The 286357-nt window shown below is 42.4% G+C and overlaps 4 protein-coding genes and 7 long non-coding RNA genes across 15 annotated transcripts; 6 read left to right on the forward strand and 5 right to left on the reverse strand.

The window, feature by feature from the left end:
* Window positions 1-9786: 9786 nt before the first annotated feature.
* On the reverse strand, window positions 9787-17482 carry EDN1 (endothelin 1). The gene is made up of 5 exons (XM_081873180.1): window positions 17070-17482; window positions 15151-15313; window positions 13228-13374; window positions 12453-12566; window positions 9787-11293 (listed from the first exon to the last, which is right to left on the reverse strand). Exons 1-5 carry the CDS (start codon window positions 17119-17121, stop codon window positions 11152-11154), a joined length of 618 nt encoding a protein of 205 aa, XP_081729306.1. The 5' UTR covers window positions 17122-17482; the 3' UTR covers window positions 9787-11151.
* Window positions 17483-22022: 4540 nt separating this feature from the next.
* Window positions 22023-41906, forward strand: LOC309348184. Its single transcript, XR_014159278.1, has 3 exons — window positions 22023-22388; window positions 40767-40845; window positions 41765-41906. It is a non-coding gene; the product is annotated as an uncharacterized lncRNA (long non-coding RNA).
* HIVEP1 (HIVEP zinc finger 1) lies at window positions 31273-110313 on the reverse strand. 2 transcript variants are annotated; one of them, XM_081872958.1, is made up of 9 exons: window positions 110082-110313; window positions 109091-109220; window positions 62442-62495; window positions 53174-59076; window positions 47731-47861; window positions 45557-45732; window positions 43195-43296; window positions 35031-35545; window positions 31273-33058 (listed from the first exon to the last, which is right to left on the reverse strand). In XM_081872958.1, the coding sequence occupies exons 2-9, from the start codon at window positions 109134-109136 to the stop codon at window positions 31868-31870; spliced, it is 8118 nt and encodes a 2705-aa protein (XP_081729084.1). In that variant the 5' UTR covers window positions 109137-109220; window positions 110082-110313; the 3' UTR covers window positions 31273-31867. The 2 variants fall into 2 exon arrangements, with proteins under 2 accessions (XP_081729084.1, XP_081729085.1); XM_081872959.1 differs by lacking the exons at window positions 109091-109220; window positions 110082-110313 and adding an exon at window positions 83111-83745.
* Window positions 110082-124352, forward strand: LOC309348160. Its single transcript, XR_014159249.1, has 3 exons — window positions 110082-110197; window positions 117824-118238; window positions 122630-124352. It is a non-coding gene; the product is annotated as an uncharacterized lncRNA (long non-coding RNA).
* Window positions 124353-129116: 4764 nt separating this feature from the next.
* On the reverse strand, window positions 129117-137490 carry LOC309348132. Its single transcript, XR_014159216.1, has 3 exons — window positions 133471-137490; window positions 131929-131977; window positions 129117-129906 (listed from the first exon to the last, which is right to left on the reverse strand). It is a non-coding gene; the product is annotated as an uncharacterized lncRNA (long non-coding RNA).
* A 19041-nt stretch (window positions 137491-156531) lies between these two features.
* Window positions 156532-172637, forward strand: ADTRP (androgen dependent TFPI regulating protein). The gene is made up of 6 exons (XM_081873171.1): window positions 156532-156958; window positions 160111-160245; window positions 163695-163796; window positions 168962-169077; window positions 170251-170402; window positions 171377-172637. The coding sequence occupies exons 1-6, from the start codon at window positions 156797-156799 to the stop codon at window positions 171421-171423; spliced, it is 714 nt and encodes a 237-aa protein (XP_081729297.1). The 5' UTR covers window positions 156532-156796; the 3' UTR covers window positions 171424-172637.
* Window positions 162282-163688, reverse strand: LOC309348191. Its single transcript, XR_014159284.1, has 2 exons — window positions 163508-163688; window positions 162282-162831 (listed from the first exon to the last, which is right to left on the reverse strand). It is a non-coding gene; the product is annotated as an uncharacterized lncRNA (long non-coding RNA).
* Window positions 163803-167794, forward strand: LOC309348178. The gene is made up of 2 exons (XR_014159272.1): window positions 163803-166054; window positions 166113-167794. It is a non-coding gene; the product is annotated as an uncharacterized lncRNA (long non-coding RNA).
* Window positions 172638-175651: 3014 nt separating the features above from the next.
* On the reverse strand, window positions 175652-207555 carry TMEM170B (transmembrane protein 170B; the record flags this gene model as incomplete). Of its 4 annotated transcripts, XR_014159136.1 has the most annotated exons (5): window positions 175653-177778; window positions 177835-178083; window positions 199612-199846; window positions 202657-202827; window positions 207279-207555. XR_014159136.1 is itself a non-coding variant. In XM_081873185.1 (3 exons), the coding sequence occupies 3 exons, from the start codon at window positions 207553-207555 to the stop codon at window positions 199716-199718; spliced, it is 579 nt and encodes a 192-aa protein (XP_081729311.1). In that variant the 3' UTR covers window positions 192359-199715. The 4 variants fall into 4 exon arrangements, 1 of the variants encoding a protein (XP_081729311.1); XR_014159135.1 differs by having other exon boundaries at window positions 175652-178083; XR_014159137.1 differs by lacking the exons at window positions 175653-177778; window positions 177835-178083 and adding an exon at window positions 184588-184843.
* Window positions 207556-207892: 337 nt separating this feature from the next.
* On the forward strand, window positions 207893-208928 carry LOC309348116. Its single transcript, XR_014159179.1, has 2 exons — window positions 207893-208030; window positions 208377-208928. It is a non-coding gene; the product is annotated as an uncharacterized lncRNA (long non-coding RNA).
* A 57791-nt stretch (window positions 208929-266719) lies between these two features.
* On the forward strand, window positions 266720-271354 carry LOC309348183. The gene is made up of 3 exons (XR_014159277.1): window positions 266720-267061; window positions 268247-268411; window positions 271181-271354. It is a non-coding gene; the product is annotated as an uncharacterized lncRNA (long non-coding RNA).
* Window positions 271355-286357: the final 15003 nt, after the last annotated feature.

Consider the following 286357-nt stretch of genomic DNA (forward strand, 5'->3'; position numbering starts at 1 on the left):
GACTATTGTGCAAAGTAAGTGGTTCAAAAATATTTTACTTCTGTGATCTGTAAGTGGCAGGTGGGAGTTGCGTGCATTCATTTTGAGAGTCATCCCCACCACCATTCCAATACGTTGTTGTTTTTCTACTTCAGCTTTCCAAGTAAGCATTTCAATGCCATTAATATAATCAAAATGTAGTTGATTGCCCTTAAATTTGTCTTTAATTGTTTCCTCCAGCGTACAGCTTTGAAGGATTGTTGCAGTAGGTGTTGTAAGAACCCATTCACAAAAAGTTGTGTAATCAGTTCTGCACATGGCAGTAATCTACTGTGAAGCTGCAAATGATACAGATCTTCAAATGATGAATGAACTGGATTGAACCATCCGATACATTCTGCATATATCCATTTCCATTTTTTTTTTTATTCACCACAGATACTTTTTGTGTATTATAATTTCATAAGCAAATAGTAGTGGAAATAATAATGTAACATAGTAATTTAAGAAGCTAGCAGTACTGGACATTACTTAAAAACATGCATCCCATTCTGAATCTCTATATGTTGTGTGTTAAGATCCCCATAAATAAAGACACAATAAAGACACAATTGACACGGAATTTAGTTTTAGGTTATTAGCATAATTTTGGCCACAACTTTATTGATTACAAATAGTGAGTGGTTTGTTTAGGCATTGGTTCCCAACTAGCTGCACCTGACCTCAGCAGAGCAGCACTGATGACTAGGCCCCACCATATTGTCAGTACAGGTAAACATCGTGAGGAAGCAATGGTCCAGGATCAGACTCAAGCTCACCCCAAATGCCCCCAGGGACTCTTGTGTGGCCCTACCCCCCCCCCCCCGAAAGGGGTTGACAAAAGCATGGTGAATCCCTGGATTCCTTTAACGGAAACCTTTGCACATTGGAGGGGACAGGTGCTCCAACCCCGCCGCCCTCCAGACCACCTTGAACCAATGCCTAACTGCCAAACCTTACAAAGCCCAAGTGGCACCAGCCAATCAGCCAAATGGGAAAATTCCTACCGGGCCCCTGTCCCAAGAACAGACGACCCACAACGGCATAGCAAGGTCATTACAAGACCCTAAATATAGGGAGCGTGGGCAGGTGATCCAGTGCACGAAGCGAAAAGAGGAAGCTCTACGCAATGTGCAGCAGTATATAAAGGTCCCTCAGTTAATACACAAAATTCCCCATTGGCTAGATCTGCCCAGCAACTGAGGGACCACCAATCACTCCCACCCACCCACACAGTGAGGTCAGTCCTTATGATCTCACCCAACATGTGGCCTCTGTGAGGAGGACTCGATTTTCTATAACCTCCATGAAGTTTTCAACCATGAAATCCATTGTAGGAAGTATGTCAGATTATCCTAACTCACTTATGAAGATGGTATTTAATGTTTGTTTTGCTGCAGGGCCAAGTTAAAAATATGTTTTCTTCTACAGTGCATAATTTAGGTATTAATAGCTTTTTAAAAAGCAACATTTTCAACATATAAACACCACCTCTTAAGCTGCAACGCACTTGGAGGGAAGTCCCACTGAATTCAGTAGGGTTTACTTCTGAGTAGACCTCTATAGAATTGCACTGTTAAAGTATTATCTAAGTCAACTTTGAGAAATCTGTATTTGGGGGGAGGCGTCCAAGGTGACTCAAAACTTCCCATAGCTATATGACATTTGCTTGCAATATTGCTTGTTACTGGGTATGTTCAAGGTGTTGCTGTTAGTATATAAAGCCCTTAACAGCTTGGCACCAGTTTACTTGAGGGATTGCCTTACCCAGTAAGTGTCCACTTGGCTGCTTTGATCTGTGGTTGAATAGTCACTGTTACAGGTGCTGCATGATATTAATTAGCATGGCAGCATGCCGACATCAAGCAGGTGCCTTCACTGTGCCCTTTTCAGTGTTTGCTAAAAACATTTTTCTTCAGGCAAGCTTATTTAGATATGTAGAAGCTGAAAGTGATCTTAATCTGTTTGTAGCTAACTCTTGATTTTAATTATAATAATTTGAATTGCTTTTTAACAAACTGTCTTTTTCAGCAATCTTAATGTTTCTTTTAATTATTTTGCAAACCCCCTTAGAGGTTCTATGTGCAATCATGTGATAGATCAGCTTTGTTAAACAAATAAATATATAGCTGGGAGTAAAAAGTGAAATATTTTGGCCCTATGCGTGGCTATGCTCCTGCATCCTTTAAAACAGATTGTCCTCGAGTCAGTTATGTTGTCTTCATTACAGTTTAATGTGGTTGTAGAGGGTAGGGGGGACAAAAGGGGCAAAGTATAGGGGGTGAAGCTTTATCCTATGCTACATTTCTGTACCAGAAACAACAGAATATTTAAAACCAATTCTCCCTCCCTGCCTCAGCAGCTGAAACATATTTTCTCTGGAGTCGGTCCTCTTGGTTTTGATGGACTTAATTTTCAAGTAGGCATAGGGTTATTTGAATAGCTATATTAAGATTTAATTTGTATGAGAAAAGTGCCTTTCCTCCAACAGTTTTATAAATGAAACAGGACTGATTCTACCATGAAGAGAACACCTCTTAGGTAGCAAATCGTCAATTATTTAGTTTTACTTGTTTTTACCCAAGGGTGTGCTGCTTTAATTTTCCATCTCAAGTATCAAATCCCCTGAGCTAGCTTCGAATGAACACCACACATAGAGTTAGTAATTTCCAGAACTGTTGGCCAATTAAATAATTTTAGCTGATTAATCATTGGGCCTAACTTAATTCAAATCACTTTATTACATTCAGATGTGTTTCCATATTACCAAAATCCAAAATAAGTGGAGGAGGATGGGGTTCAGATCCTGGAGGAAGTGTGTGTAATAAACAAGAGGTACTACGCATTGTTGGGACGCGGGTGGCGCTGTGGGTTAAACCACAGAGCCTAGGACTTGCTGATCAGAAGGTCGGCGGTTCGAATCCCCACGACGGGGTGAGCTCCCGTTGCTTGGTCCCTGCTCCTGCCAACCTAGCAGTTCAAAAGCACGTCAAAGTGCAAGTAGATAAATAGGTACCGCTCCGGCGGGAAGGTAAACGGCATTTTTGTGCGCTGCTCTGGTTCACCAGAAGCGGCTTAGTCATGCTGGCCACATGACCTGGAAGTTGTACACCTGCTCCCTTGGCCAATAAAGTGAGATGAGCGCCACAACCCCAGAGTCGGCCACGACTGGACCTAATGGTCAGGGGTCCCTTTACCTTTACCTTACCATGCATTGTTACCTGCCTTTAATGATTTCTTTCTTCATTTCCTAAATAGAACAGCAACCCACAGCCTAATTCCAGACACAAATGCCAAAAATCATATAACAATTTCTGAGACTTTGCCAAAAATCTCAGAAACCTCATCAGGAGGGCTTTAAACTGACTAATGTGGGGGAGGGAGACAGTGCTCCTGAAGGTAGGAGTCTATCCATTGATGAAGATGATCATCCAAATGTCATAGACCAAATGGAGCAAACAGCACGCAGACCTAGTGGTGGGAGGAAAAAATCCTTAAATAAGAGACACGGGGGAATGATTAATGGACTTCAATGTCTGTACACTAATGCGCAAAGCATGGGAAATAAACAAGATAAGCTTGAGCTCTTGGTACAGCAAACTAAATATGACATAATAGGCATCACTGAAACCTGGTGGGATAAGTCCCACGATTGGAATGTAATAATGGAGGGATACAATCTATTTCAGAGAAACAGACCAGACAAGAAAGGAGGAGGAGTGGCGTTATATGTCAGGGCTGTGTATACCTGTGAAGAGATCCAAGATTTAGAACCTCAAAGCCAAAGTGAGAGCATTTGGGTCAAAATTAAGGGAGAGAAGAATAACAGTGACCTCACTGTGGGAGTTTACTATAGATCCCCAAGCCAAACGGAGGACATAGATTATGCCTTCCTGGAACAGATGGCCAAGCATGCAAAAGGAAGGGAGATAGTAGTAATGGGGAACTTCAATTACCCGGATATTTGTTGGATGTCAAACTCAGCCAAGAGCATAAGGTCAAACAGATTCCTCACTGGCCTTGCAGACAACTTCATTGTCCAGAAAGTGGGAGAAGCAACAAGAGGAACAGCCATTTTAGATCTGGTCCTAACAAGCTGTTATTTATGTGTTGTTTTTACCTGTATGGGCCTATGGCCGTAATAAATATTGTTTGTTTGTTTGTTTGATCTGGTCCTAACCAATGTTGATGACCTGGTTAGTGGGGTAGAAGTGGAAGGATCATTAGACGCGAGTGATCATGCTCTTCTGAAGTTTGCTATACAGCGGAAAGGAGCAGCCAAGCATACTAGGACTCAATTTCTTGACTTTAAGAAAGCCGACTTCATGAAACTTAGGGAAGTGCTGGGTGAGATCCCATGGACAGTAATACTAAAAGGAAAGGGAGTTCATGATGGCTGGGAGTTTGTTAAGAGGGAGATAGTAAAAGCACAACTTCAGGCAATACCAATGAGACGGAAACATGGAAGGTGCCTAAAGAAGCCAGGGTGGCTATCTAAAGAACTTTTAACTGAGTTAAGATTTAAAAAGGATGTGTACAAAAAATGGAAAAGGGGGGACTCAGTCTTCTCCGATAAAGAAAACAATGCCCGACCAGAAGAATTTGGAGCAAATGATTCAGCAGAGGAAACACAGCCCAGAATAACTAAGGAGATAGTACAAGAATACTTGGCTAGTTTAGATGAATTCAAGTCTCCAGGGCCAGATGAACTGCATCCAAGAGTATTAAAAGAACTGGCAGATGTGATCTCAGAACCACTGGCAGTCATCTTTGAGAATTCCTGGAGAACAGGCGAAGTCCCGGCAGACTGGAGGAGGGCAAATGTTGTCCCTATTTTCAAAAAGAGGAAAAGAGAGGACCCAAATAATTACCGCCCAGTCAGTCTGACATCAATACCAGGGAAGATTCTGGAGCAGATCATTAAGCAAACAGTCTGTGAGCACCTAGAAAGGAATGCTGTGATCACCAATAGTCAGCATGGATTTATGAAAAATAAGTCATATCAGACTAACCTGATCTCGTTTTTTGACAGAATTACAACCCTGGTAGATGAAGGGAACGCAGTGGATGTAGCCTACCTTGATTTCAGCAAGGCATTTGACAAGGTGCCCCATGATATTCTTGTAAAGAAGCTGGTAAAATGCGGTCTTGACTATGCTACCTCTCAGTGGATTTGTAACTGGCTGACTGACCAAACCCAAAGGGTGCTCATCAATGGTTCCTCTTCATCCTGGAGATGAGTGACTAGTGGGGTGCCACGGGGTTCTGTCTTGGGGCCGGTCTTATTCAACATCTTTATCAACGACTTGGATGATGGACGCAAGGGCATCCCGATCAAATTTGCAGATGACACCAAACTGGGAGGGGTGGCTAACACCCCAGAGGACAGGATCACACTTCAAAACGACCTTGACAGATTAGAGAACTGGGCCAAAACAAACAAGATGAATTTTAACAGGGAGAAATGTAAAGTATTGCACTTGGGCAAAAAAAATGAGAGACACAAATACAAGATGGGTGACACCTGGCTTGAGAGCAGTACATGTGAAAAGGATCTAGGAGTCTTGGTTGACCACAAACTTGACATGAGCCAACAGTGTGACGCGGCAGCTAAAAAAGCCAATGCAATTCTGGGCTGCATCAATAGGAGTATAGCATCTAGATCAAGGGAAGTAATAGTACCACTGTATTCTGCTCTGGTCAGACCTCACCTGGAGTACTGTGTCCAGTTCTGGGCACTACAGTTCAAGAAGGGCACTGACAAACTGGAACGTGTCCAGAGGAGGGCAACCAAAATGGTCAAAGGCCTGGAAATGATGCCTTATGAGGAACGGCTAAGGGAGCTGGGCATGTTTAGCCTGGAGAAGAGGAGGTTAAGGGGTGATATGATAGCCATGTTCAAATATATAAAAGGATGTCACATAGAGGAGGGAGAAAGGTTGTTTTCTGCTGCTCCAGAGAAGCGGACACGGAGCAATGGATCCAAACTACAAGAAAGAAGATTCCACCTAAACATTAGGAAGAACTTCCTGACAGTAAGAGCTGTTTGACAGTGGAATTTGTTGCCAAGGAGTGTGGTGGAGTCTCCTTCTCTGGAGGTCTTTAAGCAGAGGCTTGACAACCATATGTCAGGAGTGCTCTGATGGTGTTTCCTGCTTGGCAGGGGGTTGGACTAGATGGCCCTTGTGGTCTCTTCCAACTCTATGATTCTATGATTCTATGTATCCCAACAGCTCAGCAGTTTCTCCAATGAGCCAACTTGTTTTGGAGGGGCGACTGTATGACAAGAGCTGCTAGGGTGAGCAGTTTACAGTGCAGCAGATCTCTGAATGAGCCAAGAGATTCCTGGCTAAACCTTGATGCTGGTTTAGCTGAATATACACCTATATAACTTGCTTATCGTATCTCGGCCAGACCTGGCTAATTCAAGGCTGGCGTAAATCCCCCAAAGGGGTGAGAGGTGACCAGGAATGAAGGATTTAAGATGGATATGCAGTCATGTGACCTGCAAAAAAATGGTAGTGTGAGTTAAACTATTTTAAAGACTTGATTTCCCTCTGACAGGGTTGGGCCTCCTCAACCAGCCTTGCTCCTGAATGGGATTTGGGTCTAACATAACTTTATGCCAGCTTAATTTTCACCATCTTACTTTACACCAGTTTCTTATGCATAATTGCTCCCTTAGGTGATTAATCCTCAATTTAAACTGTTTGCAGCCTTAGAATTTACCAAAATAAAAAGATAATTGTAACATAGCAACAAGTTTTTCTTTTAAAAAAATGTATGCACAACTTGTTTTGGGTTTAAGTCTAAAGTGTTTTTTGAAAAATTCCATTGATGGAGCTAGCCATTAAACACAGCCATATATGGCGTTAATATTGGTTTTTCCAGGAACATGACTCAAGATTTTCTTTTTGGATGGGAAAATGCCAGTTGACCTATCTTTGTTTTTGTTATATAAGCCTTTATCAGCCTCATTCTGTGCACGTTTGGAGGAATGGCTACATTAAGCAAAAAAAAAAAAAAAGCTATAAAAAGAAACAGCAGATTAACAAGAAAACTATTAATAGTGTCATGACACTGATGATGTCAACCTAGGGGCAAATGTGATTAGAATACACCCATCTCCCCTCACAGAAACAAGAAAAATAAAGATTGTCGAGGATGCACTTTTTCACCATAGTAGTAAACACTTGAGTGCACTATCAATGGCATTTTCTTTATGACTTGGAGGGAAGATTTTGCTGGACTGAGCCAACTGCAATTTAGGAACATCCAGTGCTTTATTTTTTTAAAGTTTAGGGGTACAGTGGTACCTCAGGTTAAGTACTTAATTCGTTCTGGAGGTCTGTTCTTAACCTGAAACTGTTCTTAACCTGAAGCACCACTTTAGCTAATGGGGCCTCCCGCTGCCGCCCCGCCACCAGAGCACAATTTCTGTTCTCATCCTGAAGCAAAGTTCTTAACCTGAGGTAATATTTCTGGATTAGTGGAGTCTGTAACCTGAAGCACATGTAACCTGAAGCATATGTAACCCGAGGTGTAACCACTGTGCTCTCATTTTCCTACTCATGTTGAAATACTGCCCCTCAATGAGGCCAAACTTAGATTCACAAAATGTTTAGGGGGGTGTACCCCTGCATCCCCCCAGAAAAGAAAAGCACTGGGAACATCACAAGAGAATGACACGGGTCACACCACATCATAATTTGGATTACTCCAACTTTGTCTGGATAAATTAAGCCCAAATCCTGTCAAACCAATGTAAAACAGCACCAATAATTTCGCGAGCTAGACACAGCCTCACCTAAACGCATCTCAAATCTCACCTGAATTGCAAGAGTTGCGTTTGGATTGCTGGTAATGTCGGGGTAATGGAAGAAAGGAATGAAGAGCAGGGGGCAAACTCTGTCAGGTGCAGATTCTCCCTTCACCACAGCGCTGTGGTGAGGAAAGCCTCTCCTGCTGAAATGGCCCATGCGACAGTAGAGAGAAAGTTGTCAAGGTCTGGGCCTCCTTTCCTTCCTCAGCAGCTTCTAGTCCCCTGCTAAGCCGCTCACTTGCTTCACCTCATGGAGCATCAACTTCCTGCCAAGGCCTTCCTCTTCTGCCTTTATGCCCTGAAGCCTTTCCCAGACTGCAGGTGTAACGGTGGGAAAGGCCACACCTGTTTGAAATCTGACCTTCAAGGAGAAAAAGGAGGGAAAGCAAGAATGCAGAAAAAGAGAGGAGGGAGAACTTGGGGAAGGTTCATAGCTCAGCGACAGACCACCTGTTTTGCATGTGGAAGGTTCCGGGTTCAAGTTCCAGCATCTCTGAGTAAGACTGGGAATTCCCCCTCAGAAATTCTGGAGCGCTGGTGCCAGTCAGAGTAGGCAACGCTGACCTAGAAGGGCCAATGGTTAGACTCCGCGTCAGCCAACTTCCTCTGTGCAGCTCCCTGTCACTGGTGACGCAAATGGGTGGGGAGGCAGGCAGTTGTGCGCTGCAGCCCAGCAGATTGTTATTTTTATTTATTTATTTGAGAAAATGTATATTCTGCTTACTTGAAAGTAGAGACGTCTTAAGCAGTTTACAAAGGACAAGCTCAAATGTTTGTTTAAAATAAAATACTGTTAAAAGCTAATGTTAAAAATAAGTTATATATATATATAAAATCAGCCATTTTAAAAGCAATTGTATCTAATACAATTTAAGTATGTTAAAATCACATGCCCAGGTAGGCCTACTGAAAGAAAGAAGTTTTTAACTGAGGACCAGAAACAATACAGCAAAAGCTTCTGTCTAATAATCTCTGCAGGGTGGTTCTGGGTTTTGGATTCCACAGCAAGATAGGGCAAACATGCTGGTTATTTCTATACTTAAACTTTACATATATATTTTTGAAGCCCATTTGTTTGTGTTTATTTGTTGTTTTACAGGTAAGGTTGGTTGCTGAAAAGGAAGAGTGGGACAACGGAGGAGCTTCCTACTCCCGAAAGAGGTCACTAAATCCTATACCCAGAGATAGCTAGAGGAACTGTAACTAAACACCTTTTTAAATTATATTTTTGTAACAATAATAAAAGGGATCTTTTAATTTTTAGAACTAAAAATACTGAATCTTGCGCCGTAATTAACGGTAATTGAAGGCACAGGTTAATCAAAGGCTGGGCTGCAACTCTCCGACAGACAGGGACATTGGGAGTTCAATAACATCTTTGCATTATTGCTCTGGTATAGTTGGAAATACACTAGCCTGGAAAGTAGGACTGAGCAAGAGAACCCAGTAACATTGATTCTGCTGATAATTTGTATTACAGACTGATGTTAAGTACAGACAAAAGGTAGTATCAACCGATAATTTCTATTGGTTTAGAGGAGTGGGAGACCTATAGCTCTTCAGATGTTGTTAGACTACAACTCCCATCATCCCTGACCATTGGCCAAGCTAGCTGGGACTGATAGGAATTGTAGTCCAGCAACACCTAAGGTTCCAGCCCTAGTTTAGAAAAAAGAGAAGTGACCTGAAAATAACTCAGCACTTCTGTTTTGTGAAAAGTTTGCCTGTTTTTCTACACAAACTGCTGTTAAAGGCATAAGAGCATCCCACACTATCCACCTCCACCCTGGTCATTGCCAAGCCTCCTAATTCTTGACACAGAGCAAAGGTTTTGTTATTAAGAGAAGTGGGATATACAGTATACAAAATACTGTGTCCCTCAACTCCTGGAATGAATCTTGTAGCGTCTATAATGAAGCTAAATCACCACCATGAAGAAAGTCCAATGCAGTAGTTAAAAATATTTATTTCTTATTTCTTATATGTTTACCTTAACAGACATAAGGCATTTCCCCTAATTTCATATAGAAATACATAAGACATGCATAGACCAATATGGCCTGTTTCAATGAATATTCAACATGGTAAATATAATGTCAGTTTCATGAATATAAATACAATATATAGATTAAAAAATATGCCACATCATACAAAATTACAATCCAGACCTTATTCAGCGAATTGTCTTATAGATAAACCCACTGCTATGAACATCCACTGCTTTTTCATCTTATTTTTAAGCCACCTGCTGCCATACAGACTTTCATTTCAAGAGATCTCGCCAATGCAGCATCTACCTCTTAGTAGGATATTAGTTATCTGCATCTCCACATTACACTAAATGCTGTCAGATCTCCTCTTGCATTGAGTGTTCATGCAGTTTATTGTGTTAAGCTAAACTTCATTTCTGCCAAGCTTGTGCACATCAACCCCAAGCTTGCTTATCTGAGGCTGCAATCTTGTACACACTTACCAGGGAGCAAGTCCCATTGAGCTCAATAGGAGTTGCTTCCATGTTAAGACATAGGATTGCACCGCAAAAGCAGAAAGGCAGTGAGAACTACTTCCCAGGAATCAATGCCGTCTTTAGGATGGGGCCTGCTGGTTTCTTTCCTTTGTCAGCACAGAGTGTAGAAGACCATTTTTATCCGCAGCCTTGAAAGTTCAGAAGGAACAAAATGGCGAGCTACTGGCATTTATGAATGATTAAAAAATAAGAGGTTGTAACAGATGCTTGAAGGTCACACAAAAAAGTTATAACAATACTTTGGCAAGAGTGCAACATAAGAGCATTTGAGGTAGAGTTGTTATGTAGGATTGTGTCCTGATCAAAGTAGCACAGTCATTTTCCATTTTAATTTAAGTCAAAACTATGCAGGTCTTCTTTTTCAGATCTTGACCTCTTCATTTCTGATCTTATTGATCCCAAAAGAGCTTGCATTATATGTTAAGAGAAGCCTGCCAAACCAAATAAGATCACTGCTTCAATTTTACCCTCTCTTAAGAAATGGGGCCCAGATTTGCCCTTTCTTCATCTGACAGCCCACCGAAAACGAAAACCAGTTGAAGGGATGCTTTCTGACCCAACCCATTCAATGGAATTCCAAGAAGATGGCAGTATTTAACTGCTTTGTCATCTGTCCAAAGGGAAGATTTATTTGGGCCCTCCTCTACTTTCAGAGAGTTAATATTTAGAACAACACTCCTTGATCTTTTCCTGGAGTGGAATGTTAAGAAGTCAAAACAGAGCTTCAGCAATGCTTTGTCAGTAATTCGTGATGACTCGAGGATTAGGGTTGGTGATCTTTCCACTAAGACGTCGTCTTCAGGCTTTCCCAAATATTTTGCTTTTGATATGTTCGGTTATGCTTCATCTGCTTTGGTTTGTGCAGCCTGCTCTTCAGTTTGGCAATATTAAAAGACGCTTTGATACTATTACCGATGGCATCCAACCTGCAGAAACAAGAAACCATTAAATAAATCGAGAGACCATACATTCTGATCTTCCTATTCACATGTAACCCAGATTGTATAGATGCTTGTACATAGCAATTCTGCTACCTTTTCCTTCCCACCTTTTGAGATGCTAAACGAAACACACATCCGCATACTCCTATACCAGGGTTTCCCAAACTTGGATCTCCAGCTGTTTTTGGACTACAACTCCCATCATCCTTAGCTAGCAGGACTAGTGGTCAGGGATGGTGGGAAATATAGTCCAAAAGCAGCTGGAGACCCATTTGGGAAAAACCTGTCCTATACTAATTCAAGTTGATTCAATATAACCCTAAAGGTCTACCATGTTGTATGGCAGGGAGCAAAGGGATGGTAGAAGTCTCACTTGCTAAATCCCTGTGTCAGTCTGCTGTTAAAAGCAGCACCAGTTTCAAAAAGGAAGAATGACAACTAACCCACTTTGCACCTCAGTTTTTATTATGAGAATCTGCCTCCATGTACATTAAATGGTGTATATGCAGTATATTTTGGTGTCCATACGTGGAACTCTTTTTGCAGTCATCCACAGTCAGGATTTAATTTATTGTGAGGACTGCATAGGCATGATTTCTCCCCTGAAGAGACTTAGCACTTTGAAGTGCCAAACCCATTTTGGAAGCAGGATATTTACATAAATTTATTAAATGGGATTACTTTCTGCAAGATAATGCTCAACATTAATCACAAAAGTAAGAGATCAATATGCTTCAGGTAAAGTTAAAAGAGGGGGGGGGACACCCTTTAGGGTCACAGCCAGTCTTGTCTGTGAGAAAACTTATTTCAGGCACCATATTTGGTGCTTAATTAGATGCTTGCATATGAGCAAAATACATCTGCCAAGTCAGCCTAAAGGCAATTCAACTGAATGCAAATCTATCCGATCCAAGGTCCTGTTCCTAACACTTCCTGGTTTCCATGAAGCAGTCTGTTCCATACAATGAAGAAACTGTGGAGGTAACAGTTGGGGAAATGTTGTGGTGCAAAGATTCTACCCCAGCTACCAAAAGGCTTCACTTTTCCCAGATTTTTAAAGAACTAAACACAGCTTATATCCTCTTGCCCAGACATCTCTTTCACTCAACCCTTTCCCCCACAGGGTATCAAATAACAAACTCACCTTCTCATTTTCTTGCTGTTAGCCAGTTGCCTGAACGCACATTTCAATCCAAGCCCTTTGCAACCTCTATCTTTATGAAGATTTCTCCAGCCTTTCTCTGTGGTGGACTGAGTCCTGTTTATATTTTTAAAAGGAAAGAGAGAAAGAGGTACAGCTATGAGGACATTTGCATGATTTACATATCATGAACAATTACATTTCTTTGTTTACCCTAGCTTTTCTCCATACTTTTCAACACTCCAATTTTAACTAGACAATAACCTAATGCTTAGTCCTTATGCTGGACTAAGAGACCAAACATCACTAATGAGTTTCCATGGCTGAATGGAGATTTGAATCTTACAGTATGTGAGTCCAACACTCTATATACCACTCTGATTCTTGAGCTACACTTAAGCTTTTTTTTAAAAAAAATGTGGCCTTTTACACACACACAGGTTTACTCATGTATAGTATATTTATCCTAGTACAGTAATACTTCCGTGAATGTCCGCTTCGTCTAGCGTCCATTCTGGCGAACGTCCGCAGCAAACCCGGAAGTACTGGAACGGGTTACTTCCGGGTTTGCCACTCGTGCATGCGCAGAAGTGCTAAATCGTGCTTCGTGCGCATGCGCAGACGCGGCACTTTACCCTGCGTCCTTTTTGGCTAGCGGCTGAAGCTCCAGAAAGGATCCCAGTCACAAAACAATGTACGACTGTATCTAATAAACTGGAACCTAGCACTCAATTCATTATAGCACAGGTGAAAGAGGACAGAACAAACCAAAACGTACCAGTGTTCTTTTCCAGTCTCGCAGAAGCTTGTGCACTTCTTGTCTTTTAGGTTAGCACACTGGCATCTTCCATGTCTTCCAAGAGGTAAATCTCCCAGTGACCGCCTTGATCGGGAAGGACTCCCAAGCCCATATGGCACAATTCGCCTATCGTTGGAGGGAGGGGAGAGAGAGAAGAGGGAGAGAACTGTTTAATTTCACTCACAGAAATAAAAGTTAGGAGCGTTGATTTAAAAGGACTCTGGCCACACCAAAGGTTGAAACTCACGTTTGCTAATCACTTCTATCACACATTTGCATAGGCTGGTGGAAAAAGCAACACCAGTTTGCATTTTAGCAAATGTTAGCTGCCACAACTGAAACTTGAGGGGACCCATATTTAGGCTTTACAAATTTCATTTTCAGGAGCACAATAGTGTGTGACCAAGACAAATTGATGTTTGCAAACGCTGGCATCAAATATGTACACTTGTCAAGGAGTTGTGCCTACTTGAAGACAAAACCCAAGTTTGCTTCTGCACACTGTGCGAAACTTGTTAAAATTCAGAATTCAGTGTGCTGTGCGAGATGTGTTAAAATTCAAGATTCATTATGCATTATCAGCATGCAATGAGCTCTCTCCCAATTCAAAATACAAGTAAGTTGCACCATTCATGTCTATTTAGCAATGAAGCCCTCCTTCCAATTATTACACTATTAAGGCAACTAATTAAAATGCTATTGGTGATGTTAGTGCCAGATGGTGGTTTTTAAAGATACATTTCAGTGCACTTATCAATGGTGCTTTTAATTATACAACACAATTCTTTGGACAACAGCATTCCTGGCCTTTCTTTGCTAATCTCTAATGGTGATTAACCATGGTCCTTCCACACATTATGCTGAGCCAGCAAGGAGCCACAGAAAGAATTTTTGACTAGATTCTGTCTTAGCGGAATGTGCTCAAGATATTCCTCCCCCTCCCTTCTTGGCTACAATCCAGTAACAAATTTCAGTCTAACACTGCAAATTATTTTGTTTCTGGGCGAATCAACTCTTTTACCCTAACCCAATGCACACACAATCCCGAAACAGAACAATTTAACTGGCTTTAACTTTTTTTTAGCCATTAAGCAGCCTAGTACAAATTCTTTTCAGAAGAATTTACAATTTGTTTAGGACCAGAATAGCATGAAAAGCTGGAGTTAGTAAGCATGTTTATTCATAAGCAAACCTTGTTTCATATAATGGGCCACTACTCTCTTGGAAGTAAAATGCAACCCTCAGCATTCTTCATGTTACTTCAAGTCTTCTTCTTCTGTCATTAAGAAGCGTCCTAGAATATCCTAGGATGCACCTATAAATTAAATCCCACTGGTTTCAGGGATCACAGTCGCAACCATTAGGGCTGCAATCCTACACACCTACTTGAGAGTAAGCCCTTTTGGACTTTGTGAGAGTTACATCTGAATCCACTAAAGGTACTATTAGTGAAGTGATACTTTCAGAAAGCAATGACTTGATTTGTACTTTTATTGCAGCAATATGAAATGCTTTGGTGCTTAAAAAATATTATTTTTTTCCAGCTGGCGCTATGCAAAGTCTAAGATACACTTAGCCTTCTGCTTGGTACCAGACTGGTGCTGTGATTATGGCCCAGAGAGAGCACCAAACAGATGAGCTGAGGAGGTTACTTTAAAGGAGGAATTAGCAGGCTAATTATGCCACAACCGCAACCTCGCCGCGATTATAATAAAAAAAACCTGCATTAATGGTATCTGAAGAAGTGTGCATGCACACGAAAGCTCATACCAAGAACTGACTTAGTTGGTCTTTAAGGTGCTACTGGAAGGAATTTGTTTTGTTTTGACTATGGCAGACCAACACGGCTACCTATCTGTAACTGCATTAATGGCTTAGTTCCAAGGAGGAGGCAGTACTCACTCGGGAGTGTTAATCCAGATGATGTCCAGGTGGCAGAAATAGACACACTCCTTATCCATCAGGGAAGAGCAGGAGCACCGCTTGGACCTGCGCAGCGGCCAGGGGGCGCTCGAAGGCTGCCTTTGGGCGCTCTCGGAGGCGCCGAGCTCCGCGTCTGCAGCATCTGCAGGAGAGAGAAAGAGCAGCGCTTGAGCGGCGCTTGTGCAAAAGGGAAAGAAGCCACGAGACAGGCAGGCGCTCCTATCGGAGCTTGGCCGGGAGGGAAGGCGCGCTATTCGGAAAGGAGACGGGAGCAGCTGCCATGCCTGCAGGGCAGCGCAAGGTTTATCAGGGACACGCGGCGATCGTCGTTACCGGGCAACTTTCTCCACGTGGCTGACAATAAAGACGCAGCTTTTTTGGCTGACGTTCTTGATCCGAGCCAGCAGAGGAAGGCGAAATCTAAGGGGGACGGAGCGCAAGGGCTTTTAAACCGGAGCGCTTCTGTTTTATGGCGCCATGCAAGCAGCTAATGAGTCTTAAATCCATTTCACACATTGTTGGAGGAACCGCAGAGCCGGAGCGGTGGCTGCCTTGGGGATGGCCTCCGAGGGGGGCCTTAGACACAGTTCATTCCCCCTCCCCTCCACTCCAGCTCGCTTTCCCTCACCTCCTGATGCTGCGTGACATAGGAACCAACTCCTAGGGGCCGAGGTCCCTTCACCTCCCCAATAAAGTATTTGAGGGGGTCGCTAGCGCCCGCCCCAGTTGATGGGCATTGCCATTCAATTGTGCGTGTGGCTTCTTGTGGAGGATCCTGCGGGACAAGGCTTACCTGCCCCCCCCCCAATATTTTATTCAAGTTGGCACCTCTGGAAAAATCGTAACCTAGCCTACTGGGAAGCAACCCTTGTATTCAGTGGGGGCTTATTCCCCAGTCTAGGGAGGGTAGCTCGACTCCTTGAATTCATACAATCGCAACAAGTTCCATTAAATAGGCGAATCGAGAGTCCCTGCGCTTATTCTGAAGATGCTCACTAAGAGGGTAAATGCGATCCTGAGCATCTTTCGAATAATGTTTGTGCAGGGTAGGTATAGGTATGCTACGGAGGCTAAAACGGAGCCAGAATCAGATCAGGTAAGGCATTTTGCGATTTCTAGGCAATGGACGGGCTAGTTGTACCTTTTTATTACTATTAGGGTTTACTTCCGAGTAGGCATGGGCAGGGGCAGGCCGCTTGTAATTCTCACCGGCGGCGGGTGCCCCCCAGCTGCTCCGCATGTGGAGTTTGTGGGTGTCTTTAGCGTGCCAAAGTCTGTTCAAAGGAATGGGTTTTTAGGAGCGCTTAGCTCTGCAAAGGAGTGCAGTAAAACCAGGATGCCCTTAGTCCGAAATCCCATCCAGGTTACCTCCCCGGGCTCAACATGTCAATGCAGAATTATTCGTAGAGATTAAACGAGGTCGAGAAAATCCATTCGAAGGGATGAAAAGAAAAAACCCTTTAAATAATCGAACTTTCGCAACCACAAAACCAGTAGCGGCAGAATACTCGTTTACTCTGTGTGCGGGGCACATGCCACCAAACATTTATCCGCCATAAGATCGCGTTAACTCTCGGAGGAATCTGGTTTAAAACCAGCCACTCCGGGTTAACGGCCTTGTGGATCGCAGCCGAGGCGCTCCTTAACACCTTGGCAGCAAGCGAAGCGAAGAAGCCAGCGCTCAGGTAGAAGAGAGTTTCAGGCCAGTGACCTCAGAGCCTTATCACTCTTCCTCGGCTGGACGCAGTCTACCAGCAAAAGTACACTCTTGACCTAGGCACGCTTGCAGTGGGAACTTGGAAAAACAGGAGTGGAGGGGATAGGAGTAGTATGCATTATCTCCCCCCCCCCGGGGGGGGTGAAAAAAGAAAGAAAGCGCAGCGGATTCCTCAGCTTACCTGTGTGGCTGATCACAAAGAGCAAGGGAAGGATCAGTCGCGTGTAATCCATTCCGACGACTCTTCTGGTAAACCCAAGGCAAGCGAATGGAACTCCCTCTTTAAACCCCGTTTGCTCCCGCAGCAGGTTGCAGGTAGTAGCCGAGCGACTGTGCTTGCTCGCCAAGGATCCAAGGAAGACGAAAGGACTCCGCAATCCGCTAGGCAGCAGTGAGGCTGTGTCTCCGTGTTGCAGCGAGGCTCCCTGCGAGCTTCTGCCCGCGCTGGCTCTGGGCGGCTCCTTTTATACCGCTCCCCTACAGAGCGGAGTAAACAGCGCTCCTACTTTATTTTATCCCGAGACAATGTTATTGTGTCATTAGTCACCGAGAGGCAACGTGCAGAGCGAGATAAGGGCAGGCTCGGGAGGAAATCGCTGCGAGCTTCTGAGGCAGACGCCGTCTGGCAAGGCAGGGGCAGGGTTGCACAGGAAAATAAATACCCGGAGCAGACCTTTCGGAAAGACCGAAATCCCGCGGGCCAAGGGCGCCTCCAGCGTACGGCCGCCAGGGGGCGCACCGCCGCGGCCTCTGCTGCGCCTGGGGGGCTTTGGCCCGCTGCCCGCGATTAGAAACGGCAGTGGGATTGCTTTCGGGTCAGGTTTTAAAAGGCGGGAGGGGGCCACGGGAAATTGCCCCCCAATATATGCAAAAGACAGCGATGGTTTACTACCTTCAATTCTGTGCCTGAGTTAGCATTTATTCAGCGGGGGGAGGGGTTTCACTGCGGGGTCCCTCGAGATCTTTCTGGACTCCCATCACCCATGACCATTGGCCATGCTGGCTGGGGGACCAGCAACACCTGGAAGGCCCACCCCTACCCCCTGCGTTCATTAAAGGGACCCCTGACCATTAGGTCCAGTCGTGGCTGACTCTGGGGTTGCGGCGCTCATCTTGCTTTATTGACCGAGGGAGCTGGCGTATTGCTTCCGGGTCATGTGGCCAGCATGACGAAGCCGCTTCTGGCGAACCAGAGCAGTGCACGGAAACACCGTTTACCTTCCCGCCGGAGCAGTACCTATTTATCTACTTGCACTTTGACGTGCTTTTGAACTGCTAGGTTGGGAGGAGCAGGGACCGAGCAATGGGAGCTCACCCCGTCGCAGGGATTTGAACCGCTGACCTTCTGATCAGCAAGTCCTAGGCTCTGTGGTTTAACCCACAGCGCCACCCGCGTTAACATTCGCAGCTTGCACGGCAGCCTTGAAACGGGAGGAGGGACCTGTGGCCAGTCCTACTGCTATCATGACCAGTGGTCAGAGATTATGGGAGTTGGGCTCATGCAACCTCTGGCAAGCCACCGGTTCCCTGCATTTTTAGCTCATTTCAAGGCTCCAGGTCTACTCATTGCATGCGTGCCTGGGAGTATACAGTTGGATAGTGAAATAAGAACTTTTCATGGATAAAAAAAAAAATAATCTTCCCAGATCAGACAAAAGCTCCATCCAGTCTGGCGCCCTGTTTTCGTCAGTCGCCAAGCAGCTACCCTTGGAAACTCACAAGAAGGATACAGAGAGGGAGCTATCTTGTCTTGGCTCCAGCATGTAGCAATCCGAGCGACACGGCCTCTGAGTACAGACTGCAATAGTTCCATTTTTAGCTAGCATGGCGAGGGGGTGGGGGTGGGGTCTAATCCCTGTGGATTTGTCTAATCGCCTTTTAGCAACCAACTACACCAGCTACCACCACTGCAGTTTGTGGTCATGAACTCGTAGAATCACAGAATTGTAGAGTTGGGAGGGACCGTGAGGGTCATCTAGTCCAACCACCGGCAATGCAGGAATCTTGTGTCCAACGCGGGGCTCGAACCCACAACCCTGAAATTAAGAGCCACCGGAGCTATCCCAGATCCATAAACTAACTATGCCTGGTTTGTGTGGCGTACTTCCTTTTGCTCATTCTACAAGCAATTTATTTGTAAAGAAGGATGGAGGTAGCATCTGCCCCGTTTTCTATGTGCATTCGAGACCAGAGTGTATTAAATCCAGGGCCTTTATAACAGGTGTGGTTCACCTGTGGCTCTTCAGGTGTTACTGGACTCCAGCTCCCGGCAGCCCCAGCCAGTGGTTTCAACAACCATGGGAGGTGTTGGGAGGATGGGGGGGGGGTAAGGTTCCCCCAGTTCTGGTATATTGCAATGGGAGGGGGTTTTTTTATTAATGGCAAATCGGCTAAAACGTTACTAAAAATGGAACTGTACTTAAGAACATCAGGAAAGTCCTGCTGGATCAGAGCAAAGGACCATTTAGCCCAGCATCCCATTTCTCATAGATGCTTGTGCGAAGCCGAGGACTAAAGCATTCTCCCCACTTGTGAGTCACAGCAAATCAGAGGCATTCAGAAGTAGTGCATGGCCAACATTGCTATTAGCCACTGATAGCCTTTGTTCCATGATTTTTTAAAAATTATTTCAAAAATGGGCAACACTACTGCATGAAACAAGAGTACCTTTAACCTTAATCAGTTTTCTGTGTGATAAGCATGTTTGAACTTGCCAAGTCTGTTGCTTAATGATGTGCCATATTTTTTTATGGTGTTTGGGGCTGCTTCCAAGATTTATTATTTCAGGGAATGCATCTACAATCCAAGTGAATCATCAATGCATTTCTTTTCTTTTGGAATGCATTGGGCTTGCTGGAGGAAAGACTGTGCATTGGCAAAGGTATTTTTATTGCACAGCAATGTATGAATATTAGACAAGGAAGGAGAAAAGGCATTTGTGGGTTTTTTATTATTATTTTGAAAAGGGTTACATTTGGATGATTGTAAATATTTTGTTTTGAAACTACCAATGGGTGATGTTGGGGCAATTTGCTAGGGGCTCCAATAGCAGCAATAGAGCCCACTGCCCTAAGATCAAACCTTGAAAGAGGCAGTTAGTCGTTTCCACCAGTTACTACACTATCTACCTCTCTGTATGGCTCTAATTAAATGGCTGCAAGTTCTCTCTGGTTTATCACTGTGGTATTATTCCTCCTCCACTGTCATCCCAGCTTCACATTTATATTATTATGTGATGTAATCAGGGCCTTTTTCAGCTGAAACTCACCAGAACTCAGCTCCATCGCCTCTCAGATGGGCGCATTGCCATTCTAAGAGGAGAAGTTTGTAGTGACCTCAGTCACCTCTTTTTCTAGAAAAATAGCACTGGATGTTCTGCATGTTACATATTATACAAACTATGGTGGAGAGAAGGCTTAAACTGCTGCTCCACACTCACTGTGCCCTCCTACCTTTATTTACATAGAAAGACCCACAAAAGGTCACAACTAGCACTTAACTGTATAATCCAGTTTCTTACCCTCCTGCCACCTCAGTGCGCTGTGTGTGTGTGTGTATCCTGTAAGTTACAAGTTCTTGTGAAGCTGGGTTTTTTAAAGTATTGTTTTGATTTGCAAAGTTCTCTACTTCAGCTTACATAAGGAACCCTCAAAATTTGTAGGGGCCACTACCTTCTTTTCCAATGACCCTGTTTTGCCTCCATAGCAATAGGGCAGGGATGGGGAAGCTCTGACCTGCAAAACTAGTCCAGTCCTCTTCATGAGCCTAGCACATCTCCCCCAAGTCATGCTTCCACCACCTGACTGGGAAGAAAGGGGAGAAACTTTAATCTTTGTCGCAGACTGGTTGAGAAAGTTTCGCCCAGGGATGGAAAACCTGTGGCAGCTTCAGGTGTGGTCAGACTCCAGTTCCCATCAGTCCCATCTAGTATGGTTAATGGTCAGGGGCGGGTGGGATGGGATATGTAGTCCTGCAGCTTCTGGAGGCTCACAGGTTCCCCACCAGAAGCCTCCTTCACTTCTAGCTCCTCTCCCACAAGGCCATTGACAACCACCTGCCCCGCAGGAAGAATCCTTCTGACTTATTACATGTTGCTGTGGCTGTGTAGGTGTGCGTGGTGCGTGTTTTAACAAGCTCGGAAGGATTTGTATTCTGAAATACAGGATATAAATAACTGGGGCTAATAAAATGAATTGAATGCCTTGATTGTGGACTGCCCACAATGTTTGGCCACTGGGGGAAATGGGGATACAGTGGTACCTCAGGTTAAGTACTTAATTTGTTCCGGAGGTCCGTTCTTAACCTGAAACTGTTCTTAACCTGAAGCACCACTTTAGCTAATGGGGCCTCCTGCTGCTGCTGCGCCGCCGGAGCACAATTTCTGTTCTCATCCTGAAGCAAAGTTCTTAACCTGAGGTACTATTTCTGGGTTAGCGGAGTCTGTAACTTGAAGCGTATGTAACCTGAAGCATATGTAACCCAAGGTACCACTGTACTGGCCTAAAGCGCCCTTTGCTCTGATTCAATGGGGCTCTTCTTTTGATCTTAGCAACTTGAACATAGTGCAATGAGAATAGTCTGGCCTGCTAATTCCTGCAGGATCATAGCTGCTGTTAAAGACAGCAGCAGAGACTGATGGAAAGGCTACAGTCTTAATTACCCCTGAGCATCCCTTACTTTAAAATTGTTATCTGGTTGTCCAAAGATGGCTATTTCCCCCACGCCCACCCTGCTTTTAATGAAGCTACTTCGGCCACCTCCCCCTCCCCTCTTAGCCCTTGCTCCTGTGCTTTGAACAGCAGCCTGACATTGATGGTGTAGTGTAGTGGTTAAGACTGCTAGACTAAGACCTGGGAGACCAGGGTTCAAATCCCTCCTTCAGCCATGAAGCTCACTGAGTGACCCTGGGCGGCTAGCCCACCTCACAGGGTTGTTGCGAGGATAAAAGAGGGAGGAAGAAAAATATGAAAGCCACCTTATGCCCCTGGCAGGGGGTGGGATAGAAATGCAATAATAATAATATCGATAATAAAAGATGAATTGCATGGGGGTGCGCGATGTGTAGGGGAAACGAGGCAAAGAAACCGAAGCTCTCTTGCGTGGTGGGCAAAAGCCCAAATCTATTGTGCTCCACTGCCCCTCACCCCCATTTCCAGCTGGAGAGCCAGCTGCTCAAAAGCTTTGCCCATGTGGTCATTCCAAAGTGCCATAGTCTTGTCAGTTTGCATCACTTTCAGGGGGATGCTCACCGTTTGAAAGCCGGGCCGACACCCCCCCCCCCCCAATAAAGTAGGCTGCCAGTGGCCCGCTGCCATTTAAAAGCTCAGGCCCTGCAAAGGCAGCGGCTGTAATTAGGTACCGAGCTCCGCAGATGTTTGAAGTTGGAAGAATACCCATGTGCGGCCTTGCTCGCGAGGGCGGGCCTGGGGCCCGGGAAGCGACTTCAAAGCCCCGCTAATCCCGCGAGTCTCCTCACGGAGGTGCTGCAAGGAGACAATAGGTGAGAGAGGAGCTTCAGTTGGGGGACAATTGGCCGGGGGGGGGGAGGAAAGGACTGACTGACAGACACCCTAATTATGAGGGGATGAATGTTCCCCTGACTTGAGGGAATGAAAGAATGAGAGTGGTTTCAAAAACACCGTGTGCATTATTCCGAGCCTTTTCAGGCAAACAAAAGGAGAGCGGGAAGCTCCAGAATTCAAAAGAAACGCAGAGATAGAAAGGGAAACCAAAAGCGAAGGCCCTGCGGGGCTTAGCTGCGTTGCTGCATTGCACAGAGCGAGCAAAATGGCCACTGTTTCGACGGGGCGGGAGAGGTGTGGAAACAAGGGCTTATTATAGCATGTATGGTTCAGGTTTGGCTTATCCCTCTTGTCACTGTTGTAACTAAGCCTAAGTACAGGCAACTGAAGGAGTCACATGCTTCCCTCCCTCTCTCATTTCACTGTGCTTGTTTTAGATTGTAAACCTATTGGGGCAGGGACCTGACATACCTGATCTTTGGAAGGTGCCATTGTATGTGTGTGTGTCCTCCCTCCCTTTCTTATATGGGGGATAAAGGGGAAAAGGGGGGGGCTCCAACTGGTCTGCTTTCTGCTGTGAAGTGATTGCTTCTAAATTGCAAACTATTGGAAAGGTGCTTATCCAAGGCAGCCCAGGCCTCCTGATCCTCAGAGGTCTTTTTGGTCTGCATGAAACATTTGTACGAGAGAGTCCTTAGGGCCTTATCTGTCATTGTATGTCAGGAGCTATTGATGGCTCTATATTAGTATCTTTAAAAATGGGATACAACTGCTGTGATTCTGTAACACACAACTTGCATTTATCGCTCTCCACCTGCACTCCCCCCACCACCACACTCTGTGGATCTCGTGTGCCTTTTAAGATTGCAGGTTGAAGCAAAAAAGGAGCTGCCGAAACCTTCCTCCATCACTGTGTTTGCCTCATTAGCTGAATACCCGCTTGTGTCACAAGTATTTAAAGGATGGGGCTTGCCACAGAAAGGTTGGCATCACCAGAACTTAGCCAAATAAATGTATTTATGGAAATATGGAAGGGGTGGCAGGGAGTGGGGGGGGGGAGAAATTGACACTCACTCACTCATATACCATGTTTATCCCATGCCAGTGTGCTGATAAGGCACCATGTTGTTCTGAAGCTATCTGCTCAGCCTTTGAAAACCCCAGATGTAATACTGTGTTTCCTTGCCAGCAAGTATGTTTCTTCCCACGCATGCATTCTTGGGTGATATCTCTTTAATGCTAATTGCATTCCTCCAGGACCACGGACGAAAGGATGATGTACCTCTTGTATAAGAACAGGACTATAGCCTGCAGGATCAGGCCCCTGGCCCACCCAGTCCAACATCCTGTTCTTATAGTGGTCAGTCAGATGCCTGTGGAAAACCAACAAGGTGAACATGAGCAGAAGAGCCTTCTGCCCGCCGGTGGTTTCCAGCAACATTTTAACTGTCCTAAATCTTCCAACATTCAGCTTCATTGGATGCCCTTGAGTCCATGGGCGATGCCAGGATTTATGTTGGGAGGTTTCCCTGAAACCTATCTTGGTATTTCCCCTCCACGCTCATTGGTCGTGCTGCCTCTCATGCTTGCTGCAGGAAGCAAAGAGCTAGTTCTGCCCCCACAGCAGGAAGGTAGGGAAGAAAGGAGGCTGGAGAGAGCAGCAGTTGAAGTTCTGCAGTGGTAGACCAGCATGCAAGAACCGCTGTATCTTTTCTCATGGCTGTAGAGCAAGGCTGGCTCTCCAGATGTTCCTGGACTACTATTATTTATTATATACCTTTAGGTGCCAGGCAAAAACATTCCTTTTCAACCAGGCCATGGACTGATTAACATATACCTCTTTTAAATGTGTTTGTAGGAGGGGGGGTTGTTGGTTTGTGGGTTTTGTTTTGTTTTTGCATTGTAAGGCTGCCTGTCATTATGAGCTGTCTCTTTTTTAGGCCTGTGCCTGCTATTACGTTACGCCTAGAAAAACCAAAAGATGCTATTCAATGGACTCTGCTTTAGTGAATACATCAGGCCACACGGTGGCGCTTTGCTCTAAACTTTCATATTAGCAAACAGGGATTAGAGTCAATGCAAGCTAGAATTTGGGAGTGCATCAGCAGCAGTGGGATTTGTTTATAGCGATTTTATTGATTGGATGTGTGGCACTGCCTTCTTGCCTTGCCCATATGTCAGCAGATGATGGGAGAGAGGATCTGATAGGTCCTTGGGTGTTTATAGCCAAGGGCTGATATCCAACGTAAAATATATTCAGAGGAGACCCACTGAAATCCAGCAACTTTGAGAGGTAGTATGGTTCGAGAGTTGGACTAGGACTGCGGAGACCCAGATTTAAATCCCCACTGAGCCATGAAGCTCACAGTGATTTCAGGCCAGTCACTATCCCTCTGGCTGACCATAACACGCAGGGTTGATGTAAAAATGAAAAAGGGGAAAGCTAGTGTATACTGTCGTGAACTCCTTGGAGGAAGGGTGCAATATAAATGCAATTAATCATAATACTTTAGAGAAAGGCACTTTGGAGAGTGCTAAAGTACATTTAAAAGGCTTGTCACGGGGGATGGCGACATCATCTGACAAGCTGGCAGAATAATCTGCTCACTGAGCCTTCACCTCCTATTTTAGCAGCGCTTATATGTCTTTTGGTAAATCAGTCATTTGCCACAGACGTTTTCTGTGTTTTCAGACCCTGGGAACCTTCTTTAACCCAAACATACATCTAGGGATTACCTTCTACCATAAAATGGTATGGTGCTAGTGCTGCTGTCAAATTGCACCTTAGATCAGGCTGGGAGCCTGTAGCGGATCCCAACCGACGAGCTGAAGACCAGTAGATGTCAGGTACAACCCAGTTATTGATGCCATACCAAACAGAAGGGAATTTTTAAAAATAGAAGCTGCCTTGCCACAAGTCATCTAGCTTGGTATTGTCTGCACTGACCTGCAGCTGCTCGCCAGGATTTCAAACTGGGTTTTTCCCAGCCGTACTTAGAGATGCTAGAGACCTGGGACCTTGCAAAGTAGATGCTCTACAGCTATTTGGCCACAACACATGGTTGCTGCCCGCCATGCAGCTAGGTGGGCCACAAATTGCCCAGACCTGCAAGAAGATCCAGGGGACACTGCTTACTGATGGGACACATCATGGAGAGGATGATCTCCAGTGTCTGTCCATGAGGCAAGGAACGTTCTGTCCCAGAGCTAAACATCATCCAAAACAGACCAGGAATGAGCCCTCCGATTTGTCTGTCTGGTTGATCTTGCGGTAATGGCTTTGCATGGATTCTGGTTTGCTTTTCTCCTGGAGGCCTTTGACCTTCTAATCCCCCTGAAATAATCCTCCCCTTCCCCCTGTCTGTCTGTCTGTCTGTTTGTTTGTTTTTTCACTTCAGTGCATTTTGAAGAAGTTTGCAGTTCCTTCTTGGATAGCCCTAGGTGTTTATAAGTCCTCATTGTGGCTCTTTTGCTCACACTAACTGGTAATGGGCAGGGATCCATAGGGAGCCTGATGGAAGGAAGCAGAGAAGGCTGCTTGAGGCTGTCTCTTGCAAAGCCGGCATGTGGTTGAAGTTCTGTACATATGTGGTTTTAAAGGGATTAATTTCCAGCGCTAGTCCTGCTCCGGCAGGTAGTCTAGGAATATTGAACATAGATGTGCAGTGTGCATGTGTCAGATTACAGCAACAGCCCTTCCAAACCCCTAATCTTGTTGATGTTCATAGACATTGCAGACCCTACAGGTGTATAAACTGGGTGGATGCAATTAGGACCCCGTTTGTTTGTTTGTTTGTTTGTTTGCTGTTTTGCAGAGTCCCTGATTGCATGCTTGGACTGTTTAAAAAGCCTTCTACTGAACATATATAGGGCAGTCTGGGGTCTGCTGTCCTGATCCCAGTCTACCCCCACCCCTCCAAGCATTGTCTTTGTCCTTTTTCTTCTTCTTTAGAACACACTTTGAATTTTTTTTTTTTTTAAAAAAAAGTCCAGAAGGCTTTTTATGATTGTCTGCTAATGCTGACTTGTTTATTTTGGGTGTATGCTGCCTGTTACCATCTGGTTCGTACTGATTATATTTCATTATCCTAGCTGTCAGCCACTTTATGATTTTTTTTTTTTTAAAAAAGAGATAAATATGTAAATAAAAAAAGCAGGGCTTTGGTCTCTTTGATGACGCACTACCACTCCATGGAGCAATTGACCAGTCACAAGACTCTGGCTGCTCACCATGCATTCAGTACTGTTCCCCAAACTTGTGGTGCTCCTTCCCAACTGCTATTAGACAGGCACCCTCCATGCTGAACTTCAGGCACATGACTTCAGACCCCATCTGCACTATACATTTAAGGCAGTATAATACCATTCCAAATAGTCATGGTTTGCCCCAAAGAATCCTGGGAGCTGTAGTAAGGATGCTGAGAGTTCTTAGGAGACCTCTATTCCCCTCACAGAGCTGGTTTAATAATCCATTCCTCTTCCCAGGTAACTCCCAGATACCAGGGCAGATTACCACCATCTCATCTCATAAAATCCAACAAAATAATTTAAAACAAATGAAAGACTGTGCGTCAAACAACAGAGGTTGCCCCACAGAACTCTTTAGCTGTTAAGGACCAGGGTAGAAAGCAGCATCTTAGCAAATGACAGAAACTATTTAACAAGGATGCTTGATGTACCTCTGTGGGGAGAGAATTCCACATTTTGGGAGCTGCCAGAGAGACTGCACTCTCCTCCATGCTGCCCAGAGTGGAGGAATTACCAGGAGGGCACCCTCTGCCCATCTTGACACCTGAAATGGTCTAAAGGGAAGGAGGTGGTCCTTCACAAAGGACCAGACTGATGCAGAAGCTGGGGAAGGCCGGTGGAGTGTTTGTGGGGGGGGGGATTCAAATTTTCTCTCTGTTTCTCATTTTTCCAATCTTAAATGTGGTTTTCCACATTGGATTGTGATGTATTTTTTAAGTCAATGAAAATCCATCTACATTTGACTGTGGATATCTCCTAATATGCACATTTTATATGCAACTTTGCCAAATAGAGTCTTACAAAGTATGGTAATTCCCCCCTCAATATGACTGGAGAACTGCACTGCAGAAATTTGGAGAAGTGTGGAATTGTGAAGGATAGCTGCGTTTCAGTTCATGTCGTTTTGGAAAAGAGCAAATTAAGTAAGTTCACCTTTAAAGGTGACCTGAAGCAAATTTCTCCCCCATCTCTAGTAGAAGATTTCTACTATTACCACTAAATTGTGCCACGAAAAACAACAATGCCACCATATTAACTGGTTTCTCCAAATTTGAGAGGGGGGGGGGAGAGACACACATGTATTCTAGACTGTACCTCCAGCTTTAGACTTAAAACTAATTTTTCTGGCTTGGATGCTTTCTGGAGCTTTGTGTTTTGAAAGTTTTAAAAATAATTCTCTCCCAAATGTTCACATTCAAGCCTGCAACTCCATGAATGAATTTAGAAGGAACCTCTGCTCCCCAAGCAGCTGCTAGTTTCTTGAGTGCTGCAGGGGATCTTATTAAAAAAGAGAACATTTACATGAGAGCTGCTACTGTGGTGCGTCTTTAAAGGTTTGCAGGGGAAGAGGTTTGTGCTGAGATTTTTGAATGACCAATTATTTCAGTGGCTCAGCTCTAAGAATGACTGCCTCTGGATCCAAACCTCTTTAATGATATTCGAGATCAGTGCAGTTTCCCCCGATCTGGAGCATATATTGGGGAGGGGGCACAGGGTGCATCGGTGGGAGGGGGTGATGGTCCTATTGCTCTATTTAGGCAGATCCTATGTCCATCAATATTCTAGGATCAAACAGCCTTCCGTTTAATACTCCTATCACATTCAAAGAAGAAGTGTATCTGAAGAAGTGTGGTATCTTCAGTGGTATCTGAAGAAGTGGTATCTGAAGAAGTGGTATCTGAAGAAGTGTGCATGCACACGAAAGCTCATACCAAGAACTGACTTAGTTGGTCTTTAAGGTGCTACTGGAAGGAATTTGTTTTGTTATCACATTCAAAGTTAAGAATCATCTGGATTTACTTGTGCTCCCAAAAGTTAAGAAAATCATAAGCTAAGGATTTGGCCTTCACTTTGGCACTACTAGGATATGTCCTGTTCCACCTCCCAAATTATGCTCCCTTGCAGATTAGGCTCCATGCACTCACACTTTCTGCCCTGCCTTTCCATAGAAAATGCCTAAGAAAAGGAAACTGCAGAATAAAAAGTTACCAATCAAGAGAACAACAAACATAATATGCAATAATAGAGCAAAAGCAAGGTAACAACTAGGAGAACAGCAGCTAAAAGGTAAAGATGTTTGCTCAACGCAATCCCTCCAGAATTGTCATCTTCCTTTTTATTTGAGGTGTTTCTCCATCTGCCCTGAGGGAGGTCCAGAGGGTGACAGCACAAAAGTAGGCCTTTCCAGTGGTGGCTCTCTGGTTCTAGAATGCTCTCTTTAGGGAGTCATCGGCTAGTTAGATGCTAAGCAAAAACATCTCTTTTCGGTCAGGCTTTAGGCTTTTAACTTGGAGAGTTTAGATATTGTGGCCTCTTTTAGTGGACGGGATATGCTAGATTGCTTTTATTTATTAAAAAAAATGTTTTCAGCTTTTGCTTTGTTTTAGCTTGATACTGGTTTTAATATTTGTACTATATTGTAAGTCGCTTTGCATTTTCTAAAAAGAGTCAACATGCAAGTAAAATTAATAATAAAAACGTTAAGTCATTATGACAAAAGCAGCAGCTTCTTGTGATATAAGTGACTTCGTACAAACTAAGGTGACTTACCTCTTTGCAGCAGCGGTGAATCAAACAAGCCTTAACATTTGACCTTCTTGACCAAAACAAACCTTGTATTACAAAATCAAGCTAAGCATGCCTGGCTAATGAACTCATCTCAAGATGGGCTTTTCCTTCCCTGAGTGAACTTTAGGAATGCAGCATCTTTTCCCTTTTTCGCTTTAGAGGGAATCTCTGTGTGAATATTTCTACACTCAGCTGCACCAGAGTTATTCACAACTTGCTGGCCAAATCTTGCTGTCTGCCCCCAGACAGACCCATATTAGTGTAATCCTGGGAAATTAGTGGTGGTTCTTTTTAAAAATCTAAACATCTGGTAATAGTCCAGAGCATCCAAATAAAAGGCAGTTCCACTGGATTTTTGAAGTTAGATGATTCACACAGGTAGGGATGGATGAATCTATTTGGATAGTCTTGAGTTTCTTATTTCTCCAACCTAAAATTTGTTGCTCCACATTTCCAAAGCAATTCCTGATTTTTGAAAGAAACCATCATGAAAAGTAGTCAGCATTTTAGTGCAAATTTCTCCCAGTAAGCACGTTTTTATATGCAGTTTTGACTAATATAGTAATATATCCATTAAAAAGTGATTTTTCACAATTGTAATGCATTTTGTTTGTTATTTACACAAATATATGCATTTTACTGCCCCTAGTCTCTGTATTTTTGTGCACATTGTTTGGCTGGAGAACTACATCACAAAATTGGGAGAAATGTGGATTTCAAATGATTGGTTTGAGAAGTGTAAATTAGGTGGCTTCTCATTAAAATGCAAGCACAATCACATTTCTCTACCATCTTTCTTCCTCCTCCCTTACTTTGAAGATGGGGGTTTCTTACATATTTTAAGCACTGCAAGTAATGCATGACTGCTGGAGCTATGGGAATAGAATTAAGCTAGGGACCAAAGGTTGCATGCATAAAACTAAATCCATGCAAGAGAGAAATTCTTCTGTTTGAATGTTCAACAAGCGCTGGAAGGGGTTCACTCCTCCTAAAAATGAATGGTCACACATTGGGGGTACCTTTCGACTGGTCTTAGACCTGCATTTTCAGACCTCAGTTGCAGCCAGGCATCACTTTCTTCCATGTGTGTAATTAGCCAGCATCTTATGGCCTCAACTGTGATGCATTTTTGGTGAAAAGTGTTGCTGCTGTTGCTCTCCATGAAATTTCCAACTTTATTTCACAAAGGCGAGAGGCTGTAACTGCACTTTCTAGGATAATCAAAGTTTAGGCATTAGTGGCAGATTTCCCTTATCATCTTTAGCAATTCACAAAGGTTATGTAATATATGATACAGAAAGTCTCCCTCCCCACCCCCCGCTGTCCCCAACTGCAGTCTACAAATCTATGTGATGACTATTCACTGTCTGCTCCTTCTGGGATAAAAAGTTGGTGGGAGTACATGCTTCCTACTGACTTGCATCGCTGAATGAAATAAAAAGTGCTTTCAAAAAGGAAATACATTCTTATTGTCTAAAATATTCACCTGTGAAAGGCTCTTTGGAAACTACAGGGGGAGCTTGAGAAGATTAGCAACTGGAAAAAAAGGGCTGAAGCAACATGGTTTTCATTTACTCTTGTGAATGAAAAAAGTGAGACACAAAAGCTATTCTTTTCTTTCTTAACCATATTTTAATTTAATAAAACATGGCTTTATGCTTCTGTTTGACAGCAAACATAAGAAAAATAACACAAAGTTTTTTTCATAGTCACAAATGTAAATTTGCTTTCTTGTGACAGGCAAGCTTCAATTAAAAATAGCTTTAATTTTACTTAAAGAACAGGTAACTTGAATATGAAAATTAGGAGACGTGTCCCTTACAAGAAAAGGAACATTTGTTCCTTGTCAATGTTTCTTTTAAAAAAAAAATGGTGGAAAGAAGGAAAAATGCCGCTACTGAAACCACTGCTAATAGACAGTTCATCCATTTTCTAAAGCTTTTAAAGAACCTAATGGTGGTGGTGGGGCCCTAAGTGGGAAGTTAAGGGAAGTTAATTATTTTTTGCTGGCTCACTTGCATGAAGAAGGCACAACTTGAGCAGTGATAAAGTCAGTAAACAAAAATTTTACTGAAATAATTCAATAACACAGATACGGGAGTTTGTTTTTAAGTGTAAAGCTAAAGTCATACACAAGAAAGTTGGACAGACCCTTTCCCCAAGACTAATATGGATACAATAAATATGGAGTTGTACATACTCAAATCTGTACACACAAACTTCGCCCCACAGCCATAAAAATTTACATTTAACAGTGCAACATATAATTTAATCATTTATTTCATCCGACGTAAGATTTTTTTATTTATTTTGTTTTACTTACGAAACACAAGTAACTACTTGGTTTTAATATACATATAATATATATATAATTTTGACAATCTGTACAGTATTCTAAACATAAAACTCCAAAAAAAGGCACAATTGTCTATACAACATGTACAAAAATGGCCGGAGCTGACAAGAAACAACAATTATTGGTCAAAAATTCATGATTGCACAAAGATTAGTAATGAGTTTGTGTCAGAAAAAAAATGTGCTTTAAGTAAAAGGGAGGTTTTCAAGAAAACCTGTAAGTGTTACTTTAAAAAAAAACAAAAAACAAACACACACACACAACCCAACGTAAAACCAAAAAACCCTAGGTTTCTATTATAAGTCTGTCCTCATCGTCGCTGCTGCCGTCACTAAACTCCACAGTATTTTGCCTCTCGGGCAACCCTTTCCGCCTGTGCGCTTGTCTATCTAGAGAGACAGTCCGATGTCTGGGGCAATTGGGTAAAACGTCAGAATTCACCTTCATAGGAGGCTCTGAAGCAGAAGCCTGTTCGACCTGAACAGAATTGATATTGCACTTTGGTTTCGTATGACTCTGTGAGTCAGGCTTTTCAGTGTCCAGTTTACCCGGGCTATCGTGCCGTTGGTACCCGCTTGAAGGATCAGCCTCCAAACGACTTTCAATGCTGTACTGCTGGTCGGTGGGTCCCACCTGAGATGATGTAGCACTAGTGACTGGAGCAGCAGCAGCATCGCCAGCGACACTCGCAGGATCCTGATGTGGAGGAGTTTCAGAGGCCTTGCTACTAGAAGCTGGTGTTTCTGGAATGCCCTGCCCATCTGCAGTCGCAGGGCTGACCGAAGGGATTAAAGTCGGCAGTGCTATGTTTAATATTTGCAGACCTGGAATGTGCGTCTGAGGGCTTGAGTTGCTCTGAGGGGAAGGGTTTGCAGTCAACACTTGTAGGCCTACGGCATTCAGCGTTAATCCCGAAGGGTGTATTTGCGGAGTGATGTTGGTGTTCGTCAGGCCTAAGATGTTCACCGTCTCCATGCTCAATGACGGAAGAGGCTGCAGGGTTGGTGCGCTCAGGCTCTGGATTCCCGGTACATTGATCTGGCCTATTGGGATGCAAGGAACAACGCTGTTCACTTCAGCAACGCTGAGATGATTTGCAGTGCCGGACATTGCACATGCTGGGTCGCCAAGTGCACTTGTAGTTCTGTGGATCACGCTAACGGCGGGAATAGTGAGCTGTACCGGCCCAGCCTGAATGGGGAGGAAAGTCGAGTATGTGGCCAAGCCAGCAGGTACCACATGGATTCCCCCTACTGGAATCATCCCGTAAGGGGTCTTGGTTTGTTGCTGCGAGTGCAAAGGGAGGTGGCTAAACAGGTGAGTCTGAGGAGGTGCTGATTTCATGATCTGTTGCTGATGCTCCTCGGGCTTCTGCGGTTGCATCTCTGGGAAAGGCGAGGCCATTGAAGGAACAACCATGGAGGTTTGTGTACTCCGGTCAACGGGTGGAGAAGGAAGTCTTATAGAAGTTGTGCTCTAGTGTAACAAAAAGAATAATATTTTAAAAACCATCAATAAGAAGATACAACCAGTTCAACATTGTCTAGCTTTATTTCTTAAAATGTGAGAGCAGCCAACCACAGGAGAGTTGGACATCCGCTAAAAAACACTCCTCCCTAAGTGCTGCGTGTTGATTATTTTTGACAGATTCTGCTGGGTGTCCTGTGTTTTAGCTCCATTTGTGGCTCTTCTGCTTTGAACATTTGGAGCATTCCTTGCCCTTGGCAGCCCAGATTGCTTCCTCTACTGGCTAAAATAGAGCCACCTTTGTTTCAAGTTAAATACATGAAGGCCCAAACCATTCTCTCCCTTCCTCCATCCCAACACAGCTCAAAAACCTCTTCTCTAAAAGAGCTAAGTTTGCTAATATTGTACTATTGTTTAAAAAATTACAAGTCAGCCAGAATGTGCTATTTCAGTGCATTTGCTTTCCAAAGAGTCACATAGGTCATGTGGCTATAGAGCAGCTTTAAAAGTATAGTTTTGCATGCTCATGGTTCTTTGCAATGCTATGACAAAATTCAAACTCTTTCCCCTTCTATTGCTGGCAATGGGGAAGCTCTGTTTCAAGCATGGGTCAGGCCTGGCTGAATGGTAGTTTCTGAGTATTTATACATATATAGATAGATATTTATGTAAAATACACATGTGTCAGAGCTGCCTCTAGTTCCCAGCTCACAGAGGACCAACGCCAGGCTGATGTTATGTACAAAAGTCTTTATTGAAGTTTAATTTCCATTTCAAAGCCAGAGCGTGCAGCCCTACGTCTAGACTCTAGATCGGCGAAGTCCCGTCTGAGTCTCCGCCCCTTCCACACCAGTTTAAGATCCTAGCCTTGCTCCACCTCCTGTGCTGCTCTCTTCTCCTCTGGGTCCTCCTGCCCTCTGGGGCATTGCCCTTTCTGGACTCTTCCGACGCTGAGTCGCTTAGCTCCTCCCCCTGCCTCCGGCGTGCTTTAGGACCCGGTTCCCAATCCTCACTCTCTGCTGTCCCGCGCTCCTGTACATTTGAACTTGCTTCTCGCGCCAACCCAGTGACCTTTCTCCTAACCGTTACACTACTTCTATCACTGCTTCCCTCTTCCGTGACACTTCCGTTGTCCGACTCTCCGAGGGAGGCGTGGTAGACTCTGCCTCGTCTCCTCTCCCTGGTGGGGAAAGCACTGGCCCCGATGCCTGGGACTCTTCCCCCCCACTCTGCTCTGGTGGGGAAGCTGGTCCTGATTTCCAACTACTGCTCTGGGAGTCCCTGCTGCCCCCTTGCTCCTGGGGCGTTCCCCTTGGGACCCCCCTGCCCCTGGCCACTGGCGCTCCCTTCTGTGAATCTTCCGATTCGCTGGAGAGGCTCATGGAATCCCTCGGACCACTGTCCCCTCCTACGCTCCCTTCGGATTCCTCCCCCTCGCTCTCCATCTCCCATCTTCCCTGTGCCTCAGCTCCTGAGCCCCTGACAACATGGCTATACAACAAAGAGTTACATGCAGTCACAGCAGTGTATTTATTGGGAAACTAAATCCCATTAAATTCACTATGCCAACGGTCCATGGCTAATGCACAGAAGAAATTGAATCGTGCAGCCCATTTTCACTGAAATCCTTCTAGGTCAATGTACTTAACAGACAAGAACACAGGTAGCATTATTTGCCTCCCAGCAATGAACTTGGAAGTGTGTGTGTTAATCTGCTCTACATGAAACATGTGTGTTACTCTACCAACGGCTACTAGCCATGATGGCTATGTTCTGCCTCCACTGTTGGAGGTGGTATGTCTCCGAATACCAGTTTCTGAGGATCAGCTGTAAGGAGAGCCCTGTTGTGCTCATGTCCTGCTTGTGAGCATCCCATATGGGCATCTGGTTGGGTCTTTTGCAGGGTTCGAGTTAATTCTATACTTTGTGCAATTGGTGCACAGATTACACCTAATACAAGTGAACTGAATTATCTGCTCACCTTGGAAGTTACTGTCGTAACAGTAGGAGCAACAGCAGAACTTCCCAATGCTTCTTCTGGGTAGTCCACGTACATCTGATGGCATGGAGACTTGGGAACAGTCTCAGAGGAGACAGCAGGATCTGTGCTTGTTGCTCTGTCTTGCACATTTCCTTCGTTTTTTTCTCTGGGAACAGCTGTAACCAGTGGCCCTGAGCTCCTGCAGTCCGACTGCACTGTACTAAGTACCGTCATCTTTGTGAGAAGTGCTTTGGGCAGCCCATCCATAGAGTCTGTGTGAACCCCAGCAAAGCAATCTGCAATTCTGATTTCTTCATCAGCGCTTGAGATCTCCTGAGAAACATTTCTAGATGGATGATGTTGTGGGCTGGCTGAAACGGAGGGAGTGGCAGATATAACTGATTCAGCTTGGCTGTCTTCGTCATCATCTTCGTTATCATTGTCGTCGTCATCTGGCCCTTCTGAATCCTCTGCATCAAATCCGGACCGATCATAACCCAGCCGCTGCTTTTCACCTATGAGAGGGCAAAATTAAATGCACACATTTAGAGCCTAGTAATGTTTGAAAATTATAACAAGAGGATGTAGTTTTTTTCATTTCCCAAATTAACTGCATGTTAGTGCTCTTACACCATTAGTCACCCCATTCAGTAGAAGCTCATCTGCTATTAGACCCCTTAAAAAAATAATTAAAAGTGCCCAGCACAAAACCCCTGAACCTAATTGTCTATAATCTGACAGGCTTTGCCAACCTTGGAGAAGCTACTTTGACTGCAAATTTCATTCATGTCTGCCAAAAGGAAAACAGTCATCTTTTTTCAAATTATTATTTCCTAGTAACAAATTGGAAGGGGGCAGAGAGGAGAGGGCAAAGCCTTGTTTCCCCAGGGACAGACTCTGAGGCCAGGCTGGATCAAACAAACCCACAGTGCCTTGGACTGAGATGGGCTGTTTCCCAAAGTACTGAGCAGGGGTCCAAACTCTGTGGTCTGTGCACACCCCTAACAGGTTTGCACTTGTGCATTTGTGAATATAATTTCTGCACATCATGTTTTAGCTCCCTTATATGCATGAGCTGGAACAAGCCCAAGAAAAGCCCCCTTTCTTGGTCTTCCTCCTCCTGGGTGGTTGGAAAAAAGGCTTCTATGGTGATCAGCTTCACTTTCCACAAGCCATAGCCTATCCTAATGTATGTATGAGAGATCGTGGTTTACAACAAAAGTCTGGTTGGTTCATATCCCAGCTTCATATCCCATGTTTTTCTATCTTTCTATCTTTTTTTTTTTTTTTTTTTTTTTTGCTGAACTATCTGAAATGTAAAGAACTTCTTACAATCTATTGCTGTTAACAGAAAAGTTACTAAGGAAAGCAGACTGAGAACTTTGATCACACAGCAGAAATGCTTTCACACCCGAAGGCCAGGAACTTATAGATTTCAAGTAGGAAAAGAATTAAGCGCAGGTTTCAATGTTTACTTTTCTCCCCTACAACTTTTAAAATTTAAACCTCACTTTACCAAGAAAGAAAGAAACTTCAAACACCTTAATTCAAGCTGTAAGTTTTTATAGTTCCCAGGTGCTCAAGCTCATTCTATACAGGAACCACTCACAAATCTATTCTAGTGACTTTTAAGAGACCATAAAATATGGATATGTAAATGATGGGAGTGTTGTACATTATCTTAAAGGTGATTTTCTACAGGTGTTGCAAATTACAACCCAGAACAAGAAGTTTCATTTAAATTGCTTGTCCTCCACAGTGTAACATGTGACTGCATTCAACTGACAATCAACACATTAAGTACAGCAACATTCTACATGGTTGCTTGGAGAAAACAAGAAGGAATGATAAAATATTTCAATTTGAATTAGCTAGGAGGGAAGTTAAATTACAACAGCTGGGGGGAAAGACACATGGATCCTGCACAATTGAGAAACGGCTACTTATTGCTCACAAACCTAATTCTAAATCATCTGAAATGATGAAATGACCTTTACATATATTGCTGCTTGTATCTGCCATGACAATTCTGAGAATAAGAATAATCCTTTAAATGCAGCACTGTTGGGCAGCAGTAAGTTGTGAAGCTCTCTTCTTGCTGCAGGTGTTTCCACTGATGTCTATAATAAGCGGCTAATAATGGTGTTCGAAGACTTTGAAGCCTTTTCTTCCCTTCCCACTGCCAAAGCAACCCTTACAGCAGAGCTAAAAGCATTCTGCTTAAAATTATCAGCAAAACATTAACGGCTTCTGTTAAGCATTAGCAAAGACTGACAAACACACTTGTGTTCAAGATATGGTACGTATACAAATGGATAAAGCAAATGGTGTAATATAGTACTCATGTCTCTTACATTTTTCAACTATTTTGATAAAGCTCGCAAAGCTTTATTCTGTATTAAGACTCTTTGCAAACCTCAGTAAATTGTGGCATGCTATTTTTTTAATTTAAAAACCCCATGGAAGTGGAATCAAAACTTTAAAAACACTGTTACCCTCATTTTATATAGCCATTAAAACATAAAATTACCTACAGAATATCAAAATAAAGGTGTAGAGCTACCAAGAACTATTTCATTCTGTATTAGTAAAAAACACGTCCACTGCAAAACACTTGACTGAACAGCAAAAGAGCCGTGAACAAGACAAAAGAAGGATCAGGCAATGGAAAAGTAAAAAATGGCAGCCCTATGTTTAATCCAGCCAAATACAACTGGCCAGTCAAGGAACATCACAAAGCGTATTCTCTCCCCCGCCCCCCTGCTCCTTCATTAGTTGTATCTATATTATTTACACCCAACGTAGTGCCCTCCATAAGTTGCTGGACTCCCAATTCCCAATCAGCATGGCCAAGATCATGAGCTTATGGATAAGGGTAAGGATTTTACTTATGTTTAGTATAAAGCATACATTTTTAAATAAGGGGCAATGATGACAAACTTCCAGAAGAATAAGTCAAAGAAACTTATTAGGCAGCAGCAGTCACACTAGCACCAGCAACAACGGCACCAATTTTGGAACTATCCTTTGAGGAGATAGAACTGGACATGGTGTAACACCCAATTTAGCTGATTGTAAATAAGTTGGTATGTCTTTATATCCTCTAGTATAAACAACATCTACTGTCATGGAACGATTTTCTCATCCATTGTTTTAGGCTTTCAAAGCTGGCCTTTTGGAATCTCAGAATGGATATTTTGGCAGCCATGTCTATTCTAGAGACTGGTTTTGGTAATACAGGAGTCTTTTCTTTCATACACATAATTGAATATACCTAACTAATTAAGATTACACTTACTTTTAAAGCCTACTGACCAAATTATTTATTTTGATATTATTATCTTTATCGCATCACAGACTTATACTGACATCTGCTGGGGAAGCCCAGACTGGAAAAACCTAAAAGCCCCTGATGATTAATAGGCTTTGATGTTCGCCTTGAAATGATAATAAATAAAGGGCTTGATAGCTGCAGAAACACTTTTTCATAAAAAGGAGTTTAAAGAGTTGTTTGAATGACTCCCTACTGATTGCTCTGTGCAGGCCTGCATTAAACAACCCAAGCCCTTAGTCTCCTCCACCGCTGTCTGAGCACCTGGCAGATACAGATCTCCCTACATAACTGTCTCGGTGGGGAATTGCAGCATACCCTATATCCATAGCATAGGCTATTGCTGAAGCTACAAATAGGATTATCTACAGTGGTAGAAGAACTTAATTCATTCTGGAGGTCTGTTCTTAACCTGAAACCGTTCTTAACCTGAGGCACCACTTTAGCTCATGGGGTCTCCCATTGCCGCCATGCCACCATTTCTGTTCTCATCCTGGGGCAAAGTTCTTAACCCAAGGTACTACTTCCGGGTTAGCAGAGTCTGTAACCCGAGGTGTTTGCAACCCGAGGTACCACTGTTCTGCCAGTTCTCTGCTGTTGCTCAAGAGTGTATCTGCACAAGATTATCTTGTAAAGAACAAATAATAAGGATCCTATTCTGTTGATTCAGAGTCCATCTTTATACATATTTTTTTTAAAAAAAAAACCTGGTCAGAGGGTTTTGTTTAACTGCCAAAGTCCTTTTGTTAATTTATTGCTGCTACCTCTAGATGCCAGTAGCTCATCCTCCAGGCTTGTGCACCCACTGGCAACTCTAATAAGTTGAACCCCCTTCTCATAATGTCACTGACTGCCTTCCCAAATGCATTTACCTGCAAAATACAGCTGCCTTCATATCCTGCCAGCCATATGTTCCCATCATTCAGTTCTCCTCCATTGGCCTCATCCTTCCTTTTTGGCCAAAATGCAAGAAAATGGTTGATTCCACACTCCTGCGCTGACAATTTTAGGGGGTGGTGGCAATGTTGAGGTATGATGTAGCAGCAGCTCTTTGAAGGTCAGATCATTTCCCCTAGGTTCCTATCCCTGCAATAAATCTATAAAAGTCTTGTGGGCCACAATAGGGACACTAAAAGGGCCTGCTAAGTCTCCTGGGCCTTATGTTTGACAGCTCTGCCCTAAACATTAGGAAATCAGTTTCCCTGATAAGCGCCTTTAAGCTGTGATCCTTAACATACTTACACTGAAGAATGTCAAGTTCTACCAAACAGGACATTCCCCCTCAAAAATGTACATAGGATTGGGGCGTTAATCACCTAATTTAGAGGAACACATAATGAAAACTTGGGCCAGCACTGTGAAAACTGATACCCCTAAGCTGAAGTATGTCACACTGAATGGTTCACCTGGTCTGACAGCATAGTTCAGAAGCCAGCATTCCAAACATAGTAGCCCTGTATTTTGGGCGTAAAGGGCATTCTTTGGATTAGGAGATGAAAGATGCAAGAGTGATTTGGAACATAAAAGGTGAAACTAAGTGGTATTCACCAATACCCAAATGGCGGCAAATCCAAAAACAAACAAAGAACACTGCCACAATCCACCCAGCCCAGTTGCCATAAATCCCCAATTCATATAGTGCTGAGAAGCTTCATGGAAAATGAATGGAATCGGTAGAAGTGTTGTTAAAAGAGCTTCACATAAATGCTCTCCACAAGCTATATTTGGCCCCTTCTGCCAACTGTCTCTGGTAAACTCACATTCAAATTCTGTGCAACCTACCAAGTTTAGAATTAAAGCTATTACACTACACTGCCTTTGGCAGTGAAAATCAAACAACAGAAATCCGAGTGTGTTGGAGACAAGTTGATACAGTTGTTTTAATTTCTATTATGGTTTTAACTGCAGTCTGTTCCAGTCAACCCAAAATTTTGCTACTGGATTAGAACTCGAGAAAGGAGATACTAAAGAGTTTTATGTATCAGTGTATTTTAATAAAGCAAAATTATCAACATTTTCATCCACTATGATGATGAAGTATTGCAGGAAGTCTAAAAGCTTCCAGGATACTTTAAACTATAATTGCCTCAATAAAAATACTGGCAGCAATTCAGAGAATTGCATGTGCAGCAGAATCAGATGGTTGGCTGCGAACAGAGAACTTTGAGAGCAAAAAGCCATTCCATAGCTTACAGTGGGAAAGCTCTAACTATGATCAAGATCCTCATCTTGTCAAATTGTGACCACTGTAAGCCCTCCAATATCTAACACAGCAAACTTGAGAAGGAAGCTAGTATTTTTTGCCTTTAAGGTCGAGGTCTCCTTGTGGAGTCATGAAAGTGCCTAGTGGGATACTTTTCAGAATGCACTGCTTCTATGGTTTGTCCACTTGTATTAAACTACAGGTATCGCAGTGACACTGTAGCCAAGGAGGAACAGCTGCTTGCACCTGACACCTTGGGATACAACAGTATACATGCACAGGTATTTCCCCCCAAATCTCACAAGAAGTCCCCAAACCATTAAAAAAGATATGGAGAGTTAAACAGCAGTCTCATAGTTCTGTAGCACAACTGTCTACTGCGTCAAGTGGAGCACAATATCGTTTGACATTTACAATTTCTAAAGCTTAAAAAAGAAGAAGAAGAAGAAAGCCTAATGATCAATACAGCAGAAATCCAATTGGCCCAGTGGAAGTTTTAAAATATATGGAAAGTATTATTTTATGGCCCTTCACCTTTTTGTCTGCAACCTGGGAATCAGAAAAATGTTGAAAGTGACAAACATTAATGTAAACAATGTATTGCTGTTCCTGAGCATAGGAGTATCCATCGTTCGTTGGGTGTCTCCTCTTTCACCGCCTGTGTTCATCTATTGTGTTGTACCCTCTCTTTTTTCCTCTCTGAGTTCTCCATTTCACACACACACTCCTCCCTCCCAGTTACCTGCTATTGTTGCTGCCTTATTTGTGCTGAACCTCATAACTGAAGGGCCTATAAATTAATTGTCAAATTACAAAGCATGACTGCTGCCCTATTACTTCTATCAATAAAACAAAGTTCAATTTGCACTGTAAAAAGGTAAAAATAGCTGAGTGCACTAAGAAGTTATGCCAATTGAGAGAACACCTCTCCTACATCTTTAAGAACCGAATTCACATCTATTCATAGTACTCTGCTATTGGCTGCCAAGAAAGACCAAGTACATTAATTTTTTACCCCTTCTACCTCTTTCAAATCACATACACCACTCCACAATAAACCATTTAACACAAATCAGAAAAATACTTTAAAGGCGGGGATATCCCCCCAGAACAGAAGCAAAGGTATCATATATCATACTGACAAAAGCACACACCAAACTATACACTGTACCCATGGTTTGTTCTTGGTTTATTGTCCAGGAGACCTAAACCACAAGCCTGGATTCAGATGACACTCCAAAGGCATGGCTTATCTCAGCACGGTGCAATAGCAAGACAACTAAGGAGGAACAGAGTGGTCAAAGTCCCCACCCTGGAGGCCTAAACATTTACAAATTGTGCTAAGCCATACCTTGGTTGAAAGTTGGGTTAGAATGCAAACCTAATTTTAATGTCCTTATTTTATTTAATAAATTTCAAAAAGGACAACAAAATAATGCAGGCCTGAGCATCTTTTATTACAACCATGTAATAATTTTGATGTTCATACCCCATCGTTATGACAATATAATTTATTTGAATGAATTAGAATGCTTTTTTCACAGATAGGAACTGTGCCGTTTATATAACCACCCAAACAAAAATGTGATGCGACATGTATCCTCTTACATACTCTATTCTTCTCCAGCATTCTGGGGATTGTGCCAGTTCCCCAATTAAAATTCAGTGCACAGTAAATCCTACAGAAATCATTGCAGATGAAGAGTGCCTGGTCTACATGAAGTGGAAGAGTAGACCATACAACTCAAGACTTGAGGTGGACAATGCAATTTTTGAATGCTCCCCTAAGAAAGAAAGAAAATCTACTCTCTTGGAGATTAAGACTTATCCTTTTTATGCTAGTTCTTTACTAGTAGGGAAATTAAAAAAAACAACAACAAACCCACAAAGGATAATTCAAAATCAGTATCCCCTTCCTCCTCTCCATCTCCTAAAAGCAAACAAATCTGCAGCCAGAAACAGCTAAGCCCATTCAATTCTGTTAACTGAGAATTCCACCACCTTATTTGGGGCTTGTGAATAAATAAGATAATTATCTGCAAATCTGGCTAATGTATTCCTCTAGAGTTTTACATGGATGTAATCAGACTACTGGCACTAAAAGGCTGAGGCCCAGTATAATGAGCCAATTGATACACATATTCCATAGTGCATAGTCCCTCTAATATGTTGTGGGGACACGATCCATTTGTATCTGCTCCAATAACTGAACAGTAAGTGAAATGCATAGGATCTGTTCAGATGTTAATTCTACTCCCTTCCCTTTGAATCTCTGTACATGGCGACATTATTAAGTGTAGAATATATTGGCTGAATTGAGAGATAATGAACATGAGTTCTGTTGTGATTCAAATGAGATCTAGCTTCAGAGGAATCTCATACACGTATATATGTAGGATCTCCTGGTACCGACACTACAGTATATGTGCATAGGGACTGAGAGGACAGTGGAATCCCAAATATCTTCTAGAACCTTATCATACAGGGAAAGTTAGTAGGTGAGTGATAACTGATAAGGCCTGTTCTGTGAAAGCAATCTAATAAAAGGTTTGAACAGAGGAAGGGAAATATTTAGAAAAGAAAAGCAAATACATGAAAAGTTCTAAATATAAAAAATTGAATTTTTTTACCGTATTCTTCTACATCCTGATCATCTATTGATCCTACTGAGACTCCCAGATCCATGCATTTTTTGCTATGTGCCTTGGACTTCATATGTTTTGTCAAGTTTCCTTAAGAAAAAATAAACAATGCACATTTTTACCAAAACCACATGACCATAACATTCAGCATGTCACTCTCTGCAGCCAATGACACTTGGGCCATTATTTATCTATTATTTTATTTAAAAGGTTAACACAAAGCTTTTACAAAGCTTCCAGAGCAGTCGGTATAAACATAGTTTATACACACAAAACATATAAGAGCATGTTAAAAATCATAAAACGCATTTGAAAACTTTGGAGAATAAAAAATGGCCTTGGGTTGCATCCAGCTAAGTTATTGTATGGGCAGAACAATTTCCGCTCATGTGGTGGAAATTCCCTTCTCTCTCCTCCTGGGTGGCCCTGCAACTCCCAAATCTGTTCTGGGTCCCCCCCAACCCTCTGGAGCAGATGGGGGGAGTGTGAGGAGGGGAAGAGAGGGTGGGGAAGTTCCATTGTGTGAATGGAAGACCTGCTTGTGCAATGACTTCGTTGGTTTCAACCCTTTGGCTTTTAAACAAAGTTAATTTAGATTCCATTTGAAGATGGAACTAAGTGCAGTGGTAGACAACATGTCTTAACACTGAAGGCTATATCAGAGAACGTTGCCTGGTCAAACTATTGTATTCATTCCTAAGAACGATGCATTAACTCTTCTTATTTAAATGAGGAGTTTCATGATGTAATATAATTTAGGAAAACAAGTTCCAATTTGCATTAATAAATAGCTTCAACAGATGTTCTGCTATTTTCAACAAAAGACAACATTGTAAAAGTCCACAATGATCTAAGAGACAAATAGTGGTAAAATACTTCTCTTCTGACATGCTGCTGTTGAATGAACATATACTAAAATGGCAGAAGATGGATGTGGTAAGAACTGATGTAATGGTGTGTCTTGTTTCTCCCATGGATACAAATAGAAGCTCTCAAAGATTTAATATATTTGATATCTTGTTTGGTGACTTAACAATGAATGACAGTATTGTTCAGAAAGTCAGAAAATGACTTTTGGCCGACGGCTGCAACGTCCATTTTGTTAAGTACATACATAAACATAGTAAGTTTGAGCTTGGCCAGAATTTAACCAGGAAGCTGGTAAAGGAAGGCAGCGAAGGCTACATACAAACCATTTTTGTGGCACTTCTCTTTTGGAATAGTTTCATTAGATTCTACTGAGAATGGCAGTGTAATAATTCTAAGAACAAATCTTACAGTGATATGGAATGCATATTAATCTACAATTGTATGAAATGTACAGTTTATATTATATTTATGTTACATATATGCCAATCTTTATTATTAATATTGACATGAGGAAAACATCATTATGTTGAAGCCCTGATATCTATTTCATCAAAATTAAATCATTTTAATTTATTTTTTAATATTTAGGCTTATAGTTGAGCATATGCACACAAGCATGCCATTAACACCAGTGCCTGCTAAATCTGCTCACAGGATAATCCATGAGTAGAGGCAGAATGATTTAATACTGAGTTCCTAGTATGCAGAAGAGTTGTGCAATATTCATGACCTTTTATTTATAAACATTTTAGTAAGGTCAGTTCAATGAAAACTAAGAAACAAGGTAAACAGTGGCTTTTCCAAGCCTGAAATAATGAGTATGGGACAAATCTAGAATCTGAACCTATTTGCATAAAAATGGTATCTCAAAACCAGTTCTGAAGGTAGGTCTGCTTAGCAGCTGTACATGCTGCCAATTAAAACACAATGTGTCCTTGAAAAAGACAGACTTTTTCTCTTCTGGGACACATCCTTGTCCCAACAACTGGTCATGCAAACTTCACAGCCTTCATTGGCCTCATAACTATCTGGGTACTTGAGCAAGGCATCATCAGTCAGGAAGGAAAAGGGAAATCAGTCAAATTCACACCAGTATGAAACTCAAAGGCGGAAAATGTTAAAATGCCTTCCTGCGGGATGTACTGTATGCATCTACTACGTTCCCTGCAAAAGGGCTTTTAACTGCTCATTCCCCACCCCCACGCCCTACCTCCCACCTTGCCCAATCTGATCTAATGAAGAGTTCTGGAGAACTTGAAAGCTTGCATTTGAAAGTGTTACATTTTATCTGCTCTAAAAAGGATATTGCCCTTACTCTAGGTTTTGGAATATTTCTTATAAGCCAACCCGGCTCTCCTTTTATTTTTGCAATTTGTTTAAGTTCCCACAGCTTTATTTCATACTTCCAACACGCTTATTGGAAAAGCAACTGTCAGCAGGTTGAAAAAGAAAATCTGTGAGTCACGACAAGCTCACTTACCTTTAGTTTTGAAGGAAAAATTGCAATAGTTGCAGTGATAGGGACGGACGTCTGTGTGTGTGCGAATATGTTTCTTCAACATACTGGGCTTTTTACAGCGTATTCCACATTCTTCACATATATATTTTCCTCTCCCTCTCCCACGAACATAGACATATTCTTCATTTGACTTGTATCTAATTTAATCAAAACATACCAAACTATTGCAAACGACAGTGCATTACAGGTCAGGACAGGTTACACACCTAATTCCAGGACATAGGAACCACCCATCCACAGCACTTCTGTCTTAACAGGATTCAGCCTTTCACAGCCTACAGACCAGGGGTCAGCAAACCTTTTCAGCAGGGGGCCGGTCCACTGTCCCCCAGACCTTGTGGGGGGCCAGACTATATTTTTTTTTGGGGGGGGTGACCGAATTCCTATGCTCCACAAATAACCCAGAGATGCATTTTAAGTTAAAGCACACATTCTACTCATGTAAAAACACCAGGCAGGCCCCACAAATAACCCAGAAATGCATTTTAAATAAAAGAACACATTCTACTCATGTAAAAACACGCTGATTCCCTGACCGTCTGTGGGCCAGATTTAGAAGGTGATTGGGGCCGGATCCAGCCTCCGGGCCTTAGTTTGCCTACCCAATGCTACAGACAGTCCAACACCTTAACAGCCTCTTCTGATTCCAATAGAATGGAGAGAGGGAGCCACATATCATCAATGTTTTGATGGCGCCATCCTCCAAATCCCTGGATGGCAGCTCCCAGAGGTTTTATATAGACGTTAACTAGCACAGGTAGCTGAACGGACCCACGTGAAATCACACATTCTAAAAGCCGAGCAACGATATCCTAGTACTAGTTTCTGGTAGAGATCCTGGTAAGAGCAGAAGCCACAGTTATGGTTTGCAGGTCCTGTTTTCTAATCACAATGCATTCCCAGGAAATTGTTCATTAGGTAAGCATTCACAAAACAAGCTGACAATTTTCATTACAGTGGTACCTCGGGTTAAGTACTTAATTCATTCCAGAGGTCAGTTCTTAACCTGAAACTGTTTTTAACCTGAAGCACCACTTTAGCTAATGGGGCCTCCTGCTGCCACCGGAGCACGATTTCTGTTCTCATGCTGAAGCAAGGTTCTTAACCTGAAGCACTATTTCTGGGTTAGCGGAGTCTGTAACCTGAAGCGTATGTAACCTGAAGCGTATGTAACCCGAGGTACCACTGTATTTCCAATGGGAACATTTCTAATCCATGATCTCTCTCCCCTCCCCCACCATGGTTTTGTCCTAAAATGGCTGCAGCCAACCAGCAAAAAAGAGGGGGAAACTTATTTGCCTGATCTCTCCTACTCCTTGATGTGTCTGTTCTCTCTCCCACATCCCTCTCTCCATGGTTTCTGCTTGAAAATAGTTGACATTGACCAGTGAAGCACAAACAAGTAAGGAAGGGGGCAAACTCTGGTTGTTTGGATATCTGAATCAGCCATGCATGTAGCGATGTTTGGGCACAATTCTTTATGTTCAGTTAATGGAATGTGCAGATATTGAGTGTTCTGATGGCGGGAGCTGCATGTTCCTCCAACCACCACCTCCAAGTCGGTGCAGAAGAACACCACTGTCAATACCATCAAAAGCCACTTAGAGGTCAAGGAGAACCAACAGGACGACACACCCTCTGTCTCTGTCTCAAACGCGCTCATAAATCAGGGCAACCAAGGCTCAGACTACAGATGGCAACTTACTGTTTTGTTCTAAATCACCTATGGCCTACCACGCAAGTAGTCATGATCTGGTTTCACCTGGTTAAATATTTGTAGGAAATTAGTTGTTCAGAGCTAAAGCTCTTGGTGTTTTGGTTTCCATTTGGGATATTTGACTCCAAACTCACTAAAAAATCAGTTTGAAGAATTAAGTGTTAAAACACCAGGAGAGAAAAATAGCTATGTGGATGGAAGATTTGACATCACAAGTGCTGAACCAAGGCCAGGGATGGGAGGCAGGGGATACTGTGGAGCAAGTAATTTCGAACATACCAAACCATTTTGACTAGAATCTGGGTCACGATCTAATCAGGTTCACAATAACACCTTTTTCTACTGAGCTACCAGGAGATAATGACTTCCATACAAAATATTAATAAAATATTGCATTACTTTTAGGGGGGATACTTACCCTCCATCAAATATTTTCACTCTTCTTGGCTCACTTTTGGCTAAGGAATTATCATTATCTTGATCAGTGCTTATTTCAGAGTTTTCTTTATTGCTGAATTCCCTTGCTGCCTTTTGTTTAACTAATGCCCGCTGAAAAAAATGTAAATTGTTATGTTTCTTATTATAAACAGATTAAGGTATCTACCGAACTAGTATTGCTAGTGAGTATCTGGCAAAATAGGAGTTGAAGATTACCATTTTCAGGCACAGTTGTTTATGTGTTGACAATACAACTAAGTTTTATTTTTGTGACAATTGCTACACCCAATTCAATATGCTCATTAGAGGGAGAACAGGAAGAGAAAGTAATTACAAAAATGTTTATATGGTTATATACTTGAAAGAACATGTGTTTATGTTTTTGCCCAAAAGTACATGATTTAGGAGTTACGGGGGGGGGGGGGGAGAAGAGATTCCCCAATGCAGTTTTTCAAGCTTATATCTACTGCCAGAAAATTAGCATATCAGTTGTATAAGAAAGTAAAATATGTTTAATATACTGCATTTAGGCTATACAAAAAAACAAAAAACAAAAACAGTTTGTTCTGCATCTTTCAGTCTGTTTTACAGTTCTAGAGGTTTCAGTCTAGCATCTATCTTGGAACCACTCCCAAGGACACACCCCCTGAACATGCTCAGTTCCAACCCTCCTCATGAAACACATTTGAATTGGGGCTACTAGGTAGCAACCACATAAAGGTATCTTACACTCCTTCCCCTTTTGTTTATACTGTCAACATACACTGTAATCTATATATTGGCAGTAAGAATACAGAAGGCAGTGGGAAAAACAGAACAAAAAAATAATAATTTCCTAAATACGAGACATTGGTCTAAACCCACAAATTCCCTTGTTTTTATAAATGCAACCTCTCCTTGGGCTTGGGGATTCTGTCTGAACGGCATAGTGTAACTGTGAGTGTTTCTGGCTCATCCAGATGTTCTATCTCCGAGTGTGTCTCAGAGACACACATGAAACAGTTGTACGATCTGATGCAGAGGCTGTGGACTGGCATAAACAATGTGAAGTCTTGCCCAAGGTCATTATTATCATTCCCTTGGGTGTGAGGGTGCTTTTAAATGAGCATGACGGATAGATTGACAAGCACCACTGTACTCCTGTCTCAATCTGCTGGTCTATTCCTGGCCACCACACATAAACTACATGCTACTCTCTTCAAACAATGCCAGGATGGACTTCATACAACAAATTCAGCATAGCAGAAATTGCGTAGTACTGGTAGTACAACTACCTGAGAGCCCAATAATATTCATTCATCTTGGATAGCCAATGACTCCCTACGCTGATAGTTAGGGTGTTAATATGTGCTCCCCTCACCCCAGGCAATCCATCCATTAATTATCTTCACCCTCTAAATAACAGAGAATCTTGGTCAGTCAACCGTTTAATCTTTGCGGAATCGATCAGGCATGTGGATAGCAGTTCAATAAGAAAAACAGTTTCAGTAGGCTGAGGTACTGGCTTTGATCTATCTGGCAGTGGAAATCTGCTAAGGGGATCAGCATTACCCAGGGCTTGACCTGGCTTTTATTCAAATTTGTAGTCCTATGCAGACAACGTCAAGCCCATCTCGGGATTCTAGCAGACAGCACTGGCTTGTTCTCTCCCTGCAGACCCTGAAGAGGTTTATGATCAGATTGTATGACAAAACACCTGCGATCTAGATACAAATGGGATTTCTTTTCAGCAGAAAACACTGCTAACTCTTTACATTCTAGTTGTGAATAGTTTTCTCCCCCTGCTAAGGCCAGTGACCTTGATGCAAACTAATGGAGTGTTCTGATCCAGTAGGAATTTGGTGGGCTAAAAGTGTTTCTTGAGAAGAACTGGAACCTGTTTAAGTCCTCCATGCTCCTTATTCCTTATAATGTCCACAAAGGACCTCCTTTGTCTTGTGATGCTTTGCCATATGAAGTTCTTGATGGTTAATATAATGGATAAGGATCTTGGATGACTTAAATAGGTTCCATTTTTGCCTTGTGGCCACTAGGTGGCAACCACATAGCATTCTCCTTGATTGACGCCTCCCCCATTTCTCTTTGTACTGGACAACCTCTACACTGACAAGCATTTATCAACTGAAAACTAATCCTTATAATCCCTCCATGACTGTAAAATGGCCAATTATTTGTCATTCAACAAACCTGTTGAAATTAATAGACAAGTAATTTGAATCCATTTATTTCAATGGGTCTAGTCTGAATATCAATAACACTGGCTATCTCCCCATGGACTTGCTATGCATCCAGCATCACAAAACTGTTTATGAGACATCTAGTAACAATGTAGACAAGAAATCCTGGTTTGTTGGGTTCAGCAGAATAGGTCATCATGGATTTCCATCTTCTGAACAGATAGCGGAAAGATCACAGGAAGCATAAACCTCAAGTCAATGTAGAACACAAACTTTTGATGCCTTGCAGCGAATTAGACATTAAGTGCCAACCATACTGTACATGTTGTATATTTCAATGGTATGACTTATACTGATGGGGATAGCTGTGAACATCAACTAGGAACATGCTCTTTTTGCTGCTGCATAGCTGATGTCACATATGACATCAGGTTTGGGGGAAATGATCTTGTGGATTAAATTAGGATCCCCATGGGCCTGAGGTTCTCCACTGTTGGATTATACCAACCAATACAGGAAATTTCATGCAGCAATATATAAACTTTAACAACACTACTGAGACTTACACATGGTTTCAGAAAATGAAACATCACAAAAAATGAACTGTTCATGTAAAGCACCAGTAATGTTCATTTTTACACCACCTTGTTAAGATTCAAGTAATCAGGGCAAATATTTTTAGGGGTTACATGACCAGGCTGCAAGTGTGTTACGTTGACTTTTTTGGTCAACTATTCCACATCTCAAATAAATTTGTCTTGAGCATCAATAGCTGATAACTTTTCAGGCCAATACAGAGGTGGTTATATTCCTTCCTCATCTCTTAAATACTATGAATGGGACAAAAATTAACTGAACAAATGAAGCCAGGTTTTTTTTTTTGCTTAACAAGGATTGAAGCAGGTTAAGGACCTTGGTTAAGTGAGGAACTTAATTAATCTTCGCTTCAGCTAACATTGGCTTCAACATATCCAAAACTGTAGTTAAAGCATGAGAAGAGGCTACTTTATTCAGGAGATGATATGTGTGAGCCACTCCTGATTTCTTACTCAAAGATTATGTCTAAACAAGCTCTGTATACAAAATTAAGATTTTGCCCACCCCAAAATTCTCTTCTGCATTCATGGTCCATAGCTATACTTTATAACTGGTTACAATGCTAAAAATTTCCCTGTTTGCATTCTGAAAAACCCTTAAATAGTTGCAATGACAACAGATGCACAGTCTTTAAATGTGCATAGTCAGAAGTAAAATCTGGAAAGCTTCGCTGCTGTTCATACGCATCAGACTACCACACTTTTTTTTCTGAGGTAGGGGAAATTTATGTTGGATGTGTACTTGAAAATCTCTCTTTAGAATTTTAAAGACATCTGCTTTTAGTTAGACAAGTTTCTACCCTTTAGGGATGTTGAAAATATCTTACAAATATGAAGCTTTGAAAATGGAAGACAAAAGAATCTTACAGTTATTTTTTCGCATCTCTTTATTTCGAAGCTCACATGTTAATATTAACTGATAGCTTCTAGTTTCAGCTGCTTGATATTAGCAGTACCAGTGAAACTTTGTCATCCCAGCTATCTGGAAAACATAGCTAGTGAGAAATTTGGCATGTTCCACCCAAACTTGTAAAAAATATGTTTATCTGATAGTGAAATACAACAAAGGCCCACATTCAAAGACACAGCATATGGCTCTGGCAGAAAAACTGCAGGTAGTTTCTGAAAGAAGGTTTTTATCCATTTAGAGAAGCTTCAAAACAGCATTTTTTATAGATTTATTTGAAGGAGAGCTTAAATTCTCTTCTTCCATTTTCAGACTTGCACTAAGAAATGAACTAATGACAACCATTATCAATAACTGTGTTTTACTGCTAAGATTCACCGGCTCTTGTACTCTGGTGAACATCTAGAGCTTTGTGTATGCAGGGCCTGCCCTATTCTTTTCCAAAGTCAAGAAATTCTCCAAGTGTACAATGTGAATTTCCTATTGCATTTGTAGAGCATTTCTATCTAGGCTTCTGGACCTTGTGTGAGGTCTGGTCATTCCTTCAAAATCCCTAAATGGAACATCCTACAAGGAAATACATAGTTTTAGATGCTACTCCTCATGTTGTAAGATCTGCAGGTGAAGTATTAGACTGGGTCAGAAAATAATAAACATAAGAGCAGAAGAGAGGCTTATTCAATGGAAGTTCCACAAGTGACAGATTACATGATGTAAATACAGTTATTGGAATATTAGATATTGGGATGAAGTAAATATAAAAGGATTGATGGGGATCACTGGATGCAGGAATTCCTTCTGTGAGTGCAAGTGAATGAATGCAGAAAGGGATTTCACTGTCCCACTAGTTTTCAAAACCTAAAAATCCAACGTTAGGGGTTTTTTTAGGATCAGGCAGGGATTTCCATTCATCTATTCTACCAGCTTCAAAATTAATGCCCACATTTCTCTCTAAAATAAATTCTATTCAATAATACTCCCCCAAAAAGCTTCTCTCTTTATACAATTTTTCTTCAAGCCAACGCAGTACAGTACTATAATAAGATGTAACCTTCATTAAGCCCCAATAATAAAATATTTTAAAGAAAAGCAGCCCATGCATGCTTTTTGTTGCACAGACTCAAAGCAGAAAGTCAATCTTGTTTTAGCTATATGCACAAAACGCCTATTGCATTTTAGTGCAACTAAAACTTTCCTCTTCTCTGAGGTTCATGTAGCTAAACCTCTTGACCCCAATGAAGTGTTCATACAGAAAACTCCTCTGCAGTTCTGACATGACAGAACACTGCTATTCCTAAACGATCTCAGTTATGTGTCACTGTGTGTAGGCCTTGCCCTGTGGGGAAATGAGCTGTGAAGAAGTATGAGACACCTTAACATTACATTCCATGAAATTCAATAGAGGAATTTTAAAGAATAATATTAGCTCTTTTGGGAATTTCAAGTGTCCAAACAATATCCAAAAGCTCTTTGCAGAAGCACCTGGCTTTCTGCACAATTTTTAAAATTAGGATATGGCTTTCATGAGATGTGATAAACCTCTAAAAGTTTAGCTAGGTAAAGATAGCTCAACATTTATATAGAGTGATGCAATAAAGCAGTATTAACAATGCACCAACAGAGTTCAACGAGTTTTCCTCCCAAATGCAAATAAGTTATCCTCATTTTAAAGAGCTTATATAAATACTTTAGTATAAACAGTTGAATTCCCCCCTCTTAAAATAAATGTTTTATGCATAGTACCTTAAGTAAGTTGTTCTTCCACTTGCTTGAGTAGACCAGTATGTCGGATCTGAAGTTGGTACTTATTGCTAGAGTATAAGATGGTTTTCCAGCTTTCTGTTTTGAATTCAGAAGGGAAAGAGCAAGTTTTGTCGGCAAACCAAGTGGATTGGGATTGTCAGGACTGACAGACCAAGAAGAATAAACTGAAGTCTTTTGGTCATTTTGCAACAGGTGCACAGGCTTCCTTTTTAACAAGTAACACCATGTAAAGTTTGTTGTAGTCTTTAGGCTTGGAAAAGATAATCGCTGTATATCATCCGCATTCACGACGGACAAAGCGGCTCCAGATTTTGCTTGGCTCAAAACACTGGACTGCTTATCATCATTCACTTCTGGGGACATCCTCTCTTGACTGTTATCTGGAACCTTTAGAAAGGAAGTCTGAATATTCAGTGAAGTAGATTCAGCTGACTTTTTGACTGCAAACCTTCCAGTTTCAGAGATTGATGGGTTATCATATTCTAAAGGCTCCTTTATGAGTGAAGAAGCCCCACACCGAGCAGATTCAGCTGAACCAGGCAGCAGAAGATCTGGCGCATTACCAGCTCCAGTGCTTTTATCATCTTGATCTAATGAGAAACCTTCTAGGGGCTCAACTGTGCAGATCTGCCGCACTAAGAGTGGCTTTTTTTGCTTGTTAGGTTCGCTAGCCTTTACGGTCAAAGGATGCAGTGACATAGCACCTGTAGTGCAAGCAGCTCCACTTTCATCTTTAACACGCTTCTGGTGTTTTTCCATGGCAATGTCTAAACTATTGGCTGGCGAGAGCATGCGCTTACTTGAGGCTGTGGCTTCCTGCTGAGGGAAAAGTCCACCAACTGGCACTTTCTGAATCATATTTGAAGACCCCAGGGAAGCTGAATTTTTGCTTTCCATCTCACAAATCAGATTTTCAAACACAGATGCTGGCTGCGAACTTGGCAAACACCTCAGATGATCTTTGTGGGATTTTGGCAGCTGAGTTTGATCTTTGACTGTTGGCACTGATGCAGTGTTTATTTTACAGAGAGACTGGTTTACCTGATCCCGTGTCACCAAAATTTGAGGAAGGGGTGCAACAGCAGCCAAACCATATGATGGAATATTACTGTGAATGCGCACAGGGATGAAGGGCGCAACATGATACATTCCACCACTGCAATTATCGGGAGCAGTTCGTTGCAAGGGTGGTGCCACATATTGCTTGGACACTTTGTCGTTCAGTTTAGTATGTATTTCTAATGAAGACCCAGTCTGCTCTGTGCCAGCTGCACCTGGAAGACCTAAAGGATATTGCTTTCCTACGTGCAATGCTTTAACTTGAAGCTGATATTTGGGAGCAAAACAGTCTTCTTGCATACTATGCTGACCAGCAACCATGCTCATGCTTTTCTGAGTTCCAAGTGCTGATCCCTTGAAAGCTGATTGGGAATACTGACTGAGTGAAGCTTGCTGACCAGGATGATGTAAACTAGAGCCTAAAGACCGTTCACTAGAAGGCGGGTTAAGAGAGTTGTTGCTCTTCACTGACTGCGACTCACGCAAAGGCTTGATGTAAGTCTGGGGGTGCTGAGAACTTGAAGACAATTCCTCGGGTTTCCCAGAGCCCTGCAACCTCTGCAAGGACACTGAAGAAACATCTGTTGCAGGACTTACTTGAAAAGAAGTACTTGACATGACATCAGGCTGATTCTTTTCTGAACCAATATTTAAAGATATTTGTCTTACAAGGGGGCCCCTTCTCCTTTCTAACAAAGGTACATGTCCACTGCCAGAAGTCAGTTTAGAAGTAGAGATCTCTAGAAGGGAGGCAGGCCTGGATGGAACTGCACTTCCACAGTCAAATGACTTGCTTCTGTAATCGGCAACTTCCATGGACGGCTGGGTGCAGTTAATTTGTTCAGAAGCAGCACGTCGCATTTCTCTGAAATGAGGACCAGGCACACTAAGCGTATTTGAACTTGTAGGAATTGTAAGAAATTCCAAGGATTTATTTGTAGGCTCTGCTTTGGAAGCACTCTCATTCTTAGAGACATCATCTTTATCAAAAGAAGTTGAGAAACTAGATGCACGTGACAAGCTACTCTCCCGACTGAGACTTCTAGAAAGCGTAGATTCAAAGCTCGACTCAGCAGAAGAATGCTCCATTTCAGCCAAGCGAATTCTTTTCTTTTTTGGTGGAAGTTTTTCTGTGGGTAGCTTTGATAAGGTTTCACTACGCTGCGGCCAGTTAAATTTTTCTGTCTTGTCCTGATCACTGCATTGGCTTTCCTGATCTCTATCAGGCTCTTCTGTCACCAGTATTTCAGGAACCTGGATGTTATGCTGGCGAACAAGTCTTAGTGGTTGCATTGGTGCACTCTTTTCATTAGCAGTGACTTGACGTTCATGCAGCTGAACTCTTGAGGCTTCTGCTACTTGAGGACGGTGGGAGGCACTCGGGAGAGAATGCTTCTCCTCTTGAGCTATAATGGTACTCAAGGAATGGAGCTTCACACCTTTGTTAGCATCCTGAAGGGAAACTGGTGATACCCTTTCAAATGAATCTGATTTTTCAAATGAACTAGGTCTGCTTAAGGAGTTTGTGTGCTGAATTACTGAAATCCCGGCCCCTTGTCTTTTCAGTTCCTTTTTTTCTGGTGCCACTGGAACAGCCTGCTTCTCCCCATGCAACATCATCTTTGGCCCCACAGTCTGCTCTGCGCCATGAGTCTCCAGCTCATCTTGTGCCAGTTTTTGTAGGGAAATACTACGTGAACCTAAAACAGCGGCAGTGTGTTTGGAGACACTGATGGTATTTCCGAGTTTGTTTTGACACTCTGACCCAGCTATGCTCTTTGACAAACTACTACTTGTATCATTTGTCTGAAGTTCATCATCATCATCTCCCACACTTTTCATTTTCCTCCTTTTTCTTATCTGAGATGTCTGCTCCCAGACACCGGTTGAAGTGGCAACTCGATAGTGAAGAATTTGGGGTTGTGTACTGTTCAAGACCGTCTTGTGCTCAGAATCTCGTATAGCTGCCTTGGTTTTTGGTCCATGTAACTCTGAACAATAGAACTTTTTGTGGTTTTCGAAGTTTTCCAGTTTTCTATATCTGTTTCTGCAAGTCTCACACTCAAACATTGTCCCTCGGCCTTGCTGTGACTTTTTTTTATCCATAGTTGACCCTTGTACAAATGATTTGCTTCTTGACATTAGAAATTCACTTGATGTGTTGCATCCATAACTTTCATCTACAGATCGTGTTTGTCCAAAAGTGTGCCCTTCATTGACCGAAGAATCTTCTATTGCTGCTTGCCGAACAAGGGTGCGAGGGTGTCCGCCTTGGAGCTGTGGAGTAGCAGGTCCTGGCACAAAGACATCATCATACAAGGAGCCAATTTTATCATCAAAAGACTGACTTCCACGTAGGGGGTGAGGGGGAGGTATTACATTTGTAGGTACAGCTGAATAACTGGTAGTTGGCATAGAATTACTTCTGGTTATAGGTAAACAGTCAAGAGTTGGTACAGACAGCAGAAAAACCTGCTTTGACTTCTCAGTAGGTGTAAAAGGAGACTTTGGTATATCAGAGCTTGAGCTAGTCCTTCTACTCATAGGCTTTAGGTCAAACTGAAATGAGTCTTTAAAAATGTAGGATTTTGGAGAATCAATACTACCTCTTCTTGAAAGGGATGTTCTCCGTGGCTTCACACTATCCAACTGTTTGTCATCCACTACAGCCTCATTATCAGATATTATCTTTGAAATGCGTTCTTCAAGCATTTTTGTGGCCAGAGGTGGTCTCATCTGGCCAGATGAAAGCAAGGTCTTGTCAGCACAAATGGTTTGCACAACAGATGCCACAGTAGTGCTCATTCGTGGCACACAACTTTTACTTGAGTCTTTTTCGGAAGAAGGCAATCCTTTCATAAATGGAGCTGGTGGACTCATGGTCTGATCTGCACTTTCTGAACGTGAAAAGTAGCCTGAATCAGTGCTACCTAAACTTCTGGGGCTCAAGAGACATTTTACTTGCTGATCCTGAGAACAATCTGTCGCCTGCTGTCTTTGTAGTTGCGCATGTATTGCTGTCCCTACAGGGGTCCCAAGCTGTTCCTCGGAAACGCTTGTTTCAGTTTTCTGATGTTGCTTAGCATCAGATTCATTTACTAGCACATGTGTTAAATTTGGTTTCACATTTGTTACTTTCAAGTCCCCTTGTTGTTGTGTTTTAGAAAGTGTAGAGGTGGGATCTGCTACTTTGGGGCTATCTGATCTCAAAGGAGATACGTTAACAGGGCAAACGATCACCTTGGGTAAAGCTGTCCTTGGTTGCACAGATGAGTCCTGAAATGAGGAGTCACCCAGCATATATTCCGGATTTCTTAAAGAAATGGGACTACCTTTGTGCAATGAGTCAGAATTGGAAGGTATTTTCACTACATGCACAGGTTCAATTTCTAATGATCCTTGGTCTTCTTGTCTTTCATCAGCTGTGCCTTCATCGTCACTGTCACCACTTTCTTCCACATCTGAATGGATGCTAAGTGCTTTGTCAGATTCATGGGAGAGAAACCCACTAGAATCTGGCTGGAGGACAAGTCCAAGTTTGATAGCATGAGCATGAGACTTCTTGTGCTTATACAGATTGCTTTTGGTCTTAAATGAAAATCCACAAGTCTCACAAGGATATGGTCGTTCTCCTGTGTGGGAGCGGATGTGCTTTAGGAGAACACTGGGCTTGGCACAAGCCCTGTTACAATACTCACAGACATATTTCCCTAGTTTTTTAGGCTTCTGGACTTTTAGAAGGTTACATATTTGTTCTACACCATGGCTGACAACTGAAGCTATCTGGGCTGAGTTGTACAAGGGAGCTATAGATAACTGGGTGGTAGAGCTAGAGGGATGAACTGACAACGGAGATTTTGCTACTAGCTGGTTTTGAGAAAAAGCCTGAGTAACAGAGGATTGGGGGCTCATTATTGAAGAGGTTACTGCTATGCTATATATATTCTGGAGTTTGAGATTTTCCAGGTTCGGCTGTTGCACCAGAGAATTAGTGAAGCTCTGACATGGAGCAATTTGTTGGTTTTGTTGCCCAGCTTTAGCAAGAACTTGCTCTTGTGAGTGATCAATTGAGGGCATCTGTGCTTGTTCACTCTTCCCTGATGTTGCTACATGCACAGTCTGTGAAGTGCAAGGAAGAAATTGAGATCCAGCTACAAATTCTGGCTGCACCAAAGCAGCATGACTTTGGACACTCAGTGTATTGGATGTGAGACAAGAAGAGGCGCTTGCAGTTTTATTTGGTCTCAGTTTTTCTATTTGCATCCCACTGAAAGGGCACTCTTGTGCTAAGGTGTTCAGCTCAGGCTCCATAGCTTTCAGTAAGACATCGAATGCAGTATTTGTACATGAGGATGAATGACTACAATCAACAAAAGTAATACATTCATTATTGTCAGCCTTGGCTGCGCTTGAGCTAGTGGAACCCTTCTTCACCGGTAAGTTTAACTGGGATGAACTGTGGTCTTCTACTGGCCATTTATTCAAGTCCAAGGATTGAGGTAACAGAGACAATTTGGGGTGCACCGAAGTCTCAGATTTGGACGTTTTAATAGCTACCTCACTGCTAAGCACCCCCTCATTTTGTTTGTTTTGTTTCCCATTCTGCGTTGCCAAACTGTGTACTTCTTTTAGGAGCTCTGAAGTATCAGGAAGGATGTTAGACAATGAAGAAGGCTCTTCTACTTTTTCTTTAGGCTTTGCCCGAGCTGGAGTTCTCAAAGGCGATTTTGGTATTTTCGTCAGGTGATTCTCAGTTACAATCTTTTTACGTTTCACACCTTTAACTGTGTCCGTGCTCCCTCTTGTAACAGCCTTGGAGATTTCTGTCAAACACAAAGAAATAAAAGTCAAATGGTGATTCTGCAAATATTATCAGCATTATTTACGTAGTACTTTCAACATATTAAATGTTACCCAATCTTTACCCACAACTTGTTACCTATTTAATGCCATTCCATTTAGCAATATAGGAACTGAGGCAGAAGATAGTAATTTGCTCGAGAGCACCTAAAGTTCGTGAGTCTGAGCCGAGTTTGAATTTAATACAGCATTTCACTGAACCACACTAGTTTTAAGTACATTCTTAATTTACAGAATTTGCTTCAGAGACCCCTCCCAAACTTATTTCAGTTCTTGTACATATTAATTATATTCCATTTTCATCATGTTTTCATTACCACTATACAAACCATTTGCTCAGTTAACTGCATTAAATATGAATGAAATTCATTAGGATGAATCTTGTTCCAACAATGTTCCCTCCTCATCTTGTCTCTGGGTGTGCTCAAGAGTAACTCCATTAAAACCAATGCTTTTCGCTCACGATTAATTTTATTGATTTCAGTGGGTCTATCTTGAGTGGATAACATAGATACTAGTTCACAGTTTGGACACTCTGGTCCTTGGTCCCCTCCAAAATCTATTATACAGGCCCTAGGGCTGGTGATATATTGATAAGATTGTCCCAAAAACGGTTTGAAGTCCATATTGTGATATTGGTTTCATAATTTTTGACCTGACAATATATTGTGAATCGTGAAGTGTGTGGGTGTGGGTGTGAAAAACCGTGAAACCAGCTAATGCCTTTACATAGCTCCATCCTTATTTTGGACATTGTTATATATCACAAAGTTCAGCTGGTGATATATCGTAATGTTGAAAACCGTTCACCTCTACACAGTTCCATCCTTATTTCAGGCATCATGATATATTGATATATCACAATGATTAACTGGTGAAATATTGTGATGTTGAAAACCAGTTATCGTCCAGCCTTAATGGGCCCACCTTCAGCACATGGGACTGTTTCTAAGCTGCTCTATTCAAATGGAATACTTCGTCAACAAGAAATACTACGGCAGAGATGGGGAACCAGTGGTTCTCCAGTGTTGCTGGACTCCCACCATCCTTGATGGCTGTGACTGCTGGGAGCTGGTGTTCCAACTATATTTGGAAGGCCACATGTTCTCCATTTCTAAGAGAATACAAAACATAATTCTGCAACCAAGTCTTCATTTGAGTCAGGTGGGGAAGGCAAATATCTAAAAGGCATTCACACTTCTGGCCTCTAGACCTTAAAAATATTCACTTGAAAATACTTGAATGGGAGAGTTTCTTTTGTTAAGACGTTGTTGTACTCAGCAAAAATCAATGCATTCATGTATTCTTTCTTCATATTTAAGACAGAATTGTCAGAATAGCTTTGAAAGATTAAGTGCTAAATTAAGCACACTCAGTGTGTTTTCTTCTCTATTGTCAAAACAATCCCAGCTCTGCTGGGTCTGGCACCCGTTACTGATTTACTGAGTGGATTTCAGCAGTGAGAGATTTAAAGCATATGCACTTACAAATGTTATGTTTTCTTCACAAATCATCAGCAGAAATTAACTTCTCCATTCAGAGAAGAATTTAAGAGCAATGATCTTGAATTAGAATCCTAAGTCAATGGTATGGAAATGACTAAGACACTGAATTTAGATGGGGGAAAGGCAGCTGGGATTGGATATCAAACAAGTTGCAGGAAGACATGGCCACAGTGAATACAACTGTGGACAACCCAATGCTTCTTCCTCAGGCACAATATGTTTCAGCCTAGAAAACATGTAAAGTTGAGCAGTCAAAGGAATGAGGACAGACTGAAGTGGGGCAGCAATATACAGATTCACCCAACAAGAAACAGAATGGGATGAATGAAACCTGACTGAGACAGAAGGAACAACCAGCTTACTGTAGCCTAGTTACATCGGGGAAACTTGATACCTTTCAAGAATTTATTTTGCTTTTAAAATTAAGCTATGATCTGGGTTAGCAGAAATGGACAACAGTACATATTCATGCTTGGAGAAACCCAGTGATGTATAAAATAAAGGCTTTGATTACCTAGATACCCTTTAAAGTATTAGTTATCTTTATTGGGCCATCACTGTCAATGTGGCACTAAAATAAAGGTATTGCTGTATGTAGAGGTAGCTAAGGCTTATGTAAGTTGTGCCCTACTAAAAGTGCATAATAATATAAGTTATTCTAGGCGATGGATTTTTATTCAGTACTAACAAAATGCTGTAAGTTATATGTATTTGGAGGCAAGGCTTGTATACTGCTGGCAAATCACATTGAACTTCCTTATGCAACCCGTGTCAATGAGAGCCAGGCAATCCAGTGCCAGATACAGAGAGCAGGTTTTGTGTTTAAACCTGGCAATAATTTGCAATGTGAAAGACCATAAACTAAGGGCTGATTTCACTTTTTGTGCTCTGGGACATATAACCAAGTATTCAATATATGCTGGCCCTTACAAGATGTTTGGAATCAGGGGAGAATGTGTGTCTTAAATTTAAAAGTCCCAAAGCTGTAGATTGAGCCCTTTCTGGCAGCTGCCTCAAAAGGGTTTATTTGGGTGTATGTGTGTTTTTAAAGAGACATGTATACAATTCAACACTAATAACCTTACGCAGAGACCTCAAGATGGAGGCCTTAGCTTCCTTCCCTTTCAGAGCTCCGCAAAAAATTCCATGACGATCATTTACCAGTAACAGGTTTTTAGGAAACTTGAAGGGAAATGGTCAAAATTTAAATTCCAAATCAATGCCCAAGTTTTCAAGACTGGTGGATGCCGATGATGGAAATAACAAAATAATCAGTAAGGAACATGGTAGTAACAATATCAACATATTCCAAGCAGCTAAAAGTATTCCAAGCAAGTTCAAAATGACGCACATATGGAGAGAACTTTAATAATTATGAAACTAAGTTCTTTCAGTCCATTTAGCAAGAATACTTTGAGGATAAGGTAATAAGATTGCACCATCAACAGCTGCTTAAAATTTAGGGAAGATAAAACTATCATAGTTAGTTATTAGTCATTATAGCTAAGTGAAATCCCCATCTTCTTAGACCTTCTGCTCCTGAACAATTTCTGGTGGACAAGAACAAGGGAGGCATCTGATTGGCTACTGTGGGGAACAGGAGGTCGGACTGGGCTAGTCAACATGGTGCCCTCCAGGTGTTGTTGGATTCACATTCCCATCAGCTGCAGCCAACATGTCCAGTGGTCAGGAATGGCTTGCCACTGCATCTGCAATGTGAGCTGATGATGGTCTTTCATTATTAGTATTATTTGCTTATCATTATTATTATTATGGGATTGCTGGAGAAAGGCTGCAGGAGGAGAAACAGTGGTGTGTTTTACCTTTCTGTGAGTCTTCTGTTTCATTAAGTTCTTTTTGTGCTTCTTCAATTTTGTCTAATGAAAACAAAAAGTAAATCAGAAGACGGGGAAACATACTTTGATCACAAATGGTTTTAATTTCTTTCCCTCACTTTGTTGAATAAACACTTGTAAAAAACCCACCAAAAAACCCACCACCCTCTTTTTAACATTACTGAACAGTTTGCCCATCCTCATATACAATGCAAACACTGTTCGTTGGAGGTGTAAGGAAGGCAACCAAAATGATTGATGAACTGGAACAACTACCCAATGAGGAAAGTTTACAAGGCTTGGGGCTTTTTAGCTTATCATTTTTTATTTTTTATTTTTATTACATTTCTATCTTGATCTCCTCCCCACCCCCTGGGCAAAGAAGTCTGGAGACAAAATGGTAAGTGGGGGGTATTGTGGAAAAAGTAGGTAAGTACATAAATGTGAAGGCCCATAAACAAACCAGGAAAATTGGTTTGCCATCTATCCACCCCAAATTTTCTGGATTATTTTCCAGGCCTTCACATGTCTAGACAGGGGTATGCTTTTTCATCTCACGTAGTACTTCTTCACACAACACATAGTCAACCTATGGGATTTCCTCCCATAAGGTGTTGTGATGTGTACCAACTTGGATGGCTTTAAAAGGGAATTAAGACGTGCTCATGGTGGATAAAGCTATTAATGGCTACTAGTCATGATGACTATATGTTACAGCGGTATGCATCTGAATTCCAGTGGCTGTGAAACATGAGGAGGAGAGGGTTATTGTGCAAACAACCTGCCTATGGGCTTCCTGTGAGAAGAGAATGCTGGACTAGATAGGCCTTTGATCTTATCTAGCAGTGCTCTTATGTTCTTAGGGAAAACCATCCTACTCCGAAAGCTTAGGCCATGCAGCCCATTTAAAACTACATTAATATTAATGTCAATTAGCGCAGCCCATTAGTGGCTATGCTTCTGGCTACAAGTGTATGTCTGAAGAAATAGGGCTTAATAATGTATCCATGAAAATACTCAGGCTGTAATAAAAATCCAGGAGGCAGGAGTTTCACGTTAAGGGATAATCACAAAGACTGATGCTATTCAAATACATAATGTGGGTGGGATTATGCGGTGCTTTCAGAGGATGTAAAAGATCAGAATGTGACAAAGGAAAATAGGTGGTTACAAATATATGTAGGGTTCAAGCAGTTTGGGATTTCAATCACTAACACTTAAACCAGTAGTTTAAGTAAAATCTTCAAAGTCTTAGTCCTGAAAATAAGAGGTGTCAGAAGTTAAAGTTCCTTACATCTGGATTCTACAGGAAAATGTTACCAGATGTCAAAATTGCAAGTAAGATATAAACAGTGGGAAAAAGGAGAAAAACTTTAAAAGTTCTCTTCTGCACATCTTTGAAAATCTAAATGAACATAAGGTTTAAATCAATGCCTCTTTTTCTGAACAAAACAGCGGGAAACTCCTCAAAGAAGTCCCTGTAAATTTACTTGGAAAAGGTCAGTAAACGCTAGTATACTTATGATGCCTCAATCACATTTGTTCTGGTATTGCCCAGAGTGACCTCAATATATTAACATACTGATCTAAACCTTCACGCTGGCACAGCATTCCACTTCAGGTTATGGTATCAGCATTGTTGTAAGCATGTCCTCATTGTAAGCACTTTCTGGCTTGATCCAGAACCTCATTTAATAAGAAAGTAATATTCTGACCCATCTGTGTTCACTGAATATTAACTGTCTCTTTCCTGGTTCCGATTATGGCAGAGAACAGATATGATGAAAAGTCGGTTAGAAATAACAGCATCATAGAACTGTAGAGTTGGAAGGGACTCCAAGGGTCATCTAGTCCAACCCCCTGCAATGCAGGAATCTCAACCAAAGCATCCATGAGTGATGGCCTTCCAACCTCTGCTTAAAAACCTCCAATGAAGGAGAGTCCACAACCTCCCGAGGGAGTCCATTCCACTGTAAATAATTAAAAATAAATAAATAAATAGCTGGCTACCATTATTTGTTGTGTATGTTTTCCAAGTGCTTTTGCCCCCAAAGGGCTCCCTTTCTCAGTGACTTTTCAGCACACCTTGCGAAAATGTTTAGCTTTAAAGTGCCCTCTTTCCTATTACAATAAAGTGACAGAAGCTTTGTTTTGATCCAAGCCATGGGGTTTCTAAATAGTTCAGTGAACACTTCTGAGGAAACTTTATTATTCCTTATTATTTGATTTTCTAGTTGCCTTACAGTCCCTGTTTTAACTCATCCCCACAGAGACAGGTTGCTATCCTTTTCATATCACCTTACAGAGACCAAAGAAGACTTGTTCAAGGTCATCCACAAAATCCCTGTCTGAGCTGGGATTTGATTCAAGACCAGGCACTTTTGCTGTATATGTGAGTGTTATAATCTCATTTCCAGAGTATGTTGACACTTATAATTTTTATTATTTTAGATGGTGGTAGATTGCGGTAGTGGGGAAAAGACTGTTGAAGATTTGGATTTAACAATTAAAAAGTTTTATGAACTGTGAAAACAGACACACTACCTGTAGAGAAGATTATAATTTGGGATAATCCAATCCAGCAAAAGGAAACCATACCTCAAATACTGATGTCCACTGTGTTTCAATATCATTGCAGGTGTGTAGGGCAGATACAACAACAACATTACATATCTGTTCAAAGCTCCTTATACATCACCAATGATTTCTGATGGCAGTCGAGAGCACAACCCATTCCAAAGTGGTCGTCACTTAAAAACAATTAGGGTACGGGGGAGCCATTGTATTGTGATACCCGAAGAGAGCTAATTTTACCCTTATTAAGGAAATTACCTAGCCGCTCAGAGGAAACTTATGCTAAATACCTTATTGCCAATAAAGATCAGGATATCATCAGGCCTGCTGCAAAATTCTGTTTTATAGCACCAAGGACAAGACAGGCTGTGGTGACAGTGATGGCCAGAGAACGAATACTGATTTTAGTCACTGGGATACAGATTTTAGCTGAAGGAGTGTTATTTTTAATGTAAATAAGTTTATGGGGGAATTTTAATTACATCTGCTTCTTCATGCGGATGTGGCATAGGTTGTTGTTGCTGCTGCTGTTAATTTGCTGTCTGGTCTTTGACCGCAATAAAGACTGATTGATTGATCAGGGGTAGGGGACCTTTTCCAGTCTGAGGGTCACTGTCCCTTCTGTGAAACCTTTTGGGGGCCACATGCTGGTGGGCAGGCATGAACAGCAAGCAGAACAACAAATGTAATTTTTATATATGTACAACAAGCTAGGTTCTACACTCTCTCTCTCTCTCTTTCTCTCTCTCTCTCTCTCTGTCTCTCTCCTCCATTCAAATAATCAATAAGCATTACACTCGTCAACAACAAATTTGTTGTCTGCGTTTTTTCAGATGATTTAGGACGAATCTGATGCGCTGAATCCAAAAATCACATTGGTTTTGCTCAATCAGGTCAAGTTTTTGAGCTATGGCCACATGTCATTTTTTTACATTTGTGTTCACATGAACGCTTGTGTGGAGCATTTTAGAAGAAGTTGGTGGGGGTAAAATGCCATGTTGAATAATTGTTTTGATTGGAAACGATTATTTTAATGACAAGAAGTATTCAGGTCCGATAGTTCTGGGTGATTATGTTGAATAGGGATCAGTTTGAAGTCATAAAACCTCGAAATCTTCCATAAATTGGTGCAGCAAAGCATAAAGTTATTTTGGTATTAAACTTGGTGACCAGGATAAAGCTTGGGCAACACACATGGTGTGCAAGGCATGCACCGAGACTGTACGTGGGTGGACCAATGGCAAAAGGAGTCTGAACTTTGGAATTCCCATGGTTTGGAGGGAGCCGACAAACCATGTCACTGACTGCTACTTCTGCGCTGTTGATGTGACTTGGATCAACAGAAAGAACCGGAGCAGCCTCAAGTATCCTGATCTTCAATCAGCACATCGTCCTGCAGCTCATTGTGATGAAATTCTAGTGCCTATCTTCGGAGAACTTCCTGACATTAGTGACGAAGATGCCTCCAGTGTTGAAGGACACGAAGAAGAAGTGGTTCTTGAAGATGATGCTCCACATCCATTTCCCCAAAAGGAGTTGAATGATCTAGTTCACGACCTCAGCTTGTCAAAGGACTCTGCCGCGTTGGCATCCAGATTGAAGGGAAAAAAACCTCCTCTCTGACAGTGCTCACATCAGCTTCTTCCGCAACAGGCATCAAGAGTACCTCTGTTTTTTCTCGGAAGAGGAGGACTTGGTGTACTGTGCAGATATTGCACAGCTTCTGCTCAAGCTTGGAGTGCCACAGTATGAACCCAAATATTGGAGACTGTTCATTGACAGCAGCAAGCGATCACTGAAATGTGTTCTGCTACACAACGGCAACCAGTTTGCCTCTATACCCCTGGCTCACTCGACTACACTGAAGGAGAACTATGAAGCGGTGAAGTAAGTGCTGGAGAAAATTGGTTATGATCAGCATAAGTGGTTTATTTGTGTTGACCTGAAAATGGTGAACTTTTTGTTGGGACAACAGTCTGGCTTCACCAAGTACAGTGGTGCCCCGCAAGGCGAACGCCTCGCAAGACGGAAAACCCGCTAGACGAAAGGGTTTTCCGTTTTGGAGGCGCTTCGCAAAACGAATTTCCCTATGGGCTTGCTTCGCAAGACGAAAATGTCTTGCGAGTTCCTGCGGTCCCCCCCCTTTCCCCCCCTTTTTCTAAGCAGCTAAGCCGCTTATCAGCTGATCCGCTAAGCTGATAAGCCACTAAAAGCCGCTAAACCGCTAATAGCGCTAATCCGCTAAGCTGTCAATGGGCTTGCTTCGCAAGACGAAAAAACCGCTATACGAAGAGACTCACGGAACGGATTAATTTCGTCTTGCGAGGCACCACTGTACCCATGTTTTCTGTGCACGTGGGATAGTAGGGACCGTGCTCAGCATTACACGAAGAAGGACTGGCCTGTGTGGGAGGAATTGGTGCCTTGCAAAAAAAGGAACGTCATCAACGACCCTCTGGTGGACAGAGACAGAATACTCTTCCCACCGCTGCACATCAAGCTCGGCTTAATCAAGCAGTTCACCAAGGCTCTGGACAAGGATGGTGACTGCTTCACTTACTTGTGCCAGGCTTTTCCAGGATTGACCATGGAGAAGTTGAAAGCTGGCATCTTTGACGGTCCTCAGATCCGTCAGCTCATCAGAGATCCAGAGTTCGGAAACTCAATGAATGAAGTGGAACTGGAAGTGTGGAAGGCATTTGTTCTGGTAGTGAAGAACTTTCTTGGCAACAATAAGGCCAGAAACTACACAGAACTTGTCAACAACATGCTGACTGCTTTCAGAAACCTGGGCTGCAACATGAGCGTCAAGATGCACTACCTATTTTCACATACGGACCGGTTTCCTGAGAACCTGGTTTCAATGAGTGACGAGCAGGGGGAGAGATTCCATTAGGACATGAAAGAGATGGAGACCAGGTATCAGGGTCGCTGGGACACAGTCATGATGGCTGACTACTGTTGGACTCTGAAGAGAGACCTCCCTGCTGCTGAGCATTCCAGGAGTTCCAAGAAACGGAAGTTCAAGCCCTGAAGTTTGAAAAATGGTGAAGCAACATGCAATTTACATGTACTTACCTTTATCAATGCCCACCATTCAGTTTACAGTAATCGATGTTTCTATCAGGTAATCAATATATGTTGTTGGAAAAACATTTTTTCTCTTAAAAACATTTTTAGGATGATATGTGTTGACAAAAATCAGCTGATAATGCCACAAAAATGTAATCGATTGTGTCACAAGATCTGATTTTTTTTTCAAATCAACATAACACAAAAACCTGACCTGATGGAGAGAAACGGATGCCATTTCCTGATTCAGCAGTGCAAAAATACCCTAAATCAGTTGTAGAAATCTAGACAACATTCAAAAAGTAAAAAATTGTTGCCCAGTGTTATCAGAGTTCATTCTAGCCAGGTTGTGGGTTACTTCACTTGGGTTATGAAGGAAGGCCAATGCGGGGTGTGGCCTGGGAAAAGCTCTTTTACTGTTCTTTTGAATAATGTCCAACACTTTGGTACCCTTTACCTGTATGTGTTCTAGGATAAGTATATCAACAGTAGAGCAATAATTTCACTTCACAAGTCTTAATAATGATGCTACTGTGCTAGTATAGCCTTTGTAAGTGTCATTTTATCTCGGCATCCTTTTGTCAACTTGCTCTGAGGTTTTTATGTTGTATGTCATCTGTCTTTCTCGCAGACCGTCTGCTGCCTAGTTCATGATTTGCCATATTATGCTTGTGAGTTCAATTTATTTATCTCAGCTGAAAGCATTTAAAATCAACAGGGGCACATCAGTACAGCTTTCCAGTTTGCTGACATCAGTTTTCTGGTTGAACCTCGAGCACTGTTGAAATTACTTCTGAGTAGCCATTTAGAGGATTGCACCTTCCTTTTTATCCATGTAAGCTCTAGACCTAACATACGCCATGATGCTAGTGTTCAAAATTTGAGTTTGTAAGTTTTTTGAGAACGAGCTTTGGCAACCTGGCACCTTCCATATCTTTTGGACTACAATCTCCAACAGCCCTAGCCAGCACGGGTTGGTGAAGGCTGTCCTTGTGTTTCCAGCAGATAGAACAAATTACACTAGCAGTAAATAGGAACAGTAAATGAGCAAAACACATACAGTACCTCCAACTTCCAGTGCCCATATTGCCTATGCCAAATTGTAAGGATGACAATTAGTAAGAAAAGGTAAAAGATGTATTGGGAACTGCACTTTCAAACTAGCAGACTAATGAGCAAAACAATTAGTCTCTAAATGCTAATTTGTACTGCTAGACAAACATTTGTTATAGTTAAGGACAGAAGTCAAGGAAAAATGTGTCCCTCCTATGTTCCGTATTTCTGCTTGTGACCTTGAATGAACTCTATACCAGAAAACATGTGGACTGCCCACATAAGAGCTAATTTGCAGCTGATAAGCAAGCATAATCATTCAGAGAGAATTTGAGAAAAGTGGACTCGAAAACTTGACTGAACTCTGAATCAGAAATGTGGAATGTTTTGGTAACATTTTTGTTGTTGAAACAATGACAGATGAAACTACAATTTCTGGGAAAGCTAAACAGCAACATTTAACAAGTAACTAGTCTCATATATACAAGTTATTTAAAGCAACAAAAACAACCTAAGTAGACCATTGGACACAGGCCAGTGACGATGATACCAATGTAACTATGCTGTCAAAAGAACTGGTCTTACATGTGATCTTGGTAACCAGAACAGTAATTGCAACTCAAGGGGAAACAGCTCAAAATATTACACTGGACGCTTGGTACCACTTACTGTACTCTGGAATAAATCTATAGTGGAGGAAACCATGCATAATCTGAGATTTTGAAAAGGACTAGATGCTCCAGACACTTTTTATTCCTTTATGACACACACACACAGCAGAATCATCGTTTTCAAGACAACCCTCGTCACAAGCCTGGCAAATCCGGAACTAGACTTGATGATTTGATAAAACTGATAATCTTTACATGCACTTCATATGCAACTACACACTCTACGTGCCTATTTCTTAGTTTTGTTTCTCATCTTTTAATTTCTGTCTGCTGTTAAAATAAAATGAAAAAGTTAACGAAAAAGAAAAAAAGATAAATCACTGCTCATTCTCATTGGTTTAGAAATAGAAACTGCAGCATCTCCCTGAAAGACACTGTGTCTGTGTTAATTGTTTTTTAAAATCTGAGGACAAGCAGCCATTGGGCAAATGACATGGTAGCAAAGGTCACTAGTTGGATCATTAAGACATCCATTTACAGTACACAAGTAGCATTACATAATGGCTTTACTTCTCATTACTGAGAGCAAGTCTTATTTGTTTGCCAGAATAGGATTTGTTACTATATTCAGTTCAGTAAGATATTAACTGTGGCAACAAATGTTTTTTATTGATAATTTACTTTAATATTATTTCAATAATATAAGCTACTCACAAAACTTCAAGGGGGGGTCCACACATGATAATGTATCAATCTATCTCCTAAATGACAAGTGTTTGAGAATAATGATATCTGGATGATTCCCAGGCTATAATCATGATTCCACTTGAGCTCACAGGAGTTCTAACATTGATTACAGTAGCAATAGGAATGATTCTTTGGTGTTTAAGAATGCACAACCAGGATGTACATCTGTGCGGGTTCCTTCCTGTGCTTACATTTGCTAACTTATTTTTAATTATATAATAAATCCTATTTGTGAAACCACAGGAATGAATTTCTTGGTGACATGGTAGTCTCTCCAAAGCCAGGTAAGCTACCTGCAAAATGTGTAAACCAGCAAAGTAAAAACAAGCAATGTGACTTTTTATACGGAGCAGAAGGTATCAAAATGCACCTACAGAGGTCAGGCAGGCACCTGCACAATTTATGATGGAAAAATTCCTACACGTGTACTGGCATATTAATGATTTTGTTAAGTATACAGCCTCTGTTACTAAGATGGTCTCATGTCTCTGTGCTTTGAGACTCAAGAGTCTGGTTGAGCTTGTATTCAATTAACAAGAAGGCTGTCATGATTTCTGGATTCAAAAGCCTTCTCTGTCCTATTGATAGCAGGTTCATCAGGCCCCACATGGATTGGTAAACTCATTATCTTCTAATTTTTCAGGGTTCTAAGTTCTGCCTTATGTCAAAGGTTCTTCTGAGAAGATGAATAGCAAAAACCTGTCTACCACCTAGGTCTTAAGAATCAACTTTTGGTACCTTAATTCTTGAAGATGTTGTCCTAAGGGAGAAAAGGATGTTGTTTTTAAGAACTGCATTAATAGCCTATCTGAAGGCTTAATTATGTTTTTGATGGTGGAGAAAATTAATTAGTACCTGTATAGTTTCATGAGAAACTGTGTTACAGTTGGCCACGATCACAGTATTATTACATGTTTTGCCCACCTTTCCTCCAGGAGCTCAAGGTGGCTTACATGATTCTCCCCCTCCCCATTTTATCCTCACAATCACCCTGTGAGACAGATTAAGCTGAGAGACAGACTGTGAATGGTCTCAAATGACAGCTGAGTGGGGGGGGGTGTTTGAATCCTGGACTCTAACCACCACACTAAACTAGATTTGAAATATTTCATACGTAATTTTACATAAAAAATAGTCCCTGTTGCTACTGGATGGCCTTTCAGGTGGAGTTCATTTTCAAACACTAACATGCCATATAAATGTGATATTCATCCATACAGCTTCCCTTTTCCCTTTTGAGAAGACAACTTTGCTTTCTAATCTGAATATATATTATGCAACCTACTTGATAACAATCAAGTGCACAGCACAGATGTATCTTACAATCCTACTAACACACATTAAAGTTACCTTGAAAACTGGCCCTCAGTTCAATTTTATTAGCATTCAAGAACATACACCAAGCAGTCTCCAACCTTTCACATATGAAAACAGGGGAACTCCTGTATTCAAATGAATGGGGCTAGGGTCTATCAGCCCAGTTTAGGCCAATAGTAGGCTGAACACAAAAGCAGGCCGGAGAAAATCCAGGCTTAAACATGCCAAAATCATCAAGTGGGAACTAAAAGCACAGACAAGCAGGTGGTTCATTTTATTAACAAAAGTTGCAACCCATGTAATTTGGATTTCATTTGTCTCAGTGGAAACATATGTTTGGGCACCATCAGAATTATAAATATACAGTATCTCACAAATGCTTTACAGAATAGCATGGTAGGCATAGTCAGTTCCTTTGTGATGCCTGATTCCTGGGCTTTAGCTACCATGTGTGTTTATCAGTACAAAAAAACAAAAATGATTTAAAAATCAACAGGCCCTTGGCTTGCTATAGCATCTCCAGGTGAGAAGGGTGGAGAACCACCCTGCCAAAATTAGGCAGAAAGGAGGACCGAGGACAATTGCATGTTGAAGGTGCATCACAGAGAGTTCACCTAGAGCAAGTGGAAAGAGAAGGCCTAATTCTATGAATCTCACTTATGGAATTTCTTAGGGGAAAAGCATATTTCTAAGAGGAAAGTATCAGATTCACTATGATTAAAGTGGCTACCTGGCAAAGCTAAATAGTCCAAAGCAAGAATCTGCCAGCTATTCCGTACATGAAATACAAAGGGCACTGACTATTTTGGAGCCTTTTCAGAGGAATGTTTTACTACTTCAGTGTTCTCCCCCCCCCCCCCAGGGTAAAACTGTAAATATTTGTGTAAGCTTCCCAGAGCCCTTCAGAATAGCCCTATCAATTAGTCTAAACAAACAGTTGTGTGCACATAAAGCAAGCAAAGGTTTCCATTAATGACATTTACATCTATATCTTCCATCCCAAAATGTTCCAAAGACAGGACAGAGTGAAAGAAAATGGTGCATCAGGCCAATATCTGTAATTTTATTGTTGTTGTTAAGTTATTAACCACCTTAAGTACAGTTTTTGTAGAAAGGCAGAGTATAAGTTGTAACAAATTAAGTTATGAAGGAGGAGAATTACACAAGGAGGAGTACATTTTCCTATCCTACTATAAACATACATAGAAATGTTATTACTGCATTTGGTCCACCCCAGATAGGTCACTTTGGTGTTGCAAACACAGCAAAAACCACAGGGGAGGCAGCAGTTATGAGTTACCAGTCTCTGCAGCCACAGTAGGTGATATAATTCTTCATTGGTTTGACTTCACCCTCGGCTGTATGGTCGTCTCTCAAGACAGACAGATGCCAACAAAAATTTGATGCTATTCTTGGTAATCCAGCAAGGTGTCAGTGGTCTGGTTTGCACATAAACCATTGGTTAATATTATGTATGAACCTCGCCCAGCAAATTAACTTTGATTTATTAGCTATGGTTAAGGCTTGCTTGTTAATCAAGGTTTGCTGGTTGATAAACTTTAGTTACAGTTAACCGTAGCTTAGCATTTTGAGAACCCAGACGTCCTCCTTACCTCCTTACTCATTCACCTCCTTACCAGACGTCCTCCTTACAGAGTATTTAGAATTGCACTTTTAGTGATTTGTCACAGGTTGAGGGGAAACAGATGGGCTCAAACAGATGGTGCTTCAAGAATATCTTGAAACTCTGACCGTCAAGATGCATAGGTTCTCTATTTTCAGCAAGTGCTCCCCCATTCAAGGGATTACATAACCATAGTAACGAGCCTGCTGACTAGGTACCACCCAAAGCCTGTCTATGCAAATGTCCACAGAAAAAACCTTATCCCTCTATTCTTCACAATTACTTAAAACCTTGCACAATGAGCCTTTCCTTTTCTCCCCATTCATTCTAACTGGCAAATACGAATTCAAACATATTTCTTAAAGGTCCAAATGTTTGCAAAAAGTACAGAAATTGTTAAGCACAAATTGTAAGGGGGGTGGGCTGGGAGAACCCTATGGCAATCATCTATTTGTTAAGACTAATGCATTTGGTGCATTAGATTTATGCCTTTTGCTTATTGTGTTTTGTATTTGAATGTCTGGAGCACACAAAGCTGACACAGTGTCCTCTAGATATGCAACTGACCATGCTAGCTGGGCCAGAGGAGACTTTGGAGTCCAATAATATCTGGAGGGCAACACATTTGTCTACCCCAGGCCTAGGGATTCTTCATGCTTGCTTTAATTCTGTTTCTCCAAACAGGATTTCCTACACCATTGTGCTAGTATTTATATTTAAAAAATCAGAAGATTAGCTTCCCCCGCCACCAGTCATACATAACACACTAACAAAATATGTTCTCTGAAGCCTAAACAGGAGATGGTTCACGTTAACCAGAATATAACTTGGATCTAAATCCAAGTGTAGTGTAGTTATTATAAATTAAGACTTCTCCCATACCTATCGAAGTATTTGAAAAAGTTGTAAACTGCATGTATAACGTGCATGTTTTACTTAAGGGCTAGGATTTAAAGGCTATATTTGTGTACAATACAGGAATTAAAGATGGTATTCAAAACATACCTGACTGCAGAAACAAATAAACCTGTACCACCTTAGATTTACCACTAGGAGTCAGCTTTGCACAGGTCAGAATGAGCACCAGGCTCTAATGTACCTAATATATGAAAAATAGTGAATAAGTTAATAGCACTGAGCATTTAATTAGAATTTTTTTGTACACAATTATGTTGTCTTCCTAGTGCTCTGGAGAGATTATCAGTCTACACCTGACTGAGCTCTCTTTGCCAAGAAAACTCTTAAAGTCCTCATCTGGTAGAATTCATATGCCAATTCAGAAGCAGGTCATGTCCACAACTTAGCTTAAATCTGCTTGAGACAGAATGCACAAAGTTTGCTTTGAGACTAAGTAACTTGCCCAGTCTGGTACAGGAATAGTACTGGGGCAAAACTGGTTGTTTCAGGTGCAGAAAATTCTCTTTGCAGGGAAGAATGGGGGTGCTTAACTCTCCCCCCGTCAGGCATTTTCCCAGGTTCTACTTATTCCTGGCATTAGTGCTACAGATTGGTGCTGACCTCGCAAACATAGGTACAGAACTTGGGAGAGGGACAGCATTTGGGAGAAAAAAATGTGGCAGGGATTTTTTCTTAAAAATCCCAACTTTTCTCTGCAATGAGAAAAGACTTTCAAGCTAATGCAGCCTTCCTCAACCTAGGCCCTCCATATGTTTTTGGCCTACGACTCCCATGATCCCTAGCTAGCAGGACCAGTGGTCAGTGATGACGGGAATTGTAGTCTCAAAACATCTGGAGGGCCGAGGTTGAGGAAGCCTGAGCTAATGATTACATGCCCAAACATTGTAATGTGTAGTTTGATTTTGTTACGAATACTGCTGCAGTTCTAATAATTTATTTATTTATTTATTTATTTATACATACATACATACATACATACATACATACCCCGCCCATCTGGCTGGGTTTCCCCAGCCCCTCTGGACGGCTCCCAACAGAATTAAAAGGCGATAAAATATCAAACATTAAAAACTTCCCCAAACAGGGCTGCCTTCAGATGTCTTCTAAAAGACAGATAGTTGTTTATTTCTTTGAAATCTGATGGGAGGGCATTCCACAGGGCAGGCGCCACCATCGAGAAGGCCCTCTGCCTGGTTACCTGTAACCTCACTTCTTGCAGTGAGGGAACTGTCAGAAGACCCTCGGAGCTGGACCTCAGGCTGAATGATGGGGGTGGAAACGCTCCTTCAGGCTGTTTAGGGCTTTAAAGGTCAGCATCAACACTTTGAATTGTGCTCGGAAACGTACTAGGAGCCAAGTTCTTGACGGTTACATTTGACATGATGGCCAGCAAGCTGAACAAAACATTGGACCTATACTAAAACCCCAATATGCTACAAAGGAGAGGTTATTCCTAGGAAGAACACTCTTGTTCCTAAACCCATTTCCATAAGAGTCTCACTAAAGCAGTAATTTACTTAGCAGCAGCTGTTACATGAGCACACCATGAATGTATGTGTACTAGCTCTAGCAGAATCATGGATGCAAGTACATTATCCCTCTACTGAAAGCATCTCTAGCTCTAACTGCCACCATAAGCATTACCACAGCCTCCGCCGCTCCTCCATCCATGGCTTCAAGGTTTCTCCTTTCCAGGGGCTGATGAGCTCTGGCATCATGAACAGATATCAGAACTCCAAACTTGTGCACACATACACAAGCATATATTTATAATGGAACAATAAATGTAAACAACTTTGACACAGGTGGCTGAGCCACCAAGTTTCTGAAGCTGCTCTAACCCTGATCACAGCGAGCCTGAGGAAAAAGGGAAGGAATGTAAACGTTTTTTTAAAAAAATGCCAGCAGTGTTATGCTTCTTTACACCCAAAAATAAAAATGTGGAATATCGTCTACTAAGTCTTATGAAGACTTTGGGATAATGCATGTGACATCATCACTGATGTTGTCTGACATGCTTTAAAAAATGTCAAGCCTGCTAGAGTTGTTTCTTAGAATGGGTGATTTTATTTACACATGTACAGGCAAAAGTGGGGCTCAAAAGCATGAATGGCAAGTAGTATAGTCCAGGACAAAGCAAGATAAACCTAAAATTGTCACAGGCTCTTTTTTGCTTTTTTTTTTTTTGTTGTTCTTGTTGCTACTTTGCCATTTCTTTCTCAATACCAATGTTCTTTTCTATATGTACATACAAAATGGTAACACTTCCATGCATCTGATGGGAGTGCACAAAGTGTATGAAGAAGGGGATTCTAGTGCACAAAAGCTTTTGCCACAATCTATTTGTGTTCAACACGCCACAAGCCTTTGTTGTTTTAATATGTCATGGAGAATGCCATGCTAGAAATCTTCTCCCTACGAAGCCCAGTGTGTGTAGGGAGTCTTTTCAAATGGGAAATTGCTCAAGAATTCCAAAGTGGTAGTGAGTCTCCCAAGGACTGTACCATGCAATTTCTGTACTCAAAAGTACAGATTGTCTTTTACCGTTGGCAGAAATGGGAAAGAGAAGGAATCCTGTTGGCACTGCATTTAATTCCAGGGGTGGAAAAGGTAATATTCTGTTGCAGTTGCCACTGAATTACCCGTGCTTCTAGAAGGCCAAGATGTAGTCACTCCCTAGGCACTCCCTTTGGCTGATTAGGTTCCCATGCCCTTTTAAATGTGTTTGTGAGAAGGGATAGGGGGGTTATTTGTGTGTGTGTGTTTGTTCTTGTTTTTATTATGTATTTTGTGTTTTTATGTTGGGAACCATCCTGAGATCTATGGATGAAGGGTGGCATATAAATTTAATAAACAAATAAATCATAAATAATAGGGTAACCATCACCAAATGGAATGTCTAGTTGCCATTTTGAGGCCAGCTGGCTCAAAAGTTGTATTTTTCAATACAACTGAAATATCCCAGATAAGATTCTAAATGATGTGTTGTTAGTGTGTGAAAACAGGAAAGAGTCAAGGATCCCCAGGCATGCACCTCCAGGTGGTGGAAATGTCAGGTGCCATCCTGGCACCCGGGAATCTTCACTTGGTCACAAGTGGCCAATAGCCAGGTGCAAAATGTGTCTGGTACCTGGCAATTTTGAACAGTGTCTCAAAGTGATTGAAAATATAGTAATATAAATAAAATAGTTACAAATATAAAAACAGTTAAAACAATTGCATTTCTAAATAGACTTTGAAACAACAACAGTACACGCTTAAAATTAATTCAAAACCCAGTTGGGATAAGGATTTTAAGAGGTTTGTTGAATGAAGAATACTTTTAGCACGTGCTGAAAAGGCAATAAAAATGCATGTGTAATATGCATTGGGGGGGGGGGCGTGTTTCCAAAGGATAGCTGCTGCCACACTAAGGGCCTGATTCCGACATCACACGGAATAGACCTCCTGAGTAGGATGGTATTTGCAGAATGCCCTCTATTGCACAAGGCAGCAATCAGTTGTGTGTGTAAGGGATGAGGTGATCTTTTAGGCAAGATGCTAGTGACAGGAGTATCATTCATCCACTAGTGGAAAGGCTCTCCTGAGAAAACATGCATTTTGACGTTTATATCCTACCTTTATCTTTAAAAAAATTAAACTCAAGGTACTTATCAAACATAGAATTAAAACTAAAAACATTCCTAACAAATGAAACAGGAATTATTGGATAATATAGGTTAGAGGCCACCTTAGGGCTTACCCTGTGGTTGCAATGGAGGCAAAGAAATCCTCCTTCTCTGTCACCATAGGACTTTGATAATATGATTGACTAGGAGCTCTTCTTCAGGAAGACATCTGCAAAATGTGGGGGTTGCATCCTAATCTCCTGAAAAGGTTCTTTCCCCCTGTAACTGATGAAAATGTAGGTACAGAATGACCAAATTTAACATTCATGGTTACAAAAGGAGTTAAAAGTAATTGGTAGTCCAGTATATGAAATGTGACAATAGAGTGGAAAACAGCTGGCTATGAGAGTAGATTGAAGGTGCCCATAACTTCCAACTCTTGATGGGCATTTTTATGGTCTGGCCCAAACCTGAGTGGAAGACCTCAAGGAAATGCAATTTTCTATTTGATTTCCAGATTACCAAGTAGTAATCTTTCTAATGCAACTTATAAGTGTTACCATTGAAATTTAAGGTTTAGCTGAACAAAACAAATGGCAACAGAATAAAAATATGAAGGGCAACAAAGCCCAAACTGATTGCTAAGCTGAACAGAACAGGATGCCTGCCTCTATTTAACAGTTTATGATGAGTGGGTTGTTGTTGTTTTTATTGTCACTTCATTAGCAGTGTATCTATATAATCAGCAATGTTAATTTGCATAAGTATTTCGTATTAGACTTTTTGTATATGTTCACAGCTAAAGCCAAACCATGGCCAAAGAAGATGCCAACTTTATCTGTAACAGTACATATTGGGCTTAAAAAACCCAGTTTATTACAACATATGTCTAAGTCTTTTCATTACTTTTACATCATACAAATTTTTTCACTCTTCTCCTCAAACTCATTCACCAGGCACACCCAACATGAACTAAAACAGACTGTATATGCAGTAAGTATATGATGAAGTATTATTTTCAACATGGTTCATCAGATCTTAGTTTTAAAATATTTCAATCATGTTAATTGATTAAGGCGCCCTAAGCATCAAGGCGTCTTAACAGCTGTCAAGGCAGAATTCCATAGAGAATGTGCATGGAATTCCCTTCAGACAAGTTTGCAGGCTGGCAAAGGATGGACAGAACAATCTATCCCACCTTTACCAGCCCGTGGCTTCTCTCCTGGCCTTGGAGGAAGGGAAATAGAACATCATTGGATTGGCCAAAGAGGAATGGATTGATCTGCAAGTCAGTTGTCAGCTCACTGAGCTTTTATGCATATAAATCAAGTGGGCTACTGAGAAGGCAGGCAGTGCTCCATGATTCCTCCACCACCCTGTTGTGTTTCTAGTCCAGCCACTGCCTGCTTTTTACTCATAAGAAGGGCCCACATTGTGATTAAAAAGCAAGCAAGTAAAAAGTGTGCAGCAAGTAATTTGCGGGGGGCTAACCAGCAAGTTCCGCTGATTTTTGGCTTCATCCTCTGAAGTCTACTCTTATGTTCTCTAACTCACAATTGTTTGAACACACACACATTAAACCAACCCACCTTTCTCCAGTCCATTGACCAGGAAACTTCTTCTAAATTGATTAGTTCAATAAATTTGTATTTGTGAGATCATTCATACAGTATGCAACTAAATCAAAAACAGGAAAGGGGTAGCAAGTTGTGACAATAGGGGCTTGATATCAGGTAAAATAGGGACAAGGAGAAGAGGGTTTCTTTTATAAGGTCTTAAGGGTTGATATACTTGATAAATTGCTCTGTTTCAGGAAAAAAGATGGCGCTACAACTAACAGCATAATTTTACATGTGTGCCTGGAAATAATCCCCATTGAATTTAGTACGTTATGCTGCATACAAAGATGCCTACAAGATGAAGAATAACTAACACAGAGAGACACCGGAGTATTGATAATCCGACACGTTAATAAATGTTATTAAAATGAACCAAGCTTCACAAAAGGATAAGATACACTGGTCACAATATTGATCTGGTTATATAACTTTCTCGAACTCATAACAGATGAGATATGAAATTCCCAGAAGACCCCGTTTATTAAGCTGATCGCTCATTATCTATTTGACTTTCTAAAAAATTAGGTCAACAGCCTCCCCAAATGATGATGTAATCTAGAGAAACACCTTGACCAATTACCCTTACGTGGGAGGAGATGGACAGATGGCAGGGAAAGTATGCAGTTCTTATCAACTCTGACCTGGCTGTGCTGTAATTAGACTAGGACATAAAGCATTTTCTTAATTGTCCAATCAGTACCACTCACTCATCATTCTAATGAGTGTTTTTCCTGTTCCAGGAAACAGGAGTAGTACATTTTCCACGTACTTTTTGCTTACCCTATTGGTCAGAGTATGTGATATGTCTGTATTGACTCTTCCCCACCCCTTTTCTTTTGACCAACGTAATTCTGGGTCATGAATAAACCGTTGCCATGGATAGAAATGTCAATCTTTATGAGAGATAATTTGGGCAGCAGTCAGTTGTGGCAATGCTATTTTAATTTAGGGATGCTAACCATGAGAAATTTGCAAATTTCCCTACTATGTGAAAGGCTAAATTAAAAGGACACCAAACCCCTGTGCCCCACAAGTACCTTGCAAATCAGTAGTAAGATCTCCAACAAACTGAAGTTTCACATGCCCCTATATGAATTCAAACTTTAGCAAAAGACTCAGATTTTTAACTACTAAAAATAAGTACACTTTCTTCATGTTCCACAGAATAAGAATATTTTTGCTCACATTTTTGCTTTTAATTCACAAATTCTATCAGCACTTTTTCTGAAGAGGCACTTCAGAAATTGAAACGTTGAGGAGTATGTTCGGGGGTGTGTGTGCGCAAGAACTGGATTTCTAGCTTCTTAAAATGGCCTAGAGAATGGCAAGTGCATTGACCCAGGATGACAATATTTGTATGGAACACTAACCAGGTACTTTTTGTTTCTAAACTATAGCAAATAAATTCTCTGTAATTATTTGTTTTTCATTAGGTCATCATGTAGTCTAGGTACAATTTCTTGTTGTTTTTTTAATTAAGATGAAGTTCTAATACGTTCTGCTAGAATGCCAGAATTCACAATTTACTATTTGCTAGTCAATCTCAATTAGATCTGCAGAACTACCCCTTCAAATATATAACATGGACAAGGGCCTTCTACAAATCCATTAAGCTTCAGAGGAACTTTGGAACTAAATCAGGAGATGTGTCATGCATTGCTTCCTTTCCACAGGAAGTATTTACTGAAATCCTACACTGTCAAAGGTCACTGGCAAACAAACAATTCATTCTTTGCTTTCAGCTGCATAGGCCTGCTGCAGCCAAAAATAATTTTAAGGTCAAGTAACACAATCTTGATTTTGATCCATTTGCCAAATAACTCCCATAACCCTAGCTAATATTCAGTCAAAAATACTTAACAAGAGATGTATTCCAAGAAAAGCTAATATCAGAGAACCGTGTGTCCTTAACAAGCGTTGTAGTAGAGTATCCTGGCTTTGGAAAATGTTATATTTAAAACTTAATCTTCCAAAGGTAACAATATAAAACAGACAAACTGGAGCTGTAAAAAAGGAGCTAGTCAATAAAAATAAAGTGGTGCTATGTTTCATAGAACTACAGCACAATATTCCCCCATCACATCACTGAAGCAGAACAGTTGGATATTAACCTTTAAATAGCTGGAAAGAATTACACCACCAAGCACCAAGCCCCACAGTATTTAAAATGGTAATATTCCTAATACTAGTTTTATACTTGAAGAAGTATCTGCAGAAGCGATAAATCTGATTGTTACTTAAGTAACTTGTTGAATGACAAGTAAAAGCATACATTCTGCTTTTAATACAATTATCTATTAATCTCAGTCTCTTTACTGTATCATTCCACCATAACCAAACTGTTCCTTCTCTTCTCTTCCATACTACCTAGATCATGAAATATTGCATAACACTACTGCAATAAATCAAAGTTTGTGAGCCACCTTCTTGCTAAGATTCATGCACCTTTGTCAACATTTATTTCATCCTTTTAGAAGTATTGTCTATTAAGATCTTCAATATGGCTGGAGTGGCTGGGCAAAAAGTAAAGCAACTTTGAACATTTATTTATTGTTTATTTATTGTTGGATTCTTATTCATCTTCTTTCCAGCTATAAATACCACCTATTTTACCGAGAGAATTTCAGAAGTCTACACTTGTTACTCTCCCTCGCTATATATTACATATACACACTGAACAAATTCAAATAACACTTTTGACATGGAGTACTGGAAGGTTTGGTCAGCAAGCAGCATGATACTATTTCAAAAAAATTTAGTACAATGAAGTCCTACTACTGACTGTTTATATATAGACAGTGGATTAATCTCCACTATGCATTTCACAAAATCACACCTGCACTGTCTACAATATATCTCAATATTTGTAGTAAGGAAAGCAAAAGCTATCTATATCCAGGATAAATTGTCTTTCAAAGCTAATATGCTTAACCTGCAGTTTCAATCACACTGGGAAAAGATCGGGCAATTAATTGTCACCAACAGGAACAACAAGGTTATAACTAATGTACGGTAAAATGTGCTCTCAAGATTATTGCCCACCACTCCATACCTTTTTTCATCTGATTGCCACCATTCCATACCATTTTTATCTGATTGCTATAGGATTAATTTAGTGTTTTGCATTCACTTATATAGCAAATGAAAGTGGTATGAATTTGTCATATGCTTCACAGGTTATATCCAGGAATGCCCAAGCCACAAGATATGAAGAACTGATTTTGATTAACATCAAAACAATTGAAAAACATTCCTAACTAATTTTAGATACATAAGGCCATGGTTCTGTTGTTGTTTCTACTGTTACTATTTCAAGAGATAGCTACTGGAGAAAAAGGTTACAGGGAAATAATTCCTCCAGACTCATAATAATTTTGAAGGCAAGAATTTACTCACGACTGCTGAACTCAGAGCTTTAAAAAGATCTGATTAGCAACAGCTATTCTTGTTCTAATGCCCAGCCAGAGCCCAAGTATATGACTGAAGAATTCAAAAAATGACCAGAAAAACTTACCAAAGCAGACAAAGCCTTCCTCTGTTCCTTCTTCCATTCATGCTACAAATCCCTCAGTGACTAGCTCTTGGACTGGCACAACATTTGCTGCACTGAGATAGTGTTTACTAACAGCCTCCACATTAATAGAAATTTATTTCGGGTTACGTGCACTTATATTACAGCATAAAACTTTCACTATAGGCAATTACCAAATGTAGCCTCTTACCAGATTGAAAACAATTAAACTATCATCGTAAAATCTGCAGATTTTAAAGTTTGACCATGTGACAACCAAATCTATAACAAGTACAAGATAGAGGCGACATAGGTGTGTTCTCCTTATCCTTATACCCACCACAATATTGCAAACTTCTCCATTTTACCCAAGGAATGCAACATTGTTTAAGAGATACCCACCAACACAACAATTCATAATCCTCTCCCTTTTGAAACTAACTCATATGCACGCCTTTATTCCTTTTCCCATATTCTATTACAATAGAGCATTTGAACAGTCACATTACCCAACAGCTGACAGGTCATTCCCCATTATCAGTGCCATAATACACCTGAATTGCCCTGCCACATCTCATGCTATATTCGGAGAGCAATTCTAAGACGTAATCTCTCACAGGCTTAGGGATCCTAGGAATCCTCCCCCGCTATCTCTCCATGGCAACAGTAGCTACAGTAGAGACGGTCCACCTCTTACGCAAGCAAAAGGAATATGAAACACTGCCAAGAGGCCACAAATGCCAGCAGTCAAAACATTACCCTCACCCCTCCCTATTTAATTGTTGCCTTAAAGAAACAGCAGTCTTTCTTTTTGTTTTCTTCGGAAACACACACACAAATCTGCATTTGAGCAGAAGGAAGAAAGCATACCAAAAGATACTTGCAAATTAGGGCTGTAAGCACTTTCAAAGTAAATAAACCACGTAAAGAGGAAGAACTCTCCTCCCAAAAACGCTTCCAGAAATACATTTCCCATCCTGAAAGAAACACTTGGGTACCAGGCGCTTCAAATCAAATATATTGTACCCTTTATGTGTGATTATAATATTAATACAATCTACTATAGTGTGTTAAAAGATTTCAAAGCACAAAACCAGAAACTGCATTTATATTGACTTGACAGAACAACACCTACTGAATTATTATTTCACTCCAGATGTTGTTGGTCTCCAGCTCCCATCAGCCTCAGTCAGTGTGTCCACTGGTCAGGGAGTGGTAGAGAACATCTGGAGAGCAACAGATTTGGAAAGGTTGAACTTGCAGACATCAAATGTTCTCACAAGAATTTGCCTAAAATAGAATGTGGAGTGAGAGGGAAGTCCCAATTCACATTGTAATTTACCTACAAAAGATAGTCTGTTCATTCTCACCTGATGAAAATAAACTGCTCTCATCTGGCCACTCATTATCTGACCATACTTTTCCCTATTAGTCATGAGTATTTCATTTGTTTACCACTTTCATTTTTGTGAGGGTGGAGTTGAAGCAACGCAGTGAAGCAGAAAGGAACAAAACTGGAAAAAGAGAAGACAAAGTTGTCCAGTGTACAAGATCCTATATTCCCATACTTAAGTTGAAATTCTGGGAGCAAGCCCTATTGACTTACTTCTGAATAGACATCAATAGGGCTGTGGGTGCTAACCCAACAAACTGCCATGGTACTGATCCACAATAAAGGCCCTGAGGGACGCGGGTGGCGCTGTGGTCTCAACCACTGAGCCTAGGGCTTGCCGATCGGAAGGTTGGTGGTTCGAATCCCCGCGATGGGGTGAGCTCCTGTTGCTTGGTCCCAGCTCCTGCCAACCTAGCAGTTCGAAAGCACATCAAAGTGCAAGTAGATAAATAGGGACCGCTCCAGCGGGAAGGTAAACAGTGTTTCCATGCGCTGCTCTGGTTTCGCCAGAAGCGGCTTAGTCATGCTGGCCACATGACCCGGAAGCTGTACGCTGGCTCCCTTGGCCAGTAAAGCGAGATGAGCACTGCAACCCCAGAATCGTCTGCGACTGGCCCTAACGGTCAGGGGTCTCTTTACCTTTAAGAAAGGCCCTATATGGCAGAAGTGGGGAAGTGCTGACTCATCAGCACTAACTGGGCCTGCCATGTTTCACAATTCAGTTCACAAGACAGTTTTTGACAGGCCACAGGTGCACAAATAGAAATTAAAATTTGAAGAAAACCCATGAAGGTGTTATGCATGTGGAATTGCTTGAATGTGATTTAAATGCATGATGCAAGGAGCCTTAAAAATGAAATATTTTTATGGCATCGGTGCCAGTACTGTCAATATGCTGATGACACTCAGCAATCTCTCTGTGTGTCATCTGATTAACAAATTACATGAAGCTTAATCTAAGATCCTATTCACATTTCCAAGGGCTGATCTATATTATAGTTTACTGCAGAACAGGATGAACATTCCTGGTTCCTCAAGAATTGAATTAGTTTCGACTGCAATGGTATGCACTTTCTTGGAGTAAAACCCACTGAATATTTCTAAGTAAACTTGCATAGTCATGAGGTGGCAGTATACTTGAGAAGACATGGCCTGGCTAAACAACTGATTTGGAGAAGAATGTACAATAATTGGAAGCATGTACATCATAGGTTCAGGTGAGGTCAGACTCAAAAGTCAGCTCTTTGTTCAGAAGTATTTAGCTCCTAAATGCAGTTTCCAGCAGCTGGAAAGATATTAGGATGTCGTGGAAGAAAAGTTTGCATACACCAAACCACAGGCAGACACAACATGAATTAAGCAGGTCAACTATGGCAAGCTGCATTCTACCACAAGTAAGTACATAAATATATATAAAAGAAAAACGCTTGGCTTTCAATCTGCATCCATCTCCCAAACTACATGGATACACAAGCATGCCAAATTTTAGCAGAAACCTAGAACATCACAGCAAGTTATGTTTTTCTCCATAAGTGAAAGTACAGTTTTGACACTTTCAAGACAATCCTCAACACACACACATATGTCAACACACACGGAATTTCCTAGAATCCTAGAACTGTAGCATTGGAAGGGACCCTTAGGATCATCTAGTCCTACCCCTTGCAATGCAGGAATATGTAGCTGTGCCAAATGGGGATTAAATCTGCTACCTTGGCATTATCAGCGCCATGCTCTAACCAAACGAGCTTGTATGTTTAACCTAAGCATTAGGGTTTTCTTCTTCGGTTAAGAAAAATAGTTATGACTGCTGTTACTCTTCAAGTTCACATTATTTCACTTCAATACGACATTTCTTCTGAATTCACCTCTTTCATATTCTGCAGTAAATGCTTAAGCCTCAGTTCTGAGGCAATTAAGTTCTTTGATCACTGCCCTCAATTTAAACACTAAACAGAGGCTTTAAACAAACACCCATCTTTATACACGCCTCTCACAGAGATAAGGTTAACACCATTTTAATATCACAAAGGAAGTTAAAGGAATAATTTCCTAACCTGTGCTCCATTTACCCACCTAAACACTTGTTCCTTTTAACTCTGCCAGCTGTTATAATAACACTGTGCTGCATTTCCCCAGTTAGTGGAAAAATATAAAGAAAGCAGACAGGTATTGCAGTGTGGTTCCTGACCAGGAATTGCAACCCTGTGCTATGCTGGATACCAGATTCTCACTCCCTATCTGGCTCTCCTGCTTCAACTGTGCAGCACTTCTACATTTACTCAACCAAGGAATTGCAAGCCACTACTATGATAGCTTTGGTAATGGGTCTTTCCTTAAAATCTGCACTTGGAGGGGTCAAAAAGGCTGAAGTGAAAGAATACAATCCCCATAGTACTTCAAACAGCGCATAAGCAAAAAGGCAAGCAGGTACAGTTTACCATAGTATCTGTCAGGTCTGACACGGTATACAGATAATCACAGTATCATCTATTATTATTTTGTTGTTGAAGTCTAACTTAATGAATATTATTGTAAGGCGCAGAAATCCCATTTAGAATATTTTTTTGTTGTATTATAACTTCATGTATTGACATTGACAAGTTTTATCATCACTAAAGTTTATCACCTTATTATCGAAGATTTCAAAGCTCTCACCCACTTCTGAACGTAAACTGAGAAGAGTTATGCGCTTCTATTCACATGAATGGTCAAATCCATTAACACACTATTTACATTATCATTTATCCCAAACAGAACGGAAGGTCATTAAAAAGGGCCTAATTCTACCAGGCCAGGAACAGATGGTGCCCTCAGAACAGGAAGGCAAAAAAAATTCCAAACTTCTGTTGCTTCATATTCAGAGCAAAGTTTACTCATGCTGATAAGAGTCTGGATACCCTTAAACTATATGGGTCGGTAGCCTGCTAAAAAATAAAAAGAAATCAATGTTGGTGTTTTTACTCTACTCCCTTTATTACAAATATTAATGTGTTACTGATAAAACCTGCTTTGTTTTATTCTGCTTCTGTTGACAATTCTTGCATTTATTTGTAATAATGTTCTACTTGCAGGCTTTAAAATATTTAATATATAAAGCTTTTATAAATTTATTTTGAGGCCATGAAACATTGTCTACTCCACACAAATAACTAAAAAGGTTTCGTGATGCAGAATCAGCAAAGAAGGTTTCTTTTACTGGACCAACATTTGTTTGTTTGAAAAAAATCAGCAAAGATACACAGAATTAAATGAACAATTTTAAAGTATGAAAATAGACACATTCAGTCTTGCAACTTTTTTTGTGCTAAGAAGAATGTTCATTCTGCCTGATGAAGAGTTCTACCCAAAGATCTTTAAATAGTTGGTTGGCCCAAAGCACTATCATTCATACAAATCATGAAGTAAATTAGGTAGAAGGAAGCAAAAAGCAGACCAGGAGGACTGCACATTCAATAGAAGCATATTTATTAAATTAGATTACATATGTTGCCAATGCAAGTCCAAGATTCCTAGCAGTTGTAGGAGGTGATGCTTTCATGAATACATAATAGGTTCTAGTCAGTGTATTGCGTTTTTGGATCACAATTCTATGCTTTGCTTAATTGAAAGTAAATCCCACAGGAGTTCAATGATGCTGAATCCCAATTTTAATTATAAAGTTCAATGAGATTTACTCCCAGGTAAATGAGACTAAACACTACTGCAGTCAGTGGAATTTACTTTGAGTAGACATGCATAGGATAGCACTATCTAAGATAAAATATAGGTATGTCTATGAATTTTAGCATCCCAACAACTCTACATTTTAAAGTAAGTTTTGCCTTGGGCATATATACCTACTTAGCCAAGTCACTCCATACCAAGAGGAACTGTATAATTTTGCTAAATTTCCTTCTCAATTGTTTCCAGCAGCCTTGAAACCATATACTTTTGGTCTTTACATAACTTCCGAGAAGGAAAACAAATTTATCTTTCCTCCCTATAACATATGATGATTCATTACAAGATTACCGTATTTTTCGCTCTATAGGACGCACTTTTCCCCCTTCAAAAATGAAGGAGAAATGTGTGTGCGTCCTATGGAGCGAAGACGCCATAGCCCCGCGACCCTCTCCCTGCTGGAGAGGTGACGCGCGGCTATGGAAGGAGCCTCTATAGCCGTGCGTCACCTCTCCAGCCGGGACAGCGCATGCAGGGCAAAAGAAGCCATAGCCCCGCGACCCTCTCCCAGCTGGAGAGGTGACGCGTGGCTATGGCATGAGCCTCTTTAGCCGTGCGTCACCTCTCCAGCCGGGACAGCGCATGCAGGGCAAAAGAAGCCATAGCCCCGCGACCCTCTCCCACCTGGAGAGGTGACGCGCAGCTATGGCAGGATCCTCTTTAGCCGCGCGCCACCTCTCCAGCTGGGAGAGTGCGTGAGGGGCTAAAGAAGCCATGCCCCGCGACCCTCTCCCAGCTGGAGAGGTGACGCGCAACTATGGCAGCAGCCTCTCCGCTGCGCCTTTCCGCTGCACCCTGACCTGCTCTTTGAGGCTGGTGGTGGGCTTCCCCCGCCAGCCCCAAAGAGCAGGTCGAAAGGAGCCTGAAGCCTGGAGAGTGAGAGGGGTCGGTGCACACCGACCCCTCTCACTCTGCAGGCTTCCAAGGTAGCCGCCTGAACGGCACCTTGTTTTAGAGCGGGAAAACAAGAAGGGGAAAATTCTCCCCCTCTCTGCGCAGCTTTTCCTGCCGCTTCGCTGAAAGGGGCGCTGGGCAGAGAGGGGGAGAAATTTTTTTTCTTGTTCTCCCCCCTCTAAAACAAGGTGCGTCCTATTGTTCAGTGTGTCCTATGGTGTGAAAAATATAGTAGTTTGTCAAAACAGCTGTTTGGTGAAAATGCCTCCCGGTGAATTTTTGCGTTATCTGCCAATATCTTAGCCATACTGGAGGTGCTGTTGTAATCTCTTGCCCAAAAGATGGTGTTAAATTGGAGAATGTCAATGGAGAGCTAGTATGTGGAAACATCAATTTGTCGCAAACAAATCGTGGATAAAGAAGAGGAAGCTGTTACAATAGAGATGAATGAGCCAGTCCAGCAGACTTTACCTTTAGGGTTCTTGAACTTCTTCACCATAGCCACACAGTTGTGTCCTAAAATAACCCTGAGTTTTCTGCAGATGTCCCAACAGTTGCTGAATATAAGATAGTCATGGGACATCAGAAATATTATTTGGCTCCCAAGATTGAAGCTCAAGAAGATTCTTAAGAATTTAATGGAAAGAAGCAAGGTTTATGAAAGATGAGCCTCGGCTGGAAGCCTGTGCCCCATTCAATCTTGGTGCATGGAATTATCACATATGCAGTTGGGCCGAATTTTTGATAGTCCCATGTAAATACTGTTTCCGCCTGTTATGCAAATCCTTTCTAAAACAGTCTCTCCCTGCCCCCCACAACCTGTATCTTTTAGACCTTGCTTTGATAACTAAACTTTTACTCCAGAACAGCTGTACAACATTTAAGGAGTCAAGTCACTTCTATGGCAATCGCTTGACAGTGAGGCTGCTGTTGACTTCTAAAAATAATAGTCACAGAATCACAGAACTGTAGAATTGGAAGGGAACCTGAGGATCATCTAGTCCAATCCCCTGCAATGCCGGAATATGCAACTGTCCCATACGGGGATCAAACCTGCAACCTTGGCATTAACAGCACCATGTTCTAACCAACTGAGCTACCCAAGCTAGGAGATACTGCATTTTAGCTATTTGCCTTGAAACAGAAGCCCTCAAGAAACAAAAACTTGTTAATAAAGAATATTCAGTTTGTTATTTTTTAAAAAAAAACTAACCACAACCTGGTACAAAAGACCAAGTCACACCCAGAAACATCCTTTCAATCTAATATAGACACACTTAGCACTACCAGGAGCAGTTGAAGCTTTAAGATACTGTTCGCTGCTATGAAAGATTTCATGCCTGCAGTACCTAACATTCTATGATTCACAATGACATTAACATTAGGGCTCCCTCAGACTCTCCTCTGAATTAGATACTGTCGTCATCAGGCATTCCAGAAATCAATGGCTGTAACCACATTTGCAACAAGGAGCTCAACTTCAGTGCGCATCTATATAGATATATATAAAATTACTGAGTACTGTTTTCTCTTTCCCCTTCTACTCTTTATGAAAATAAAAAGATGGTGCTCCTACTAGTATTTATTTGCAATATTTTAATGCCATTTCTACAGGTAAATCTGTCAAGGCAGTTTAAAAACTAAAAACATAAAATCACTTTATACAGTGGCAAGATGGCACTGCAGGCGGTGTCCAAGGCAATTCCTTCCCTCCAACATAATGATAGGCTTTTCTAAAGGTCAAAAGTGAATAAAAACCTGTCTGGTCAGTTAAGATCTCTACTATACCAACAATACATAGCAGTGGGGTGCATGAGGGGTCTTTTGAGGGGGGTGAACCTTATTCCCCCCCCCGCATCCTAGCTCCCACTGGAGTATCACTCACCCTCTTTAAAAATCAGATCCCACCCTCTACCCACTTCTCTGCCTTACATATAAAAAGGGCAGACTGGTGAACAACCAACCATGTCCACCCCAGAGTCAAATGGAATTTCAGACCCAGCTATAAGACATTTAAATTATTCAGACACAAAATACTTAAGTGTTTGAAAATTCTGGTCCACCGGCTATTAAACATCCCCAAATAGAAATACAGTATACAGAAAGAAAGAATTTGGATTCTTACATTTGTTTTCCATAGTATGGATCCAAGAACAATAATCAGAAGCTGCATGCTTAACACACTAAGCAAGTCTCTTTAAAGAATATATTACATATTTTAAATATTTCATTCTGCATTGGCCATCTTTCCTTCAATCAATACACAGAACTTCCCAAATATTTTAATCGCACCAAGCCTAGCCAATTCTTGGAACATTTGATTTGCTAGCAGCATATTTTCTTCTAAGTATGCTACTTGAAAAAAGAACTGTTCCATGCAATAAATCTTAAAATTGACACAGAACTGAACACAACAGCACTGAGCGCAACATTTTCCACAAGCTATACAAATACTTGCTTCTCAAGGCATAGGGCTGGAGACTGTTTCGCAAATTTGGTGACAAAACAAGTTATTGCTTTGCAATGCCCACAGTACTAAGAAATACATTGTAGGTGTGATTGTCTACAATTTTGCCTTTGAGAAGAGGCAAGTTACTGCTTCTAGCATTCCTCAGTCTTTAAGTTAGTTTATATTTCCAGTGTAGTCCACATAGTTGAACAAGTTCCCCATTACTCTTCTGCATCTGGGCTGCCAGAGTTTCAGGTGCTACAAGAGAACACAGTCATGCTACTAAAAACAGCTTTCGGTTTTCACCAGCAGATGTATATGTCTGTGTGACATTATATTTTAATTGGCTGGAAGAAATGCTGCCATAAGTACTGCTCCACTACTTCATCTGGGTGACTAGTAAACACTAGTCTAATTGTGTGCTTTTGTCCTTTCGTCCAAATTTCTTGAAAACGAAAGCAGTGATGGGAAGAGGTCTATTAAATTAAGATTCCAGTAAAGCTCAAGGTACTCCTCCCACTAACTACAGAAATTAGTATGAGTAGCTTCTACCAAATACCCACAGGCTAAAAGAACAGGAGAAATCAGTGAAACAAGCCTTGCTTTATAAAACAAGAAATACAAATGTAAGACACTCTCAAATTGCACCAAGGTGATAAATATCTAAGCAAGTGCTTTTCATAAATACCCAAGAGAAAGAGTTATCTGGTGTTTCACAGAAGCAACAGATAATGGAAATAAAGACTCTGCAAAGTGCTATGCCAAGCTCCTACAATGATGTAAAATGCAGGCTGATCCTTAAAAGCAGATACAAAACACAAGGAAGATTGGCAAAGGGCTAAAGCTCAGAGATAGAGCACATACATTATTTTCAAAAGATGTCAGGCTTGATTCCTGGCATTTCCAGGTAGGGCTGGGGAAGACCTCTATGAAACCCTGGAGAACAGCTGCTAGCAAAAAACAGTGAGCTAGAAGGACCATTGGTCAGACTTGCTCTAAGGCAGCTTCTATGTTCCTATGATAAGGTTACCAGATTTTTTCCAATGAATCCGGGGACACTTTTCAACTTCAGTAGGAATTATAGGATTTTGTCAGGGGACTGATTTGTAAATCCGGGGACTGTCCCCGGGAAACGGGGATGTCTGGTAACCTTATGCTATGAAGCATATTCCAACAGTTTTGCAGATGACTGGTTTGATAGTTTGCAAGTTACAACCTATAAAGGTAGATCACAAAGGTTGGTCAGTGACTTCCATGCTATTAAGAACTGTCTTCCAGAAAGCACATACTAAGTTGAAAAAGTTCACACTCTCAATTTGCATGCATCATAACCACATTGGATATTGCATTCATTTTTGTTTGTTTCAAAACATCTGAGTGATGCCGATTTTTCCTCTGCCCTACTTGATTTAGGAATTGTGCTACGGCCTGACTTGCACTGTTTTGCCAACAACCTTTTACTCAAGGTGTTACAAGAGTTACCTACATTTAGATACAAGTCATAATGACACAAACCTTTTGGGTGAATTTATACAGAACTAAATTTGATGATATGTGGCAAAGATACAATATGGAAGCAGCCATTTGCATGGAATGCTTCAAGTCCGACTGTACACAGTAATGTGATGAAATCACAGTCCATATCAATAACAACAACAACAACAATAATTACAATAATAATAATAATTTTATTATTTATACCCCACCCATTTGGCTGGGATAAACCAGGAGATGACAAGCTGGAGTCTTGCCAGACACCTACAATGTGGCAATGGATTCAGATGAACAGACACCGAAAAAAATCTTTTGGTGGCTTCACTATCACTACTGCTTGTCTCTCATTTCTTGACCACCAGTAATCCTGGCCCTAGCCTACAGCTTCCCAGAATGTTGGTGCTTAGTTGCCTCAGGAATCAGCTTTGTTCATATTTCTAGCGTTGAGTTTGGTAAAAATACTGCAGCGGTGTGAAGAAAGAAATAGTCTGCTAAGACTGCTGATCGAAAGGATAAAATAAAATAAAATTCAGTACCCATGGCTAACAAAGCCATTCTAAGTACAGGTTTCATGAGTGCCCAAGATGGACCCAAAAAGAACAGTAGCATATCCTAGCTCATACTCTTACTGACTGAACTTGGGGAAGGATTTGGAAGGAAGAAAAATCTGAAAAGAAGCGACCTACTTTGTCAACTTGTAAAATGCTTCAGGATGAGAACAGAACTCGCGCGGTGGCGGCGCAGCAGCAACAGGAGGTTCCTTTAGCTAAAGTGGTGTCTCAGGTTAAGAACGGACCTCCAAAACGAATTAAGTTCTTAACCCAAGGTACCACTGTATATAACAACAGAAATGGAAAATTTGTGCCATTGTGGAAGTATGCAGAAGCAACCTAATATATTTCTATACCCATTTCGGACATCTGCATGCTGCCCCATAATGTTAATTTATCTGAGTGACTTACAAAAAACAATAAATGGTGTTTGTGTGTAAGCGTGTGTGTGAGAGAGTGTGCTTTGCAAGAGCTTCCAAGGACAGATTTTAAGGTTCCAGGAAACTAAACAGTCCCAAAGGGTTCAGTTCAATAAAGGATCTGTGCAATCCATGAGCTTGCCTAACCAAGCTCTGACAAGTTTCCTGATCTAACAGAGCTAAAGCTTTAGCAGCGTCCTTTTCCATAACTCCCTCTCCCAGATCACCCAACCTTCCTACAATTGCATGGACTTGTAGCCAGACACACAAAGAGTCTATAAAGTACTCTGCCTAAATCATGGTTAAGTCAGGTTGAAAACTTGTCCAAGCTTGGTCAGAGCAGTTAAAAAATCACAGTTTTTCTTGGCTCTTATGGGACTGTTCAAGGACTACAGAGTTCCCAGGTGTCTTTAGAAAATCAATTTTGGGGGGGCTTTTGCTCACATGTTCAGAAACTGGACAGGTGTCATGGGGGGATGCTTTTCAACATCAAAACCTAAAATTAAAAACCAAATACAGTTTTGTCTTAGCTCTACTACACAGGATGCAGGCTGGACCTTTCAGTTGCCCAAGGCAGTGATGAAAAATCAGAAGAACTAGGTTAGGCATTAAAGATAGCATTTCTGTAATTCTCCCAAGGCAGCTATGAACAAAGCATGCAAATGAAGTCAGAATCTTTTCAAACACTTTCAAACTGCTCAGCCTTTAAGCAATTAAAGGAAACTATAGAGGCAAGCAACAGCTCTATAAAACCACAAATACACTCATCCTTGATGTGCTTTCTTTGCAGTTCTATTCAGAATCCCATGAGGTGCTGATCTGTCTAAAGTCACCTAGTTATGAAAAACTGCCCACATGAGAACATTTTCAGCTATGCTATCAAAAGAGAGAGACCATCAATTCACAACAAATACATTTTTAAAAAATGGACACAAAATAGATTTATCTAATAAAACCCTAGAGAATGCACTTCTGAAAGTAATTTCCCCTATAAAGTAATCGAAAAAAAACAACCACTAACATGTTTTCCCTTATTTTCTGCCTTTTTTCCAGCATGGCAAAGGGTGGTATCATTGGTCATGCTTTCCTATATTCTGGTACTGTATCTGACCTCCACACTTGATTACCATGGGACTGCAGTTGAAGATTGCCTAGAATCTACAGATGCATTTTGTACTACCTGAAATTGGATTGGCTGTTGGGAACATATATTTAACTTATGCTTAAATAGCTCCACAAGCTCGTTTCAAAGCACTACTGTTTACCCTTAAAGTCCCTAAGCGGCTTGGGATCCAGGTACCTAAAGGACTGTCTGCTTCTACATCAAGCTGGAGAGGTCCTTCTCTGGGTGCCCTTGTGATCAGGGAGAAAGCCTCTTCGGCTGTGTCATCCCATTTGTGGAACTCTCCCTGGGGAACATCACTCAACACCTACTTTGATGTCTTTTCAGGGCCAGGTACAGATTTTTTTATTTATCTTCCCTGGGCTTTATCACCCAAGGAGTTTATCACTTGGTTCTTTTTACACTACACTTTTGTTTTGTTTTATTGCATTTCTATTATTACTTTGTAAACTACCCTGGACATTTTAAAAATAATAATGGTACAGAAGTCCAATAGGTAAACTTTTGAACCAGAAGACTAAATAGAGCCATACATACAGACATGTATGCAAACATGAATAGATTGTGGAGAGCTGCTGTGTAACAATGAAATAAATAGGAAAGGATCAGTGTATATTATGGCCATGCTATTCGCACAGCAGTTAAGGTAGTGAAGGAATGGTGGCCTGTCAGATGTTTTTGGACAACAACTCCAGTTATCCCTGACCACTAACTATGCTCACTGGGGCTGATGGGAATCCAACAACATCTGGAAGACTGCCACAGGATCCTCATCTATGGGGTAGGGAGCAATTCACCACTGTGAGCAACACTGCCTAAGAAACAGCCAATGAAGAGAATATAATATTATTATGGGAACCCCCACACCCATCCTACATTGCTAGCGTATGTAGCAGTTCATGAATGTACCTTCTAATAAAATGTTCATACCTACAACAATATAAAAACCCCAGAGTACTGTACTCTCCATAAAATCGCAGAAAGTACTCTCCAATAAATCCTCAATACATCTACCATATAATTCCTCTAGATCACGGGTGTCAAACACAAGGCCCGCAGGCCGAATCCGGCCCGCCAGGCCTCGTCATGTGGCCCGTGTAGCCGCCGCCGGCCGCCACCTTTTATTCTCGCTTTATTTTTATTTTTTACACAAGAAAGCCGCCTCTTCAGCGCATGCGCGGCAGCCTACAAGCCAGAAAACGTCTGCCCTCTAGCGGCGCCGGCCGTTCTACACAGGAAACCTCCACTTCACATGTCCTTTACATAGTCCTACAGATACAACCGGCCCTTTGAGGGTGACCAAACTGCTGATGTGGCCCCCGATGAATTTGAGTTTGACACCCCTGCTCTAGATCACGGATAGCTAACCTGTGTCCCTCCAAGTGTTATTGGACTCCACCTTCCATCAGCCCCAGTCAACATCACCAATGGACAGGAATGATGGGAGTTGTAGTCCAACAACATCAGCAGAGCCAAAGGTTAGTCACCCAAGCCATAGATCATGGCTGGAGTATAAATATTTAAATTCTCCAGGTCTCTCCAGATTTTATCTTCCTAGTCTTGTGGGATCTGGAAACCTACTGATGGAAGGAAGAACTGCTACAGCATTGCTTTGTAAGACCAGCATAGTGTCAAAGTGGTTGGCAGATTTTTATCTCCCTAAATAAGGCACAAAAAGGCACACATGGACCCAAAAACTCAGGCTAGGAGGCAAAGAGAAAAGAGAAATCTTGGGAAACCCATCAGCTGGTATGTAAGGGGTCACAACGTTGGGAAAAATGCAAAGAGCAAAGTTAAATGAGATTTTCTCCTCCCTTCCCCTCATTCCTCTCTGTTTGCTTTGCTACAAAGTTGCTGTTGCATAAGCTTCTGCAGAAAAGGTCAGGGAAGTTCCACTACTTCAGCTACGAATCATATTCTACAAGGAAGAAAACTGTAATGACTGTGCTTATATGGCAGGCGAAGTTCACCATTTAGAAAGCAGTACTTAAATGAGTCTTGAGAGAGAGAAAACCCAACTAGCATCTCAAAACACGTCAAACAAGTAACATATTAAGGAGAAAACCAAATTGGTCAACTCTTTGAGATTCTGGCCCACAACATCTGGCACCACACTGGCTACTCCTGCCCTGAATTTTTGCATATTCCTTCTATCCCTTTGATTTTTAGTATTTGCTGTTTATCAGCATAGTTTTAAAAGTGTTCTGGGAACCCACACTTCATTTATAATGGAACAGAATCAACTATTTTATTCAAGAGGAACTAGATGTTTAGAGACAAAATTTGGATAATTTCTCAAAAATGCCAAGAGTCTTTCATTTAGAAAAGGCCCTCCCCCACCTTGCCATCCTAAACTGTCTTTGTTACTATTGCCAATGCTGAGTTTCTAAAGCCTGAGGGAAGGAACACTGATTAGTTATAGTACTGGCTCAAGAGACACATTTGCAGCAGTGTTTACTAGAAACGCAGGATTCAAATTAACATGCAGGTACAAGTCCATGACTGTATCTAGCTGCCTGTTTCTTAAACTGTGAGGTGAGCCTCCCTAAGGACGTATGAGTAGTTGCTAAGCAAAGAAAGAGAATTAGGTAGAAAAAGGAAGAGAATGCAAGAAGCAGATTCCAGAAAATATATAAGGGTGGGGGGTGGAGAATAACAGAAATAGAATCTCTGCTAAAAGAACATAATTAGGGGTATAAGGAACTGCACTGCACAGTTGTCTTTCCTCCCCATCAGAATATGCAACTGACTGCCATTGACTGTTCATGATCTCCAGCTCTCCCATCAACTACTGCCTGATTCTTTTCCATGGCAACTTATGGGAACTGAACTTGGGGCCCTCATCATGCTCCATGTCCCCTGCAACTGGTCTAGTTGCCATGGGGGGCGGGGGCGGGGCGACAACATTTTTATTATTTTGATAAGCACGAACTAATACACAATTCACTTAAGTGACACATAGTTAATAACACATTTTTAACAGAAAATGTTAATACAGTGGTACCTCGGGTTAAGTACTTAATTCGTTCCAGAGGTCCATTCTTAACCTGAAACTGTTCTTAACCTGAAGCACCACTGTCAGGGAACTGCCATCGGAGCCAAAGGGAGAGGGAGGGCTCCAGAGGGATTCCGGAGAGCGTCCCGGGAGGGAGAGAAGCAGCCCATCTTCTGGGGAAGGAAATCAGTGTAGCACCAGTGGAGAAGGGGGGCAGATGGGGGAATCGGTGAGGTGGCTCCATGACTCCTCGCCGGAGACCAGTGGAGAGAGCACAGGTCCTCCGCTGCCCACACCCTCCCTGCGCAGAAGGCTTCAACGCAGGGAGAGTAGGCGGAGACTAGGCGTCAAAGAGCTTCTTTGCTGGAAGAAGTTCAAGAAACGCCCACTGACGGATTCTGCCAGCGACTGAGACAGCCAAGGGTGAGTGGCTGTCCGGACAGAAAGGGTTCACTCAGGCAGCCCAGCCAGGTGTGGCACAGATTTTACGCACAAGCAACCCCTAGAACCATTACAACCACTTTACCTAATGGGGCCTCCTGCTGCCGCCACATCACCGGAGCACGATTTCTGTTCTTATCCTGAAGCAAAGTTCTTAACCTGAAGCACTATATCTGGGTTCGCGGAGTGTGTAACCTGAAGCGTATGTAACCTGAAGCATATGTAACCCGAGGTACCACTGTACATGTTTAATTTGGTGTTTACAATAAAAATATTGCTACCATACTACAGTTTTCAAAACACTATACTCTTTATTGTTAAACTCCTTAAAATATTGTCTATCCTTAACATATACTTTGAGGCTTCAAAACATGCACATTTCAGTAATCCTTGAGTGTCAGCCAGGCGCAAAAAAATGGCACCCAAACATTTTGAGGTTAACCCTTCCCTCCCCAGTTGCAGAGGATAGCAGCTATCTGGGGTGCAACACCTTTCCCACATAAGCATTTAGGAATGAAAGCTTTATTGCTATGGGGGGGGCACAGAAGCAGCAAGGAGGGGAGGCTGTGGGACCAGACTGGCAAGCCCCACAGGCTGCATTCAGGCCACTGAAAACCCATCCCTCCCTCAGAAGCTGCTTAAGCAGCAGCGCAGCAAACATATGTTTGTTCTGCTGCTGCTAAAATGCATAGCAGAAGACTGTGAGACTGTTGCCCAGAGTTGTTTACAGATAGTTAACCTTTCCTGGAATGACATACATTAGGATATTGCGGATCCACAGTCTGGAACAAACATCATCCTAATGCAAAAGCATATTCTTTCCTCAACTGCAGACAGGCCTTTAAGTGTCACCTCTCCCTTGTGTTCTTTTCAAGGGCTTCCTCTTCATTCCTCTCATTTCTGAGAAGGTACAAAACAAGAAGCAAGTGTTTGTAGGGTTTTAGATAGCACAGACTTCTTTTGCTCTACCACATTAACACTGGAACTGAAACACTGATTATTTCGGCTTTCCCATTTTGGAATGAGGGCTTTCCTTTGCTCCCTGCTTTTCTATCCTATATTCCCAATTCAAAACAGGACCACTGTGCTATAATTCTCTAAGCCACCCAACGCAGAGAGTTTCTACTAGTACAAAATTTTCCTTAAATATTCGGGGTGATCTCAAAATATACATACTTGTTGACTCTCTCCAATAAAATGACTGTTAGAAAGGAACTTGAGGTGCTTTCTTCGAGCCTCAATGAGGCTTTTGGACTCTTGATTTTCCAAGTTTTCATTAAAAAAAACCCATAAACTATTATTGGTCAGGAAGTTACTTGGGAAATTTAAATTCATTCTCCGAATGTACTTTTTCCAATTCTCAGGGAAAGTGTTACTCATTATTTCTCCAGCTTCACTACCAACAAAGCCTTTACGATTCTCATGAGGCATGAACTGCAAAAAGAAACCACCTTGTTAAAATTTTGCAAATGCTTTTTAACTCTTTCCCCAGTGTTCTTGATTAACAAAACCACTGACTGTTTAATATTATACCTCGTTTCATAACAAAATTTCAGTGGAAAACAGAAGGTCTTTGAGACAAATTGTACGCAGCTTTGAGAGATATACAGCTTATGCAACAAATCCACAAAGAGTCATAGGGCTAGCCTGCATGACTTCAACCTACCAATCTATTATCGGGAGCACAAGTCCTACAGTGACCATCACACTTTGCAAAACTGACTCTATACATCATACAAGACACAGGCAGAGATTTTGGGAGATCAATAGCATTACAGGCACAACTGCTTTGACACAACACCTGTAGGAAAAAAAAGTTCCTCTCATTTATATGAAATTTGGTTACAGAACCTAAAAGCCTTGAATATTTTTCTGGCATAAAATTTCATAGACTACAGCATCTCACTAGTTTACAAAAGCTTATGCAAAAAAAATAAAAAATAAAAATCAGTATTTAGGATGTCAAAATGCTAAGTTGTTTTTGCTGCAAAAGACGAATACAGAAACCCATCTGAAACTCATTTTACAAGTTATTTAGCATTGGAGTTCCGCTAATAAATATTCTCTACCCACTAACTACTGTATTTTTTGCTCTATAAGACACACTTTCCCCCTCCTAAAAAATAAGGGGAAATGTGTGCGCGTCTTATGGAGCGAATGCAGGCTGCGCAGCTTTCGCTGAAGCCAGGAGAGCAAGAGGGATTGATCCCTCTTGCTCTCCTGGCTTCAGGGATAGCCGCTGAAGCCAGGTGAGGCGCTTCGCTGGAGAGGTGCTGCGCAGCTTTCCCTCTCTGCGCAGCGCCCCTTCAGTGAAGCGGGAGGAGAAAGGGAAGGGGCTCCACTTCTCCTGCCGCTTCGCTGAAGGGGCGCTGCACACAGAGGGAGAGCCCCTTCCGTTTCTCCTCCCGCTTTGTTGGAGAGGCGCTGAGCAGAGAGGGAGAGAATTTTTTTTTCTTGTTCTCCACCTCTAAAATTAGGTGTGTCTTATGGTCGGGTGCGTCTTATAGAACGAAAAATACAGTACCTATGAGACTAGCAGCCCCTCCTAAAAGCTGGACCACTGGCACATTTAAATGTTTCACAGTCCCAGTTGGCCTTGGCATTGTCTTTTGGAGGAAATTTAGAAGTTTAGATACAGAAATTCAAAAGAATGAAGATCTTCAAATCACATGCAGCTTTAACATTAAAGTATCCAGTCCAGGACAACTTGCATAAGAATGGATGTGAGGTAGTGGCTAGGAGCATGAATGATGACTAGAAATACTCATCCTGCGTCTCTGCTCAGACATGCACCACTGATCTCAGGGAAGCCACTACGCCTCTCAGCTGCAGCTCTCTAGGATGACAACACTGTTATACACGTCAGCAACGTGTTTAACACTCCAGTGATGCCCATGAAGTGCTTGGAGCTCTTGGTAAAATGAATTATACAACCTGTATTTAAAAAAAAAAACTGTTCCTCTTTTTAGCCCTGCATCTCAGCTCTATCCTTCCCATTGAGGTGCTATTATTCATTCATAGTGGTGAAAGAGACACCCAGTTCTTCCCAGCCCTTACGTTGCCTCTTCACACACATTCTTCTGGGTCCTGAGATCTGGCCTGAAAAGGCTCTATGAAAACAGTACACACATGTCAATATCTGAAATAAAAATATTGATCCTAACAGGACTAAATATTTCCCTCCAGACTGAAGCACAGATTTTGCAATAGAGCCTAGACCTGATCCATTGCAAGCACAGATGGGGTTGCATCAAGATGTTCTACAGTATGTTCACTCCAAAACTGAAATATGTTTATACTGGAATCAGACTGCCAAAAAGAGCCTCCCTAGCTTTAATATTAAACAACAATATTTTAAAAAGCCCTTGTCTATATAGGCTGCCACTATACATATATATATTTTCCCATGTCATGACATTTTTTCAGCTTTTGCAATATACATGTTCTCTTTTAGCTGAGTGTTAACGATGCTAAATAAACGTTAATTTATAGAAGCAAGACTGGCCAAGTAACGTGACCCAAAAAACCTGTTTGGTATACTGTACTGATCAAATAACGGCCCACTGGCACACCTAATCCTTCGGACGATTTTTGCAACCCACTCCACAGTCCTTCCTTTGGTACACAGTGAAGAGTTCAGCCAGTCCAGGATCAGTATTTTTAGTCTAGGCAGCACCCTGCCCACAAAAAGGGGCAGCCTTTTATTTTGTTCGGGGAATAGCACTACCCAGATTACAAGTGGCGCAGCAATCCCTCCTGCTGCTTTTAGTATGGACAGTACTTCTACCAAAGGAAACAAAATATGCACTGTAGAGACTTGCTCATCATTTCCAGCCTGCCGGACACTAATCACAATGCCACAGATGCTTCTGGGCCACTGCAAATGCTTCCACTCAACCCCAAAGCAGGAAGCACACTGCTTCTCAAGAGATGGGAGTACAGTACCATGCAAAATGACAACACTGCTACCCTGTTCTCTGCCAAAAGGAGCTGAGGAGAACACCAGCACCACCAGCAGGCATCCTGAACAGATTGGCCTTTGTGCATCCAGCCTCCCAGGCTGTAGGTGTATTAAACTTATAATAACTATACCAGAGAGGTTTATGTTACAGTGAAATTAAATTCTGAATGACTGCAATGAATTGTTCACTAATAATGGGCATATTCACCAACAAATGCGTATGTTCTGGTGGAAACATAGAATTGTAGGATCTGGAAGGGACGCTGAGGGTCATCTAGTCCAACCCCTTGCAATGCAGGAATCGCAAACCTCAGATGGAGGAGAGTCCACCAGCTCCCGAGAGAGTCTGTTCCAACAGCTCTTACTATCTTAAAGTTCTTCCTGATGTTTAGTCAGAATCTCCTTTCTTGTAACTTGAAGCCCATGGTTTAGGTCCTACCCTTCAGAGCAAGAGAAAACAGGCTTGCTCCATCGCCCATGTGACAGGCCTTGAGATATCTGAAGATGGCTATCATATCTCATCTCTGTTTCCTCTTTCCCAGGTTAAACATACCCAACTCCCTCATCCATTCCTGGTAAGACTTGGTTTCCAGACCCTTGGTAATCTTTGTTACCCTCTTCGGCACACATTCCAGCTTGTCAACATCCTTCTTAAATTGTGGTGCCCAGAACTGGACACAGTATTCAAGCTGTGGTTTGACCAAGGCAGAATAGAGCAGGACTATGACTTCCCTTTATTGGGACACTATATTTCTGTTGATGCAGCCTAGAACAGTGTTCACTTTTTCGCTGCAGCACCATACTGCTGACTAAAGTTAAGCTTGTGGCCCACTACGACCCCTAGATCCTTTTCACACGTACTTGTGGCAAGCCAGTTGTCCCCTATCTTTTATTTGTGCAGCAGGTTCTTCCTAAGTGTAGAACCTTACATTTGTGCCTACTGAATTCATTTCATTACTTTGAGCCCAATTCTCTCTCTCTTTTAAAATAAGATTTTATTAAAGCTTAATCAGAATACAATAGGATAAAAAACCTAATCTAAAGGGCTTTTTTATTTATTTATTTGATTTAGGGAGCACCTGCCGCCACCACCCCGACTACGCCTATGCATCCTTCTCTAAGTGCTCACAGACTGACTGGTAAATTATCTGTTCTAAGACCTTTCCTGGTATTGATGTCAAGCTCACCAGTTGGTCTTCTTTTTTTCCCTTTTTGAAGATGCCTCCAGTCTGCAGAGATCTCACTCGTTCTCTAAAAATTCTCAAAGGTTATAAGACAGAAGCTCTGAGATTACTTCTGAAAGGTCCTTTAGTACCGTTGGGTGCAGCTCATCAGGCCCTGGAGGTCTGAATTTACTGAAAGTAGCTAGGTGTTCCCCTACCACCTCTCTTCTCCTATCTTTGGCTACAGCTCCCTTCTTGCCTCGTTTATTCTGTTATCAGCAGGTTGGGCATTGCTTTCCTTTCCTCCGAAGACAGAGTCAGAGTAGGTGTTGAGCAAAGATACCACCAAAGAAGGTAGCATTTTGAAAGTTTCTCTTAGCTTCTTTCTCACCAGCCCAAATAGTTACCATTAAATAAATGAATGCAAATCAGTACAGACAAATCAAAATGCATACATACAAAAGGTTTTTTTAACCTTTTGGTTTTTTTAATGCAGATATAGTAACATTACATGCTAAAGTGAGGACTAACTGAAGATAGGATAACTTCCTGATGCCTGAATAACCAAAGCAGCAGGAATTCTTATTTGGTTGGTTGGTTAAGTCGCTTTTGGTTGCCCTGGGCAAAAAAAAGCAACTGACAAATTTAATCAATCCATCAATCAATTAATAAAATATTTGCATTCTGTCAGATGCAAATAGCATGCAGTAAAAGAGGCAGTCTACTACCTATATACAACGGCTGTTAGAAAAGATGACAGTGCACTGTACACTCAATTTCTAATGTGTTTAATCAGTCTGCACTTTTCATATTCCATTGCTATTTCACTCCATGTTTCCGTTTACACCCACATGTATATATAACTGCCAGCTTATGACTACACTTTATGCATCTGATGTCATGGACTCTAGTCCACATAAGCTTGTGCCATAATGAATTTGGTAGTCTTTAAGGTACTGCACTACTCTGTCGTTTTATATTTGACCTTACAGACCAATACACTTAGTCATTTGTTCAGTCTCGGGGATTAGCCGGTACAAGTGCTGCACTTCAGTCAGAACCTTTTAGGCCAGTTAGATTTCATTAACTCAGCAGTTATCTTTAGACCCAAGAAACAGCAAAATAAAACAAAAAATACTGCAAGATCTGAAATCATCAATAAGAAGGCTAACAAATACTGGGTTTTGGGTTTAGCAAGAATATTTTGCACAATATCCTACAATGTTCAAATGGAAAATCTGAGAAATTTGCTTTCCTTCAGCTCGGCCAGTATTTTCATAGGGGGAAAAAAAGTAAAACTGCGAATGAAGCGGAAAATGAATTGATGGGGGAAATGACAGCAGAAAATCTTCACTTCTATTTCAAATAAGAATCATTATACAAAAATTTCTTATTAAGATTCAAGTATATATTTACAGAACACTCTAAAAGCAATTTATTATTTTGAATAACTGGGTATTTATATAAATTTGTCTGAATGATTGCATACTATAAATGCTATAATGTTTTCATGATTTTAAGACAAAAGGCTTAGGCTATAATCAGGATTATATACTGCACAGAATCTTGAAGAATGTGCAAGAACCTTCTATTGTAGCAGAATTTACTCTTTCTTAACCTAGCTGTTCGAAAGCACGTCAAAGTGCAAGTAGATAAATAGGTACCGCTCCGGCGGGAAGGTAAACGGCGTTTCTGTGCGCTGATCTGGTTCACCAGAAGCGGCATTGTCATGCTGGCCACATGACCCGGAAGTTGTACGCCGGCTCCCTCGGCCAATAAAGCAAGATGAGTGCCGCAACCCCAGAGTTGGTCACGACTGGACCTAATGGTCAGGGGTCCCTTTACCTTTACCTTTAACCTTAACATTAGCAAGAGATAGAATATTATTGTTTTAATTCTGTAAATTGGAATGGAGGCTAAGGGATAGTGATTTGCCTCCAGCTATGCAGACAAGCACCAAAAGCCAGAAACAATGGGAAACAACCTCCAAATTTTACCTGGCAAACAAGATTGCTTCAATAAATGCTGGTGTACATGGAAGCAAGCCTTTGGGATGTAATGGGTTTGAAATTTAGCAAATGTAAAGTTAGAATCTAAACTGACAGACTTCTGATGAAGACCTTATTGGTGAATGTAAGGTATTCCTATAGGATAAGCAGAAAGATCCCAAAAATATTATAAAATACTTGCATTCAGAAAGGATTTTTAGCATCAGGGAAACTTGTAAACAAGTTTTCTCTAGTATAGTGACTATTTTAGAAGTACTTCATGCAGCCTTCCTATTTTTTTATATATTATTAGAACAAATGCAAGCTAAAAAACAAAATGTTTAAAAGGAAAAATTAAGAAAAAATAGTGTCCTACTGAAGATTAAACAATCCAAGTTTATACGTAATCCACTTACATTCCATTTTGCTTATCTGACACACCTTCAATTACATGTTTTCTTGGTCTCCTCTGATTAATATACCGCACACAAATACAACATAGCTGATGAACTCCCTTCCCAAAAGGTAGTCGCAACAGGCAAGTTTGTTTATTAACATAATATACAGTATGTATCCTTAAAGCATCATAAAAACTCTTCTGTAGTTCATAGAATTTTTGTTGACTAAAGACTTAAATCACTTGTTAAAATTAGGAAACTATAAAGCATTGCATCCTTGTTCGCTTAAAAACTTTAGCTCAGCAAAATATGAACTTAAGACCTTTTTTAAAGTGTCAAGTTTACACGTTTGCCACTTTAAAAAGCAATGCAATGCAAGTGCAAAACTCCACTGAGGTAGCATTAATTGTCAACCTGCTAAATGCCTAAGGCTAAAATCCTAATCACACATACTACAGAGTAAGCACCAGAACAACACAGTGGGACTTACTTCTACGTAAATATAGATTGCATTGCACTGAGTTATGGAATAATGTCTTAATTTGTCAGCTGGCATCATGAAGCATTTGAGACATAAATACAGTATGAGGAACCTAAATGTGACACATAAATATTAATGAAAGCAAAGGCTGTTAACAGAGATCCTAAAAAATCATGCAAATCTGTTTATCAGATCCAGTTATCTCAGTTGATCTTCCACAATACACTGTTCTCAGAGTGGCCAATATAATCAGGATTTGAAAAATCCTAGATGCCTCAATAGACAGGTCAACTGGTAATTTGGAAATATTCATTTGACTGTATGCAAGGCTTGTAGCTAAAAATGGTACACTTGCTGCCTATGAAACGGAAATATTTTCCAGCTCCAAACACAACGTATGTTTTGCAATGTTCCACTGACAGAGCAGACAGTGCCCCACACCCCTGTTCTCTGGCTGACAGTGCTTTTAATCTAAAAGCTAGGAAAAACTGGCCACAACGACCCTTTCCTTTCCTTTTTTTTTAAGATGGTGCAATATTCATGCTACAAGTAGGTTCAAAAGCCAAAGAACCACTTCAGTCCCTATTAATATCCCATATGCCCATAATATTTAACTCACAATATATAAGTATATTTCTGAATGGTTCCACCCTAGAGACTTGAGGCAACTTACAGCATATTAGCAATACAATAAGGAGTGTGAAGTAAGATAATTAGTTGCCACATAAAACCAGGTTAAAACTACTCCACTGTTGGTTAGGCTCCAATCTTCACATACCAGGCCAAATCAGAAGTTACATCACTTTTAGAAGATGCTTGGATTCAAACTCTAGTAGATGCCCAGTTACATTTAAAAGCAGAGTGCTTGTAAATTGGGGTTGGAAACCATTGAGAGTTTTATGTAAGCTGCTGGATCCTGTGAGAATTCAGTGAACCACATCTTCACTTAAAACACATGCCTTGCTGTCCCAAATGGTTACAGATTTCAGTATGGACACCTTGCTGAAAATGTTGCCCAGGTGTTGACAGTATACGGTGCAGTGAAAAATCCTAATATCTGAGTTACAGTTACACGGAGCAGATGGCATGTCCCATCTTTATCTAAGCACAATGTCAAAAGTAAGAGATTATAAACATTACAGTGGCATTAGAGGCACAGAGATTCACAGGTGTAAATGTTTAGAATCAGAGGGCTAATCTCAGTGAACAAATTTGGGCTCAAGTTTATACCAAGAAGATTTGCTCAATTTATGAATGACAGCTGCAGAGCAGCATGGCAGGAATAGCTTTTGAACATTAAAGTGACTGAGAAGGTACAGGGAATGCAACCAGTACAAAACCAAGTTTTGTAGATGATTTTCTTCCATCCTTCAACACGATTTTTCACTGGTTACTTAAATCAACTATCCAAAATTAATTTAAACTCACTGGCCCTAATCTGGAGAGCTGTGTGTGTGATGTACCTAAACACTTAACACATGTTCAAGGCTAATCAGCCAGACCAAGAGGAAGAAGGATCTAATTTAGTTCCCACCCATCCAAACAAGGAGCTGTGTGCACTGTCAAAGCTGACAGTACTAAAGATCTACAACTGCGTGCGTGGCTACTAAATCCAGCAATGGGAACTGCACATGTAGCCAATCACTGCTGAATGCAGGGCCAGGAAATCTTATAAAAATCCAGGTGACTTTGGTGGCATGTGTCCTATCATCATTGACTGTTCCTTCAGCACAGTTTAACTGAAAGCTGGATGGCTTCTGAAAACAGCAAAAGCTATTTCAAATGCCACAGATGCTTCAAGAAAAACCTTAAGAAAGCTTATACTCAGTAAATGTCAGGCCACATACCTGTTTGGACTTTAGCAGAAACCTCTGACAATTTGGCACTCTAATAATTACGCTTTTTAAAAAAAGAAGTTACATCTTATCACCAAGACCAGAGAAGTGATAAACTACCCCATTATCATCAGTGCAGTGCAGTTAAACAGAACCTACTTCATTAACATGCATGGAAAGTTTCTACCAGTCTCCACAAATTTCAGGCTACTTACTATGAACCAGCCAATAGAAACACAGAAGAACCAAACAGATAAGGGAAAGAGAGAGAATTGGTATTTCAACTACCTATCATCCATGTGTGTAAAATGCTATGAAACTGAAGCTGGATCTAGGAAAGAGCCCATGTTGAAAGTTTTGAGTCTCTGTGTTTGAAAGAAATGGAATTTGGATGACACTGCTAAAATGTTATTTAAGTTATTTAAGCCCACTGATTTCAATGGGTACACTATGAATATGACTTAGATATCATTCAATGAACATTTCTTCTAAATTATTTTAAGTACAATGATCAATACAGTATATGCAAGCATTTCTATGCTGCACTTTAGCCTGCGTTCACCAGGCAATTCACATCAAAACAAGAAAAGCAATCTAATTTGTTAAGGTCTATGATGATTTGATTTATTATTATTTGTGTATTTTTATCTTACCAAAGCAGAACTCTTTTCTTACCTCTCAGATTTCTAGGATTTATTTGTTTTGTTCGAGGCATTCTCATCCAGTCATAGGCGGTTTTCCAAAAGTGGAGAATAGACCGAAAGCAGCTCCATAAACATGCCAATGGGGTCAGTCAATCCACATACTGGGGGGAAAGATGATAAGATTAGGCAAGGTCATAAGCAGCAGATCTAGAACTATCATGTTGATTTAATGAATTTACCATGGACTGCTATTAATCACATTAGACTGGGTTAAACTTTTTACACACACAAAAGTCACTATTTCATACTCACAAGTTCAGACAGAATATTAGTGGTATGCAAAATCATTTAGAAATATATATCCCAATCAACTATCCCCCCCCAGTAGCATACAAACATTTAGAAAAGCCACAAAATGACTAAAAATAGAACTATGGCATTATTCTAGCTTTACCACTTAACATGCTTTATTTATAAATACTAAGTCACCCGCTCAAGTCAGGACCATGGTTTAAAACCACACTTGAAACTTAGCAAATACATTAATCCTGACTTACTAAAATCAATTATTTAGAACAATCCCAAACTGAGTCAACTCTTTTGGTAAGAACTGAAATAGTTCTACTTGTTGCAATTCATAAATAATGTAGTATCTGGATAGGCTAGCCTATTTCCACTGTCACTGAGCTATGCCTTGGCCTTCAAAACTTAACAGATGCAACTATAATGATGCTAAAAATGTAGTAACTCCCTGCTCAATTGAACCAAAGGGTCATCAAATCTAGAATACTCCTTCCAACAGGCATCTGTTTGACAGCTTTTGGAAGCTCCAACAGGGCATGAAGGAAAAGTATTTCTTACAGCATCTAAAATGTTGTGGTCCAAATATTTACTATATAGACCTAATGAGGTATCCAACTCAATCATAAAATTTTGTCTGGCTACTGTTTTCCAGCATCTCACACACTATCCCAAGACAAGAAGTGCTGACAACCAAACCCAGATATTCATAGATTGCATACCCTATTGAGCTACAGCTTTTCCTTTAAAGTGCACATGCGATAGGTGACAACCTGAGTCTTTTTTCTCTGGCAGGGTCCCTGTGCCTTTAAGAGCTGCAACAAGAAGCAAGAAAAAGGTGTGATGGAGAAAGGTAGATCTGAAGAACAGAATACCCTAGAGATAACAAGCTGACAAATGAAACAAGGTAGGATGAATTCACTATATACATTTTGAAAAGAAATAATTTTCAATACTTATATACCACCTAATGACAAAGTTCTGAGCGGTTCACAAAATTTTAAAACATAAAATACAATAGGAAACAAAAATCTATCACAGAATAAAACTAGCAACAGAGAATGACATAAGTACAACAAATGTAAAAAAGCAGAAAAATAATATTCATGACTGGAAAATGTTGTCATCTGGCACCTAAAAACGTAATCATGTAAGCACTAGGCAGACCTCTCTGTGGGTGCAAACCCTGAAAAGGCACTCTTTTATAACTTAGAGCTAAGCAAATATTTGCTTAGACGCACATTCATTTCTCGCTTAATACAAATACTCATTGTTTTGAAGAAGGAATACTACTCTAACCCACACACCCTGTCACAGAAACACAAGAAGAGCCAGCTGGATCAGATGGTCCCTTCTAGTCCACATCCTGCTCTCACAGTGGCTGATGATACCTGTGGAAAGCATGCAAGCTGGACACGAGTGCAACAGCACTTTGCTCACCTGTAATTATAATACAGGTAAAAATACAACAGCAACGTATGTTGTGTGTAAAAAAAAAAGGCACAGGATCTCTGCTTTGTGAATTGCTAGGCTCACCCTACTGGTCTTTGGACAGCATGTTACAAAAAGTTAAGAGGGCTCTGTTTATGGGTAATAAGTTGAAACAGGAAGATCTCAGAGGAAGACAGAATGTCCTTTTTTGTTTTTGTTTTATATGAATGAGGGCCATAAGCAGTCAACCTGCAAATAACCAAGCAGGATGGCCAGTGTCTGCACCTAACAGGCACACTGTCACTAACATCATGCAACATTTATTCATGGAAAGGATTGCAAATATAACATGTATCAGACTCCTTTCTCTTGGATGCTATTCTTTCTAGCTGGATGAACCATTTTTATTAATCTATAATGCTTAGAATAGTAAAATATTTGCAAAATGTTTAGAAAACTGGGTTTTGGCCTCCAAATCTACATAATGAACAAACTGAGGGGGAACTCAGTGTCCCTTGTTCCCTGAAACAAATGTTGGGAGGGGCAGCTCCCCAATCATAGTAGTGCAGGGAAGAGAGAGTGGTTTTGCAGCTGGCTGCACAAATCCCAGTCTGAGCAGTACAGTAGAGATTATTCCTTTTTCCTCCTCTTGTTGAAGGGGTGAAGAAAAAAGCCCTGGACATGTCAACTGTTCACCCTTTCAATGTTTTAATTGATTAGAATAGTTAAAAGGTGGACCAGTTATTCAAAGTTATTTTCCTGGGGCTAGGCTGCACTAAGTTCCCCAAACTCCCTTGATGGGACACACACACTCTCTCTCTCTCCCATTACTCTGTCGACTGAACAAGCCTCCAACCATGGAGACTCCCATCTTGTGTATGGGTAGATCTGTTCCACAGGGGTACTATGTGATGTCAACAACCTAGAACAAATAGCAATGCCTACAAATTTCAGCTTCCTACTTAACACTCAGTACCACTGGTTAATCAAGCCCAACTACTGGATCATTAGCAATTAATAATAAGAACTGGCATATGTTTGCCTAACAGTAATAATTCAGGGGTGTTTGAATACAACATACAAAAAGCACATTACATAATATTTACACTTTAAAAGTAGTACTTCCGTCGGCCACCAGCAGGATCCTCCTCCCACCTTCTCTTTTCAGACTCTGGGAAAGCATAGCAGGGGCAAGACAAACAATCCTTTTAAATACGAAGAGATCAGGGATCTCTTTTTCCGTATTCATTAGTTGGGGGAGGTCAAAGGGAAGGACGGGAGAGGAAACCCTGCTTTGTTTAACAAGACAGTGTTACGGAAAAGATGGAAATGAGAACGAGAGAGACGCAATGACGGCGGGTAGCCCTGCGAGCAGTACTGTTGCAAAGGGAAAAACATGAATGAATAAAGAAAGAGGGTGGAGCTTGGGAAAACCCCTCTGCAACGCTGCACTGAACAAAGCACAGCACACATGCCAGGAGGTGGAGGAGAACGAGTGCAAACCGGGACCGACCCAAGGGAGGGGAGGGATCAAGAATGTCTTCTCACCACAACACAGCAAAGCCCAGGCGCGAAAGCCTACCTTGCAGGATTTGCAAGCGCCAGCGAATACAAACGCACGCAGCCGGGAAAAGGACAGGAGCAAACAGGAGCGTGCACGCAAATGCAAGCAAACACAAACCTCGCCAGCCGGAGCCGCCAAGGCAGGCAGGCAGGCTTCTTCCCGGGCCCATCGCTTTCGCCACCCATCCCCCGACTCTCCCCTGCCCCGCAGCGCTCCTTATTAAGGGAGACTTCGTGGTGGGCTGCGTCTGCCCCCGCCGTTGCAAGCAGAAAGGGCTCAGGAGGCGGCTCTCCAGTCTTATAGCGAGGATGTTTGCACAGCGTGCGTGCGCGCCCGGGTCCCTGCTTCTCTTTCTCTCCCCCTACCCCGCCTTCCACCACCCTTCCTGGATCCCCCAGCAAACCTGCTCAGAAGGCAGCCGGAGCTGCTGCTGCTGCTGCTCTTGCTGATGGCGGCGGCGCTGGCGCGAAGGAGCAGCGGCCGCGGCGGCAGCAACAGCAGCAGCTGGGAAGCTCGGCGACCCCTGCGCGGCGGCGGCGGCGGCGGCGGCGTCTGGGATCCTCCTCCACTTGACAACCTCCAACACAAACATGACCCGGCGCTAAACCCCCCTCCCCAGCATCCTCTTCTTCCTCCCCCCCCCCCGTCTGTCAGACACACACACACAGTCTTCACCACAACCTGATTCCGCACAGACACAAACACGGCAGCGCCCCCGCCCCCACACGCGCAGGAGGAGCACCGAGATCCCTCTCTCTCCCCGCAACTCTGGCCCCAGCCAGCTCCTGAGCATGTCAAGATGGGCCAGCGAGACTGCTGTCCTCGTGAAGGGGCCTGGAAGTGGGCGAAATCTCATCCCCGGCAGGTGCCCGAAATCCCCAGCCCGCCTCCAGCCCATTGTTCACCCTCCACACCCGGTTCTGATCCGGTGTCAGGTGGCTGCACCGCGGGGCCAGCTCTGCCCTCTTTCCTCGGCAGCCCCGGGGCCCTCGCCAAAAGCGGAGCCGTCGAGGAGGGCATTCATTCTTCCCACGCCAAGTCCCCCACCTTTCCCCCCACCCCCTGCGTGCCAAACGCCACCGACTCTCCTCGCACATTCTCACCAACCAACCCCCCGCCCAGCTTCTTCCTCCGCTTTCGAACCTCACAGTCGCCGCCTGCCTCCGTTTCCCTCACCACATACACACGTTCAGTAGTGTAACGCGCGTGTCAACTCGGCTCCCGCTATCTACACAGATAACAATCCCTGCACCTCGCTCCCCCTGAGGAACGTTTCAGAAATTAAGTCTCTCCACACCCGAATACTTTTCCTTTCACTCCACACAGCGTCAAGTGCGAGTGCACCCACTAGTGTTTTCCTCCCCTCAGAGAGACTCCGAATATCCCGCCATTTCGCAAATACTCTACGCGGCTACGCTTCGGTAGAAAGCCTCCCCCCTCCCTCGTTCCCATCCTTCCTCAGGGAACTTGTAATTCCTCTGTGGGGTGCTCTTCGCCCAGCCCCACAGCGCTGACCCCCCAACAGGGGGCTGCCCCCACCTCCCCTCTGACAACGCAAACCACCACACACCGTCGCCGCCCCCTCGCTTCCATCCTTTGTTTCCCCCAACCCCAAATGACTCAAACCCACCTTCCCAGCCCCCCAATAAACCTCTTCCCCTCCCCCCTCAGAGAAACCCCGAGATGTGAAAGGGGTGTGTGAGGGAGTAAGATACTGTTGTGGGGGGGGGGGTCACACTTAGGCACCAGGTGAGAAGCAAGTCCCTGATAACAGGGGTCGGGGGGGGGGGAAGAGAAGGTGAAGAATGGGGGGGGGGCATATGTGGGGCAGGCACCGTGTTGCGGGCGAAATTAGGGTCTGGGCACCCGAGTTTAAGAGATACAGGGGAGGAAGGCGGTTGTAGGGACGAACAAGCTGGAGTAGTTGGGGGGGTGAGATGTGGGGCGTTGAAGGAAGGGGTCAGTGGGCGGGGAGGCGCCGGAAGGCGAGGGGGGCTGGGCAGGTCTCTCTGCTGCTGCTTCCCCCTTTTTTCTTTCTTCCTCCCCCCCCCCCCGCCCCGTCTCTCCGCGCCACCCGCTACCCGCGTTACAAGGAGGGGAGGGAGGCGAGCGCGCGACCGGCGGCTGCACCTCCGCGCCCCCCCCCCGTGGGGAGGGGGGGAGGGGTGAAGGGAGGGCGAGGAGATAATTGGAAAAGGGGGTTGCTTTACCTTCCCTCACTTTCTATTGCAGGAAGCGGGCCGGGTGACGTCAGCGGGTCTCCCGGGCCCCGCCCCCTTCGCCCTGTCTGCCTCGCCGAGGAGCGAAAGGGGAGGGGCTTGGCGGAGGGAGGGGGAGGGGTCGCCGAGGGGGTTTCCTTGTTTCCTCACTCGGGCGCGTCGAGAAAGGGTAGAACCGAAACTAAAAAGGAAGAAGAAAAGTTTATAACAGGAAGGAGGGGGGAGGGGGGAATTCCTTCCTAGCCCGTCCACTTCCGCAACGCAGAAAGGTTTCAGAAGCTTCTAGCGTTTTCACAGCCACGCGCCCCGACGCTGAGGGAAGGTCTGGTTAGGAGGGTTGCTGGGCACCTTCTGGGGCTTGCAATGCCCTCTGATCAGGTGTCTTGCGGCACCTTCAGATTGGTCATTGGCGTCTATTTGGGTTAGTATCCCAATCCCCCCCCCGAAAGTTTTATTAATTGGCCGCCCTCATTTCTGGCCGCCCCCACTTCTTTTCAACAGGTATCCCCATAGTCTGCCAGTATTGTTTTAAACGAAGCAAGTGTTTGTACTGGAGATTTCTAAACGATTAAGGCATTAAAAAAAAACAACAACCTGCAAACTAGTTAAAAGAACATAAAGAGTGTTTTGCTAGATCAGATTAAAGCCCATCATTCTCTTTAACAAGAAAGCCACCAGTCCACAAGTGTGAACTACAACAGTGGGGAGAGGTGATTGTTTTACATGCATAAAATCTAGCATAGCCTTGAGTTAAAAGCATAGGATTCCACGCTAGATTTTTCAATGGCACAACATGGGGAAGAGCAAAAGATTGGAAATTGTGGAAACACTGAAACACCAGTGGGAGGTGCCAGCGTTGGGTAGCTTCTGCTGTTAACATCAGTTATATCTAGTACACTAAAAATATTTCCAGTTACAGATAGGTAGCCGTGTTGGTCTGCCATGGTCAAAACAAAATAAAAAAAATCCTTCCAGTAGCACCTTAAAGACCAACTGAGTTAGTTCTAGGTATGAGCTTTCGTGTGCATGCACACTTCTTCAGATACTGAAGAAGTGTCTGAAGAAGTGTGCATGCACACGAAAGCTCATACCTAGAACTAACTCAGTTGGTCTTTAAGGTGCTACTGGAAGGATTTTTTTTATTTTGTTTTGACTAAAAATATTGTAAGTCACCATGAATGTTCAAGAAATGTGTGGGATACAAATCAGAATAAGTAATAAGCAAGTATGTCATTTGATGCATTATAAGGAAAGTGTTAGGATATATAGGGGTAGACAGCAGGCTAATCACACAACCCTGTGAGGCACTTATATTTGAGTTAATGCTCCCACCAGACAGCTGGACCAGGAAAGGATACATTTGTGAAGCTGAGATCAGATTAGGCCAGCAAAGAGAGATGCCAAGTTTGTTACCTGTAAGGCCTTGGTGGACAGAAATTCAGAATCAATGTGAATTGTGTCAGACCACAAGACTAACTCCCATGACTCCTGACTACTGGCCAATAGGAGTTGGAGGGCACCATGTTGGCTAGCCCTGAAAGTCTGAAACTGTGTCACGTGGTATCTAAATGTTTATGCAGGTGACCCCTTTATCTTAAAACATGGAGCAGTCCTGGCCAATGACAATTTTGAAACCTGTGCCAAACTGCAGTGTCTACACTGCAAGATTGTCAGGTTCTGAAGGGAGAGGCACCTAGACTTTTCTGTTAGATCACTGTTTCCCAAACTTGGTTTTCCAGCTGTTTTGGGACTACAATTTCCATCATCCCTGACCACCAGTCTGCTAGCTAGGGATGGTGGGAGTTGTAGTCCAAAACCAGCTGGAGACCCTAGTTTGGGAAACCCTGTATTGGATCAAGGGCAGGCAATCTGTGGCCCTCCAGATGTAGCTCGACTCCAACTCCCATCAATGCTAGCCAGCAAGGCCAATGGTGACATCTGATGGGTACTTTAGTCCACCCATATCCAGATGGCCACCGGTTCCCCATTTGTGTGTTCAACCATAGCACTCCAGAGTATGAAAAATATTCTGCAAAAGAAAATACTTCCCTTCCAGTTTGTGTTGCTATTGTTAAAAGGGGAGGGTGCTTCCACAGAGTTTTAATATCCTGCTATTAGTGCCTTCCAATATTTATTCTGCGCCAGCCATATCTCAGAGACAGTAGAGTAGAGTGGACCATATTCTGTTGCAGATGGTGCTAGCTTCAAATACCACAACAGAGCGAAGTCAGATAACGCATAATTTCTGCAATTGCCACAGCTTCCCATTGCGACCACCACAACTAATCCCTTTCACACAGAGCACATGGCATGGCATTGGCGTAGCCAGAATTTATGTTTGGGGGTGCAGGCCTTTTGTTGGGGGGGCAGAACCCTGCTATCTGTGACTCGATTGGTCAGTTAGTTAAGAATTTTTATTTACCTGATTTAGGGGGTCAGCTGCTGCCCCCTCTGCACCCCTCTGGCTACACCCATGTGGCATGGTACGTTTCCTCCAACCAAAGTCCAGCTGCGCTCCGTGGGTCTCCCTTCCCGGCCCTAGCTAAGAGGGCACAGGATCGTGCTTCGGAGACCCTGACAAGTGTTCCTAAAGTGCACCCACCTCAGTCAGGGAAATAAAGGCTGGAAGCAGTCAAGGCAAAGCCTATCCGCGCCTCCCGTCCCGCACCTTTGCCTAGAGATCGCAAAGGGGGGGGGGGGCGGACACAAAACCACCCAGACAAAACTCGACGGGCAAAGTTCTTCCCAAGTAAGCGGAGCCTCCCGCGCAGATGCCCGTCGCACGCCCCCCTGCCGAGGCCCGTCCCTCCAACGCAGCCACACGCGCACCCTCCCATGTATGCACATAGCTGGGGCTGTTGCTGCTGACGCGGAGATCCCGGAGGTTCCTCCTTGTTGCTGCTGGCGGGTCATGCAGGCTGCGTCCCTCCTCCTCCTCCTCCTCCTCGCCGCCGCGCCTCCTCCCCCTCCTGCTTCCTCTTGCCCTCGCTGGGTTTTCCCGTTCGCTCCCAGCCACGCTGAATCCCCTCCTCCTTCCCGTGGCAACAGACCGAGCAGGCGGCGGCGGCGGCCAGAAATACACACCCCACAATGCAAGAGGGCGCCTCGTGGGTGAGGGCGCGCAAAGCCTGGGCCCCCCCCACCACCACCCAACCAAACCCCCCCCCCTCTCGCTCCCCTCCAGCCTCGCCCAGCCCCGGGCCGCGAAACGCAGAAATAAACTCACCCCGGGAACAAAAAAAAGAGAAAGGGAAAGTCCGCGCTTGGTCTCGCCGGGGAAGTTTTCACAGAAAACGAGCAAAGCCGAAGGCAGTCCCCTCCGCGCTTGGAAGTGGGCGTGAGAGGAAATACGAAGGGGAGGCGCCTAAGGGTCGCTTTTCTCTCTGGCTCGCTCCTACCCGCGCTTGCTCCCCTTCTTTGGCTCTGGCAGGGGTTTCTTGGCTGCGCTCCTTTGATTGGTTTGCACCCTCGGCTGTTCCTAGGGATGGAGCGAGTCGGGGGGCGCCTGGGGCGGTTTCTGCGGCTTCCTTCCAGGGCAGGAGACGAGGGGAGCAGCAGCGACGAGAAGTCCTTGCTAAGCAGAAAGCATTGTGATTTTTCCAAGAGAGGATTCCAGCAACGCGTTGCCCCGGGTTTGCAGCCGACTCGGTTGCATGGTGCTAACGGTACTAGCACTGTTTTAAGAATCATCAGATTATATTTGTGTGTGTAGAGAAAGAGAGAGTAAAATAATGCTGGTACATTTCCAAACAAATCTCAAAAATTACTCCTATACAAGGGTTTACATTTTCCCCCTTTTAACTTGTTTAAAATATTATTTTATCCTATCTTTCTGTAAAATGGTCAAGGCAGCTAATAGCACCCAAAGCCAATAAAAGGATAATTTATTTCCAACTTTCATTCTGCCCCACCTTCCCACACACAGATTTTGCATGGCATAATGTGATTTATTTGTGTCACCCCAATCTCTGAGTGGGCCTAGATTCCAGGGGTTCCAGCTGCTTACCCAGGGTCTGTTTTTTTGGAAATGAGACACAGTGGATACTCTGTTGTTTTTAGAATACATGGTTTATTTACACATGTATACAGCCTGAGTCTACAATGGAGGGGTTCAAAGCATTACACTCCAAGGTCCTGTGTCTCCCATTGCTGCAACCTCTGATTCAAGCAGGCAGCTCACATTGTGCTCTGGTTCCCCTCTCCAGCTTGCTGCATTTAACATACTGCCACTATTTTTCCTCCAGCCCTCATCATCCCCAACTGCGATCTTAGACTACTACTCTCCTGCCAGCTCTAAAACTTCTTTGTCTTTCTAAGTTATTCTGAGTTAAGGGAGGCCCTCTCCCCATTTGCTCTTTGGCACAGAGACCATTACCAGGCTGGCTCCTGGCTTGTATTTTAACATGCTTGAACCTAACATGCATTTCTGAATATTTCCCCATGTATTTGCATGATGGTAGCACTCCTGTTGCAACCCACCTTGGATCAAGCCACCAGTTAAAGACCATTCTGTTGTGGACAGTACTGAGCTAGATAGACAAATGGTCTGACTCAGTCCAAGGCAACTTCCTACAATAACTTGCAGTGATTCCCAGGATTTCAGAAGGTTCTCTCCCACCCATCTCTAGTGAACTGTGATTTTTTTTGCATGCAAAAAAATGTTCTACTACTGAGCTTCCATGGTCATTCCTGACTAGTTTCTGAGTAGAAATGGTTAGGATTGCACTGTAAATTATCTATATAGCTATTATAAATAAAAGTGGGTATGTACCAGATTATCTCTGGTTAATGCATGCATGCTGGTGTTACCTTTAAAACCCTCTACAATTTAGGGTCAGTCACCTGAAGGATTCATTTATATGAGTCTGCTCGTACATTAAGGACAACTTTGAAATTCCTGCTTGTGGACCCACCAATACGATTGGTTAGGTTGGTTGGTAGGCACAAGAGGCAAGGTCTTTTTTAGTGGTGATCTCCCACTCGACCCTGACTTTGGAATTCCCTCCCTGCTGAATTGTGCCGGCCTCTTCTATATAAGACTAAATGGACCACAAAAACTCATCTCTTCCAGATTGCTTTTACTTAAAATATTTCAGGTGTTGATTTTTGAAAATGCTTCTGTTTAAAATGGTTTTATGCTAACTTACTGAACTGTTCCTGGTTATGCTTTTGTGTCTGCTCCAATCCTGGAAAAAAAAACCATCTTAATTGTACTTTCTCTATATAGGAGTACTGTATAGGTTTACCTAGATGGGTAGAATAAAATCTGTCAGTTTCAGACATCCCATAATATCTCAACACTTATTCCCTGGTATTTTGGACTTACTGAATTTTCCTGATACTGTACAATTAAGCAGCCTGTTGCCATCAATAAATGGGCCCAATCACAACCGTAAAGGTCTGTTTTTGTCCCTGCATAGAGAGCCAAGGTCTTGCCTTTGTGCAAGACCCAGCTCAGTGTTTGCATTAATCATACAGGGGCTGCTCTAGTCTTTCCCTCTTGAGCTAAGCCATTTTCAGGTGCTCCACCTCATGTGATAACCTGTCGCTCGTCACATTACAGTTGGCATGCCTGCAGCCCTCTGCATGCTCAATCCCAACTTCTGCAGGAGCGAGACCTTTCTACTTACGCAGGCCCCCCTTGCAATTCAGAACCCGTCTTCCAGGGTTCTGAATTGTACAGGGAGCCCCCGCAAAAGAACAGGCTTCCTGCTGCAGAGGTCCAGCCCCAATGCATAGAAGGCAGTGAGAGCAGCCCCAGTGACAGGATGGTGGAGCAGCCAGGGAGTATGTTTCTATTCTCATTACTGTAATCAGGCAGGAGGTGGGTTGGGTGGGGGAGAATAGGCCTCAATCTAGTCATGCTCTTTTCTGTTTTGTTGGGGAACATTTTATACACTGATAATTGTAAATCTCCAAAGTAAAGAATGAGTTCTACAACATAATTCCGTTTATTCAAGAGGCTCAAGAGATTTCTCAAGGCCTTCACATGAATAAAGTAGATTAGGATTGCTCTAGACATACGATTTGAAAAATACTTCCATTCACATTTTTTGAAGTATTATGGCATTGAGGGTAAGCTTCATCGTGTTAGGCAGCTTTGAGACTGGAGGCGGGGGAAACATGAGGTTACAGCATTTGGAGGTTATCGTTTAGGGGGAAAGACAAGGGGACAGGATAGAGGTGCATATTATTACACATGATGTTGAGAAAGCAGAGATTGTTGTTGCTGGCATTTGTCAGTCTCGAGAGACAATGGAGTGTGCCTCTGGGGGTGAAGTCAAACTGCTGTGTTAGCAGCACCAAAATGACCTCCCTAGGATGTAAGCCTGGGCAGTGTGTATAGAGGTCCTGGGCTGCCCAGATGACAAGACCTCATTGAGGTGGTCCAAAGGAAAGCAGAGCAAGACGTTTGGCACCAGCTTGGCTGCAGGAGATGCTCGAATGAGGGACTCCACTTCAGATTTGTGTAGGTTTTATTCCTTAGTCTTTTCTTCTGAAGATATCCTGCAGGGCAGCAGAGGTTTAGAGTCAGTGCAAGGAGCTGCTATCAGGTGCTGCATGAGTGCTCCATCCTTAAGCGGTACTGTATGAAAACACTCACCACCTATAATAATCATAATTTTATTGTTTACACCCCACTCATCTGGTTGGGTTCCCCCAGCCACTCTTGACCTAAGGATCTTTTAAAATGGAAATGCAACATTAAAAAGTACACAAGCATTGGAATTCAGGTAGCTGTGTTGCACTTTACTATAACGTCAGAAGCAATATTGAAGACATTCCTATGAAACATAACCACCAGCCATACAGCATTCACAGCCTCAGTGGATGCACTGGATCTCTGAAGGATTGTTCCCCCCCCCCCCCGGCAACAAATTTAGAGATGTGTGCAACAGGCAGGTTGATTTATAATTAATTTGGCATCTCAGATTAATCTTCTTGATGTCTGCTGGACATCCAGAAAATCAATCTAGGATTTTGAATTAATTATGAAATTAGGTCAGGCTCATTGAATCTCAGGGCTGATTCACACACAAATGTATCATCACTTGATTGCCCGTATCACAGGGAAGGTGGCATCAGCTGATACTCAAACTTCTGTCTGCAGTGTTAGCTTCACAGTGACAAGTGTATGTGGAAGTCACCTCTTGATGTTGCAGTTAGTAAGAGAAGTGCGTATGTGAACCATCTCAGAGATTACATTTGCGTGTGCCCAAGCCTGAAGGCATCTCATCAAAAACTATCTTTACAACACAGACCAACCTACTCTTGACCCCAGTCCCACAGTTTATGGAACATCTGATGCCCTAAGAATGAAGTGGGCCCAAGCATTACATTAAAATATACATTTGTATTCCTTTAATATTAATGGCCTGTTTAAAAAACCCAAGACCTTACACAGCATCATTTTCCCCTGGCGAAATTCAGTCATGTGTGTGGAATTCACATTTCTTGTTTTCCAGTGTTTTATATTTTATCTCTCAGACCACTGATTTCTCAAGGTCTATAAACTAGAATTCCTCTGAACTTTAGCTTTTCCGTTCAAAAGCTCACATTTCTGTCTGTATTCATACCCATATAGCATCTAACACAACTTACTGTACTTTTTAGCCATGGCATTTGTTTGTTCAAGTTACTCAATCGACAGGTTCCTCAGCAGGTTTTGTAGCATTTCAGTGCACTCAGAATGTATCCAGTCCAATCATCCACAGTCCGTACCATAAACATTAGTAAGCTATAGAAGTGTTTCCCAACCTTGGGCCTCCAGCTGTTTTTGGACTACAACTCCCATCATCCCTAGCTAGCAAGACCAGTGGTCAGGGATGATGGGAATTGTAGTTCAAAAACAGCTGGAGGCCCAAGGTTGGGAAACACTGAGCTATAACATTGAGATGATAATGTGTCAGATAGAGGAGAGTTGGGATGCCCAAAGATTGCTATGACAGGAGCAATTTAGATGTATTTCCCCCATGATTTTTTAAGAAAAATTATTCTGTGGCATTGGCTTAAAACAGTGTTTTAATGCTATACTTTGCTTTCATCTCTTGACCAGACAAACTCATCAAGTGCCGGAAGATAAAATCATTGAGCAACTCACAGAAAAGCCCCAATCAATTCCATAAAAATCTTGTGACTTCAGTAACCCATCAAGATCAAAATCTGTTTGTCACAGCATTGATTTTTCTTCTGCATGTGAACAAGGACAATGATTTTAAAGCTGTAGCAGGGGCAGGGGAAAAATGGCTAGACTCTTCTACCATATTTGTAATTTTCATTAGTCGGGCACTTAACATAGTTGTGATAATGGAAAACATAAGGCAATTTTTTAGTAAACGCTCCTTGTGAAATGCCAGACATGCAGAGAAAATGTATGTTTCCTGTTACAAAATTAAATGTTAGAAATGAAAAGGTTTGCAGCCTATCTCTCTCAAAGTGAAATGCAGGCCCTAAATGGGTGTCTTGCTGTGGTCTGTCAGAAAGTGGTAATAAGCTGTTTTGAAGGGTTGAGCCTGCATGTTTGTGCCATTTCCCATAGTTTGTGTTATAAAGCTGCTAGCTGGTCTTCAATTAAATAGAGAGGGGGAGTATTAAAGCACCGTACAAGTGTATGATTCCATTTCAGACCATCTTTGCATCCCTTTCTCCGTAACTATTAATTTATTGCAATGATTTAGTACCCTGACAGTTTTACTACACCTAACATTTGTTACTACACCAGTAATACACTAAGCATTGTAACGGACACAGATAAACCCCACCATCCTTGCCCTTTGGGCTTCTGAATCTGATTCAACGCTCTGCTATGCACACCTTTTATTGCTTTGCATTGTATTTTTAATAACGGCTGATATTCACCTGCAAGCAGAACAGACTGCAAACAGATTGAGGCTTCCCTTTTCTTTCTTCCCTGCCTTTAATCTCCCATGTGATCTCCCAAAACCTGTTCTAGAGGGTTGGGGTGCCTTCTGGAGCAGAAGCAGAAGCCCCATTTCATGAGTGGACTTCCACTCACATCATGTTGGTTATCTCTCATTCTATTTTATACTTTTGGTTTGGGTGAACTGCCTAGAAAACATGTTACTGGGCAGCCATACCTATATAGTATGTAAGTAATCTCCTACACACCCACACCTTTTTTAAAAGTTAGATTGGCTCTCAAGTTCAGTTCTGTTAACAGACAGGCAGTCCCCCTCTTAAGTCAATAGGGGAAATGTGTAATAAACTTTCACCAATGCCAAACCGACCTCCCCACCTTAGCTATTCAGTTGCAGAAAATTGTGCAGCCACAGCAAAGTGAGCAGTCAAAGCAGGAAGCAATGCCCCACTTTCTATAAACATTCCCTGTAGACTGGCTAGAAATTCCTGAACTAGTTTGGCTACCAGAATACAAGAAGGGTTCCCATAGGAGCCAGGGCCGGCCCATGACATTTTGCTGCCTGAGGCAAAGGACTAGATGGTGATTCCTTGCGTGATACTCTGCCCACATATACATTCTATGGGTAGCATCATCCAGCACACCTGTGTGAAGCATGTTACTTAGGGGGCATGGTCAGAGACGTAGCTAGGGGGGCAGGAGGGCATACTGGGCATCAGTCACCCAGGGGGCTTGACTTACTGCGGGGCCTGCTGTGCACCCGAGCCACCCGTCTCTCCTGGGAGTGACACAGTGGCTCAGGCACCTGCAGGCTCTGTGCTGAGCGGGAGGCAGCAGGCGGACTCCATGGGCCCTGCCTTGGGTCGCCTTGCCCAGTGTGTGGCTTGCCCTGCCCCTGGGCACATGCTTGCTACGCCACTGGGCATGGTCGTAGCCATGGTTCAAGGGAGGCAGCTATCCCCCTCCAAATTAATAAATAAAAATGCTTAACTAAAAGTAGAAATAATCAGAATATTTGAAATGTTCTCTGAGGTCACTTAAATGATGGTGCGGCACATTCTAGTGACACAACTGACAACCCAACTGAGCAATGGGCATGGCTTTCGTGAAATGACCAATCGTGTCACAGGTAGCTCAGTTCTGGAAGTTTATCATAGTTTCTGGCATTTTCTCTTAAGAGTGTGCACCTACAGGGCTTGTCTAGAAATGACTGTAAGTTTCTCACAGCCTATTTATACTGCAAAAAACCCTCAGACCTCAGCCGATGATATAGTTCAGTTTATTCAAGTTCACAATTTGGATCAGTGCAGAGCTCATAGCTAATGTTTGTTGTGAACCAGTGTTTTATTTCATTATAGTGTAGTTTCCTGGCTATCATTGGTGTTCAAACTCCAACCATAAGCCTACCTAGGACACGCCAATTGTTTAGAAATGGATATAAAAACGTTGTTTACTGCCTCTCCCAACATAAATCCTGGCTGCACCTATGTTAGGGGTGCAAGACAGGTTGTGTGGCTCATACAGTTCTATCCTACAAGAGAGAGGGAATGGCCGGGGGGGACATGGGAGAAACAGGCAGGTGGCTGCTGCCCCTGCCCCACATTACCTGCCACACGAGGCAGTTGCCTCCCTCTGCCAAATGATACGGCTTGCCCTGACAGAAACTGATAGAAACAATAAAGGGCATGATGTGTTTGTCCACAGACAGCTTTCCAGGTTATGTGGCCAACATGACTAAACTGCTTCTGGAGCAACGGAACACTGTGGGTTAAAGCATGATGAGAAATTGAACTCAGCATATAAGATCAATTTAGAGAAAAAGTGTTCATAACTTAAGTCCTATGTTTCGTTTAGAAGCTGTGAGTGGGAAGTGGAAAAGGAACTACATTTGCCACCCATCCCTTAATTTAAAATAAAATAAAATCAAAGGACAGAACAGATTGCATAACAGCAGCAAGCATACCAGACGAGGCAGTAAAATAACCTGGAAATTCCTAGCGGAAATACAGCAGGTAGAAAATTTAGGAAGTCAAAACTTAAGTAAAACCAAAAAATGAGCTAAATTCTCCTCTCGGCTTTACCTTTATATATCTCTGAACTAATCACAATAATGAGTATTAGGAAGCTCATTTTAATGTGTAAGCTGAATCAACCCACCCAATCAGTATCAGAAATATCAAGAAAGGGGAATCTGTGGACAGGAAGAAAGCAGCATTCTGAGATCAGCTTTCTATGAGAAACAATGGGGTCAAGTAGACAAAACTATTTTCTACAAGTGTTTATGTTACGTCACCCTTGTCTTATTATATCTGTATGAATGCCTAGAAAGTTCATGTATTTGTAGGGGACTGGTTTGGCTTTTGGAGAAATTCCTGGTGCCCATGATGTTTAAATTGTCTCATGAGCAGACCAATAAAATTTCTGACATTTTCAACTCTGCTGGTAATGACTATTTAAAATCAGCCAGTAGTCTTTTTATAGCATAAAGCCAGGCTAAACAATTTTCCTGCAACAACTCCTGTTGGTACCTAATGCTGAGCAGGAGGAACAAGTTACACTGCCATATCTTCAGCTGAGCCGGAGTTGGGGACTGGCTGAGCTCAGCTGAGCCAAGTCAACTCAGACAGAAATCTGCTGTATCCTAAGCTACTCATCCCAGTGGATCTTGACATGGGATTGCTCCCTGAGCCTCTGAGAAAGCTCCTCTCTGGATGCTCATCTACTGCCACTTGGAAAACACTGAAAATATAGTGAAAAGATGACATGACTACATGCTGGCTTAATGGCTGTCAATATGTCAAATTACCTTTCATGCCCCTTCTAGGTGTGCTCAGGACAGGAGCACCTGTTACCCAGCCCTCCTTACATTTTCGATCAATGGGAACCTGTGGGACAGCTTAACCTGTTGGGGCAGAAGTGGCTGTTCCACAGTCATTAATACAACTTTCCATGTGATTGTAACATTTTGTAGAGTTATACTTTGTTTGGGTTTTTTTAGACAGAGAGGAAAGACCTTAACCAACCATTCTGTGACCTTATTATGTCACATGTATAGAACTGGCATTGCAATGCATGTCCCCTCCCCACCCTCCAAAATGAACCAATGGTTTTAGAAAATCGAAATCATGAATGTTGATAGGCACTTATGCCTGATTCAAACTCATCTTTTCCCAATACAGCTAAGTGCTATTGGGTAACAGTAACTTCTACCATGGTTGGAAATTTCCACAAGTGTTTGGAAAAGCAGTAGGTCACACAGCAGAGTAAGATCATGTGCAGAGGTTTGGACAGAGGTTGAATATTATGCAACCACAATTTTCCTTACTGTACATCCATAACTGCCAGTTTCATACCATAACTGTAGTAATGATGTTGGACCACAAGCAATTGCTTTAACTGTGCAATTATGCTCATAACCACGTGAAAATGTTTTACGTTAATAAACTGTTAATTAAAAGCAGCAGAGGGAACTGCAGGATACAACTTACATGAACTCACGAAAATATGTAACCTTTGACAGCTATGTTTCTAGGGCTGCAGCAAATTTTTGCCTAAGACATTTTTCGGGTTGAAAGGGAAGCTTACGGCGGACAGAAAATCTTGTGCACCATGCCCTTTGCTTGCTTGTAGTTTCTCCTAATAGAATACATTTTTAATGTTATGTTTACTAATATATTTTTAGGCACACTTCCCCCAATATTCTTTTGTGAAACATTGCTTGGCTGGAGAACTACATTGCAAAATTCAGATAAGTGTGAATCCAGAGGATATGGCTGGATTTCAGTCCTCATATTATTTTGGAAAGTGCAGATTTGATAGATTTGGCTTTAAATGGGAATTGAATTGACTTTCTTCTCCATCCCCAGTCATGACAAACTGAAGTCTGTTGATTTCAGTGCGCCTCCTTTGAGTACGGCTTTGTCAGATATCACTCATTGTATTCAAATATGTTCCCATTATCAAGCATGGTGTGTAAATAGTTAAGTGATTTAATGACATCACCGACAAGTAAAGTCTAGAGTTCCATTATGTCATCCGCAGAATATTAATTTCCAGTTTACTCAATTTACATTGGCTATACGGTATATTTGGTTGGAGCTATTACATTTTGTCAGTTTAATCATACTGGTTTGCCTCTGGTTTCCAAAAAGACATCATTTCTGAAGTATGAAACAATGCAGATATCAAGCATAATTTGGATTGGTTTGGAAACCTGACTGAAAATTAAAATTAAAAAGTGCACGCTGTTTTCCACAGATCATCAAGGATGTTCAGAATTTATCAAAGCTGTTTAGCTACAAATGTGCTTTCCTATAAAATTCTATACCATTGCAAACAGTGTCATCCTAATTGAACGGTGGCAGCCCAAGCTGGAACACAGATGTTAATGGGAGATGGTGGCCAAAAGCAAGAGAAGATAATGTTATCTGTCTCTCTCCCTGGTAACTTGTGATGTACTGAGAGTTTTCCTGCCCCTGTGTTGCTTCATGGTCTGCTGTTTGTGAGAAAGGGAAACTGGGAGTGTGTTGATGTTGGGTGTTTTACTGCGTATTGTTGTGGGTGGTGGAAGGGTAGATGAGAAGAAGGGGCTGATACTTCCTGGTTTCACCCTCAGAATAGCTGTACTCATGCAACTTACAAATGCACACCAGTGAAGGGTGTACAGTAGCAATTCATTAAAACACACAGCTACAAGAATGATGCCTATGTGAAAAACATTAATTAAGTTTAGAAATACATAGAGTGTATGCAAGTGTTCACTAAACTCCTGGGGAAGTAGATAATTTACATCCACAACCTCAACCGCATAATAAATCCCCCAATTCAAATCTCTTTAGACTGTGACTCTCAATAGATTTCTAAAAATGTACACTTACGGAGTAAACAGAATGCCTAATGGCTTCCAGCAGCACATCAGATTTGTTACACTTATGGGAGGTCTGGCTATCAAATATTCATGCCTGCAGCTCTTATGCAACACTAGGAACTTTTTCACTTGTGAAATAAATAAAAAAGTTCACCAGATGTAGGAGATAATGGGATTGTTTTATCTGACATGGATGACCAAATTTTCTTATGGATTATTAATCTCGGGAAAACCTCTGAAGGCATGAGCTAGCAAACATTGCTCTTACAGAAGTCCCCATAATGAGGTTGTGAAGACTCCTTGGCAGGTACATAAAGGAAAAGGGACCCCTGATCATTAGGTCCAGTCACAGACGACTCTGGGGTTGCGGCGCTCATCTCACTTTACTGGCTGAGGGAGCCGGTGTACAGCTTCCAGGTACTGGTCCTAGAACAATAGGATTCAGAATGCAGCAGTCTGATTGGTCCTAGAACAATAGGATTCAGAATGCAGCAGCCTGATTGGTCCTAGAACAATGCAGCAGTATTGGCAGGAGCCACCCAATCCAGCTCCAGATAGAAGTGAATCCACAACCTGATTGGCCTACAGGAGAATTCCGGAATTAGCCAATCACGTGCAGCCCATTGTGTAAATAATGTATATAAAGCAGATACTTTGAGGGGACTTTCATTCCCTCCTCACCACTATGAGCTGAATAAAGAGCATTAAATCCACTCTCGACTCTGAGTATATTTCAAATACCTTTCTAGCTTCATGTAAAATGAAAGCAGTGCTATATTTGGGGGCCCTTTTGCTCATTCTGCTAAGAGCCCAATCGCAAGGTCCTGTCCTGATGACAGCTCTACTAAGCAGTGATCCTGGGTGGGGAAACTTCCATTCATGGTCTGACTTTAGGCACAGCTGCCCACGGTCCCTGCCTGCCCCGAACCTCTCACACCTTCCTTCCAAATTTACATTTTGCATTCCTCCTGCTCAGTGCTATTTTCCTAGAAGAAGGGGTGCCGGAACTCACCATGATCACCTCTCTTGTTCTTTTATAATGGCAATGGTGCCCACCTGAAAGGTGCCGGAACTGAGTTCTGGTGAACTCGGGGGGGGGGGGAGCCCTGCTTCCACTCCATTTGCCAGTTTGGTAAAGGATTACTGGACCTGAGTCTGCAGCTATTTAACTCTGTTGTCCAAAAGAACACTCTATCTTCCATAGTGAGTGAAATATACTCGGAGTCAAGAGTGGATTTCATGCTCTTTATTCAGCTCATAGTGGTGAGGAGGAATGGAAGTTCCCCCAGAATGTCTGCTTTATATACATTATCTACACAATGGGCCCCACGTGATTGGCTAATTCCAGGATTCTCCTGTAGGCCAATCAGGTTGCGGATTCACTTCCACCTGGAGCTGGATTGGGTGGCTCCTGTGGACAAATCAGACTGCTGCATTCTGAATCCTATTGTTCTAGGACCAATCAGACTGCTGCATTCTGAATCCTATTGTTCTAGGACCAATCAGACTGCTGCATTTTGGATCCTATTCAACTCAGCACATAACAGTGAGGTTCATAACCACCACCTTATTTCTGGCAAGAAAAGGCCTGCAAAGAAAACCAGGTGGAAATTAAGCAGCAAAATATATCCATCATCTTATTTTCCTGCCATTAAACGGGACTTGAGCTTTCCCATAAAAAAGAAGTGGCAACTTTCCTAAATCAGCCTTCTGCTGAAGCCACTGCATGAGAGCCATATTGGGGAAGAGGATCGTGCAACAATTTCCACAAAATAGCTAACACTGTAGATCGGTAATCCTTCCATAATCTGAAATATTGGCTCTGTGCCAAACCCTGTGCTTTCATATACCTCTGAGGAAATTATGGCCTTTCAGTTTGTGGAAAAATAGAAAAGCTTTCTTCCCCTCTTTCTTTAATAAGTAAAATATCAAGCATTTTGCACAAAGCAAACTAATCACCTAGAAGAGAAGGCAAAGTATGCAAATGAACCTTTCCACATGGCTGGGCAGGTCTATTCAAGGTACAGTTGGGGACAAGAAGTTGATTTTGCCAGAATGTATAACTATCTCATCCTCTCACTTTTCCCACCAATAATTTAACATAAATGATACGGTATTAAAAGCACAAAAATGCATTAATCTGTGCATTAACAAAATAAATCCAGGAAATAGATCAAAACCAGGCAGGATAATATATATACCAGCATTGTCAGGATTTTAAGCCTGAGTTGTAAACATTTGCATATTGTAAACACACACACACCTCTGCAGATTTTAAGTTTTAATTCAGTTTGGTCAAATCAAATGTTCACAATCAGAGCTTTTTTCCATCCAGAACTCACTGGAACTCAGTTCCAGCACCTCTCAGGTAGGTGCCAATGCCATTCTAAGAGAACAAGGGAGGTGTTCATGGTCAGTTCTGGCACCCTTTCCCCCAGAAAAATAGCACTGTTCACAACTCTGGTTACTTGAAATCCTGGCATTGCCTAAAAATGAAGATCTTAAGAAGTAAGGAGACCCTTCATATTTCTTCTAAAGAGTCATGGGTAGGGGAAACCTATGACCCTACAGATGCTGTTGGCCCTCCCATTATCCCCAGCCAGCATGCAATTGCCAGGGATTATGGAGTTGTAATCCGACATCTGGGTAGACGGGTTCCTTACCCTGATGCTGCTGAACTACAGCTCCCATCAGCCTCGGCAAACATGGCCAATGATCTGGGATGATGGAAGTTGTAGTTTGGCAACATCTGGAGGGCCAAAGGTTCCCCACACCTGCTTTAGGTTAATTGAGGCCCTGCAGCCTGAAATAAATTAATAAATTTAGATACAAAAAAATGGAGGAATCCCAAAATGGCTTCATGTAAGGAATGGATTAGTTGACTATGACAAATAGCACACATGAAGCAAAAATGTAAGGTGTGCAAGAAGTGAGTGTGTAAAGAAGACCTGTTAAAGACTGGAGAATTTTTATTTTTGAAAGCAATATCATTTGGATGCTCTAATTGTTTACTTTTTTTAAAAAAATATTAAGCATATTTGTAGCCAATCCTTAATCAGAGTTCAGGGCAGAGTATAATGCAGAATATAGAAACTACTAATTGCATATTATTAGTTCAAAGCAGATTTTTTTTAAAAAAGACATCAACAACTCTTTGCAATATATTTAGTTTATAAATACATGCTATTTTCCTGTTACCATTTACTTTTTTGAAAAGAAAGAGATTCCTTGGTTGCTAAGTAAACGCAAACTCTAAGTGGACTCCACCTTTGCCTATATGAATACAAATATGAATATTCATGTGTAGGCAGTCTGGTAGGACACAACCCAAAGGATAGTATCAGACTCCTCCAATCAATGTAACTCACATCAAGAACGTGGTGTGTATCTGACAAAGAATGTTCTAACCTACATTCATTCATGCATGATTTTTTGCCTTCCTTAAAGTTGGCACATTTGGTGAAATGCCAATGAAACAGACCCCACTCACACCAAATATGTAATGAACTGTAGAGATAATAAATGCTGTATATAGTCAAACCAAAGACCACAATATTCTGGCACAAGGCACATGCAATTTGAAGGGGTTGTTAATTTCAGCACTGCATACTTTGGTATCGCTTTGACCATTGTTCAGATTACTGCAGTTGTGCCTGGTTCTGAAGAAAAAGCAATGGCGACAATCAAATCACATGCTTTCCTGCGCAACAACTGAAGAGAAATAGTTTCGTCATGATGACTCAGCAGGCTTTCCCGTCCAAAATGTTTATTCAGCATTCTTTGATTGTTCCTTTCAGTATATTAAACAACAGAACATGCATGTATAAACTATTTATTTTGCAAGGCAGGTGGCCGGCCTGATTCATATCTCAGTTGTGGCAAAGTACTTGGATTTATGCAGAGCAAACCTATTCTTGAGTTACTGTGCCTGAGGAGGCATAGGTCTTGCCTCCAGTGTAGCACTATGTAAGCCTCCTGTCAGCACAAGGATATCTGCTTGCACAACAGGACTTTCCTCCTCTCTCCTTCCCCAGCGTCACCCCTAAATCCGTTCTAGGGTTCCCCCAACCCTCTAAAGCAGACACACGCAAACTCCGGCCCTCCAGATGTTTGGGACAACAATTCCCATCATCCGTGACTACTGGTCCTGTTAGCTAGGGATGATGGGAATTGCAGTCCCAAACATCTGGAGGGCTGGAGTTTGCCTATGCCTGCTCTAAAGCACATTTGGGAAGGTTGCAGAGGGAAGAGATGGAGGGAAACGCCTGTTGCACAAGCAGGTATCCTTGCGCTAATGGGATGAGTTGCACACTGCCCATAGGCCTTACTGGAAGCCCCACTATGCTGGTGGAATGCAAGGTATGCTTCTGGCACAAAAGGTATCCAACAGAACACTCCAATTTGCCAGTGGAACACTCTGTCAAATTCCGTCCCATTCCTCTGTCCAATTAAAACCCACTTTGCTGTCTGGGCAGAAGGCTGAGACTTCCCCGCAAATGGCAGAGAGGAACAGGTGTGGGTGGAGGTGAGAAGAGAACAGAACAGTGACTCAAGAGGGGAAGCACCAGTGGCAGCTTCCTGACACTGTCATCTACTTTCAGGAGGTGTAGACAGAGCAGACATTTCCCAATAAAAAATAAAAATAAATGACCATATTATCTGAAGAGAGGGAGCTGGGATAGCCAGAAATTTATCCTATAATACACTAAACACATCTGTGGGCCTAGACAAAACAATGCAGCTGTCCAGTGGGTTAGACAGCAGTGCAAAACAACATGTGAAAACAATATTTATCAGCATTTGAAAGACAATTGCTACTACAGCTGGCATTACTCTCATACTATTGTAGTGGCTAGAGTGTGACCTTGTGATAAATGCTGCTCTTTGTGTTCTTCCTCCTACCCACAATCACTTAAGAGGCGAAGGCTTCTCCTCCCTTCACTACCAAGGTGACCACTGCGGAAGAGGAATTTGAGCTCAGACACAGGCAGTCCACATTTGGTGCAATGTTTCTAAGTTTACCCATCTCCCCTGCCTTCACTTTGGAGGGGAACGAAGACCACGAGGAGAGGGATTTGGGCCAAAGGGTGTACTGTCTGAGTTAGGTTCTCCTGCCTCCCATGAACACTTCAGAAGGAAGGAGAGGGCTTGCCGCATTTTATCTCTGAGGCAGCAGAGATGATTTTGCTGGTCCTTACATTGGCTGAAGTAAGTAAGCATTCCCTGATGGTTAAAGTAAGGCACTTGTGGGGTGCAGGCCTCCTTATATTTTCATTTAATGGTAGCAGGTAGAAATCTTCTTCAACCATTCCTTCACCCTATGTACTAAACAGAAAGGAAGCTATGAATAGGATAAAAACAACAACACTGGGACCCATTTTTCTTTTTTATTTAAGAAAAAATAGCTGGCATTTTATCATAAAAAATACCAAACAAAATCTCAAAGCAATATACAAAACAGAAACCAATCTGATGAAAACCTATTTAAACTATATTTTACTGTTCCAAAAGTAAGTGACAGAAACCCAGGATTATCCTTGTGAGAAAGGTCTTCAACAGGTGCCAAATTCTTCTCTAGAATGCTAGAACCTGTTTAAGCTGTTATTTGTGGTCACACAGGCAGGGCTTTTTTTCAACAGGAACTTGCTGGGCACCACTGCCATTCTAAGAGAACAAGGGAGGTGATGTGAGTGGATGACGTCAGCATGCCGAACAACATGCTGACGTCATGTGCGCACCTTGTGCACAGTGCTCACCCCATGTGCACACGTCGCATGACGTGCTAATGTTAGTCACATGCAGACCGCAGGGCAGGTCCAAGTGACATGGGCACAATGCGCAGGCTGCGCAATAAGGTAAATATGTTGTGCAGCATGCACATCTGGCTGCTGCAGATTTGGGGGAGCTGGCCCCCTGGTTGAAAATTTTGGGGAGCCCTTGGCCCCCCGGTCACCCTAGATGGTGCCTATGTTCAGGTGCAAAGGAGGAGAAATAATTCCTATCTTTGACATTTGGCTAGAAAATAAAGAGTGCAACAGGTACAGCTTTTTTCACCAGCAAAACATGAATGTAAGAAGAGCCTGCTGGATCAGGCCAGAGGCCCAGCTAGTCTAACATCCTATTCTCATGGTGTTCAACCAGATGTCTGTGGGAAGCACACAAGCAGGACAAGCTGAGCACAACAGCACTCTCCATCCCTGCAATTCTCCACCAAGTTGCACTCGTCAGTGTTTGTCTTTTCTGTACAACTACTAAAAGCTCTGACCCTTGGCCATGCGGGCTGGGGCTAATGGGAACTGGAGTTCAACAACACTTAGAAGGTCACAAGTTCCCTATCCACGTTCTAGAGTGAGAAAGGGGCGGGGGGACACAGAACAGACAGTAAAAAAAATATAGCAGGACATTTCCATTTTGCAGGCTGGTGTCAGTGGCTTACTTTGGGCTCCCAAATTTCAGCGGTGCCCCGTGCAATGCTAAAATTCAGCCCTCCATGTCCCCCCACTCCATCCTACAGCATCGTGGAGCCCCCTGCAGCGTGGCGCTCAGTGTGGTCGTGCTACCCTAAAAGCGCATCTGCTGGTGTTAACTGTGATCTGAAAATGACTGATAACATGTTAATAATTGGCAAGGGAAAAGTTCAGACTCCTGAGTTCCTGCTCCAGCATATATTTTTGGTGTGCAGTATTTGAGTGATTAAGTAATCCTACACCTCAAACATAAAACGGGGCTATCGGTGCCTAGTCTCACAGAGGTAATCATATTCATGGGATTCATGCATTGTGGCCGTGCGGCTACTCAAGCTGAGCGCCAGATACAGACGCTCACGAGGAGTAAGGGCAGAGAGCCAGCGGAAAGCTCTTATTACAAACAGGTGAAACCCAGATTTGTTTCAACATGAGAGGAAACTGAATTCAGCCCAGCAGTAAGTTGTCCCAGTGAACTTTGCTCAAGGTGCAATAACCAGGGGGAAACACAACACCAGTGGAAATCCCCTCTCACTAAAAGGAATGAAGGCTCTTTAAGTGTTTAACCACAGTGCTGTGTCAGAAAGAGGAATGTCCCAACTTAGCCGAGAGGATCAGCTCCACCCTGCGGTGTGCAGTGAGAATTTCAACCCTAGCTTTGCGAAGCTAGGGACCTCTGTGTATGAAACCCCGTATCAGGCAGCTTGGCAAACTCCAGAGAGACAGCCTGGGAGACAAACAAATGGCTGCATTTCAGCAGAAGTCACAAACATCTACAAACATCTTATTTCGATTTTGCGAAATAAGAGCATGCCTGACAACTTGCTGACACAATCTTAAGAGATACTGTTGAAGCAGAACTGTTACAAACAAAACTAAATGCTATGGGTTCGTATCTGAAAGCAAAATAAAATATAATAAATAACCTCATCTCTTTTCTAGGTGCAATTATAGCTACAATGTTTTGGCAAAAGTTTGCCTATCACTGTTAAATGACTGTAAAACTATTAATATTATTATTTTAAGGGCTTTTTAAAAGGCCCTGCACAAAATAATAATATCATGTTTAAAATATGTATTTAATTCTACGGATGGAACACATTACAATAAATGTAAGAGAAAATACTGCAAATACAAGATTTCTAAGGCTAGTATCTCTAAAGCACTTTCAAAGTAATTATTATCTAATAAAAATGGTCTCTGTGAAGCATTTATTGCACAGCACATCATAAATAAACAATTAAATAATAAAACTATGAAATATAATTTTAAAAAGTAGCATTAAGTGGGTGGGTTTCCTTAGAGTATGATTACTGATTAATGTTGGATATCAGCCTTAAATTAGTACTGTGCTAAAAATTATTCGGCGTTGTCCATCAATTAACGAGAAAAGAAATTGATTTAAAAATTATTAAAGAGGAGAGAACATGCTAGTGAAATTTTCATGGGTGGCTGCAGGGAAATGTCACACATACTTCTGAGGTGGCCAAGGGTGTTTGTTTGTTTGTTTGTTTCATAAAATTTATACACTGCTTGATTGTAAACAAACAAACAAACAAACTTTAAAGTGGTTTACAAAAAGATAAAACAAAGTCACACAAAAAAAAATCACCACTACACTTTAAAACATTCAAAAGCTAAAATACTAAAATGGATTAAAATTACCTCAACTTTCTAAGCATCTGGGTAAAAAGGTAAAGGGACCCCTAACCATTAGGTCCAGTCGTGACCGACTCTGGGGTTGCGACGCTCATCTCGCTTTATTGGCTGAGGGAGCCGGCATACAGCTTCCGGGTCATGTGGCCAGCATGACTAAGCCACTTCTGGCGAACCAGAGCAGCGCACGGAAACCCCGTTTACCTTCCAGCTGGAGCAGTACCTATTTTTCTACTTGCACTTTGACATGCTTTCGAACTGCTAGGTTGGCAAGAATGTTTCTAGCAAGCACCAAAAAGAGTACAGTGAAGACACCTGCTTGATCTCAATAGGCAGGGAGTTCCACAGGTGCCACCACACTAAGCAACTGAGTTCTTATAAATGTAGAACAAGTGTTATGTGACACTAGTAGTGCCAATTCATTCTTTCATTTCGCCAATTGAAGTGGCCAAGTGGACACACGTAGGGTAAGGCAATCCCATAGGTAAACCGGTCCTAAGCTGTTAAGAGCTTTATATGCTAACAGTAACACCCGGTACTTGGCTCAGTAGAAATCTGGCAGCCAATGCAACTCCCCAAGCATAGGTGTTATATGCTGACAGGGCCTCACTCTTGTCAGCAATTGCGCTGCAGCATTCTGCACTAACTGTGCCTTCCGGATGAAGCACGAGGGGAGCCCTATGTAGAGCACACTGCAGCAATCCAGTTTTCTAATTACCAATGCATGAACTGTGGTGGCAAGGCTTTCCTGGTCCTGGAATGACTGTAGCTTCTATCTTTACATCCATTCAAATATGCCGCCATTGGCTGAGTGGGACGCTAGACCAGCTGATTTGCAATGGCTGCAGAAGAAGGAGAAAAGGGAGCAAAAGCAAGAGTTCCTGTGGTACTTATAAGGAAGTGACAAAGTCTTACATGTCTGAAGATGAAGTAGATGTTCTGGCAAAAAAGAAGAAGGTACTGTATTTTAATATGGTTTGGACAGCTAAAGTTTCGAAATGAAGGACTTCTGTGTAAATACTGTCCCTGGATGCCTGTCATTTAAGGACCATATTTACAGTGGTGCCCCGCAAGACGAATGCCTCGCAAGACGGAAAACCTGCTAGACGAAAGGGTTTTCCGTTTTGGAGGTGCTTCGCAAAACGAATTTCCTATGGGCTTGCTTCGCAAGACGAAAATGTCTTGCAAGTTCCTGCGGGGTTTTTTTCCTCCCCCCCCCTTTTTCTAAGCCGCTAAGCCGCTTATCGGCTTATCCGCTAAGCCGCTAAAAGCCGCTAATAGCGCTAATCCGCTAAGCTGTCAATTGGCTTGCTTCGCAAGACGAAAAAACCGCTAGACGAACAGACTCGCGGAACGGATTAATTTCGTCTTGCGAGGCACCACTGTACATGAGTCTAATGCGCCATTGAATCTAATGCGCACCTCAATTTTCAGAAACTTGAAACCCAAAAAAGTATTTGCTGGCAAATGTAAATGTGCCATTGAATCTAATGCGCACCTTTCACAACATAATTTGGTCAAAAAAGGTGAACATTAGAATCGAATATATATGGTACTTTACACCCAAACCTAAACAGTCTAGTTTCTCCCCCTCCCATTTTCCCAACAGCATGTTATCAGCTTTCCAATTGCACATACAGTGGTACCTCGGCTTAAGAACTTAATTCGTTCTGGAGGTCCGTTCTTAACGTGAAACTGTTCTTAACCTGAGGCACCACTTTAGCTAATGGGGCCTCCCGCTGCCGCCGCACGATTTCTGTTCTCATCCTGAAGCAAACTTCTTAACCCGAGGTACTATTTCTGGGTTAGTGGAGTCTGTAACCTGAAGCGTCTGTAACCCGAGGTACCACTGCATCTTTCCTCAATGGCCAAAGGTGGATTTAGGGGAGCATGACCAGTGCTGAGCTGAGAAGGTGCCACAGGGGGCTCTGCAACAATGACTTAGAACGGGAGGCGAGAGGCAATGGGGCATCAAATGTGGGTGTTGCACAGGGCGCCGCTGCAATTTTATAGCCCAAAGCCCACCACTGCAACTGCACACTCAAAAAACCCCTGCTTGTGGACTTCCTATGGGTTGGCCACTGTGAGGAGAGGATGCTGGACTAAATGGACCTTTGGTCTGATCCAGCAAGTTATTCTTAGGTTCTTTTTGGTACTCGAAATTTGGCATTGCCACTGTGGTTCAGTATCCTGGATTAGAGCTCTCATTGCACCTGAACCACTGAACAGCTTTCATTAGAAATAAACTAAATGACAGGATGTTGTTCTGAATCCCTGACTCCCACACATTCACTTGTGTCGCTGTGATCATTTCCTGGGGGGGCTGGGGGCTGGGAGGAAGCACTTTGGTACAATCCTCTAACCACTTTGAGCATCTTTTGCATGATTTTTAGCTGTGACTCACACACTCCTAAAAGCGTGTGGGGGAGGGGGATGTAATGCAACAGCATGTGTATGTTATTGACTCTATTTTCTTGGCATGAGAATTGCAGGTGAAGAGACTTAATCACCAACTATGGGGGATTCACATAACAAATTTGCGAAGGAGGAGCAAACAATCAAATTAAGAAGATTCCCTTTTTCTTTTCTTCACGAGGAACATATTCAGGAGGTTGCTGGCAATGCATTGCTGTTCCACTTTCCCTTCCATAGGTAGGAAAGTGCTCAAATGCTGCAAACTTATTGTTGTTGTTTCAGTTCTGGCCTTCTCAGATCCATTTCCCTTCTTTTTCACCCCCACAATCCTCAGCCTCATTTGCTGATCGTTCCGATTGGCTGTGTGACAACAAGACATGCAATTTTGTCAAGGTCACCACACCACTACACCCAACATGAGAGCCGGTGGTGGTGCAGTGGTCAGAGTATTGGATTAAGACCTGGGAGACCAGGCTTCAAATCCCCACTCAGCTTTGAAACTCACTGGGTGACCTTGGACCAGTCCCTCACTCTCAGCCCAATCTCATCCTGAAGCAAAGTTCTTAACCTGAGGTACTATTTCTGGGTTACTGGAGTCTGTAACCTGAAGTGTATGTAACCTGAAGTGTATGTAACCCGAGGTACCACTGTACATGCATTCATGTAACTCAATAGCAGAGCACATGCTTCATATGCAGAAGGTCCCATGTTCAGTTCATGGCTTCAGTTCCATGGAGGACTAGGGAAATAGTCCTGAACCCCTAGAGCTCTACTGTTAGTCACAGTGTAGACACAGCATGGGGCTAGATGGGACATAATATAAGGCTGTTTGGTGTGCTTGCTGTACTATTTTTCTCCTATGCTCCTATAACTGTCATCAATAATGCAGAGTCTCAGCTATTCTGTAATAAGTACAGCAAGATCCTTTGTGAGCTGAAACATTTAAGTATTTTATTTAAGGGTAAACTGTCATGGTCAGTTTACAGGCAGACTTTCCAGTGAAGGACAGGCCATTGCAGAACAAATGATTGCAACTTACAAGCTGGGCAAGAACCATCTCCAGAACCCTCAGTGTGAGTACAGGGTTATTGCAAATGTACAAACTATGGATGCACTGACTCTCAAATGGTCATCTGAATCCATTCCACATCAGGTGCCAGGCAAGGGAGGGGTAAATCAAGTAACCAAAGGAAACTTCGTTGTGATTCGGCATTTGTCAACTCAAGGCAGGACATTCCAGGAGTGTCCTCTCAATGACAAGATTTTCACAAAACGCAGCAAAGTGAGCTTCTAGCCTCAGGCCAGTTACTCAAACCCAACTTTTCAAAGGTGCCCCCATAGGAATGTGAGTTTGTAATGCTGCAGCAAAGAAGTGAGAGCCATATCCACTCAGGAGGCTTTGGGCAGAGCCAAAGTTATAAAGCTTTTTGGCCCTCCAAGAAATCCCCTTTTACTGCAGTTGTTTCCTCAGAGACTATTAAAGCAATTTCATAGCTATGTTGCAATCTGCTTTCACCTTCCCTCCCCCCCCCCCGCCTCCTTTTTCTCCAAGGAGAAAATGAACCATGGGGTGTTTGGCAAGACTTTGTTTTCACCCCTCCCACCCCCTTAAAATAATGTAATTTGAGTTCACTTGGCTGTTTATTTGCAGCTTCTAAAGAGCTGGACTCTTAAAAGCAGATGCCTCAAAGAGGATGCATGACCATCATTGATTTCCCAAGAATCAGAACCACAGTTGCACAGCGTTTCCCTGGCTGCTGAGCTGCTTTCCCTTTCCATCTTGAACTGTCTGTATCCACTGTTTTGTGAAATCTGGGAAAGCGAGGTGCTTTAGAAGTTAATGCCCAGAGAAAATATAGCCAGTGATAACTGCAGTCAAATTAGAAGTGATTATAATTACAGTTGGAAAGGGGCATTTTGCTCTTAATTCCCATTTTATTAAGTATAAATTAATTGGAGACCTAGAGTGCCTACTGGACTGAATGCTGAGTGTGGAATTACTTCAGTCAAAACTCATCTTGGCTATGGATTCACTGGGTGGCAGCTGAAAAGCTGCACGTTCCTCAGCAAGTCTGTATTAAGCATTACTTTACATACCACTACAGAATGGGCCCTCACTTTGCGTTTTATTTTTGCAGCTAAAATAATCTACCCCTGAAGTAGAATTTACCTGACGATTAATTTCATTTATATTTCAGTCTTCCTCCAAAATATATAGAAAACCATTTCAGCCTCAAAACCACCTGGTGGGCCGGGTTGGACTGAGAGATAGCAACTTGCACAAGGTCACCTAGTAAGCTTCACAGCTGAGCAGAGATGTTAACATGGGTTTTCTATATGCAAACCAAGCATGGGGACACTATACCATGCATTTTATACATCGTGCACTGTATTCTCTGCCCTCATAAAAGGCAGACTGTATCAAGGGAATTCCAGTGAATGAGTACCTGGTTTCTGAAGTATCAACTTCCATGCAAATGCCGAAAATAGAATGCGGACAAGGAGAGTAGGATGTGGGGTTCAGCATGGCTTGACAGACTTATTGCACTATTCTTTTTTGTGTAAATCAGGCAGGCATCAAGTGGGACAGACCTTTTGGTGGGCATATACAGTATGTATATGTACACTACAGACTTACATTGGCTTTCTATAAACTTAGCTGTAATGGTTTCCCTATAGAATCCTGAGCTGTTGTTCAGTGAAGGCGCTGAGTTCTCTAATAGAAGTCCCTAGCTATCCAAATGAAGCTATAGTTCCCAAAGTTTATTAATAAGACAGCATGGCGGCTAACTCAGTTTGTCGTGCAGACCTTCAAGTTGTCCTTATTTTCCAGGGACAGTCCCAGAATTACAGAATTACAGAAGCTGTCCCAGTTTCTGAATTGATCCAGGAATGTCCCGCTTTTCCTTAGGACATCCTTATTTTCATTGGAGAAATGTTGGAGGGTATGGAGTTATGTGACCCCCCAAACCAAGGAAATAACTATACAACCTTTATAAGGCATCTGAAGGCAGCCCTGTAGAGGATTTTTTAAAATTGTTTCGTGTTTTATTATGTTTTTATATATTGAAGCTGCCCAGAGTGGCTGAGGCAACCCAGTCAGATGGGTTTATTATTTATTATTATTATTATTGAATAGGACATCCCTATTTTCATCAGAGAAATGTGGGAGGGTGTGGTAGTGTAGCTATGTGTTTTAAGTTCCCAGTGGTTTATAGCCTAGGTACTACCCTCACTCCTGCAAATATGAAATGCCTATGCGTGGGCTCCCCCGACATTTTATTTTCTTAGGCAAACAGAAGCCTGTATAGTCTGCCAACTTGGTGAGTTAAGCGTGCAGCGCTGTTTGATTATTTTCCCGCATAAAGGTGTTCTACAACTGTAGGAACGTTATTATTTCATGGCACAAACTCCCATTTAAAGTCAGCAGGAGCCATGCGATTTAAAGCTGCAAGAAGCTATTTGATCGTTTACTCCTAATTTGCAAATTTATGAAGCAAATCTGCCGTACCTGATGATTAGTCCCCTTCAGCGGCAATTCCCATGCCATGAAAATAAGAGGCAGTGGCATACGCATGCTGTAGCTTTCTCTGTGTGAATGGCTGGGCTCTCTGAATCACACAGGCCAGAAATAACGTGCTGCATTTAAACAATGCTAGCTAGCTCTGTGATGCAAACCGACAAAGGCAGTAAGAACTTAAAGTGGCCCTGTCAGAGACAGCCGAAAAATTAAACCTGCCAGCCAGCTTGTGTTTGGACCGACGAGTGTGGTCACTTAATACAGCAATGTCTTCGCTCTTGTGTGGTTCTCTGGAAACTGGCAAGCTGTCAGAAGAGTCAAAGATGATTCTGTCTGGTCAAATGGAACACGAAGTCGGGATTGCAATAGCCTAACAGCCTCTTTGCTATAAGAACGAAGCTAGGAGGGAAGAGCATTTGTAGCACTTGGACATCACGGCAAATTTGTATCACACCTGTGACCAGATCCACCAGGCAACATCTGTGAATCAATGGGAACGGAGGTGCATTGCCAGGTACTGCTCCTTCTCCCCTGTAGGCCAAAGGCAGGACTGTATGTATCCTGTAATACTGCACAACTGCAGAAAAAGCACAATAATTGACACTGATCCCGGCATCTAGCAAACCTCTGCTTCCATTAGAAGAAGCAAAACAAGTGTCTAGACCTGCAAATATTCTAGTTATGTGGGCAATGCCTAGTGAAACCTTCAGAGCCAAAAGGGAACTCAGAAATGTTTTGGGGCATGGGTCTGCCAGGTCGCTGATTCTGATAGCTGCTTGGGAAGGAGCACATTTGGACAAAATGCTGAAAAGTATTAATCATTTCAAGGCTGTTCTGCTCATTTTGTTTCCTTTGTCTGCTACTGCTTCGCATCCTTGTGGTGCCATTATCCATTGGCCTCACTTTCCCTAGCCTTGCTTGCTCATTCTACTGTTAAATGCAGTTGGCTGTGATTTTCTTACTGAGTGTCATGGACAATTTTTAAAATAAAATTTTATTTTATTTTTACATTTCTTCCTAGGAGTTCAAGGTGGCATATATAGTACTCCCCCTCCCCATTTTATTCTCACAGCATTTTATGCTACCCAGTGAGGTAGACTGGGCTGAGAGTGAGGGACTGGTCCAAGGTCACCCAGTGAGTTTCAAAGCTGAGTGGGGATTTGAAGCCTGGTCTCCCAGGTCTTAGTCCAATACTCTGACCACTGCACCACCACCGGCTCTCATGTTGGGTGTAGTGGTGTGGTGACCTTGACAAAATTGCATGTCTTGTTGTCACACAGCCAATCGGAACGATCAGCAAATGAGGCTGAGGATTGTGGGGGTGAAAAAGAAGGGAAATGGATCTGAGAAGGCCAGAACTGAAACAACAACAATAAGTTTGCAGCATTTGAGCACTCTCCTACTTATGGAAGGGAAAGTGGAACAGCAATGCATTGCCAGCAACCTCCTGGATATGTTCCTCGTGAAGAAAAGAAAAAGGGAATCTTCTTAATTTGATTGTTTGCTCCTCCTTCGCAAATTTGTTATGTGAATCCCCCATAGTTGGTGATTAAGTCTCTTCACCTGCAATTCTCATGCCAAGAAAATAGAGTCAATAACATACACATGCTGTTGCATTACATCCCCCTCCCCCACGCGCTTTTAGGAGTGTGTGAGTCACAGCTAAAAATCATGCAAAAGATGCTCAAAGTGGTTAGAGGATTGTACCAAAGTGCTTCCTCCCAGCCCCCAGCCCCCCCAGGAAATGATCACAGCGACACAAGTGAATGTGTGGGAGTCAGGGATTCAGAACAACATCCTGTCATTTAGTTTATTTCTAATGAAAGCTGTTCAGTGGTTCAGGTGCAATGAGAACTCTAATCCAGGATACTGAACCACAGTGGCAATGCCAAATTTCGCGTACCAAAAAGAACCTAAGAATAATTTGCTGGATCAGACCAAAGGTCCATTTAGTCCAGCATCCTCTCCTCACAGTGGCCAACCCATAGGAAGTCCACAAGCAGGGGTTTTTTGAGTGTGCAGTTGCAGTGGTGGGCTTTGGGCTATAAAATTGCAGCGGCGCCCTGTGCAACACCCACATTTGATGCCCCATTGCCTCTCGCCTCCCGTTCTAAGTCATTGTTGCAGAGCCCCCTGTGGCACCTTCTCAGCTCAGCACTGGTCATGCTCCCCTAAATCCACCTTTGGCCATTGAGGAAAGATGCAGTGGTACCTCGGGTTACAGACGCTTCAGGTTACAGACTCCACTAACCCAGAAACAGTACCTCGGGTTAAGAAGTTTGCTTCAGAATGAGAACAGAAATCATGCGGCGGCAGCGGGAGGCCCCATTAGCTAAAGTGGTGCCTCAGGTTAAGAACAGTTTCACGTTAAGAACGGACCTCCAGAACGAATTAAGTTCTTAACCCGAGGCACCACTATAAATGCATGGCCACTAGAGTCAAAATGCCTCTGCTCCCCATTCCTCAATTTAACAAGGAATGAGTGGAACCATCTGGTTCTGTTTTGCAAAGTTCTGGTGGGCGGGGAGCAGAATGAGATCATTCCACTCCAATGAAATTCTGGAGTAGACCTTAGAATCAGGACTTACTTGAAATTCACTCTACATAAACATCTTGCTGCCTGCGTCGATGTCTGACAGAGTGGGGAAAGGTATGTTCTAGCATATCCAGGAGCTATGTTAGACCCTCTTCCATACAACAGCCAGCTATATTGGCAAGAGAGTCTCCTTTAGGGTCGCCACTTGCACATTTGAAAGCAGCCCTGTACTGGGAAGTTTTTAATGTTTGATGTTTTGCTGTGTTTTTATTACGTTGGAAGCCACCCAGAGTGGCTTCTACAACCCAATCAGATAGATGGGGAATAGGTAATAAATTATTATTATTTATCAAAAAATAAAGAAAATGCATTCTCCACAAAGGATCAGGTCAGGGCAGGGCAGATCAGAAATATCCCAATAAGTTTAACATACATAATTATTAAATTAATATTTACATAAATACATGCATATTTTAAATAAAATAAAGATTATGTTTCTGCCTACCCAAACCATACCTTTACTTTTTTACCTTTTCTGGTTTACATTATATATATTAAAAATCAATATTGCAGCAAACCCTTTTGCCAATTTGGTAACAAACCAGTGTAAAGTTATTTGATTTTAAGAGAGTCAGATTAGCTCACAATTTCTACACTTTTTGTAGTACGCAAGTGAACTTGTAAGAATTCTTACTTTTCTCTTAAAACGGGTTTGCGCATCTCAGAATTGAACATGAAAGTACAATAAGACTTACGTACATCAAAGTTTAAGGAGACCCATTTTGTTTTGGCCTTTTGTATTCCTACTGAGCTTCATTCAAAGATTTAAATATATTATCCCCTGCATGGGCACAGCCAAGGGGGGCAGGGAGGGGCAGCTGCCCCCCATCAATAAAAAAAGACACAGCAAACTGAGGTTCTGCTCCCCCCAACAAAAGGCCTGCCCCCCCCAAAAAAATCCAGGCTAAGCCCATGATCCCCTGCGTAGCTTTGCATTGATACAACAGCAGATATAATAAGTGCCACTCATAAACCTTTCCCTATCTAGCTGGAGTGCTTTGATTCCCTTGGCATGCTTATTGCAAAGAACTAACACTGCTAATTCATTAGGTGGCAGTGAAGTTCTTTCTTGCTGCAAGGAATGCTGTGGATAAAAATCTTTTTTACAGGCCTTCCTAGGTCATGTATCTCCGCCCCCAAGTACAATGCAGTTAGGTAATTAGAGCCTTTGGACTTAATAGCCTTATCCGCCCTTCTTAATTTTAGTTGGCAACATGTACTGCATCCTTTCCTTTAAAAGGTGGTAAGCCAGCCCTGGGGTGTTCAGAGGCTCTCCTGTTCATTCCCCTAAGGTGAAGCCAGAACCTCTGTCCCAAAGTACTGCACTGATGGCATCAATGCACACAAGTCCAATCTAGCACCAGTAACACCCTCTTCTAGCCCTGGATAAGAGTACAGTGCTACCTCAGGTTACATACGCTTCAGGTTACAGCCTTCGCTAACCCAGAAATATTACCTTGGTTTAAGAACTTTGCTTCAGGATGAGAACAGAAATTGTGCTCCGGCGGCACGGCAGCAGCAGGAGGCCCCATTAGCTAAATTGGTGCTTCAGGTTAAGAACAGTTTCAGGTTAAGTATGGACCTCCGGAACAAATTAAGTACTTAACCCGAGGTACCACTGTACCTTGCTACAGGGGATATGGTGCCTAATGCATTTTTTTTAAAGCCAGAAAATACATGAGTCCGGCTCTGGAAAGGAGCAAAGGGCGCAATCCTAAACCCTAAATCCTAAACATTTGTCTTACTTTTCAGGCAACAGGCATAGAATTGTGCCAACAGCTTCTACCTTCTCGGTAGTGACACCGACCCTGTGCAACGCCTCCCATCAGATGTCAAGGAGATAAATAACTATACAGTTTTAGAAGAAACCTGAAGGCAGCCCTGTATAGGGAAGTTTTAAAAGTTTGATGTTTTATTACATTTTTATATCTGTTGAAAGCTGCCCAGAGTGGCTGAGGCAATCAGAAAATGTCCCAGGGCAACACAAAGATGCATATATTTGGAATTTCCAAAGGAAATATTTTTGCCATGTTTAATCCACTTTTGAATTTTGGATAGAACAACAGTTTGTACAAGATGTCTCTCCCTTCCTTCCAAGGTCTTGGGAACAGATCACAAAACACCAACACACACACACACTTGTGGGAGTGAAGTGAATGTATGTTCTATGATTCTATCGGAGGTTCTAATGGCCATCTGTCATGGATGCTTTAGCTGAGATTCCTGCATTGCAGGGGGCTGGACTAGATGACCCTTGGGTCCCTTCCAACTCCATGATTCTATGTACCTGCAATGTTGGATAACCATGCATTTGATTAAGTGGACTTATTAGTTTTTGAGGTGTCACACAAGACTTTGTTGTTATAAAAGTTAAAGGGCTTTTGATGCCATTTTAAAGGAAGACACAATTACTGGTGCTGCATAATCTTGGATAGTACAGTACTGTAAATACGGAGCTTTAAAAGAAGTACTGGTCAGAGATGGGACTGCGGTGGACACAAGGGGCACCAATTTGTCGGCACAGTTGCAGCAGGACACTAATCTTGCTTTAAGATATGCTTCTGATAAAATGAGAGTGCAGGAGAACTATAAAGAAACAGCTATGAGACTTGTAGGCCAATAACAAATAAGATGCTGCATCACATGACCTAAATATTGTTTTTCCTAACCCTTTTCTAGACTTGGTAGTGAGATCCTCAACTGAAGATGCCAGTAGCTGAGCTAGAGCTTCAACTGGTCCAGACCCAAGATCTACCTTTGACTCCCGAGCTGCATCACGGGACCGCCTTTCACATTGGATTTATACTTATATTAATCCTAAAATAGCAATTCACTGAGCAATATACATAGTGTTAACTCAGAATTACTACTAAATGAAAACCAGTGCTGCAATGTGGCAGGAGAAAGGCACAAGCATAAGATTGGTCAGAAATATGTATCTTAATAAATAATTTTTAAAAATGCCTTTCTCCTGCCACATTGAAGCACTTGTGGAAACTGATAAAATGAACATCTCCTCAGAACACATCCTAGTCTAGACACACATGCACTGCCCCTTTTCAGTCTGGTTATCTGAAGCTGGAATCCATTCTTCTTTGGTGATCACTCGTTGCCGAGTAAGATTGTCTTCCATGAAAATGGTCATCGCAGTGAGTCCGTAAGTGACCATGGAGGCCAGTTCTGGATCCATACATCCTTCCACAGTGGGGAAATAGGTTTCCGGGTGGGAGTTGATCATGGTGAGGGTTTGCCAAACATGCCTTCCTCCTAGCTCATTTCTCCTTTTTGCCCTGAGTTCATGCTTCTTCAAAGTCCACAACATCTTTGGTAAAGGCTGTTCTCCAAGCGTTTCCCAGTTATCAGTGCTTATACTACCCTGTACATTTTTAAAGATTTGCCTTGAGAACATCTTTAAACCTCTTTTGTTGTCCACCATATTTCGCTTTCTATTCTTAAGTTGGGAGTAGAGTAGTTGCTTTGGAAGACAATAATCAGGCATCTGAACATGACCAGTCCAATGAAGTTGATGTTGATGTTGAAGAATCATTGCTTCGACACTGGTGATCTTTGCTTCTTCCAGTACACTGACATTAGTTTGCCTGTCTTCCCATGTGATGTGTAAATTTTTTTGGAGATACTATTGATGGAATCTTTTGAGGAGTTGGAGATGGCGTTTATAAGTGGTCCATGTTTCGCAAGTGTAACGTTGGTAGTACAATGACTTTGTAAACGAGCATTTTGGTTTCCCTGTGAATGTCTTGGTCCTCAAACACTCTGCACTTCAATCGGGAGAAAGCTGCACTCACAGAGCTCAGGCAATGCTGGATTTTGGCATCCATGTTGGCCCTTGTGGAAAGATAACTGTGTTAGGATATTTCCGTTCCACCTTAAACAGGGAGCAGGCTGTTGTTTGAGTCACAGTCTGCGTACTTCCGGCTCACAGGAAGTTTATGTTTTGTACATAGGTTTTGTTTCTCTCTCTGTGCCTGGACATTGAAGCAGGCAGTCATGTTTTTTTCTTTGTTCTGACCAACGCTGAATAAAGTTGTAAATAATGCTCTCCTGAGTGCATCTTTCGTTGTACGAACTCTGCTGATAGAGCGTGCACGAGCCCTGGAATGTGGCAAGCTATTTCTGAGGCTTGTGTCGCTAATTGACTGATACTACATTTCTACGGGAGGTTGATGGATCGTCCGGAGACGGCATGGGGGCATGATGGCCTTTGTCTCCCTGGCAGTATCCCAACAAACTGCCCAGGTAGGAAATGAGGTCAACATTTTCCAACGTTACAGCATTAAGTTGGACTTGTGGCACTGCAGAAGGGTTGTTTTGTGCTTGCTGGTGTAGCACTTTGGGTTTTTTTGGATACTGAGCAATAGGTCAAGCTTCCGTAAGCTTCTTGTATTCTTCCTTTAGGCTTCCTGGTACTAATCCCAATAGAAAACCTTCTGGTGTTTTCCTAAATGAATATCTAAACATTTTTTTCATTTCGTTATATATTATTTCCCAAAATTGTTTGATGTTTATACAATTCCACCATATATGTATCATAGTACCTTTTCCAGTGTTGCATTGCCAACAGACATCGCTACCATTTTTATTCATTTTTGTTATTCTTTCAGGTGTTAAATACCATCTATGTTGTATTTTGAGGTAATTTTCTTTCAGTATATAACACATAGTGAATTTCATATCTTCTTTCCACAATTTCCCCCACTGTTCAAACATAATATTTTTCCCAATATCTTGTGCCCATTTAATCATTGATGCTTTAACCAATTCATCCTTTCAATTCAAGACCTTATATTTATACGCAACAGTAGCCGCAAGGCTATTGATTGCGGAAAACCTGGAAAAGTGGTATTGTACTGACAAAAATAGAGTGGCTTGCCAAATTATTGGAGTACTACAATATATCCAAAACAATGGGAGAAATTGGAAGGATCTCAAAAGAGAAGATAGATAGGGGCAGGAAGGTGTTTAAAAAATACTTGCAAAACCTTATCAAAAAATCAGAACTCCTATTAGAATAAACAAGTTCCGTTTCAAACACTGAAATACTGAATAAGATGGATAACAATGTGTTATAGAAAAAGAAGTATGAAATTAGGCTAAAGGTGTGTGAAAGAAAGTAATAGAAGTGGAAAGAAATTGCAATTGAGTAGATTGGAAGTCTAACACAAAGGTGGGGTGAGGGGTGGTGGATGGTGATGGAAAAAGGAATTATTTGTGGGATTGAGTGTAAGTATGTTTGAACTCTTTTAAGGATTGTATGAAATGTATGTTTGTATGCTTGTATATCTGTAATATATGTGTATTAATGATGAACTATTTTAACAACAACAACAACAACAACAACAACAACAACAATAATAATAATAGAAGAAGAAGAAGAAGAAGAAGAAGAAGAAGAAGAAGCTCCCGTAAGCTTCTTCGAAGATATTCAGGATGGTTTGGAGGTCATCCTCTGAGTGTGCACACACTACATTGTCATCAGCATACTGAAGCTTTATGATGGAAGTTATGGTAACCTTACTCTTTGCTTTCAGCCCACTTGGATCCTAGTCTACACATTCCTTATAGTGCCCTTTTTTGGTCTGGTTATCCAAAGGTGGAATCCAATATGGTGGCAACAGCTTTGCTCTGACCCACCTAGTATGGGCTTGTGATCCACCTGCAGGTCACAACTCACTTGCTTGAGCATGAAAAACATACTCTGCCCCTAAGAAACAAATGACTTCTACATCTAGCCCAGGATTGAGTATTGTGACTGGCAGTGATGCATTAGGGTCTCAAGCAGAGCCTTTCAACTAAAGGCCACAGGATGTGTGTGAAAAGCATGTGCACCATAACTGAGCTATAGCCTTTGACCCGTGAAACAAAAATTCATTCCCAAAAACCGACGAAAGAAACTTGTAGGACAAGTTTGCTAAGATCAGGCTTGCTGCTTATTGAGGTCAGCTGAGAGAACAGGATGCTTAAGTGGAGCGCTTGAACAAATGAAGAGTCAGGCTGTTTTAATCAGAAAGAACATGGGAGAATTCAGAATGGCTGAGCAAAATATTGATTTGCTAGCCCTGAACAAGCTTTCTCCTTTGATGATTAATTCAGTGACTAAAAATCTATAAGAACAGCCAGAATTTGCTGGTAGGAAGAAATCTGAAGCATGTGACAAAGAAATCTAGGAATCTTTGAATGCTGCACAGAATGGAATTCTTTGCTGGGAAATTAAGAGAAAATGCAAAAGAAACTTTTTTAAAAGCCAGCCTTATTCCAACATCAAACAGACCACAATTACATGGCCAACAAGCAGGGTAGACAGCTGGCTGCCAAATCAATCTTAAGAACATGCTTAAGAACAACCTAATCTGTTGAAATAAACAGTCAATGTGTCCTAATGTGCAGGCGTGCCAACCTGAATAAAATAGGGGGGGGGGCAGATGAGCCCCACCTTGCATAATCGATCAAATTATGCACACCATTTGAATGGCAATGCCCATCAACTTTTTTTTGGTTTTTTTCATTATTGACTTAAGAAAATTATAGACAGCAAAATGAAGAAGCCTAAATTAACATTGCCTTCTACCGATAATAAATAATAATAACTATTCAAATAATGAAAATATTAAAAGTACATTTACTTCCCCTTTTGAACTTCTATTCTGGTTACAATATATTACTATTCTATAAGAATCTATTATATCCTTTGCTGTCCCATATATTATTTTATTTCCTATATTCAACCTAACCCTCCCATCCTCCCCACTGCTTCCCTTCACCTGTGTGAGATCTTCCCATCATAATATTTCTTTCTAGTTGCTTTAATAAAATAGAGTAACATTAAAACTGTTAAATTATAATTACTTATTTTGTCCTTACACACTTAACAATTGCCTATTAAGAGTTCTGCTTTAACACCATATTTCTTCATGTATTCCCCTATGCATTCCCATTCTGTATATAATTTTTGATTGGAGCAGCCCCTGATCGATGCAGTCATTTTTGCCATCTCGGCAAACTCACAAATCTTAACTTGCCATTCTGTCATTTGTGGTACTTTTTCTGATTTCCAATATTTTGCCATAAGTATTCTTGCAGCTGTGGTTATATACAAAAATATATTCCTTTTGTCCTTGGGTGTAGTGATCAGGTGGGATTGCTATGAGGAATTATAATAAATATAGAGTAAGCCATCTGTGTCAGCAATGAAAGCATTGCGTTGACTGGATTTAAACTATTTTGATATGATTCTTGATCAATCCACACCTCTGCATCCCTGTTCCATTTCTCTTTCTTGACCAGTCACATACACTGCCAGTTGCTTTGCCAGAAAGGTATCCTGGGTCATCAAATACAGTGGGCAGTTTCTTTGATGTAGCTTTTCTGATATGTTAATCTTAGGATGTAAATCTTAGGTGATTGCTGTCCTCCTGGCCATCCTTCTTATCGAGTATATTGCTTGTTTATCACCTCCCAGGGTTGCCAAATACACTCCTTTGTAGTTCTGTTTTATTTACCCCATGCTTAATTAGTTTTGGTAGTTTAACTTTGTCTCCACGTGGGGTTTGTTGAAATGCTCAGAAGAAATCTGATTTCTTCTCTGTATAAAGTTCTTTTGTGAATAAAACGACCTGGGCCGAGGGATAGAGAGAGAGAGATTATTATACGCACCCTTCCCAGAGTCTTGCTGGTTCAAGCCTCTGTGTGTATTCTTATTAATCAGAGTTCAATCCTTCCTTTACTTTGAGAATGCCTCACTTGGGTATGTCATTTGTTAATAAACTCAATAAGTATGACTCTGGTTTTTTTGAAATAGAGCTCCTGAGGATCTTTTTGATCTCCTCATGTATCTCATTCCAAAATTGTCTTACCACCTTACACCCCCACCACATATGGTATAATGTCCCCACCTCTTTCTTGCACTTCCAGCAGAGATTTGTATGCTTTTTGTAAATTTTTGGAGTGGGCTCAAATATTTTACTGGGGGGGGGGGGCAAAGGGACCTTGGTCCCTAGGAGTTGACTCCTAGGCTAATGTGTGTACAGTACATCCTGTTATTAAAGATAAAGAACATAAGAATAGTCTGCAGAATTACTGAGAAACCAGAAACCAGCAGAGCCATGAAGTACTGAAACGAAAGGAAATTGCATGATTGATTGTGGAATCTAATGTTAGAAATAACTCAGCACTGAAATGAAAACATGGGACTCATTCTTGCATGTAAATGCACTGGCTGCATTTAGACCCTATGATGCTTCAATATACATGTGAAGTGAGGGGGGGAGTTGTTCCTCTGAGCATCACTTTACTTCCCCCACCCCTAGTCCCACATTGAACAGCATTTCTCATTGTAATGCCCATTCATCAAATTTGAAGGGCTTCTTTTGGAGCTCCTTGCAACCTTTTTAAAATTACCGTATTTTTCGCTCTATAAGACGCACCAGACCACAAGACGCACCTAGTTTTTGGAGGAGGAAAACAAGGGAAAAAATATTCTGAATCTCAGAAGCCAGAACAGCAAGAGGGATTGCTGCACAGTGAAAGCAGCAATCCCTCTTGCTGTTCTGGCTTCTGGGATAGCTGCGCAGCCTGCATTCGCTCCATAAGACGCACACACATTTCCCCTTACTTTTTAGGAGGGAAAAAGTGAGTCATATAGAGCAAAAAATATGGTATTTTTACCATCCTGGACAATTGGATGTCATCAGCAAACCTGCCCTTCTCACTGCTCACCCCTAACTCCAGATCATTTATGAGAAAGTTAAAAAGCACCACTTCCCTAATGCAACTCCTTGGAGAAACCCATGTCTTAATATCTCCTTTGCGAGAATTGTCCATTTATCCGTACACTCTGCTTCTTGTTATTTAACCAGTTACTGATCAATAAGAGGGCACTTCCTCTTATTCCACAACTCCTCAGCCTACTCGGAAGTCTTTGGCAAGAGAGCTTTTCGAAAGTCCAAGTACTGTACTGTGTTACTCCATCCACGTGCTTACTAATACCATCAGATGAATGTAAAAAATTGGATTGCAGCACTGCATGGGAAGTGCATTTCATAACAGCATTCTTTGCCTTAGCAGAGAGCAATCCAAACTATGAAAGTTCTATCTTTCATCCGCCCAGAATTAGCAGGGAGGGGTGGCAATGCATGTTGGCTTTGCACAAGCTCCATATGCAATACTGTACTTATTCTGTGAACCACCCTGCAATCTTATGATAAAGGGTGGTACAAATATAAAACAATCAATAAACACAATGGTGTGTAGAAGGCTTCCTTTGCCATATTTAAGCAACCATCCGATAACTCCACTCCACAGTGATATCTATGAACATACATATCCTCAGCTTATGTTAAGGATGTGTGAGCTATATCAACAAGTTATGGATAAAAAAGATGCTTGACCCTCACATCCAGGAAATTATCATGCTTCTCACAGCACTTCCACATGAGATGAAAAACTGACACTTGTTACGTTCATAGCTCAGCACTAGAAAATCCCTTAAGCTGGGCAGTTGTATAACTAACACTCAAATCTCAAAACCACAGCCTCCATTAGGTGTGTATGGACTTACGAGGTATACAATGCAAACAGTGTTAGAAATTCAGATATATCAGCTAGGCACAAATGCCCCCTTAAGCCAAGGTTACAGTCGCCAAAACATAATGTCTAGTTGCCATTTTTGGGTAAGGCAGCTCTAAAGTCTTATTTTTCAAATGACGTACTGACTGTGGTTGATTCTCAGTTAAACATCTGGCTAGTTCAGATGACAACCTTGGGCTAGGTTAAGAACTGAGAACTTAAAGAAAAGTCACTTGATCCAAGGTCAGTCCACATATATATTGGCCTATTCCTACTTCTTTTTCTTAATGGTGATACAGACCATTCATAACATAAGAACATTCTTCACAACTGTGAGTGGGGCAATGGTGTGGCGTGAGTGAAAACAAGATACAACAATTACCGGTAACTAAAGCTCAGGATGCACAGAAAAAGCATTTTGGTTCCTGAAATTCATTCCAACCATGCAGATAAAATATATCTGATAGAATTCTACAGGATGGAATATTAGTGTGTCAAGACCCAATGATCCCCAGGCATGCACCTCCAGATGGTGGAGATGTCAGGTGCCATCCAGGGTCCTGGGCATCTTCACTTGGTCACAAGTGCAAAATGCGCCTGGCACCTATCTAGTTTTGAACACTGAACACAACGGCTAACATTTTTTTTTGGGGGGGAGGAGCTCTGATAGGCTGCATGCTCTGTTAAGTCCTCTGAAAAAGTCACAAAGCAGTGAATAAATGCCCCTGGCACAGAATGGGCATAGTAGTGATGGCCTGCTTTAGAAAATCTTTGTATCAGTACAATGTGCAACTGATATTATCTGGAGCACTCCTGTTAGCCGTGGGCTGCTTCTCTCCACATCCCCCACTACAACTATATTCCTCTCTGGCCGCAGTGTCTGGAATTTAATGTGATTAGACAAACAAGCGTATAAGCAGCAGCTCAGTTAAGAGGAACACCTAAGCTCCGTTACCCATGACCTTTGTTCCTTCAGCCTGCTCTTTAAGGTTTACACCTGCTTGGCACATTCTGAAAATGTGTTAATATAACATGCCAGCATGGATGGAGTTCAAGGAGAAAGCTAAGCAAACCAGGCGCCCACATGGAATATTGAGAATGTCGCTCTGCACATGTTTCCTGGATGCCAACTCGAATAAAATATGGGGGGGGGGGAGGCCAGGTAAGCCCCACATAATCACACAGTGCAATAAACACACACACCATTTGAGTGGCAATGCCCATTAACCTTTGGGAGGCCCAGGGCCCTCAAGTACTTATTGGGGGGGGGGGCGAAGTCCTCTGAGTCCCACTGTGTGGCTCACTTTCAGCCCAGCATGCACGAGACCGCAAACCCTGGAAGTGTTTGTGAAAGCCCAAAGCTGCAACAGGTCTGGGCTGCTACTAGCAGACCTCAGGTCTTCATTCACCATATCCAAAAGTGTGCCTAGACCTGTGGCTTTCAACCGGTGTGCTGTGGCATCCTGGGGTGCCTTGAATGATGTCCAGGGGTGCCATGGGCAACTCTGGCCTCTGTCCCTCTTTCTTTCTTTCCTTCCTTCCCTCCTCCGATGCCTTCTCAAGTCTCCCGAAGGCTTGCACAGCTGTTTGTTGCAGCATCCCTGGCCATAAGCTCTGGCAGGCACCTCTCTTTGGGGCAGGGCTGGGGGGGGGTGCAGCTCAGAAACTAGGGGCAGCAGCAGGCCAGAGGACTCCCAAGGAAAGGGGAAAGGAGGCTGAGGGAACACTCCACAAAGGAGGGTGTTTGAAAAAGGGTGAGAGTCTGCTAGCTCTGCAGGCAAGGGGAGACATAACTGGGTTGCTGAGCCTCACAGGGATGCTGCAGAAAGAAAGTTGGTCAAGGGAGCCGGTTGAAAACCTCTGGCCTGGGCTACTGTCGCAACAACAGAGACTCGCGAGGCGGGTGGTGGTTGTTTTAAGCAAAGCACCTCAAAGGAAAACTTCGCCATGCCACTAAGCTAGGGATTCCCACGCCTCCAGCTCCACTCCCATCCTCGAAAACATGCGAAAACTTATGCAACTCGGGCCCTTAATCTCCCCGAGTAATCTCGAGGGAGAGCATATAAATCCAAAGGTCGAAGCCTGGCCTCACGTGAACGAACGGCAGCGGCAAAGGAAAACGGGAAGGGAAGCCAAAACTTCGGCCGCTGCTGCCAATGTGATGCCCGCTGACTAGCTTCCCCGTTCGGCTTCCCGCGGCGGCGGCGAAGGAGGAGCCGCTGCCGGTTCCCCCACCGCGCGCGCCATGAAGGTCTCCTCGCTCTTCCTCTTCCACGGCCTCGCTCTCGCCTGGTACGTGTTCCTCGTCGCCTTCATCAGCAAGATAGGGACGGGACCTGGCGAGAAGAAGCCGGACAACATCGTCGCCTACGGCGGGCCGTGGAAGTTCCTGACCGTCCTCAACCTGGTAAGCGGCGCGCGCGGAGGCCGAGCCAGGCCTTCCCCTCTCGCCTCAGTCTGAGGGGAGGTGCTTTCGCTTCCCGCCATCGGCGCTTCAGGAGACCGGCGGCGGTCCAAGGGCAGCTTGCGCCTGCTGAGGGGGTGGGAATCCCCAGGAGGGGGGTCACGGGGGTCCCCACGGCCACGAACCCCCGACCTAGGCTAAAGTTATACGTTTCACTAGCCTGAAGCCCCTTAGCCACCCGTTGAAACTAGGGGGCGGGGGGAGAGGGGTGGGTTTGAAATACGTACAGCGTGGGTTGGGGTTGCCACCTGTATCGTCCCGCATTTCCAAGTGAAATGTTATGTCCTGTATTTGTTACAGTTTTCACCTGTATTTCAGGTTTGGTCTTCTCTCTCTCTCTCTCTCTCTGCCAAGCTGTGGAGTCCTCTGCAAATGCATGCATTTGAAACTCTGTGTGAAAGATCACTGCATTTAAAGCAGAGGCAGATTTGCAATTGTGTGTGTGTGTGTGTGTGCATGTGCGTGCATGCCTGGGTGACAAATTCCAGAGGGGCTGACCTGTTAGGCTGCAATAGATTGCAATGGGTTGCTCTGAAGTCACTTCAGCACCAGATTGGGGGGGGGGGGGTCGCCTACCCCCCTGCCCTGCCCTGTATTTTGCGAAAGCAAAGGTGGCAACCCTAGCAGGAAATAATAGAATTGTAGAGTTGGAAGAGATCCCCAGAGTCATCTAGTCCAACCCCTTGTAATGTAGGAATCACAACTGAAGCATCTTGTGATGGATGGCCATCAACAAATGAAATGGATTTGTAAAAATGTTACACGGGAAAAAAAAATACACGAGGCATTACACTTACACTGTAAAACAAGAAAACCCTTAATAAAATATATTTTTTTTAAAAAAAAAAAAAACCTCCAAGGAAGGAGAGGTAATCTGTTCCACTGTGGAACAGCTTTTACTGTCAGAAAGCTCTTCCTGCTGTTTAGTTGGAATCTCCTTTCCTGTAACTTGAATCCATCGGTTTGGGTCCTGGCTTCTGGAGCAGGAGAAAACAACAAGCTTGCTGGTAATGCCAAGGTTGCAAGTTTGATCCCCGTAGGGCAGTGGTTTTCAACCAGTGTGCCATGGCACCCTGGGGTGCATGGAAATGGTGGTGCATGGAAATGCGAGCAACACTGGCCTCTGTCCCTCTTTCCGTTCCTCCCTCCTCTGATGCCCTCTTGCATCCCTGCCTCCCAAAGGCTTGCATAGCTGTTCGTTGCAACAGCCCTGGCTACAAGCTCCCCAGGCAAATTGTGTCTCTGGGGCTGGCCAGGGGGTGCTACCTGACAGCAGGGGGGTGGACTAGATGATCCTCAGGGTCTCTTCCAACTACGATTCTATGTGGGCAGGGAAGCAGAACGCTTTTCCTGCCTGTGGTTTCCCACCAAAAAGACTTTTTTAAAGCCACCCCACTACCTTGCACGAGTTAATTCCAGTGTCAAGAGACCACGGGGGGGGGGGGGAGGGGAAATAGCTTTTACTAAGTAGTGGATAGTGTGTAATAGTAGTAATTGTGCAGGAGATGTGTTGACTCCTCCACCCCATGCTGCAGTTTAAATTATACACACCCTCCATAATTTCCTAGGGATTCAGAAGCGCACCCGGCTGGGTCTCCCTCTCTCCATGGGTCTTTGGCCATCAGGTCTAATTTGCTCCTAAAATCTGTGTTAACTGCTTTTGCTTATGTTCATCCCTTGCTGTGCAGGTGCCTCTGCTTTTCCTGGGCAGTGGTCAGGGATGGTGTCATCATCTGGAGGGATATAGATTTTCCTTTCCCCCCCCCCCAAGTAAAGTTTCAGAGGGGCCACTGCGTTAGTCTGTTGGAGCAGGAACAACACTGTCTTGTGGCACCTTAACAGATCAACACTGAAAAAGCAGATTGCTTTCTGTGAAAGCAAATGCCAGAATAAAGCTCTTAGTCTTTCAAGTATCACAAGACTCATTGTTGCGGATTAAAAAACAACAACACTGAAACGCAATGTGTGATATGGTAGGGAGTCCAAAATCTGCTGTTCAAAGGCAGGGGAGATGCAAACTCCAAGACACAGGCATACCTAAGGCAGCTCTTTGTGCCTTGGCCCTTTTTCTGCTGTTGGACTGATCATAAAGTTAGGAAGTCTCTGCTAATGTATACCCTACGCTACTATTTTTCTGCAGTTGAACACTTTGCAATTGACAACTTTTTTTTACTTTTTCATACATGCATAAACCATTAAGCCAGATTTGTGACTTAAGCTAAGAGGACAAAAACATATTGTACCCCTTCATGCAGTCCGTGTAGTTTAAGGGTGTTAGGAGTTGTAGCTCTGTGAGGGGTAAACTACAGTTCCCAGCTTTTTTAAGGAAGGCATGTACTTTAAATATATGGTGTGAATGTGACTGTTAGTGGAGGCCTACCCATTGGAACACCTTGCTTTATGCTCCGGAACACGATTGGCGTAAAGACTAAACTTATCCTCTCTGAAATTTCACGTATAATGTTGTTCCTTCATTTATTTATATTGCGGTCTCTCAATGTAACTTAGAATATTTTATTTCCTTTGTGACCTCTGCTAAGGCTGTGTACATATCACCAGCTTACAATACAGTTGGCCATTTCCCCCCTCAATTCCTATTGAAGCTGGTTTGGCCAACAGCACATCAAAATGCAGTATTTTCTAAGAAATGACAGGATGGAGCTGGATTGTGATTAACATTGTGTGTACACCACTTTCCAAACTAGAAGTGGGATCACACTGGATGCAGAGTAAATGACAGTGTGTACACAGCTTTAGAGTCTGTCTATAGCTGTACTTCTACCTTGCAGATAAGCTATAGTACTCCCTAGAGGTGATTTTTTTTAAAAAATTAGTGGATCTTTGCACATTGATGCTAACAAAGCTACTTAGTTCTCATAAAACATTATATAAGTCTATTAAACAATACAATGTTAAAGTTTACCACCCAAACTAATTTATTAAAACACTCTCAGTAAATAAGATAGATATAGCTAGTGGCGTTTTCCACAGTGCTGATTCATGGTTCACCCTGAAAACTGCCTTCTTAAGAGTTCATTGAGGTGTGCACAATTAAAAATGGATGAAGATTTTCTCATTAGCTGTAATTAATTTAGGTTCTGCAGGCTGTTTACTTCGGGATCTCCTTGCTGATTGACGCACTGGTACTAATGAAGCAACTGCGACTTGCTAAGTCCATGTTCCCCTTCAGAGACTTGATCTTTGGCAGCCTGGCCTTTCCTACCTCCATGGTGAGTTTCAAATACACATAATCATCAGTATTACAGTGGTGCCTCGCAAGACGAAATTAATTCGTTCCGCGAGTCTCTTCGTCTTGCGGTTTTTTCGTCTTGCGAAGCATCCCTATTAGCGGCTTAGCGGATTAGCGCTATTAGCGGATTAGCAGCTATTAGCGGCTTAGCGGCTTAGAAAAAGGGGGGGGAAGGGAAAAAACTTTTTCGTCTTGCGAAGCAAGCCCATAGGGAAATTCGTCTTGCGAAGCACCTCAAAAGACGGAAAACTCTTTCGTCTAGCGAGGCATTCGTCTTGCGGGGCACCACTGTATGCCACTATTAGAAGACAAGCGCTAGTTACTTTGGAAGGATTGTTCTGAGCCAACGATGCTTTAAGTAATGATAACTCATGAATGATAACACATTATTACTAATGAGAATTCATTAAAGATAGTTCATTATTACTATTATTTTATTGATACTGTAATAGTAGCAGTATATATAAACAGCATATATAATTGCCTGAAAGACACTTAGTGTGTTATAGAATACAACTGCTTCATGTTTTCAAAAACCAAGCAAGGCAACTGAAACAAAGAAAGAGGGTTTGATTCCTGGCATCTCCAGGTAGAGCAGGCAAAGGCCCCATCTGAAATTCTGGAGAGCTGTTGCAGATCATTGCAGACAATATCAACCTAGATGCACTCTGTATCTCTATATCTAACTTCCTATTTTCCCAATGAATATTACCTGCTGCCTTATCAGGGAGTGGGTGGTGCTGTGATCTAAACCACTGACCCTCTTGGGCTTGCTGATCGGAAGGTCAGCGGTTCAAATCCTTGCGACAGAGTGAGCTCCTGTTGCTCTATCCCAGCTTCTGCCAACTTAGCAGTTTGAAAGCATACCAGTGCAATTAGATAAATAGGTACCGCCGTGGCAAGAAGGTAAATTGCATTTCCGTGCACTCTGGCTTCCATCATGGTGTTCCGTTGCACCAGAAGCGGTTTAGCCGTTCTGGCCACATAATCTGGAAATCTGTTTGTGGACAAATGCCGCCTGAAGCGAGATGAGCACCGCAACCCATAGTCACCTTTGACTGGATTTAACCATGCAGGGACCCCTTTTTACCTTTTTTTATCTGCCGACTTCCAAAATCCAGATAAGCACTTTAAGGGCCATTTAGCATCTTACAACATGCAACAGAAGGGATATGTGTGGGTGTGTTTATACTCACACTTCTGTTTTCTGCTGCATATTGCCAAAATATGCCTGAACTGAACCTCAGCCTCAGTTAAACACATTTCACTTGAAACGTCCCATGTTTAGTATGAAAAAATAATACATGTGTAGCTATGTAGTAGAGTAAGCATCAGACACTAATACTCCACTTTAAACCTGTGAAAATGCAAGCAAGGAAAGTCAGGTAAAATTGAGACAATTTCTTTTGGCGAAAAATGAGCAGAGTGTACTGTTTCCAAAGCCATTTATTTCTACTCCCGTAGAGGGATCACCAGGTGTGAGGGATCACTAAGTGTAGAGAGGGACTTGCTTCTGTTTATAAACAATGCTTACTATTTTTAGTAGGAGAACATCCTTTCTCAGCTCCTGTGTCCCTGGTTTGCTCTAATGTGGACTCACACTCAGCAGAGAAAACAAGGCCAAGAAAACACAACTGATGCTGTAATTATTTTTCTTGTGTTGAAATGCACCCATTGAGAAAGATTTCTCAATAGCTAATATTCACTTTTTCGGCTTAAAGCCTGTTCTTAATGAATGAGGGCGATGTTTGTCGTTAAGCCGCTTGCAGAAGCAGAAGGTAGATCTGATCATCATCAAAGACAGAGACTGTCCTACTGTTAGGCAAAGTGAGGCGACTGCCACAGGCAGCAGTTACAGTGGGACGGAGGCAGCAGCAACAGCCCCCTGGCTGTCCCTCCTACCCCACTCCCTTCTGTCATTCTCCTCTGTGGAAAGACAGGCTTGGGTATGCTATACAGCCTGTCTTGGCCCTTCCAAACTAACCTGCTGCCTAGTAAAGGACACTATTCCGTCACCAGTGTTGAAATAAGTTTAATTGGCTTCTGTGCATAGAACAGAGATGGGGGAAATCTTGTCCTTCACCTCATGCAGCAAAAAAGCTCAGGCCATTTCTGATAGAAGGGTTGAAATCACAGTTCTCTTTCTCCCCATCTGGTTATTGTTCATTCTATAAAGACCTTACTGGCTTTCTCACCCAGTGGAAGAGCCCGTTGCTTGGCAATGGCGTCCATGCTTTGCATCCTTGGCGTCTTCAATATAAAACAGATCCCAGACAGACCAGCTGAAAAAGTGCCACTGTATATGAGGTCTGAATAGATTTCACTGGGCTTTGTGGATTTTTAGCCCAGAAAGCAGCTCCTGGTGGTCTTCACGGCTTTCCCTCTTTCCCTGCTCATGCCAGTCTTTGCCAAAGATAACAGTTGAAGCTTTCCCCAAGGAATCCTGGGAAATTGTAGCTCTGGGAAGGGTATACTACAGCTCTCCTACTTTAAATGCATGTTGCGGAGGTGAGAGAAAAGTAACAAAATTCTTCCCAAATCGAACATTGCGAAGGAGAGAGCATCCCTAGGAAAAGTAATTAGACAACTGCTTGCATACATGTTTTTTTAATGGCTAGTGTGCTTTTAATCATACAGCACTCTTTGTACCCAAACAGAAGGCAATCAAGATTATTTTATAAATGCATAATTATTATTAGTTGTAGTAAACATAATCTGAGGACAGTTCTTGTATTTGCTCTGAATTTCAGGACTTTGGGGAACACTGAAGTTTTCAGGAAGCCTGTCAGTCTAGTGCTGTATATGTGTTAACTGGCTTTGATTACCCAGTGTAGGAAGAGTAACCCTCTGGACTGCTCATGGGCACTTGATATGGCCAGCAGGCAGAATGGCCACTCCGCCCTCACACATTCACTGAACATGTGGAGAAAGTCATGTGAAGATTCATGTTGCCTTTCTTTTTGCTGCAGGGGGCAACCATTTAAGGTGCATCCAATTGTCATACGGCCGCCAACACATGGATTCTTTTGGGCCCAGAAGAGGGAGGAATGTGGTAGGGGAGTAACAGGGTGGAGAGGGCTTATGCACACTCTGCCAATGTGCATGGGGGCCAGGAACAGAACCCCCTCACCAAATGGTTGTCGCCTGTACATCACAATTTCCAGGACTAAAGGCTTATGTAGGTTCTGTGGCCCAGAGTTGGTTACAGCACTAAATGATTTCTAAAATAATAAAATACATACTGTTGTGATATTGTTTGAAACCTTGCATAAGTGAATCCCAGGCCCTCATTTCACAACTCATTATTCTGGAGTGCTGTGACAAGAAGAAGCTTGCCACAGTACTCTATCTGAGAGAAGTGGAAAGTACTTTGTTAGATGCTTGTGTTAGATAAACTCATCACCTTTTTCTTTTAATACTCTGTTTCAGACAGTGTTTATGTTGTTTTGGGCACTATACCTTTATGATCGGGAGCTTGTTTATCCCAAGAGCCTTGATCCCCTCCTTCCTTTATGGCTGAATCATGCTATGGTGAGTAAAATGTAAAGCAACAACAGCAAAATGGAACAAAGGCAATCTGCAATAAATATTCAAACATCGCATGATGGATGCAAGCGAAAGCAGACATGATCCAGCCAGTTATGCACTTTTAATTCCTACTGATCTCAGTGGGAGAGTCAATATATACTTAATCTCTCTCATCAAATTTAATAAGATGCGCTTAACCTTGGCAGGAACATGCCCAGATTCTGCAAATTTTTATTTGTTGCTTCCTTGCTTTCTCTTTAAGCCAAGATGGGCAATGAGTGGGCATGTGAATTGCTAAAGAAAGCCTTAAAGCATAGGGGAAAATATCAGTGAATCGTTGCTTGCCAAGTGTAAGTCAATTGAAAGATGTGAAGTCATTAAACGGGGTGGCAGGATGGGGTGGGGAGAGAGAGACACTTTCTAGGTTACTGCAGTGCATATAAAAGAATGAGAGTGCTGTTGCTGTAAACAGAGTGTTATACAATGCAGAATGTCTGGGAATACAAATGAATGTTTGGTGGTTTTTAGAACGGAGTAAAAGAATCCAAAAAGGTATGTAGCAGGAGCTCTCCAGTCGAGCAGCAAATGTGAGTAGAAACAACAAGCAGCAGTGCAAAAATGATGGCTGGCTGACTCCTACATTTTAAATTTCATTTTTAGCCAAAAACAGAAATGAAAGCAAATGTGGGGGGGGGGATCTTTACTGCTCTGGGCAAAGATGCTACCAGTAAAATAGAAGCTGTGGGTGTGTGCAGAATTCACGACATGTCCTCTTGGGAATAGGTGTGTGAAAAAGTTCAGTATGAATCCTAAGGGCCTAAATGAATGAAATAACCATCATACTCAAGACGCTCAAGCTTGATTCTATCAACCTTCCGTAGTGAATGAGGCTACTGGCTCTTACTCAGGACAGTGCTACGAAAAGATCAATATTCCTTGCAGTGACAACCCAAATTCTGCCTTTATCGTCTGCACAAATGAGTTTGTTTGCATCACTCGCTCCTCTGGAATGCTAGTCATGTGGAAGAAGGGCAATGAGTCATAAGAACCAAAACAAATGAAACAGCAATCATATCCAAGACTCAGCCTGGATTCTCTCAACCTTCCCTACTCAGTGCCATTATGGGCTACTAACATAGACGGATGCTACATAAAGACCCATTTTTATGATCTGACCTCTTGACACCTTATAATGTTAGTTTCCTCTAACATTATCCTCACACCAGCAGAAGATGACATGGTGGGACTGAGCCACTTCCATTGGCACATATGGAAAATCGGTGTAGGATAGCAGCCACAAGCCTTATGAACCTGTTTAAACAAACGAAACAAAAAAAAGTCATAGCTTAAATATTTTATGTTCCTGAGAAGTTAGAATGAGCCCATTTTTCAGAAGTGATGTGACACTCGCTCAATGGGCAAATCATTCTGCATGAATTATTCAACCTAGGCATGGAGCTAAATGATGGATCCCTTCAGCTAACATTTGTTCTTTCCGTGTTTCCTAAGAAAACCAGAAATTTCTAAGCGATTCAAGTTCCCTTATGAACAAATCTGTGAAGTTTTGAAGGAGGCAGAAGAGTTGAGAAGAGCTGAGCACCATCACATTGCCCCAAACTTGCCTTACTAGATAACCGCCATGTGCCAGTGCAGGGAGAAGGAAGGCAAAACATATCCTCACGTACACTGGAACTTGATTCCTAGAACTTGTTCACATCTGTGGATAATCAGTAATATTTGTATGGGGAGGGTTGTGGTAGGGAAAACCTTCAACCTACTGTGATGGTGTTCTTCACTTGCTAACTGCTTACCTACTTCATCTGTAAGAAAAGGAAGTTCCATACCTACCAACACCCCCACCCCCACCCCCACCCCCCATGCATACCCAGGGATGGGACCAGGCCTCCTCCTGATGGGACATTTGGATGCCAGAGCCCCATCCCAACAAACACCGGGGGGGGGCTGTAGAGGCCTCAGCCCCATAGTGCCCGCTAGGGAATGTTAAACGTATTGTAGTGAGCGATGATGGCATGGCCCATCAAACCTGGCCGACACTCCATATTAACTGACTGTGTGCCACTTCCCAGAATCCTTTGCAGCATTCAGGGGTTCTATAGCAGACCTGCAGAGACACCACCAGTACAGGCAATTCTATCTGGAAAGTGTTCTCTAAGGGTTGGACATTTGGAAACTCAGACAAACGTAGATTCCCCCAAGAAAACATTTTCCATTCAATATTTATATATACAGTGGTACCTCGGGTTACAGACGCTTCAGGTTACAGACTTTGCTAACCCAGAAATAGTACCTCGGGTTAAGAACAGTTTCAGGTTAAGAACGGACCTCCGGAACGAATAAAGTTCTTAACCCGAGGTACCACTGTAAACTGAAACTGCTAGCATCGTATTATGCCATCTCAGTAAGGGTGGCAAACTAATATGCTTTCCCCTCAGAAAGCAAAGCATTTAATTAACTTGTATCAGTAAATAAATCAAAACAAAGTAATACATTACTCAAAGTAAAAAAAAACTTTCATAAGCAGTCGGAACGTAATACAGTATTTTAAGCAACCCATTCATTAACAGCAAAATCATTACATACAGCTTTTGTTCAAATTAGTGGGTTTGGGGTTTGGTTTGGTTTTTTAGAGTGAGGGAGGGGGAGGACTGAGAAAGAATACCTTTTCTCCCCTCTCTGTGATAATTGTTTTCCTTTTTCAGTTTCACTTGTTACAAGTGAAGCTGAAAAGAAAACTGTTAATGGAAAATACAAGAATGAGTCACTGTTTCCAGCCATTTTTGCCAACCCTTGGAGATTGGTGTCAATCCAGGCCTAATTATTAAGACTTGCTTTTTAAACAGGTTTTTTAAATTATTTGCTTAAAGGACAAAGCTTGCATTTATTTGAATGAATGCTAGATTAAACAATACATTATAGTGGCAATGAAGTTTAATTGCCCTTAATGACTCATGGTGTGTGGTGTGACTAGAGTCATATTAAAAATTGCTATGAGTAGGGACCACTTTGCCTGAGAAAAAAACAAAATGCATTTAAAGGGCTTTCAACTAGTTTTAAGTTGCAGTATATGGTCCATTACTAATGCCATTGCAGCAGTCAGCTTTCCATTGTCTAGTAAAAAGAATTCATTTAGAGAGCTAATTGAAAGCCAGTGGCAAATGGAAAGCTTTGCAATAACTAGTCAATCATGCAGTACTTCTGTGTTTTGCAATAACAGGCAAAACATACGAAGGTTCTAGAAATAGTACAAGTGCCAGAGCCAAGTGACCCTAAAAATATAGAGCATGCACTGTGGAATGACAGGATATTATTATTATTAAAATGCACCATCTATCGATATTTGTACAGTGGTACCTTGGTTCTCAAACTTAATCAGTTCCGGAAGTCCGTTCCAAAACCAAAGCATTCCAAAACTAAGGTGTGCTTTCCCATAGAAAATAATGCAAAACAGATTAATCTGTTCCAGACTTTTAAAAACAACCCCTAAAACAGGAATTTAACATGAATTTTACTATCTAACGAGAGCATTGATCCATAAGATGAAAGCAATAATGATTTTACTGTACTATAAAATAAATAAGACAGTACTGTAGATGATAAAAAAAATTAAAAAATTAAATTTCTTACTACACCGACGATAGTCATTGTTTGGATGGGGGGCTTTTATCCATTTCCGCAGTCACATAATCAATCAGTAGCTGAACTGGGTTCCACACAGTCACAAAAACAAATTAACTGAAAAAGCCTCAAAATCATAAACGCAAAATAAATAGCAAAAACAAAAGTGCCAAACTTAATCCGTTCCGGAAGTCTGTCTGACTTCCGAAATGTTTGAAAACCAAGGCGCAGGTTCTGATTGGTGCAGATGCCCCAGAAACAATAGCTGACAGCTGCATCGGATGTTTGGCTTCTGAAAAACGTTCAAACACTGGAACACACACTTCCGGGTTTTCGGCATTTGGGAACCAAGGCTTTTGAGAACCAAGGTACCACTGCATAAGCTAGTTCCCTAGCCTCTACTATTGGATCATGGTGACCTTAAGTGAGGCGTACCTTCCTGTTTTCTAGGGGAAGTTACATATGAAGTTGCCTCTAGCTCAGCATTGTTCCATGGGTAGCCAGTGTGATATTGGACTTCAGCTCCCATCAGCTTCAGCCAGTATGGTCAATGGTCAGGGTTGATGGGAGTTGTAGTCCAGCAACATGTGCCAGGCACCACATTGGTTACCCCTGGTCTACACTAACTGATGGATCTTCAGGATTTCAGAGGTGTTTCAGCCCTACCTGGAGAAGCTGGGGTTTGAACTTAGGACCTTGTGCATGCAAATCACATGTTCTACCACTGAGCAATGACCCTTCTTCCTTGTACATGCTGAAAAGGTGAGAGCAAGATACGGCTATAGCAGCAGTGCACGCATTAAAACTCTCTACTGTTGCCTCACCCTAATAGTTCTGAGGCTGGGGTGTGGGTGTGTTAGCTATTCCCCGTCCCTTCCACCTACTGTTACCAAGTTGGCAGCATTGCCAAGGAATGAAGGCACTCAGCATAGGGTATCCTGACTGTCAAAAGCGAGGGTGGTGCAAAAGTCTAGGTTAGACCAGGGGAAAGGGTGTCTCCTTTCCTTGATGCTATGGGACACAGCCTCTGCTAAAATCCAGGCACCTGCCAGCTTCATGAACTCCATCTCCTTTCTTCCTGAAAAAGACAGGCCCGGTAGTATATAGGACAATGCAACCCTCTAAAGCAGGGTTTCTCAGACTTGGGTCTCCAGCTGTTTTTGGACCAACTCCCATCTCCTAGCAGGACCAGTGGTCAGGGATGGTGTGGATTGTAGCACAAAAGCAGCTGGAGACCCAAGTTTGGGAAACACTGCTCTAAAGGAAGGGATATCCCTTAAAATAAGGCATTGAGAATGAATAGCAAAGTTTTTGTTTTAATCCTCTGGTTGAAAGAACAAAAAAGCCCATTGTCTTTGCCCCAGAAAGTTACGGCATAGAACATTCAGCCAACAGCCAATCAGGACATTGGCTGAAAGACTTGTGGTAGACAGGCCAGGCCAAAGCTCTGTACACCTTATTGTAAACAATGATGAGTTTCATAGATTCAACACGAGTACAAATTTGTGTGACGCACTGTATTTTCTTCCCAGCACACAATTATATTACCGTTGTCCCTGATGGACCTCTTGACTACCCCACATCGTTCTCCATCAAAGGGAAAAGGGATCAGCTTATTAGCAATTGGGGGTGCTGCCTATGTCTGTTGGTAAGATCTTTGTTTTTTTAATGAAGAAAGTCTCTTTCACATGATGCTTTGGCATCCCTCTTTAACAGGCAGGAAGCCAAGAGGGAATGCCTTCTCTCACCTAGTTATTACATGCAGCCACAAAGTCCTCTGTTGAAAAGACGGTCCTTGCTTAACCCTGCTGAAAGAAATCCCGACTATTCAGCTACAATAGACTCCTGATCAGACTTTAGAGAAGCTTTGGAACTGTTGAACAAGTGCATTATACAACCATACATTAGGCCTCATGAGGGGCCTTTTTAGCCTAATCAGATCCTAAACTTAATGAGATTATTCATGCCGCTTATTGAAATTCCTTTCCCATGCACGAGTTTGCTTGCTGTGATTTGTGCTGTCTATTAGTTTGGCTGTTGTGAGCATGGAGCAAGGCCTCTTCGAGATTCCCCCAGAAAACTCACTTTTAAAAAGGTGTCCGTATTCCAGAAGGAATGGAACTTCTGGCCCATAGGTGAAGCTCATCCTAATGCAATGTGGCAATGTGATCATGGTGGGGGGGTTGAATGTTATCCTCTGAACCTGGATGGAAGGCCTTGAATATTCTTAGCCTCTGCTGGTGCCCAAGCCCTCTGCCATTCAAGTCTGGTGTTGGATCCCAGACTAGAGTATTTAGGGGATGAACTACCTCCTCAGAACTACCTCTTTAGCCCCCACCCCTTTACCTAAAATTTACCATGTCAGACGACTTGCATTTATGTTTTTGCTGTTTTCTTTCACTAAATGGTGTTCCCACATAGAGATCTGCATAACAAAACATCTGGCTACCCCAGGCAGAAAAAAAGATCTTTTATGCGTTTGTGTACCTGTGAATAAATGCAGGTGTGTTTAAAAAAACCCAAAAACCAATAATCTTACCCAAGCTATTGGCCCCTTATAGTGTCTTCAAGGGCTAAAAGCAGCTGGGGCAGGGTAATGGCAGCAATTTTGGGAAAGAAACTAGAACACCTTCTGAGCTAGAACCCCATGACTGCATTTCTTCTTCTTCTTCAGTGTACAGTTCGAGCAAGCCTTTTAAATGTTTGTCCTAGCTTGTACTTTGGCCCTTAGATGCCACATTCTTCCCAAGGAAACAGCAAGCCCAGCTGGGATGCTATGTTCTAACTTAAGATGTCCAAACTAAAATGCATCCTTTTCTAGGTTTCTGTGGATTTACTCGGTGACTGGGAAGTGGGTGTACCCTCTCTTTGAAGAGCTAAGTGCACCCGGCATAGCTGCCTTTTTTGTGGGGAGCGCTTTCGTCACTCTCTTTTGCTACAACACAGGAGAATTCCTCGTCCGCATGATTTGGGGTGAGTCCAGTCTTGTAAACAAATCCTCGAAAGTTACCATTTTAAAAAATTAGTTTGCACATGTTCTTCTCTTATACATTGGTGACACATCGAAAGGTTAAAAAGGGAAGGGAGGAAAGAAAGAAAATAAATTCCCTTGGCTTCTCTCAGTTCCCTGCCTGGTCACTTGATTCTTATTCCTCACAGTTAAATCAGGGCTAGTAGAACTTGCACATTCACTTGCCAGGCCCTAGTTGTAATTTCCCCCCCATGGGTGGTGGGTGGGTCCAGTGCTATAAATGATAAGAAGACATTGCACTGAGGCTAAAAGCAGAAGTGAACTAGCAAGCAAGGTTAGTAATAAGCAGAAAGCCTATAGTCACCATGCAAGCAGGTGCATATGTGAAGGGGCAAGTTCCAATAATTACCATTTTTAGAGGGAAGCTATCCCTGGTCATGTGTTCCTGTATGCATGATAGAGATAAGATGCATGGAACAAACTTCAGTCTTTCGCATGGTCAGTAAATGTGCAAAACCACCCTAAAACTAGATTATTATGGGCCATGTGCCAGGGAGTTAATGGGACCCCCCAACCAACTTGGGGTTGCTGAAGTAGGTGGTCTGTCTCTCAGTTGTGGATAAGATTGCCTGTTCATGGGGGAAGTGAGACCCCCCCCACACACCTTGGTTAGCAGATAATCTTGCTGCAGAGCTACTCTGAAACGGGAGCAAAGGGCACTGCCTCTCCCAGTCTCTTGTGGCTCACCAGCAACACTTTCTCCTGCAGCTCACTCTTACTTCTAGTTTGGCAGTGCAGAGAGTGGCTGTTGGCTCCGTTCAGGGGCCAGATTTTGCTCCAGGGCTGTCAGCTGCTGGCCCCGAAGTGAGTTCACTTCTTTTCCCCCAGTATGGAACAAAATCAAGTTGTGTTTGGATTGTTATCGTTCATCTCACCAGTAAGCCATTTTTCTTCTTTTGCTTATGCCATTTCACAGGTGACTCCGTAGTAATACTTGACATTTACAAGAAGAAAAGCAAATGAAACTTGGATGATGCCAGAGCAAAACCTAGATGAATTAAGAATGAAGCCAGCGAAGTCAAGCAAGAAGATCTCTCCGTGCGGAACCTTCTTGTATGCTTGTTCAACACTTTGTGTCTTCCAATGAATCTAGATTCTAAAAATAACTGGATTCTGGGGATGGATTTGAGGGTCTGCCTGGGCAGATCCCTTTCAGGATTCCAGAGGATTAATTTGATTCCAGAAAGCTTAAGATGGATCCCCAGGCACATCAAGCCACAGGTGTGTTGCATGCCAATTAAATAAGTGGTACATACCTTAGGACAGAATCCTCCAAGGCTGCTACAAACTGTCTGGAGTGGATTGCGTCAGTCCTATCAATGCGCCTAAACTGCACTGGGAGAGCCACAAGCAGCTCCTGAGGCCTTGGACCTTCACACTTGTGTGTTATGTTGTTATGGAAGCTGCAGTCATCACAATGCCGTGCAAATCTAGCCTGTTGCATCTCTTCTGGTGGAGACTGGGCCCTTCTCCCCTCTCCTGCACAGAGAGAGAGATGGGGAAGAGCCTACTTTGAGAGGAGTGCTGCAGACATAGGAGGTTTTTGGCTTGTGAATGACTGCACCAATGTGATCAAGACCCTTGGAAACCCCTGCGTAGGAAAGGCTAGACTCTAGGTCCTGGAAGACCTGATTCAGAACCAATAAATTCAGACTGACAAGGGCTGCCTATCTTTAAATGAATCTTTTGTACTATATCATGAAGACTAACCTGATGGCATAATTTCAGATGATTAAGGAAAAGAATTTACAGTTGCAGATTAAGGAAATGCATAGCATCCGGTGCTCAAGCTCAATGCCATAGGATAAGCATTCATCCTTAGTGATCTAAAGAGCGGATCTGCTAAGTGTCCAGTGAAATCAGCATGGCTGCAGCTTGAAATCCGAATTATTAATAGGCATTTACAAAAAACAGTAAAAAAAAGTTAATGAGATTCCTGACATTACATGGTTTCCTCTTTTGAGTTTTAGATGTGGCACTCCTGAATCAAAATAATGTAATTATGTTTAACATTATGTTAACATGAGGGTTAACACAAATCTCTCTGCCACATTTCCCATTCATTTACTAATCTCACTTGCTAGTTTATTTCTGTCATTAGCCTCGGCGTCTTATTAAGTCTTATAGAACTGGAGCAGTTCTTTGAAAAGGTTAATAAAAAAAATAAATGAACATGACCCATCGTTTCCTTCAGTGGTCAGCATTCTCAAGCATAAAAGACAGTGCCGTTATTTTAATGGTGTGGTGATTGTAGCTTTTTCTTTTTTGGATTAGCATAAATGGGCTTGTCATGCTTGTGCCCAGCAAACTGGGCACAACCGTGATCAGGGATGTAAAAAGGGGTACTTTAATGACCTGCAGTTTCTTTCCTGCCTTAGGAATGTGATACCCATCAGAATTTGGGAACAGGCACCTAAAGTCTGTGGCAGCTTTGAAAATGAGACAGACAGACGTAGAGACAGCTGAGAAAATTTTAGCTAGCCTGGAAATTATGGGAATACACTGTTGCTTCGGAAAATCTGGTGCAGAATCAGCAGTTTAGCTGTCTCTTTTCACAAGTCTGCTTGCTTTCATTAGGCTCTGCTGGTATAATTCAAAAAAAACCAAATATGCCGTAAATATCCACTATGCTCTCTCCCCTCTCCAAAGGAAGTGAAACCATGAAGTGTTGCCCTATATTTTTCACCTCTTAGGTAAGTGGAGAATACTTAACCATATTGATTTTGTTGTGTGTTTTCTTACCGCATGACAGTAAATATGTAAAAATGCACACACACACACACACACACCCTGGACCACAAATTGGCTAAAGTCACTGGGACAATTCAAAAAACATTCAGTATCTCTACTGCAGCAGAAAAAAGTAGGTGAATCTAAAAACATTACAAGAGTTTCGTCCAGTTCCACAGGATTTCACCAGGAGGGGAAGTTCAACCAAAATAACTCAGAGATGCCATAATAACAATAACATCAACACTAATAAAAATAAGAAAAAAATCAGAGAAGTACCAAGAAAGTCCAACCACCATTCAGGGGGTTCACATTGTGAATCAGGATATTCTTCAAGAAAAGCTATAGGGTCGGGGAGATCTAATTATAGACCACTAATCTCTTCTTTTTTTTTAATCAGCCGAAAAACAACTAAAGTTAGGATTCAGAATTTATTTCAGTTCTGCGCTTCTTTACATTTATTTATAGCTGTATTCTCTCTGCCTAAGTGTGGAACCCCTGTATAAATTACAAGTTTTTATTAAACAAATGCCCACACACACAGCCTAGAGCTGGGCATGAATGCTTTCATGATACTTGACTGCTGCCTACAGTATGAAATCTGAGAATTTAAAAAACTGCTCAGTAATTAAATTGAAAATGAACAACATAGGAACATAGGAAGTTGCCTTATACTGAGCCAGAACACTGCTCCATCTAGCTTAGTATTTTGTCTACACTGACTGCCAGTGACCTTCCAAGGTTTCAGACAGGACTCTTTCTCTACCTGGAGATGCTAAGGATTGAACCTGCGACCTTTTGCATGAAAATCACTTGCTCTGCCACTGAGCTACAGCCTTGCCTCTTATTATTACCTGAACCCAGGGCTTTTTTAAAGGTGGTGAAAGAGGAAGCGTTGGGGCACCAATTATGGAGGGCAGGTGGACAGGCTCCCTGCTCTTCTCAGACCACGTGGACTTCTCCTTCTGGAATACCAACATTTCTGGTTACTATAATGTATATAACATGCACCCACCCAAACAAATGCTCTTAAGAGTGTGGTGCCATTTTGCAACGTACACTTGAACATTGAATATATATTGAAACACAGGCCTTGGATTTTTGTTGAAAAGAGCTCCCCACATCTCTTTGTCCTTCTCCTGAAGAATCAGCAAATGAAGGCCTTCAGAATGTCAGCACAAAATAATTCTGATATAAACAAAATGTAATGGCGTGAATATTATGAAATGAATGCTGGGGGAAGCAGTGTGAGTCCAGTGAAATTATTTGGCATTATTTAGCACCATCTTCTGGTGAAATGATCGTATTGTGGGGTTTTGGTGTGTTTCTTTTAAAGCAGAGACATCCTATTTTGCTCTCAGGCTATTTAAATGCAGATATACAGCTACTTAGGCCAGGGAAGGGAACCTGTGGCCCTGCAGCTGATGTTCAGCTCAAACTCTGTCCCAGCCAGCATAGCCAATGCTCAGGTGATGGCAGCTGAAGACCAAGAACATCTGGAGGGGGTTAGGTCCCCTTCCAACAGGCTAAAAATGATACAGTCCTAACCTGGTCTGAAAGAAGTCAGTCCTATTGAATACAAGGCTGGTTTACTTCCAGGTAAATGGGGGACAGATTACAGCTTTGGACACTTTATACTCCCCTCCATGAATCATATAATCTGAGAGCAACACATCAAAAAACAAAACAAAAGGGAGAATTCAGAAAGCTGTGCATTAAAAAAAAAAAAAGCATACCTGCTATTGTTTGCAGACAAGGCTGCTGTTAAAAGCAAAGCTTCAACAACAACTGATGGGAAAAGGCTGGATGCATCTTTTCCTTTGGACTGATTGACATGGAAGTAGGGGGTGTGGTGACAGACAGCAGCCAGCAAAATGTCAGAAAAGCCCGCCTACTAATGTGCTTCAATGCATCCAGTTGAGCAATACCTATAGAGAAACCAGCAGCTGCTTTCACACACCAGACACCTCTTAACAAATTTCCAGCACATAGTGCTTGCTAGAGATCGCTCCACTTCTGGATTATGCTTTATCTTGAGCTCTCCTTCCTCCTCTCCTCTCCTCTTTCCCTTTTATTTCTCTTCTTCCTGGTCTCCCTACCTTCTTTTCTACCCCTTGCTTTCTCCCCTCTTCTTTCCCTGCATCTTTGCAAACACTGAGGGAGGAGGGTAGCATGTTTCTTCTTCTTTGGGAATCACTCTTAGCTGAGTAAGATCATCTTCCATAAACACGGTTTAACCATGAGTCCGTAAGTGACTGTGGAGGCCAATTCTGGATCCACACGTCCTTCCACAGTGGGGACATTGGTTCCCGTGCGAGAGTTGATCACGGTGTGGATTTGCCAAGCGTGCCTTCTTCTTAGCATGTTTCTCCCTTGCATTCTGAGTTTGATTGTCTTCAAAGCCCATGACACCTTTGGTAAAGGCTGTTCTCCAACTGGAACACTCGTAGGCCAGTGTTTCCCAGTTGTCAGTGTTTATACTACTTTTTTTTTAGATTTGCCTTGAGACAGTCTTTAAACCTCTTTGGTTGACCACCAGCATTATGCTTTCCATTTTTAAGTTTGGGATAGAATAGTTGCTTTGGAAGACGATAATCAGGCATCTGCACAACATGACCAGTCCAATGAAGCTGATGTTGAAGAATCATTGCTTCAGGCAAGTCTGACCTCTGCAATAGAGCCTCTGGAGTTTGAATGCTTCCAGACTGTGGGCCCTTCCAGACTGTCACTGTTGTAGGTGGGATTCAGTCCTATGCTGGCAAGTTCTGGTTGTGTAATTATGGTTGATTGTGAAGAACTGACCTGGACCCTGCAATCATCATCCAAGGCCTTGTTTGTATGCCTCCTCCACAAAAGGCCTGGAGGGCGGCCACATAAGAAGGGGCCTTTTCTGTGGTGGCTCCCTGCTTGTGGAATGCTCTCCCCAGGGAGACTCACCAGGCACTTTCATTGTAGATCTCAAGGTGCCAGTCTGTATAAGTGCCTGCCATCAGGTGATGACTCCAAAGGCAGCTGATCATTCAATAAACAAAAAATGCTATTCTTCAAAGAAAAACACTTTTAAAAATACAGCTACATTTATGTAGTCGTCATCAGAACAGCTTCAGAAACTAAACAAGACTGCTGTTTCTTTGCAGCCCCAGGGGCTGAAATGCACCTTCTCACCTAATGGCCCTCCACAATAAATCAAGAACTTTAGCTGATTTATCTACTAAGCAGGGCTTCCCAAACTTGGGTCTTCAGCTGTTTTTGGACTACAACTGCCACCCTCCCTGACCACTGGTCCTGCTAGTTAGGAATGATGGGAGTTGTAGTCCCAAAACAGCTGGAGACCCAAGTTTGGGAAACACTGGTTGAGACTAAAACCAGACCTGGCCCAATAAGAAACATCTTGGACATTCACAACAGCTACATATTCTAAACAGCGCTCTGCTGCCAGTAAGTGGAACAATGGCCCTTGTGCCTAGCTCAGAAAGCTGCCAAAACCAATATTTAGTGCTAATGTGTGTGCTCCCACTCCTGGCTCTGGGACAGCTCTCGAAAACAAAAGGCTTCTAGAGCTGTGTAGTCCTTTGTATGCCCCCCATCCCGTGCATCTTAATCCACACACAAGCCTCTTTTTCAAAACCCTGGTTATAAATATTCACAGAAGCAAGGGGGGTGGGGAGGAGGAACAAGGTGACAATCAAAAATCTGTAAGAAATTTATTATATTTACACACACACACACAAAAACAAAACACACACACACATATATATTTAACACAGAGAATGCTCGGCTCACAAAGGCCAATGGAAATGCCTTTACTTGGCCCAAACAATTCTGGTCTTGTGCTCAAGCATATGCAGTCATTGCCCTGCCTACACAGTAACTTGGCACTTGATGCTGCGGCCTCTGGGCTGAGATCTGCACATTTAATCCAGGCAAGCCTTAAAGCATTTGTGCTGATCCCAGTATTGTGACCAGGCCATGCAGAATTCCCTGAAAATTCTGATGGCCGATGGGAAAGATAGGAAGCTGCACTGTCCATTTTCTGACTAGTGGCATAGCATGGGTTGGCCACAGGGGTGGTTGCCTCAGGCACAAAATGGTTTGGGGTGCAATTGAAAACAGCTTCTCCATGCGAACCAGGAAGTGACCTCTCCAGACAATGGAACAATTCTTCTTTTATTATCTTTGCAGCTACAGTCTTCTGGGTGATGCAGGCAGTTGAATGCACATGCATAGTCCATCCCCATTCCCCTCCCTCTCACCCCTACTCTGCACAGCTCCAGGCCCTAGCAACCCATGCTACACCACTGTTTCAGACTACTTTTCCACCTACTCCAGTATTAAGGGGCAGGCATGAGCCCCACCATTTGTGTTGTATCCGTATGGGTGAGGATTTTTTTAAATTAAAAAACTAGGTTGCATCTGGTGTTCGTTCTACTCAGAACGGATGCACTGAAATGAGTGGATGTGGCTAAATAAATAAGTAATGGAGGCCTATGAGTTTCAATGGGCCTGCTCTGTTTGTTGGTGGCAACACATAGGTCTGTTTCTGAGTTGCTCTGTGCTCTCTCTGTGTCTTGAGTTTTGGGCTTTGAGCCTCCCTGTATAAAACGAACCTCTGCGTTCTGTTATTCGCTATAATGGGAAATATACAAATGTCTAGAATTCCCCCACCCCATTGGCCAAAGTGGATGAAAGTCCAGAAGACGAGCCCTGTCTGAGTCATTCATTCTTAACCTGAAGGTTCATTTCCACTGGAATGTGCGTGGTCGTCCTTCAGATACGTCTCGGTGTGCGAAGCAGCTTCTTCCTGTTTGAAGCGGTCACCATCTGCTGTTGTGGAGAAACATTTCCTGCACGTTAGTTCCAACCACCTGAGTTCATGCAGTGCTGCCTGCAAAGCTAAGCAAAGGGGAAATGCTTTTGAGGAAACACATCATACGTCATTCTTAGAACGTAGTGTCATCTGTGATGGAAATGAAGTTCTGGCCAGCTGCAGATAAAAAAGTATTCCCTAATTTTTTATTTTTTAAAGAAACCTTCCATTCCACTGCCATCTTTTAAAATCAGGGATGGAGAATGCTGCTGGACTCCCATCAGCCCTAGTCAGCAAGGTCAATAGTGAGGGATGATGGGAGTTGTAGTCCAACATTTGGATGCACCACAGATTCCCTATCCCTGATTTAAATAAAAGATGTTTGAGGCTGCAATCCTATACCTACCTACCTACCTACCTACCTGAGAACAAGTCCCACTGAACACAATAGACTTATTTTTGAACAGACATGTATATTGCGGCAACAGGGGGACCACACACACCCCAACAGCCCAGGGGCACTGACTCCTGGGGGCTGAACCCCATTGAACCCTCTGATATTTGTTAGCGGGGGACTGAGCCCCCTCAATGTTTGTCTAGGTGTCATGCACAAGGTTCCATGGAGGGGAAGCAGCCCCTGGTCTGTGGTGGCGGCAGGAGGAGGAGGAAGAGATGGAGGAGGAGCCACAAGCCATGAAAGCTGAGCTGCTGCGTGACACCCAGACATCAACATCTGGGCTTCACACACAATGCTGTGACATCGTGCATGGCACCCGGGTGCCATGTCATGATGTCATGAACCACTACCAATCTCTTTCCTGAGTCGGCGCACCTGCAGTAGTTTATGTACTCTCATCTGATGGGTTGTGCGCAAACAAGCTGAGGCTTCTCCTACAGAGAAGCCTTCGCTGCTCTTTCCTCTTCAGCCCCCTCCTGGTCCTACGAGACAGTGGGGTAGGGGGTGGGAGGGAATTGATTTGCCCATCCCTCACCTGATTAGACTCCAACACATCCTGCTCACCCATTTCCAACAGCTCTGACCATTCCTCTTCCCCTTCGCCCATAAATAGCTGGCCACCTCTCCTGGGTCAACCCCCAGGCCTCCTGCCTCTGCCACACGCTCCTCAGAATCACTGCCTCTTAGCCTAACCTACTTCACGGGGTTGTTGTGAGGATTAAATGTGGAGGGGGAGAGCCATGTACATTGCCTCGAGCTCCTTGGACAAAAAGGTGGCCTATAGATGCAACAAATGAAGGATATAAATAGATAAATATTTTGGTGCCTGAAGCAGAAAACCCCGGAAGTATCTCATCCCCTCCCAGTAAAAAGACAACAGCAAAATATGAAACAATTAGCCATTTTCTGCCCTTTCGTGACACCCAAAACCAGCCACCTGAGGCAGACACAGCACTCTTGAGTAGTAGCAGGGCTGGATTGGCAAACCTACTTTGCTCAACCATTTCATGTTCCCCCCAAACATTGCAGAAAACTGTTTGCGAGAGGATTGCATGGGCAGGATGTGCCTTGGCCCAGTATACCTGAAGGAGCATCTCCACCCCCCATCGTTCAGCCTGGACACTGAGGTCCGGCGCCAAGGGCCTTCACAGTTCCCTCACTGAGAGAAGTAAAGCTACAGGGAACCAGGCAGAGGGCCTTCTTGGTAGTGGCACCCGCCCTGTGGAACGCCCTCCCACCAGATGTCAAGGAAATAAACAACTACCTGACTTTTAGAAGACATATGCAGGCAGCCCTGGTTAGGGAAGTCTTTAATGTTTGATGTTTTGTTGCTTTTTTATATGTTCTGTTGGGAGCCACCTAGAGTGGCTGGGGAAACCCAGCCAGATGGGCAGGGTATAAATAATAAATTATTATTATTACAATTGCAGGTGCTCTGGTGAGGCAGTGCTATTCACCTGACCGCCATGTTGCTGCTGCTGTTTACCGGGAGATAGCGGGAGAGGCAGCGGCATGATTGCCTTTGCTGGTGCATTGGTCCCATCTTGGCCTCCATGCTACCCTGCCCCTCCCCTTCTACCTCCCAGGAAGCAGCATCAACGCATCTTGATGGAGGTCCAACCGCCCACTTACTGTGTGCCTGTAACCGTGCAGTCAAACTACTGCCCCTGTGCATTTCAGTTGTTGGGTGTGTAAACACTAGGGCAGACAGTCTGAAGATCAATCGAAACATTCACTGTCTGTTCTCGCAGGGTGCAATTTGGGGACTCGTTTGTTTATTTTTAACCTGGGCCTATCTGCTGAGCAGGTTGGGAGAACAGATTTGCGACCAGGAGGCTACATTCGCATGCTCCTTTGAGGCCAATGTAAATAACGCAAGGCCTAAGCAAAATGGATCTAGCTATCCCTCCCCTGCGCCGCCCCCCGCCCCCCATAATAAAAGGAGAAGTTCCTGTCATTTTGCTTTGCTTGCCTTGGACCCCAGGTCTTCCATTGTGTTTGGAAAAAATCACAGCATTCCAGCACAAAGAAACAGAAAGCTGCCGAATGCCAGCCAAGTCTTTCAACAATCCTCTGCAAGAGACTTGCTGGCAGAAGTCAACCCAAGGAGCTCCCCCTCTCCCCTCAGGTTTCCTGCCATTGTTATTGCAGAGAGACTGGAATTCCACCTAAATGGATTTGACCCTTTTGCTAAACAGCCAACACATATTTCCCTGATTACTATATTCCCGTTTTACGAAGGGGACACGCTGCTGCGTGTGGAAGAGGAGGAGGCGGAGGCTGGAGGGAGAACCAGAACCTTAGTATATTCTTAGACCTGGGCTTTTCCAAACAGGTCATTGTTGTTCTTTCTTCTTTGCATCAGAAGAGCAACAGCTCGCCCATCTGGCCAGGAGGAAAAATCTCAGCCTGCCTCTCAACAGCGGACCATAATGCGGGAGTCCTGTGCATGGTGGAAATGCAGTGGCCCTCGAAGTTATGATCATTGGCCACAGTCCTGAAAAACAGAAGCGCCTGCCCACTGATTTCAAGGGGAGAAAGCTAAGCAATTGCCTACCTACTCTCTGATTTTTTAAAAAGTCAGTAGGAAGTATCCCCCCATTCATATTTGTGTCCCGGCTTTCTTACACCATGGAAACATAGCAGGAATGGATGGACCTGTCAGTTTCAGTTAGTTTCTTATTTTCCCAGCCTTAATTCAGTTCTCCATATTCCAGAGGTTTAAAAAAACAAATCCTCATGAAAATTAATCAGCCTTTCAGTGCAAATTTCTTCTCATAAACACATTCTTGTATGATGTTTTGACTATGATGCACATTTTTGCAAGCAATTTTCCCTAATCGAACACATTTTTGTATGCTAATCTCACTAATATATGCACTTTTGTGCACATTTTCCCCAGTAAAAACACTTTTCATACATATTGTTTGGCTGAAGAACTGCCTTGCAAAATCAGAGATGTGCAAATCTTGAAGGATAGCTGTATTTCAGTTCATGTATTCAAGAAGTGCAAATCAAATCAAATTTGGTTTTCATTAAAAAACCAAAATGAGTTTTTCCTCCATCCCAAAACCTGAGGAAGTTGATTCCCAAGCGGTCTCCTGCACTGGTTCAAAAGACTACTTGCTGGAGGTGAAACCACTGCTTTGCCCCCAAACTGAACCCCTCACTGAAACCCCCCCCCAATTAAATGCCATTTCATTATTAAACTGTAGCAGCACTGTTATCTTTTTCAGAAGTGTTGGTTCAAGAATCCAAACAGCTGAAGTTGTAAAGGCATTTCAATATGAGGGAAGTGTTTTAGATTTATGGTATGCTCACCCTCAAACTGGCAATGAGAACCAGAAAACCAACCGAAAGGGTTTTTGTGTGTGTGATAATGCTGATATCCAAGTGAAACAAAATGTAAGGGGTCAACAGCGAGTCATCGCACAGCATGAAAAATTCATTCTGAGGTCGATGACCATTTTCTCCATTTCCAAGGTTATTAGTAGCATGGAGAACACATGTCAGAAAAACTGATACTGCCAAGTCCCCTTTTTCTTCTTAGCCCTGCTGAAACCAATAAGATTGCAGCGATAAAAATCTGGGCCCTTTAAATAATTTTTTAGAAGCTATTTTCTTGTCCAGCTGGTGGAAGGGATAACGAGGGTCACGTCCTTTAGATTCTCTTTTATTTTCCTTTGGTACAGGATGAGTTCAATCAAATGTGAAATATTCAAACATCCCATCCAAGGAATCTGGAGAGCCAACACAATGCACTTTGAGCCAGAAACAATGCCGCGCGTCCGTCTCTCGGGTGCCTCCTCTCTCCACAACAAGCCTCGTTCTGTCTTGGCAGGGCGCACCCTTGCAACTCCCTTGTCAGAATGTCAGATTACATGTCGCTACAGAAATAAAACTTGATTCAGCCGGCCAGATGGTATACTGGCCGCAACAGTCCCATGGTGCAAGCCCTGCCAAGCTAAACTGACAACGAACTTTCTCCTATCCTCTTTCTCTGTAGTGTGTGCTGTGAAGCTGCCCCTAATGCATTTGCTTGACCTGGTGATTTTCGTGATCAGGTGATGGCTTCCTGCAGATGCCACCAGAAGGTCTCTTCTGCTCAATGGAGCAATGGGGCCTTCAGTTCTGTGGCATCTGCCCTTTGGAATTCCCTCCCCTTGAATAGCAGACTGGCGAAATCTCTGTGGGGCTTTTTTGGGCACCTCTTTCAACAAGACTTTTAAATTGAGATCTTCCCCAGCCTACCTCTGTATCGGAATAGTTTTTTAAAAAATATTTTTATTTTTTTAATGCTTGTTTGCCACCCTGAACTCCTTTGGAAGAAATGGCAGGATATAAGTTCTGTAAGGAATCCTAATCATTAACCTGTGTGGAAGTAGCTCTTAAATCTGAACGGTCTCCCGCTACATTTTTTCTCCAGTGTTGCTGCGACTGCATTGGTCAGTCTTAGCCTGAGTTTGGAAGGAGCTCTCTTCACCCTTCTCCTCCTGCATCTGCTGCACTCTGTGCATGTGTGAAATTCATCATTGTCTCCCCGATAGTTCCAAAACCAGGAACATAAGCCTTTCCCCTTGCGTGTCTTGAACCGTGCATGCATGTGTTTCACTAAAACTTCCAAAAACGAATGCCATTCTTCTTTGCCAGGCACCACACAATGCTTTCCTGAGCAGAAGGGATTTTGTCTCCCCCACTTTTCAGCAGCTTGAATCTCTGAAGGCAGAACAGGATGTCAAGAAGACAAGAACTCAAATGGTGCTGGCTGGTCAGGAGAGGCTGTACAAATCAAGAATGCAGCACCCCCCCCCCCAACCCCCAGGGAAATTATTTACGCGCCTGGACCATAGGATAAACCAAAGGCCTAGCTTTAAGCAACTGCAACAACAATAGGTCACATTCCAGAAGAGCCAAAAACAAATGCCGCAGCCAAAGAACAAACGAACGGATGAAAATACACTCAAGCATACAGGCAAGCGATCGAGGATCTCTGTCTGGTGATCATGTTTGGCGCAATCCAAGAAATGAAACCTAAACCCCATGCCAGGCCTTCCCAGCAACTGCAGCTTTTCAGTTGCGTGTGGCAAAGGTCCCAGCACGGCTCAGCAATTTGTAGCCTCCACGTGCTCAGCCCAGGAGTGAAGGGGAAAACACAATGTTCTGAAAATCTTCAGCATCCCTGGAAAACCTGGATCACCCACTCTTTGGACTATTTGTGTTTCTTTGGTCATGTGATGCCCGTTGAGTATTAATTTCCAAAGGGAAACAAAAATATTTTTGGGTTTGTTCCCATCCTCCAGGAAAGGGAAAGAGCAGAAGCACTTAGAGGTAATTAATGTAAACTTATTTCTCAGTTCTGGAGCTGATCTGCGGTATCTCCCTTTTAACATTTCCATCTCTGTTTCTTTTAATGGTTAATCCATAACTTCTGCAGATGCCAGCTTCCTTTCGTTGATTATCTATATGCTTATAATAAACAAAGGCTTGATTCCAAACCAAGCTTTTTCTATTTTAATTATTGCGAAAATTATTGAACACCGCTGCTTCCCTTGAGCACGCAGTCTTGGATGACCTAAGTCAGAGAAGACCTTCTGGACTACAACTCCCATCATCCCTCACTGTTGGCCATGCTGGCTGGTGCTGATGGGAGTTGGAGTCCAACAAGATCGGGGAAACCACAAGTTTCCCTTCCGTAACCTAAATCAATCAGCTGTGCTGATCTTCTCAAAGCCTGTGATTCAAGAATATAATGTGGTTTCCATGTCAAATTGCTGGATAATTATGCCTCAGTATCTTGGAATGTGACTGTAGGACTTGGCTAGAACATAACCTGTCATTTAGGAGGTCAACTTGGACTCCAAAAGACAATCTATATCCTCAAGAAATTGATTGTTCTGGAGAATTTACATGGATCATAGAATCATAGAATTGTATGAAAATATGTTGATGCTGTAATTATCAGCATCACAGTAATTGTAACACCAATCTTGTGTCAGAATTGTGGCATCTTGCCTGATACAACATACTCAAAATCATCCCATCATTCTATTGATCACCACGTCCCTGATGTAAAAAAATTGTTAAGAATTTCTCTCTTTCACTACCGGGAAAGGAAAATCATTACTAAACACCTGAGCCTTTTGTCCCTTTTTATCTTTATTATTCACTTTCTCAGTGGAGGAGAATATTTTCCCAAAATGAAGTGGGTGAGTTCACCATCTACTACACTTGGTGGATAATCAAATCCATTCAGAGTATCGGAAATTCTTCCTGAAGAGCTTTAAGCACTCATTCAGTATTATAAACATATGGCGCAATTGATAAAGCACGTGTGGTTTCCTGCTGCTCTTACACAGCTCATCCAGATGTTAGGGAACAATTGCAGTCATCTGTAGAAATGAAGGAATGAACATTAAAAAATACCCCAAAACTGCGGGGCAATGGCAACATATTTCTGATGCATTAAATTATTATTATTTTCTTGCACGGGCCGCAGAATCTAAAAGGCAGAAAGCAACTCATGTGTGCTTTCCCTGAAACATCTGGTCGGTCACTGTAGGAAACAGTATATTAGGCCAGATCGACTTTTGATATGATCCAGGGGAGGTTTGAAAGGAATAGGTGTCACAAACCTGTGCCAATATTATCCAAGACTAGTGCAGGATAGCAACACCATAAGTAAAATACTGTAAAGGTAAGGTAAAGGTACCCCTGACCGTTAGGTCCAGTCGGGGACAACTCTGGGGTTGCGGCGCTCATCTCGCTTTGCTAGCCGAGGGAGCTGGTGTTTGTCCTCAGACAGCTTCTGGATCATGTGGCCAGCATGACTAAGCCACATCTGGTGAACCAGAGCAGCAGACGGAAACGCCGTTTACCTTCCCGCTGGAGTGGTACCTATTTATCTACGTGCACTTTGACGTGCTTTTGAACTGCTAGGTTGGCAGGAGCAGGGACCACAGGAGTTCACCCCGTTGCAGGGATTTGAACCGCTGCCCTTCTGATCGGCAAGCCCTAGGCTCAGTGGTTTAGAGCACAGCGCCACCCACGTACGTGTACGATCGTGCAAATAAACCTTCAGCAACCATCTCTCAAGAAAGCTATTCAAATTATTGTTGTTCTATAGTGTCTGTTTCTGTGTGTTATATGCTTGCCATGAAAAAAGGATGATCCATTCCAAATCAGATTAAGATATTTATATGATTAGGGTTTTCTTGATGATTTATTCATTCTATTTCCCCCCATTGTAATGATGATGCAATATGACTGACTGTTCCTCCTTCCTGCCCAATTTCAGTTCCCAGCTTTCTAATAGAGGGATGGATTTCTTGGTCCTTCAGTCATGTGGATGGGGTATCTGACAAATCACCCCAGGCAAGACTTCTCTTCCACTCCTGTCTGATATTTTGTCTTATTGGTGAGTTGACCATAAGCGACATCTGACTTGCTCCTGCCTGATGGTCAGTGTCTGGGCTGTGAGAGCTTGTGCTTCTGAAGCATCCTTGGCATATGACCAAGCAAGATGGTAAATCCAGCCATGTCCCCCTATTAAGTAACATGTTTGTGACATGTTAAGATGGAAAGAGAAGGTCAGCTTTCAGTTCTTATTCTATAGTTGTCAGGAAAAGATCAACTAGTTTAACCCGGTCATGACCCATCTCCTGTTTGCAGGAAGTAATTGGACAGATAGTATTACAGGCATTCCTGCTTCCACACAGGTGTTGAGACAGCTGCTGCTGCTGCTGCTGCTCCCCATCTGGCAAGGGGCTAGCAGACTCAAGTCTGAATCACCCACTACATAAGTTGTTATACCTTAGGAAAAGGTTTGATATTTTATTTTCCTATTAGGACTGCAGCAAGAACTGTGGCTTAGTATTGTGGCCAAATGACACATTATTACATCAGGGAGAGTCAATGGGGTGCCCTCCAGTTGTTGTGGAACAACATCAGTGGTCATGTTGGCTGGGATGATAGGAACTGTAGGCCCACACAGCTTGAGGACACCATGTTGGCTGTCCCTGCATTGAACACAGCCATGTATGGTATATATTTTATCTGTTTCCTTTTTCCATCTGAAAGCAGACTCTGATGTTTGACTCAAAGTTGTCCCTAGCAGCTGATATTCATATCTGGATCTGGATATTCATATCTGGATCTTGAGACTCTTGAGACTGTAGAAGCTCCAGAAAAATTTGCCCATAAAAAACCAGTACATTTAAGAAGAGGGCTCTGGGTTCTTGAACTCCCTTCTGTGCTATGTTTCCTTTCCATGGAGAAATCTTTCTTTCTTTCTTTCTTTCTTTCTTTCTTTCTTTCTTTCTTTCTTTTTTATTTATTTTTACACAGGGGAGCTTTCAACAAGGATTGAAATGGTGCAGAAACAGCAGAGCTGTAGTCCACAATATTTCTGATTGTGCAGACTTTGGGTCCCTCCAGATGGGAGATTTATTGCGGGTGTATTTGTGACACAATCATACTGTATGAGTGGGGGATTTATTCTGCTTCAGTTTGTTCTGTAATGACGCCCCAATGTCACAACATTATTGTTGCCTGGAGAGGCACCGCAAAAGCAGCACAAAAATAAGCCAGGGCTTACTTTTGTAGTAATAAAAAATTACAGGATTTCAGCAGAAAGTGGAAGGATATGCACAGATTGGAAACAAAGCAGTGTGACCGTACCAAAGCATCTAAAGGCACAAAGTGTATTCAAAGTGGGACTGTGTGTGACCATCCTGCTAGCATTGTGAGCACAAATCATCATGGATAAGCAATAAAAAGGGACATATGGAGAGGTCCTAGCTCTCAATACTGAATTGATGCTTTTCTGGGAGTCCATTGGAAACAAGCCTCAAGTGTGCCATGTCACAAGAGAAAACACCTGGAAAATCACTATTTCCCATTCAGATAGGCTCTGGGGGGGGGGTTGGGTCCCATTTTTGTTGCACTTTAGTGCAAGAGTACTCCTCAATTGGGGAATAAAGTGATTAACATTAGGGAAGCATTACAGAACTAATAAAGCAGAATGTGTGAACAGTCCAGTATAAATCCACCATGAATACATTTTTGTAGCACCAGTGATATGTTCCAGAATGCACCTGCAACCCCACCCACACAAAAAAACAACAACGTAACAGTGTGAAGGAAGCACACTAGTTTCCAATGGCATCAAATTGGTTTTCAGTGGAAATGAACTAGCTTAACTGGGCATGAGTTGTAACATCAAGCCTCACAGAACAAGGCTTGGGCAATAGCTACCTGTTTGAATACAGAATGTTCTGTGAATCCCATTGTCTTTCTTATCATCATTATTTAAAAAACCACTACATTAATATCCGACTGATGTTCGGAAGTGTGCCGCAAAGCCTCATTCAGAGAAATGATCAAGAAAGTACATCTAGATCTTGCATTTCCCAACTACCAGCAAATGTTGTTCTGAAATTGATAGGAAGAATCAGCCCTGTTCTTTTTGTTACTTGACAGCAGCAAGACCTTGCCAGATCGCCCTGGGCTTCCCTTGGAAGTTTCCACAGGAAACTTTAATGATGTTTACTGAACGGATTCTACAGGTCGTTCTGTCCAAAAAGTTAGGAGCAGGACTTCTGCAAGTGCATGTTTTTATCAGAGTCGTAAGGAAATGGGTCAAACTTCCAAATAATTCTTTTTAAAACCATCTGAGAAGAAATGTGAGTGGGAGCAGCAACAGAAAAATGTTGTGTGGAGCACTTCTGTTCTGAATACTTTATTCTGTTCCTCCTCACCATTTTCCATTCCTCATTCCTCCAAAGACAGCATCCTGCATCCAGTGAACATGCTCAGTTCTCTGGGGGGTCCCTCTGCTTAGTACCCCCCCCCATTTTTGTTCTTCAGCAAACCTGGAGGTTTCTCCAAGCCAGCAGATGCCTCTCATCTAGCATGCAGGCGGTGCTGCGTGGGCTGCATCAGTTTTTGCACTAAGAGGAATTAAGAGTTTGCTACTGGTATATATAACCACCCAATTAGATATGATAAAGTGAGATATGGCGATAAGCAGTGCTTTGTTTCTTTAAGAAAAGAAGGTGCCAGTACTCTGGGCAGTTGCCCTGGGTGCAAACTTTTCTCAGGGTCAGGAAAAACAATTACATGCAATTACATGTCTTACTGGAACTTCATTAAGATCTGGTCATGCTTGCTGGGGTTGATGACAGCTGGAGACCAACATCTAGAGGGCACCACACTAGTCCTGTCTAGCATCATCAAGAACTGCTTGGAGGACTTCTGCTGGCTGAGAGGTCAATGGCTCTGAGGAAGAGGACCCCCTCTAGTGGTGCTATACCTGTGGAGGTCCATGCTGGTCAGACCAGGACACTTACAGGTTTTTCACAGGCTGTTAAAGATTTCTATTGGTTCATTACTAATGGAACTTATTAGTCACTTTTACACAGTCTTTTGGGTGAAAAAGGAAGCAGCTGATAAGGGTGGGTGTTCCATCTGTTTCAATGACTCCTCTGGGCTTATTCCATTTTAATATCTGTTAAGAACCTGTTTATAGACTAAAACAGTGGGATGTAAACTGCAAAGCCCTTGAGGTATTTTGAGCAGGTAGGGTTTAATAAGAAAACACGTAAAGAAACAACAGAGTTATCTTAGGTGTGGAGAATAAGAACATATAGCTCAGTTGGTAGAGCATGAGACGCAATCTCAGGGTTGTGGGTTCGAGGCCCACACTGGGCAAAAGATTCCTGCATTGCATGGGGTTGGACTTGGTCCCTTCCAACTATCAGGTCAAAGACCCATCTAGCCTAGAATTGCATTCACACTTGTGGCTCCAAGAAGCTGAGACAGTGGCCACACTCCAGGAGCAGCTTTGACTGGCCAGCTAAATCAGGTGAGGGTAGCCAATGTGTCTCAAACCCTCAGTGAGTTAGGGACTTTCTCTGCATGTGAACACAGGCTCTGGAAGATTGAGCGGACGAAACCAATAGGGTCCAAGAAAGCTGGTCTCGTCAAGAAAGCTGCTGTAGAGGGAAGTGAGGGGCAGGTGGGGCTCTTCAACCTGGGAAGGTATTCCATCTAGAAGGTAAACTCTGGTCCTAAACCTCCACTGCCTTGAGGGACATCTTCGGGAGAAGAAAAGGCTAAGGAGTAAACCCTACACAAATCTGGAGTGGAGTCCTTAAGACAGCTTGATGGCGCCTTGTACGACTCCATCCAGCAACTCTTGCAGCTAAGCTGGTGCCAAATATATTGCTCTGCTTTCCTCTGGACTACATCAGCTAGGCCGAGGGGTGGGAGGGGGGTCTTGTCATCTGGGCAGACCAGGACCCCCATGCACACTGCCCAGGCTTGTGTCCCAAAGTCACTACAGTGCTGCTAATGCAGCGGTTTGGCTTCATCCTTAGAGGTGCACCCCATTGCCTGTTGAGACAGACGGAGGCCGCGAAGAGCTGGATCAGGCCAGTGGTTCCTTTAATCCAGCATCCTGTTTTCATGGTAGCCAGCCAGGTACATATGGGAAGCCAGAAAGCAGAACCTGAACACAGCAGCACTTTCCCTACTTGCGATTTGCAGCAGCTGGTATTCAGAGGCATACTGACTCTGACAAGTGAGGTAAAATCTAGTAGGGCTCTTCTGATGAAGACACAAAACTTGTTGAAAGAGATGAATCACATTGTGACCGAATCCTGTAGGAGCACTGTCACTACATAACATGCAAACTATTCAAATAAGCTATGAGATGAATAGAAAGCTCAGTGCCATGCATTTGATGAAAATGAAGAGGCAAAGTGCACCACCTAGTGACAGATCTCCTACCCTACAAAGCAAAATGCTTAGTTAAACTGATCAGTTGAAGCTAACAGGTCCTCATCATTTTTATTATTCAAATTGCCCACCTGGCATGTTATGTACCTTTGTGTAAAACATCTTAATAGTCAAATCAGTTTGTCATCTACACTGATGCTCTACTCAAATGTAGACTCTTCCACATAATTCCAGTAACCACCACTTATGCTACTGGAAAAGGATCCCTACCTGCCAAATTGGCTGTCCAGCCTCTGTTTATGTGCTTTCATTGAAGGAGGGTCCCCACCTCCCACCATAGACTACAGTGGTACCTCTGGTTACGAACACTTCTGGTTACGAACTCCGCTAACCCGGAAGTAGCTGCTCCTTGTTGTGAACTTTGCCCCAGGATGCAAATGGAAATTGAGCGGCAGAGGCGGGCGTGCAGCGGGAGCCCCCATTAGCGAAAGCGCACCTCAGGATAAGAACGGTTTCAGCTTAAGAACGGACCTCCGGAACAAATTAAGTTTGTAACCAGAGGTACCACTGTATTCCGAACAGGAAGAACTGCTTGACAGTGGGCCTTTATCCCAAAATTTAATCACAATCTGCTTCTATGCTATTTCCACCCTTTACTTTTAATCTTGCCTTCTGAATAGAGAACAAATCTGTTCCATCTTCTTGTTTTTTCCCTATTTTGAACCACTATCAAATCAGTGCCACTCACAAATGGCCATTTTGTTCCAGAAGTCGATGTAAAACTGGGAATTTGGTCTGTACAATTTTTTGGGAACCATGTGATATATTGAATGAACTCTGCATGGAAAGAAAGAGCCAGTATCTCCAAGAATACCTCTCCCCACTGCGATAATGGTCCTAGATCAGCTAACAATCAAATAATGGACTGGCCAAGACATGGGTTGAGATTTTGTGTCATGGTACCTGCTTTGAGCTGAGGCCCTTGCTGGAAACGTTTAGGTAGCAGGCAAAGACTTTTTGGGAAGATGACACATCCTTTTGTTCTTTTGTATGTGAATTGTCCTTGGCTATTTTTATTATTCGTTGCATAGATTATTAAGGTGTAATATGAACTCCCCTTGAGCACCAATTATTAGAACTGTGTTTAAATGAAGTTAAAAGAATTTAACGTGTAATACTATAAGATTTTTCAAGAAAAGCAGCTTTAGGTCACCTGGCACACTATGCATTTAAATTACACACTTCCAAATCCTGTGAACTAGTTTGTTACGGGTGATAGGAACTATACCACTAGAAGGGGTAAATTACTATTCCCAGATTCTTCTGGGGGGTTGATTTAAATGTATGGTGTGCATATTGCTTGGGGGTGGGGTGGGTTCTCCACCCCCCCAATCAATTTCAGGGAGTGAGCTTGGGGGGGGGGGTTCCATAGTGCAAGCGAAGTCCTTGCACAGGGCTTCTGCTGATGGGTCTCCTTGGGTGAATCCTGCCTATCATAATGGAAAATACCAAAGCAGTTCCTTCAAAGTAAAAAAAGGAAACATTTCAATGGAAAACATTTATTGTTCAAGAAGTTATTTACAGGAAATTATTTACATGGTAGTTTGTACAGACTGAGAAATTTAAAAAGCTGCTTTTATAAAAAAATATACATTTACAACATATTATACACAAAAACGTTTTATCCCTTTTTCTTTAGAGCTAAACTATTATATAAAACATGCAATATACGACAACACATTAGGCAGCATATATCTTAAAAGGATAATGAAAACATTACCTTTGTACAATATAATATTCTACAGAATATGAACTTATAATTTAAAAATGGTCCTTCCCATTTCAAGAGTTCTTACCTTTTGGTCTGACTCCACAATTCTCACCTGGGCAAACAAGCATAAAAGCCACATACTGCATGCACTTCAGTACACACCAGCACACCCATTCATTTCAATGAAGGAAACAGCTCCTTCCATTGGATCAGACCCACACTATTTTATCTGTGTTTTACAAATGCAAATGAAGTTTCATTCATGTATGTTTTTCCAGTTGGAGCAGAAGAAAGGGAAACATCCTCATTCATTTCACTATTCCTAGACACACAGATTATTATTTTAACCGTTACCCCAGAAGTCACACTCTGTTTTTTGTGCGCTCATTTTTTGCCCGGGGGGGGGGGGAGAGAAACAGGTAAAGCAGATTAGAAGCAGCCTTAGTTGGGCCACATGCTGCAAACAAATTGTAAATGACAAATAGGAATTTCCACGTTTCCTTGAGGCTCTCCATATATACAGCTAACGGACTGATGCTTACTTGACAGAACAATGTCTTAAAGAAATATCACTTCCTTATATCAAAATGTGTTCAGCATAAGTGACCAAGGCTTAAGTATCTTGCGGCATGTACATGTAGCAAATAAAGCACACACACTCCCAATGCCATTTCTACACAGAAGTGATGCAGGGATATAAAACGGCTGTATGTGCAACATATTTGCCTTCCCCAAACTTACATATTGTTCATTTGTCAACTTGCTAGTGCAAGATGTCAGTTAAATAAAGACTAAGGCTGTGCACACACATTACTGTTTATTCTGCATCAAGTGTGCTCCTACTGCTAGTTTTTGAAGCCACATTGCCCACAATCCTTATCTATCCTGTAGCTGATTAAGCAATGCTGTGCTTTGATACATTTCCCCCAAAACCAGCTTTGATCAGAGTACTTGCCATCAGCTACGGCAGGTGGTCCAGCCATGCCCTTAAATGGACAGGGATAGCCTAACTACTATCCTCAATGCTCTGGTAACTTCTAGGTTAGATTACTGCCATGTGTTATACTTGGGACTGCCTCTAATGATGGTTTGGAAACATCAGCTGGTGCAGAATTCAGCGGCCAGGTTGCTCACTATGGTAACATGATTTGAGCATATACCGCCAATCCTGGCCCAACTACACTGGCTGCCAATTAGTTTCCTAGCCCAATTCAAAGTGCTGGTTTTGACCTATAAAGCTCAGGACCACAATATCTCAAGGATCACCTCTCCTCTTATGAACCAACCCTAACCCTGCGATTATCATCCAAGGCCCTTCCTTGTGTGCCTCATTCATGAGAGGTCTAGAGGGTAGCAATTCAAGAATGGGCCTTTTCTGCAGTGGCTCCCCACTTGTGGAATGCTGTTCCCTGGGAGGCTTACCTCAGGGGTTTGCAAACTAAGGTCCACAGGCTGGATCCGGCCCAATTGCCTTCAGGATCTGGCCCACAGACGGTCTGTGGATCAGTGTGGGCCATGGGGATTCTGTTCATTTTTTTTATGCACCACCATTTTCCCCTGCACATTCCACCCCCCCCAAGAGCTATGGACTTGCCCTGCGGCCCGCTGAGGGCTACCAGGCTATGGCCACCACCCTGCCTGTGGGAGCTCTGGGGAAAGAACGCGAGGAGCCGCCACCACACTACAAGCGCACCACCCGGTGAGCTCCAGCCCTGCGGGACGGGCTAGGGGCGCAGTGAAGAGGTGAAACTGGAGGGCAGCTGGGCGTCCCGGACTGGAGGGCCAGCTCCCAGTGGACCTGAGCACAGCCTGCTGTCAGAGGCAGCGCCCGGCGAGTCATCGAGGCCAAAGCGCCGGGGAAGGGCTCCTGCTTCCCCTTCCTGGGAGAAGGGGAAAGGGCCTGGGGTGCTCAGATCACGGGTCTGGGAAGGTAAGCGCAGTGGCTGGGGAGGACTACTTGCCCCCCTTGCCTATTTTTCCAGCTCCCCCCCATGCCGCTTCTCTAGCCTGCCACAAGGTCTGAGGGACAGTGGACTGGCCCGTGGCTAAATAAATTTGCCGATGCCTGGCTCACCTGGTACCTTCGTTACATATCTTTAGGCACCAAGCAAAAACATTCCTCTTCTCCCAGGCCTTTGGCTAACTAAACAATCTATGGCCTTTAAAACTTTGGGGGAGTGGGGTTACTGTTTTTGTTTGTTACAATACTTTTTGTGTTTTTATATTGTAAACTGCCCTGTGATTTTCAGATGAAGGGAAATACAGAAATTTTATATGAACAAACATTTTTCCTCCATGACTGAATCACTAACTCAGCAGCTTATAATGCACAGAATGGTATTTTCTCCTCACACTGCAAACATTTATTGCAGTTGTGTGGGGGGGGGAAATCACTTGATCATTGTGTTGAGCAATCACATACAGAGCAGGGAGGATTTTAAAGCAGCTTATAACCAGAATGTCATTTCATGTGCAGAGGCTATATGATTAGCCTATAATTTTCAGTGCCATATGGAATTGAACAGGTGTCTATGATGCACCTGACCAACAATTTCTGGGATCATTTAGAACCTCTCAGAGAAAGCTACAAGGTTTTCATTCCTTTCTCTCCAAGACAAGGACTTCTCTCCCTATTAGGCAAATTTAAGGGTCTGAGAAGAGAATTGTTCATAAGCATCATGGAGCAAAGTGGCAGATTCAGGCTCTTGTAAACGAAAGGGCACAAACTACAGAAGAAAGCTGTATATGAAAACATTTAGTAGCAATTGCCAGACATATGATCCAGAATGCCTTCAGCATTGCCAATGATCACTTTAGAAACATCTTAGCAAAAACTCAAAATAAAAGAGTTGGCCTCAGACAGGTAATGTCCCCATTTCAAACTTCAATAATTTTATATTAACTTAAAATAAGTTTTAACTTTAAACTGTCCTCATCAAACCTATGTGGTGGTTTCTCAAATGTGTCCGGACACTTTTCTCTCACAAATCTTTGAAGTAAATATACCAATCTGATTTGCATAGAATAAGGAAGAAAACCTGCAGCTTGTTATATGTTGGGAGCTTTCTCCAGCTTGCCCCACATTCTTATATCTCCAGCTTTTGTAGTAGACAGAAAATTAACTATTTCACATATTTTTTGCTTGTTACCTCTTCACTTGTTCACCTTCATTAATCTGAATGGAAGAGGAATGCACTTGCCTCTGGAGCCATACAAAAAGCCATTCTTTCCAATATTGTGGCCCCTATTCATTGTCTCTGCACCTTCAGTCACAACTGAGTGCTAGTTTGGAAAACCTGGAGTTCTACGAAGCATTTTTTTCAGAACCAGTTTGTGTCTCATGTTTGATCGGGAGCACAAGTACAGAACATGCAGTTTTAAGGCTGCAATCTAGTCAAGCTCATAAGGAAAGAACCATATAGCATTGAGGCTTCAAAATCTCTCAACTACCCACAGTAGCAGTAAACATGAGGCCTGAAGTAGCATCATATTTTTGAGAAGAAGTTGTATGTGCTTGTTGGATCTGGATCCATATTTCTCTTATTTGCTATAGGGTTGAAATCAATGTGTCTACTCTAAGCATGACTAAGTCTGGATGTGTAACCCATTGTGTGCAATTATGCAAGAATTTGGATAAAATGCTTAAAAACAATGCCTTAAAATATTAGGCTTAAACGTATTTGGGGGGGGGGGAGGCTTAAGAAAACTGACTTATTATTGGATAATAAACTTCAAACATAACTAATTTTAAAAATCCGTTTAATTATACCGAGAGCTGATTGCTTGGTTATACTACAATACAACAAAAATATGCAAGCTTCAAGTAAAAATAAGTTTATCATACTGAAACAAAATATAGCAAAGTGCAAAACTGAAGAGGAAACACTACTGCTTTCCTCAGATTTAATCAAGAAAAATATATTTAAAATGCTATATTACAGATAAATACAATGAATACTTAACCACCTCTTTGGTCCATATGTTCATAAATTAAGCCAACATAATGTTACCTGTGGTTTTGAATAATGAAAAATTTTCTAAAATGTCATTGCTAAATATGTTAAGAGATCAGTTCATGAAACTTAAGCTGCCTTAAAAATAAAAAACCTGCAGATTATCTGGAATTAAAAAAACAACAACGAAATTTTCAACTGCTCTCAAACAGTAATTCAGTTCATGGTAAAATACTGGTATTGCATAAGCTTTACACTGGATTCTTTTTAGAATGCTTCTAAGTAGAATCTTCAATCACTTCCTCAGATAAATTTTTGAATATTGGTGTAGATTTCCTTCATTTCCTGTAGCAGCTGAAGGTATTATTTTAATTCTATTCATACAAAGGGCATTTCACCCTTAAGTAAAGCACACCACTCTAAACTTGCATGAAAGAAGAAACCCACCCTTTTTAGCATATGAAAAAATGGCCCTAGTAACATTACTCCTTACACATTACTTTCAAAACTGAATACAGAATATTGCTATCAGAAACTTTCATTTGTTATTTCATTGTTTTTTTTAAATATAAATTGGTTTTAAAATGCAATAAACAACTAACTCTGCAATCGCTTCAAAATACAAATGTTATGTATTCTATTCAAAGGCATAGTGCCATACTTATCCTTGGCTAAAGCACATCCTTTTAGTATTCATTACCAAACAGAGACTGAAAGAGAAGATTTTATTTACCATTTTTGATAGAAAAAGAGTCATTTTATACATTGATCTACTGTAAAACACAACTCATTAGCTGAGTTCAACGAGTCATGATCCAAGATTGCTTCCTGTTACAAAGCAGTTCTGGGCAGACCCTTTTCTAGATGGCCACTCAGAACCTGCTGTATTGTTGCTGCCCAATGAACGTGTTGCAATATTTAACAAAGTGCATATCTAGCCTTTATGTTATTCCTAACCTAACCTTAATACTGATGGGATTTGTTTCTCATGAAAAGTGTAAGTTTTGTCAGAATGAGGCAACCACAAACAACATAGGAAGCATCTGAGCCTCCAGTACAGAAATACATTTCTTCATATAGCCCTAAAGTCAATCGACTTAGAAATTTACATATATAGTCTTCATAACTATTTCAGTACTGGGGCCTGAGAAGTGTTTGCTTTGCAGCTTCATTACACCACTACACATAACACTAGACATCAGACAACTTCACATACAACATTCACAACAGTATCACATACAGCATGTTCTGATGCTCAATAAAATATGAAACCAATATGGAGTTTTATAACTCCAAAGGCTTGAAGATACAGTGCTTAATATTTAAGTCAATAAAAATTATAATTAAAAAACAAAAACTTTTCTGCATTGACTTGAACTGGGGCAGGTAGCACTAGTGATTTCTCCAAGTTTTTTCCTATTATTCATTTTAACACCACTACCACAAGCTATCATCAAATGCAAGCTAATGGCAGAAACAAAACAGGAGTAAGTTGACCATGGACTAGAAAATCCCTTCTAACATATACTCAAGGCACTATAAATTAAAATAGCATTTTATACTAGTGTAGGTTTAGAATGTGCCTTGGCATTTAAATTAAATTACCTGAAACAAAGAACAAAATATATCAATGTTTCTTAAAATACCTCCTAGTATTAATGCTATTTCCTTTCCCCTATGACTTTGATTTAGAGTCTTGGATGAGCACAAAGCTTCCATCTTTCGGTATGGCAAACAAAGTCTGCAATAACACAACCGTGAAGAAGCTCCAGTTATACATAGGTCCTTGTAGGATAGCAGCCTATCACTACAACTATAAGAATGAAGACATAATAATAATGAATGTCTTAAGTGTTATCTCTAGACCAAAGTAGGCAAAATAGCCTCTAGTGATAATTTATTAGTATATACAACTACAAATTGTGATTTTGCCACAATATTTAGAAAGGTTGTGGAACAAAGCACTGTGCTGTCAAAGTGTTATTGCTGCAGTTATGATTTCTGTAGGCATTAACTTCTGCTGTCATGACAACCTGTGGTCATACACCCAGAAGGAAGGTAGAGACATGTACAGACTGCCAATTTTGAACAGAAAACTAAGGGCTAATTCACACATTGCACTCTGAGTGAAGGAATACATAGAATCAAGCCCTACTACCACCTGTATTAGAGCAGCCAAAAGTAGTAGAAAAGGCAATGTCTGCTAAAGTCGTCCTCTCTTACTGCATATGCCTTGTTTTTCCCAAGTTCCCAGCAAAGGAATTCTTGGCTACTGCCACTCTACTTAGAGAAGAGCACCAGCAGCAGAGTGACCAAGGTGCTGTTGAAAAAGGTGCAGTGGTTGAGCAGCGACAACATCTAGCAATTTCTGGTAAATGCAGAATTGGGTTCTCCAGCCACTACCACCTGCACTGGTTTCCAGAAGTAGGGAGCCTGCTCCCTTCTTTCAGCTCCTAATACAGGCATGTTTGTGCATGCTGATTACATGTGCATACTCACTGAAAGGACAGTGTGTGAATCAGCCCCAAGATACAATTAATTCACTCCTTCCCAATACTTACATTTAGATAGTGCCTTGTAGTTTCTCTTTATTCACTTTATAACATGTTACAGTAAAGACATTACAGTCACACCACTGCTGCTGCTCTTGCTAAAACAACACACACAGAACAGGTCTACTGGAAGCTAAGCATATGAAAGTCACATATAATCATCCCCAAATTATCTCAAGGTTGGGAAATAGGAAGATTTTTAATTCTCTCCCTTTTGATACTGATAATCTAATAGAATAAACATTTGTTCAGAATCCTGGCATAATCACATAGAAAAACTGCATTTTTATTTCCCCATCTATCTTTGACTTACTTTAGATTAGACCATACTGTAAACACATACTTTTCAAGACTTGTGGCTCTTCCTGGTCTTAAAATAGCGTTACTGAATGTTTCAACAATCAAGGTCAAAGCAAATATATTTTCGGAATAATGTAGGATTCCTTTTGTAACCTTTTTTAGACATCTGACCCATACAGCCTTTGTTCCAATCCGTAACCATGAATTTGGGACATACCATAACTTGATAAAATAGCAAAAGCATAACATAATGTTACTGAAAGGCTGCTTTTAGTGAATGTGACATATCCTAATTAAATCCTTTCATAAGGAGCTCCTATATTGGATCAATCACATTCATGTCCTTACCAGACTGTTGTTTCAGTCACTAAATCCCGGCAATGCTAATAAATTCAATACTCAAGCAGCTTTCTTCTCCACAGGCTTGATAAATTTCTGCATTGAGATGGAGTTAGTTATTACAATAATAAACAAGTGCCTTGTTGGTATACCTGAAATTGTTTTGAACTATGTTTGCTGCACTCAAATACTACACATTTAAATGGTCACACTATCAATATTTTTTAAAAAACAAAAACAAATCAACTTTGCATTTGGCACATTTATGATCCATTCTTCAGAAATGCCCGTGTATTTCCCCCAATACTGTTACGAACAATGATCACATCACCATTTGCCCGATTAGCAGCTTCACAAGGTGCTTTATCTTGCAGCTTCTCCTAAATTGATCACACCTTGCCTGTGACAGAGGCACATTAGGTGCAGTGCAGTAGTGTGTCATTTTTGGACTCTAGAGGGAACTCCTTTCTAAAAGGGCGGAACCTCTAGGTTTGAAGTCTACATACCAAATATTTCTCCTTGCAATTCAAATCCAGCAGCTACTGGAACAACTTCTGGGAAGCTTCACTGCAGACCATTTCATTTTAGAAACCAAGTTTTCACAGAAGTTTCAAAGTGTAGCAAGAATTCTCGAGAAGGATATAATTAGTGTCAGTACAGTCTGGCCAATTCCAAACACCAGCGCTTGTAAAGGAGCCATGCTTTTTCCAGCAACTCTGAAAATTCCAGCTACTGCTGCACCTAGAGAATCACAAGGAAAGGGAGAAATATGAAGTTACCACAAAAAAATAGTAAAAGGTTTTTATTTTAAGACATTTTAGGACCAAAATTTTCAAATGTTACTTTTTAATTACATTCGGCCTGATCCCACTAATATTAAGGACTTGTAAGTCCCATTGAACTGAATGGGAGATAAGTATGTTTAACTCTCACATTCAAATTAATAGGTCTTGAAAGCGCTTATCTTTAGCTAGATTGTGTCCAATATTTTGTTGTAAGCCTGACCAGGGGGCTATATAAATGTCACAGATAAATAATAATCAAATAAACCAGTAGTTTACATGTCCTATCCAAATGCTAGTATTTGCAAGGCTGACACACTGTGAAGCTTTAAGTTAAGTCAATAATGTGTTGGACTTTGTTCTTCTCCCTGAACTTTCCTAAGAGAGAACCCACTTCTACAATGAACATTGAGGGTGCAGTATCAATAAATTTATTAAAAAATTGTCCAGTAGCACCTTAGAAACCAACTAAGTTTGCTCTGGGTATAAGTTTTCGTGTGCATGCACACTTCTTCGGATGCATGCACACGAAAACTTATACCCAGAACAAACTTAGTTGGTCTCTAAGGTGCTACTGGACAATTTTTTTATAATTTTGACTGCGTCCGACCAACACGACTACCTACCTGAATAAAATTTATATATACCCTGAAGCACCGGAAACAGACATTAATCCCCTTGCAGTGGAGGTAAAACACAGCCATCATGGATAGTAGCTGTTGATCACATCCTCCTCAAAATTTATTCTAACTAGAGATGGGAATGCCATGGGGGGGGACACCCCAGGAAATTATATATTTTTTTCTCCTGTTTTTTCTTCCAGATGACACTTTGGGTTTGAAGGGGCAAAAAGGAAGAATAACGTTTGGTGGGGCAACACCAGAGGGGAAAACTACAGAATATATTTTAATTTTATAGTAAGTGAAATGACAAGGGTGTTTTTCACTCAACACATGCATGAAAATTTTTATGCAAGGCATTAAAGAATGCTAATTTGTGTATACTGTAGTCATATACCACATTCAAATCCAAGATGTGTTTCTGCACCTAGGGTTCAGTATTTTCAGTGTTGTATAAAGTTACGCTTTGTATTTAAATATGCTGCTATCCTTTAATATTGAGACTAAATGGAAGTTTCTGTCCAAATGACACACAATTGTTTTAGCAAACCAAGCAGTGTTTCTGTTTTCAACTCCCTGCACCCTTCCCAAACAGGGGAAAAACCCACACTATTATATATTTGCTTAGTATAAGGTGCAGCTCTAATATTGGGTAAATTTTATGTTTTATTTGTAAAAATGGAATGCCTTTATACTTTCTAGTATAATTCTTTGTGTGCTTAAAGGTAAAGGTAAAGGTACCCCTGCCCGTACGGGCCAGTCGTGTCTGACTCTAGGGTTGTGCGCCCATCTCACTTAAGAGGCCGGGAGCCAGCGCTGTCCAGAGACACTTCCGGGTCATGTGGCCAGCGTGACGAAGCTGCTCTGATGAGCCAGCACCAGCGCAGCACACAGAGACGCTGTTTACCTTCCCGCAATAAAGCAGTACCTATTTATCTACTTGCACTTAGGGGTGCTTTCAAACTGCTAGGTGGGCAGGAGCTGGGACCGAAAAACGGGAGCTCACCCTGCCGCGGGGATTCGAACCCCCGACCATACGATCGGCAAGTCCTAGGCACTGAGGTTTTACCCACAGTGCCACCCGCGTCCCCATTGTTTGCTTACCAGGGAGTAAAGTCCGGTAAACGTAAACATGCTCTGCAACTGCCATAAATATGCCAAGTTTTACAACGGTAACTAAGTTAAAAATGATGCATTTTATATTGTTTAAAAAGTAAATTAACTTTGTTTGATAATATATTCAGATTTTCTCCAACATTCCCTCCCCTTCAAATGTATGCCTTTTTCTCAAGGTTTCAACATTTCTGGAAATTTTAGATCTTTAATTCTGTCAAACATTAAGCACTCACATAATGTTAGACCATGGTTTGTTTAACAAACCAGGAGCCAACAACAAATTGATCTGCAGATAACCATAATAAAAATTATTTTTTAAAAACAAAAACACACAAAAAACAAATTGATCTGCAGATGACCAAACAAACCATGATTTGATTTGTGAAAGCTTTGTTGTTTTCCAGAGGCTCTTGTTTCAAGCCTTTTGTAACTTAATGGGAGTCTGAGCTGGGTGGCCAATCAAATCATAGGTTGAGAAGGATTTAGGTAACACCAAACCATAGTTAAGACAAATAAAAGATTGTAAGTGAACTTAAGCCATGCCTTAGAACAGAATTAGTTGGCAATTAACAAACTATAGTTAACCTCCTAAGTTCAGGGTTCAAAGAATCAAACAAAACATGATTTAAATAAATCACAATTTCATAAACCACAGATTAGCATTATGTGCTAACCCGGACTTAAGTTTCCACAGCTATCTGTTAACAAGCTCCAAACAACATCTGACAGAGGAGTTAAGTGCTGCAGATTTAAAAAGCTTGTTTTAGAATATCACCCTGCCCCACCCTGGGAAGAAGAAGTGACACTACTACTGGGAGGCTGGCTCTGTGGTAGCACCCTGCTTCTCTTTCTCCTAAAGCTGAGACATATGAAAAATCACGGCTGCCAGTTTTATATGGCCCTTCCCTCAGCCACTGAACACCCCCAACAGCTGTAAGCCTCACAGAACTCCAGTGTAATGAACCAAAAATCATTTACTACAATAGCTAAAAAATAATCTTCAAAAAAAGTATTTGAACATTTTAAGACTTACTGGTTATCATAGCTCCAGTTACAGAACCCAGAAATCCAATGCTGACTGCAATGATAGAGATTACTCTCCCTTGTCTATGCCTCTGCAGCATCACAAACATTAAAACTCCTGCAGCACCGTGGACAAAGAGAGAGGAGAAGAGAGCCCAGAGGAAAACCCAGTACCACATTTCTGGAAGAAAGCAATCAAAGAGCGGGTTAACGTTTGAGAAAAAATGATTAAATCAAAGAGGAAAAAATCCTTGCATATTTTTAGGAATTATAAAGAGATACAAAAGCATGCAGACAGAATACTTATTTAATAACTTTATTCTACTTTCTATAATGCTGTCCACTGCCCATTTCTCTGCACGCTTAAGGTCCCCCTATTAACAAACTATTTTGAGCAAATATTAAACAATCCAATTTTTTAATCTATGTTATACTTATAAACAATTTCTGACAGCTAGCCAAAACAAATTACCTTAGAGGGAGCAATAAGTAAATACTAATCCCTTCTGAAATTTTACTGGTCGTTCACCTTTAAACATGTCAGCATCTCTAAAAGTAGCAAGTTGCCAAACTAAAGGCTTTTTTCCTGATGTTGCCAAGAATATTTAAGTTACGAATACATTGCTTCCAATTGTTATCAAAGTGGAAACAATATTTAAAACCTGAAGAATGAATGAATGCTATATAGCAGCTATTCAGACCAACTTGAAATTGTGAGGAGATTCCAACAATAGTTTTTATCACTGAATGTCCTAAATAACCAAATTTATCTTTCTAGGACATATTGTACACATGCTGGATAAAAATAGATTTTGTCCTTTAGTGTTAAATGCAACTAGCACTGAGAAAAAGTGTCAAAGTTGTGAAACCATGAAAGCAGAAACTAGCTAATTGAGGGAGAACTGATTCTGAAGCAGTGCATGCTCTCAAAAGGAGACAGAATTAGCTGTATACAAGGCAGAAATCTTTCACCAAAGGAAACAATTCATAAAACTATGTATTGCATCACACAGAGACTTAAGTTAGCCAAAGGCTGCTTTAACAAAACTTACTTCAGATCACACAGATAGCTCTCAAATTTAAGTATTATATTATACTGCATGGATAGATTTCTATTCCATTATGAACTGCCCTGAGGTCTGTAGATGAAGGGTGGTTTACAAATAATAATAATAGTTTATACTATGTCTGGTTTATTTAAAAGTAGTCTAAATATATCCCTCATATCTCTTCATTCAAAGAACCTTAAAAATAAATAATGTAAAACACACCAAACAAAAACAACATATTTGCTGAATGCTTCCTTGGCAATCAGGCAGGGAAACTTTCCGAAAATTTGGTTCCCCTCCCCCTCTTTTAGTTGTTTAGGATACAATTAACTAACAGATAAAATGTAAACTAGCACTAAAAATTTGCAGTTATTTCCAAGAGAGAACCATGGAGGGTTAGCTAGAAGTACTGTATATCAAAACTGTTAACAAGTGTTCACCTTTGTGAGCTGGAGCCATAGAAGCTGAAATCCTCAGGTCCCGAGACCCAGTGTGGTATAGTGGTCAGAGTTTTGGACTAGGGGCGGTGAGACCAGGATTCAAATATGCAATCAGCCATGAAACTCACTGGGTGACCTTGGGCCAGTCACTGCCTCAGCTAACCTACCCCATAGGGTTGTTGGGGGAATTAAATGATGAAGAGGAGAATCATGTACACCACCTTGAACTTCTTGAGAAAAATGCTGGGATACAAATGCAATAAGTAAGTAATGGTGAATCATGAGATTTAATTTAGAAATTAAATGGTACCCACTGAATCCTTTATAATCCTGACCATGTTGCAGGCTGCTGTGGCTGCAGCATGCACAGCCAGTCTTCATATGTCCAGACTAGTTGATTGGGCAAGAAAATAGAAGACAATTTCTAATAGAGTATTTGCATGTTGACAGCAACAAAGAGCCTTTTGGCATCTTAAAGCTAAAAAAAATTTATAACATAAGATTTTGTGAACTAGCATCCACATATCAAATGGAATGGAAAATGAGAGTCAGGATGCAAGTATGTACTAGGGCAAAGAACATGTGAAGTTCATATATATGCTAATGGAATCTAAATTGGCTATAGCCACACAAAATAGATATTAGAACTGTAGTGGAAAGCTCACTTTGTGTGCCAAGGTAGGAAAACAGGACAATTCATCAAAATAAATTAAAATTGAAGTATGTTGTGTACCATTTATGAACAGACAATATGTTATTTTATTTAACAAAGTGTATACATTGCTTCCTAGATAGAAGACTTCTAAGTAGTGTAAAGAAAAAAACCCAAAACCTTCATTAAAAAATGATAAAGGCAAAAAAAAAAAAGTTAACATATGTTTAAAAATATTAATCAAACCAGTAATTTTAAAATAATATACATAATAAAATTACATGTTTGGGTAGGTTTGCTGAAGCAAAAAGTTTTTAGCAGGCACCAAAAACAATAGGGAAATGCCTAATATAAATGAACAGGGAGTTCCAAAGACTATGCACTGCCTGATGCTGTAGTAAGTAGTGTACTGTACCAGTAAAAAGAGTGACACATTTTGGTTGTATACACACTTTCACCTGAACACCACATCTAATCCATTGTTTTTTGATCAGGGCCACTGTATTCTGTGAAACAGTACTAGAATCAGGTATCCAATACTTATGTTTGCTAGTTTCCATAAGTGAATCTTCTTTTTACTAAGAAAAATGCTTCAGATATGATTTATTATGCAGGCAAATAAATATCTGTGTCCGATGGAGTGCTGAATAGCTAGATGCATAAAACTTATACAGCACTTTTACTAAGTGCTCAAAGAGCTTCACATAAATTAGATCAGTAATCATCCTAACTGCACTACCAGAAAGACTGGTATGATTACAAATGGGGAGCTCAATCTGAGAATGTAAGAACAGCCCTGCTGGATAAGACCATGAATCACATTACTGTGAGCATCCCAATCAGATGCTTTCAAAAAGCCTACAAAGAGGGAATGAGGGCCACAAGCTCTTCTTCACTGTTTGTGGCAGTCGGAGGCATCCTGCCTCTGAACCCTGAGGTTCCACATTTAAATATCATTGCTCATTGTTGATGGACCTATCCTCCAGAAATCTGCCTAATCCCTTTGGCCAGTGGCCATCAACACATCTTATGGCAATGAATTTCATGTAATTATGCACTGCATCCATCAATTTACAATTCTAAAGGGTTCCCATTCTGTACACCTTCGACCATGCCATCCACATAGCCTTTTACACTGCAGAATTTAGAAGAGAAAATTGTTTATATGGTTTGCTCTATGAATGTGCAAAGACACTAGGTAAAATCACTTAGGTTTACAGTTTTGGGATTATAGCCAACTCTGTACAAGCTGACTTCTGCTCACACAGAATCTCCTATGCTTTCCCCACTCCTTAAATCTGGAACAGATTTTGAGGGTGCACTGGGAGCTGTAGGACAGAAGAGGAAGCCCCACCATGCAGGTTAGAGTTTGTTCTGCTTGTGTAGCAGTCACTTCTTTTGAAGTCAGTCCCATTTAACAAAATAGGATTTACTTCTGAGTCAACAGAAAAGTCAACTACCAAGCAAGGCTTGGTAGTTACTGTGCAAGGCAGTGTTTCTTTACAAGATAAAGAGCAAATGTTCATGCTCTTATAACTTCATAATTTTAACTGAACACATTAGCAGTCTGGGTACTTGGAGGGCATGAAATAGGAGCAAAAAATGTAGCTTTTCTAGATGAAGAAGCATAGCAAGAGGAATGTCACCAAATTGACATTAAGCAATTAATGATTAAATCAGCATACATTTTAGTATGAATTAAACAATAGTTGTGAAGAAATATATACCGGTATTAATATTTTTGATGACACATATATGCACTGGAATCTTAAAACAGGCTTTCACTTGCTGTGTAACAAAACAGGGTGTACACATCTTCGAAAGCTATGCATGTCAACGAGAGTTTAAGTGCTTGTATTAAAAATAATGTATATTTTTACAAAGTCTGTTGCTTCACTAATGGGGGGGGGGGAGAGAGAAAGGAAATACATTTTTAAGTGCCCCAAAAGTTTTTAGATTGAGGCAACATTTAGTTGATCAGACAGCATAAGCCCTGTACCTGTTTGGTACGTGGTCCTGCAGGAAATACCCGGATCAGATGCCACAGATCTGAACAGCAGCATTTTTCCAAAAAGGCCCAGGGACATCCCAGCAAGGAACATAGGAAGACAGGTGCACAGTCAAGTCCCTTGGGTTATCGGAGCACCTCATAGATCTAAGTCAGAAACTGCAACTACTCTGACCTCCAGCTTGCGTATTAAGCTCCAACCTAATGCCATCCCTTACTCTCCATTTATGATGCCACGCACGTTTTCACCTGCCCTTTTGAACCAGAAGCCACTTTTACATCCACACGTTCCCGGGTACTATTTTCTCTGCCCTGCTCGAGTGTGTGCCCCCCCCGGCTCCCCCCCCGGCCTCTGGCGACACCTGGGAGGGGAGTGCCTGGAACGTCTCCTCTCCCTCCGACACAGAACACAGGCCGCTTTTCAAACCTCGCCCGCCCCAGCCTCCGAACGCCTCCCCCGCCCGCCCTGCGCCCGGCCGTTACCGGTGAGGTGCCGGAGCGAGGTGCCGTGCGCCCACAGACTCAGCACCTGCTGGACCGACAGGTTGATCATGCTGCTGTCCCCCGCCTCCGCCTTCATCCCCGCCGCGCTGGTGGAGAAGGCGGCGGCCTGGCCGGCTCCGTCGTCGCTGGGCCGCCTCCCGGCGAGTCGCGGCTGGCTCCGCCACCAGTCTCGGAGAAGGCGAGGCCGGGCTCCCGAGGGGACGCTGCGGGCCGAAGGGGCGCGGATGGGGTGGGCTCCCCGCGGCGGGGGAGACATCGAGGACGGCAGAGGGACGAGCCAGGAAGCGGCGGCGGCGGCGGCGGCGGCCCTCGCTCTCCGCTTCTCCAGCGGCGGGACGCGCGCCGAGGCCTCCCTCAGGGCTGGCAGGTGCGGAGAGCCCCGCGGTTTGGGGCCGACGGGAGGAAAGGAGACGGAGGCAGTTGCCGGGCGGCGGCGGCAGCAGCAACGGCCATCACCGCCCCCTTCCGAAGCCGCCTTCTCATGGCCTCCTCAGCTGCGAGGGGAGCGCGAGAGGGGGAGGTACCCGCGCGAGGCGCCAACGGGCAGCAACCGCCTCTCCCCCCCCCCCCCTCACAGGCCGGGCGGCCGACCAACGGCTACTCGGCGCGTGCTTGAGCACGAGGCCCCACCTCCAGCCAGCCTCCCCCGCCCGACGGGACACGTGCGCGCGCGCGCCACCTTCAGCGAAACAGCGCGCGCGAGAGAGACGGCTCCTCCTCTCCCCAACCAGGCGAGTAGGACGCACGCGTACCAGCCAATGAGGGAAAGAGGGCGAACTGACGTTACTCGGGCGGGGCTATTCGTTATATAGTCAGTTGGGGGCGGGGTTTCGGAGGGGGACAGAGACGCAACCGGTCTCAGGTTCCCTTTCAGGCGCTGTTATCTGTAAGCCGCGGTGTTACCTGTCATCACCGCTCGGAGCAGCCGCCGTTTCCCGTTTTAACATTTCGCCTGCCTGCCGTTTGATTTACCCTGACGCGAATCTCGTCAGGCAGTCAGAGCTCGTGGGGCGGACGGTCGTCTCGCGCGCTGCGTTAACGCTAATGGTGCATTTCTTGCCCCTCCCCCCCTTCCAGTAACTGTCAGGATCTCCTGCTGCTTCCCCACAATCAGCAAATCAAGTTCTCGAATCCATCATCATGAAGCGAACCATTTCGCAGACTGTGATCCTCTTAACACAGCACTTCGTCTCCCAAAGGTTGACCAGCCAGGCAGATGCTGTGAAAATGCGATCTGTGCCTTGTTTGTCCTCAAGTAGCCAGCTATCAGATTACACTGCCTGTAATCATGAAGGCTCCATGCGGCTTATCATATCTGATATGGCAAATTGATTAAAATAATTTCTATATGCCTCCTAAAGTTACCATGGCTGCGTCCAATAACTTAGAACAATCTTTAATAAACATAGTACATGTGGCCCAAAGGAGCTTCAAGAGGCTCTTCCATCTCTTTGATTTTTATGTGACCAAAACTCATAGCTTTCAACTTTCAGATTTGAAAATAAGGGATCAGCAGCCTCACCTGTCCTAGGGACAGTCTACAGGATATCTAACAATCCCGGATAGCAGTGGGAAGCAGCGGGAAATGGTGCTGGAATAAGGGAATTTCCCGCAAAATAAGGGAAGGTTGACATCTATGACAAAACTCTAATAACAGAAAGTAGCCTAAGGGAAAAGTTTGAAGATATCCCCCTTCCATGGTTGCTTGTGTAGGGCCTACTTGGCCCTTTTAGCTAATCCAGGGATCAAGTTACAAATAGGTAGCCGTGTTGGTCTGCCATAGTCAAAACAAAAAAAAAAAAAAAAAAAGGGGGGGGGAGAAAGAAAAAAAAAAGAAAAAAAATTCCTTCCAGTAGCACCTTAAAGACCAACTAAGTTAGTTCTAGGTATGAGCTTTCGTGTGCATGCACACTGAAGAAGTGTGCATGCACACGAAAGCTCATACCTAGAACTAACTTAGTTGGTCTTTAAGGTGCCAGGGATCAAGGGCAGTGTGACCCGTAAAACTGTTGATTTTTGAACATTCTATATTAATGAATTATAAGACCACTAAAAGCACAGTGTTTAGTATTTATAAAATTCTTATGGAAGCATATTTTGGACATGTTTGATGCCTTAAGCTTCTATGGGAACAAAAGTTGGAACAATGATTAGAGTTCACTGTGGGATAAGTCCTCTTTCCACTCACTTTTAGTACAGTACAGTATAGAGAAATCTTGCTGAAATTACCACACAGGTGGTACTTGATGCCACTCACATTGTCTTATATAACCCATGGGTTCTTCCTGCTGTGCTGGGGGAAGCTGCCAAGTAGCAGGCACAAGTGGGGCTGCAATAGTTAAGTGTTGAATACTCAAGGAAATTGAGGCAATAGTCAAACAGCACATCTTGCAATCCCCAAATCTAGCCCCAATGAATTTGATTGATTGATTGATTGATTGATTGTAAGGATCAGAGTATAAGGAAATGTTCATATGTTGATAGTGGCAAGGCCTACTATTGCAAGGTTTGGGAAATATTTACTAGGAATAGTATTCTGCTAGAATAGCACTTGCTAGAATACTGTTATTGTATGGTGTGGGATACAGCTTTATTTTAAAAATGGATGTATAAACTGAGGGTTATATGAGGTCAAAACAAGTTAGATAAGTTTTGCAGTTTGATTTAATTTTGTAGACTACATCAGTAGAAAAGAACATAGGCAAGCCTTGCCACCAGCAGACAAACGAAGTTGTTTGCAGTATTAAACTTATTTCATCCAATATGGTAACTCTGGTTTTGATGAGCCCTGTGTCTCTTCCCATCCTTGTGAAAAAGCATTGTATTGATTGGAGTATGTTTTGTTGTGTACACCTTTAACATTGCTGATTCTAAATATTGTTGGAATTCTTCAAGATTTTTCCGGCTAATTTTACTTTATTTTATTTTTCTGATATATCTAATTTTGCTTTAAAATGAACTATTGTTTATATTATTTTGCTTAGTTTATGTTTAAGACAAAAAAAATATTGTGCCATGTGTTAAAGCCTAATTTCTTTATTAAAATAATTAAGATAATCCATTAAAATGCTTTAAAGACCATCAGAGTATAAGCATTTATATTTGCCATATCTAAGGAACAATAAAAACTGTTACATCATATGAAAGGCCCAGTAAGGCCTTAGTTAATAGATAAGGTTTTATTGTCCTACAAAATAGACTGTTGATAGACATGTGTGCTATCAATTTGTCTAGCACTTAAAAAAACAACAACCTTATTAGCTACTGGCTATCTCCACAAGTTGAAGCAAATTAATCGTTAAGCAATATTTACTTTTGCTTGCCTGTGAGTTAAGATGGGATAAAAGGTGCAAAATCATGATGAGACTGCTTCTCAATACAACTTTTCACTGATTTTCAAAGCAAATAGACATTATCGACAGAATTTTACAGGCTTACCCAGAATGTTATCTTGCCTGAGTGCCAAAGCTAGAGATGCAAGGACAGAAAAATAAATCTAGCTAATATATTTTTGCACTTAGTGCAGATTTGTGATCTGCAATAGCACAGGGCTGGTGGTGGCATTTGTAGTGTGCCATGCCCATGTGCATTGTGAATGTGTGTGTATAAACATTGTGTAATATCACAGATGAGACCAGTAGTTTGACCCATTTTTTTACAGTGCAATTGACAAGCTTGCATGTGGGTGTGTTGGTTTGCCAGGTGCTATGCAGATTCGCAGGGGCGTAGCCAGAGGGTGTGGCAGGGGGAACTGCTCCCCTAAATCAAGTAAATAGATAAGATTACTTAACTAATTGACCAATTGCAATGCAGATAACTTAGTTCTCCACCCCATAACATAAAGCCCCCCCCCAATAAACCCTGGCTATGTCCATGCAGATTAGCCAGGCCAGAACAAAATCCAAGTCTTTCTCCCTGGGTTGAATGACTTATTGCTGTATCTCAGGTCATCTAGCAAATAGTTCAAATGACTCCAGCAGCTTAAAGTCTTGACAGGCTCTGGAAAAAGCACAAGCAGGGATGGGGAACCTGTAGATGTCCAGATTTTGTTGGACTCCAGCTCCCATCAGCTCTTGCAGCATGGTCAGTAATAGGAGTTGTAGACCAATAACATCAGGAGGGATAATGAGAGTTATATAGCAATATATGGAGAGCCACAGGTTCTGTACCACTGTTCTACAGCTGGAATGAGAAAAGAGGCAGTCGCTTAAGTGTGTGGCAGGAATAATTCTTACATGGCCAGCTGCTATAGCATGTTAAAGACTATTAGACAGTGCTTGATTAATGGCTTTTGTTTTCACCAGAGGGTCAAAAGTTGAAAAATATTGCTGCAGCACATTGATTAGGTGTCTCCTACTCTGAGCACTGTGACCCCATAACCCAATACTGAATTCTACTCCCACTGGCAAAAGGGTGACATAGTCAAAGATCCAAATCTGTTTGTGTATAGTTACTGTTATCTCACCTGTGTCCTTTACAGTGCAATATTATGTACCAGCTGGAATGCTTTTATTGCAGCTACACAGGCATATCATGGAAATATGCCACTGCCAAAGATTTGATACATAGATTTATTTATTTTTTTACCTTTTACAGAGATATGCTGAGATACGAGTTGGGCTCCGAAAATGAAATTTCACTTGACAATGAGTGTTGGAATTCTGTCTAGTTTTAAAAGTGAGTAGAAGTGCCACCAATAAGGTGATGGGAAGACAAATCCTGGTAAGCAATAAGAGGTTTAAAATTGAACTACATGCTGAGAAGAAGTATCCTGCAGACTCAGTTAGATTAAGCCATGGTTGGTGCAAAAAGATCTCAGATTGCAGTAGAAGTACAGGGACAGAGAAGTATTGTTCTCTACAGTGTAACCTGGAACCTGAAACAGGAATATCTTACATTGAGAGGGTCATGAAGATGCTCTCTATTAGTCAAGATGCATAATGATCTAGTTTGGAGGCAACAGTACATGAACATACCTCCATGGGGCAGCCAGTGTGACACCTTCCAGGTGTTGCTGGGCTCCATCACCCATCAGCCTCAGTCAGCAATTGTCAATGGTCAGAGATAATTGTAGACTTGTAGACCAATAACATCAGGAGGGCACCAGGTTGACTACCCCTATTTCATGTATCTTCACTCAGTAGTGAAAAGAAAACATCTGATCTGAAGCAAATGAATAAAGAGTTTGTCAAGGGCAGAGTTAGGCTGTTAATGATCTCTACTGAGACGCAAACTATAAACAAAGTGCTCCCAAACAAAATCAGGGAGAGGGTAAATTGCACTAATTATTCGAAATGGGAATAGATTGTTAAAATGTTTTGACTATAAGAAAAATATTCTGCACCAGGCTCTTGATCACTTTAAAGATATGTTATGCAGTCACTTAAAATAAAATAAAAACATCTCTCCTGAAACAGCACATATTACAACAGCACATGTTGTAAATTTTGTATGCTGTTATCAGCAGAGAACAACATCCATCAGGTACCCATATAACTCAGGCAACCATATTCCACACAACAATTTTAATGGGAACAAATGTACAACCCAAGCTCTCATTCATTGCTCCCAAGTGCTAGAGAAGAAGAATGTGGCTCTACCACACTAGTTGTGGAGGGATGAGTGGCTAGGTAGACGAGAGGAGAGGAAAGACATTCAGCATATGTTCTGTAAAATGTTTATGTCAAACATTTATTGAGCTAGGGGAACCCATTTTGGAAAATTCATTTGGGTGGCAGAATCCTCTGTCACTGCAGGACTATGGGAAAGAAACACCTCCAATGCATTAGCAGTGGGGAAAACTAATTCATAGTGATCTTAAGGGTGTCTGGTATCAAAGCATGGGGGGACATTTCCCTTTTCCTAAGAGGATGCTGGAGACCTTTCCCCTCTCTTCCTAAGGCTATGTAAACAATGGGCAATCTCAGGGGAGTTATCTGCTGTCATTATATAGTGTCCATTGTCTCTTCCTTCCCTTAAAAGCAGCCTGCAAAGGAGTTTTCAGTTGGACCCGTGGCACAGTTTAGCACCCCCTGCAAGCTTTGTGGGGTGATTCACGTTAAGGAAGCAATGTGGAGGGGGTGAAGGGAGCTTCTAAGAAGATCCAATTCTGGATCCCTCATGTGACATCTAGTTTTTGGTGCCACAGGTCTGCTATCATCTGCCTCATCTTCCATTGGACTTCAGAGACCCTAAGGGAGATGTGAAGGAAATAGCATTCAAAAGAAATCATTGAGGGGTTGAGCTACACACTTTATCAAAAAAATGAGTTAGTATTTCTGTTCCTATGTGCATCCAGAAGGGTGTTTGTTGTGGGATTTCTGCCCATGCATGCAGTGTCCTCATAATGTTGCCTATCTTCCCCCTGGCCCAATTTAATCCAGATTTGCTCTTTCCATGAAAAATTGAGTAAGTTAAAATGACAACAACCCAGCTATTAAAACCCATTTGTGATATCTGAATGACCCATTTGCTGTATTAAACCCCAGTTTGGAAATAACAGGTGACAGTATTTACAAATATACTAGCAGTACCTAATGGAAGCACCTAGGCATTCCTACAGCAGACACCATAGCCACCAGACTTGCATTGAATTCCCAAGGAGAGCTACTGCTCCACAGAGATGTTTCAGCCAACCCACTGCTCTCTCCTAATTCAAAACTGCATGACTCTCAGAACCACACATTTAACTGACACTGAAAGTCAAGTCAAGTTGTTGGTCACACAGTAAATCACATATTGGATACATAACTGTTTTGCTGGCTACAATTACATTACAATCTTTCTGGCATCAGGTTACAAAATGTTTATTTACCCAGCGATTATGTGACCTATGTTCAACTTCAGTTTTGTTTTGGTCTTTTGCTGCCTCTCAATCTTATTTTTGTTTAAAGGATATTATGTTGTTTTATTAATAAAAATATTTTTAAAAATTAAATATATATATAAGTACAAATTAGAAAACATACATATTCACAACAAAAGAAAATACAAAAGAAAAAGAAAATACATCTAACTAAGGAAAAAAAATTAGAATATTTTGTCTCCTTTCATATTTACAGTTATTTATACCTCTATAAAATGCTATTCACAATAAAGCAGTGGAATGAAAGATAAGATATCAGAAAAAAGAAAAAAGAACAAAGAAAAAATAAAGAAGTAAAAGAAAAAGATCATAGGTGAAAATTTTTAAAAGTAGGTAAGTACTCACAATACATAGCCATTTCCCATCTATATTTATAATCAATTGTATAATTTCATCTTGTCCTTATCTACCTTAAATAAAGTGTTTTTCTTATATTTTTATGACTGGACACTGCACTGGAATCCATTAGATGAGAGGTAGTCTAGAATTGTTTTAAGCAAATAAAATTAAATCGCTTAATCCATTTGAAACCTGTAACAACTACTATTAAGATGAGCAAGGTTTATTGTTGAGCAAGGTTTCTAGGCAACCGTGACATATCCTCCATTGTTACACTGCTAGATGATTTACCAGAGGCCTTTGGTAGGAGTAGGCCTTTGAGGGGAGAGAGAGACAGAGAGAGAGAGAGAGTGTGTGTGTGTGTGTGTGTTACAGAGCAAGTTGGGGAGTTAACTCATTAAGGAGTTATTGCATGAGAGCGTTATTATGTAAGTTACAGAGTCATAGTATTAAGCGTGTTGCAGTGTTAAGAGGGAAAGTGACACAGAAAAATATCTTTTGAAATTTAGGTAGGATATCTTAGTGGTTTCTGTATTCTGGTTCTATAACTGTCCATGAAGACTCAGAATCAGATGAGACCATCCTTTTCCTGTCATGGCTGGATTATTTTCAAAACATTTTCCTTGTGATCAGTTTAAATGCATCAGGTAAATTGGCTTGCCTTTTCTTTAGTGGACATACTCAGAACAGGGGCATGTCAATGTTTTGGAGGGGCTTTTGACAAGATGTCCTCAGTGTGACTAACTCCTTGCTGCATTCTCCACAAGCTGCTAATGACAGGTAATTCATTAAAAAGCTTGAAGCGTTAGGTGCATGAAGACACTGCAACCCTTCTCCCTGCTCTGTCCTAAGTTGCCAAAGCTTTGGAACTTCATAAAAAGCAGCATGCCAAGGACGAGTCCTCCAAACTTAGGAGGATTTCTTTCTTTCAAATAAAGAGCTCTGCAGAGATGGAGAAGAAAATCAATTTCTGGCATTGCTGCTGAAAGTCCATCTCTTGGCCTGTATATTTGAGCCCAAACTCTGTGTCATTTTTTAGTGACCCAGTGCAGTAGGAATGGAAAGGACTGGCTCAGATTCCTCAGGTAAGGCAGTTAATTATGCTGATGGAGAATTGTTGTAAGGGCAACAAGAATCTGCCTAATTGGGCAAGGAGGAGGCATATCTCTGATTCAAGAAGAGTTCAGAATACTTTCACTTGACTTGCCATGGAAAGAGGCAGAGAACACTTTCCTCGCTGCCTTTGAGGTGAAAGCATGGCACTTAGTTAATGTGGTGCAGGGGTCTCTAATATGAACAATTAGTACATTAAGCACTAAACAAATTGAGGTTACAATCCTATAAGCACATCACTGCTAGTGTACCCATTGACATGTTTCTTCAGGAGTAAGTGAGACTTCTGAGTATAGAAGCATAGGATGGGTCTTTGGTTGCATGGTTTTAAGAGCAGTGATAAACTGTGCCATTAGATGGCAGTATTTTACATTCTATAGTAGTTGCATCTATGCTGAGCTTTTTTCTTTTAAAGACCCATAGCTTTCTTGACTTAAAATAGCATCCTTCTTCTGGTATTCATTATATGGAAAATCTCAGCTTTAAAGACTTTTTCCATCTTTACAGAAAGTACAGGCAAGGATTTGTTCCAAGGGTTTGGGTCTATTCACTCCCCCCTTTATGATTGTGTTAATCACTTTAAAATTAATATAGTAAACCTCAGTTCCATGCAAGTACATTATGAAACCTGTTGGCTTTAGCAAGGATGGGGGTCATGGGACTGAGCTAATAAGAAAGTAGGGAGGAAACCCTTGCTTCATACTAATCTGCTTTGATAGAGTAGAGAATAAAGGAATGGAGAAAGAGATGGGAACAAAGCATATTCAAACGTTTTGGCAATAAATTCTGTTGCAATTCCCTGCTGCCATGGAGTTCCTGTTCTCTATAACTTGAATGGTGAAGTGCATGCTCCTTCAAAGGGAGCAAATGACCAAAACATCCAAATGTATGTGTAAGTTGTGGGAAGATGCTCCTTTCATGCATGCTGTGGGGATTCCAGCTTGCATATGTTGAACCCCCTCCCCTGCCAGTAGATTGTTTTACATGGACAGAATTAAACACCATATGAACATCACTGGTACACTATTAGAGTGTTGTTGCTGTGCTATAGAGAAAGTCAGAACTGAGGAAAGGTTCAGCCACAGTTATGTCCTTTTAAGACCCATCTGGATAGCTCAGTTGGTTAGAGCGTGGTGCTGATAACACTAAGGTTGCAGGTTTGATCCCTGTATGGGACATCTGCATATTCCTGCATTGCTGGAGATGATCCTCCGGGTCCCTTCCAACTCTACAATCCTCCGATTCTATGATCAATGGAAAGGTAAGAATGTGCTTAAGAGTGCAGTCCAAAACACACTTATTAAGGAATAATCTCCATTGGACACAAAATATCTATCTCTATCCAGGGTCAAGTAAAAAAAATGGGTCAGGTAAAGCACATCAATTAAACTTATAAATACAACAGCCAGTTGGGACAATTTCTGTAAATTTACAGTGGCCATATCCAGTCAGTTTACAAGGCCCAAAGCCAGAATAATAATCTGTCAGGGTTTGTAAAAAGCAAAAAAAGAAGGAAAGGGTTCTGACCTCCCTTTGTCTTCTCAGCCTGGTCCTCAGACCCTTGTCAGCATAAAAGAGTCCACGAGAATATCCTTGCAGTTTTATTCTTAAAAGTCTTTGTGCAAAACACGACTGAATAAGAATACACACCAGCACCAACCAACCCAAACACCAGCCACCAAACTAACATTTCTCACTTTATATATACAACCTGCTGCAGGCCACTGAGTCATGCTGACCCAGCTTTATTCGCATTAAAGAAACAGCGGCCATTTTAGCTGTGACACCCCTTCTGTTTCTTAAATGCGAAAAACCCCAACAGAAACAATCCATACATACATTATATACATAAACCCAGTTTTGTCATCAATTCATTATGGCATGTTGCTGGCAAAGGCTTGGTAAACAAATCAGCAATATTATCTTGTGATTGACAATACTCCAGTTTGATTACCCCATTCTGTACACAATCTCTCACATTCGCATGACGGATAGCAATATGTTTTGATGCGGATTTCATTATTTCCGAGCCCGCTAATGCAATGCACGATTGGCTATCTTCATACACTTGGATAGGCAAATCTACTTTACAATCTAGATCTTTTAATATCTGTATAAACCACAAGATTTCGTTGCATGCTAGCGATAGGCTCCCATATTCTGCCTCACAGGATGAGGTCGCAACAAATCCTTGTTTCTTTGACCTCCATCCAATTATGGAATTGGCAAACATCATAACCATTCCACTTGTAGATTTTCTAGTAGCTACACAGCTTCCCCAGTCCGCATCAACAACAAACAAGTTTTTCGTCTTTTGTACTAGATATCTTTAAACATTTAATGTCCCCTTTAGATATCTGATAAGCCTTTTCAAAGCACACCAATCGGCAGTACTGGGTTTAGATACACGTTGGCTCAGAACATTTGTAGCACATGCAATGTCTGGCCTTGACCACTGGCTTAAGTACAACAGTGATCCTATTTTTGAGTGATACAACTCAGGCTGATCAAATTCATCATCACACACTGTCTTTGGGAAATCTGATGTCATGGGAGTCTGAACTGGCTTGCAGTTTTCCATGCCAAACTGCTTTATCAAATGAAGAATTTTCTCTTTCTGACTCAATAGGAAGCTTCCATCAGCTTCCTGCCTTACTTCTACTCCCAAGTAATTGCTTACAGGCCCTAAGGCTTTAAGCTTAAACCTCTTTTCCAGTTGACTTGTGAGCTTCTGGATCTCATCTGTGGAACTCCTTGCCACAAGCAAATCATCAACAAAGACTAAGAGCATTAGATATTTGTTGCCTGTCCCCTTGGTGTACAGGCATGGATCAGACACACTCCTTTTAAAACCAAATTTTACAAGGGCGTCATTTAAACACTGGTTCCAACACCTTCCACTTTGTTTGAGACCATAAACAGCCTTTTTCAAATGCCAGACTGCACCATTCTCCTCTTCAAACCCAGGGGGTTGTGTCATTAACACTTCATGGTCTAAATTTGCATGCAGATATGCAGCATCAACATCAAAATGGTGCACTGCTAGTTGTCTTACAGCAGCAATGGAAAGCATTAAACGGAAAGTTTCACTCTTTACAGTGGGAGAAAACACTTCATCATAACTCTCCCCTTTAATCTGAGTGAACCCTCTGGCTACTAATCTGGCTTGAAAATGTGGTTCCCCAGATACAAGGGTTTTTCTTTTGTAAACCCACTTGCATGACACCACTCTGCCACCAGGTGGTGGCATTATAACCTCAAACACTTTGTTACATTTAAAAGAGTCCATTTCTTCTTTCATGGCTTGTTCCCACAAAGCACGTTCCCCAGGGGGTAAGTCTAAGACTTCATTATAACTTTGTGGTTCCACACAACTCACATTGCATACTCTCACTCCTCCTAGGGTCAAACGCTGAGGAGGTACACCCTTGTTTGAACGCTGGGAGCGCCTAGGCACAACTACTTCTTCTTCCCCCCTTATCTCTGGCTCTTCTTCCTCTTCCTCTAGAGAAGTATTATCTATTGCCACATCTTTTGGGGAAATCTGTGCCTCCTCCTCATCCTGCTCCTGTGTTGCCAGTGGCTGAGAAGCCGCCTCTTACTTGCAGGGGCAGTAGGCAATCTGGGTTGGCATGGATCGCAGTCCATCTGTCCTGGTCAGTGAAGTCTGCACTTCGTGACAGAACCATTCGTCCTGGGCGTAAATTGAAACGCCACCCTTTGCCATAGGACTGATATCCCACAAACCGCAGTTTCTGCACTCTAGCGCCCCCTTTCTGGCGCTGAGCTTTGGGGATATTTACATGTGCCCAAGAACCCCAGTTATGGAGCATTGTCCACTCTGGTTCTTTCCCAAACAATACACGATAAGGAATATCTTTTATAGAGCTAGACCAGGTTCTATTAATCAAAAAATTCACGGTAAGAAGAGCCTCGCCCCACAGCCTATGGTTGTGGCCCAATCCTGCATCCACTAGCAGGCAGTCCTTTACTGACTGTATTACAGCCCCATGTCTTTCACATAGACCATTTTCAGCAGGGCTATAAGGGTTAGTCAAACGGTGAGTGATGCCCTTACGTCGCAACCATGCCCCAAATTGATTGTTCAGAAATTCTCCGCCCCTATCTGTTTGCAGCTGCACAACAGGCCGAGCGAAGAGCTTTTCAGCTTGGGCAACCCATTCTCTGAATGTGGGGAAACACTCAGATTTCTGCTTTAACAAAAACAACCAACTGAAACATGATTTATCATCTATTACCAGAAAAGCATATCTGGCGCCCCCTTCAGTCTTCTGTGGGAAAGGGCCTATCACGTCACAATGGACAAATTCTAAAACCTCTTTTGATACTCTGTCACTTTTAGAAGCCACAGGCTTCCTCTTAGATTTGGCCATTTTACATACATTGCAATCTAGGAAACAGTTACAGCTATTTACTTTTAGGTTCTTGCACACCTTTTGCATCTCTGAAAGCACAAGAAAATTGGCGTGACCCAGATTTCTGTGCAGTTCATGTACATACCCCTTATGAACTGGCAAATTATCCTGAACCACCTGGGCTGCTTTAACAGGCTTGTCCTGCATTACATATAACCCATTTTCCATCTTTGCATGGCCACATACCCGAGTTCCATTCTTTATCAGACAGCCATCCCGTGTGAAGTTAACACTATACCCTGCATTAATCAAACAGCTTACAGACAGCAAACAATAGTCCAAACTGCTGACAAACAGAGTCTCTGGTAGAATAGTGTTCAAGCACTGTAGGAAACATGTTCCCTGGCCATCAATCTTGCTTCTACGACCATCAGCAAGATAGATTGAATCTTTTCCATCAGCTGGCTTCTCCAGGGTCTTAAAGTCCTCCCGACTGTTGCAGATAATCCTGCTACTCCCAGAGTCCAGCAACCATGTTCCTCGAGGTATCTTCCTCTCCTCCCGAGAAAACGCAGACACAAACTGAGCAGAACGCGTGTTCTTCTTCCCTGAAGAGAACCCCTTCTGCTTACGTTTCTGTGTCGATTGCTGTCTCTGCTTCACGTCGTTTCCTGGAAGTCTTGCCCTGCATTGACGTTGGAGATGCCCGGGTTGGTTACATCTATAGCATCTCCTCACCGCCATGGCCAAGTCCAAACCTTGGCGTTGCTCCATTGGCAGATTCTGCTGCTGGCCCCCTTTGCTGTAACTCCTCCGCTCTTGGAGTTCAGCCTGTCTATCTGACCTTCTTTCTGCTTCTTCGGTCAATTTTCCAACCACATACTCAAGGGTCAGATCTCGGGGATGCATACTCTCCATGCTGTTAATTACGGGCAACCAGCTTTCAGGCAAACTTGAAAGGATAATGTATGTTTGGTCAGTCTCATCATAACGCTTACCTCTCTGCTGTAGTTGAAGAAACAGATTTCAGCATTTGAAGATGAGTTGCCAAACTCTCACCTTCCTTCATAACAGTCCTGAACAGCCTTCTGGTCAGAGAAATTATAGTTCCAGCAGTTTCTCTGACATGCATTGCCCTTAATAAATTCCAGCACTCAAATGCTGTGCTGGCATTTGCTACATGCAATAACTGAGAGTTGCTCAAACACAGCATAATTTGGGCACGAGCCCTTTCATCCAGTCGTTTTTTCTCAGCAGAGTCAGTTCTCAAAACCTCAGTTTCAACACAGTCCCATAGTTCATCTCTCCTTAACAACTGGTGCATTTTAATTGACCAACTCAGCCAGTTGTTTTCTGAGAGAAGTTCAAAAGGGATGCCTCCCCCAATATTTACAACTTGGGAAGACTGGAAATCTGCCATCTCTGCTGGTGCTTGCTGAGCCCCTTCTGTGGGGCCTCCAACAATCTCTCCTGACTCTCTTTTTAGAGTCTGACTGGATGGTCCTGGCTGGCACTCACCAGCTTCTAGCTGCTGCCTCTGTTGACCCTCAGGTCCCGCCTGGCCCTGCAACTCGTGTAGCCGTTCTGTGAGTCACCTGCTGTGGTCCTCTAGCAGTTCAAACTGTTCCAGTAGCCAACACTGAGTGCTTTGCTGATCCTCAGATCCTAGCCGCTCCAGCGTCACTGCAGACAGTTACAGTTTGTCAACAACTGCTCCAACGCACAGCCACTGGCTCCATACACCACCAGGACTCACCAGCACCCTGCTGAGATGCTGTCAGTCGTTTTGCACTCTGCACATGCTCAGAAACACTGGGCCCATAACCTGTCAGTGTTTGTAAAAAGCAAAAAAAGAAGGAAAGGGTTCTGACCTCCCTTTGTCTCCTCAGCCTGGTCCTCAGACCCTTGTCAGCATAAAAGAGTCCACGAGAATATCCTTTCAGAGTTTTATTCTTAAAAGTCTTTGTGCAAAACACGACTGAATAAGAAATACACACCAGCACCAACCAACCCAAATACCAGCCACCAAACTAACATTTCTCACTTTATATATACAACCTGCTGCAGGCCACTGAGTCATGCTGACCCAGCTTTATTCGCATTAAAGAAATAGCGGCCATTTTAGCCGTGACATAATCAACACTTTGAATTGTGCTTGGAAACAGACTGGTAGTCAATGAAGCTGTTGTAACATGGGAGTCTCATGCTTCCTATAATAAGCCCTGGGCAATAGTCCGGCTGTAGCATTCTGAAATGACTGAATTTTCTGAGCACCCTTCAAAGACAGCCTCATTTAAAGGACCTTACAAGTGCTTTAAAATCCAAACAAGTAATACCTAAGGCATATGTCACTCTGGCCAGCATAAAAGAAAGTTCATTACCTCTTTGTGTCAAATTTGGTCCTGTCCAGTATCCATCAATGACAATAGTGCCAGCATGAGCTTTAGGATGATAAATGGGATGAATATCACACCTCCCCAGCCCCCACAACATGATTGCTAATCATACAATTAATTCAACTTAAAGTTAAGACCTTAATGTGTTCGCATCCTGAGAGAGCAAGCAAAGCATCAGTGATGGTAATACAGAGCTGGATCTCAGTTAATGTTTCTATTTTGAATTTATGTAGGGTGACTTTGAAGCATTCTTAATTTTATTTTAAATTAGTTAGCCCTCTGGCCCATGCAGCAGATTTTTTAAACTAGTCTTTTCCCTGATTGTTTCTAGCCTGAGGACAATAAGTTAATCAGTGTTTGGCTATTTTTCACATAACATTTTTTCCTGCTATTTCCCTTCCCTAGTTCCCTTAATCCCAGAAATATTAAGTCTAATTCTACCATTGTTGTCACTTCATCTTCCCCCTTTTTTTGCCAAATGCCCACAATCTCTGTTATTTATGCTTGGATTTTAATTTACTGATAGGACAAAAACCTTTTAGAGCTGTACTTAACATTTTTTATTGATTGCAGGCTACTATATGGTTTTAATTTGCATTCCAGGCATTTTTTAAAACAGCTTTAACATGCTCTTGAATTCCTGTCATTCCGTTTTGTTTCTTTTATACATGAAGGTGCGATCTAATCTTTTCTGCCTTTGTCCTCCCCAACTAAATGATTGAAGGGGGCACTGTGGAGATGTCTAATTTGGAAGCCCTAGTTAAAGGGCTTGTTTATGTTGTTGATTTAAACCATTGACAAGAAAGCCCCAGGACCAAATTCTGCCAGCAGCTGAAGAGGAAATTGCTGATTTCCCCAAGTACCTCTAATGAAGGAGAAGCCAATATAGTTATCTGGTTCTTTTCATTGTCCACACCCCTCTACAAAAGCACAGAATTTTAAACAAGTTCCCTATTACATCCCCACTGGAGGTCAAAAAAGCATGACCAGCAAGGTTATTTTGTTATGCAACAAAGCTACATTTACAAAATAATTTAGGGTTCAATTTTAAACTTGTAAACCATAGATTAAGAGGCCATTGGATTTGGTGGAAGCCCTGCTATGCTGACAGTGGCCGACCTCATATGCCTATGTGGCTTCCACATATGCATGAAGAAAGCCTTCAAGCTGGGCATGAGCACATCAGCACCTTGCCCCCCACTCTGCCAGATACACCAGTGGAATGACTAACATACGGTAGAGTTGTGGGTGAGACATGGGTGGCATAGTGGAAGGGCATATTTATACCATATCCTAGCAATCATCCAGGACATCCTGGGCAGCTTCCACTGGGCTCTGCTTGCTTAGGCATGGGAGATGATGTCTCCACCTAGGATCAAATATATCTGAAGGCTTAAATTTTTTTTTAACAGGGCCTCCCCTTCTAGTGGCTGTCTCCTAGAAAGAGCTGTATGCTGCCTTTAAAGTCACATGTTCTTGCATGGTTATGGAGCAGGGGAAGCTTTTGGGGAGTCATTCTCAGATCTGAGGGTGATGAGAAAGCCATACCATCAGGCTAGGCACTGCGGTGTCAGAGAATGGCAGCAACTAGTTTAGAATCTAGGTCCACTTCAGGCAAACACTGGGGCCCTATCACTAGGGATATGACAAAAATGTCTTCATGGAAGTCTAATGCAAGACTCCTTGAACAGAAGAGAACCAGACAGTCATTTTTTCAGTGAATATATATAGCCAGATTATTATTTTCCTCCCAGCCTTTTATTGCCTGGTCTTCAGACCCACAGACAGGACCACAGACTTTCTGAATAGATTACAAAGGGGAAATGTCTCAGCACTTGCCTTGGTCAGACAGAAGCCTGGAGCAGGGAATGATGTAAATGATTGGTCTCTCCATTCATGAGGTGTGTATACATTCTATTCAGTTCACCTCATAACTAAAAAAAGAAGCTGACAGATCTGGAACACAAAGAGAAGGAAACAGCCCAGGTGTTCTCATTATGGTTACTATTTAGGAGCAAACCATGATATAATGAAGTTCATACCAGCCAACATTTTGCAAATAAAAATAGGGCCAGGCTTGGAAGAAGCATCCCAGTTTTCATAACAAATATCACCCCCTCCACATTATTAAAGGCTCTTCAGTGCCTGATGTACAGTGCATTGGTTTGTTTTGCAATAGCCTATCTTCCACTGTATAGACAGTTTTGAGCCCTTAAGAAACAGAATACCATTAGTCCCCTTTGGGTTCTGCCCCTTTCTCCTTGCATTTCACTCCTTCCCTCTGCTTGGTGCTTTAATATCCTTGTGCCTATAGGTCCATATATAAGCCTTAAGAAGAGCCCAACCCCTATGAGGAAGGAAGGGACAGTTTGAACCTATGGAAGCAGCATGCATGTAGAGATTTTCTTAAATTATTATTATATTTCTCACATAAATATTACTCTGCCTCCAAATGGAGTTTGGGGAGGTGGGTGTGAGCAAACCATTTATTCAGTAAACCGAATAAAAAGGAAAATAGTATTTTACAAGCTTTGTACTTATTGCATGATACATTTCTGTGCAGTGTTTGTTTCTGCTAAGCTTGCAAAAACTGTGAAACAGTGCAGTGCTGCACTCTTAGGGCTGTATCCAATGAGGTTATACACAGAGTAGACCCACTGAAATTAATGAGCCTAAATTAGGCATGGTCTACTCTGAGTAGGACTAGCATTGGAGATACCCTTTAATATCTAGTGGCCCTTTTTATGACTATTCTCCAAAAAAGGCAGTCAGTTATAAATTGCTTTAAACAAACAGGCCTGCTGGATTTGTCAATACTTGGACAGGCATGATATCAATCACAAACTCAGCAGGATACTTTTCAGGCTCTTAAGATTTCTTTAAATTACAAGTGCATTCCATTTACACGCAGCAGCAGACCTTTTAAAGGGCAGGTTTAATAATCCAGGTCAAGCATATTTTATGCCCTCTTAGAAAAAAAAAATGTGTTAGAGTGACTGAGTACGAATATTCAGGGTAGCTATAGATCCTACTTTACAGAGGACAGTGCTATATTCCAGTGTTTCCCAACCTTGGGTCTCCAGCTGTTTTTGGACTACAACTCCCATCATACTTAGCGAGCAAGACCAGTGGTTAGGGATGATGGGAAGTGTAGTCCAAAAACAGCTAGAGACCAAAGGTTGGGAAACACTGCTGTATTTGAAGGGCTGTCAGAGAAGGAGTCCTTTGTTTGAATGGCTGCTTGGTCCCAAGTCCAGTTTAAAGATAACAAACCATAGTAACTGGGTCCTTGAAGTTGCCCATCAAATGTTAGCACCTAGATGGCAGACTGAGGAGGCACCCAAGTCATCTGGTCACATTCTTCCCCACTTCTGGTGAGAGGAATTGTAGTTATACTTAAATTAGATTAATTATTTCTAAATTTGCATCTCTACATATATGTTAGTATATGCAAGCTTTATGCAATCTGTATCCTCTTTTATTTCCTGTTATTTGATGATGTGTTGAGTAGTCAACAACATGGTGATGCTTGGAATAACCAAGCAGCGTTTAATGACTCCTTCTCCTGACAACTAGACAGAGGCCAGTCTTAGAAAGATATGAGGTTCCTCAAGTGTTCATCTGGAGAATTTCTACACTTGTGTTGCTTGGAGAAAGAGCTGTTGTGCTTGCAGGAACGTCAAGTTATATCCATGATCATAGAATTGTAGAGTTGAAATGAAGCCTGAGGGTCATCTAGTTGATCCATTTTGCTCAGATAGGTGAGAGCTCAAGGATGGTCTCTTCATAGGATGAGAGCATTCTCCTCTTTCTCCCATATATCCCAGGACTATGCCAAAGAATAAAACAGATTCTGGAGAGAAGCACTGCCTGACAATATCAGATTTACTATCTTAAATTATAGAGGGGTTGCTGTATTAAATCTTACAGCAAAGACAACAGAGATTCTTATAGTACCTCAAAGGCAATTTGGGTTACCCACGGAAGTTTATGCCACAACAAATCTATTAATATTTAAGTTCTCTCCGGATTGTTTTCTAAAAATATTTTTAGTTAGTTTCTGTTTCATCCTTGTGAAAAAGCCTGAAATTTTGATTGCCGTGTGCAACAGTTGTTCAAACAGTAGCTTGGATCAAAAGCAGCTCTTATTTATTTTGTAAATGTGGCACTGGCATTAATTGCTGTAAGTGAAGTGTTGAGACCAAGAGGGTGGTCCTTGGCTCTTCAGGAAGGATGATCCTGACTGCCTAAGTAGAAACAGCGGAGAATGTTTGTACTCTCCATGGGGTGATGTCAAGCCATCAGTCACTCTCTCAACTGTTAGCAAACAGGGGCCCAGCAGCAGAAAGAATTAATATATAGCAATTCTTATTACTCTTTCAGAACATCCTAATTCATATTACCTCTGGGTTTAATTTTTAATCATTTGACTAAAAAACCCCAAACCATCTCTGCATAGAAATAAGAAAAAGAAGTCGTATTAAAATGTGTGAGCGTGCCAGTTGATTTTCCCTGGTAAGATTTATCAGGAAGGCAGGCTAATGAAAAGCTTAATAGGTTAGATCAGTAGTTCCCAATTAACTAATTACTGAGGACCCCCCTACTTTTAGCTTTCAAAAGCCAAGCCAATTTTGAAAATGGTAGTTTGATAACACTATGGTAGTTACCTCTGCAAAGCAATTTTATGAACAGAATGTGAGGTAGCCCCTAATAAGCAAAGGATTTTAGGTATACTAAAAAACAGATTAGGGCTGCGCGATACCTGGTTTTCAACATCATGACATATCAGCAGCTAAACATTGCAATATTCCGATATATCACAATGCCTGAAATTGGAGATCAGGCATGGATAATGAGGGAAGGAGCAGCCATGGAGATCGGATGGTGGGAAGGAGAAGAAGCAGAGTCATCTCCACTGAATGGTTTGGGTGGGGTTGGGGATGAGGGGTGCTTCAAGCTGCTGTCAGCAGGGCAGCCAGCGAAGATACATGTCCACTGTGGCTGCTGCTGCTTTCCTGCTGACTGAGAAAAGCTGCTCTGCCTCAGTGCCCAGGGGAAGGTAGTGCCACGGTGCCTTGAAGTGAGGGTGATCAGCTGCCCTGTTCTCTGTCAGTGTGAGGGAGGCAGCACCTCACAATCGGCTTCCCTAGTCTCCCTCAGTGTGGGGGAAGGCAGCTCAGATAGCAGTGTTATCGGCTTAGATCATTGTGCAATATCGGCGGTGCCTTGAAATCGGCTGCCCTACTCTCCCTCGAGTGAGGAGTGATATATTGCTGTGTATTGCCTGGTCAAAATTGTTACAGCAGTGTGATTTCAAAAACAGATTTTTGCCAATATATTGAAAAATTGCACAGTGCTAAAACAGAGCATAATATTTGTGATATTACCATGCAGAATGATTAAAAAAATTAGATAGGGGAAGACAAGGGATGGGGCTGCAGGCACCTTGAGTGCACTCTGCAGACCCCCAGGAGTCCCCAAACCTCTAATTGGGAACCACTGATTAGATGAAAAGTAGCTGCTGCTTTTCTAGGAGCCAAGTTTAAGTAGCACAGGAGGATCAGCCTGCTCTGGGTGGCTCTTTATTACTAACAGTGTTCTCTTGCGAGAAGATCTTTTGATGTGCCTTGTTCTGTCAAACTCAGTAACCTATTCATATGATACTCTGCAGCTGCTGTAACTTTTTTCTCTCTTTTAAAAACCAAACCACAAGGGTTTTGTTCACATCTCCCCATACAGCTATTTCCCTGAATGGCTAGAGGAGAAGAGAGAGGGTCAGAATCAAAGGCCTCAACTTCAGTTGGTATTAAGTCTGTAGAAGTCCAAAGAGGTTGCATGTAATTAACACCAAAGATGGGCAATGAGGCAAGAACAATACGCCTTACACTGCTTTTCATCACTGTTCAGGATTGACATTTATGCAATATAGATACAATTAAATGATATTTATAACAGTTCACCAACCATGGGGTTATCCAAATATTCCTAGAAATCTTTCAGAGAACAAAAGGACAGGTCCCTGTTCTGAGGACCGAATAATCAAAAACTTGTCACAAAAATGGATAAGGGAACAGAAGTAGAGGCACCATGGCTAAGGTGAAGTGCAATTATTTCAGTTACACATTTTTAGTTACAGCAGACTGCAGGATTTTGATCTTCCTCATTATTTCCAGTGATATAACTGGCTCTTAAACCAAGAAGTAGTTCTAGGGAGGTTAAATGCCCTACAACCAGACAGAGCCAGAGGTTCGACATCATAGCCCCCCAAATGCTTACCTAACCATGAAGGCTGGGAAGGACAATAAGGGAGTTCCCAGCCATGTTTCTCATCTGCTTCCCTAGCTGGTTTAAGGACCTGCTCTATTCCAATTTTCGTGTAATGCCATTGTTGACTAGCTCCAGTCTAGACATTCACACCCTTATGCGCACAGCAGAACATGGTATTTTGTGTGTTTGTATGCTGAAGGGAAACAAGAAGAATGGCTGTAGATAAGTGGTAGAGCACATGCAAAAAGTCCTTGATTCAATCCCTAGCATTTCTGGGTTAGATTGGGAAAGACAGTTGTCTGAACCCCTAAAGAGCCACTTCCTGTCAGAAACAAGACTGAGTTACATGGACCAACTACTGAATTTATATACTTGTTCATAATGGTCATTCCAGTGTATTTTGCAATGCAAATTAAAACAAGAGAAAAAGCCCCAATGATAATGGAATCATGCAATTAAAGTCAATATACAAATAGCACTATTTAAATAACCATTGAAACATCAGAGAGATATTTATTTTTAGTGATTAAAATACAGTATCTTTCTAATATCTAAAATGCCTAAAAGAATAAAAATGCCTTAAGCTGATGTCTAAAAGATTGTACAGAGCATTCCAAGCAAGCCTCCTTGGGGACAGGATTCCATAGATGAGAAAGCCCTCTGCTTTGCTTTAGTTGTTTGTTTGCAAAAATTTCCATGCTTCCAGCATTAAGAAGAAATATCATGGCAATGAAAAACATAAAACCAACAGTACAAAATACAACTTAATACATTAACATAGCTGGATCACCCCCTCAGGGAAAGCCTCTTTGCACAACTGAGTTTTAAGGCAGATTCCTAAATGCCAATTCTGTAGGTGTCTTCCCTATATACATAGCTGTCAAGTGTCCCTTATTTGAAGGGACAGTCCCTTATTCCAGTGCCATGTCCCACTGCTGTTCCTTATTGATGGATGTCCCTTAAATGTCCCTTAAATGATGTCCCTTAAATTTCAAAGGAAGCAGCTCCTCTCCCTCCCTCCCTGCTGGCCAACTGTGTTGTTCACCCAATAAGAAGTCTAAGAACGACGGGGGGTGGGTGGAGCTTGCATGCCTTGTGTGTGGCTAGTTAATGCAAGCTGAGGGGTTTTTTGAATGCTGGACGCTATGCTCGAAGCTACCCAGCATGAGTTTGAGCGGACTGCAGGAGGACAGGAAGACTGGAGTGCCTGGAACAGGTGAGGCTGCAGGTCCCTTATTTTGGCTGCTGGTCCCTTATTTTCAAGGCTGCTGGTCCCTTATTTTCAAATCTGTAAGTTGACAGCTATGCCTATGTACCTTGGAACACTTTCCAAAGGGCAGGTGCCACCACACTAAAGGCACTGGTCTTAATGGACATAAGACAAACCTTGCCACCTGCTTGACCTCAGATGGTGGTGGCAGTCTGAAAAGAGCCACAGTAGAAGATCCTGGTGTTCAGGCAAGTTGATGGAAGAAGGCAGTCCTTGGCTACTGAGTTGTGAAGGGTTTTAAAGGTCAAAGCCAGCATCTTGAATTGGAGATAGAAACTAATAGGAGACCAGTGTGGATTTCCAAAATGGTGGTGAGATATGTTCTCAGCATGCTGTCTGAGTCAAACTTCAGGCTGCTTTATTTTGAACTAATTGTAATGTCCAGACTGAATTCAAGGAAAGCCTCATGTACAATGACTTACAGAAGTTAAAGCAGGATGTTACCCAAGTTTGGATCACCATTGCCAGAGTCCGTGTTTGAAAATAGTGAGAATATGAACAAACCACAAATGCTCTCTGTTTAGAGTCAGGATTATCAACACATCACCCGTTAATGTAGTGAAGCAAGCCCTAACCAAGTAACTACACCAAGTAATGTGGTCTACATCTGGGATTTGCATCATGGACAGCATCATTCAGCACCTCACAGGAGGAGAAAGCAGGGCACTAGCCTATGTGAAAACAGCCTAAGATGAAAAGGACCACGGAAAACAAGCAAAATGGATAAGTGACAGACAAAACCTTTGCACACCCCTGTCACTGATGTATGCCATCACTAGGGATGGGAAAGAAATTTGATTTAGTTCACATTTAAAGGGGAACCTACCTAATTCACGCATTCCAAAACAGGATGAGAACTGAAACACAACCATCCTGCAAAATTCACACAACTCCAGATTTTGCAGTGCAGTACTTCAGTGAAGTTGTGTGTACAAAAATCCATTTACTAAGGTAACGTATGCATAAAGATGCATACATTAGTGACCACAGTACACACAATGCATCATATTAGGGATACATTAGGCAAAATAGCGTACAAAGCTGTGTGTTGCACCCAATAATGCACATGAATTTTCACAAGGACTTTTTGAAAATTTTTCCAACAGATGTGGAAATATAGTGAAATGAACTTAAGACCAGAAGAATGAGAAACTTAAATTGACAGATTCCCCCATCCCCTAGCCATATATAATCATGCTGTGGCAGTGCTCGCTTCAGGATTTGGGGGGCCTTCGGACACACTAAATGCTTCCCACAGATTTGAAGAGTTGGGACATGCAAACTTAGGATTCTCTTAGACTGCATATCTGATTTTCTTTGCTAGTTTTTACCAAAGTAGAAATGCCACCATAGGGTGGTGATGGTCTTGGGAACTTCACAAAGGCCTTGCCACCCTCTGGAGCTGGTTCTGCTCCTTGAAGTCACATTCTGTATAAATATTACCATGTTTTGTTCAAGATCATAGGCAATGATTAATTATTCTTTGCAAAAAGGAATGTAGAAAGCTGCCATATATTGAGTCAGACCATTGGTCTAGCTTAGAATTGTCTACACCATTGTTTCCCAAACTTGGGTCTCCAACTGTTTTTGGGCTACAGTTCCCATCATCCCTGACCACTGGTCCTGCTAGCTAGGGATGATGGGAGTTGTAGTCCAAAAACAGCTGGAGACCCAAGTATGGGAAGCACTAGTCTATACTGACTAGCAGCCCTACCTGAAGATGTGGGAGATTCAATCTGACACCCTCTGCATGCAAAACAGATGCTCTACCACTGAGCCACAGCCCTTCCAAAAGACAGAATTTCCTTTTAATTTTATTTTAAAAATTCTTCTCTTGTTCTTGCACTATTTGGCTATCTCTCAACTGCTTACTGCTGCACGGCATTGGTAGACCTCATGGAACAGATGGAGAGCTGCCTTGAGGTAGGGTTTTTTTTTTGGCTGCAAAGTATAACAATTAGGCTCTCATAAAATTAGTGTCTTACTTTTAGGGCTGACACCTGGCCCGCATAATTCACATCAGCTTCTTGAAAAGAGTAATTGGATCAGCCTCTTGATAAAGACATCATCAGGTCCTGCTGAGCCAGAGGCAGCCTCAGTCCATATCCATGCTGCCTTGAAATAAACCGCCAGGCTACATATTATGTATCATAGAGCTACAGCTTCGTAAAGCCTGGGTTTTAGAAAAGGGCCAGGCAGGTGTAACCAGACAGATTATGTTCCAGCAACATCAAAGAAAAGAAACATTTATGGAATAACCACAGGCTGCAGACGTTTTCCTGAAGCCCTGTCTTCCTTCAAGGTACTGTGTACAGTGGGCTATCAAATTTCAGTTAAAGATGGTGGGAGGCCAGCTCCCAGTGATGTCACATGGAATTTGGCCCATGATTTTTTGTTAAATGAACAAGGTACAGGCCAAAACAGGCAGCATGCAAGATCAATGGCTTCCACTGAGAGCAGCAGCCTTAGCTTTCCTTCTTGCCTCGGCTTAGTAACATCTAGTTGCAGAACATAAATAAATGCCTTATACTAGGTCAGTCTGTTTATCCATCAAGCTCAATACTATCTACTCTCTGGGTTGTATGTAATGATGTCCCTTGCCTCGATGGAAGACAGCTTTGATCCAGTGGAGATTTCCACCTTTGCAACTGAGATGGAAGTTATTTAAATTTATTCTCCTTCCCTCTGCACCTTCCAGGCCACGTCCCCACTCTTTTCTGAAGGGTCCTCCTGCCCTCTGGAGTACATGGGAGGGGCAGGCTGCAGGGAGAAGGTGGAGTTACCAAAAATGCCGATTTTTGCTCAAAAAAGCATCCACTCAAAGAGTCTGCCATCAGTGTGAGGGACACCATTAGAAGGGCAGTAGCTCTCTAGGGTTTCGGACAGAAGTCTTTCTGAATTGCCAACAGATGCTGCTTTTTTAAAAGACAAACCAACCAACCAACCAACCAACAAACCAAGATGTCTGGGATTTGATTTGGGGTCTTCTACATTCAAAGTGTGTAGTCTAACAACAATACAATGAATAATAATTTATTAGTTATATCCTGGTCTTCTACTAATCGTGCTCACAGCAGCATGGAGCATAATCACAAAACCACATCACAGAATCAATGTAAGTATAACTAACAGAACAATTTCTAAAAGCAACCACAAAGAACACACAATAATACAACTGAAACTTAAAAACAACCCAACAATATCAGGCTTAAAAGATGGTATACATTAAAACTGGCAGCAATGACAGTGTTAAAAGCCTTTCAAAACAAAATTGTTTTCAGTTTCTGATGTAAGAGGAAGACCAACGCATTTCAGTTGGGAAATTGTTCTAGAATCATGACCCCACCACTGAAAGGGCCCTGTCTCTTTTCTTATTATCCAAATGTGAAAAAGAGCAAGTCCTCTGACACTGATCTTCATTCCTAGGCAGGTGTATTTGAAAGCAAGTGGCCCTTAGGAAAACTTTGTCCTAAGCCTTTCAAGGGCACTTTGAACCGAACTCAGAAGTAAACCATGGGAATTGACACAAGATGGGACATACGTTCTGACCTGCAAGCACTGGCGGAGGAAGGGGGGTGCCTCTGCCTGCAAGCACTAATACATTTTGGATAAATTGGAACCTGTAGACTGGCTTGCAGCCCCATGCAGAATGCACTAATCCTGTTTAAAGATAACTGAAGCAGAAGCTGCTAAAGTCAAGTTTGTGTAGCAACTGAAGCTGATTCAAGGCACTCCACACAATCTCCTCCACCTGAGCATCTAGGGAAGTGATGGATCAAGGAATGACCCCCAAGCCACATACCTTCTCCCTCAAAGCAAATGCTGTCCTATGCAGAACATGTTGATCCACCTTACCTAGATTGCCAGTTTTCTTGACAAATAGTGTCTCCATCTTGCCTTGTAAACTGACACTCATCCTGATCTGACTCCAGATAATTTTTTCTCACTTCCACTGCATTCCTGGACCAGTCATTGGGAACAAGAGGAAGATGTGTGTGCCATTGCCTACTTGTGACATCTCATCTAAAACTTCTGGATGACTGTACCCAATAGTTTCATGGAAGTATGAAAAATATGGAAGACAAGGTGAAACCTTGTAGTACCACACAAGCCACAGGTCTACCATTCAGTTATCACCCCTTCTTGGGTGGAAGAAGATGTGTGTGTGTGAAGATGTATCACACAATTTTTTCACTAGACCTTCATGTGTTGCTCCTCTCAGGCAACCATGTAGCCCTAATAACATCTTGGTTGACTCTCAGGCTTCAGCTCAAAAAACAAATATGTTTGCTAATGTTCTGAGTATTTTTCATGCTTGTTGACAACATGAGATGAAAATGCAGAGGCTGTTGATGATATAAAATCTTACGCAAATTCCACATTGGTTTACCAAGGGAGTACTGTATAGCAACCTCGTGATAAGAATTGAAGGGCAAACATATTCCAGCATTTCTGTGTGTTTACATTCACTTCTTTACAGATATGCTTGAAATAGCAGGCATAGTTAGGATTCGTCATCAAGTATTTGGAAGGCAAATATTTTCACATTGCCTGAGATGGTCAATCTGATTCTGAGCTGCACCACTTCAAACTAGGTGTGGGTGTGTTTGGCCCATACCATTTCAGAGGACGCTCTATTAGCCCCAAATATCTCCAAAGCAGCCCACTTTGGTTTGGGATTTGTCCAAACCAAATGCATACCCCTGGTTTGAAATGGTACCACTCAAATACAACTTGATCATTCCAGGAGTTTCCTCAATTCTTTTCCCTGATGTCCCCCAAGCCACCCAAGAAAAATAAGCTATGTTTCGCATCAGTCTTCCTCAAGATTCTAGCTTCTGATGAGTGGTTTTTCTTGGGGGGCAGGGGAAAGAAAACCTTTTTGAAAAGGAATCAAGGAACAGAGGACATGTAGTTTGGTTCTCAGTGAGAATTTGGTCCAGTATTATTGGCCCGCAAAAAACGACCCTTTGCAATTTCCCTGGAGTACACAGAGAAAAAGCCAATGCAAGGATGGGAAACTTGTGGCTTCCAGCCAGCCTTCAAGACAAATGTTCAAGGGTGATGGAAGTTGAACATTGAAGGCAACAGGTGCCCCACCCCTGCCTGAGTACTGGAGAAGCAAGCAGAAAATGTTCTACAATGTAAATGCTGCTATGTAAGACAGCTATAGTTCAGGATGAACCTACTCATTGTACCAGAAAACTGATGTATCCCAAACACATGATTGCAGGGTGGGAGGGGGTGTTCAGCCCTTCATTGTCAAACCATGCACTCACTCAGGCTATGTCTCTCTCTCTCCTAAAGCTGAGTTTCTTCTAGTTTTGGAGTCCAGGTGGGGGAACAGTTAAACACACATGTAGTTCAGCTGCCCTAAATATGTATGTCATTCACCAACTTCTGGCTTGTAATGCTGCCTACTTTCGGAGATGTTTGCAAAATAGATAGTTGTACTAGTAAAAGTAAACATCTTTAGAACGATGGAAGTATGCTTTCATTGTAAAATCCTAAGCACACTTAATTAGAAATATTAAGTTACAGGCTTGGAATTTCAAATTGTGTGTAGCGACAGATCCAGAGCTATTTATGTATATCTTTTCTTACAAGGATGAATCTTAAGGCTTAAGATGCATGCAAGTGTTGATTAAGGCTAGTTGTTCATGAATCTTTTCCAGTAATCAGGTATTCTTTGAAGAAAGGTACTCTGTCTCAGCAATGAAACAGACACAGTACAAGTTACAACCATTCTTTTAAGTACAACTAGCACATTTCTTAAGATACAAAGAAGCCTCTAAAGCTACATTCTTCCTCTGGAGATTATCATCTATAAACCTGGGCTCATACTTGCATGGTATCTTTACTCTTCCTTCCTTTTCCAAAATTGAAATATGTTACATTCTGTTTTCTTTGATTCCTTCTTTTCTTCTGTTTGAATGCAGTGGCTAGCAGGCATCTTGCAACTCTTTCCTATAAAAATGTTATGCTGAACTGAGCCCATCATAACATTTACAAAACATAGGGGGTGAATGGTAAGTTTATACTAGGAAAGAGACATGTGACATATGGAGATGACATGGAACACATTTTTTCAGTCCAGTCATTCTTCTGTTTCTGAGAGTTTACCAGGCGTTGCCCAAATACTTCCAAGCATTTTCTTCGCAATGCTGAGCTGAGAGTCTGAGGAACCTGAATCTGGCTCCCAGTATCACCACCTGCATTTTCTCTGCACTAGCCTAGCATCACAGCACAGTCCTGACCATGTGTTTAATTCAGAGTTAGTATGGTATAGTTCACTCCATCAGGTCAGGAATTATTTATGGGAGTGAGTGTAATGTATGCATTTAAATTTACAGCTTCAAATATGCTGCCTTTAAGTCTTCATGTAAACAAGTGCCAAGAGCAAACAGATGCAAGCACGAAATCCACAAACCTATGTAATCATCGGGATCAAACACAGTGAATTATGTTGTTACTGCGAACAACGTGCTCCATCAATCACTGCTGCCTTCAAAGAAACCATTGCCATGACCTCAACAGAGCACCTGTTCTAGCTCTGACGAGATGAAAAACGGTCATTAGATCCACAGCTATAAACTTCTGTGTACTATTTCCACCCCTGATAAATTCTGACCACATAAAACAATCCAGCCTGTCAAAATGCTAATTAAAGAAATGAATGGAAAGCTCCATATCCTGTCCCTAAGACGGCTTTCGTCTCATTCCTGTCGACCCAGTAAAAGTGATGTTAGCACCATAACCTTTCTTTGAAATTATACTTAACACTACATCATCTAATCCACTCTAAGTCACTGCCTTGTGATATTTTAATTAAGAAATAAAACGCCACTACCCACACACGTGCACTAGTATTTTACAGGCAAATATACATTTGGGGCATGGCCAGAAATCCCACCTTGCTCAGTCTGGAATTTGCCACATTGAATAAAAGGGGAGACTTCTGCTCCCCCTTTCTGATGTGTGGCTCTTCCAGTTTGCAGACTTACATTCCTTAGTGCCACTTTGATTCTCTCCATCCCTGACATTTAGAAGGGTTCAAGTGTGTGAAGGAGCAGAGGCGGATTTAGGGGAGTGCAACCGGATTGGTTGCATGAGTGGAGAGCTTCGGGGTGCTGCAGGGGTTGCCACAACTATTATGTAGAATGGAAAGCAAAAGGCAGGGGTTGCCAAATTTTGGTGTTGCACAGTGCGCCGCTGAAATTTGAGACCCCAAGGTCCACCACTGGAAGGAGGCATTTTTGAATTCATTTCGTTTATAACATTTATATACTGCCAATCTAACTAGCTTATAAGCTTATAAAAATGCAAAATACCACCCAAACACTTGAAAATAAAAACAACACATATACAATAATGCAAGTCATGGATTGATACGTTCAGCCAGCATAAACATAGGAGCAGAACATCAATTTAAAACCAGCAAGGGGAAAAACCTTATGTGACAGCACCTTAAATATCCTGGCACCCAGGGCTTTTTTCAGCTGGAACTCACCAAAACTCAGTTCTGGCACCTCTCAGGTAGGTGCCATTGCCATTATAAGAGAACAAGGGAGGTGTTCGTGGTGATTTCCAGCACCTCTTTTTCTAGAGAAATAGCACTGCTGGTACCCCTGTGGATCTGGCAGTGATTGAAGATGACTCCAATTTATCAATCCAGCAGGTGGCAGCAAGCAGCACCTCTGAAAAACTGAGAGTTGCAATACCTGATCCAGCCAACAGGAACTGCAAAGCACAACTCCAGCTGTTGGGATAGCTTGAAGCATGGGTAGGCAAACTAAGTCCCGGGGGCCGGATTTGGACCAATCACCCTCTAAATCCGGCCCACGGACGGTCCAGGAATCAGCATGTTTTTACATGAGTAGAATGTGTGCTTTTATTTAAAACGCATCTCTGGATTATTTGTGGGGCATAGGAATTGGTTCATCCCCCCCCCCATATAGTCCAGCCCCGCCACAAGGTCTGAGGGACAGTGGACTGGCCCCCTGCTGAAAAAGTTTGCTGACCCCTGGCTTGAAGCCTCACTTCCTGCTTCAGCAGAGCCTTGGGTTTCTGATGACAAAGTTCCAAAGAAGTTCAAACACTGGGGCTATGCTTAGCATATTAATTGAAATATGAGACTAGTGGAAGCCAGCCTGCTTACTGAAATGAAGTGTAATTTGAGCCAATGATAAAATAAGTTCCATCTCTGATGTAAGTGGTTACGGTAACCAATCAGAAATTATTTAAAAAATTAGTTCCTAATAGGTCTGCGGGAGGCAGTAGAAGACAGGAGGGCCTGGCGTGCTCTGGTCCATGGGGTCACAAAGAGTCGGACACGACTAAACGACTAAACAACAACAATAGGTCTGAACTTCCACAACAATAGCCAGAAGAGTTGGTCATTGTAGAAAAGGGATTCAACTTATAAAGTAGGTTGGATCTAAAACCCCGTTCATTTATTCCCAGCAGAGTTGCAGAATTCCAGATATCTCAGATCGTGCTGTTGGTCTGTATCTAATCTAGTGGTTCTACAGGTAGCTCAAGAAACAAAACAGAGCAAGCAAAGAAAGAACAATGCAGAAACAAGACCATATTTCTCATTGTATTTTTCCAATTCAGATAGGCAGGGCATGTCTGGTATTTGCTTGTCTTTGCTTCTCATGGAGTCAGGATGGAATCTGATCATATATTGTTATATGCTGCCAGGACTAGTACCAGGAACCTTCCATTCCCGGTGCACCTTCTCCATTTGGTGAGCTAGCTGCCCTGGAAATGCCAATTGACCATTGAAGGGGGAGGTACAAATTTCAGAATCAAACCACTGTGTGGAGAATCTTTTTGGCAGTGACTTTGAATTGGTCCCACCCCGCCAGGTTGGTCACCAGATCCTCCTGGACAAAGACCATAAAAGGCTTTCTGTCTGGGCTGGGAACTTCCCTGAACAACAGTGTATTCCTGGCTCTGGTGCATTTCAGTTCTCTGATGCTGGATCACCTCTGCTCTGACAGCTATACCTTGACAGATATCACTCAGGCCTTCTGAGCTGAGAGTGGCATCAGTAGCAATTGGTTCAACTTTGAAGTTGACTGGCTGCTCAGTCACTGATATGAATTGCTTGCTAGAGCATGGTCCTATGGGTGAGAATAATAAAGATGGAGAGCTACTCTATATGCTTGTAGTGAAGCAAATTTAGACTATATGTACCAATCATGGTGCACATATTTAGGATTAGTTATAGATGTGCCCATTTCTTCTTTGTTGCTATCTGTGTCCAAGTGCCAGATAGGGAAACATTGGACCTGTAGGGCTGAATGCCGGCTTAGTTCTGCCTCTTGATCTTTGCTTTTCTCCTCCTCCATTCAACCCACCCTTAAAAGATCAGCTTGTGTAATCATAGAATCACCCAACTGGAGAGTTGGAAAGGACCCTGAGGGTCATCTAGTCCAACCCCCTGCAACACAGGATTCTTTTGCCCAATGTGGACTCGAACCCACAGCCTTGTCAGGATGCTGTCAGTGGCCCCCGGCTGGTTGCCCAGGAAAGTATAAAGGGAAGGGAAGGTTTTTTTACAGGCCTTTTTTATTTCAAACTTTACAGAGAGAGGCTATAGAACAGGGGTCAGCAACCTAAGGCCCACGGGCTGGAAGTGGCCTGTGGAGATCGTTTGATTGGCCCACAAGCTACCCCCGAACTGAGTTGCCCACTCGCGCGCTGCGCTAAACCGGCGCAGCACAGTGTGGGGACTCGCTTCCATGGCACCGGAAATTGCACCTGTGCATGCGCAGACTCTGGAAATCGTGGGCACGTGCACTCATGCGCATGCGCAATCCAGCCCACAGGGGGATCTCCGTGGGACCGATCCGGCCCAGGCAAGATAAACCTTGCTGACCCCTGCTATAGAACCCAGTCTCTTGGATAATGGCGTTGTCCCGAGTGAATCTCCACTCCCCCTTCTCTCCCACTTCCTCATTCGTTGTCATCATCACCTCCTCTACAGATGCTGCTAAATGCCCTCTGTCTTCGAACTGGGTTCTGGGAGATGGTGGGTCTGAAATGCTTTTTAGTGACAATGTGCCAGCCAGCTGCTGCTCCGGCTCTGCCTGCTCCTTCTCCTCTGATTCTTTCCTAACTTTCCCCCTCATCTGCCTCTGAGCTATGACCTCCCGCAAACCCCTGTTGTAAATCTATACTGTCTTTCTCTTCCTCCTCCCTGGAAGGGTCAGGATGGGGAGGCGGTTTCCACCACTCCCCCTCCTCTGCCCAGCCCCTGACATCACCCCCATCTCTAGTGTCCTCCTCTGCCCAGTCCCTGACAGGCCCTGAGATTAAGAGTCTCGTGCTCTACTGACTGAGCTATCAACGGTAAGAGAAATCATATCAGCTTATACCGTAGAACAAACAGGCGATCTGTCTGAAATGCCTGCTACAAGGTGACAAGAAACATTCAACAAAGAGACACACCCAGATAGCCCAAGCATGTAAAGCACCATACAGGCAAAAGTACAAGAGAGCGAAGTTATCTTGTGTTAAGGGGAGCTTCTGCAGTGTTTGCATTCCATATCTTTCTTGATTTTGAAAACAGACTTGGTTAAGTGTTTGCAAACATTACTTTATAGCAGTATGGTGCCTTCCAGATGTTGTTGGACTTCAATGCCCATGAGCCTCAGCTAGCACAGCCAATGATGCGGGATGATGGGAGTTGGAATCCCACAACTTCTGAAGGGTACCATGTTCGGGCCCCCCGCCCCCGCTTTATAGATCATGTGCAATCAGGACAAAACAGCATAACATTTAGTAGATTCCCTAAAGTGAATTAGGCAATCTGATTTTCACACAGATTGAATGAATGTAAGTCGCAGGGCAGAGCCTGCTTCTGCAATGCTCTCCCCTAGTGCTGCTTTTTCGTGTTCATGATGCACAATTAGAATAACTGAGCAGGGCTCATAGAGTCTGTGAAGATAACACATAATATTATTTGCAGGTAATACATGTTTACAAGAAAACCAATCAGTTGCAGTGCAAGCCATGTATGTAAGTATGTAAGTGCAAGTATGTACTGTGGGGAAAACCCCCCTAAGTGAAATGGGGCTTAAGCACAGGTAGGTGGGCATAGGATTGCAGCCTAAATTGTCTTTAAGGTGTTCATGAGCTTCCTAGATGACAATCTCAGTTTTCTTATTAGTCCATCATACCCATGCTGAGGGATGCTGCCAAAGAATGTTAGCGCTTAACAGTGCTGCTAGATATCTGTACATAGAGTGGTACACGGGTTACAGACACTTCAGGTTACAGACGCTTCAGGTTACAGACTCCACTAACCCAGAAATAGTACCTCGTGTTAAGAACTTTGCTTCAGGATGAGAACAGAAATTGTGTGGTGGCGGCAGCAGGAGGCCCCATTAGCTAAAGTGGTGCTTCAGGTTAAGAACAGTTTCAGATTAAGAACGGTCCTCCGGAATGAATTAAGTACTTAACCCGAGGTACCACTGTATTTATCTGGGTTTGTTAAAAAAATAATCTGCCAACTGTTGCCTGTGTAATAAAAAAGTTAATATGTGACAAAAGATTTGGTGAGGGTTGTTTCTAGAGATGGTTGAGTGTGTGTGTGTGTGTGTGTGTGTGTGTGTGTGTGTGCCTCTGTTACCATCCTGTTCTCACAGAGTAAAACTAAGCTAAACCAGATGACTTTTTTGGGGAGGTGTACAAACTGACCTCATAAGCCAAAGGGAACTCTCCTCCCAAACTCTCTTTGAGGGAAACAGAAGATGGGACTGACTTTCAGCAGGCACAGCATGAAGACCACACAGGAGGAATGGGCTGCAGACAAATGTTGCTCTGGTTGCACAACTGGCAAACGTGAGATCCTTTGGTACATGTGGAGAGTGCAGAAACAGCTTTGGCTCTGTGGAATGTGAAGCTGTTGGGCAGCCTGTGTTCTCCATGTATACCATGTGGTTGTATATGTCTTCCAGGACCATGGCACTTTCCAAGGAGGCAGGATCCTTTCTAAACAGCATTATAGTCTGTGAACCTGGACCTTTCAGATTATATTCTGCCATACTGTTATCATGCTATGCTGCAAATACATTCTCCAAGTTCGGATATCCACACATGAGACGGAGGTCCAAGCAGGCCTGGAGAAGTAGTTAGTCCTGTTGTACTCAGAGATTTTACTCAGAAGTATGTCTCTGACTGGATTTGGTAGGGCTAAGCCCCATGGGTAGAATGATCCATGTGCTGTCATTTCAGTAGGAATACATAGGATGCTGCAGAAATCATATTTAGGTGTTTAGAATACTTATATCCCTCTTCATAGCCCCAAGAAACTCTCAAAGTGGCTTACGAAAGACAGTTATAATAAATATATTCAAGTCTGGTATCCAGAACAGAAATAACAAGGTGTCCCTAGGGTGCCAGGATTATCCGAGTTGACTGGCATCTCCTGTCTTCATCTTTGGTCTTCCATGTCATTGCCCTCTGGGTACTACTGCTGAGTGGGATGAACTCTGGGGCCAGAGAGTGGGTCTGAATAGCTGGAACTCCCTCAGCCCATGATGGAGTGAATCTTCCATAGCTGGCAGCTGCCAAGCAACAGCTCTCACTGAGAAACAAATCAGAATACTTCAGAAGTGCTGCTCAAGCAATGCAAAGCAAAATAGCTGGAGATGTTAAGATTAGGCCAGTGGCACAGCTGGTGCAACAACATCTTCTCACAGTGGTCAACCAGATGCCTGTTTTGTTTTGTTTTGTACATGGCTCAGTTTTTTGTGATATATAGTTGTGTTTTGGTTTTATCTGTTTTTTATCCATGTTTTGTGAAATTTTATTGAATGTTGCTGTGTTTTCTCATTTTCGTGTAAGCTGCTTGGATATTTTTATTTTCTCAAGCAGTACATTTAAGAAAGAAAGAAAGAAAGGAAGGAAGGAAGGAAGGAAGGAAGGAAGGAAAGACCAGCCCGCTGTCACCTTCTCCCAGCTCTTTGCAAAGATCTGTGGGATTGGACCCTGGTCAGAAGATTCCCTACCCAAAACATCCAATCAGCGGTTGAGGTGGAACACAAGTTCTGGAATGAACTCTTGGAGGAAGATCAGAAATGTCCCTCTTTCTCTTTCTTAATCTTTTGATAGCTATGGAAAAAGTCTCCCGTTTAGGAATGCCTTGGGAAGCAAATGTTGGCTTGCTATGTGGGTTCCCTTTTTGCAGCTGTCTTGCAATTCTTTTCTAAGTGGATTGGTTTTTATTAGGGTTCAAATGTGAGGAACTACAGATTCCATTATAATCTGCCAGCTCCCTTAAGTGCTGGAGAAGCAGACTAAAAAAAAAACTTATAATGCAAGTAAATAAACAAGTGCTGAATAGCCTGTTCCAGTTATATTAAAAAACAGCATTTGGGAGACAAGGTTGCAATGTGCTTGTTAATTCCACCTGCATTTAAGGTTTGGTGCTGTTTTACAAACACAGGGTTTGGGGTTCATTTAGCTAACCTAGGAATCCTTGGGTCTGTAAAAAGCACATAGATACAGTACAAACTGTATGGAGGCTCACTCATTTCACCCCTCTAGCTCAGTATTGCCTACACTGGTTTCTGACAAGGAGCATTTCCAGCTCCACTGAGAAATGCCGAGGATTGAAGTTCGGACCTTCTGCCAGTGTGCTTTGTCCATTCCCCATAGATTTTCTCCATTCTGCAGTTCTGCATTCCCGTGAATAAAAAGTAGCAGAGCAAAGCAAGAGCTCCTGCTCCAGCTGTGCACTACAACCAGGTTGTCTACAGGAAGTGGCAACTTCTCCAGCTAAGAAGGATGTTGGCAGCTGCTTCCTGTTTTCAGACACATGTTTAATAATGCACTTGACAAAGTCATCCATAAACAAGGCGAAATGATCAGGGATGATCTGATGCAAAATACTTTCTCCTCCTTCTCTGGTCTTCTGGACCCTCCCTCTTTCTCAGCTCCTATAATTTATTTACTATTATGTAGTACACATGGGACGCGGATGGTGCTGTGTTTCCGTGCGCTGCTCTGGTTCGCCAGAAGCGGCTTAGTCATGCTGGCCACATGACCTGCAAGCTGTATGCCGGCTCCCTCGGCCAATAAAACGAGATGAGCACCGCAACCTCAGAGTCAACCACGACTGGACCTAATGGTCAGGGGTCCCTTTACCTTTACCTTTATGTAGTTCACACTGGAGACTTAATGGAAAGCACAGAGTCTATGTTGATCTTCAAAGGAGGCTTCAGAGAGGTGTTGCCTTGATGGGAGAACCTTTTCGTCAATAAATGCCTTTGAGGAAGGTTGTCTTCAGGTGAAACACATGGCGCTGCTTTAGATGTTCACAAGAACTACCGTATATTTGGTGAAGACTGATTTCGTAGCACCATTCTGAGTTCCCATCTCTCCCTTCCCTTCCTTCTAACCCATTTGTAGCACATTTGTGGTTTTTCTCAGTCTGGAATTGCTCATCCTAAGCATTCTAGGGTCAGCAACCTTTTTCAGATGTGGGCCAGTCCACCATTCCTCAGACCTTGTGGGGGCGGGGCAGACTATATATATATTTTTGGGGGGGGGGGGAGGGAATGAATGAATTCCTATGCCCCACAAATAACCCAGAGACGCACTTTAAATAAAAGCACACATTCTACTCATGTAAAAACACCAGGCAGGCCCCACAAATAACCCAGAGATGCATTTTAAATAAAAGCACACATTCTGCTCATGTAAAAACACCAGGCAGGACCCACAAATAACCCAGAGATGCATTTTAAATAAAAGCACACATTCTGCTCATGTAAAAACACCAGGCAGGCCCCACAAATAACCCAGAGATGCATTTTAAATAAAAAGCACATTCTACTCATGTAAAAACACGCTTGCTGGATTGAGAAGGCAATTGGGGCGCATCCTTAGGTTGCCTACCCCTGTTCTAGATCCATCCATCCACAAGGTTATGGTGTGGTTATTTGGCATGCATTTGAAAACCAACCTCTTGGTTAGGTTATCCATGCCTTTTCCTCCCTGTACAGGTGACTGAAGAAGGAAGTGGTGACTGATCTTGGTATACACCCACCCACATCACTGGGCAGGTGTGAATATAGCCCTCATTGCCAGGACCAACTACATGTGTTTTCAAATGGACATCCTGCAGGGTAATGCAGAATCGACCTGCATTGATTATTTCTGGAATGAAACCAGTTTCTCAAAAAGTTTTTTTCAGGAGCAAAAAATATGCAGAAATATTGTGCGTGGACTACGTAGAAAAAACAAGTATTTCTAGAAGTAATGTATGCAGCCCAAATCCCCATTTTGTTGGGATAACTAGGTGAGAATTTATTTTCTCCCTCATCCAAAAAAGAAAGAAAAGAAAGATGGGTATTCAATACCAGCCAAACAGGATGTTGTAGATTACTATGCTATGAACTTGGATCCTTTCTAGTACAGAGAGGGATTTTTTTAAAGCTATGGTCTGTTTGGAATGTTGAAATTCAGGCAAATGCTAAGGATGCCAGATAGATTCCTGAACTCCCTGAGCACTAAGGCTAGCTTAATTGTTTATGAATGTGTGTGCCCCTCAAGATGCTTGATGGTGGATTTGCTCAGCGCTAGTTTATTCTATATTCTGGCAGATGTCTTTTTTTGGTGGAGGCAGGAATCACTGAAGATGAAATATAATTCTATAATCTTGGATCAAGAATTAGCATTGCAGCAGAAAGCATTATTAACTGACTTTTTTAAAAATGGAAAGAACACAACACAGTATATTGCATGTTGACTACAGCCTGGAAACAAAGAAGCAATATGCAAAAACCACATTCATGCATAAATGTGCATATGCACACACATGTTCATTACAGGACTGCCCTGAAACAGTTGCAGCAACAGAAATGTTTTGCGGGTGGCACCTAAGGTGCAAGGTGGATTTCTAGTGAATTGTGCCCCACATGTTAAAATATCTGAAAAAATATAGTATATAATAATGACAGGGGTCCAGCAATGGGGGGGGGGCAGAGAGGGGGTCCTTGTTTGCCCCCCTGCCCCTCCCTCTGGTGCCACCCATTTCCTGAAATCTAAAAACAGAAATAAGGCTTTTGACTTCAAATCTATATTTAAACATTTGCCGCAACAGCGTCAAACAGACAGAACAGAAACACCCAAACATATTGAGAATATAGCTCAATTGGTAGAGCATGAGATTCTTAATCCCAGGGCCATGAGTTCGAGCCCCATGTTGGGCAAAAAGATTCCTGCATTGCAGGGCATTGGACTAGATGACCCTCATGGTCTCTTCCAACTTTACAAGTCTATGATCCTTCCATCTGTGCAAGCATTTCTGCATGCCAGATGGGAAGATCCCCACTCCTCGCCTTGTATGATGTTCTGGGGGTGCTCCTGACCTTGGGCCTTTCCCACCAATATTCTCCACTCCTGTTTCACGTTAGCCAGGATAACAAAATAGAACCTCCATCAACAGAACCAATGCACTTCTGAATATCAGATGCTGGGGAGAGACGAAAGGGCAACAGGTTCAGGACCTGCTTGTGCAGGTCTTCATGATCTGCTTGCAAGCATCTAGCTTAGATCTCAGGTGAGGTGCTGAAAAAGAGGGCAGGGCTTCAAGAACTGTGTAGAAGAGGGGACTTCAGTAGGTTTGTACCTTCTCATGCAAGCCAAACCTTCTGAAATCCCCTCTTGCACATGACTGTTAAAGCTGTTACAGCCATCCTTTTTACCTGCCCACTCTAGGTGGGACTTTTGGAAGCAGTCCAGCCTGCAACAAAAGTGAAATGTTCCTGTTCGGGGTTCCAGCTAGCTAGCCACACACTTTTCCAGGATACTCCATGCCATTCTCCCTTTCTGCTGGGGCTTCTGCTCCCTTTTCCCTGCAACACTCTGTGGTCTGTGGCCACTTGCTTGCTTGCTTTAGCGATCACTTGTAGCTGAGTAAGATTGTCTTCCATGAATATGTTCTTAACAGAGGCCACTAAGGTTGCTATGGGTCCACCCCACCCACTTTTAGGGTGTTTTACCCCTTAATTGTGCTTCCACAAACTCAAGCTTTGAGTTTACCCCAAACTTGGTAATGTGGCTCCCTGCTTGGGCACAAATGCTGCTGCTTTGGCTAAGAAACATGATGGACTGATTTAGCGACCAGGGTTTGGAATGAGTGAACAAATGTCAAAGCACAAGATCCTGCTGAGGACTTTGGCGCCATCCGGCTTCCCCTTTGACTGTCCTGGTTTTTTTCCTTTTCTTCCCACGGGGAGACAACGGAGGGGCATTGATACTGTTGGGCAATCATACAACGTTAGTGTAGTTCCCCTATGATGGAAGGTGAAAGTTCTAAGAAGGAGACCCCGGCAGATTTCCGACAAGCCACTCATTGTGGGAACTGGGATCTGATCTGGAAATAATTAGATGCCCTAGTCAAAGGTTAAATTGTGGAGGTTAAGTTGCTGTACTGCTGAAACAGAGTGCCATTTGCGGATACATTTGGAAGATAGTTGGGATAGTAAATAGTGATTCCAAGCAGGTAGGTTGTCCATGGTTTAAAACCGGCTTCCTGAATTTTAAATAGCACATTCTCATTTATTTTTTAATTCATTTTATTGCAGATATCACTGGGTACCAGCAGCATCCCTAGGGTGCTGGACTTTGGTACTGGGGAGCCATTTGGGGGCACAGCTGAGGAAGGCAGCATTAACCCTTCTCCACAACACACCCACAATGCAATTAGGCTTGGGTGGGGAAATCCCTATTAGATCCAATAGTATTTTCTAAAAGCTTAGACGTAGCATAGGAGGCTGTCTTTCAGAGGCTGTTACAGACCCTGGGGCTGGGAAGAAACCCCATTTGGCCATGCCTACTTTTGTTATGGCCAATCAGTTTGGGGCCCCTAGAAGATTTGTGGGAATGTAGCCCTTGGCTTGAACAAGGTTCCCCAACCTCAGCCATAGAGAATCTATTGGAAGTGTTGCACTGGAGGCTGATTTGTCTGCATGGGAAAGAATAGAGACAGGTACCTTCAGGTTTCCTAGACTCTCTTTCTGACCTAAAATGTGCTAACTCACCTTTCCTCAGTTGCTAGATACACTTAGGGCTGCTGACCTCATTTCCTATTTCCTCCTTCATCCACACCTCAAGAGAGGAGACGTCTTTGGGTCTCACCTACTAAGATGCTTCAAGACATCGCTGCTGTTTGAAAGAACTGGGGATCTTGGTCTGGACAAAATATAAAGACTTATTGGAGAGCAAAACACCAAGGTGGCTTTCACCGGCGGAGGCCAAGGCACGTAAGAGACTTAACATGGAGGCCTACTGGCCAAAATATTGGGAACTAATTGAAAAAGTTGGTGACAATTGGAAGCTGCAGAGTTTTGAAAGTGTAAAAAGCAAGGTGCGAGACTGGTTGCATTATGCTCAAATTCGGGAAATTTTCAAAACAGATAAAAAGGTTGGGTTTCAGGTGGAAAAATCGAAATTAGAGACAGAATTGTTAGAACCTAAAGACAAATTACTTTCAAGAATGTATAACTTGCTGCTTAAATGGAATACACAGGATGAGACAGTCAAATCCGCCATGATAAAGTGGGCACAGGATATTGGACATAACATTATGTTTGAGGACTGGGAAAGGCTATGGACCACCGGATTGAAATTCACGGCATGTAGTGCCCTGAAAGAAAATATTATGAAAATGATATACCGGTGGTACATGACCCCAGTCAAGCTTGCTAAGATATATCACCTGTCTGATAATAAATGCTGGAAGTGTAAAGAGGCGGAAGGGACGTTCTTTCATCTCTGGTGGACATGTCCGAAAGTGAAGGCCTTTTGGGAAATGATCTATAATGAGTTAAAAAAGGTATTTAGATATACCTTGCCTAAGAAACCGGAGGCCTTCCTTCTGGGCATTGTAGACCAGAATGTGTTAAAGAAGGATAGAACTTTTTTTATGTATGCTACAACAGCAGCAAGAATTCTCATCGCAAAGTGTTGGAAGACACAAGATCTACCCACACTGGAGGAATGGCAGACGCAGTTGATGGACTATATGGAACTGGCTGAAATGACTGGCAGAATCTGAGACTTGGGAGAAGAAACAATGGAAGAGGACTGGAAAAAATTTAAAGACTATTTGCAAAAATATTATAAGTTGTATGAATGTTAAGAAAATGCACTTTTTAGGAAATATTAGCCCCAGCAATGGTAATCAGGTGAAATGAAAACTAAGGCACAAGAAGATAGAGGTGAAATTAAGAAAATTTTTTATTGCATTATGTTTTAATTATAATACATAAGATCATGGTTATAATAATTTTGACTTTGGTAACATGATGAATTGAAAGATACAATAAGTAATGAAATAAGATAATAAATAGCTGAAGACTTTGTATTATGAACATTGGGTTACAAATATATTGAAATGGGTAATATGACAAAATGAAAGATACAATAAGTGATGAAATAAGATAACAAAATGCTGAAGTTGGTATTATAAATAATGCAGATTCGGGAAGATGTGGGGAAGTCCAAAAGATTCTGTAAAAGAAATATGATTTATGAAACTTTTGTATTTTATTTTTTTTTCTCTTTTTCTTATTCTGTAAAACTAATAAAAATATTTAAAAAAAAAAATGAAAGAACTGGGGATCTTTCCTATCCAACTTGCATTTCCTGTATTAATCATAATTTTCTCTCCCCCCCCCCACTAAATTCAGAGTCTCTCTGTGATTATATCCAGGGTGAAATGTGCTCCTCCAACATGAATTCAGTACGGTGGTACCTCGGGTTAAGAACTTAATTCGTTCTGGAGGTCCGTTCTTAACCTGAAACTGTTTTTAACCTGAGGTACCACTTTAGCTAATGGGGCTTCCCACTGCCGCCTCGTTGTCATCGTATGATTTCTGTTCTCATCCTGAAGCAAAGTTCTTAACCCAAGGTACTACTTCTGGGTTAGCGGAGTCTGTAACCTGAAGTGTCTGTAACCTGAAGTGTCTGTAACCTGAAGCGTCTGTAACCCGAGGTACCACTGTATTAAGTTCAACATCTGCTGAGTGTTTTAACACCAATAGGTTGGGCATCCATTTTATTTTATTAGCCTCAAAGACCTTCATTACACAATTTTCTTTATGTCTTTACCTCTTCAGAATCTTTTAAAACTGCTGGAACAGTTTGGCCTCCTGTCACTCCAAATGCAGACAAATGGGACTTTGAGGAGGGTGGGGAATTACTCAAGCAGGGGAAAACTTAACTTGTTCAGTTTTATTATTGTTGATTGTCAAAGTATGTTTAGGGGCATTGCAGCCCATTGCCAGCGACCCCAGATATACCACACTGCCACATGACTGAAGATCTATCATTATCCTGGAATCTTGAATAATGACAAATCCTCAGTCATGTGGCAGTGTGGTATATGTGGCATTGCTGGCAGTGGACTGCACTGTTCCTAAACATACTTGGACCTAGAAGACAGTAATTGTTCAGTAGCTACCCTCTTGTAAGCTAATCACAAATGATCCCCTGTTCTCATGTTCACCAAGGTATCCATCTTCTGGTTTTGTTTTATTTCAAATCTCAACATGGTAGCGGTTATATTTTTAGGATTTGTTTTTATGCTTGGTGTTTTGATTTAGGATCACATACCCATGACATTTGAATTGGTGGTATTAAATGTACAAATTGCTTCCCCAAATCTACATGCTCCAGAGGGATGGTTGGTTGTTGTTTCTAAAAAAATGACAAGCATAGGAGTCCTAAATTGTTTGTGACGACTAATCCTGCATATTGAATGCTTTGAATTAAAATATGGGCTCTCTAGCAGTTTATCACTTTTGTGATTGAAGAGTGCCATTTAGGTTAAATGTTTGCATGAAGCAACCTTATTAAGCAATCCAGTGTGGTGTAGTGGTTAGATGTTGGCGTTTGACATGGGAGGCCACGGTTCAAATCCACACTCAGCCATGAAGCTCACTGGTGATCCTGGGCCAGTCACTGCCTTTAAGCCTAATCTAACTTACAGGCATAGCCATTTCCCGCTGATTCCCACTGCTATCCCGGATTGTTAGATATCCCGTAGACTGTCTCCGGGACAGGTGAGACTGCTGATCCCTTATTTTCAAATCTGAAAGTTGACAGCTATGCTTACAGGATTGTTGTGTAGATTAAATGAGGAGAGGAAGACCCATGTATGCCATGGTGAGCTCCTTAGAGCAAAAAGTGGGATAAAAATTCAAATAATAATAATATTTCCCAGAAGGGGTGACAGAGGCATGGTTAGCATCTTGCAACAAAGGAGTCTTGTGGTGTCATAAAGCTTGCAACATTAATTTATCATCTATAAAACCAGTGCATGTAGCTTATGCACATATAAAATGTACTAGCATCTTATAAGAAGACTACAGTAATAATATTTATTTTAATTTTTTATTGAATTCCTCCCCACGGAGCCTGGGGCAGCAGACAGATAGACACTTTAAAAACAGAAACAAAACAGAAACATTCTAAAACAGATTAAAACTTTCTAAAAACGATGACAATTAAAAATATTTTAAAGCGGTTACCATTAGAAACATACTTCCACCCAACTATCTGGAGGTTGCCAGGAACAGTATTCTTCAGCCAATAAATGCCTGGGTAAACAGAAATGAATAAATAATAAATACAATAGAAATTATAGTAGTAGTAGTAGTACTTCTTAATTATTTGTTTATTGCATTCATATACCACCCTTTTCTCCAAGGAGCTCAAAGTAGTGACTGTGGTTCTCCCCGCTCTTCATTTAATCCCTACAACAACTCTGTGAGGTAGGTTAGGATGAGAGTGAGTGACTGGTCCAGTAAGCTTAATGGCTGACTGGGGATTTCAACTCTGGTCTCCTGGGTCCTAGTCCAACACTCTGACCACGACACCACACTGACTATCTGTTTACCTACTTACCTGCCTATCTTATTTTTTAGGTTTTTCAATATAGCAGCATTCATGGCATAATAAGCCTTTTCTATTCACTAGACAGCTTCAGAAGGTACTTTCTTAAAATCATTCCATAAAAAGCATCACATTTCTTCCTAAACAAAGACCCCCCTGTCCAGTAATTGTTAGTCAATTCTCTTACATAATCTTGCTTGATGTTGCAAGCTCCTTTGAGTACGGTTCACCAAGGGCAAACAGCATACAAATAGATTTTAACACCCGCCCACACACTTCTCTGTCTTCCATCTAAGAAAGCAAGAGGCTCACAGCTCAAGGACACTTTCCTGTTAGGCAAAATGTCTTGAGGAGGGTGCAGAGCAGAGCTGGTCAAGGATGAGGCTTGGGGAGAGTCCTAAGGGCCAGATAGAAATCCCTTGAGGGCTGAGGGCTGCATCTGGCCACTGAGATACTCCACCTCAGTTTAGAGGTAGGATCTGAGAGATAGTCATCAGTGGTGTACTTATGTGTCTGCATTTGATGGTTTTACTGCAGGCTCCCTCTCTAGATACCACATGCATTATTTCACCTGCTTCAAAATGTGGCAAGGCATCCCTGCTGTGCCCCGCCGCCCCTGCCCCAGCTTGTTGCTCATTCTGATGACCCAAAGCCCTGAGAGCACCACCATAATCCATTGATATACAGTGGTACCTCGGTTTTCAAATGCCTCCGTTGACGAATATTCCAGAATTCAAACGCTATAAACCCAGAAGTAAATTCTTCAGTTTTCAAATGCGCCTCTGAAGTCGAACTGGAAACGTGGCTTCCATATTGAGTTTTCCATATTGATATTTCTGTTTTGAGATTTCTGTTTTGAGTTTTGAGTTTTTGAACATTTCGGAACTCGAAACAGTCTTCTGGAACTGATTATGTTCGAAAACTGAGGTACCACTGTAGATGCTCCTAAAACATAATTCTATGTGGTCTCAAACTCAATGTGTGGGTCAATCCATCTCCCCTTCCAGCTCTCCTAGGTGGTCAGCTAGCAACTATGGCCTCACCCAGAAGTCTAGTCTGACTAGAAGTAGCTGTTGATTTGGCCTCCCTGGGTAGAAACATCTCCTTAAACTTTAGTTGTCCATGGTAGAAGATCTCTCTCCATCACCCCTGCCCACCAGCCACATTTAAGTCCATTGATGGTAGAGCCCTAGTACAGCCATCAGAGGACTTGCGTTCTGTCTGATAGTTTCTGGGCAGTAATAATAATTTATTACAGTTAAGGTGTTTGCCACTGGTTGCTAGGATCAAATGACAGTAGGGTCAGTAACTGATCTCCAGGCAGATTTGTGGGGCGGATTTGGCCTTTGAAAGAATGACTTCAGCGTACAACAGAAGAAATTACGGGCTTCCCAGCTTTACAGTGAATATAATACTTTATCTATGGATGCAGTTGCACATGGGTAAATCCCTCTGGGCTATTAAAGGCTAAGCGGTCGTTTGAAGGCAATCAGGTCTCAAGCACACGATGAATTCATGGAAAGCTACTAGATTCCAGGTGGCTGGTTATTTGATGGGGGAGGGGTGCATTTAAAGGATTACCAAGGGTTGCTAGTGGAAAATGTACACTCATTGGAGTTTTGGAGTTAACAGGGATGTTTATATACACATACCTTCAACTGTTAAGACCCTTCCTATTTGCTTTGAAGAGTTCCTCTCTTGCTGTTTAGAACAGGGGTCTCCAACATGGTGCATGTGGGCACACAGGTACTCACAGAAGCCTTCCTTGGAACCCACAGGGCCCCCTCTACCACCACCAAAACATTCTGTTGTAGGAATAGGCTGTGGCATGTGCTTGGCTGCAGGGTGTCTATGTGCTCCCCATTTTTCAAGTATGCTCACTGGCCCCCAAAAGGTTGGCAATGTCCCTGGTTTAGAAGCAAAGCAATTTTGTGGAATATGGCACAGAAATGTTTGGGTGAAACCATGACATTGTAGGCTGGATACTGGGAATCATTAAGTCACATACACAAAGGGGGGGGGGGAGGGAGGGAGTTCTAACAGAATCACCTTCATAGGATGGGTAATAAATACTATAAATCAATATAATAAATAAAATACTCCACTTCTTCAAAAAAGTGGAAGTGTAGCACTAAGGACAGCTACACCTGTGGTGATTGCACCACTTTGCTTTTTCAAACAAACATAACCAGATTTTCTACACACTGAGAAAATATGGAGGAAACACAGGGAAAGCACAGGAAGGTGGCAGTCGATTGACAGCGCACCCCCTCCTCAGGGTATTGCTATTTTCAGGATGGATTAATTCCCATAGTAGCAAATTCTGGTGGCACAAGTAAAGTTGATTTGATGCTCTGGGGCAGTAAATCTGCTTTCCTCGAAAGGGTGCTTTTTTGCTATAATGGAAAAATTATGGGGAAATGCAATGGAAAGTATGGGATAACAATTGCACCATATAAAACGTCCCTACAAAAATCAGAATGAATGCCCACTGAATAGACGAGGCCATCTAAGCCCCCTGAAAACTTTGTGCAAACAAATCGGGGGAATGGTCAATAAACTGGCCCTCTGCAAGTGACCTATGTAGGTGCCCGATAAGAAGTGAATGAATGAAGCATAGCAAATCCAAACTAGATGCTTAATGTGCAAGCACAGTCAGTGAAATTAGCCACTGTTTTCCCCCCCCCACCTACCCGCTGACAATCAACACAACTACCTGCAACTTTCATGCCTGTGACAGGAAATGCAAGTAGCAGAACATCACCTCAACATCTAAAAGCAGGAGGAAATAAAACGTCTGTGGTTTCCCTTTTACATTTTTTAAAAAATAAATGCAAGAATCCATTGGCCTCTGAAAATGAAGTGTAAACATTGGTAGATTGAAAGGCTAGATCCCTCTCTGCTTCCACTACTACCCTTATAGTCTCTGTGCAATCCCTGAGGATCAGTTGTTGGTTGGGGCTTGTAAAGAACTGCTCACTGAACAAAGGATGAACAAGTTAAATCTGTTATGATTGATTGGGCAAGAGATGTGGGTCACAATATAATGGTGGAAGATTGGGAGAGGTTATGGAAGAAAGGGGTTAAGTTCACGGCATGTACTGTATTAAAAGAAAATATTATGAAGATGATGTATAGATGGTACTTAACCCTGGTGAAACTAGCAAAAATCTACCACATCTATGCTAGAAATGTAAAGAGAAAAAAGGCACTTTTTATCATATGTGGTGGACGTGTCCCAAGGTGAAAGACTTCTGGGAAAAGATTTATAACAAATTAATAAATGTATTTTTCAACATTCTTTTTAAGAAACCAGAAGCCTTTCTACTTGGAATAACAGGACTGGAATTCCCCAAGAAGGATGTCAGAATGTTTTTGTATGCCACTACAGCAGCAAGACTTTTATTAGCCAAAATTGGAAATTGCAAGAAATACTGACAATAGAAGAATGGCAGATGAAGATGATGGACTTTTCAGAGCTGGCTGACCTGACTGGAAGAATCCACGACCAGAAAGAGGAGGAAACACAAGAAGATTGGAAGAAATTTAAAGAATATTTAGTGAGATATTGTAATATAAGATAATTAAGAAATTCCTAGAAGTAACAGATTAGGCTAAGGGATAGAAAAAGATAAATAATAATGATTATTATGGATTACAATTGGAAGTAAGGAGAAGAAGTCTGTAATGAAAGAGGATATTGATGCTATAAATATGAAATTGGGAACTGCTAAATATGTGTTATGATGAAATTCAGATTGGAAGGTGTCGAGGAAGTCTTTTAGCAATGTAAATATACCAGGGAATAAGAAGAAAAAATTCTCCTTTTATTTTTTGTGTTTTTATTGTTGTTAAGTTTGTATGTTGTGTCAAATGTAATGTTTTTTTGTGTGTGTTTATGTCTGTGTGCTATAAGAGAAAACCAATAATTTTTTTGGGGGGGGGGGAGTAAAGGACTGTTCACTGCACTATGCTAACCGAAAGAACCATTTGATTGTCACTTGGAAAAAGTCTTTGCAGTGCTTTTAAGTCCCCTTTGGCTCAACTGTAGCTCCCCCACACCTGACATCACATATGGCTTGGCCAAGATGGCCTAGCAGGCCAGATGGGGAGGGTTGGCAAGTCTAATATCAGGAACTGGAGTCAGGTGTAGGTCAGCAATAAACAAACGTGATGTCAGTGAAGTTAACTCTTCATAGAAACCCAAACAGTGCAGGCCAAGTGATCCCAGCAACACTTCCCAGTAGGACTTGCCCCACAAAGGCAGTTGTGACGACTGAAGGTCCCCGCCTTCCCACAGCTGCCTAAGTCCCCTCCTCTTCATGGTTCCCCCCCCAAGCATTCAGAGACTGTGTCTGCATGCAGCCAATCTCTTCTCTTCTCTGCTCTTTTCATTTCTTTGCATGTTCTGGGAGTCTGATTGTGACATGAAGGGGAGATTCCCTTTAGCAGCCTGCCTCCACTTAGCCTCTTGCCCCCCCCCCCCGCTTCGGCCTCTGAATCAGAACTGCGCTCTGCTACAGCCTCTTTCTGCTCATTAAACCCTGTTGCCTCTGCAGCTTGCGACACCTCCTTCTCTCAGTCCTCTCTTTCTTCTCCCTCTGACCACTCATCGTCATCCCACCACCAGTTCTCTGGCTCTGAGGCTTTTTCCCTTGGGGGGTTCCCCAGCTGATGCCTCCCACCACTCCTCTTCATCCAGCCAGTCTATGACATCTAATCAGGTTAGCAGGCAAAGGTTCTCCACCGCTGTAGAGTTTGTGAACTGGTGACTTAAAGCAGCCAAAGTGAGCACATGGCTAGGAAGAAAAGAAATTAATTGGTGAACAATTAACCCCAGCATAAGGGGAGTCTTATCTGTTTTGTTGGTTAATGGTGCAATAGTGAGGTTTGTGAGAGCTTTCGTTTCCTCTCCTTGCAGATCTGCATGTGCAATGACATTGGAAGCAATCTCTCTCCCCCCCTCCCCTCTCTCACACACCAGCTATTGCCCTGATCCTGCAACCAAGATCAGTGCATATGAGCCGAATGTAATGGTCACTGGCAATGTGAATACACACACCTATCTCCATAGGGATGCTGATTTTTGTTTAACTGTCTGGATACATCTGTTGATTGATAACAATTTGGATGTGCTTCTACATTCAGGGCCAAGAGTTATTACATGTGACTAGTTGCTCATGGTTATAGCTAGATCAGGGCCCCAGGAATTTTTAAAAAATAATTACGTTGTTATGAAAATGCATAGATAGACTGTTTAGTGGAAGAAAATCTGAAAAAGTAAAGCAAGCCAGGGTTAAGTTTAAGACTCTGTAATTATTTTCTCCAGGCTGGTAAAATGTCATCCACTTCTTCCACAACCAAATGCCCTCCAGATGTTTTGAACTCCAGCTCCCATCAGTCTCAGCCAACAGAGCCAATGCTCAGGGGTGATGAAATTGTAGCCCAAAACATCTGCATGAGCACCAGGTTAGGAAAGGCTGCATTTGACCTTTGGGGTGCACCACCAACCCCTTCCCCTTGTTCATGTCACAACAGTACATAAATTACTTGTACTTCTGCTGTCCTTTGTAAGATTGGGGTGCAGGGCAGCAGGGTGCAGGAAGAGACAGAGATTAAACCACATAATAACATTTGCAGGCACATTGTCCACGGCTGCCAACATCTGAACTGTTGCCTTGATGTGGGATGATCACAATGGAAGGGAATGCAAATCATAACAGTTAATAAGGTGGGGGGTTGGTCTTCTTTAGTCCACAAAACTAAATCAATGTTACGTTTTGTTCCCTGCAACTAAACATATATGATAAATGTGCAGCTCACATAAATGGAATGCATGGAATCATTGACAGCAGGAAGAGTATAAATCGTTTATACAATATTCCCCGTGATTCATTGTTCTAACAATATACATTCAGCAGAGCATCATGAAGAAAACTCAGAAGTCTCAAAGATGTATTTACAATTCCAATGATTTTTCAAAATATTATTTGTTTTGTATTTGCTGTTACCTAAGAAAAACTCATTAATGGTGAATTGTTGTTTTTCTTTTTGATAGCAGTACATAGAAAGTGTGGCTAGTTTTTTAAAAACTAGAACATGTGGCTAGGTTGTCACCCCCCCCCCAAATCGCACTTTATTTTTGGTGGTTATTGGTTTCTATCCCCCAGTGAATTGTGCAACTCTCTAGATCAAATTGAAATGAAACATTACTATGGCATAAGTTGAGGGTTATTCACTTTCAGTTATTTTTATTACGAAATGTCATTGCTATTTTTAATTATATATGTTGTTGTTCTCATTGCTAGTGACTTTCAGCAATTTCTCATGGCATGGTAACATACAAATAAACCTGATGATGATTGTGATGACTAGGGAGTTTCATGATGTCAGAGACACCATCGCATCCTGACTTCCCCTTCGATGCATATTGAAGTTAGAAACAAGTTTCTAACTTATTTCTCCAGTAACTGTTTAAAAAGAAAACCGAGAAGAAGAGTGTAATGGTTCTAGGGGTTGCTTGTGCGTAAAATCTGTGCCACACCTGGCTGGGCTGCCTGAGTGAACCCTTTCTGTCCGGACAGCCACTCACCCGTGGCTGTCTCAATCGCTGGCAGAATCCGTCAGTGGGCGTTTCTTAAACTTCTTCCAGCAAAGAAGCTCTTTGACACCTAGTCTCCTCCTACTCTCTCTGCATGAAAGCCTTCTGCGCAAGGAGGGCGTAGGCAGCAGAGGACCCCTACTCTCCCCGCTGGTCCCCGACAAGGAGTCATGGGACCGCCTCGCCGCTTCCCCCATCTGCCCCCCTTCTCCACTGGTGCTACGCTGATTCTCTTCCCCAGAAGATGGGCTGCCTCTCCCAATCCCGGGACGCTCTCTGGAATCCCTCTGGATTTTGCTCTCTCCCTCCGGCACTGACGGCAGTTCCCTGACAAAGAACCTTGGGCCACTCAAAAGTGTCTTAGGAACTGAAGCAATCCTTGGCCCGCTCTTGTAGCATTATTCACAGAAGGTGGTTATAGTGGTTGAAGTTAAGCTATGCAGTACTTGAGTTACAGGACAGCTAGAGAGGCCCTGTCCCCATTCCTTTCATGAAACTTTCATTAGCTACTGCTTTTAGAAGGCATGAATTTGCTAAAATTGTGGGGAGTTTGAGATGGGGTTTGTGGCTACCATTAAAAGTTCTCCTCTGCACTCCCCCCAAATAACTCAAAGCACTGGCATCACGTGAGAAAGTGCCTTCTCTCGGACTCTGCACTTTGTGGTGAAAGCTTCCTGTTGACTTCTCCTAAACAGGCTGTTCTAAAAGCCCACCCACCCATTTTCTCTTATACATTATGGGCAAAGACTAACATACATTTCTGAGTAGCATGTGTAGCTTTGGGAAAGATTATAGTTTTGGACCCAGCCTTTCTCTCACACAAAAACCAGAGACTGTAAAAAATAAAAAAATAAAAAGGGCTATTATTAAGCTCCTGAAGAGGGTAGTTTCAATATATTCAAGCAGCTGGCAGGACATTCTGAGGCAAAGTCCGAAGGAGCCAGCCTTACTGTGGTTATATGGCTTTCTAACTGTTACATAACAATTTAAGTACCTATTTCTTAAACAGATCTCATGGCTGAGTGACCACATTCAAACCAGTGTATTGTTGACGGAGAGAAAGCCAGTAAGCTGCAGTTCTGAGAGAATAATACAGGACGATTTTACTTAGAATGCTGATGTATGCTGCTAATATTTATATCAAGTCATTAATCATATAGGCCTATATTTGTGTTTGTGTGTGTCTTTGTGGAAATTGCATCTGCTGAGAATACACTCAGCAGATTCTTCCTTGGAAAATGAAAGAGCCATTATGAATATAAGGGGAGGGAAACATGTTGAGAGATTTTTTAGAAAGGCTAATTTCCTATGCCGAACCAGAGGCTCTGTTAAAATATACCCCAGGCTGCTTCCATATGAGGTGGCCACAAGTGGTCTATTTCTGCATGTGGCAACCACAGATCCATTTCCTACGTTGGTAGATTTTTTGATTTCCTAGCCTGTGCTTCCTACTCATCACTGTTATGTACTGAAGTTCTCACCCTGGGCCAGCAGGGGGATACTGTAGATAGTTCAGCTCCACATATGCAAATAAGGGATCAAAAGTGACATTCAGTGATTGGATAGTTACAGAAAGTTGTTACAGTTACGTTGTACTGGAGCTCTGTATGAGCAGGCTGGCTGAACCCTTCAGTTCAGTTCTGTTCTGACCTGTGAATAAACAAGAGCTCTTTGGAGAATTGCTGTGTCGTCTGATATGTTCACCCACAACTTAACAATCACAACTGGTATACTTGCTATATCAGAGCAGCAGTTACATAGGAGAAACACAAGTTGATGCCTGAATGGGAAAGCTGATCAATGTACAGTGGTACCTCAGGTTAAGAACTTAATTCGTTCCCGAGGTCCGTTCTTAACCTGAAACTGTTCTTAACCTGAGGTACCACTTTAGCTAGTGGGACCTCCTGCTGCCGCTGTGCTATTTCTGTTCTCATCCTGAAGCAAAGTTCTTTACCCAAGGTACTATTTCTGGGTTAGCGGAGTCTGTAACCTGAAGCATCTGTAACCTGAAGCGTCTGTAACTCGAGGTACCACTGTACTTGGTAAAGCTTTTGTTATTTTAAGGTAGGCAGGGAGTCTATCTGAAATATGGAGGTTAAGGCGAGACAAATGGCTAAACCAGCATATGATTCACTGGTAGTATCTAACCTGCCATTCAAATTTTGCACCACGGAGGAAGCCGGAGGAACTCACTGTAGGTCTTCTTCTTCATGTCTGTTTTCACCCTGACTTCTACAAGGGGAACAAATGCACTCTATGTGAGGATGGCCAAACCAAGGTCACCGAGAATCATACTTCTAAATCCCCAAATACTCCTAAATTGCCTTAACTACTCTCCCAGTTACTCACATCTCTTTCATAAGGCAGGTTTGGGAGGAGACACTCATTTCTACACACAGTAGCCATTGCTATTATTTAACTGGGGAAACATCCAAGGGGAGATTTGGAACGAAAACATGGCCATGAAAGGCAATAGCGAGGGAAAGCTGAGTGCTCTTTTGGCAAGAAAGTCAGATTTGTACAAGGGTTTTTGCTTTGCTTTGTTGAGCAACACTCGTTTCAGTACATTTAAACCCTCTATTTTGAGAATGGTGGAAAGGCAGTGACTCAACAATGGCATCTCCAATTGGTTCTGCGAAAATCATGCTCAAACGAGTTATGGTATTCCCTCTTTAATCTACTTATTTGATGGCTTCCCTTCTCTGTACCGAGTGCCTGTATTAGACTAATTCCTTGCTAAATGGAAGCAAAATGAACTCAAGTGACCCCTTTAAATCCAGATGGAGTATTTTAAGAAACTGAATTATTGCTCCTGTGCCACGGGAAGGTAACTGATACATCGTTCAAGCATCCTGAATGTAATGTATTTTGTCTAACCTTTTGTCTGGCCCAAAGTGGATCCAATTCATCATTTTGGATATAACTCATTTGGAGAGAAGGAATAAACTCTCAGGAGATAGGTGAAACGAGATCGCAAGCAAGCCAAGATTTACCAAAAGGATGTTAAAAATAACTCTCATACTGTGTTATGAGCACCTGCATTTAGCACCCCTCCCATATTAGGTTTAAATTATACTAAGTTAAAACCAGATCACAAAGAAATGATAGTCCAAAAAAATCTGCCTACTGATTTAATGGGAAATGCTGAAGGCCTCTGTGCTTAATATGGTTTTGTTGTTAAGTTAAATTGGCACAAGGCCAACAGACAGTACTGTATAGTGTTTAAGGAATAACTTCCTGGAAAGAAAAATGTAGATACAGTTTATCTGAGCACCAGCCCTGCCGTTAGGTAGACTTACGTGGCTGCCGCAAGCAGCTGATTTTGAGTTATTAATGGATAGCAAATAGTTAGTTACTTGATTGATTTACTTAGGCTGCAATCCAAACTCCCCTTGTGCCAGGCTGAAGGGGCTTTGGACTGGGTGGAGATGCCAGTATATGTGACAGTATTGTTGTTATTGATTTTATTCTTACACACCACCCCAATCTCTTAGTGGTGTGAGATTACAGAGGACCAGGCGTTTACCCAGGGTTTATGTTACCTTTGGAAATGAGACACAGCAGAAACTGTGCTGTCTTGATTATATATTGTTTATTTGCACAGTTTGGACTGTCCTGTTATTTTATTAATAACAGACAGTGAGGAGGAGAGAAGCATGTGGGCTTTTCTGCTTGGGTGCCAAAATAACTTGGCCAGCCTTGGGTGCTATGCAACTTGATTTGGGGTTTGTATGTGTGTGGCATTCACCATTCTGTCTCAGGAAACAAAATGTCCTGGGAACCTCTGAGCAGTGTCAGGAAAATGTAAAGAGCAAGGATGGTCCATCATACAGTTTGTACTATTCACAGGGAAAAGGACAAGGAGGCTGGGTGGCCGGCCGCGCTGGTGCGGCTTCAGATTGGCCTCAGGAAGCTCCTGCAGCCAATCTGAAGCCGCGGGTGCCTATGGGTGACACCCCTTCCTTCCTGCTGAGGCGGCCACGTATGGCCAAGAGCCGAGTGGGAGGAAGCGGCAGCAGGGGGGAGGCTGCCTCCGCCGCCCAGGCCAGCGGCATGTGCTCTGTGCCCTGTGGACCAGTGGCGTAGCGTGGGTTGTCAGCACCCGGGGCAAGGCAAGTAATTTGCGCCCCCTAACCCGTGGATTTGCGCCCCCTAACCCGTGGATTTGCCCTAACCCCAGATGTTGCGCCCGGTGCGGCCGGCCCCCCTGCACCCCCCACGCTACGCCACTGCTGTGGACCCCTGGCCGAGGCAGAGGACGGCGACGATGCTGCCGAAGACGAGGTGGTGGTGGGGGGTCCTTTCGGGAGAGGGTGGATCCAACCCCCCACATGGTCTGAGGGACAGTGGACTGGCCCCCTACTGAAAAAGTTTGCTGACCCCTGCTTTAGGCTTCTGAATACCTCTGACACTCTGGCCAACATCAAGGACCTTGCTCCTCGTTTGAATAATGGGAGGTCAGGATTTGTGGTGGTAGTGATAGCATCACTGTCAACACAAAATCAGGTGGTCTCATTTGGTTAGGAGGCATCTAACATTGGCAGGTTGCTAGCTTTCTTTCTAACATATCCTACATGGTTTCTAGGAAGATAAAATGAAGAAAATGCCATGGGTTTGTTTGTTTGAAATCCTTAGTGCAGGGGTGTGGAACATAATATCCAGGAGCCAAATGCATTTTCTCCCCCAAGCCTCACTATCTGGCCCTTGGGACTGTCCCTAAGCCACACTCCCTCCACCACCATATTCTCAACTGGCTTGGTTCAAACCTCCATTTAAGTATTTTTGCCTGACTGGAATGTATTACTGAACTCTGATGATACCTCTTGCTTGCATGTATGATGGACAGAGAGGGGAGAATGAGTGATCCCCATATAAATTCATTACACCAGTTATTCTCCCCTTGTCATTACAATAGACGTAATGGAAAAATTGCTAATCCATTCCCTTGTATTGTGGGCACACGTTCATGAATGAGTCTGCTTACATAGCTCAGGAAATCAAGCAAGCGGTTTTCACTACTTTGCCATTTCCGAACACATTCATCTTTCTGAACTTCCTTTCAAGTGAATTTGAGCAAACTTGCTTGCAGCTAGCCTTAGCCTACAGTGCACACAAAGCTTTTGTCTCACCACCTCCTGTTGCAGAGACTTTTATTGATCACAGAGTTTTCTCCCCTGATCCAGTTCCTTCAGTGGAGACAGGACATTTTAGAGAGGACAGAAAAAGACCTCCCAAGTCAGATAGGTGCCATGGCAGAGTGGTATAATGGTTAGATTGATTGAATCTGCATTCTCCAATGAAGTTTACTGGGAAAGATTGTACCTCAGCCTACTATACATCAGTGGCTTGGATCCTGACTAGCCACCTGCAAACAGAAGGTGTCCTTTAATTTACAGGGGAAACACAATGGAGGCTTATCCACTAGAGCAAATGGGGCAGTGCCCCACCAACCTCAGTCTTCCTTCAGCTAACCTTCTCCTGCCTGTATGATATCATGGACTGGCTGGATGCAGAGAAGTGGTGGGAGGTACCATCTGGGGAACCCCCCAAGGGAAGAAGGCTCAGAGCCAGGGGATTGGTGGTAGAATGAAGATGAATGGTCAGAGGGAGAAGAGGGAGCAGATTGGGAGGAGGGGACAGAAGCTGAAGAGGTAACAGGGTTTAGTGAGCAGGAAGAGTATGTGACAGATAGCAGTCCAGAATCAGAGGCAGAAGTGGAGGCTGGAGAGAAGGGGCTCCAAGAGGAAAGATGAGTCCAGCTAGTAAAGAAACCAGGGTATCTCCCCCCTCTGTTGTGACTAGCTCCCTTTCCCCCTGGTCTCCCAGGACCCGAAAAGGTATGAAGAGGGCAGAACAGAGACAGATAAGGCAACAGAGTCTCAGATTGCTTGGGAAGGACCCGGATAGTGGAGGAAGAGACTTAGGGAACTGTGGGAAGGTGGGGACCTTCAGTCCCCACAACTTCCTTATAGGGGCAAGAGCTACTGGGACAAGTTGCAGTGCTTTCTAGGCCTAGCCTCCTGTCTTGTTCGTTTGAATCGAGTTAATTTCATAGATGTCATTTGAGTTATTGCTGGCCTGCCCCTGACACCCATGCCTGACATCTTCCTGCTAGCAACCAGTCCAGGGGTGGGCGTGGCTTGTCAGCTTCATCTTCCTTAGTCTTAGCATTGCCTCTGTTTAACTCAGAAGGGAGGAGGATGGGGACAAAACCAGCATTAGTTGGCCCTATCTCTCACTGGCTCCAGCTCCACCTTTCCCATTGGAGATGGGAAGTGTGCATTCACTTTAAACCAGAGTTTAGTTCAGACATCCCAAACAGGCTTAAATCCATGAGCTGTGCCATGGATGTGATTCTGCAACAGCCTTTGAAAAGACTGATCCCTGCATTTGCAGTGAGAGGCATTATGTGGATTTGAATGGTTTCTTGAGTGGGGGTGGGGGGAGAATCTAGGTTTCAGCCAAAACAGACAGATGTTCCTTTACCTTCAGTAGGAGAATTTCCAAGTTTCAAAATCAGTGATTCCCAGTAATCTACAAATTTGTGGATGCATGTGTGTGTGTAGTAGTCGTAGTAAATGGCATTTAAATGTGTAAATATTTAAGTCTGGAAAGGAGATAGGAAATTTTGTTCAAGCAGCTACATTTCCCCCCTCAGTTTTTGGAAGTCAGATGAAAAGAAAGGAGGTAGTTGGCTCCTTCCTCCAAATACCAGTCCATTTATCTCTCATGGGAAGTGCAGATTTAGTCTTTTGCATCCAAACAGATGGGCAAAACCTTTGCCAAGCAAACAGTTTTCCTCATTTGCTGGGAACAAGAAAATCAGACACTTTTGTGTGTGTCTGTATGAGTTTTACTATCTATAAAAGAATCTACAAATGTCCCAATGCATTTAACGGCATCAACTATAGATGCAAAGAAATGGACAAACTTGGAAATGATTCATGTTTATATGTAGTCTGACAAAAAACAACAACCCTGAATTTCATTTGCTTCAAATGTAGCAATCCTAGAACAATTGTTTTCATGTTCTCTATGTCTCGGGTTTTAATTCATCGTTGTCAGGTCTGCAATGTTTAATTCATTAATTGGTTAGATTAATGCACTGAGCATTTTATGTAGGTAGAATTATGTGTTAAATCAAAAGGCAACCAACAACATCTTCCTTTGATGTGGGGGGGCGGGGAACGACTTCTGCAGGCTATCAACATAAGGACATAAGAAGAGCCTGCTGGATCCGGCCAATGTCTCATCAGTGGCAAATTAGATGTCTGTGGGAAACCCACAAACAACATTCGAGCACAAGAGCACTCTCCCTTCCTGTGTTTTCCAGGAACTGATATTCAAAAGAATTACTGGCTCCAACTGTGAAAGCGTAGCATGGCAATAATGGCTAGTAGCCATTGATAGCCAAATTCCTTCATGAATTTGTTGGATCCTCTTTTAAAGTCATCTAGGCTGGTGGCCATCACTGCCTCCTGTGGAAATGAGTTCCATAGTTTAACTCTGCACTGCATGAAGAAATTGCTCTCTTTTATCTACCCTGAATCTTCCAACATTCAGCTTCATTGGAGGTCCACGAGGTCTTGTGTTACGAAAGAGGGAAGAAAACTTTTCTCTATCCACATTCTCCAGGCCATGCATAATTTTATAAACTATCATATCCAAGAATAACAGTAGTATTTGGGGGGCGGGGGAAGGGAAAGGTAGACCTAACTTCTAAAAGCTAAGCTGTTTTATAGACATCTACTGTGTTCTTCTATTAGTCATCCCATTGAGAAAAAATGGAAATTACTGGACAAACTAATAATGAGCAGTAGTGACCACTGGTGAGCTTTTCTCCAGTTCCATACATAATAAATAAACTTATGTAACTATATTACTGCTTGCAATCTGGGCACTGTACTACTGTTGATGCAAATTGGAATTGCATTGACTTTTTAATCTGCTGGTTTATGTTTATTTTATGGCCTGATTCTTCCTACCTAAATACAGAACTTGACATTATCAACTTTGAATCCCCCCCCCCCCCAGTTTGGGTTCAATTCTCCATCCTATCAGGGAGCTGTAGTAGTGAGTTTCCTGCATTGTCAGGGTTAGACTAGATGACTCTGAAGTTTCCTTCCAGCTCTATAATTCTTTATAAACATGATTATTCTGTGGTCATTATAAACTGCTTGAGGTGCTGCTCAGCTTCCCATTGATACTGTACATTAAATGGCTATTTGGCTCATAATTTGGCAGGCTTTAAGATGTTAGCAAAGTTTGAGCTAGGATATCATTTGAAGGTGGGAATAAGGAAGCCCCCTCTATAGATTCAACACAAGTTGGTGACTGAGATGACTTGCAACTGGCAAAGAAGTTCAGCAGCGAAGTTGGCCGTTGGCTGTGGCAAGAGCAACAGAGCAACAAAGGCAGAGCAAAAGATGTCCATCAGCCATCCCAAGGTCTCAGGCTACAAGAAGATGAAAAGACATAAAGAATTCTGCTTCTGTGATATCTGAGCCAAGGAACCCACCCGTGGGAAATCATATTGGACTGACCAGCAAGAAGAACTAGCATGATCCCATGCAGAAATGAGACAGCTGTCTGAGGATTCTGTATCCAGAAATGTTAGGTACTGGGAAAGTTTAAGCCTCTCTTTCAAAAGCTACTGAATGATTTCAGGTCTCTGCAAACCAATTTATGTGGTTTTACTTTCTTTTTCTTAAAGAAAGTTTTTTAAAATTTTTTTTTATTGAGTTTTACATAACCAGTTTGAATTCAAACATTGTACATCAACATCATCATTCAGGATTCCCTGAATCCCTTGACTCTCCTCCGCTCTTCCATGGTTACCATTATCAATCTTTTTTTTTCAACTGCCTCCCTTATTTTCTCTATTTTTAAAAACAAATAATCTATTTTACCGTAGTTCTTCATATATTACAAGCATTACTCAAATCCTGCCATCTTAAAGAAAGTTTGATTAGGCTAATTGACAATAATACACAGCATAGGCACCAACTCCAGGGGGCTGAGGACACCTCAGCGCCCCCAGGTTTGTGGGGACGGGGCTGAGCCTCCCCAATATTGAGGGGCCAGGTCTCACCAGGCCACCCCACTGCAGGCCTCACGGCCTCCTCCCGAATTGCATGATGAGCCCCCTCAATTTCAGGCAGAACTCAGCACCTCTGATACACAGCTTTAGACCAAGTCCCCCCCCCAAAAAAAAAACCCTCCAAGGCTGGCTTCAGGTGCATTCACACAGGTGTTTTGTTTGATTCAGGGAGATTTCAACATGTGGGTAGGATTTGGGCTAGTTTTGAAATGAAAGAAACAGCAACATTTTCCAGCTTTACACCTACAGAAGACCGGACAGAGCCTCACAGACAAAATTAGGACCCTGCCAGGTCACGTAGGGCCATAAGCCAGAGGTTGTCCATAATTTTTATAAATTATAAGATTTCAAGAACTAGCAAAGTTGTTTGCCATTTCAGTCTTTGAGCTCATAGAGCAGAGTGCTGTCTTCTTTTCAACACTCTCATTCCTGTACTGACGGATGGCAAACAAAAAATGAGTGCGATAATGGTTTGTTTCTAGGCTCAGCGTAAGTCACACATTGTCACAATATGTAGGGGTAACATCCCCTTGAATTGGCAGCCACACTAGCTGAAGGGAGAAGCCCTTCTTTTAAGATCCTCCCTGCATCTCTGCAAGACTGTTCAGAGAATTTAATCTAGGTTTTGAATGCTTAATTGGCCATAAGAAGCTTTTCCTTCTCTGAGTTAACAACTGTGTTCCTCTGAACCTTTTGTTTCAGAGGCCAAAGGAACATTCAGAACAAGGAAATCCTGAATAGGAAACTAAATGTCACCATAGGAAAGAGCAGAAAAATCTGCCAGGAAGTCTAAACTGGATTTACTATCATGACTGATAATCATCAAGAAGATACAAAACTGCAATGCTTACTGCATATTGACCAGTTGTAAGTAGGACACCTCGCTTTCAGAGAGCTGGATAAACTATATTTTGTTTAATTTTAATTAATCCCATCAAGGAAATATTCTGTCCCCAAATTACATGCAAAACAAGTTGAAATGCCAGTTAACCTAATCAGGGATTCTGCTTATGGTACTGAATAAAGTAGTGAAACAGCAATGAAGCAGGCAAAGGCTGCCAATACTGAGCCATTTCTTACTCATAGTTTGGCCACTGCAGGAACACATGATTTGTATTGTACATTCATGATTATTTGGTCTCCGTTGCCATTATAAGAGAACAAGGGAGGCGTTCATAGTGAGTTCCGGCACCTCGTTTTCTAGAAAAATAGCACTGGTTGGACCCACTATTGGTCTCATCTGCTCAATCTACCGGAGCCTGTCTTCACATGCAGGGGAAGTCCCAAACTCACTGAGCATTTGAGACCCATCGGCTACCCTCACCTGGTTTAGCCAGCCAGTCAAATTCATTCCTGGGGTATGACCGCTGTTACATGCTGACAGCTTCTAGGAGCCACAGATAAGAGCTAGGTGCAAGGTCGGGACCAAAGGTGAACAAACTACCCCAAAAGGAGCACAATGTGTCCCCCCACTCGAGGTACTACCCCTCCCCTAACACCCCATACACCCCAGAAGAAACAATATTGTCTGTTTTAAAGACTGATCAGCTTTTTCATCTCCTTTTCTCAAAATCCAGCCCAATAGCTAACTGGTTAGGTTGCTTGAAAGTGGGCCAAAGAATAATACTATTATAATTGCCTGGGCCTGCTCCATAGAAGGGTTTCTACCAATAATTATCCTGAGGCCTCCTTGTTCTTATTTAAGCATTGCTGCTGTTTCAATGCTTGGAAATAGTTACTGACCAAAAAACATTGACAGAGCTGCATTCCTGGCTCCAGCGCAAACCCCCTTGACTTAGCTGTGGGATTTTGTGTGAATGCGACTGGCGTACGTGAGCATTTCTAAGCCTCATAATTATATATCATCAGTATTGCATAACATTTGCCCAAATGAGATCATTTCACCAATTAGGACATCACTGGGGAAATGTCTCAGCTAAACTTTTTTGCTCAGCCAACCTTCAGATGAGAGTCAGGTACAACTGGTCTCTTTCAAAGATGTTTGGGAGGGAAAGAGACAGAATTAAATGCAGTGGCATAGATGATAGATAGATAGATAGATAGATAGATAGATAGATAGATAGATAGACAGACAGACAGACAGACAGACAGACGGACGGACGGACGGACAGACAGACAGACAGACAGACAGACAGATATGTTGCATTGATGCATCCCTAAGATTTTTGGTGATGTGGACAAAGTTAGCAAATACTAACCATATATCTGTCTTCTTATGTAAGCAATTCAGAGTGTGTGTCTGACCTACAAGATTCATAGAATCATAGAACTGTAGAGTTGGAAGGGATCCTCAGGTATGAGCTTTCGTGTGCATGCACACTTCTTCAGATACCTTTCGTGCATGCACACGAAAGCTCATACCAAGAACTAACTTAGTTGGTCTTTAAGGTGCTACTGGAAGGAATTTTTTTATTTTGTTTTGACTATGGCAGACCAACACGGCTACCTATCTGTAATGGGATCCTCAGGGTCATCTAGTCCAACCCCCTGAAATGCAGGAATCTCTTGCCCAACGTAGGCCTCATATCCACGACCCTGAGATTAAGAGTCTCATGCTGTACTGACTGAGCTATTATGATTTGGAACAAACATTTTAAGAGACTGTCTATATAAAAAAGCTGAGGTGTGAATTATATAATCTGTGGCTTTTTTTTCAACTTGAGAAACATTTATGCTGCTGCTGCTGCAATTATTATTTTATAATAACAAATTACACAGCACAATAAAGATAAAATCAATGGTTATGAGAGGGAGAGTTTTAAAAACCAAATGGGAGTTTGCCCAAAAATAAAATAAAAGCAAAAGCAAAATAAATTGCATTCAGTATAATTTGAATAATCAAAAAAATTTTTAACTACTCTGACCAATTTGTAATCTTGAACACTTGGAAGTGGCCATTGACAACCTCTTCATTATGCTGGAACAGGAATGGATAGACAAGGCTTTGTTATACTTCATAACATTCATAGAATCAAAATTGTAGAGCTGAAAGGGATCAGAAATTGTTTTTTGGACGTGGACTCATGATAGGATTCCACTGCAGTTCTAGGAAATGAGAAAGTTGTAGATTCCTCATACGATATTTGGTTCAACTAGTGAATTTGGAACCACATGCTGGAGAAGCAGTGGAGCTAGAAGAAAGCAGCAGAGTCCAACTCTTACCTTGTGAGTAAAATGATCTGGTTTCTGGATCACCTTACATGATAAGGGAGTATAGTATTGGATACTATCCAAGAGATTTTGTCGTCTCTTTCCAAAGAAAAAAAGAGAGGCCTCTGCACACACTTTTTGAGCCTGAAAACCTGATCTGAAAAGCTGAAAGATGTGATATAAAATAAAAAAATTCCTTCCAGTAGCACCTTAAAGACCAACTGAGTTAGTTCTAGGTATGAGCTTTCGTGTGCATGCACACTTCTTCAGATGTGATATAAAGTATAGCTTAAACACGGCTTGCCTTAAGTTATGTCGTTTACATGATGAAAACATACTCTTCTGATGTTATTGGTTTTTGTGTTTTTTAAAAGAAAATATCTTTTATTGATGTAAAGCAAAAACAAAAAAAAAAAAAAATTGCAGCAAGAGGCAATTTAATGGAGCCAGGAATTTTATTGAAAGATGCAGATCCCCTGGGCTTGTCTGGAAAATAAGAAACATGTTCAGAGATGATGCGTCCTGCAGGCCTTTGAGGTTCACAAGAGAAGGTCTACCAGGAGGTTTGTCTAGACTGAGAGTTAACCTTCTCGTTTGAAATGAGGAAAATAGCACCAACATTTTGCTTATGAAAGCATAAAGTGTTCTGTGTTTGATTAAGGATGTTGGGCGGGTGGGTGTTTTTAGCTCAGCGACACCACAGAGTGTTGTACTGTCAAAGAGAAGTACTGTCAAATATGTACAGAAAATAAACAGGAGATGTAATGCAGCAAATGACCTCTAAACATATGAGAGGGTTTAACAACCCTTGGCGTCTTCTTTCCAAGATCCAAGAAACTTTGATTTTTTAAAATAAAAAATACAGTTACAAAGGTTGCACGCCACCCCCGATCTCTGCCGAGTGGTAGCAACCTTCCAGGAGGTTCCAGATACTTACTTGGGGTCTTGTTTCCATTGGGAATCAAGGTGTGGCGAAGACTGCTAGGTCTTTAAGAAATATCATTTATTAACACATATTTACACTGGAAGTTTTCAGTGGAGGGAGTGCAGAGTTTACTGCATTTACATTCACATCTCAAGAGGGGCTTGGTCTCCACAGCTGTGCAGCATCAGATTCTAACACATCTCTGTACCTCTGTCCCAGGCTGACTTCAGGCTGACTTCTGACCCTCAGTCCCTGCATGGAGCCTTGGCTCCACCCTTCTCCATCCCAAGAACCTTTGCAGAAAACAACTTTCCCCCCTCTGTCTGCTGGCACCCCTTATCAAGACCACTGTTTTTTCAAAAGGGCCCATTTTTCCTGTGTGACATCACACCTCTTGTATCCTCCCCCTCAGTGGCAGAGAATCTCTTGCCCTGATGATGGCTTTCACTGATGTGTTAATGCAGTGGTTCTCAAGAAACTTTCTCTGGGGCACACGTTTCAGAGTAAAAATTTGCTCACACCTAATTTTAAATTGATAAGAAATACGTTGGAAAACAAAAAGAAACAGCTCCTAGCAGTGCTTGATTTATGACACATAACACAACTACTTTGTAATAAAATCATGGGACATCTAGAAAGTATCAAACAATGCAGCTACATAGGAACATGAGTCATTCCCAAAATATAATATTGATTGTCCTTGAATCTTCCTGGCACACTTGCCATCCTCTCCTGCCACAGCCTCTGAGAACCACTGTGCTAATGACTTGCTTCCAGCACCTTTTGTCATTTTTAGTACTGCTGCAGCAGGAAGGTAAATGGTGTGCTGTTGCACCAGAAGCGGTTTCGTCATGCTGGTCACATGAACTGGAAAGCTGTCTGTGGACAAACGCCGGCTCCCTCAGCCTGAAAGCGACATGAGCACTGCACCACATAGTCGCCTTTCACTGGACTTAAGCATCCAGGGGTGCTTTATCTTTACCTTTACCTATCCCAGGTGAGGCCCTGGCCTGGCATCTTCCCTTCAATACTCCAAATACCGTCTAAATTCTACCCCTTTACTAATTTCTAATATTCACTATGTCCAGCAGTTATGGGTGCCCTTGCACCCCTAAACTCTGTTACTCTAGAACTGTAACAATACTATTGGAATATTTTTTTCCTCTCCCTTAGTTCCCAGATATACTCACTGATCTGGCTTGCATGACTTAGTAAGCCAAACTATGGTTTCCTGGGATTTGGCTTAGCACAGGGAAGAGGTGGGAATAAGATTTCCTAGTTCAGTATATATTTAGGCTTAGTTTCAGTAGCAGCTGAGGGCTAGAGGGTTTTCAGAGCAACTGCCCTCCATTACTGTACAATCTCTTGAATAATAAGCATTCCATCTGAATCCAACTTTAGGCAAAGTTTCACCAGCTTTTGGTTTCATTGTTTGCAATATGAACCTCTTTTGCACAGATCACATACCCTCCAGCATTTCTCCAATGAAAATAGGGACGTCCTATTTAATGCTGATGGTGGTGGTGGTAATTTTATTATTTATTCCACTTACCTTATACCCTTTATAGCCTTACTAAAATCAAGATACACTATGTCCACAGCATTTCCCTGATCCACCAAGTTTGCAATTCCATTTTTTAAAAAAACCAGATTGGTCTGGCATGATTTATTTTTGAGAAACCCATGCTGGGTCTTAGTAATCACAGCATCCTTTTCTAAATGCTCACAGACTGACTGTTAAGTACCAGGACTTTCCCTGGTATTGATGTCAAGTTCATTGGTTGGTAGTTACCTGAGTCTCCCTCCCCCTTTTGAAGATGGGGACAACATTTGCCCGCCTCCAGTCAGTAGTGATCTCAGCTGTTCTTTAAAATAATGCATTTAAAGAAAACAAGAGAGGGTCAGCCAAACAATTTTGTTTTTGTGCTCCTTTGTTCAGCACTTCTTTGTTTACATGGCTCTGTATGTAATTGTGTGAGTCTTGATAAAATCATACAAACATTTAGCAGGACCACACCTTGCTCGCCTGGTCCCTGAGTAGTTGCTAGCAGCTCCCCCAAACTCTTTCTTCTGCACTTTGGCCTAAATGCCAGGAAACAAATCCAATAGGCAATAAAACACAATGGCAATTATCATTTTTGCAACCTGTTTCTCCCCAAACAAATGCTCTGTAGAAGAAAAGAACCGCTGAAGCCTTTTAATGAACTGTTTGAACAAACAATGGCTGGGGCCCAGGTGCTTGATCTAACGGGGATGCAAACTCACCAGGCAGCCTTTGCTGGGTGTTTGTTTCCTCTTGCAATTTGTACAGCTGCAGAGGGAGCAAGGGAGAAACAGGCTCCATCAGGAAGCCCTGGCTGTGGGGTGGAGGAATGCTACTGTATGTAGCATCTGGGCCAGAGGTACGGCATCCAAAGCAGCGGCTCAAAAATCCAAATGGTCCCACAAACTTTAAAAGGTTGGTGACCCTCACCCTGTTCATTTCAATAGGATTTCTACTGACCAGGTGCATTGCTAGGTTCTTAAAGGACACAGGGCACAGTTCACACACATTTGTGTAAAATCTCTGTGCTATTATCTATGTATCGATGACTCTGGGAAATTTTGCCGGCGGATGCTGAGGTCTCACCGTGCCCATCTGTCCAATAAGCAAGTCCAGAAGAATTAAATGGAGGAAGGAGCATGTCTGCTTCAGAAGACCAAGGGCTCAGGCCCCATAAGCCAACACCTAACAAGTCCCCAGCTATCAGTGCAGACAGAATGGGGCTGGTTTGCTCTGTTTCATATCATGAGCATTGTTTTTATTTTGTAAAGTGTTGGAACAAGTTTATAAGTTGAAATAAAATATAAGTGTTAGCAACAGGCCTCTTCATTTTTCTTTTCTCCCTCCCTCTTTTCTCTTCTTGTCAGTAGTACTTCAAAAGAATGTAAGATCTGGTGCTCTGAAACATTCTCTTGTATGTGTGTTTTATGGATTTTCCACTCTCTGATACTTCTCAGCTGAGATCAGGCCACCTAATAGGTTTTGGGAATTGACAGCATTCTGAGGCAAGAAACAGACAGAATAAAGTTCAAAGGAGAAAATATGCTTCTTTGCTGCTTATTCATGTGTTTTTAAAAATAGGATGTCTGCATTGTATAGCATCAGCATGAATAGGATGACCCCGCCTGCTTAATGAATCAGAATGGTGCAAGGTCTTTTTGGATGAAGTAGGGGAAAGAAAGCTACTTTTTTGCATTAAAAATATCCATTAGAATACCAGGACCACACACACTCTCTTCAAAATATCTCAACTTCAAATCAATCAGTAATCAGAACATGGAAACCTCCTGCTTGCATCCCATTCTGGCACTCAGAAGCAAGGCATGCCTTTCTCTATATATGTAACTATATAATTAAGAGAGTCATGGAATCGTGATTTGGCTTTAGGTGATACTTGGTTTTCAGGCAGTAGTGGCTACTCCACTGCAGATGTGCCTGGAGGAAGCAGATTATCTAGATCCTGTTTCTGGTTTCAGGCCCTGGAACAGTTTTAACCTTAGAACAGCCTTGGTCGCCCTGATTGGTCACCTTTATTGGGAGAGAAACAGGAGGAATGTCACGCTGTTGGTTCTCCAGAATATCTCAGCAACTTTTGATACCATTTACCATGGCATCTTTCTGGAACAACTGAGAGTTGGAGGAACTGTATTGCAGTGGCTCCACTTCTACCTGCAGGATGGCTATCACAAAGTAGCCCTAGGGAATGGTTGCTAAGCCCCATGGCTTTGGGGCTGTGAAGTCCTGCAGGGGTCTTTTCTGTCTCCCAAGCTATTCAACTTCTATATGAAACTATTGGGAGCTGTCATCTGGGGATGTAGAGCACAATGCCATCAGTGTATTGATGATGCACAGCTCTATCTCTCCATTCCTTCTGAATCATGAGAGGCCGTGAAGATGTTGGACTGGATGGAAGCAGTCAACAAACTGACGCCAAAAAGATGGAGGAGGCACTGTAAGTGCTTGGTGTTGTATCTGGAAAGTAGGTGGGTTACCTGCTCTGGGAGAAGTCGTGCTATCCCTGCCACTGGAGTCCCAAGTGGCTTCTGTGGCTAGAAGTGTTTATGCCCAGCTTAGGCTATTTTGCCAGCCATGACCACCCCTGGAATGGGATAGACTGGCCTCAGTAGCCCATACTCCAGTGAGTCTGGTGAGAGGGTCTGCCCAATGGGCTATGTAGGCTTTCCTTATGTCCTTTCATTCTAGACTGGGGCAACAGTGCAGAAGTTGGGCATACTGTAGATATTGGAATAGTTAGCAGCACCAGCCTACACAAGTGTATACCTTCTTCCCCTGATGTTGGCTGGATACAAAGGGCACAATTGTGCACTGAGCCTCTGTATGGGAATGTGCAGATTCTGTTCAGCCCTTCAAGTTTGTTTTGAGTGGCTAAGTTAAGCATCCATTCATGGGTGGGTAGGAAAAGCCTGAGGCTACAGATTATCATGATGTTTTCTAATTGGGACCAAGTTAAAACAGATCTAAATCCCTAGCGCAGACAAAATATGCTCACATACTTAGTGTCGGATAATAATTATGGTTTCTCATAAAAGCTGCTAATGACAGCTTGCTGTTTTGTGACCCAAGGGAGCATCTACTTTGAGTTGTTTCATGCACACTGCCTAAACAGCTCCAAAGAGACCACCACAATGTTGGGCTGTCTCCTGGCACAGGGAAGTTCTTTTGCTCCATCTGCCTACTAGCATTAAAAAAGAAAGAGGAAAGCGTGCAATACGAATGGAGAGCCTCCCACCTGCTTTCAGCCAGCCTTCCTCCCTCTCCCACAACCTCTTCCTCTAGTAATGTTTCTCACTTCCTTCAAATCCTTCTTTGGGACAAGTTGTGTGTTACTGGGATAATGTAGCACTCATTTCTGCCCTGGCATGGCTAGATGGCTCTCAGTTCAGTTTGGTAATGTCTTTAGGAATGAATGGTGTCAATTAGCAACTGATTTGAATGCTGCTCAATCCAAACATGTCATTCCACTTAAGGCTTGGCAACAGTGAGATCAAAGCACTCCATCACTTATTTAAGGGAGTGGGTGGCGCTGTGGTCTAAACCACTGAGCCTCTTGGGCTTGCTGATTGGAAGTTTGGCGGTTCGAATCTGCACAACAGGGTGAGCTCCTGTTGCTCTGTTCCAGCTTCTGCCAACCTAGCAGTTCGAAAGCACACCAGTGCAAGTAGATAAATAGATACCACTGTGGCAGGACGGTAAACAGCGTTTCCGTGCACTCTGGCTTCCATCACGGTGTTCCGTTGCACCAGAAGCGATTTAGTCATGCTGGCCACATGACCCGGAAAGCTATCTGCGGACAAACGCTGGCTTCCTCAGCCTGAAAGGCGAGATGAGCTCCATACCCCATAGTCACCTTTGACCGGACTTAACTGTCCAGAGACCTTTTACCTTTACCTATTACTTATTTAATAGTATATGCTGCCATCTGATAAAATATCAGGGTGTGATCAATGATAAAACACCATTAAAAACAATACAAATAATAATTTTAGTGATTATTTCACCCAGTCAATGTGGCTCCTTTCTCCAAATGCTACGGGAGCCCCTAAAAGGTGGTTTCCATGTGTTTCCGGTATAATATTGCTCAGCTTTCCTCACTTCCCCAAGAAATCAAATGTCTAGGGGCATTGCTACAGTTTTTCACTTCCTTAGGTTGGGAGTGCAATGGAGATGTCATATCTTTTAAATATCTGTTTTATGAGCATATAAGCAGAACAAAGTGATCTTCCGCAGCAGGCAGCAAAAAACACTGAGCCTGAGTCAGATCCCCAAAACAATGGTGTGGACTTCCACAAATCTCTGGCTTCCAGGCCAGTTAAACTCATTTCTTTATCTCTCTCTCTTTCCCTTCCTCCCTCCCTCTCCCCTCTCTTCCTTCCCTCCCTTCCTCTCTTTGCCCAAATTCTAAGAGTAATCCGGCTACAGCTGACAGCTGACATGCAGTGGTGAAGCTGCATGCTCTGGCACCGGGGGTGGAGAGCAGGTGGGGGCATGGCTGGCGCACATCCTGGGGGCATGGCACTCATGGTGTGCACCCCAGAGGTGTAGCATGCCACCCGCAGGGGTGTGGCGCACGGTGGGGGGGTGTGGCGCGTGTCCAGGGGTGGCAGCGAGGGTACCCGCCTCCCCGATGGTGCCGGGGGTGGTGCGCTCCCCCCGCCCCTCCGTTTTTCCGCCAGTGCTGACATGAAATAGCATTTCATATTTGGCTGTTGACAGCCTCTGTGAATTTTTGTTTATTACCACCTGTCAAAATTTAGATATGCAAGAGATGCTAATGAACCTAAAGTGTTTGAATTCCTAATTTCCAACTACTTGTAGCAGCTGAATTCACAATGCTGAGCCAGTATATTTCACATTCCACCATTTTGCAAAATGTGATTTCAGCTCTGTCCTGGAGGAAGTGGCCCATCCCTGGAGTACAGGTGTGCGAAAGCTTTGGCCCATCAAGTGTTACTGAACTACAACTCCCACCAGCCCCAGCCAGCATGACCAATGGCTAGGGATGACAGAAGTTGTAGTTCAGCAGTGTCTGGAAGTCCCAAGGTTGCCCATACCTGCTGTAGTATTTATTAACAAATGTGAATGTGTTGCAGATTTCCAATGCTTCTCCAGTGCCTGATTCAAGTGTTCATGAAACACATGGCCTCTGCCCCAGAAGCCATTTCCCCATGTTAGGGATGCATAGGGTTGCCAACAGTAGTAGTAGTAGTAGTAGTAGTAGTTATTATTATTATTATTATTATTATTATTATTATTATTATTATTATTATTTCTATATCCCGCCCATGTGTTTTAGGACCAGCTTTTTCTGGGTGTAGTCATATGGTACAATCACTGTACGTAAAAAAAAGGCTGTAGGAACTAAATTTATGACTGCAATATCACATGCTTTCCCTGCCTTTCTGTTGATTTATTTTCAACTCTATCATTCCAGGAAGCTGTGTGGTGCAATAACCCCTATGTCTGTTGGTGGGGAACCCATAAAATAATTCACCACTACCGTATTTCCATTCTCGAATGGGTGGAGGGTGTTACTATAAATAGGTGGGGGAAAGCAACTTCTCTTATTTCTCACGTCCGTAGGTTTTATTGTCAAACGATGAGGGGAAAACAATGATGGATGTGTAGGACTTTCCTGTGAATAAAATGGAGAGAAAGATGGTGAGAAAGACAAATATATAGAGAGATTGAACTACTGAATTAAAACCATGTGATTTCGGCCTTACTTGAATCCACCATTATGAGAAAGCATTCCAGGCCTATGTGACAGCAAATATACCGGTATTCAAGAGGGAGCCTTTTAATCCCCTGAAAATATTTGCTGCAACTGCTATGATGGCCTTGGAAAGGCTGCAATGGAAGCATCTCCTATGGCATGGGAGACTGTGATGGGGAATGAATAGAGTGTGCATGTATGCATGTATGCCCCACCCACTGCTGGCTCTAGCCACGGCCACTGGCATGTGACTCCTGCCTGCCCTTCCATCACTGCATGTGACCCTCCCGGGGGGGGGGAATTGTTGCTCACCCCCTCCTATGCAATTCTTCTGATCCCCTGTGGTTTCTCCCACAAATAAACCCTATAGAGTGGGTGGTGACTGTAGTTCAGACTTCGCCACAAGCATCATCATTACAAAGAGATAAAAGAACTTTATTATTACTATTACTATTATTTATTAAATTTGTATACCACCCTTCATCCACAGATCTTAGGGTGGTTCACAACATAAAATTACTATATAAAACCCACAAAATGCATGGTACCATTAAGAACAACAAACCAATAATCCCCCCTCCCACAACACATTTAAAAGGGTATCAGATGATAAGCAGCCAAAGGTCTAGCTGAAGAGGAACATTTTTGTCTGGCACCTAAAGGCGCCAGGTGAACCTCCCTGGGGAAAGCATTCCACAAACGGGGGGCCACTGAAGAAAAGGCCTGCTCTCATGCCCTCCAACATTTCACCGATGAAAATAGAGACGTCCCATTCCATAATGATAATTTTACTATTTATACCCCACACATCTTATTAGGTTGCCCCAGTATTCTGGGCAGCTTCCAAAGTATATAAAAACATAATAAAACATTAAACATTTAAAAAACTGGTTTGCCTTCAGACTGCTCGGGGGTTGGATAACTCCATACCCTCCAACATTTCTCCAATGAAAATAGGGACATTCTAAGGAAATGCATCTTAAGACAGCATCTTAAAAAGCAGAGACATCACCTTGCCAACAAAGGTCCGTATAGTGAAAGCTATGGTTTTCCTAGTAGTGATATATGGAAGTGAGATCTGGTCCATAAAGAAGGCTGATCGCCGAAGAATTGATGCCTTTGAATTATGGTGCTGGAAGAGACTCTTGAGAGTCCCATGGACTGCAAGAAGATCAAACCTATCCATTCTTAAGGAAATCAGCCCTGAATGCTCACTGGAAGGGCAGATCGCGAAGCTGAGGCTCCAATACTTTGGCCACCTCATGAGAAAAGAAGACTCCCTGGAAAAGACCCTGATGTTGGGAAAGATTGAGGGCACAAGGAGAAGGGGACGACAGAGGATGAGATGGTTGGATAGTGTTCTTGAAGCTACCAGCATGAGTTTGAGCAAACTGTGGGAGGCAGTGTAAGACAGGAGTGCCTGGCGTGCTCTGGTCTATGGGGTCATGAAGAGTCGGACATGACTAAACAACAACAACAAGGAAATGCGGGACATTCTGGGATCAAATCAGAAACTGGGATGGCTTCTGTAAATTAGGGATGTCCCTGAAAAATAGGGACGCTTGGAGGGTCTGTATTCTTTGTTGCCACCCTCCAGACCTCTCAATGAGGGGGCACATGAGAAAGGGCTTCAGAGAATGATCTCAGGGTCTGCATAGGTTCACTTTTCTGCTCTGTAATATAAGGAGGGGCATTCTAAAATACCTAGCAGGTTTCCTATATTCTTTTGCAGAATCCTAGATCAATATTCTTTTCTATGGTGTTTGAAACAAGAATATCAGAACTAAGCAGCCAAGCCTCAGCAGAGAGTCAGAATGGTGTGACCGTGTTTGAGCACCAGAAAGGTCATGCTTTCATAGCATCGGTCACTTCCTTTCACAGTACAATATGATTGTGAATGTGGAGGAAAATGTTTATTATCCTGTTGTATATTCCCACCTCTTCCTCCCTCTTTTTCTCTTTGTGTGCTTTTTGAATATAGCATAAAGTAGCAAGGTAGAAAAGCCATAAATTAAAAAAAAGAGAGAGGAAGGGATCTGTTTCCTGCATTGTTAACTTTGAACTATGTGTCTGCTTCATAAAATGAATGTGCATTTCAGAAGCCCTGGGAAAAGGTCAGCAGATACTTCAGGGGTTGAAATGCTTATTTGCACTGAATCACTTTTTGCCATATATCGCTGCCTTTCGCTGAAGGGAGAGACAGGAAACTGTCTATATGGAAGATAAGAAAGTGGGAATAGGATGGAGCAGGTTACAGAGATTTTAGGGTGCAGAGATTTCTGGAGCTTAAATATTACAGAACGTATTGAGGAAATATTTATAAGCAGGCTTGGAAGGTCAGAAGGTTTAGACTGAAGCTGCAATTTTATACACTCAATGGGGAGCAAGTTCCATTGCATTCTGTGCGACTACCGTTTGAAGTGAACAGGGATAGGATTGCATTGTTTATTTAGAACTTAAAACAATCCACTAAAGCACACTAAGCACTGTTTAAAAAAAGTTACCACCTACCACATCTAATGAGGCTAAGGCAGGCCTGAGTAGAAATTTACAACATACATAGAAAAGAACTATACACAAATAAAGACACTTGTGAGACTGAAATACTCGTGAGACTCATAATCATTCGTTTTGGATTTAAGAACATTGAACAAATATATTACAACAATTGAAGGATGTATATTTAATGAAATTTTGAATAGTATTATTCCATAGTATTAAGTACACATAGAATGCAAACATGACAAATGCGTAAATATAAAGAAAATATAGAGAAACGAGAAGAATGAGGGAGGGAAGTACAAACTTGTTTAGAATTAAAGTATTAAGGTTAAAAGGAATAAGGTATGTATTATGTATTATGATGGTGAGATTTGTAAAATCTGTAAAAACCAATAAAGATGACGCGGCAGCTAAAAAAGCCTATGCAATTCTGGGCTGCATCAATAGGAGTATAGCATCTAGATCAAGGGAAGTAATAGTGACACTGTATTCTGCTCTGGTCAGACCTCACCTGGAGTACTGTGTCCAGTTCTGGGCACCACAGTTCAAGAAGGACACTGACAAACTGGAACGTGTCCAGAGGAGGGCAACCAAAATGGTCAAAGGCCTGGAAACGATGCCTTATGAGGAACGGCTAAGAGAGCTGGGCATGTTTAGCCTGGAGAAGAGGAGGTTAAGGGGTGATATGATAGCCATGTTCAAATATATAAAAGGATGTCACATAGAGGAGGGAGAAAGGTTGTTTTCTGCTGCTCCAGAGAAGCGGACACGGAGCAATGGATCCAAACTACAAGAAAGAAGATTCCACCTAAACATTAGGAAGAACTTCCTACAGTAAGAGCTGTTCGACAGTGGAATTTGCTGCCAAGGAGTGTGGTGGAGTCTCCTTCTTTGGAGGTCTTTAAGCAGAGGCTTGACAACCATATGTCAGGAGTGGAATCTTCTTTCTTGTAGAAGATTCTTTCCTGCCAGGCTACAGTTGAATTTTGCTTTGACACTGACAATGAGATTACCGGTATATCCTCCGCCCAGCTTAGGAGGCACAGGTCAGGTGCATGGCACACACAACTCGGTCAGCTCCTTGCGCCTCAGTATCTGCTGCCTGAGACAGCTGCTTCACCCTGCCTCATGGTAGGACTGGCCCCAGATGCATCTTCCCCTCAGGGAGTTTTGGAATCTGAAAGATGTCCTAAAGGACATTGCTGTTGCTGTGAAAATGGACCGATACTGGTGGCCACCTATCACATGGAAATAATAGGAGGTGACATCCCGGAGTGGTCTCTATCTGCTAGCACAGAACTGTGTTATTGTCATACCATATTAAGTTAAATTTGCAACTCTTGAACCTTCACATACGACACACCTTTATCTGCCTTCCATTGGGCAAAATACTCCTGCAACTCTACAATTCTATGATTCTAACAAAAATAAATGTTTATAACATTTCTGTGATTCTGACCCAAAGTCACAAGTAGCAATCAAATACTCATATCAGAGTTAACTGCACTTTTTCAACCTTTGTGACTTCTTTCCTTTTCTCTCTCCTTATTTACTAAATCTTCAGCTTGCATGTATTCTTGGTTGAAGAAATTTGGGATACAGTTTTCAAGTGGTATTCTCAGGTACAGTGATACCTCGGGTTAAGTACTTAATTCATTCCAGAGGTCCGTTCTTAACCTGAAACTGTACTTAACCTGAAGCACCACTTTAGCTAATGGGGTCTCCTGCTGCTGCCCGAGCACGATTTCTGTTCTCATCCTGAAGCAAAGTTCTTAACCCGAGGTACTATTTCTGGGTTAGCGGAGTCTGTAACCTGAAGCATCTGTAACCTGAAGCGTATGTAACCCAAGGTACCACTGTATAGTAATCCCTCATTTTACTGGGGGTGGTAGCTCCAAGGGTTATGCATATACATGGAAATTGTGTATAGTCAGACCCTTGAAGTCGTCCCACAGGTAGCAGGTGAGTGCCAAAAGCTTAAAACAGGTATAGGCAAACTCAGCCCTCCAGATGTTTTGAAACAACAATTCCCATCATCCTTGACCACTGGCCCTGTTAGCTAGGGATGATAGGAGTTGTAGTCCCATAACATCTAGAGGGCCAAGTTTGCCCATGCCTGGCTTAAAAGCTCTTTTCATGCTGCGTCCACTTGGCTTGCCTTCTGGGCAAGGCCTCCTCACTGCATCGGCTCTGGAAGGCTAGGGGTGATTGCACAGGATCTCAAAGGAACTTGGATTGTTCCATTATGAGATCTCACAAGAGTATCCCAGAGCCTTCCAGAGCTGGTGCTTGCCCAGCAAGCAAGTGGGAGATCTTGAAAGTTCTTTTCACACTGAGTAACCCCAAGAGGACTCTGCACAAAAACAGCTTTTAAGCTCTTCTCTCCACCTTGCTTGGGATTTGACTTGAGCCATTTCAGCTCACCTTAAACTGCATATGGTTGGAATCATGCAAGTCAAATGTGCTTCAGATGAGGGATTACTGTACAGTGAATATTTACGGTGGATATTTTCTCAGTCAATCTCCTTACAGCGTAAGGCTTACATTAGGCGTAATAACCTAATCTGGATCAGGAGAACAGCGCAAGGTCAGGGCCTTGTGGCTGCTTTGTCTTCCAAATAATAGTGATAGTGTTAGTTACCACTCTTTTAAAAGTGTGATTAACGTAACATGTAGTTTGGACCTGAGGATTCTCTGTTCAAACCAGAGCTGGGCCTTCCAGAGAGATGACCACTTCAGGTAGCAGATACTGAGGGATGTGGAGTGGACAAGGCTCTGTGTGCTATATAACCAGCCCGTCTCTGCACTCCCTAAGCTAGTCAGTTGCTAGTCTGGTCAGCATTTGTGTGTGGAATGTGAAGAAGTGCCACCTTGTCCTTTGCCTCAGGCAACAAAATGTCTTGAACTGGCCCAGTGGTGGCTGGAGTCCAATGAGATTGGTAGGGTGGAATTCAGGGAGCTGAAACAGTAGATGGAACCAGAGCCAATAACAGGCAGAACCAACTAATTCTGGTTTTGTCACCATCCTCCTGCCTGCTGAGTTCTACAAGGGCAACATCAAGACTAGGGAAGAGGACACTAGCAGACGGTGTTGCCCCTTGTCTGGTTGTAAGAAAGATAGTGGGCAGGTGGGGGCTGGCTGAGGGCAGACCAAGGTTGGTGGGGTAGTGCCCTGTTTGCTCTAATGGACCACCCTCCAAGAAGAGTTCCCCAGCCCCTCTTGAAGAACTACAGTTCCCAGGGCTCCCTGTGGCCAAAGTGAACCTGTGGTATAGATCTATACCTTGTGGTTTTCAGTGATTTTATCCTAAAGGAAATATGCAGAAAGCAGACAGAGCTCCAAGGACAATTAGCTCCCATCACCCCCAGCCATTGGCCATAGCAGATGGGAGTTGGAGTCCAACAACACTTGGAGGGCCCCCAGCATGGGAAAAGCATGGAATTAAAAACAAAACAAAACATTTGTCTGTGACTTTTAGTAAGCGAGATGTGAATGAGTGAGAGACAGATGGTGACATCTTTAAGAGTAAGCTACGTTTCTGCTGTTGCCAGTGCAGGAAGAGGGGGGCCTTTTTATGCACCATCTCCAGTGAATCTAGATGGTTGGAAATGTTTCAGTGATACTGAAGCTGCAACTTTGACCTGAGGCATTTAAAAAAAAACAACAGATGGAAACAACCCACAATCTTCTCAGAAAGGCATATTCCAATTAATCCACAGTCATCACACATACAAATGTTTCTCAGAAAACTCCCCCCCCCCCCGTTTCTGATTCTATTTTGGGTTTCAGAAACTCTTTGGGGTTTCTTTTGTGCCTTTCCCCCAAAGTCTGAACTCCTCCACTTTTTCATGCTGTCATTTTACAAAATGCTTAAATCCTTTCTGGGATGGAAAGCTAGAGTCTGGCTCCAGCAGATGTTCTGTTTCCAGATCCATTTAAAACACACACACACACACACACACACACACACACACCTCTCTTTGGGATTCTGATTTTAGCGACTTTTAACGGAATTGTTTCTGTGCTTCTTCCCCTTTGTGATGTCGGATTTTCAGTGTGTGTGTGTGTGTGTTTCTCTGTGTTACAATCAGTGATACATAATAGCAAGGCTGCCCCTTAAATATTTGCCTGCAAAAATGTGGCCTGTGCTTGAAAAAGTGGTTTGGCACCAAGCAGACATTTCTCAATATCCATTTACCAGATGGATCAACTTGTTCAATGCAACAGAAAAAGTTAGTAAACTGTGTGGAATGCTCTTAAAATACATTGCATTGTTTACTAGATTCCTCGTTAACCGTATGTCTTATGGCATTTTATAATAAAGTATTCTTTAAAATATTTTTGTTTTAGTCTGTAATATTTCCTAACAATAACAAAAAGAGCTGCAAATGCATTTCTACAATATCACTATGGAAAAATGTGCTCAAGTGTTTCCATAAATCAAATGTAGCACTTTGGCATTAGCTCTGAGGCAGTAAATTTAGAAAATTAGGACCAGATGAGTTTAAAATAGAAACTTACATAACTTTTCACCGAGATACATTTTTATATATTTGTGTGTGTGTGTGTGTGTGAGAGAGAGAGAGAGAGAGAGAGAGAGAGAGAGAATGTGTGTGCTTAGAATTAATCAAATTTTACTTTCACTAAAATATTTTGGAAACTATCTGAATCCTGCTACTGAGCTATTGTCCTTCCCGGTGAGCTACGGTGAGCATTGAAGGACAATTCTATCAAATGGTATTAGCCATGAGACTTCCTTGTTCCCAGGTAGAGCTCCTCTGAGTACCAGGTGCTGGAGGCAACCACAGGGATGGCCATCACCGTTATCCTCTCCCCATAAACTTCCAGAGGGACCTGGCTGGCAGATATTGGAAGCTTGAATGTGGACTTTGACTGTCTCCCACAAGGCAGGTCTTCTATTCCCATTCTAATTCATT

This window comes from Podarcis erhardii (genome assembly GCF_964252035.2).
Source record: "Podarcis erhardii genome assembly, chromosome: 8".
Classification (NCBI taxonomy): domain Eukaryota; kingdom Metazoa; phylum Chordata; class Lepidosauria; order Squamata; family Lacertidae; genus Podarcis; species Podarcis erhardii.

Bases quoted from the DNA above. Each gene is read 5' to 3' on its own strand.
- HIVEP1 (XM_081872958.1), bottom strand. From the start codon at position 109,136: ATGAGAATGCCTCGAACAAAACAAATAAATCCTAGAAATCTGAGAG. The intron at 62,496-109,090 runs GTAAGAAAAGAG...TGTTTTCATTAG, and splicing joins AAATCCTAGAAATCTGAGAG to ACAAAATTGAAGAAGCACAA. The intron at 45,733-47,730 runs GTAAGTATCCCC...TGATTAAATTAG, and splicing joins GTGAAAATATTTGATGGAGG to ATACAAGTCAAATGAAGAAT.
- EDN1 (XM_081873180.1), bottom strand. From the start codon at position 17,121: ATGGATTACACGCGACTGATCCTTCCCTTGCTCTTTGTGATCAGCCAC. The intron at 15,314-17,069 runs GTAAGCTGAGGA...TCTCTCCTGCAG, and splicing joins CTTTGTGATCAGCCACACAG to ATGCTGCAGACGCGGAGCTC. The intron at 12,567-13,227 runs GTACGTTTTGGT...AAATATAAACAG, and splicing joins GAGACTGGAAAAGAACACTG to GACTCAGTCCACCACAGAGA.
- ADTRP (XM_081873171.1), top strand. From the start codon at position 156,797: ATGAAGGTCTCCTCGCTCTTCCTCTTCCACGGCCTCGCTCTCGCCTGG. The intron at 156,959-160,110 runs GTAAGCGGCGCG...TAATTAATTTAG, and splicing joins TCCTGACCGTCCTCAACCTG to GTTCTGCAGGCTGTTTACTT. The intron at 160,246-163,694 runs GTGAGTTTCAAA...ACTCTGTTTCAG, and splicing joins TGGCCTTTCCTACCTCCATG to ACAGTGTTTATGTTGTTTTG.